The sequence below is a fragment of the Mytilus galloprovincialis genome, chromosome 2 (assembly GCF_965363235.1).
Source record: "Mytilus galloprovincialis chromosome 2, xbMytGall1.hap1.1, whole genome shotgun sequence".
Lineage (NCBI taxonomy): Eukaryota > Metazoa > Mollusca > Bivalvia > Mytilida > Mytilidae > Mytilus > Mytilus galloprovincialis.
The window spans coordinates 44,183,559-44,471,916 of NC_134839.1; the positions used below are offsets into that span (position 1 = coordinate 44,183,559).

Sequence of the window (288,358 nt, forward strand, 5' to 3'; positions counted from 1 at the left end):
CCAGAAAGAAAAGACTGGGATTTGGTTTGATGGTTATTTATCCTAGAAGGAAAACAAAATGTTATGGGCGGGAAGAAACCTTCAGTTACACAGTATTGCGCATTCGATTTAAGATCTTCGACCAAATTAACCTTGTGTAAAGAAACCTATATAACGTCATAAATTTGATCACAATCCAAATTCAGATAGTATCAAGCTTTAATATTATGTCTAAATTTTCCCCAACTGTTCAGGGTTCGATCTCTGCGGTCAGCGATGCATTTTTGTGATGTGATTAAAAGTTCCTGATGCTTTCTTCATATGGTAAGCTATGCCAGCATAGGCGTATCCAGGGGGTGGGAGCTTGGAAAAATTGGTTGATTATATAGGGAATCACTGAAGCATGACTTGAGCCCCCCCCCCCCCCCTTTTAGGTCAGCCATCGGGCCCGCCTTACAAAAAGTTCTGGGTCCGCCACTGCCTAGTTCTGCTTTTGAAGTGTTTGGAACAATGAGTACAAATCAGGCTTTCTCCATGCTATCAGTTGTTATGCTTATTGAGAAGTCTTAAAATTTTAATTCACACTGGTCACATTTGTTAAACCCATTAGTGTGGATCTTCTTATGTCTGAGAAAACTAACTACCAATTTTGTCTTGAAAGGACAATACGTGCATTGGTATGAGGACCCCTCCTTAACTTTAGTTCTTTTTTCTGTGATTCATCTTCACTTGCCTCCCCTATTGTTGAGCCCCCAAATGCTTCAACATCCATATTCTGAAGGAAAGATAGTTTTCAGCTCGATTGTTGCTTGCATGTTCTTTACTGTATAAAATGAAACGACAATGTGACATATAATTATCCAAAGTCATTAAAGCTTGAAATGCAAGTCAAGTTGTGTAGGGCAAACTTTATCTGTCAAAAACGTATACTGATAAAGTTGCATTGGAACATGATGTACGTGTTGTAGAGCACCCTTGATACTACCGCAGAGGTCGAACCCTGAAAAGTTTGGGGTAAGCATGTACACAACATTCAAGCTAGACTTCATTTTTGATGAAATAAACAAATTTTGAATTTCGGACCCTTTGGGCGTCGATGTGGACCATTTCGATAACTGGCCAAAAACACCAAAATCCCAAATTTAAAAACTCGGTAAGATTCAGCATTCCAACGTACCCCAAATATTCAACTGTTGTTGAAATCCAAAAGAATTTATTTCTTGACAGTTTAGACCCCACAAACTTGTTAAATGGGCCAAAAAATTGAAAAAATAATAATAAAGACAATCATGTATGGATTCAGCCTACCAAAGAACCTCAAATTTTATTTTGGACCCTGTGGGCCAATTTAAAACCGGACCCAAAATCAAAAATCTTACTTCAAAACCTCATTGAAATTGGTCAAGAAGTGATTTATAAAAAAATATTAGAAAGTATTGTTGTTTTTATCCCATTCTATTTCGATAGACATGCGAGATGTACGTATTCAGTGATGAAGTTTCAATGCATGGGATAAATATAACTACACTTTAAATAAAGATTCTGATGAATTATAAAAAATTCTATGACCTGCTTCTTTTGATTGGTAAATAGACCTATACTCGAAATCCAATGATAACATTTGTTTGCACATGCGTATAATGACTACTGCAGAAACATGAATTTTATCAAATTGGCATGCATTTGAAAATATTTTGCATTAATCTAAAAACACTTTCAACTATGAAATGATCCACATATTGTTATAGTATGACAACGATGGGTTTTATTTGAAATACATATAATTCTATTGAATTTATTGGAGTGTTCAATCAAACTTTTCATCTCAAAGTCAGCACTATCAAATCCTTTTCTTACTTTAATTATTGTTTGTGTAAGTCGACTGAATTTGGAATTTAATGCATAAAAATTAATAAAATTCATACAGTGAAAATACACCGCATATACAATACTAATGAATCGCTCTACAGTGAAAATGAAAGTAAAGTATCATTATTCAACAGTAAACATGACTCGCATAAAGATAGCACCATAGTGGAATTCAATACAATATGGGCAAACTGAATAACAAAAGCTATTCTACGTTATACAACATTAATAATTGTGTTGTAATGAATATTTTTTTGCAACTACATCTTTCCTGTTAGTTTTTAATCACCTGCACGATTTGTTCGTAAAACGTCCTAAATATTAACCTATTTCGGTATATATTTCACGTATGGATGGCTCTCGGCGCGATAAAAACCCGTTCCCATCTCTTACTTTGTATAACTTGTATTATTTATCACTAAATATAATACATGTGATCAATTTTCTTCATTTTCTTCAAAAATCATAAATTTTTCGTCTGTTTATTTACCATTCTACATCAGAAATGCATGGCATATACAGTGAAAATGGTATTTTAGGATCCGCACTTTACATACACTGGTTGGTATAATTTGGAGAACGTATGTCTCATCATAATTGTTAGTTTTGTATAACCTTTTCATTCGAAGTTTGTTCCCATTTTGATGTCCACGATCATTAAATAGTTCACTTTGCCATTCGGTATTATCTAGCACCTTTATTTTGTCTGTCACAAACTTCATATAAGTGTTTTTGTAGATAATAATAGATCCTGTACAGTGTTTATACATCAAGTGGCTGCTTGGCCTTTAAACTATTAAAAAAAAAACTCGTGTTTGTCTGAACACTCTTAGTGATTTTTGAGGTGCAAAAACAGCCATTTTCGTCTATGTATTACAGTTTGTTTAAATTCGAAACTGTTATGTTAAAAAATGCAAAACATTTCGCAATATCAGGAAATACCTGTTTGTACCCCTTTTCCATGCACATCTCATGTATTACTAAACAACAATGTAGCTACAAGAAACAAATATCTTTACCTGTAAAAGTAGGAATATTACTTTTTAAACATATCATCATATGAGTACACAACTATGTACATTTAATTCACAACATAAGGTAAGAAAAGTATTTTGTTAAATGATAAAATAACTATAATTTCAAGATAAGACTTTTCATTATATCTTACTTTGCCATCCACAATACCAAATAAGTTGAACCTTCAATTACATTTTCAAAAACATATGATTATTTTGCAATAATTATGTCAGTAAGTTCTCGTTTGTTAAAAAAAATAGTCGTTCCGCAAAGAGTAGGTCAACCGTAACGAAATTTGTATGTCATTATAACAATTCGGAGTTACAATGACTATGCTTATCGTTCAATGTCAACAGACATCAAACCAAAACTAGAATATATGTGTAAAGTATGTTAGAAAAAAATCCGTTTGTAGCATATAAACGTACATCGGTTTTATCCTGTAGACGACCTTTCTACTATAAAAATACAGGTATTCCGACAAATCGAAGCGATAAACATAAATAATATCTTAATCGTCTCATGGTATCCTGCTTGTGTTCACTTTCTTGTGTTACGAGCGCATGCAGTTGTTATGTTGTATTTACAGATTACATCGCAGCTCAATATAGTGTCCTTAATGCGGTCCGCAAAAAAAAATGATGTCGATTTTTTTCAAAACAAATTCAACGGTTGGGATGTAGCATTTTTATTTGCTAGCTGTCATAAACATTCATAATACTCAATAGAATTAGAATGTTTTGCAAAATAAGTTCTGATAATTGAATAAAGTTCCAACAATTTTTAATGGAAAATTTTTACATGAACCCATAAATTTTTACGCATATACTTTTTGTTGTATATTGGTAACTCGAATAATTCAAGCCCTTTCCGTGTCCGATTTTCTCCCACACGATGTAGCCTTCGTAGATCAGCGGAATATAACGACTGAATTATTCGGGTAAGTATATTGGTTGAAGTTGTAATCTTTCGAAATACCGGAAGTCTTTATTGTCTTTTCGGAATACATCTGTTCGTTTCTACGACCAACTGCGTAATGATAGGTAATTAATAGATCTGACGAATATTCATCAGCGTTTTGCAGTTACTTTTCAGAGAAGTTTTTATCGAGATTGATTGTCATGATACACGCTTATTGGTAAAAATAATCTTGAATTCACGGTGTTTTTTTGCCGATTTGTGCAAGATGTTATGTCCCCTTGATTAGGATTAGAGATAAACAATTGAAAGACAACAAAATTGTTTAAATTAAGAAATATCACATAGAAACATAGCTGGACTAGCTCTGGCTGATGAAATTTAAATTACTTTGTAATTTTTTAAGTGGGATATCACGGCCGACACTCGACTAACCGAGAGATTGGTCGGTTAATCTATATTGAGTATGCGGCTATATCGGCGGTTGGTCTGTTAATCGGGTTGGCTAAAGTCTGTTAATCAGGTGTTATCGAGAAAATCATTGAAAGTTCAGCATGTTTCATTGTATAACTTTCTAAATATATTTTCATCATAAAAAGTATTCATGTCTAACAAAACAATTCAATGTACTAAGTTCAGTGGTGTAATTATTATTTTTCTAGCTTCGATGTAAGATCTATAAAATGAAAAGGTTTACTCATCAATAAATTTATACACATTTTACACACATAACATGTACACAAAATGACACATTGGTTAAATTTACTTGCATTCAATATTTTGAACATCGAAAAAAGAAAGGCATTATGTTTGTTAATCATATTGAAATCATTGTGTGAAAAATCTACACGAACATTTGTATTTTGGTGACATAAATCAATCTTTATTTAAAACCTGGTCTGTTTATGGGTCGGATGTATAAAACCCGGTCTGTTAATTGGTCTGTTAAGAGTTATGAATGGCAATAAAATTATAATTTTATTTGGCAATGTTATATGGGGTGTTATCGGATCAAATGAGTAGGCTCAAGACGAGCGGCTAAAATATACGAAAAGAACACATGAGCAATGAAACATAACATATACGGAAACAACACATGAAATTGAAAATTGATAAAAATGGTTTCAAAAAGTGTAATATTAAAGTAATATTAATTTCATCCAAGAATGATCGCATAAATCATGTTGATTCTGTTTAATTGCCATGAATGACACACATTTGTCATCTATACATTGGTAACCAGAATATAAATCAGAGATGTAACTAAACATCAGTAGGTAAAATATATTGGGATGACAAAATATGAAAAATAAAGAAAGAATAACGAGTGAGATAAATAAAATGTAGAAAAAAATGACAACAATTTAAAGAATACAGAAATAAACAATACCCCCGATCCGGACCCTCATGGTATACACGAGAATCTGGAATAATATATAAGAACAGTAGAGACTGATACATTGCTAAAAGCGAGAGAAAAATAATACTCGTTTAAGAATACACACATGAAACACCGATGGCTGTTGAAACAGTAACGGATTGCGATGTACTTATATTGGTGACAAATTCTAGAAGTTTACATGCGGACAACTATGGTGGCAGGTTAATGCCATTTTGCGTTTTAGCGCTTCAGCGTTTTCACCTTACATATTCTATATGGCGAAAACGCGAAATTGCGAAGTCGAAAACGCGAAACCGATTTCTTGTTTTCGACTTCGCATTTTCACATGTTAGACTTCGCGATTTCCCTTTTCGCGATTTTGTGTTTTCGCCCTATAGAATATGAAAGGCGAAATCGCGAAAACGCGAAATGAACTTCACCGGCCACCATAGACAACTGTAGTTCTCCTCTGCACTTATGTAGAAAGGAACTAAACGGAATAAAATTAATTGAAACTTAAAATAACCAAATATAGCTGCATTCGCTTCTTTCCGTTTACTTCTTTAGAGTGATTTGTAAACAACATATGATTAAGTAATAGAAGAAAAGAACCAATTGGATGATGCTGACGAATTAGGGTTTAACGTCCAGTGACAAATATCATGTTCATATGTGAACAAGAAAACGTTATATGTACCCTGTGTTGTATTAGAAAGACATTTTCAGTCGGAATTGAGAACGTGTTACTTCGAACAGACACAAAAATTAAGTCTGATTGAAAACGTCAATAAAAAATTCATGCATATTCCACTGAGAGGCCAATCCATATCACGCTATATTGAAGTGACACACCCTTCAATAAAATGCAAAGAAAGTCAAAATAAAATGCTCCTTCTAGGATACTGTGGCACCGTATTGTCATTTTTGTTTATCTCATTCTTAAATTTTTCAAGGGGAAAATATAAAGGTAGCAAAATTATTGTCGTGGCTAAATAACTCTTAACTGACACAATTTCAATTGTCCAACCCATTAACAGACTTTATTCCCATAATTTTCACTAAAACGTGGTATTATTCACGTTATTTTACAATTATGAAATATTTACTAATGTCAATTTATTTTATAGAACCACAGTACTATTTTTTGTCCTTTAAATGATATCTAAATTTGTTTGTTTCGCCTTTCATTAAAAAATTTACTATGCGTATAAGCATAATTATCATATACTCAGACTAAATAACATATTAATTTTACCGTATGATAATAGCATTAAATTGACGTAAATTCCATATTTTTCGAATTGTCGGCCGTGGATATGGGATCACTCCTAGTATTTTTTTTCTGTATGTTACAATGTTAAATGCAATTAAACATACTTGATACAATTTAAATTATCTTTATGGAAAAATAATAAATAATACTGATCATTTATATTTTATACTTTAAAAAGAGAGACCAAAAGTCACAATAGTTTCTCCAAAGTAAAATGCCCTTTAACCCAATCATATGTTTCTTAGTGGAACAGTGACAGTACTGCCTAAAAAATATCATTCAGAAAAAGGATATAAGAATACAAAAGATATTGACAGAAATTGATTCTGTAAAAAAATAATACTTAAAACTATAACACGGCCGACACTCGGCTTACCGAGAGATTGGTCGGTTAATCTATATTGAGTATGCGGCTATATCGGCGGTTGGTCTGTTAATCGTGTTGGCTAAAGTCTGTTAATCCAGGGGCCGTATGCATAAAACATCTTAACTTAAGTATTCCTTAAACTTAGATTTCACTAAGAATTTCCTTAGTTAAGTCAAATTCTTAAATGGTATGCATAAACTTACTTAAGTCTTCACTTAACTAAGGAATACTTAAATCGGAACCTTTCTCTAGTTACCGTATGATAAATATTATAGCCCATCACATGTACTCATCCGTGTAAAAGTTTGTTATGATTATTTAAATTTATTGACCAATGCATGCTTTTATTTTAAAGAGCTGGGGTCGTATGCATAAAACATCTCAACTTAAGTATTCCTTAAACTTAGATTTCACTAAGAATTTCCTTAGTTAAGTAAAATTCTTAAGCGGTATGCATAAACTTACTTAAGTCTTCACTTAACTAAGGAATACTTAAATCGGAACCTTTCTCTAATTACCGTATGATATTAGCTCATCACATGTACTCATCCGTGTAAAAGTTTGTTATGATTATTTAAATTTATTGATCAATGTATGCTTTTATTTTAAAGAGCTGGGGTTAAATTGATATTGGTATGTAAAACAATTCAAAAGAACGTATAAACATAGTATGAATGATGAACAATAGGCGCATATAAGACAACGCTTTTCAAGGTTGATGTTTTTACGGATGAGCATTGGAAGAAAAATATTTCAGTAACCCAAATGAATAATCTTTAATCATCTTTTAATAGGTGTAATATTTTTTGGATACAACAATATGTTTTAAACTCTAACAAAACATGATCAAGGTTTCAGTGGCGTAGCACAAGACTTAAGGGTAAATAAAGGCAACATTAGTATACCGCTGTTCAAACTCATAAATCCATGGACAAAAAACAAAATCGGGGTAACAAACTAAAACTGAGGGAAACGCATAAATATAAGAGGAGAACAACGACACAACACTACAATGTAACTAACACACACAGAAACGGACCAAGCATCAGACAAAATCCCACGAGAATAACAAATATAACATTGTAAGCAAATCATTTTACAAAACATTTTTTTCAATAAAATGTTCACTAATTATAGTTCAGCTTATTATGCGCTGACATCTCCCTTTCCAGACCCCTTGTTTACATTTGTTTATGGTTTGAAAAAAATCTATTTTGATGTGAAATTCACATTTTTATCACTTCCCTTTTACATCAAAAAAAAGGGGGGAGGGTAGAAATTTTTTTCCAGGAATCCATATACAAACAAGGACATTTTTCAAAAGTCCAATCTTTACTGACACAAATTATGACAGTAAGTATATTTTCAACATCTTAATGCACTTAGCAATATTTTCGAAACCGCAATATATCTCATTGAATATATAATGAAATATAAAAAAAAATTTGATACGAGTAAGGTATCATAAATATCTTATATGATCTTATATAAACTTCGAATTCCATGAGGTGTAGCAGTTTGGGACTTTTGACTTGTGTAACAGTGATTCCATAAATAATTAGCTTATTGTTTCAACAAAATGGAGGTCCATGTCCACCTCTCCCCTTTGTATGAAAGAAATCCACCTCTTGGTAGGTATTAAAACTTTTCGATTTTGTTCCTGTAAGTAAAATTTTTTTAGGGTATGCCCTACATCTTTAAAATAAAACTAAATTGAAAATTCAAATGACCCCCCCCCCCCCCCCAAAAAAAAAAAAAAAAACCCAAAAAAATATAAAAAATGTTTTTTTTGCGTGCCCTCTCTTCATTCCTTAATTCTGTTTGAACTTACAGTTACAAATGATACACGCGCGGTGTATTTTTAAAATCTAAAAAACGTGCACGTACAGAGTAAACAAAAGAAAAATAGAACCATGAATAACATGAGTATAAAAACTGAGTACTTTTCGGTATACACACGAGATATGGGAAATAGTATATAACTACCCACTGTTATCTCTTGATTTGTTGATTATACGTGATTTGAAGAAAATTACGATCATCGTTAATATTTAGCAATAAATAAACGAATAATTAGTATTTTATTACTGATATAGTTATTAATCAATTTAACTGTAGGTAACCTATAAATGTTCTGCAAAAAACGCATACTTTCGATTGATTTTAAACTATGTTTGAAAATTTAAGGAAGCTCTATAGGTACCTTAGACTTAAGTGTATTCTTAGGCGTTTCCTAAGTATAAGGAGTTTTATGCATACCACTTAAGTTTTGTGGGCGTGACTTAAAACAACTAAGATTTTACTTAGGAAATACTTAGTTTAATATTTTTCATGCATACCACTTAGATAAAAAGGGCGGAGTTTCCTTAACTTAAGTGTTTACTAAGGAAAATCTTAACTTAAGTAGCTTTATGCATACGGGCCCTGGGGTTAAATTGATATAGGTATGTAAAACAATTCAACAGAACGTAACATAGTTTAATGATGAACAATTGGCGCATGCAAGACAACGTTTTTTATGGTTGATGTTTTGACGGATGAGCATTGGAAGAAAAATATTTCGGTAATCCAAAACTTTCCATGCTTCTTAATCTTTAATTATCTTTTATGGGTGTAATATTTTCTGGAGACAACAATATGTCTTAAAATCTAACAAAACATGATCAAGGTTAAATCAATGGCGTAGTACAAGACTGAGAACAGCATTGTAAGCATGCATGTGCTAACAAATAATTTTACAAAACACTTTTTTTCAATAAAATGTTTACTAATCGTTTAGCTTATTATGCGCTGATATCTCCCTTTCCAGACACCTTGCTTACATTTGCTTATTTGCTTATGGTTTAAAAAAATCTATTTTGATGTGAAATTAACATTTTTATCACTTCCCTTTTACAACAAAAAAAGGGGGAGGGTAGATTTTTTTCAAGAAATCCATATACAAACTAGCGTATTTTTCCAAAGTCCTACAATCTTTACTAAAACAAATTATTACAGTAAGTATATTCTCCACATCTTAACGTACTTAGCAATATGTTCGAAACCGCAATATATATCACTGAATATATAAGGTAATATGAAACAAATAATTTAATACGAGTAAGGTATCATAAATACCTTATATATCCGACGAATTCCATGGGGACTCCTGACTGCCGTAACAGTGAAACAAAATGGAGGTCCATGCTTCCCCCTTATGAAAGAAATCCAGCTCTGGGTAGGTCTAAAAACTTTTCGATTTTTCCCTGTAAGCAATTTTTTTAGGGTATGTCCTACATCTTAGAAATAAAACTGAATTGAAGATTCAAATGACGCAACGCCCCCCCCCCCCAACCCACACCAAAAAGACACCCCCCCCCCCCACACACACATATATAAAATGTGGTTTTGCATGTTTTCTTCATTCCTTGATTCGGTTTTAACTAACGGTTACAATTGATACCGCGCGGTGTACTTTAACAATTTAAAAAAAAACGTGTTCTTACAGAGTAAACAAAAGAAATAGTACCATGAATTACATCTATAATGAGGGGGAGGACAGGGGGGTACCCTTCTCCCTTCTCCCATCCCTCTTCTCCTTTCTCCTACCCCCGTTCTCCTTTCTCCCATTAGAATAAAACATCTCCTTTTGAGATATTTTTTCTTGAAATATTAGAAAAAATTTCAAAAGGAGAGATATTCAATTTTTTCTCCTTTCTCCAACTTTTTCTCCTTTCTCCCAGCCTTCTTCTCCTTTCTCCTACCCCCTTTCTCCCTGTCTCCCTTACCCCTGTCCTCCCCTCTATAATACTAAAATTACGAGGTCCAATTTGTCAGCCGTCATCACGTAAAAACGATGAATCAAAGAATTCAACTTTATATATAACTAATATAGTACAATGGTGTTGATTAAAAATTACACCACTCTAGGCCCATTTGTTTTCCTCGTAATTAATATTGCCAATAATTAAGAAGTTCCGGATCGAGTCCGACACTGATACCAATAGTATATTCACCTGTTACATATTACCTTATCTGTACGTTACGCATCTGACAGGCGCACCTCTAAACAGTGTATTTAGAATTTTGCTGTATACTGTTGAGTAAAAATTCTCCATTCCAGGCCCCTTTGTTTTCCAAATTATTAATATTACCAATAATTGATAGGTTCCAGGTCGACGGGTTCAAACAGACCGACACTGATACCAATAGTATATTCACCTGTTACATATTACCTTATCTGTACGTTCCGCATCTGACAGGCGCACCTCCAAACAGTGTATTTAGAATTTTGCTGTATACTGTTGAGTAAAAATTCTCCATTCCAGGCCCTTTTGTTTTCCAAATTATTAATATTACCAATAATTGATAGGTTCCAGGTCGACGGGTTCAAACAGAAAGATTTTGAAAGCAGAGAAAACTGTGCACCTTATACATGTTATAATCGGCATGACTTTATCAGATGACAATACCAATACTAAAATAAGACATACGCAAAGTTATATATCAGTCATGAACCCGCGATATCACGGGTATGTTCTAGTGTGTGTAAAAACTGAGTACTTCTCGGTAAACATAACAACGAGATTAAGACATAGTATATAATTACCCACTGTTATCTCTTGATTTGTTGATTATAAGTGATTTGAAGAGAATAACGATGATCTTTAATATTTACTTGTTATTTAGCAATAAATAAACGAATAATTAGTACTTTATTACTGATATCTTCTATACTATTAAACGAGAAGACCTCATTTTGTGTGTCGCTTCTCTTCCTTCCTCAACAAATCAATCATCATGCCTCTGTGTCCTATAGGTAACATGCATAGTCGCATTTGTCATCTATTCTTATCATTATTCAGATTGAGTTATTTTGGGAGAAAAACGACAAAAAAGATGTCCGGATATGATTCCGTCATCAGACTGACTTTTAGTCATAGATAAGACTTCCGGTTTAAAACATGCACAAATACAACCAATCGTATGATAGATAACAAAAATAGATAAGCCAATCAGAGCGTTCTCCATATCATGGTGTTTAGATCGCAAGAACCACAACTATTAACCTCCTTAGAGAGGACAATTATTTTTCGCGTTTATTTACATGTAAACTACGATTATACTACTATAATATATACACTCTCTGTATTCTGTCTACGGGTTTGTTTTTTTTTTTTAATGTTTAGTATTTAAGGAGTCATACCAGTTGCATATATATTAAAATAAGTAAAACATGTGACACAAGTACAACCAATCGTAGAGTGTTCTCCATATCATGGTGTTTAGATCGCAAGAATCACAACTAATATACCTTCTTAGGAGAGAGGACAAATATTTTTCGCGTTTATCTACATGTAAACTACGATTATACTACTTTAAAATATAGAGACTCTCTGTATTCTGTCAGGGAATTTTCTATGTTAGTATAGAAAGTCCCTGATTCTGTTTACTGTTTTTTTAAAATGTTTACTATTTAAGGGGTCATACCACTTGCATATATATTAAAATAATACTTTTACAAAAACTTTTACCCGAAGTGGGACAGACGGACGAGACGGACGGACGGACGACCGAACAAACGAACGCACGGATGCACAGACTAGAAAACATAATGCCCATAATTGGGGCATAAACATTTATTGTTAAAAGGGAAAATAGTGATTTGGCAAAAATGAAAGTAAGGCAGAGATTAGAGGGAGGCAGGACCTTTTTCGGGGCGTCGGGATCGGGTGTTTTTAAGCTCGGGGTTTGGGGATTGATCCTTACGGGATCCGGGAATATATTTTTTCGATTTCGGGATATGAATTTCTTCATCTCGGGATTTCATGGTTTTAAGCCCGGGATTTCGGAATCAGGACCCCTCCGACAACCCCTCAAATTAGCGTTAGTCGGTATTAGTCATTTATACATGATTCAAATCCTACAATTGGCATGTTAATAAGGCTATCAAAAGAAAAAAGCGCTGATGGATTGTCATAGAAGCATATTTTTTAGACTAATAATGGTCTACAGCAGTTACATTTATTTCATGTTTGAAACGGTGCAAATTTTTAATTTGATTTGACTTTTACCAAAAGAAGCATTGTAGCAAAGGAGAAGAATAATTGTGGTCGTAGGCCAGAAACACGAATATAATTGAATTTAACAGAAAGGAAACAAATATCGGACTTTGAAAAAGGGAGAGGGCTTTTGATACCTTTTATGTAATTCTCCATACATAATATCTTTTACAAAAAATCATCCTACAACAGTTCACAAGCTGTATATGCCCGCGATTTCGCGGGTGTGTTCTAGTATATATAAGTCAATCAAATTGTAGGTAACATATTAATGTTCTACCAAAAACGCAAACTTTCGACTAATTTTTAACTATTTTTGAAAATTTAAGGTAGCTTTATAGGTACCTTAGACTTAAGTGTTATCTTAGGCGTTTCCTTAGTATAAGGAGTTTTATGCATACCACTTAAGTTGTGTGGGCGTATCTTAAAACAACTAAGATTTTACTGAGGAAATACTTAGTTTAAGATTTTTTATGCATACCACTTAGATAAAAAGGGCGGAGTTTCCTTAACTTTAGTGTTTACTAATGCCCGCGTCACACTGTCCCGATTTTTATATACGATGGACAACCGAATGCGAAAATTGTAAGTTCGTACGAAGTTGGTCCCGATCTCGTTAAAATACCAAAAAGTGACCGAAGCAAGTACGAAGAATAACGAAGTTTATACGATGGTGCCGAAATTATATACGATAGCAAAAGATGGACATACGAAGGTTAACCAAAGACGGGTATTTAAGCTTCATATCGCAGCCGAAGCCTACACGATAGATCACGAAGGCTACACGATGGATTACGAAGGCTACACGATGGATAACGATGATGGCGCGATGGCCATACGATGTCTAAAAGATGTCGTGTACAGCTTTTAAGCGCTATTGACTTTAAAGTTCAAAGGTCAAGGTCACAGTGGCAGCTGTAATACAAGGCAATATCACCCTTGTGGACACACTAAAACCAATATTCTTCAAAAGATTTTAACCACATTTGGTATATTGTTCCTCCTTGTAATGATCTGACATTTTTTATGTTCAAGGCCAAAGGTCAAGGTCATGCAGATGGACTCGTTTTTTTCTCCTTGAAATAGCATAATACCCAGGAAATTGGTTGCTCATTTTTTTACCTGCTGGTTCTAAAGACAATATTAAAGGTATTTCCAGTTACTGAATGTTTTTGTTGATTTCTAAAAAAATAGTTTATGTATCAAATATGCATATTCAATTTACTATTTTCTGCATGTGTCATATACAAATATTATTAGTTACATAGTGTGCTAGTGACCTAATACGGTATATATGGGGTCAGTAAATTTCATATGGGGTGAGAGCGAAGCTCGAATCCCCATATGAAATTTACTGACCCCATATATACCGTATTAGGTCACTAGCATACTATGTAACGAATTTATCTTACCGACTATCTTAACGTGTGAAATTTAGACCTATCAAAATGAGCAAGTCCTCAATACTGTTAGTATTAAGAAACTACTTCCATTGATCCTACAAAAACAGATACCAACAATAAAAACTTGTGAGGGTTAAATGTGTTAGATGAATTTATTTCAATCTTAATCATCAATTTATTCGTTTGTCGAAACCTTTACGATTTTTTTCTCAGTACCGTTTTGTTTTTATAAAGGGACGTAACACCACTACTAACTGGTTATGAAATAAGCCCCGCCTCCCTACTACCTTATATGGAATATAAAGGGACGTAACTCCACTACTAACCGTGTATGAGATAAGCCCCGCCTCCCTACTAACCTAATATCAAATATACACGGTCTCCACGAGGGCGCTTTTAACCAATCACATTCCTAGAAATGTATAGGAGGTAAGATAAAGTGTCCATATTTGTCCCCAATATGTTACATACGAGGGGATGCCACGCTCGGCATTGCCTTGTTTGAACTGTTATATGTGTGCACTAGTCTGAATAATCACCCATAATTATGCCCATGTTTACTGATCTATCTTAAAGGTAAGGTAATGGGTGCATTGATCCCTTTTATTCAAAAAGAGCTCTTTCCAGGAGAATATCATAATAATATAGACAAAAGGAAGGATGTGGGGAAAGCAACAAATGCGGCAAAAATATGACATATAGAAAACAAAATGGTTATGGAGTAAACATTCGTGTGACAACAACTCAGACGATACATAAAAAATCAGAATAATGAAGAAAAAGTTGATTTCCCTATATACTGTGTACCTGCAGTGTTGGTGTACGAGGCGCGTTTATGATTTTCATTATGTTACTTGATATGAAAAATTGACAAAAAATAATATTCTACTTGTTAAAGTAAATCCTGAGCCTGTAATAGCTGCTCTTCTTGTTCCATTTGAATTAATAGAAACAACGCTATCGCCTTTCTTGTTCTCATCAAATCATATGATATGGGCTCCATGCTTTGTGAGCGTCTTTCTTAACTGTCGTATTAGACTGACCAGTGCATATCGCGCATGGCACTTTAAATGTATTTTAGCGCGAAAATTAACTTACATTTAGCTGGATTTATTGCCGTCGTAGTTCCATCTTGTCGCCTTCGTACTTTTATTCAATGACAACACGACGGGATTACGAGGTCTTCACGAAGTCGTGTTGTCTTCGTAAGACCTCCGGGTAGCTTCGTGATTCATTCGTGTAGACATCGTAATGTCAAAACTGCCCAATGGAAACGATGGAAACACGAATGCAATACGATGTTCAAAGATGCATTCCCAGTGACATTACGATGTTGAGGATGGTGATACGAACTCAATACGAACCCTCAACATCGGACGCACCTTCGGGGATTTTTTAACATGTTAAAAAATTTAGAACCCTTCCCGAAGTTGTCCCCGAAGGCTAGAAAAAGTGGCCGATGGTTCTACGATGGTTAAAGATGGCACTACGAATAGCCCGATCTGGATACGATTAGTCCCGATTTTGAAAATTTCCATAATCGTGTTGCCATCGGCGTAAAAATCGGGACAGTGTGACGCGGGCATAACGAAAATCTTAACTTAAGTAGCTTTATGCATACGGGCCCAGGTGTTATCGAGAAAATCATTGAAAGTTCAGCATGTTTCATTGTATAACTTTTTAAATATATTGTTGTCATAAGAATTATTCATGTCTAACAAAACAATTCAATGTACTGAATGCAGTGGTGTAATTATTATTTTTCTAGCTTCAATGTACGATCTATTAAATGAAAAGGCGGGTTACTCATCAATAAATTTATACACATTTTACACACACATAAAGTACACAAAATGACACTTTGGTTGAATTTACTTGCATGCAATTATTTGAACATCGAAAAAAGACAGGCATTATGTTTTTTTTAACCATATTGATATCATTGTGTGAAAAATCTACACGAAAATCTGTGTTTTCGTAACATAAATCAATCTTTATTTAAAACCTGGTCTGTTAATGGGTCGGATGTATAAAACTCGGTCTGTTAATTGGTCTGTTAAGAGTAATGAATGGCAGTAAAGTATAATTTTATTGCTTTATTGGGTGTGATCGAATCCAATGGGTAGGCTCAAGACGAGCGGCTAAAATAAACGGAAACATCACATGGGCAGTGAAACATAAAATATACGGAACAACGCATGAACAATGAACAATTTAGACAATGGAAAATGAAAATTGATAAAAATGGTTTCAAAAAGTGTAATATTGTAGTAATATTAATTTCATCTAAGAATGTCGCATATATCATGTGGATTCTGTTTAATTGTCATGAATGCCACCAATTTGCCATCTACATTGGTAACCAGTATATAAATCAGAGATAAACGTCGTAATGAAACTCAACATCAGTAAGTAAAATATATTGGGATGCTAAGATATAAAGAATAGAGAAAGAATAATGAGTAAGATAAATAACATTGAAAAAGTGACATAACAATTTTAATAGCACAGAAATAAACAACACCCCGATCCGGACCCTCGTTGTATACACGAGAATCTGGATGGAGACGCAGAATATAGAATAATAGATAAGAACAGGAGAGACTGATGCATTGCTAAAAATAGAGAGAACAAATAATATGTTTTTAAGAATACAGACATGAAACCCCTGAGTGTTGAAACAGTAACGGATTGCGATGTACTCATATTGGTGACAAATACTAGAAGTTTACATGTGTAGTTCTCCTCTGCACTTATGTAGAAAGGAATTAGACCGTTGGTTTTCCCGTTTGAATGGTTTTACACTAGTAATGGTGGGGCCCTTTATAGCGTGTTGTTCGGTGTGAGCCAAGCCTCCGTGTTGAAGGCCGTACATTGACCTATAATGATTTGTTTTTTTTTTAAATTTTTTGGATGGAGAGTTGTCTCATTGGCACTCACACCACATCTTCCTATAGCTAGAAATGGAATGAAATGAGTTAAAACTTAAGATAATCTTATGTTGCTGCATTCGCTTCTTTCCACTTACTTCTTTAGAATGATTTATTAACAACATATGATTAACATGATTAAGTAAAAGAAGAAAAGAATCAATTGGATGATTCTGACGAATTAGGATTCACGTCCAGTGACAAAAATTAGGTGCATATGAGAACGACAACACGTTATATGTACCCAGTGCTGTATTAGAAAGACACTTTCAGTCGGATTTGAGAACGTGCTACTCTGAACACACACAAAACGTCTGATTGAAAACGTTAATAATAAATGCATGCATATTCCAGCGGCCAATCTATAGATACATCCTTCCATAAAATGCAAAGAAAGTCAAAATAAAAATGCTCTTACTAGAAGGATACTGTTGCACCGTATTCAGTATCAATTTTTTTTTACTCAAGTACATCTCATTCTTAACTTTTTCAATGGGAAAATATAAAGGTATTAAAACTATTATCGTGGCTAAATAACTCTTAACTGACATAATTTCAATTGTCCAACCCATTAACAGACTGTATTCCCATAATTTTCACTAAAACGAGGTATTATTCACGTTATATTACAATTATGAAATATTTACTAATGTCAATTTATTTTTTAGAACCAAAGTACTATTTTGTGTCCTTTAAATGATATCTAAAATTGTTTGTTTCGCCTTTTATTAAAAAAATTGCTATGCGTATAAGCATAAATAAAACATACTTGCGCGACGCCTTTTAGTTTTACTGAAAACTGTTCAGACTATGAAATGTTTTTACAGGTGAAAACTGTTCTATGATAGATATCATTTTGTCAGACACTTTTCTTTTTTTTGATTTGGTTCTTATAATATGCCAAAAATCTGTATTTTAAATAGAGTTTAACATTAAATTGTGCGTTTTACTCTTAACAGACGTATAACCAACCCGATTAACAGACCAATCGCCCATATAGCCACATACTATTATATAGATTAACCGACCAATCTCTCGGTTAGCCGAGTGTCGGCCGTGTATAAGTCAAAGTGAAATAATATTTAACTTTAAAATCATTATTATGAGGGTATTTTAAAGATTAAGAAAGTAAAATTCTTGAAAAAACAAAATGGGGCTTCTACTCTTCAGAGTACTGTACATATCAACTGCGTAATAATATTAAATATAACCGAAATGAAAATCACTGTGTGAAGTAGATACCATATGGTGTCAAAGTTTTTAATTTCCTTATTAAACATCTTTCCCATGCGAGTATATCCTTCCTAGACCAAGCAATTATTATGAACTTTCGAATTAATTAAATATAAAGATTAGGGTAACAACACATAAAAGGTAAGTTCATAACACATATCAGTATAAAAGTAATTTTATCCTAAGTTATCTTCTCTAAACTAAATAACAATGTGATGTAATACACTATTTCATTTTCATTCAGATGATGGGTCATGTATGACATTCTTCTTTAAAAATGTCCACATGTCAACTAAGATATAAACCGATTTTTTTCTGCTATAAATGCTATAATACAATCCAAGATGGCGGAAAACAAACCAACTACCTTAAAACACTAAACACTTTAAATTTGCAAAACACTCATTTGCAAATCCGCCGCCGCCTCAAATAAGAGCTACAGTGTCATGTATATAACCAAAATGTGCGGAATTACATGAGATTCAATAATTTCATTTGTTTTCTACTGTTACTATTATATTTATTTTGCTATTTGATTTATAAAAACATGGGATTTTCAATATCCCATGGGACAGGGCAAAATCCCATGGGATTTACCATTATCCCATGGGATTTTGGTTAAATCCCATGGGATTTTTTTTGGTCCCATGGGATAATTGTAGTCCCATGGGACAAAAAAAATCGGATTTTTAATATCCGATGGGACAAAATAAAATCCTATGGGATTCAAATTATAAATATATAGATATAAATATACAGTATGTGTATGTTGCAATGAATGCTGTTTGGAAGTAAAAAGTTTTAATTGTATACAAGTTTTTTTATATTTTTTATATATAAATATAATTTTTTTTTCATTTTGTCACAAACATGTTTTTAATTTGTTAATATGACAATAAAGATTATAATTCTGATTTTGGAATGTTTAATAAAATTTAAGGTCAAAGAGTAAAGTTCTTTCACTGAAACAAAATGATGACATGTTTAAATAAATAAAAAAAATATTGTTTTGAAATCTTTGTCTTGTTTATTTTATAATGAAAAATAGAACTGAAAAAAATATTTCATATTCTGACTGAATAGTTTACTCTTTTCATGAAGTAAGGTTTTCTTTGTTATAGTTTCATTGCAATACATGAATATGCAAACAATTTGAATTATATACCTTTGTGGTGTACATAATATTGTGCTTATATTTGCAAATTTATAATTTAAACACTTTTTGTGTTAAAGTTTTAGTTTTCTTTTTCGCTGCTTGCTATGTACAATTATTCAGTCCACTATATAAGAGTCAAGTCAATAAATTATTTCATCCACTAGAATATTCCCGCAATTCTTAGACAAAACATTTTTCAATCTGTTCTTCAAAGATCTTCCTCCGTACATCTTTATTGGATGGAGCGATTCAAATGAGAAGACAAAGCAGGTTTATTTGGACAACAACATACTAATATTTTTTTCATTCGTTCCTTCTTTCAATTGATAATTACATTGTTGCATTTACATGGTCAAGTTCTTGAGCATCTATGATTGTGATGGTATGACTCCTTTTTGTTTATAGTCATTATGTTGAAATTTCCTTTTTCTATTTAATGTAGGAAAAAAACGTTCCATTTCAAATTAATAAAAAAAGTTGCACTATTGAGAAAAATATCATCTTCCAAGTTTTCTGTTCAGTATTGATCTGTTGAATGATGACCATGAAAACCGAGATGTCTGACCTACAAATACACAAAACTCAAAAATTATCAGTGAAGAAAAATGGCTATTTTATCATGTTTATGAACATTTTAATAAATTTTCATTTAAATATCTATTGTTAGTACTCTTATTTCAGTGCTTTGTGTCTATGATTTACATATTACTGGTTATTGTTTGGTTCCTTGTTGCAGTCTTTTGAGTTAATATAAAAAAGAAGATGTGGTATGATTGCCAATGAGACAACTATCCACAAAAGACCAAAATGACACAGACATTAACAACTAAACGTCACTGTACCGCCTTCAACAATGAGCAAAGCCCATACCGCATAGTCAGCTATAAAAGGCCCCGATAAGACAATGTAAAACAATTCAAACGAGAAAACTAACGGCCTTATTTTTGTAAAAAAATGAAAGAAAAACAAATATGTAACATATAAACAAACGTCAACCACTGAATTACAGGCTCCTGACTTGGGACAGGCACATACATTAATAATGTGGCGGGGTTAAACATGTTAGCGGGATCCCAACCCTCCCCCTTACCTTGGACAGTGGTATAACAGTACAACATAAGAACATAAGCCCATTGCAACAAATTTTTACAATTTGTTCAAATGTTGTGCTGTTATCATGGTTATTAAAACCACTGTCCGGTATAGCGTTTGCTCATTGTCAAAGGCTGCACAGTGAGCTATTTTTGTTAAATTAAGGGGGCTCGCAGGTTTCAATCAATTTTTTTTCTTAATATAGGGTTACGCTATAATTTTCTATAATAAATGAACTTTATCTTATACTTTATAGAAAAATAGAAAAATTAAATTAAAAAAATGGGGACACCATTCATTCACACTCACAATCCGCCTTTGAAAGAAGCATATATACATTTTTGTAAAGGTACTTTTTTTTCTGTTGAACTAATAGGAGAAATAGAGGTAATTTTGAAATGAAAAAAGAATTAATTATGTAACATATAAACAAACGTCAACCACTGAATTACAGGCTCCTGACTTGGGACAGGCACATACATTAATAATGTGGCGGGGTTAAATTTCTTTTAATTACAGAAATCGCTTAAATTTTACAATAGTTTAGTTTAAGTAAAGTTAGTTGAAAATAATAATAAAAAATATAGGTCACTGATGAGCTAGAAAAGATATTACAATTCTCATGCCAAAAAATGGCATTTCTGCACCAAAGGGAGATAATTTCTAGCTTTTTCAATGATATATACATTTTAAAAGTTGTCTGGGGCCAAAACGAATTGATTTTTTAGAATGATTTCTGTACCATATGATAAAGTAAAAACTAATAAAGTTATAAATAAAATTAGTTATGAAAAAAAAATATTTAATATTTTTCTGAAATTTGTATACCCTCGAGCCTCCTTAAATGTCATTTGATGTCTATTGGAGAAAAGTCTTATTTGAAATCAGACTGCTTCTTATTTTTATATCAACCCAGCAATAATATGCCTGTCCAATATCAGGAGCTTGTACATAGTTCAGTGGTTGATGTTGTTTCATATCCATCATTTTTGTTTTTCATAATATTTTGTTTTTTTATAAATCAGTCTGGTATATTTGAAGTTTGAATTGATGCTTCGTTTCAAATTTTGTTAGCGTTGTCTTCTATAAATTACAATATCATGTATAGGGTATGAGTTTTTTCATTACTAACAGGTCATCACTGGCCTCTAATAAGTAATTACAATGGTTACATCCACTTAATTGAACTCTGATGGATAGTTTTCTCATTTATTGTACCACATCTTATTTTAATAAATATTTAATCATTACTTAAGGGCTAAAACTTTTTTTAACAGTGGACTTACCATTTAGGCTTTGTTGACCTTTGTAAATCTATGTTTGTTGATAATTTCTCCTGTTTATAGTTTCCCTTTATCTTCAATATTCTTGCCCTACACATAAAAGGGTAAACAATATCATTTAATGACAAAAAAAAAACTACTAATACATAAAAAGTAGGCAACTGAAAATTTTGCCTCATTTGTATATAACTTCGACTTGATCCTCATTCTTGCTGTTTAATATTATCATTGTTTTATGAAAATGAGGTCTTAGTAAAATTAACCTTGGCAAACAGACATCTTCTTTTTTTATATGACACCTTGCATTCATTCCGTACAACAAGTAGACCTATGCTTATAATATCTGATAAAATGACAAAACCAAGAAAACTTAGCATTGACCAAAAAACCATAAAATGCGGTCATGGTTTTATGAATCTGCCAGAGAGACATGCACATCTTACAATTGTTACATATCCTACAAATATAATCTACCTGTAACTTTAAGCATAATTATGATAAACAAAGCAGTGTTTCATTGACCAATGAAAATGAGGTCACGGTCATATAAAATATGACAGACAGACATGTGCATCTTACAATCATTCCGTTCACTAAATAAAGTGGCCTTATTGCTTATAGTATCCGGAAAATAAACCAAACCACAACCAGATGCTCTGCAGGGCGCAGCTTTATACGACCGCAGAGGTTGAACCCTGAACGGTTGGGGCAAGTATGGACACAACATTCAAGCTGGATTCAGCTCTAAATTTGGATTGTGATTAAATAGTTGACACAGCATAGGTTTCTGACACAGAATGAATGTGGTCTAATGAACTTAAAAAAAATATGTTTGCCTTTGAACAATTCACTTTGCTGTTGAATATTAATCCTCTCAAAAAAATGTTTGAAGAAATTTTCTTTTTATTTATGAAATCTGAAATGAAAAAAATTGACCCCCCAATTTTTTTTTCACATCCCCCTTTCCCTTATTTCAAAACTGATCTCAATTCAAATTTCTAATGAAGTTTGCAACAATAACTACTCATTTAAATACATCATAAAATATTAAAATGTAAAAAAAGTGCTTGTTATTACTGAATGGTAAAGATTGTTTTAATCTATCAGTTGGTAGTAAAAGTGAATACATTGTATATTGTATAAAACAATGATTTAAGTTGATTCAACTACTATTCTGGACAGAGAAAGATAACTCCAATTGAAATCCAATTGGAATTTCTTGCTATTGCACAATATTGTGCAATTAGATATTGCTATTGTGCAATACTGTGCAATTGAAAATATTTGCTATTGCACAATACTGTGCAATTGAAAATTTCTTGCTATTGCACAATACTGTACAATTGAAGATTTCTTGCTATTGCTGAATACTGTGCAATTGAAAATTTCTTGCTATTGCACAATACTTAATATAATAATTTTGGATCCTGATTTGGACCAACTTGAAAACTGGGCCCATAATCAAAAATCTAAGTACATGTTTAGATTCAGCATATCAAAGAGGCCCAAGAATTCATTTTTTGTTAAAATCAAAATTAGTTTAATTTTGGACCCTTTGGACTTTAATGTAGACCAATTTTAAAACGGGACCAAAAATTAAGAATCTACATACACAGTTAGATTTGGCATATCAAAGAACCCCAATTATTCAATTTTTGATGAAATCAAACAAAGTTTAATTTTGGAACCCGATTTGGACCAACTTGAAAACTGGGCCAATAATAAAAAATCTAAGTACATTTTTAGATTCAGCATATCAAAGAACCCCAAGGATTCAATTTTTGTTAAAATCAAACTAAGTTTAATTTTGGACCCTTTGGACCTTAATGTAGACCAATTTGAAAACGGGACCAAAAATTAAGAATCTACATACACAGTTAGATTCGGCATATCAAAGAACCCCAATTATTCAATTTTTGATGAAATCAAACAAAGTTTAATTTTGGACCCTTTGGGCCCTTTATTCCTAAACTGTTGGGACCAAAACTCCCAAAATCAATACCAACCTTCCTTTTGTGGTCATAAACATTGTGTTTAAATTTCATTGATTTCTATTTACTTAAACTAAAGTTATTGTGCAAAAACCAAGAATAATGCTTATTTGGGCCCTTTTTTGGCCTCTTATTCCTAAACTGTTGGAACCAAAACTCCCAAAATCAATCCCAACCTTTCTTTTGTAGTCATAAACCTTGTGTCAAAATTTCATAGATTTCTATTAACTTCAACTAAAGTTATAGTGCGAAAACCAAGAAAATGCTTATTTGGGCCTTTTTTGGCCCCTAATTCCTAAAATGTTGGGACCAAAACTCCCAAAATCAATCCCAACCTTCCTTTTGTGGTCATAAACCTTGTGTTAAAATTTCATAGATTTCTATTCACTTTTACTAAAGTTAGAGTGCGAAAACTAAAAGTATTCGGACGACGACGAAGACGACGACGACGACGACGACGACGACGACGCCAACGTGATAGCAATATACGACGAAAAATTTTCCAATTTTGCGGTCGTATAAAAACTAAACATTTTCATAGTTCCTTATACCCTGCCACATTCATAATATATGTGCCTGTTCCAAGTCAGGAGCCTATAATTCAGTGATTGTCCTTTGTTTATGTGTAACATTTAACTGTTTTCCTTTTTTTGTACATAAATTAGGTTGTTAGTTTTCTGGTTTGAATTGTTTTCATTGTCATTTCTGGACCTTTTATAGCTGACTTTATAATGCAGTATAACTGGGAGTACTCTCAGATCTGTTCATTGTGTCTTTTTGTGTAGGGATGTATAAGTACCTGGCCACGTCCACTTGTATTTTTGTCCATCTGATGAGTTAAGCCTTTTTCAACTGATTTTTATAGTTTATTATTATGTTGTACTGTTATACCACTGTCACAGGTTAGGGGGGGTTGGATCCCGCCAACATGTTTAACCCTGCCACATTATTTATGTATGTGCCTGTCCCAAGTCAGGAGCCTGTAATTCAGTGGTTGTCGTTTGTTTATGTGTTACATATTTGTTTTTCGTTCATTTATTTATATGAATAAGGCCATTAGTTTTCTCGTTTGAATTGTTTTACATTGTCTTATCGGGGCCTTTTATAGCTGACTATGCGGTATGGGCATTGCTCATTGTTGAAGGCCGTACGGTGACATTTAGTTGTTAATGTCTGAGTCATTTTGGTCTCTTGTGGACAGTTGTCTCATTGGCAATCATACCACATCTTCTTTTTCATATTTGTTCATTGTTAAGGCTGTAGGGTGACCTTGAGTTGTTAATTTCTGTTTCATTTGGTCTCTCATGAGGAGTTGTCCAATCATACCCCATCTTCTTTTTTTATATTGTCCTATGTAATATGAAAATAAAGTAAGATGAAACTTCTCAGTCAGACATATGCACCTAGTTGACCTTTTGCTAATTTGAAAATAAGAAAATAGAGAAACTGGCCAAAAAAACAAAAAAGTAACATTAAGCAATGAACCATAAAAATGAGGTCAAGATTGAATAAAACATGCCAGTCTAACATGTACATCCTTAAAAATTTTCATACAACAAATATACTTGACATGTTGCATACAATATTAGAAAACCCGACCAAAACACAAAAACTTAACAATAACCACTGAACCATGAAAATGAGGTCAGAGCATAGAAAACCAGATAAATTGACACAAATCCCTGTGGTAAGACAAAATGTGCCATAATATTAGTCCAAATGATAATGAAGTCTTGCATGGCTATTCTGTTCTGTTCTGGTTTAGAAAATCCCTTCTTCAAAGGAGCACTTCGCACAATGACGAATAAATGTTTATATATATAGCAAATTTACAGATCTAACATTGTTGGGTTGATGTTTAGACGAGTTGTATATATATATATATATATATATATATATATATATATATATATATATATATATATATACCTAAAAAAACATACTAGGTACGCCTCGTGAGATGAGTGTTGGTTACTGTCAAAGACCCTTACGCTTGCTTGGCAGAAGGTTTTAATTATGAATACGAGTTCGTAGTCCATGAAGAGCAAAGCAAAGCTTCCTTGTTATGTATTCTAGTGTAGCAGGCATCCATGCATTTACATTTGCAACCACAAGCACATATAAAGCTACTAGGGTCCAATATAAAGTTAGTGTCTAACGTGACGGTACCCAAATTGCACCTATTTTGACAGTTTTTTCATCTACGTTTTTTTATGATGAAAACAAAAATGTCCATTCTGTGTTTATTTTGTAGCCCTATCCTTCTTTGTTATAAAGGTACACCAATTTGATTTTTATTCCATATGGAATCATAGAAAAATTGGTCTAAACTGACCTCCAAACCATCAATGATTCTGAAATTAGGAGTACCAAAATTGCTTCCATGCTTAAGTGCCAGTCTTTGTAAGAATCAGGCAATTTAGGTAAAAATTAAAACATGATTAGAAAAAACCCATTGGGCTAATCCTGCTATTTAATACTAACCATCATCCTGAGTTAAAAAGTATTAGTCTTTCGTTTGTGTTTGTCTGGTAATATCAAATAACTTGGTTGGAAAATTGGTTAGAATGATAGCAAATTACAGAGTTATCTCCCCTTATTCATTAATTTCTAGTGCATTTCAACCAAATTGTATCTTCTATTACCAGAACAGAAAATGGAAATGAATGAATGTTATTTTTGTACATAACTACATATTATGAACTGAAATCAATGTCAAATAGGGTGGGTTTTTTTGGTCATGTTTTCACCACTGCCTGATTCTTGGGCAGATTGGCACTTAAATTCACATAGTCAAAAGTCTAATAACAGAGCTTTTGTTTAATTTCTTTAAATATTTTGAACAATTGGATATTAGTCCATGCTTACTCTTCATTATTTTTTAAATGGATATTTGTAACATATTGTATTTGGTCATTTTAAAAAGATGACGTTTTGATGACGTCGCATGGCGACGTTTCAGTACATTTTGCTTTTTCAGTAAATACTTCATCTGTTGATAGATACTGTGAACGTTTTGTGCATATCTAAATAGTTTTACCTATGTTGCAAGATGTGCTTAGTATCAAATCATAAAAAAACAAATTGTTTAGTCTCTAGAAAATCTTGTAAGATTTTTGCTGCTAGTTTTGCTAAATAGGTGCAATTTGGGTACCGTTACATTAGCTATTTCAACTTTTTTCTTGGACGCCGTCATAGTAAAAAAAAATCCTTTCAAGGCGTAATAATTGTTTGTATTACAAAAAGAAGAAACCTAAATCTTACTTGTTAGTTGTTACGGGCTAACAAAAAAGATTTTTAAATTTTTAAAGTTGGTTATACATACAATACAACATAAGCTCTAGAGCTTTTATCCAACATACATATATGACAAGCACAATACATAAAACATTAAAGGGAAACTTCGCAAAAAAATCAAAAATTGATATTATGTTTATTCTGTATAAAAATTCTCAAATTCATAGATATTAAAGTTTTATTCTGCTAGATAAGAGATCACCATCGATTTTAAATTTAGATTATCAATTCTCTGCGGTCGGCCATTTTGTCACCTTCTCCGATTTGCAGTCAAGATATGTCTAAGGACCAAAACTACAGTAACCCGATGTAGTCGTAATTGCGTGTCGATATCTCGTCAATCGTACGGTTGTTTTATCCGACTAGTTAACTAACTTGATACGGAAAATTTTATTCTTTAAAAAAAAAAAACCAGGATCTGTTATTTTTAGACTGATTATTATCAGTCCAAAAATAAATATAGGAATTAGTGAAAAAGTCAAAATTTCAAATCATAAATAAGTCTTCCGTGAAACTTGAATTGTTTTCGAAAATCTAATTAGTTCATAATTCTTTTATGTAATAAACTTTATTCAAATAAATTAGGATCTTCGCTCCACTGATCACCCGCATGGCTAAAGGTATTACTCCCAAAGGTATTGGAGGGGGTGTGAGGTGACACGTCCAGGTATTCAAGCGATTTCCTGTCGAGTTTGCAAATTCATTCATCGTTTCACTTCTTAGTGTATTGATAAGTGTACACGAATGTACGGCCGATAACTTATAACTTTCCATTTTGAACTATTAGGTGTATAATATACATCTCTATCTTGCGTGTCCGAAAGTGATATTACTAAACTCATACGCTTGTTTATGAATAACATTTCTGGTGAAAAGAAATTTATTTATAAAATATAAATAATACCAAAAAAACAAAAAAACAGATTTGATGAAATTTGGTAAAATGTAATATATACTCGTTGTCAATGGTGAAGGCCAGAAATATTGATTTAAAAAAATGTACGCACTTGTCGACCATTCGTATATACGCTTGGATTATAAGTTACGGAACTATAGCGCAAATTAAAATATATACATGTATACATAGAACATAAGAAAGAAACATACATTTTGCGTAAATTGGGGTAAAAGTTTTGTAAAATGACAAGTTCACGTATACCAACAGTATGTAATCATCAAATGTCGATAGACTATTGTATACCAAAAGAAGAAGAAGAAGAGATTTAAATACTGGTCGATATATAACTGTATTTGGCTCATCGAAGTTATGGACATTTATATATCAATTAGATTGTTCTCGAAAAAAGGAAGAAATTCGCCATCATCACAATTGTTCCGACATGTATGTAATATATATACGCGACTGGAAGTACACTAATACCGAGGGATGTGAATATTTTCCAGGAAAACTATAGAGTATCAAAGTTTCAAATCAATTTCGGGATTTATTTTCTCTCTTGATATTCAATGACAGCAATTTGCAGAATAAACTGCTTGTCCGCTTTACTGGTATTCTTGCCAGTTGAAACAGACTTATGATTACATTAAAAAATAGGGAAAGATGACATTTAATTCGTTCATTTTTTTTTATACATCGTTGGTCAAATAGCTAAAGTATTATATATAGTTACGGTGTGAGACGAAGAGTATTTTAAGAAGGACATTCCCGATTATGTATAAATTTTGTTGATGTTTTTCACACTTGAAAAGCATATCTGTTCGTAATTTGTTGATTCCATTCCAATTAGATCCTTTAATTTCCTGTCAATTTTTTAAAACATCTTTTTTCAAATATCTGAAGTATTCATGTGTTGTGAGATTTAAAATATTTTGATGAGCACATTATTGTTGAGATTTTTTTCATAAAATATTTATTGAACATTTTTACTGATATTGAACTGAAAATATTTCAGTTCTATTTACCGTTATTGTTTTGATAATCATTTCAATGCAACTAATGTGTGAGCAGAGTGTGTATATTATTTTGTAAAGGTCACTGTATATTTCTCGGCTTGAGGTCAATTCGTTTACCTTGTAGCTATTTAGCCGCAGGTGTGAGTTCAAGCGTACACAGGTATAAATGTTGTTATTTGGAAAGGATTAGAAAGAGTATGCTGTCACGATGTTAATACACTAAGATTTAATACACGATGAGAATAAAGATACAATAATTAAATTGTGTAAATTAATTGAAAATAAAATTCAAATTCGTAATTCCGAAAGTGTATAAAAATAAAAGGAAACAATTTTTGATTACTTTCTTAGCGGCAATTGGCGTAAAGATTCAAATATGAAGCAAAAAATAGTAGTTTTAATCTTTTATAAAAACTAAATGCAATATTACCCAATTTGATATACCATTGTACATCTGTTTGATATCATTGACTTTACCGGAATTTCTTAACTTGTATTCAAATCTGGCTGTGTTTAAATGCTAATAAAACTATTGCAATTTTAAAGTTTTTAATTGACAAAAAAATACAACATACAACATGCATGATTTTTTTTTAGTTTCTTTTTAACATTTTATTCTTACATAATTAAATTCATTTGACAATCATTTACACGAACTTTTTGTGAAAAGAATATCAATTATCTAAGCTAAGGCATTATTTCTTTTGAGGATTTTTGAGGATTTTTTTTAAAATTCTATGATAATATTTGTGCAATGTTGAACATGATAGCCGTCATTAATCCAAATAAGTAATACAGTAGTTGTAATAAAAGTTATATTTTAGTCATGCATAACTGATATTGACGAATTTATAATAGTTCGTCCATACATCGTTGATCTTGAAACAATCATTATTAGTATACATGTAAGTTTCCTGACGTATAAGAGCCATTGAGGATGAGCTCCAGAGAAATCAGACTAGTGGCGTTTCGTTCGTTTGTTTGTTGGGAAAGGAGAGGAAATGCAACCGCTTGTACAGATAAACGACAGAATTACCATACAAGCATTTATAGTCAACACAATCAGAAAGAGTTCCCATCGTTAGACGGGGAATATGAAGGCTTCCAAGAATGAACAAGTGACATGTCTAACTCTGAACAGTTAGAAAACAGACTATCGACATCGACCGCTTGTTCTTAATATTTGAAACTGTATGCATATATATACGTATACGTTTATGATATAGATAGTGATGAGTTCTTGCGTCTGACAAAAACTAAATTCCTTCATGGTTATATCTTGCCATACGTTTATATTGGTTTGTAAGGTGATTACTCACAATCGTTATTTGAAAATCCTGTTTGTGAGATGTAGATTCATTTCAATACAGAAATTTCGTCTATATATTTCACAAGTGTATAACACGGAGAAGCTCTGAAGGTCCATTACTCCCATTTTGTTTGGGTGTGAACCATCGATGTTTACAGCAATATCACAGAATAAGATGATGATGGTAGAAAGAACTATGGGCGTCATGTGGCAAATATTACATGCATATCGGACAATGAGTTGTCACTCTGTATGAAAAGATTTCCAATACAACCATATTATTGAGAAGGAATGTTTACATGCTATACTCTCGTACTAGTATTACAGGGTTCTTGTGGCGTTCACCTTAGACACACATCTTTTTAACGATGTTTAAAAAAAAGACAGAACCAATTTAATGTCATATTTCCCTATTTTTGAAATATAACTAAAAGTCTTTTATCTGACAAGAATACCCCTATTTAGCGAACAAGTAATTTATTCTTTTTTCTGTTATTGAATACCAAGAAAGAAAATAAATCCCGAAATTAATTTGAAACTTTGATACTCAAAAGTTTCCCAGCAAAATATTCACATTCCCTGGGGATAATTAGTGTTCGTCCAGTGGCATATATAACAATTGTGATGACGAATTACTTCCTTTGTTCGAGAACAATCTTATTGAAATATAAATCTGTGATTTTACTAGGTCCACAGCTTCAATGAACCAAAGCAAAAGTTATACATCGACCTGTATTTAAATCAAATTGGTTCTCTTCTTCTTCTGGTATACAATAGTCTATCGACATTCGATGATTACATACTGTTGGCATACGTGGACTAGTCTATTTACAACACTTTTACCCCTATTTATTCAAAATATATGTTTTTTTCTTATGTTCAATGTATACATGTATATATTTTAAATTGCGCTATAGTTCCGTAACTTTCTATCCAGTCGTATAAACGAATCGTCGGCAAGTGCGTACATTTTTTTAAATCAATATTTCTGGTCTGTTCCAATCTGTCCTTCACTATTGACAATGACTATATATTACATTTTCCCAAATTCACCCTTGGAAAAAATATTTAAATAGATTTTAATTTCATCAAATCTTATTTTTTCGGTATTATTTATATGTTTATGAATTATATTCTTTACACCAGAAATGTTATTTATCAGGCCTCTACATTAACATTTTTTCTAACTTGTCCCTTCGGACAAGTGGCAAGAAAATCAGCTTGTCCGAACTCTTAACTCACTTGTCCGAATTCATAATTGAAAATCTAACATATTGATGATTTATGCAATAATAACACTTGGGCTTTGATTGTACCCAATAAAAGGAGCATTTTGTAATGTTATATGAATACCGCATCAAAGTACATTTCATTATTTCAGAATGAAAGTTTTTTTGCAAGACTGTGTTCTCTGACTCAATGTCACTATCATTTGTCAATCATTAAATCATCATTTCTTCCCAAACCACTACATTCCCCTATGGACCTATTCATTCTTTAGTAGTGGTATTGGTTAAACCAAGGACGTAAATACACCTGGCCACCTTGAACATGTATATGAGTAAACCTTTTTAATTTATTGATGATGTCAAAACAAGCTTTTACAATTTATTTTGATTTGTATATACATTGATATATATGATCATGAAGTACATACACATTTTACAAAAAAATCTGCCTTTTTAGATTTTTTTTTTTTTTTTCATCTTAAATTTTTATATCATAGATCTTATCAAATAAAACCTTTTTTAATGTATTGTTATGCATAAAAGCAAAATCAAATGAAACATACTTTAATTTAATATCTTAAAGTTTAGGTAAAACTCCATATGGAGGTGCTCCTAATTCAAGGAAGCTTATACTAAGAAGATACATTAACATTGGTTTCTTTCCCCTTACTTATATCCCCCTGGTCAATGGCTGCCAGCATGTTCAAAACTCCAAATCAGAGACATATTATACACGTTTTATATGTCTCTGGTTCAATCAATGAATAATTATTTCATTAAGTATGATCAATAAAACAATCATTCATATTTTTGGGAATGTATAAGTCTTGAATTTGATCTATTTTTATCTGACCTTGATTTTTCACTTGTCCCGTCGGACAAGTAGTATGGTGAATCTACTTGCCCGACACCTGTGTCCACTTGTCCCGGACAATCGGACAAGCGTTAATGTCGAGCCCTGTTTATAAACAAGCGTATGAGTTTAGTAATGACAAGTAAGACAGAGTTGTATATTATTCATCTGATAGTTCAAAATGGAAAGTTATAAGTTATAAGTTATCAGCCGTGTACACTGATCAATACCTGCAGAAGTGAAACGATGCATGAACTTGCAAGCCCGACAGGAAATCGCTTGAATACCTGGACGTGTCACCTCACACCCCTCACAATATCTTTGGAAGTAATACCTTTAGCCATGCTGGTGATCAGATGAGGGAAAATCAAAATATATTTGTTTATTACTTTAAAGAATTATGAACAAATTAGATTTTCGAAAACAATTTTCACGGAACACTTATTTATGATTTCAACTTTGACTTTTCACCTAATTCCAATATCAACAGTTTAAAAAAAAAAGACCATGGTAATTTAAAAAAAGTAAGAATATTTTTCGTATCAAGTTAGTTAGTCGGATAAAACAACCGTACGATTGACAAGATATCGACACGCAATTACGACTACATCGGTTACTGTAGTTTTGTTTCTTTGTGGTTTATAGACATATCGTTTTTATTAATCGGGAAAGAAGACAAAATGGCGGATCGCAGAGAATTGATACTCTAAATTTAAAATCGATGGTGATCGCTTATCTAGCGGAATAAAACTTTAATATCTATGAATTTGAGCATTTTTATACAGAATGAACATAATATCAATTTTTAATTTTTTTGCGAAGTTTCCCTTTAATGATCTGTTTGAAATATTTAAGGCTGCCGATCCTAATTTGAAATAGTACAATTTTTAGTTCATAAACTCGTGTTTAGAAGGCTATTTTTATTTATAAATACTTCAATTAAAATAATTCAGTATTTTATCGTTACTAAAGTATTCAAAAGTCATAATTCATTAAAAGTGATCTTATGCAAAATATAAAAATATACAACAGCTATCCAGTTATTGTGCGATCTTATTATTCCCGTTAATTAATTTTAATTATTTTTTTTTTACATTCATGTGTCTGAAACTTTGTCTGACTCCCGTTTACAATTGATACGAAATGTTATTCACACCTGAAATGCCAGTGAACCGTGACGCCTAGATTTCACTGAATGATGATCAAAAGATTAGAATTACATAATGCTAATCTTTTAATTACCTTGAGTTAAACTACGCATTCCACATTCTTTAGGTGTCACAAAACAATACACATTTTATTGTTTCCACCGTACAAGTAAGTGAAGATGATTGCTGGAAAGAAGCAAAAAGGTCAGAATACAAACATGTATTTTTAATATACTATCGATCATGTCAGTTTCATATGTTTGTTTAAAGCATTTTTAGAAAAAAAAATCATAAAAATGTTCTATTGTATGATTTACTTTTATTATTAAAATTCGTTTCAAAAAATCCACACGATCTAATTTTAAAAGTTGCATGGCTATCACTTATTTTTCGTTGGTTAATAGCTACACCAAAAGTCGTCGATGCGCTTTAAATCGCGTTATTAGATGGTTAACGAACAAGACTTAAATGAGATATGTTCACTCCCGGCATGCATCAAAGACTTAAACTACGTCACATAAGTCAGGAAGTTTCAAAAAATAAAATTAATAATTCCCAATTTTCTTCTTTATTAAATTTCATATCAAAATAAAACTTGGTGAATATGTTTTTTATGGTATTATGAACATAATAAGATGAAAAGTGAAAAATCGCGAATTATCCCTTTAAGTTCATCACTGTAGTCTCAGAAACAGGGAGACGGGGTCAACCAAACCTCTATTCAATCTGAATGTAGGACAGAAAGTCACAGGACAAAAAGTCACGGTCAACAAGTCACAGACAAAAAGTCACAATTCAGTTTAGAGATTATTTTTCTTTGAACAAGAAAACACTTTTTTTTGTATTTTTCTTGAAGTTTTATAAAGAAGCAACTTAGTAATTAAAATTTATTCAATAAATATCAATAATAATCAAATAATTGTTATGAAAACAAAATGTCAAAGTGGCTTGGTACTTAAATGGCTTCAATTTGCCAATAAATATGGGGTGTCTTCAACCTATGCCAACATTTGATAAAAATATATTCAACCTATGCCTATAAACAAAATACAATAGGTGTTGTTATAACAATTATTAATTAATAAAAGGTAAGATACAGTCAGTATATTTAAGCATTAAATATTACTCTTTTGAAATTCAGAAACAAAAATAAAGTATTTTGCAAAATTGTGTTGAAGTAAAAATGGAATAATAAAAAAATTCTAAAAGGACAAAAATTGTAAAATAGAACCCTTGTTCAACTGTTTATGTAAAAAATATAAAAATTGATAATAAAAAAATAGTTGGACAGTGCACCCTTTACTTACTTTGTTTAAGCTTAAATAAATAAAGTTCTCTTGTGTTTGTTTGTTTTTATTTATTATATTGAGTTCTGAGATTTATGGTTACATTTTGTCTTTATAATTTGGAACTCCATCATCCGAATTGATAATTAGATAATAATAAGATAATTGCAAAATTAATATAAAAAGGAGTTTAATTAATTAACAAACTTGTGACTATCGTAAGACCATCATAAGTAACCTTTCGTGTAGTTAATTTCTGATCAACTTTAGAAAATGTAAAAATTTAGGATTATTTTGGGAAACCCACGAAGGACTAGAACATACCATAAAACCATCCTATTAGTAAGACATGTCTTACTCCTGAAATAGGATGACTTCTGAGACAATCATATATCAGTGAAATTTGTACAATTCTATGTATATTTTTGAATTAATAGTGACCATTTATAAAAGATATTTTACATGAATCAGTATTTATGAAATAATCAGGTTTTAATAGTGGTGTATGTCATTGTATTTGACTTCTGAGACAATCATATATCAGTGAAATTTGTACAATTCTATGTATATTTTTGAATTAATAGTGACCATTTATAAAAGATATTTTACATGAATCAGTATTTATGAAATAATCAGGTTTTAATAGTGGTGTATGTCATTGTATTTGAAGGAAACTATTTTATATAAAACTTAATATTTTTTATCTTATATTTTATAGTATTCATGAGAATGACACTCATATTATTTAATTTGACTAGATGATTGTTGCTTTGATAAAAATCCAAAAAAACTGTTTTTCCTCATTATTTCATTATACAAATGTATTAATTTTAAACTAATTCCTTTATGAAAAAGAGATCCTCAACACACACTTGTTCACTTGTACTTGTAAAAGACTGTATATTGAGTATACTTTAACAGTATGTTTAAACTGGTTGTAAATTGATTAGCCCCTAATAAATTTATGTTTTTATAACACTTAATCTGTAACAAATAATTCAACCTATGCCAACATTTTTTCATACAATTTTATACCTAAATTTCAAAATGTTGGCATAGGTTGAATGAACCAAATATGGCCCCATAAACATATCCTTTGCAAGATTAAAATCTAATACATTTCCATTTATCATGTTTATCAAGCTTTATGAGCAATTTCCTTAAAGGGAAATTCCGCAATTTTTTACTTATCATCTAATTATGTTCATCTTAACATAAAAAACACATTTGCAAAGTTTTAAATTTATATTCCTTCTAATAACGGAGAAAATCAAGTATTTGTAACTTTTTTGGTTGAATTCTCGAGTGGGATGTGACGTATTAGCCCGATTTATTGAATTCTGGGAAAAAATAAAATCTGTTTAACTCTTATAGCTTATCGACAATATACGTAATTAAAAGCACACAGCTGACGAATGGTCGAAGTTATGAACCACAATATAAGAATGAACGAAAATGAATATGCATATACCGTTTTGTATTGATTGAATTAAACTCCTATAAAATTATCTCTAGTAAATGTTTTTGAATAAATTTAATTAATTATTGTTGAGATTTTTTTCATAAAATACTGATTTATTGAACATTTTTACTGATATTGAACTGAAAATATTTCAGTTCTATTTACCGTTATTGTTTTGATAATCATTTCAATGCAACTAATGTGTGAGCAGAGTGTGTATATTATTTTGTAAAGGTCACTGTATATTTCTCGGCTTGAGGTCAATTCGTTTACCTTGTAGCTATTTAGCCGCAGGTGTGAGTTCAAGCGTACACAGGTATAAATGTTGTTATTTGGAAAGGATAAACAGAAAGGATTAGAAAGAGTATGCTGTCACGATGTTAATACACTAAGATTTAATACACGATGAGAATAAAGATACAATAATTAAATTGTGTAAATTAATTGAAAATAAAATTCAGATTCGTAATTCGAAAGTGTATCAAAATAAAAGGAAACAATTTTTGATTACTTTCTTAGCGGCAATTGGCGTAAAGATTCAAATATGAAGCAAAAAATAGTAGTTTTAATCTTTTATAAAAACTAAATGCAATATTACCCAATTTGATATACCATTGTACATCTGTTTGATATCATTGACTTTACCGGAATTTCTTAACTTGTATTCAAATCTGGCTGTGTTTAAATGCTAATAAAACTATTGCAATTTTAAAGTTTTTACAGCTTTTACATTAATGCTAGCAAGACAAATCTTTGTTTGGCTTGCTTGCTTTGTTTGTATCAGTGTTTGCTCAAGCATGGTAATTAAGATAGGCGGGGATTCAGCTTGAATACTTAGATTGTATTGGACGTTATGTCTGAGGTGAAGGACACTTAATTTTAAAACATCACATGACAAATATTCTCACATGTTTTCTCACCTGTAAAAATACAATAATTTGTCAATGAAAGAAAAATAAAAACTTTTTTCTTGTATGAGGCTGAGAAACTGGCCTTCAACATTAATTGACCTAATATTGTTTTTATAACATAACAATCTATTAGTTCAGTCAGTTATTTCCATGTCTGTTCTTCGATTATGCAACTCAAGAAAATATTCCAAAAAATGGGAAACAATTGTATCGAAAAGAGAAAATCGAGTGCACTTTTTTTATGTTAGGGTGTGTTTGAGATGAATATTTTGTCTTGAAAATGTACAAAACAAGAGTATTTGATACATCATCTCGCTTCAGACTCCATCATTTTATATAGCAAAGCTACAGGTTGACTTCATAACATAAAAAATCACAGTACTTAAAGATGAAATTATAGGGGTCAAGTGAAATACCTATCCAGTGGATCACAAAATCAGAGTAGGTGTGTTTGAATAGCTATTTTACTAAAAGTGCTTGACGGCAGTCTTTAAGGAAGCTCGCTTGTCATGTTTTGGAATTTTGGTCAGATTATCGGAATCCTCTGGTTTTATCCATTTGAATGCCTTAACAAAATTTGCCCGGTGACCCCCATTTTTCTTTTTATAATTCTTTTAAATGTATTATGATAAGCTGTCTGTTAAAGTCTTATAAAATTTTAATTACTTTTAAAAAGTTTTTGAGGACTTAAACTAGTCAATGATAAAGCTATGAAAAGTCAAGAGAGAACATTTTCCCGCCAAAATTTCAATGGCTAATATCTCGAAAACAAGCACGGTGACCTATATATTTTTTTTGCTCTTTTAATTCCTTTATTAATCCCCTATTAATATATGCTAGTGTTTTGAAAAGTTAATTACTTTGAAACTGAGAAGCCAGCTACCTTAAGTTGGATCTCTGAAAAAAAAAATTGTCTTCCGTTTCTACGATTGTGAAAATGAACTGGCGTAATAGGAAGATAATTTCGACGAAGTAGAATCCTGTCTGTATTGTATATTTAGAGGTAAGGAAACATGTGAGAATAAGTATCATGTGATGTTTTAAAATTTAGTGTCCTTAACCTCCAACATAACGTCCAATAAATTTTAAGTATGATGTATACAAGCTGAAGCCCCGCCTATCTAATTACCATGCTTGAGCAAACATTGATACAAACAAAGCAAGCAAGCCAAACAAAGATTTGTCTTGCTAGCATTAATGTAAAAGCTGTAATTGACAAAAAATACAACATACAACATGCATGATTTTTTTTTAGTTTCTTTTTAACATTTTATTCTTACATAATTAAATTCATTTGACAATCATTTACACGAACTTTTTGTGAAAAGAATATCAATTATCTAAGCTAAGGCATTATTTCTTTTGAGGATTTTTGAGGATTTTTTTTAAAATTCTATGATAATATTTGTGCAATGTTGAACATGATAGCCGTCATTAATCCAAATAAGTAATACAGTAGTTGTAATAAAAGTTATATTTTAGTCATGCATAACTGATATTGATGAATTTATAATAGTTCGTCCGTACATCGTTGTTTTTGAAACAATCATTATTAGTATACATGTAAGTTTCCTGCCGTATAAGAGCCATTACAATTCCAATTCCTAGTGGCGTTTCGTTCGTTTGTTTGTTGGGAAAGGAGAGGAAATGCAACCGCTTGTACAGATAAACGACAGAATTACCATACAAGCATTTATAGTCAACACAATCAGAAAGAGGTCCCATCGTTAGACGGGGAATATGAAGGCTTCCAAGAATGAACAAGTGACATGTCTAACTCTGAACAGTTAGAAAACAGACTATCGACATCGACCGCTTGTTCTTAATATTTGAAACTGTATGCATATATATACGTATACGTTTATGATATGTATAGTGATGAGTTCTTGCGTCTGACAAAAACTAAATTCCTTCATGGTTATATCTTGCCATACGTTTATATTGGTTTGTAAGGTGATTACTCACAATCGTTATTTGAAAATCCTGTTTGTGAGATGTAGATTCATTTCAATACAGAAATTTCGTCTATATATTTCACAAGTGTATAACACGGAGAAGCTCTGAAGGTCCATTACTCCCATTTTGTTTGGGTGTGAACCATCGATGTTTACAGCAATATCACAGAATAAGATGATGATGGTAGAAAGAACTATGGGCGTCATGTGGCAAATATTACATGCATATCGGACAATGAGTTGTCAATCTGTATGAAAAGATTTCCAATACAACCATATTATTGAGAAGGAATGTTTACATGCTATACTCTCGTACTAGTATTACAGGGTTCTTGTGGCGTTCACCTTAGACACACATCTTTTTAACGATGTTTAAAAAAAAGACAGAACCAATTTAATGTCATATTTCCCTATTTTTTAAATATAACTAAAAGTCTTTTATCTGACAAGAATATCCCTATTTAGCGAACAAGTAATTTATTCTTTTTTCTGTTATTGAATACCAAGAAAGAAAATAAATCCCGAAATTAATTTGAAACTTTGATACTCAAAAGTTTCCCAGCAAAATATTCACATTCCCTGGGGATAATTAGTGTTCGTCCAGTGGCATATATAACAATTGTGATGACGAATTACTTCCTTTGTTCGAGAACAATCTTATTGAAATATAAATCTGTGATTTTACTAGGCTCACAGCTTCAATGAACCAAAGCAAAAGTTATACATCGACCTGTATTTAAATCAAATTGGTTCTCTTCTTCTTCTGGTATACAATAGTCTATCGACATTCGATGATTACATACTGTTGGCATACGTGGACTAGTCTATTTACAACAATTTTACCCCTATTTATTCAAAATATATGTTTTTTTCTTATGTTCAATGTATACATGTATATATTTTAAATTGCGCTATAGTTCCGTAACTTTCTATCCAGTCGTATAAACGAATCGTCGGCAAGTGCGTACATTTTTTTAAATCAATATTTCTGGTCTGTTCCAATCTGTCCTTCACTATTGACAATGACTATGTATTACATTTTCCCAAATTCACCCTTGGAAAAAATATTTAAATAGATTTTAATTTCATCAAATCTTATTTTTTGGGTATTACTTATATGTTTATGAATTATATTCTTTACACCAGAAATGTTATTTATAAACAAGCGTATGAGTTTAGTAATGACAAGTAAGACAGAGTTGTATATTATTCATCTGATAGTTCAAAATGGAAAGTTATAAGTTATAAGTTATCAGCCGTGTACACTGATCAATACCTGCAGAAGTGAAACGATGCATGAACTTGCAAGCCCGACAGGAAATCGCTTGAATACCTGGACGTGTCACCTCACACCCCTCACAATACCTTTGGAAGTAATACCTTTAGCCATGCTGGTGATCAGATGAGGGAAGATCAAAATATATTTGTTTATTACTTTAAAGAATTATGAACAAATTAGATTTTCGAAAACAATTTTCACGGAACACTTATTTATGATTTCAACTTTGACTTTTCACCTAATTCCAATATCAACAGCTTAAAAACAACAGACCATAGTAATTTAAAAAAAGTAACAATATTTTTCGTATCAAGTTAGTTAGTCGGATAAAACAACCGTACGATTGACAAGATATCGACACGCAATTACGACTACATCGGTTACTGTAGTTTTGTTTCTTTGTGGTTTATAGACATATCATTTTTATTAATCGGGAAAGAAGACAAAATGGCGGATCGCAGAGAATTGATACTCTAAATTTAAAATCGATGGTGATCGCTTATCTAGCGGAATAAAACTTTAATATCTATGAATTTGAGCATTTTTATACAGAATGAACATAATATCAATTTTTGATTTTTTTGCGAAGTTTCCCTTTAAATTAAAAATGAATGTATGTAATAAAAAGAAAATATTTCAAGATCTTTTTCATATATATTCAAACCAATTGTCAACAATTTGTTTGTGACTTTTTGTCCTGTGACTTTTTGTCCTATCAAATTTGTGACTTTATGTCCTGTGACTTTTTGTCCTGCGACTTTCTGCCCGTTTACCTTCCATCTAAATCAGTTAACTGAATAATTGTTTTTTGCAGTAGTCCGGGTAACGAGTCGATATCTGTTATTAATCATGCAAATTGCGAATCACTTACACACCTTTTTCAGAATGTCAGCTAAAAACAAAGAATCACTGGTGATAGGGGAGTGTAACCGATGAATTGATCCTGAATCAGATAAGATTTTCCAAGTTTTACGGAGAACCTCTTTATTTGATCACACTCGCCTGGAGATTTAATAATAAGGCTACTAAAAACATTTTATTTCCCCATGTTCGCTGTTTTTCGCTATAGTTATTAAGCTGAATAAAGCTATTTGAAAAATACATTAATTTGTGTTTTTTACTGCTACAAGATATTTGAATAAAATGCTAATTACGCACCAGTTGCTGAGCAGAGAATTATTCTAAGTCAGGAACAGTATATACTAACTGTTAACAGTAAGAATAGAAATTCCCTGTAAAAAGGCAGTCAAATCTTAACAGAACTGTAACTTAATGATACATGTATATCAAGTTCCAGCACCTCACCCAGCACCCTGGCCCAGCACACTGAGTTAGCAAACTGGTGTGTGTCAGTCCATGGAAGTAATATTAATGGAAGTAATATTACTTCAATGGTCAGTCTTATAATATAAAACTGCGTAGGTTCATATCGTTAGATTTATCGTTTGTTTGGATATTTTTAGGATCGTTGTAAAATTATGTATCTTAAACTTTGTTAAAATACTATTTTAAATTGTTCAATTCGTTATATTTCATAATTTTGTCGAAGTGTACTTTTTTAAGTTTTAAATTTTAAAGATATAAAAATGAATATATATATATGTTCCAGACCATACGAGTATTTGGACCGTACGCGTACAGTCCGGACCGTATACGTATACTCGTACGGTCCGACCATACGCGTACGGTCGGACCGTATGAGTATACTCGTACGGTCCAGCTGACCATACATGTTTTGGTATCATATGGGTTAAATTAAAAAAAATAAACAATAACCAAAAATTTGTAGCTTTAGTTCTCCAAGATGCTATTTTTACATCAGATGGGTAAGTGAATAAGCGTACAATTGAAATTAAATGTTTGTTTAATTCTATATCTGAATCCCATTTTTGTACTCTCGCTCCAGTTGACACTAACTACCACAAGGAATGTTATGTTTTTTTTTATTAATTTACATTTACATGTTTGCGGTCCATTCATGTTCCTTTGCATATGCATTTTTTTTTAAAGTTCACAAATATTATAAAACAATTGAATGTCCTTGTACGTTTTGTTTACATACGTTAACCCCAATTTCAATGAGCATACTGGCCTTTAATTAATTACTGACATGCTAATTACAGGAGATTAACAGATTAAACTAGCGTGACCTTTTTAAAAAGTTATAATATTAAGTTTTCATTTCAATATCAATTGAACTTTTTATATTAATTTGAGATATAAGATTTTTTTTATCTGTTATTTACATTTGTATCTGATAAACTTGACCATCTTCTTATTATTAGTTGGACCGTACGCGTACGGTCCGACCGTATGCGTATTTTGAAAAAGTACGCATACGGTCCAGACCGTACGCGTACGGTCCAAATACTCATACGGTCTGGAACATATATATATATATTCCATTTTGATTTGAGGAAAATCTGTTTGAACTGTAATGACATGGTCAGTCAACTGATTTGTTGCAAAGCTGATTACAGGTAATTATAACATACAGTAATTTTCCATTACGACAGTGCGTGTACTCGCCGGTGTGTATAACGTAAAGTTTTCTAGGGAACATCCTGTCTACGTGTAATCAAGGATTTGTATATATCTATCAGAAAATATAAATTTTATCACTCATCTCCGTTTTTTGAGGAAGGAGTATAAAAATAGACAATGATGATAGGACCGCCCAATAGGCGGGATAGGGTGAGGTCACTTCGGTCAATATGCAAATTAATTCTATGGAGTCGTGTATTCTTACTGCGATCGTAAAAGTTATTAATTACACCAGAACTCTTTTAAACTTCTTATTTCAAGCATAAAATTTGATAGATATAAATTGTAATACTTACATATCGGGTGTCAATTTGTTTAGGTGATGCAAATGTCCGCCATTAATCAAGGCACATTGAGCATTTTCCAGATGCATCACGGGTAATCTCACAAAATCTCGCGCCGCAGAAGATATTATACTACAGTCTATGCAAAAGCCCACGAGATTCCAATCCTTCTTACTATACAAATCCTTGGTGTAATACAGATTGATGGCATTACACACAATTTCTTTTGTTAAATGTGCTTAGGTATCTGTGTCTTTTCCCTATTTAAACACCACAAATTTTTCGAAGAAATTAATAAAAAAATCAATTATATGAAATAAAGAAGAAAAGTAGCAAATATCAACTTCAGTAACTAGTAACTGCGCATTGAGTAAACATAATTTCAATATTGCATGAACCAACACATGGAAGTTTTTAACGAATACAGCCCTTGCACGGTCGGTAATGAATCAACCCTTGACAAAACGTATACATGTAGGCATATGTAAAAGTGTTTAAAAAGACCAATTCCTATTGGTTATATTTCACACTAGGACCTTAGATAACTAGAACTAAGCAATGGTTGATCCAGAAATTTTCATAAGTGGCGACCCATTGACTGCCTAAGAGGGGGTCCCTGCCAGTCATGCTTCAGTGATTCCCTATATAATCTCCCATTTTCCAAGATTATTGGGGGGGGGGGGGGGGGGGCTGGAAAAAAAACCTAAATCCGCCTCTGCTAATTGGGAAGTCATTTTGTCTGATACACACATATAAATACCTATTATTTACAAAATGCTTCAAATATATGCATATATAATAATGGTGCGTCTAAAAACCGTTAAGGATTTCCTCGGTGCACGCAAGACATAAAAAGTCACTTAGGACATGTATTTTAGTGTTGAGGGTATTCATTCGATTCATAACTTATTTCATAATCTTGTAATTTTTGTTTTGATAAAATTAGAAACATAAATACATGTATTGAGACATATATTACATGTAGTATATGTCTCTGATAAAATAAAACCAACTTTAAAGAAGTTATTTAAGTTTGAATCGGCTATCACCTGTGTTTTGCATTGGGATGCCAAAACATTAATGTTATTTACAAAAATGCCAAAACCTGCAAATATATTTTAGGCAAAAAGAGACATTTATAAATCGATGATTTTTACACTAAACGTTTTTGTAATTTGTTATAGAAATATTAATAAGTACATGTACATAGTTTTATCAAGGATTTGTATAGTAACTATACAAATCCTTGGTTTTATAAAGTCCTTCATTGCTTCAACCCCTTGGTGAAATTTAAATGGCGAGACGATAATTAATAAACTATCTATCTATCTATCGGAATGTAGGAAAAAAAGTCACAGGAAAAAAAGTCACGGAAAAAAAGTCACGGAAAGAAAGTCACAGGAAAAAAAGTCACAGGAAAAAAAGTCACAATTTATATTTTGTATGAAAACTGTCATATGATCTGCACTTATATATTGGTAATGACTTTTGTCTGTGTGTGTTTTTTTTTCTGCTGTTCATGTGCAAGTATGGTTTTGTGTTTTTTGTACCCCATATCCTTTTGTTTTATAATATAAAATTTAGAATGTAAATAGGGAATGTGCCAAAGAGACAACAACCCGACCATAGAACAGACAACAGCAGACGTTCACCAACAGGTCTTCAATGTCATTCAAAGGATTTTTTTTGTAATGTTACTGATACATGTTTTGTTGTAATTATTTTTGTTTCATGTGTTTTTACATTAGAAGCAAATTAGACAGCTTAGCATATGTTTCTACAAAAGCAAAAGAAAACACTTTTACTAGAAGTATTATTTTTATTTAACAAAACTGCAATTTTTTTAATTATTTATTTCATACAGCTGATATACAAAATCACTTTTGTCATGTCCATTCCAACATACTTCTTAAAAAACATTTTATATACTTCTTTCAAATAATTTTATTAATTGTGACTTTTTTTCCCGTGACTTTTTTTCTTGAGACTTTTTTTCCTGTGACTTTTTTTCCTAGAGGTTTTGTGACTTTTTTTCCTGTGACTTTTTTTCCGTTGACCATCTATCGACATGCGCCGTTATTTGGGATTTTAGAATACGTCACGGATGACCGATGATCATATTCAATACCAATCATCATTTGAATTTTGTCAATTGATCTTTAATTATTAGGACTGATTGGTGATGGCAGAGAATGTGTCTCTGTTGATGGTTATAAACACATAGAAGTAAACTTTACAAAAAAAAGTTTACTTGGAAAAAATATAAAATTATATGAATATGCTAAATAAATTTTTCTTTGGTATGTAATAATTGAAGACGTTTATAAATATAAAAAATCTTCACATAGTTGGGAAATTTTCTATTCAAGTTATATCATTTAAAAACGTTTAGAAATATAGATCTTTTTCGATGTACAATTTGGCCCGCTTGGAGATCTTAATAATTGTTAGTCTACTTTCGTCTATTTATATTGCTGAAATTCTTTAATCAAGGACTTGTACAAGCCCTTGCTATAATATAATGAATCTGTTTAACTGTTTATTCAAAATACACTCAGACGCAGATTTCCTGCGTAACAGGAGCGACAAATATACATACATTTACAAATAACATAGAAGTGAAATGAGTAGAATACATACAATGAAACATTTTTACAAAGCTAAATGTATACTAAATCTATTGACCATACCACAAAAAGTCCGTGCAATCGGTAAGTTTAAATAACCACGTGATCACATGAACACAATCAAACAATAATGGATAGTAACAAAAAGTGTAACATATATAAATATATTCATATGTGCTGATTTACAGAGAAAGCAGTAGTTTTTCAACCTTTTGTACGAAAATAGAAAGGTTAGTTAATACATGTAAATTGCAATATTTCAGCATTCCATAAAGTTTATTGATATTTGGGTTGATTCTGTAGACTAGTAATTAGGAATATATGCATTCCTTATTTTAATGACATCAGCATTGTTACAAAGTGCTATGTAATGATACTCATCTCCAAGACCAGTTTTACAAAGCTTACATTTTCTTTCAATTTCTGGAATTCTATTCCATCTCCCTGTTTCGATCGGAAATTTGATATTACAAGTACGAAGTTTGCAAATATAAAGTCTACTAAATTTTCTAAGTCTAATTAGATACGGTTCCATACAAAACTCAGTCTTAAATTTTGAATAAAACTTCCCCCTTGATGAGTTATTGATATCCGAAAACCATTTTTGTATGAACTGGTCATGGAGTGTTTGTTTAACGTTAAATTTTAAAAAATTCAGATTAACGTTTCCTTGTACCCGCCAAATTTCACTGTTACCAGTTTCATCAAATATAGATTTTACATAATTAATCCACTTAAAAGAATTATTTCCATTTTCACATAAATTAAACATAAGCTTGTAGAGTTTTCCAGACAGTTTATCAACATTTGTTACAAGCTTATACCAGAAACAAATCATTTTCATCTTGATACTAATTTCGATAGGAAATCGGCCAAGTTCACCATAGACCATGAAATTTGCGGTCGATGACCTCACCCCAAGAATTTTTTTACAGAACTGTAAATGTATCTTCTCAATATTCATCTTATTTTCATATCCCCAGATTTCGGAGGAATAAGTCAAAATTGGAGCTACCAAAGAATCAAATAGTTTTATCTGTAAATCTAAAGGGATACTAATATTATTAATTCTTTGGTACAGACTGTATAAAGCTTTTTGAGCTTGATCAACTAATTTGTTTCTGGCTTTACAAAAATTACCATTATAATTGAATAACAAGCCAAAATATGTATTATGTATCTTGGATCTCAATTTCATCATTACATAGATTAAATTTGAATTTCTTGTTACAGTTACGTTTAGAAAAAATTACAATTTTTGTCTTTTAGACATTGACAGTAAGTTTCCAAGTATTACAATATTGTTCAAAGATATTTAAAGAATTTTGTAAATCTTCAGCAGTATCTGCAAAGATAACTGTATCATCTGCATATAGTAATATAAACATTTTCAAATAAATACCTATGCTATGTATACATTCTGAATCTAGATATTCTAAACCATGGCTCAAATTTTGGCCTAAAAAGTCTTCTAGATCATTCAAGTATAGTGCAAAAAGAAATGGAGATAATTTTTCTCCTTGTCTAACACCCGTTTCACATGGAAAAAATGCAGTTTTCAAATTATCAAGTTTAACACAGGACTTAATATCAGTGTACATATTTTGTATCTCGTCGCCAATATCACCATAATTACTTAAAGAACAGATACAATCTTATCCTAAATAGTTTGCCATCTAATAATTCAAAAAGAAATTTTGAGTCGAAACTGAAGTACCAAATCTTTAAAAAGAATCACCTTTTTGGAACAGTATAGACGTCGAAAATTAAACTGTATATATATATTCTTTTTTCAAAACTCCTGAAATAATTTAAAATTATCTTTAGACAGCTTTCATATGCAAATCTTTTTAGAAGTATGTGAGCGTATTACCCCCCCCCCCCCTTTTCATTCTATAATAAACTATTGAATGAATCTGAATCTATAAGATTTATTTGTAAACGATTTTGTGTCTTAATTTGTGTTTGCTAATTAATTGCGGTCCATGCTGTCAAAAGTCAAAAATGTCTCCTTGTGTATAAGTTATTGATAAAAAAATATTTGAAGCCGCCAGAAGAATAAATCATTTCCTGAACTTAAATACATTTATCTGTAAATAAAGACAATTTGCCTAAAACATTCTCGCGTATATTTAAACAATTGTAAAATAAATAATTCAACGACTTTCTTTTCCTTTTTACTTTTCTTCTTCAGTTTTTTTTTTTATACCCATTGCTTCTTTTATCCTATTTTCGTATAACTGTTAGCAGTTGAACGGAATTAGCACACATAACCAACACCTCACATGGCGTATTCACGATGTTGAGGTATTGACATACAATCACATTTATCAATATACAGCAAGTAGGTAATTTGGTGTTGAATGCCAGTAGGTCAGAATTTGTAAATTGAATTTTACCTGTAAAAGGGTCACTACTAGCTGTCAAATTCATGTTCATCGATTTTAATCAAATTCACATAACGTGTGGTGTTGAATTGTTTATAAAAATTGAATTTATTCCACGCACAATTTTTGGCTGATATGAATAAAACCATTATTTCATGAACCTGCATGAAATATTGACTTATCACAGAACTAAAAAAATAAACCACCGAAAGTCCACACAAGAGATGGATGTGAATTAACAGAATAGAGAATAACGGGCAAAGAAAAAAAGGAACAAAGAATAGTGAAAGAAAAAGAATAATGGTAAAATGTGTAAGTCATTAAAAATATAGCTTAAAAAAAAGAAGCCTCTGTCATCAATTTGAGGAATTTACCCAAGGTTAATTTTACGGCGGCTTATTTTATTTTGGATTAAAAATAAACACAATTGACAAGTTTCCTTCCCCTGCATTTTCGATCGCACATGTAAATAGCACGTTGGTCTCAAGGATATAAAGTACTAAATGGTGGCCCCATTGCCGGCAATGCTATTTTTAGCAATTATCTCCTTAAAAGGCGCTTTTAATAAACTAATTATGGAAAAACTGCTGTTGTCTAATTGAAGCTCGATATCTATTTGCGATTTTACCGCACTCAAATATATATGGTCCCATGGCTTTTCTTGGTGAATTTTGGGGTTTTTCACGATACCTGACGATTTCGCAGAAAAATTTCCCTAATTTTGAGCAACATAAAAAAAATATTTCCGGCCCTTCATACCATACATTTAAGGACAAATTTGTGCTTGCATGAAACTTCATTCATAATGCCTTCCAGAAGAAAAATATATAAAAGATATAACAACCAATCACAGAGAGCCATCTATTTTTATCTCTATGTCAATCACAGAGAGCCATCTATTTTTATCTCTATGTCATGTTCCCTTCATAAAATGGCTGCGCCCATGTAATTTTATTTGGTACATTGTAACCTCAAATAAGACACTGATACATTACAACACTTGCCGTCAGTATATGAAAATATTAATTAAGAAGGTATAGAAAATTAATGCACGCACACTATTATCCTTCACAGGCCTAAATCGTTAGTCCGCAAACAACGAGGGTGATAAAAAAAAAACCCAGCACTTTGAACACAGCCACCGGCATGCTATGAATTTGAAAGCTTCCCAAATTAGCAACTATTAATTTCTACCCATAGAAAACTTTTGTCCTTCTATATGAAACATGAAATATGTTGATAATAATGGTATAAAGGTTAAATCAATTTATTCATATATTTGACCGACTAGAATTAATTGGGGAATTTAAACCAATTCCTATTGTAAGTGATAAAACTATTAAAATTTATATCAGATCATATCAGGGTGATTGAAATGAGGAAAAGGGGGGGGGAAGGGGGTGATCAGGTATTTTGGGGGGAAGAAAGAAGGGAGGGTGAGTCCCTTGGGGGTAATCCCCACCCCCTTCAATTTGAGAATATGCTATTATCTTGTAAACGGTTTAGATCCCCACCCCTAAACCATATATATTCTTGAATGGGACAACAAAACGAATCAATTAAAATTAAAGGGAAGTCCCTGGGGTCACCCCACCCCGTTCAATTTGAGAATGTGCTATTATCTTGTAAACGGTTCAGATCCCCACCCCTAAACCATATATATATTCTTGAATGGGACTATAAAACAAATCAATTAAAATTAAAGGGAAGTCCCTTGGGGTCACCCATCCCCGTTCAATTTGAGAATGTGCTATTATCTTGTAAACGGTTTAGATCCCCACCCCTAAACCATATATATTCTTGAATGGGACAACAAAACGAATCAATTAAAATTAAAGGGAAGTCCCTGGGGTCACCCCACCCCGTTCAATTTGAGAATGTGCTATTATCTTGTAAACGGTTCAGATCCCCACCCCTAAACCATATATATATTCTTGAATGGGACTATAAAACAAATCAATTAAAATTAAAGGGAAGTCCCTTGGGGTCACCCATCCCCGTTCAATTTGAGAATGTGCTATTATCTTGTAAACGGTCCAGATCCCCACCCCTAAACCATATATATTTTTGAATGGGACGATAAAACAAATCAATTAAAATTAAAAGGAAGTCCCTGGGGGTCACCCCATCCCGTTCAATTTGAGAATGTGCTATTATCTTGTAAACGGTCAAGATCCCCACCCCTAAACCATATATATTCTTGTATTGAACAATTAAACACATCAAATGAAATATAGGGAGAGTCCATGGGGGGTCACCCCCACCCTCGCATGTTTGAAAAACTTTTAAATGGTTGAGATCCCCAGTGGTTAAGTGAAAAAAATTCAAGATCACAGGGGGATGATTCTAGGGGTTGGAAGTTCAACTTGGAACCCCCCCCTTTTTTTTGGACAATCAATGCAATGAATGGGAACATATAGTTGGAACCACCCCTCCTAAATCCTGGGTTGGGAACAGGGAACCCCCTTTATACAATGGCTGGATCCATCCAGGCATACCATCTAGCTAGCTATTAAGGCTTTAAAAATATGAAATAAATCAAACAAGGAAATTAACGGTGTAGGCAACTGTTTTGAAAAAAAAGCCTTTATTAACAATGTTAAATTTTGTGTGCATTTATTTTTGCTTATTTTCAATAACAAATAAATAATGGACAGAATTACGTGATTGATTATTGTAATTTACGAAAAATCTGCATACATGTTATAAAATGGGAAGTAGAAACTGGGAATTTGTCAAAGAGACAACAACACAACCAAAGAGCAGACAACGGCCGAAGTTCACCTATGGGTCTTCAATGCAGTGAGGAAATTTTGGCACTGGTCTTCAGCTCATAAATATGTCTCAGAAATGAGAATGATATACAGCTCTCATTTGCATTAATAAAAACCTCACAATATGTTCTGAATATCAGAATATACAGTATTGCAAGATACTCTCATATTGTACACATGGAGCTGAGAAACTGTAAAATTAATCATGCTAATTTAACATTTAAGTCCTCGGAATTAATCTTAATATGCATACAAAGGAATATAAGTATTCAAAAGACACATATATATATATATGGTCTTCAAAAATAAGAGTATCAATGCTATTAATTTATGACAAGATCTTAATCGACAAGTAATAATTTTGGTTTGTTTAAATATTTCGGTTAGTATGACCTCCTTTTTTGTGATGATGTTTTCCTTTTAAGCTGGGAAAAATTGTTTGTATCAACAAAAATAAAAACACAAAGTTAATCTAGAATTATGTTTTTATCATTTTTTTATGTTTAGATCATGTAGATTGTCAGCAAGATGAAAAGAAAAAAAAATATGCAGCTCAAAAGTCAAAATGTGGATAAGCTGAGGTTCAAGGTCCTACTTTTGTAGATTTTCATATTTTGCGAAAATGAATTTAAAGTTTATACCATGGACAGCAGAGAAAGAAAAAAAAAACTTTTCAATTTTCCTGCTTCTGAAGAATAAATGTAAAACATCTTGTTTTTGGTAAGTTTCATGCTCTGTCTTAATAGTGTTTGTGCATTCATCTGTCCAGTCCTTCCTCTAAATTGTATCCTCTTTAATTTTTTGGTGAGTGTTTGCCATGAATTTCAGTAAGTAGCCTGTGGATTTACATATATGTATATACTCAAAATTTAGTACTAATATTAAGGGATTTTAGCATGACATCCTGTCGAATGCTTGTTAATCATGTTTATGTTCCAGAATATATGAGTATTAAGACTACGCATACAGTCTTAAAAGATTTAAAGAAGTTGGTCAAGTTTATTAGAAACAAATATACATTACAGATCAACATTATCAGATTACTGAAATCTTTAATAGATTAATACAAAAAGTTTAATTGCAGTAGAAATAAAAATACATGTTTGGTTGAGCTCTGGTATTAGACAGTACAAGTACCGGGTATACTCAAATGGTCTGATTGTATGCATATGGTCGGACTGTAAGAGTATACTTATATGTTTCGGACCGTAAACGTACGGTCCAAATACTTATATGGTCTGGAACATTTATACACGTCTTAAAACTAGTATCTTACAAACACGTTGGTAAGTATCAAGAAAAATGTGCCGCTGAGCTTAGATCCCACTCGAAATCTGACACAAAAGCCTTTTGGAGAACTCTTAAAAAATATTCCGGTCAAACTAAACAGAACCCTCCAATTCCTATTGACACATTTTACGAATATTTTAAAAAATTGAATCAATATGAACCCGATGCAGCTGATGATGCTATTGATATTGATTTTAACTCTATTTGTGATGATGCTTTGTATGATTCAATTTTGAACGATGAGGTTACGGAAGCTGAAATAACTGATGCAATAAAAAATTTAAAGAATAACAAATCACCAGGATTAGATAATATTTTAAATGAGTATATAAAACATTCAACTCCAGCATTGGTACATATTTACTGTAAAATATTTAACATTGTTTTAGAAACCGGAATAATCCCAGAGCACTGGACTATTGGTATAATACGACCAGTTTTTAAAAACAAAGGAGATACCATGGATCCTGATAACTTCAGAGCAATAACATTAATAAGCTGTTTAGGAAAAGTCTTTACATCAATAATTAATTCTAGGTTAACCTTTTTTGCAAATGAAATTTCCTTAATTTCATACAACCAAGCTGGATTTCGAAAAGGTCACTCTACAACCGATAATTTATTCGTATTGCATGCCTTAATATCACTCTATCAATCTTTTGGAAAAAAAACTATTTTGTACGTTTGTTGATTTTCGAAAGGCATTCGACACTGTATGGAGAGGTGGTCTGTGGAAAAAACTACAGAACAGTGGTATAAAAGGGAAAATATTTACTGTTATTTTTAATATGTATAACAATATTAAATCATGTGTAAAATACAACAACCAACAGTCAGAATATTTTCCCTGTCTAACTGGTGTAAGACAGGGGGAAAATCTATCTCCCTTTCTCTTTTCTATTTTTTTAAATGACTTAGAAAAATTCTTTATTGATTTAGGTGAATGTCCCCTTGAGATAGTTAAAGAAAAATGTCAAAATGAGTTAAATTCAATTATGAAACTGTTTGCCATACTGTACGCTGATGATACCGTCATTCTGGCGGATTCAGTAGAAAGTATTCAAAATGCACTAAATATTTTTCAGAACTACTGTGAATTATGGAAACTTGAAGTTAATGTTACAAAAACAAAAAGTATGGTATTTAGTAAAGGCAAAGTGCGAAGGAAATTTGAATTTAAATTACAAGGCAAAAATATAGAATTAGTCGATACCTACTCATATCTTGGGCTCATATTTAAATGTAATGGTACTTTCAATGAGGCGAAGAAAAAATTGGTTAATCAAGCACAAAAAGCATTATACAGCTTGTACAAAAGTATTAGAAATCAAGCCATCCCATTGGATTTACAGCTTAAAATGTTTGATGCCATGGTAGAGCCTATTCTTTTATATGGGTGTGAGATTTGGGGATACGAAAACCTGAAAATTTTAGAACAAATTCACTTAAATTTTTGTAAACGTATTCTAAGAGTAAGATCTTCAACGGGTAACTATATGGTATATGGAGAATTAGGCAGATTTCCATTAGAAATAAAAGTCAAAATAAGAATGACATCATTTTGGAGAAGGATAATGCATGGTGACAAATTAAGTAGTAATATGTATAGATTATTATTAAGTTTAATGCAAAATAGCGGTCAATCATTCAAATGGCTGAACTTTATAGAATCAATATTTAATGATACAGGACTAGGATATGTGTTTGTCAATCAAGATAGTGCTGACTACAAACATCTGATAAAACAGGTTTTACAAGACCAATATATACAAAAATGGCATCAAGATGTCCAATTATCTTCCCGAGGTGTATTTTATTCTAGTTATAAAAACTGTTTTGGATTTGAAAATTATTTAATAAAAATACCGGAAAATGCAAGAATCTGGATGACAAAATTAAGAACGTCTAATATAAAAATTCCCATTGAAACTGGGCGTTGGCACAATATTCCGGCGGAGGACAGAAAATGTCACATATGTAAAGAAAGTGTAGGAGACGAATTTCACTATCTTTTTATATGCAAGTCTCCTCAACTGGTTACTTTTAGAGAAAACATATCCCTAGTTATTATACGAAGCATCCAAGTAAACAGAAATTATCTGTAATGTTATCTTACTGTAATGTCAATTTATATAGACAGGTGGCATCTTTTATCAAAAAGCTGAATAACCTATTGTGATATGTATATTAATTTGTCTTATTTTTTTTTATTTTTTTTATTGTTGTTTTTTTTTTTTTTTTTTTTTTTTAATTATATTGTTTTTTATTTTTTTTTTTTAATGTTACCTTTGTATTATAAATCATGTTTACCATTGTATATATGTACCTCATGTTACACATTTATGTGTCTGAGCGTTGCTTTACAATAAAATCTTGAAATCTTGAATCTTGTGTTTGTGAACTTGGTAATAAGTTATTCGATAGAAATATAATGTTTTCAGATTATAGAAATAATATCCCATATTTACTTTTAATAAAGAAGAAGATTATTGATGTATGTATAACTGTAAAATGAGACAGCAAGCCAACAACACAAAAAATAAGTATAAAACAATATATTTTTTTGTATCAATGTTATAATTTCCAATATGTCCGAAGATTTCAAGGTATTTTTACATTGAAATTAAACACAAATTGAACTCTGTCAGAACTTCAAAAGCTTAAAGATATATTGTTTCTGTTGTCTGCATTTTGTATTTATAATATATTGAAAATTCTAGTGAATAATGGAATATGTTATTATAATTGCCTAAAGTTTTAACATTGATCTTTATATATATATGATATATATAACTTGGGAAAATACCCAAATATTTTAAAGAAGAATAAATTAATTGATTGTTATATACCGGTAGTATTAAAATAGGAAGATGTGGTATATTGCTAATTTGACAACTCTCCATCAGAGACCAAAGGATGTAAGAGGTTAGCAACTGATGACACTGGACAACCTTTAACAATCAGTAAAATCCATACCGCATAGCTATTTATATTAAAAATCATATTATTGCTTCATGTATGCAAAAATTTTTATATAATACTTCAGATTTTATTGGTTCTTTTTCAGAAGGATTGAAATTCATCACCTAGAATAAATGGAGAAAACATAGAAACAAGACCAGAATAAATTCAAAGACAAAAGTTGGATCAGCTATTATTTTCATCACTCAGTCAATGATTTGAAGATCTTTTAAATACCAAAAGATATTGAAACCACAATAATGTCAATGTTCTGTGCTGAATGACCAAAAATTGGACTATAAGATTACACAATGCTGGATGATAAGAAACTATTAATGTTTTGTGTGGAGGGATATTGTGCAAAAAAATAGATTTACTTAAATAGCTACTGTAAATTCAAGAATTATTGTGAGGGTTTATATTTGCAAAAATTGCAACACAGTTGTAAAAGCAATAATTTAAACTCCCATTTAGAAATATTTTATATGAATTAAACTGATCTCAAAATCGTAAAATATTAAAATCTCATTTTAGTCTTAAATGACAAAAATCCAATAATAAATGCACGCAATAATTTCTGAATTTACAGTACTAGTATGTTCAGCCTTATATTAGAGTTTTTCATTGATTTCAAATGGTAAATAACAGTGTTTCAAAGTATTCTATAATTCATAAATAAACATATATTGATACTTACATTATCTACTTTGTTGTTTAAAAGTTAACTTCAATTCTCTGTAATAATAGACCAAATATGAAAAATTTTGGCCAGATTATTTTTTTTCGATCATTTTTTTTTAAGTTGAAATGGTCCAAACTAACAGTCAAATTAAAAAAAAATCAATAAAAAAAATCTGTATAGTCTGGTTGCCATGGAAACAACATGACATCATATGTATATATTAATATAGCAAGGAGAAATGGCTAACATCGTCTTTTATGGTAAAAATGAGATAAAGCATAACATTTTTTGTTATTTTCATGAGTATAAGAGAAGAATTCAATCATTTAAACTGCTAACTGACAAATTTTTCGAATAAAAACAGTTTTTTGGTTCAAAAGGGGGTCCACCTAACACAAAAATTGGCATGATTTTTCCCGATTTTTTCCATTTTTTAAATCTGATTTTACCGAAAACGCAGAAATCCTCACATAAAGGACAATAAAATATAAAATTATGGATGTTTTGTCAACAAAATGCTGCAAAAAAATTCTTGGGTAAATGTTGCAGAAAGTTGCCAAAAGAGGAATACTAGTCATTATAATTTACCCTGAAATTCCCCTTTTTTTAGGTTCTATTTGTAAATAAATATTTTTCATATGAATATTTTCATGATAAAATAGTCCTTTCTTATGAAAAAAACTATTTTTAGATGTATCGAGGGTAAATATATCATATAACATATTCCAGCAATTGAAAATTACATGCTCAAACTAATTTGGATGTAATTTCGAAAAATTAGTTATTTCCCCTTTTTGAAAATCTTCGTCCGTCGTCGTTAACTTTTACAAAAATCTTCTCCTCTGATAGTTCGTGGCCAAACTAAACCAAACTTGGCAACAATCATTATTGGGGTATCTAGTTTAAAAAATGTGTCCGGTAACCCGGCCAACCAACCAAGATGGCCGCCATGGCTAAAAATAGAACCTAGGGGTAAAATGCAGTTTTTGGCTTATAACACAAAAACCAAAGCATTTAGAGCAAATCTGACAGACAAAATTGTTTATCAGGCCAAGATCTATCCGCCCTGAAATTTTCAGATGAATCGGACCACCCGTTGTTGGGTTGATGCCCCTGAAATGGTAATTTTAAGGAAATTTTGCTGTTTTTGGTTATTATCTTGAATATTATTATAGATAGAGATAAACTGTAAACAGCAATAATGTTCAGGAAAGTAAGATTTACAAATAAGTCAACATGACCTAAATGGTCAGTTGACCCCTTTAGGAGTTATTGATCTTTATATTCAATTTTTAACATATTTTCGTAAATCTTAGTAATCTTTTACAAAAATCTTCTCCTCTGAAACTACTAGCCAAAATTAATCTAAACTCGGCCACAATCATCTTTGGGGTTTTTAGTTTAAAAAATGTGTCCAGTGACACGGCCATCTAATTAAGGTGACCGCCACGGCTAAAAATTGAATATAAAATGCAGATTTTGGCTTATAACTCAAAAACCAAAGCATTTAGAGCAAATCGGACATGGGATTTGTAGGGCTGGCTATTTGTTTAATGTACATCTATATATAACATATCCAAATCAGTTAAGTTCATTGTACGTAAATAAAATAGCGCAAATAAAATAGCAGTATAAAACCAGGAAGTTATCAGGTCTTAATGCCAAAAGCACATCCCCAAGACAAAGATCTAAATAGTTTATTAGGTCAAGATCCATCTGCCTTGAAATTTACGGATGAATCGGACCACCCGTTGTTGGGTTGCTGACCCTGAATTGGTAATTTTAAGGTAATTTTGCTGTTTTTGGTTATTATCTTGAATATTATTATAGATAGAGATAAACTGTAAACAGCAATAATGTACAGCAAATTAAGTAAGACCTAAAACAAGTCAAAATGACCAAAATGGTCAATTGACTCCCTAAGGAGTTATTGTCCTTTATAGTCAATTTTTAACAATTTTCATAAAATTTGTAAATTTTTTACCAACATTTTCCACTGAAACTACTGGGCCAAGTTCATTATAGATAGAGATAATTGTAAGTAGTAAACATATTTAGTAAAGTAAGATGTACAAACACATCACCATCGATTTATATGTATGCTTTGACCTCGTGTACACGTTTGTGTCTGAGGAAATAAAATATTTTGTCTTGTCTTGCCATCACCAAAACACAATTTTGTCATGAATCAATCTGCTTCCTCTTTTTAATTATCATATAGACCAAGGTGAGCGACACAGGCTCTTTAGAAACTCTAGTTCTGAAACAATAGCATAACATCACAACATAGAAAAAGTGATACATGTTAGAATTAGCATCTGCCTAAAGTACACTTAATTCCAAAATTACGGTTTTTCAACAAAGATGTAGTATTTTGTCCTCTAACCTTTACTTTAAATTGAATTGAAGAAAACAAATTACCAAGTTATATGTTCAGTTTTGATTTAAGAGTTTTTACTTAATTACTCAAAGTAAACCCTGTAAAATAAATTGATTCTCAAAATCCCCAATTTTTAACATAAAACCCAAATTTTCCATAGATATAATGAACCTAGTGATGAACCCATTTTATTTATCTCTGTTTTTAAAGAAAATCATTTGTAGTATCCATCCCAAAATTCTTTGATTTTAGTGCCTCTCTATTTCTAAATTTTTTGTGCAAAAAAAAAAAATATGTCACTACTACCCCCCCCCCCCCCCCCCCCCCCCTCTTTTTTTAAGGTTTGCATTAAGATTTTTTATTGTCAACCATAGGTCAGTCATTTGAACAAACATATTCAACAAACACCAACATAAATGTAACATAATTTATGTTAGTTGGTTTTTATGGTGGAAATTGTCTGGTATGATAACAAACATATAAAAAATTGGCGTACATGAACAGTTTACACCCCTAATATGACCCAATTTGAATTATCCGCCATTGATTTAAAATATGTTTACCCAGAGATATTTTTTCATAAATGATTAGCTAAATACCTAATCTTTAAGTGTAGTGAGTCATGTTTTGGCTATATTTCTGCAAAAAAATTATTTTAGTGACCAAATTTGGTCGAATTTGACTCTTTTTGCTTAAGATCCACAGTACTTAAAATAGCTATTAGCTCTGACATTCTATACTGTATTTCACCGTATATGATTTACTTTAATAAATATATCTTTATAAAGCATATTCTGTGTTCATTTAATGGTAAACTATTAAAAGCTATCTGACATAATAAATGAGCTGTTCATAATTGAAATTTTGTCATTTTGAGGTAAATTTTTCCTTGGTTGCTAAGGAAAATTATGTTCCTTAGCAACCGACAATAAGGACTGGGATGATTAAGATTTTAATCTGATTTTTATGAATAATGCAACTAACTTTGATGTTAGAGGTAGTTTTTCTATCACATTATTTTTGTTTTGAACAGTTATAGAACAATATGTGGAATTAACATTTCCAAAGAAAAAAGATATTCAATTAAAAAGATTCATCTTATAACAATTTACTACCAAATAGAATACATTGTAACATACACATTACTGTATATTTATATCTATATATTTATAATTTGAATCCTATAGGATTTTATTTTGTCCCATGGGATATTAAAAATCCCATGGGATAATAATAATCCCATGGGACAACAAATATCCCATGGGACTACAATTATCCCATGGGACAAAAAAAAATCCCATGGGATAATGGTAAATCCCATGGGATTTTGCCCTGTCCCATGGGATATTGAAAATCCCATGTTTTTTATAAATCAAATAGCAAAATAAATATAATAGTGACAGTAGAAAACAAATGAAATTATTGAATCCCATGTAATTCCGCACATTTTGGTTATATACATGACACTGTAGCTCTTATTTGAGGCGGCGGCGGATTTGCAAATGAGTGTTTTGCAAATTTAAAGTGTCCAGTGTTTTAAGTTAAATGACTAAGTTATAAAACACCGACGATATGAACATATCTATTTATAATTGGAATAAAGTGTCACTATTACTCCAATTTATAAAAAAAACAAGTTTTAAAGAGTTCTTGTCTTTTTGATAGCAATCCAAGATAACGGTTTGAAATTTAAACGTAACAACCTTTTGAATTCAAAATAATAACAGTTTGATACGGGTGCATTTTAAGATATAGCCATATTAATCAAAGAATGGTTTGGTATGGCGTATTTGTCTATTTTTATTTCTGAAATGTATTGTGTTTTTTTAAAACACTAATTTCGTCCGTTACAAATTAAATGGGCGCTTTGGAAATAACAATTTTCGGATATTATAAAACGAACCGATTGATAATACATGTATTACTATAGCGTGGGCAAAATGTTTATTATATATTCTGCATGCACTCATCACTACTTTTTTGGATTGAAGTGCTATTCAATTAAGGCATGCACCGACATGCCAGTTGAGTTGACGATAAAAACACAATAATTCAATAAATACTCTAGAGTTCCAAACACTATCACTACCAAAATAATAAACCAGAACAATGACACTTTACAGTCAACTTCGTGGTAGTTACATATGGAAAACTTTTATCAATTTGAATAAGAGTCTGTTTACAGCAGTTTATGTAAATGCGTAAAAGTAAGGTAAATTTTATATTCTATAAATGAAAGGTAAAAATGTCATTTATTTCAACATAACCTACTAATGTAAATACAAAAACAGTTATTTAGTAGTTATTATAAGTGCGTTAGTTTAAAGACAGACGTATTAAGTCAAAGTGATTAATTGCTTTACAGATTGAACACAATTTTGTATTTATTGTGTACAATTTATTCAGGAGGAAACACTCGCTTCCAGGGCCGTAACTACATGGAGGCAAATGAGGCAAATGCCTCATGTTGGAAATTTCAAACAAAAAAAAACAAAAACAAAATGAAACAAGATATCAACCTGAATTATTTTCACGGAAAGTGTCTTGCAAGAAGCAAGTTCTCTTCACTCTCTGATATCGCCCCTGCATGTTTTTCGTGACCCATGTTTCTATTTTACTTTTAGTTTTCAGAGTTGATGGTCTATTGTTTGTACTTCTGTGTTCCGGGTGTGTCTTTTGTTCATTTATTGTCCTACTTTATAACTCAGTATAGTCTGCATAGTGTTGATTTTCATTTGTAAGGTGTGATTTTGCAATGTTGCAAGTCCACCGATGTCCAGACATTGTACGAGAAACTATTTTAAGAATATACGATGCTACTGGATATAAAAAAAAATTGTCGTTTCTGCATGGAGAATTGAACTTGATATCAAAGAATACAAAACTGGCTCTTTTTTGTAGATAAAACTAGATAGCTGACATGGTTTAAATTAAAGTAAGACCATCAATTGTTCCCGGTATCAAATCATCTTTAAAAAAACGTCAATGTATTGCCATATGACCTTTTACATTGAAGGATTAAACTTGCATGAAGTCGTGTTCAGACTCTTAAACAGAAAATAAAAGAATATGGAGTAAGCGTGCACAGGACCTTATCTCACACAAAGTCAATACATAGAAAAAATACAAATGATCAACGGCCAAAGTTTTTTTTCCTATTCTTCAGCTTGATAGTTGATGGAAGGTCTTCAAAAATAAAAGAATCATTAATACCGTAAAACAAGGTCAAGATGGTTCTTAGTGTCGACATAAGCAGTACTGGCTCACGGTATACTTATAGTCTAATACTTCATTGTCACTATATTTAAATCTAGTCATAAAAAATCACCAAAGTCTGAATTAAGCACAATACAAGACAAGAACAGACAGACATAATGCTTATGTGAATTTCGGTTTTTGCTTTATCCTACATATCGGTCTACATTTAATGTTGTCCCCGTAAAACCTAAAAGTCTTAAATTACAATGAATCTATGTTTTTGCTTTGAGACAAGAATATTGTCGACTGAAGAAATAGCTAAAAATGAATATTTCTTTTCAATGTAAGAAAGAGTCCGGGAAACGCTCAGAATGCACGATTTTGCATTATTTTTCTCAGAGCTTCTGGGGGCCTTGAGCAGCCCCCAGATACCTCGCCAAAAATATATTTTGCCTCAACATTAAAAGAGACTAGTTACGGCCTTGGCTTTATTATAACTCGTACAACCTAACATTTATTAAATCTGTCCTAATTGTAGAAGACATAATTTTAGTAAATAATATTCAAGGTTTTATTTATAAATTTATTTCTCTCATCTTTAAAAGGAAAACAATTTATAACGAAATGGAATTCATCTCCATTGTGTAGAATGCAAAAATAACTTTTTCTCTTCCCCCTTTTGTTACTGATCTATCTTCAGAGTTCGATTGGAAGTTTTTGGCTACATAAACTAAGATTACATAATTTCAAAAAATCTTTTTCGTCTAAAATGTCAAATTATTCTTAAAACAAAATAAATTCTTAAAATACGACGATTCAATAAAGGCAACGGTAGTATACCGTATTCATATAAAATAGATTGAAAAAAAAAACCAAATCCGGGTTACAAACTAAAACTGAGGGATACACATCAAAACTTTCGAACAATTTTGAATATTCTTATATCATATTTGTTTGAATTGATCACACAATCTTGCTTAAATATTCTGTTTCAACCGTTCATCATTTAATAAGAGCTGTGTGCTCCGGAAAATCTAAATTCATTAAATATACTTTTAACAAATCTTAACCATTAAAAAACTATGTTTTGGTACAATAAAAGTGGTGCAGTAGTTTATATATAATACAAGAAAACGTAGACGGTTTTCCAATTTCGACCAGTAGGATATAATCCTTAGTTATCATTAATGTAAGTCGAAAACGTCCTAGCTCATTGTATAACATACAGTTGGGAGTTGAAAATTTATAGAGTCAGGAGCAACCAACAAAATTTCAAATGAACCTTTTCAATAATATCACAGATAGTCAATCTCCATATTTCTGATTCACATAACAGACAAGGTTTAACTACTCCATCAAAAAGATCTAACTGTCAAGAAATTGATATGCTAGGAAATATTACCTTTTAAGTATCTCATACATCGCCTTTGTCCCCTTTTCAACTTTCAATAAAATTGTCTTTTTAAAAGGAGTAGGTTCAGTAAGACCCCTTTTTGGCCCCAAAATATAGCAGTTTTACAAAATTGTGAAAATGTAATCTTTTAGCTATTTACTGGAAAGAAGAATGCTTCTGCTACATAGATATGGACTGTTTTTGACAATATAATGCACATATCGGGTACTAGATTCATTAATAACATTAACGGTACCAATTTTTCTGCACCAGATGCGCATTTCGACAAATAATGTCTCTTCAGTGATGCTCGTGGCCAAAATATGTAAAATCCAAAGCTTATATAAAAGATGTAGAGCTATAATCCAAAAGTTCCCAAAAAGTATAGCCAAATCCGTGAAAGGATTAAGTCATGCTAAATTACTGAAATCTTCACAATTTTAGCATTTTAGTTAAATTTTAGACGGTTTCCGTCTTAAATGAAAGTGGCCGCATTCGTATTCATTCATAATATTGAAATGTAAGTTGTATTTGATGATATTACATAACATATATAAAGGTTGAGGAAGAACATGGATGCGGCCACTTTCAATTTTGACAAAACCATCTGAAAAGTGACGTTTTTTTTGGCATATGTATTTGATAGATTTTTCATATTTAAGCTTTAATCGGAGCGTTTTTAATGACTAAATCAGTAAAAATCTTTCACATAAACTAATTGAATCAATTGAAATAGACACTTAAGTGTTTAAAAAATGTCCAAAATCTTTCGTCAGATGAACCTAAAATTTGAGACCAAAATCGGCCCTTACCGGACCTACTCCTTTCCCGTTCTTGTCAATAAAATACCCCAAGTAGTCAAACTCTAGGACGATTTCAAAGATTAATACATGATTCCTAATTATACACATTTACTGTAAATATTTACATAAATCGATAAAAAAATCACCTTATTTTTGTTTTCCTTTGCACAATTGACGCAGTGATACTGTGAATTTATTTATTGAAAATCATTTCAAAATGGCCTGTATGTTATATCTTGTCCAGCAAGTTCAGCTGTAATTATATACTATTTTAAAGCAGCAGTCTTAACATTATCTTAACATAGAGTTTAAACTACCATACACGTTTGCATACCATATTTCTTCAAATAAAGACGTGCAATATGAATTGAAAATGAATCATTAGTCATTAATGCAGTCTAGAAATAGGCATAATAAACATGAAAAATTAAGCTGCATCTGTCCTCAATTGTTATGACTGGGAAAAATAACTCGATTAGGCAGCAACCATTTGATTTTCTGGGGCTATGTTTTTTTTTGGAAAAAAAAGTTTGTTTCCAGTTTTTGGAGAAAAAAAAGTTTGTTTCCAGTTTTTGGAGAAAAAAATAATTTGTTTTTCATTCTGAGAAAAAAAAATTGTTTGTTTCACCCTCAGCTGCCACTATATGTAATGCTAAAATAGAAAGAAAACAATTGTTTTCGACTTGTCGCGAAAAAAAATAGATTGTTTTTGTCCAGAAAAAAAAACATAGCCCCCCCCAGAAAATCAAATGGTTGCTGCCTTATTGTCACATGTTCTTTTGATATAGGGTGTAATAATTTAATAATTTTTGGTCTTTGGAAGTGACATAAAAAGTAAATTCACATAATTACTGAACTCTGAGAAAAATTCAAAAAGGAAAGTCTCTAATCAAATGGCAAAATCGAAAGCTCAAACACATCTTGATACAGGCATTTTATTATGTAGATATGGTGGATTAATCCTGGTTGTATAGCTAGCTAAATCTCAGTGACAGTCTCGTCAAATTCCATTTTATTGGCACCGATGGGTGAATAAAACAAACAGACAGAATAGGTAAAAATGTCAAAAATAGGGGTACTGCAGTCAATATTGTGTTATAATCCGAGCATTTCGAGGAAAATTTTAAAACTTTCATTATTTTAAATTCTTTTATTACTTTTAAAATCATCCAAAACGATACTCCATAAATGGTGATGAATTACCAGTTTTCAAGTTATCATAAAAATTAATTTTACAGCGATCATTTTTATATATAAAAAAAATTTCACAAGATAGTTGTAATAAAACTAAAATAACAAGATCAACGAACTCCGAGGTAATTCAAAAAGAAAATTCCCTAATCAAATGAAAATATCAAAAGCTCAAACATATCAAACCAATGGATAACAACTGTCATATTCCTGACTTGGTACAGGCATTTTATTATGTAGAAAATGGTGGATTGAACCTGGTTTTATAGCTAGCTAAACCTCTCACTTGTATGACAGTCGCATAAAATTCGAGGTGTCACACCACCAATTACTCCCTCAAATTTAGAACGTGAAAGTAGGCCTACTCGGACAAAAAATAGTGCATTTGATGTCATTGTTTACTTAAACTACCCAACAAATTTGCAGAAATGAAACTTTTGGTGAAAGAGAAATATATTAAGACCATTTTGAGCCCAAACTTACTTGTCTATGAGTTGACAATAAAAATTGAGGATTAATGCGCTCCATAGTATACTAATTTAAGATTTCAAGAAAACCAGGGGTTATTTTTAGTGGTACATCCATTCGGAAGGTCTCTTCTTTCTTATATGGCTTTAAAGGTATGCTGAAAATTGGCATGAAGAAAGGTGATACCTGTACGATTCAGGACATACCTGGTTTGTAAGAGGTTAAACTTAAGATAAAAAATTTAGAAAGCTATGAAAATTGCAAAATTTGGTTGAACAGATAGGGACTTTTAATTGGTGGTCTGACACCTTTAAGCAAAATGCGGTGAAACATCAAAATCAGAAAACAATTGTTTTTTTTGTCTTAACTGGTCATTTGAGATAATAGTAGCCACATTTCAATCTTTTTGGGGGCAAAATGTCACATATTGCAAATTTAGAGCCTAAAACTTGAGTTTGAGCTATTTTTAGCTTTTCCCACCCTGACAATATGCTGTTATATAAAAAATGTCCTAAATAATGTTATAAATGCACAGAAAGTTATTCTGTGGTGTTAAACATTGAAACATAGGTTGTTTACTACCCCCAAACAAATTTTGTCATGCAGATTTAATGAAATTATTTGATTTTTACCCCTTATATCATTGTGTCATAATATGTACTTGGCAGATAGCATAGCCTAATGTAAACACTGCAGAAACTCACAAAAGTACCATTTATTATTCCAAATGAAATTTTCATATCTTAAATTTTATCAACTGATGTAAATAAACACAGTTAAATGACCATGACTGCACTTTTGATCAATTTGTAGTACTTTTCTGACACCAGATGAAAAAAGGGGGGTCAATATTCCTTGACACTTCAATACCTTGGATTTTTTACCAAATTCATTGCAAAAATTGTGGAAAGTCTTTAAAGTAGTAGAACAAACAAAGAAAAATCAGCAAAAACTGATCTTGATATTGAAAGTTTATGTTCATGTAGCCCAAAATGAAATTTTCAAGTATTTTCTATCAAAGTCATACATTACAGTCAGTTTAAATTGAGCTGTGAAATTTTTAATATAAGTCGCATAATGCTCAGATAGGCTGTTTTTAACTACAAATTGACTAAGGATTAAGAATAAAGCAAAATAAAAGATTTCTAAATAACTTTTTTGTCTCTTTAGCAAAATGCGGTGAAACATCAAAATCAGAAAACAATTGTTTTTTTTTGTCTTAACTGATCATTTGAGATAATAGTAGCCACATTTCAATCTTTTTGGGGGCAAAATGTCACATATTGCAAATTTAGAGCCTAAAACTTGAGTTTGTGCTATTTTTAGCTTTTCCCACCCTGACAATATGCTTTTATATAAAAAATGTCCTAAATAATGTTATAAATGCACAGAAAGTTATTCTGTGGTGTTAAACATTGAAACATAGGTTGTTTACTACCCCCAAACAAATTTTGTCATGTAGATTTAATGAAATTATTTGATTTTTACCCCTTATATCATTGCGTCATAATATGCACTTGGCAGATAGCATAGCCTAATGTAAACACTGCAGAAACTCACAAAAGTACCATTTATTATTCCAAATGAAATTTTTGTATCTTAAATTTTATCAACTGATGTAAATAAACACAGTTAAATGACCATGACTGCACTTTTGATCAATTTGTAGTACTTTACTGACACCAGATGAAAAAAAGGGGGGTCAATATTCCTTGACACTTCAATACCTTGGATTTTTTACCAAATTCATTGCAAAAATTGTGGAAAGTCTTTAAAGTAGTAGAACAAACAAAGAAAAATCAGCAAAAACTGATCATGATATTGAAAGTTTATGTTCCTGTAGCCCAAAATGAATTTTTCAAGTATTTTCTATCAAAGTCATACATTACAGTCAGTTTAAATTGAGCTGTGAAATTTTTAATATAAGTTGCATAATGCTCAGATAGGCTGTTTTTAACTACAAATTGACTAAGGATTAAGAATAAAGCAAAATAAAAGATTTCTAATCAACTTTTTTGTCTCTTTAGCAAAATGCGGTGAAACATCAAAATCAGAAAACAATTGTTTTTTTTTGTCTTAACTGATCATTTGAGATAATAGTAGCCACATTTCAATCTTTTTGGGGGCAAAATGTCACATATTGCAAATTTAGAGCCTAAAACTTGAGTTTGTGCTATTTTCAGCTTTTCCCACCCTGACAATATGCTTTAATATAAAAAATGTCCTAAATAATGTTATAAATGCACAGAAAGTTATTCTGTGGTGTTAAACATTGAAACATAGGTTGTTTACTACCCCCAAACAAATTTTGTCATGCAGATTTAATGAAATTATTTGATTTTTACCCCTTATATCATTGCGTCATAATATGTACTTGGCAGATAGCATAGCTTAATGTAAACACTGCAGAAACTCACAAAAGTACCATTTATTATTCCAAATGAAATTTTTATATCTTAAATTTTATCAACTGATGTAAATAAACACAGTTAAATGACCATGACTGCACTTTTGATCAATTTGTAGTACTTTACTGACACCAGATGAAAAAAAGGGGGGTCAATATTCCTTGACACTTCAATACCTTGGATTTTTTACCAAATTCATTGCAAAAATTGTGAAAAGTCTTTAAAGTAGTAGAACAAACAAAGAAAAATCAGCAAAAACTGATCTTGATATTGAAAGTTTATGTTCCTGTAGCCCAAAATGAAATTTTCAAGTATTTTCTATCAAAGTCATACATTACAGTCAGTTTAAATTGAGCTGTGAAATTTTTAATATAAGTCGCATAATGCTCAGATAGGCTGTTTTTAACTACAAATTGACTAAGGATTAAGAATAAAGCAAAATAAAAGATTTCTAATCACTTTTTTTGTCTCTTTAGGTGTCACACCACCAATTACTCCCTCAAATTTAGAACGTGAAAGTAGGCCTACTCGGACAAAAAATAGTGCATTTGATGTCATTGTTTACTTAAACTACCCAACAAATTTGCAGAAATGAAACTTTTGGTGAAAGAGAAATATATAAAGACCATTTTGAGCCCAAATTTACTTGTCTACGAGTTGACAATAAAAATTGAGGATTAATGCGCTCCATAGTATACTAATTTAAGATTTCAAGAAAACCAGGGGTTATTTTTAGTGGTACATCCATTCGGAAGGTCTCTTCTTTCTTATATGGCTTTAAAGGTATGTTGAAAATTGGCATGAAGAAAGGTGATACCTGTACGATTCAGGACATACCTGGTTTGTAAGAGGTTAAACTTAAGATAAAAAATTTAGAAAGCTATGAAAATTGCAAAATTTGGTTGAACAAATAGGGACTTTTAATTGTTGGTCTGACACCAATAGACCACCGGAGAAAAATCGTCAATTATGCGCGCCTTTATGACGTCATTTACCAGATAGAGGGGATCTCCTGTATCCCTGCACTTTAAGGTGGCTCGGGCGTATTCGAAGTTTCTATCAGAAGTGCCGTATTTTTGGTTATTTTATTCTTTAAAGAAAATGATTCAAATTGGTCCAAAAAAAAAATAGGGGGTCACGGACCATTTAAGCTCAAAATTTTACTTTTAAACAGGTATGTAAAAGGGACCATTTTTCAATGAAATGATAGGGGAAATAGAGTTGTTGACATATTTTTTTCGGAATATCAAAAAAACGTTCTACAACAATTGGTCCAAAACTGTTATATGAAAAGCTGGAATATAGCTTCAAAGAATGAGCCAATAAAAAACATAGGTCACCGATAAGGAAAAAAAATATTTTACCTTAAAACCCAAATTTTGGCGGGAAAATGGTGAAAATGGGTGAATTGTCATTTCACCCTTTAAAAAATACCGATAATAACGAAAATATTCTATTAGTTACATAACTACAATGATTTGACATTTCTAATCAATCAAAATATTAAAAAAAATTATATCGAATTTACGACAAATACTTTTGTAATTCATGCGTGAAATTATGCGCATTCGAATAGTCCCGAGCCACCTTAAACGTTTATCAAGCGTCTTAGTGATCGTCATTGTGCAGGATAAACTAGAAATAATATTTGTTCTGTAGGTACTTAATAACAATTTCCTAATGAATGCAGTGCTGAAATACAATTATGAGAATTCAATTTGCAGAATGAATCGTGCAATATAGCTTTATAGTTTTCCAACCACTTGCTCAACATTAGAACGGAAGTGACGACGCCCCTTAACGCACGAATGGTGTTCACTAAAACCAAAGTTTTTGACGGAAATGCATTGAACTCGAAAGTTGCCTATTATATTGACAACGATGCGTGAACAAAACAAACAGACAGAACCGATAAAAATGTCAAAAATAGAAGAACAGCAATATTGTGTTGTCATCTTAATCACTATAAAAACAAATGTAACAAAAAAGCCCAAACATGCATATATTAATATGGATCGTGTCTATATACATGTACCAGCTTTGATTATTTGGAATATCTACTAATTTTCACTTCTTTGTACTACATGTGTATGCACATCAAGATTATTCTCCTTAAATCTGTACAGGGAAGTTTTAGCTAGCTCTAATTGTATAGTTTTATTGTTGATATTCACCCCCATTTGTATCTAGTGTAAAATTATGTATTTATATGACAGAACTTTCTTGGTATTCCTAATTATTGGAAGAATTTTATACACAAAAGTAGTATACCTAAAACGACAAAGTTATCTTTCATTTACCTGTAAATATTATTAAAACCGGTTTTTTTCTCTCTCCAAAAGTGATTATTTTCGAAGGGTTAAATATTTCGCTGTGGTGTCTTGCCATGGCTTTGTTTGGACTTGTTTGCTTGCTTTTTGGCTTTGAATGTTTGTCCCTAATATTTTATTAACTGCATTTGCATTCAGGTATCGCAGATCAAATGTAATCGTTCATAGTGTGTTAATTTACGTTTTTTTTTATTGAGTTAAGCCTTCCAATTGATATTTTATCGTGTGGTTTTCTATGTTGTGATGCTATGCTATTGTTTCAGAAAAAGGGAGAAGGTTTGGTACCATTAAAACGTTAAATCCCGCTGCAAATGTTTGCACCTGTCCTAAGTCAGGAATCTGATGTACAGTAGTTGTCGTTTGTTTATATAATTTATAAGTGTTTCTCGTTTCTCGGTTTTATATAGATTAGACCGTTGGTTTTCCCGTTTGAATGGTTTTACACAAGTAATTTTGGGGCCCTTTATAGCTTTTTGATCGATGTGAGCCAATGCTCCGTGTTGAAGGCCGTACATTGACCTATAATGGTTTACTTTTATTAATTGTTATTTGGATGGAGAGTTGTCTCATTGGCACTCACACCACATCTTCCTATATCTATAAACATCAAATTTAACAACATCATTTAGCTTTTTTATTATACGAATTTATTTATATATGTAAAATCCATCCTTAAAGGAATGAAAGATTTTAAGTACTGGGACCGAATCCTCACCCTGACAGAAACATGGTTAGATTAACATAAACTTTGACGTAGAATCGCGCGTTTGACGTCAAACAGGTAGAAATAAAATAATGTTGTTGTTCAATGTAATAAACGGATGCATTTGTTCAGAGTCACGTCAAATGGATATCACAAAAAAAACCACAGTTTTAACAGTAAAAGTAAAAAAGCATACATCAAATTTAACAACCTCATTTTGCTTTTTTATTATACGACTTTATTTATGTATGTAAAATCCACCTATAAAGGATTGAAAGATTTTAAGTACTGGGACCGACAAACACATGGTAAGAAAAACATTAACTTTGACGTAGAATCGCGCGTTTGACGAATTATGCAGCAACCATATGAGTCTTTTTTTTTGGGGGGGGGGGGGGGGGGCTATAATTTTTTTCCCGGTCAAACTTCTTTTTCGCCGTTGGCTTTAAACAAACTAGTTTTTCTTTCAATGTTATCCAACAACTGGAATTAATTTTTTATATATACTACAATCAACATGTTCTTCTTTTCAAGAACATTGCATATAGTTTGCAAAGTCTGTTTTCTCGAGGATTTTTGATTTATCTCCCTTTTTCGATTGCAAGACTGTGGTTCCATATATTTCATATCTTATATATCTATTTTCAATCAAAATTTCACGTTTGTTTTCCTGTTTCTTTCTTGATAATAATCTTGAGACTTCATTTTATTTGACTTAAACAACTGCTCTTTTTTTATTTAAGAATCGCAATGTACAATAAGCGGCAGAAATAATTTAAAAAACATTGTACATTTAGATGCAAAAGTTTCTTTACATCCTCCGATTTTTTTACCTTGTTGGCTGCACGCGCCTGGTGAAGCTAAATTGTATTTTCGCGCTTCAAACAAAATGTACTTCGGTCAACGCTTTTACACCCCGATGAAGTTACCAAAAGAAGAATTCATTTCTTAAATGAACAGTTTGACAACCTTAATTATGCAACATGACCTAATTTCATAAGCTCCGCCAGGAAGAAAACGAGCACACATTCACAATTGAAGAAAGAAACGTTGATGCATCGTGTTAGTGTTTTACAATTTATGCACAGATTGTATATAATATGTAAACTTTGTCCTGGATTTACCCAGACTAGACTAAATACTTTATCACCACTTGTTACACTTGAAATGAATAGTATAGTAAAACAAAAATTAACATCAAGGGCCACTCTAATATGAGTTATGAGAGACTGTAAAACAATTTGATATAAAAGAAATACATGTCAACAACTATCATGAATATAAAATACGGTTTATGGCGGTATAATATACCAAATTTTATTTTATCAATATTACACAATAAAAAAAACTTTCATAAACAATGCTAGAAATATTGGTAAGAACATTATGCGTATCTGCATATAAGTCGATATGTGCAATTCATTTCAGGCAGACACAAGGGTAGTCGTTTCTTAAATACTTTTGTCCATTCCGTAAACATGGATATGTATGATGGCTTGTTTCTCACTTCGAGATATTTTCATATATGTGGTTTCATTTTTTTCTCTCTAGCGCAAACGGAGAACAAATTTGCGAAAACGTAACGCGTCTGAAAATCAGCACTGTTACATTGTACATAACAACAGTTGCATAAGGATTTGTATCAAAATGTTGAGTTGAAAGATCTATTACTAAGCAATTTTATATAATACCAAGACCATAGAGACAGTTTTCATATCGTCAACTTTTCAACATCCTGACTGTTATGTAAATTGCTTAATACTATAAATAAACAAAACAAAAACTGGTTTGATACAACACATTGCTAAACAGTTGACCAAAATTTTAAAATCTCGGGTAACTTGAAATGGTACGTCTGAAACTGAAATAAGACAAAATTTGATTCAGGTTGAATTATCATTTTATTCAAATACCAATTGTATAATTGAGGAAAATGTAATTTTTGAATGTGATACCGAAGGCACGAAGAGAGACTCTTGGCCTCCCCCTTTTCCCTTTTTCACGAAGAAAAGCACATTGTGAACTATTGTTATGCAATGAAATGCAGCAATTTTCGCATTTTTTCAAATACTGGTGTCTGTTTATTTGTTTGTGTTAGTGACCATCTGCAAATAAACAATCAAATAATTGTAATAAATTCACATATATCAAATACCTGTAAGAAATGATATATTTCCCTTGAATTATCTGTTTGAATGGTAATGACATGAATATGTCTATCTTCTATGTGCAATTGTCCCTACAAATTACTCATATCAAATGCTTCCTAAAACGATGGCCGAGTGGTCTACGTAGTCGAACTTCTGTATCACTAGCTTGTCAACACTGATGTTGTAAGTTGGAATCCGGCATGTGGCTGATGCGTTCGACTACAATCTTAATTAACTTGGAATGTCAGTTCTCCGATCGAAGGTCAGTGGTTTTCATTAGACACGCCTTCCAGCCCCAATAAAAACTATTTGTAATGCGTTTTTTTGTTATTTAATGTTTAATTATTCAGGGTTATATCTGGACTATATACCCGCTTTGCTAATTGTTTGGAATCACTATAAATTTTCACTTCTTCCTACTATGAACATCAAAATTATTTCCTTTCTCCTTTTATACTGTATATATAGTGTTTCCTACAGGTGGTTTTGGCGTGTAATGGCGCCCTGCCGCGATTTCTCGACGCCCTGCCCTTTTTGGGAAAAAAATTTGGCGCCCTGCCCTTGTTTTGTCGAAATTCCTGACGCCATGCCTTTATGGTACTGAAAGACATATTTTATGAATACCGCTCGAGTTATTTCCCTTCAAACGTAAACAAAAGTTCACTAGGACGCCATGTTGTGTACATTTTATTATTTTGTACAGGTTATTACTTGTACACAAACCATCTCCTCTATAAGGTTTGTACGTTAAAGATCTCTTTTTCGATTGTAAGGTATTATTTTTTAAGTGTGTATTAGATTACAGATGTTAGAAGATTACAGACAAACGACGGACGCAGAGTAACAACATAAGATAACATGATACCTTGAGCAAATTCAGCTTAACAGCTTGTTGCCACTTAATTACGGACTACTGGTGCAAAGTGACAAAGTCGTTAAAAGCAACAACAAAAAAACAACCCTTCTATCATTCATTTTCAAACATAAAGCATGATAAAAAGTATTTTTGAAGTGCTTAATTTGGCTTCCTTTACATTACTAATTTTCTCACTTTTTCTTACCCATGTGAATACCGATTTATTGTTATGCCACATGTTAATTATTTTCATCATAGTATACTATTTCTACACTGTTTTGCATCTTTACACCTTAGTTGTGACTTTTTTTTTTAAAATTTTGCTCATATATTTGATATACAAATAGTACACATATGTTGAAAGTTTATACCTTTAGGTCCAAGTCATAAACTATATTTGCTGAGAATATCAAATAGGCCAAGGTAGTATAATGATTTTGTACAAGTTATTATCTTTTTCTCAGTAAAATTGTACGTAATTACTTGTACAATTGTTTTTGTACAGGTAATAACTTGTATGATGACCTCATACAAGTAATTACTTGTATGAAATGTTTGTACAAGTAATAACCAGTACAAAATAATAACATGTACACGACATATACATCACACTTCAGGCACCTGTACATGAAAAACACGAAGTTTTATCGAGCACCAATTTTATATTTTTATTGTTGATATTCACCCCACATGTACCATTTAGAATATTTCTTGGTGTTCCTAAACAGAAGGTTATACAGACAGAAGAAGTATAACTAACAACAAAATTATTTTCATTTACCAGTGTTTAATTTTAGTGCAAATGGCGGAATTGTTTTTCAAAATTGGTGTTATTTTTAAATTGTTTAACATTTCACAGCGGTATCTTTTACTTTAATTATTCATCCCTTATTTTTATCAACTTTGTACTTACTTTGTATCACAGATCAAATATATTCGTTCAGCGTATGTTCATTTGTGTTACTACGTCTATTTATTGAGTTTTTTTCTATTGATATGTTATAGTGTGTCGTTCTATGTTGTGATGTTACACTATAGTTTCAGATAAGGGTGAAATGTTGGAACCATTTAAAAACGTCTAAACCCGCTGCAATTGTTAGAACCTGTCCTAAGTCAGGAATCTGATGTTCAGTAGTAGTCGTTTTGTACATAGATTAGACAGTTGGTTTTCCTGTTTGAATGGTTTGACACTAGTAATGTTTTGTGGCCCTTTATAGCTGGCTCTTCGGTGTGGGCCAAGGCTCCGTGACTTGGATGGAGAGTTGTCTCATTGGCACTCATATCACATCTTCTTATATCTAAAGAAACTTTTTTTTTGTATTTTGTGCTTAATGTGCATGAAATAATTGCTAATGCACATTAAGGAAACGACAATTAATTATTCTTTTTCTCATGCAATAGACACCAATTTCATATCCTTACTTTTTATATTTAACTCTCGTCGGGTTCATATGTTTGCTCAAAAACACTCAAACACCAAGAACGCGAGAAAAAACAACAACACGAAACTGAAATAACTTTAAAACGCATCATTTCTAATGATATTTTTATTATCTTACTTGCCTCAAGATTAAAAAAACGTACAGATATTTCGATGATTTGGGTTTTTCAAATCTATGTGGACCAATCACAGCATACTGGAGATATTTCCCCGATATTCATCAACTTTGTTAAAAGGAAAATTATTTAAAAATTACCCCAAAAACATGACATTAAATTTAATATATTTTTATTTCTGACAATGTCATAGAATTTATACAGTTGCTAGATTTATTCTGTGCGTATATTTTAAGCTAACCGGATAACGCAAACAATGTGAAGTGCGGTATTATACACGTGATTTGATTCGAAGACTATTCAGATTCTACAGTAGACCGGATCTCACCGGCTGTCTATGAACAAAGTGTAGTAATCAGCCGAGAACCAGCTTAATATTCTGTCCGTAGGAAAATGTAAAGCATGTTCAAAACTTTGTAGGCGTCTGTTTTATACGGTACTCGTCCGTTCCGTTTCCATATTGTATCCGTTATATTGTCCGTTATATATCCGTTGGAGGTCCAGTAGACCAATTCACAAACAGACTTCTACCGGTCCGACGTATAACGGATAAAATGGATGATGCACGGAATGAAAACTGACATTAACGGAAGGGTACAGGATAAAACGGATGTAAAACCAATTGAAATGGTCGAGGGAAGCCTTCTCGTGGGGTTTCAGTTGCATCAAATTTTATATTTGGCTTGACTTCTGAATCTTGGTCTGGCGGCCTTATTCGCATTTTTTTCAGACATTATTTTCCTCTTCTTTTTGACGGCATTTTGAAGAATAAACTAAAATCTGTTACACGGAATCTTTTTAATTATTTTAAGGTCAAAAGTATGTGATTTACATGTATTATTGCCGCCTTTTATTTCTGGTTTTCTTTTTCATACGTTTTATCCGGTACGTTTCCGTCAGATGTCCGTTTTATGCGGTACTCGTCAGTTGGATGTACGTTTGACATTCGATCTGTCCGGTACGTTTCCGTTTCTCGTACGTTGCATATCCTGTGTTTGTCCGTTAGTCATGTGTTACCCGTCCGTTTTATTTGGTCAGTATACCAACTGACTCCCAACGGATACAATTTTGTCAACGAAAACTTGTTTTTCATCCGTTTGGTGTCCGTTCGAGCTAGCCGGTAAGATGTTATCACAGATTTAGTCCCACCCCACCAACTTCTACCGTATTAAAAGTTCTAAGCGTACACTTTTCAAAAATAGTCGTGATAGTGTTTACAATACAATTAAGATATTAACCTCATTATGAAGGAAAGAATATAGATCGAATTCTTTAAAAACTTCCATTTAGTTTTGAAATAGAATGTGACTTGTAAGTTTTCATAATTTTATTGTCATATTGACAATTTTTTTATATTACTAGAACACACCCGTGATATCGCGGGTCCGTGACTAAATTAAAGTATATAACTATGCGCAAGCTTTATCTTAGTATTACTGTCATCTGATAAAGTCATGCCGATTATAAGATACACAATTTTCTCTGCTTTCAAATCTTTCTGTTTGAACCCGTCGAACTGGAACTTATCAATTATTGGTAATATTAAATATTTGGAAAACAAAAGGTCCTGGAATGGAGTATTTTTTTAATCAACAGCATTGTCCTATATTAGTTATAAATAAAGTTGAATTCTTTGATTCGCTGTTTTACGTCATTCCCGATAACAAATTGAAACTTATTTTTAGTCCAGATTTTTAGTATTTGTATTGTTATCTTAGAAAGTCTTACGGATTAAAATACTACAATAGGTAACAATTTGACAATTTAGTAGTGTCGACCCTGTGATTATGACCCGTTTATATAGCATATTAATCCTGAATACACCGTTTGGTGGTGCGCCTGTCAGATGCGGAACGTACAGATAAGGTAATAGGTAACAGGTGATTATACTATTGGTATCGGTATCGGACTCGACCCGGAACTTCCTAATTATTGGCGATATTAATTACGTGGAAAACAAAAGGGCCTGGAGTGGTGTAATTTTTAATCTACACCTTTGTGCTATATTAGTTGTATATAAAGTTGAATTCTTTGATTCGTCGTTTTTACGTGATGACGGCTGACAAATTGGACCTCGTAATTTTAGTATTATAGATTCGAAACACTTAGGTCCTATTACTCCCTAGCAAAGATGGCCTGGTCCGTTATTCACATATTTTTATCGAATTTTTGGACTTGGCCCTTCAATCTCGTATTTGATTTTGATTTCCAACCATCTTTTATTCAAGCGCCCTTGACGAGTGTTATATAGACGAAACACGCGACTGGCACAAAACTTTATAAGCCTTGTGGTTTTAATGAGTTTTTACAACCCCAATTCAGATTTAAGTGTTGGTTGACGTTTGAGTCTGAAGGTTTCAACATCAATTTGTTTTGAAATAAATAACTTTCATAATATAATCTAAACATTAGGTTGTTTTACCACAGTCTTAGATGGCTAAAGTCGTATTGAGCACCATTTTAAAGTCAATTTCACGGTTCAGTGAAGCTTTAATAAAAAAAATCATATACATTAAGGTTAAGAAACGTAGGTGGTATTACGGTATAAAATTGTACTATGTAGAACTGTTCTAATTATTAATTAACAACAATATAAACAAAAGAATTATTCATTTGACCAAATAGGTCATTTTCGAAATTTTCCATCCAGGTAGAATATTTGACCGTTGCAGACGACTTAAGTTTTTCCATTGCGGTTACACCCCTCAATTTAAGAATCGACTAAGCTCTCCATCAGGGGATTTATAATTAATCATTAAATCTCCATCAAGGAATTTATATTAAAAACATGCTTTATAAAATAAGGTTTCTCTCCACTTCCGGGAAACGTATCATTTGATTTATTATATGATATTTGTAATTTTACTGAATACCCCATTGATTCCACTCTTCTGCATATTATGTGACAATCTGTCCGATCGAAATGTGTTAGAGGCAACACTGTCACAGTGTGTAAAGCTATACGAAATGCAAACATATACCAATGGGACAGGGTAAATGCTGAAAAAGGTGTATTTACATGCATATTCCTTTCTTTAAATATTTTTTCAATTGATGTTCAATAGACTACATAACTCTTACTGTTGTTAGCTGTAATAGTGGTAACTATTTGATTATGGTCATCATACGGACAATTAATGTCTTTTATACGGAAGATTTCCTTTAGCTGTTATTCCTATTTGATTCAAATAATAAATATTTTCTTTAATTAATTATTTGATTCCGATCTAGTATTGTACATATATCAATTATGATAACAAATACGAGGGGTTGGATCCAGCCAGTTTGTAAAGGGGTTTCCCAATTAAGGAGAAAACGGGGGTTACAACCCTCGGACCTTCCACTTCTTAATCCGCCCTTGTGGTGGACATGATCTAAAATCGAGACTTGGGAATGAATGGGAGTTAGGTTAGAGGGAATTGGGAATCGGGCGGGAACCGGGTGACGTGGGTAGTAAAATAGAAAAATTATATGCTTCATAAAAAAGGGTGATGGAAGTGGGAACTACCCCGTGTTCACCCCTCAATTACAGGGACGGGAACCAGACGAAGAGGATCCCTAGTGTATTGTACATATACCAATTATGATTTCCAATACGAGCGGTTGTATCCCGCCAATTTTTAAAGGGGTTCCCAACCCAGGAGTAAAGGGGTTCCAACCCTCTTACCTTCCACTTTAATCCGCCTCTAAGGTTGACATGATTCTTGATCGTAGGATAGCTATGTCTCGCTTTTTCCCATGTTCATCCCATCAATTACAGGGGTCAGTGTAAGTCACTAAACGAATCGAAGAATTACGTCACTAAAAGAACATCACTCAAACTATTATTGAGTTAAATGATTGTATATTTCAGCTGTATACATTTGTATACGCCTGTCTTGATCGTCTGTCTTACATCATCAGGTGCTACAATAACTTCAACCTGCTGTCACCATTTCACAAGACACTTTTGTGAATTGTTTATAAATAAATATCTATTGGTGTAAGCTCCCTCTCGATTTTTAGAAATTTCAGAATTAATGTTTTGGATAAAAAGAGGTTGGGTTGCAATTTGCAGACTATAGCTCAAAATTCCTATGAAATTTTGGTGAATAGTATAAATCTACTGCTGTAATGTCCCTTCCAATTTTTATATACTTCAGATTTTATGTCTGGATCATTTATTGGACTTACTAATATAAATTCAGGGGGTATATCCACGTATTCGACATATAGTTCAGTATCCTTTTTAACCTTTGTAGGAGATTCCGTTTCCAACCATATGTCCCATTGAAATGTATTCGTTCAAAAAGGGGGGTAGAAAAAGGAGGTTCCAACCCTCGGACCCCCGAGGGGGGGGGGGGTGGGGCTAGGATGAAAAAGTTTGTCCTGCATTTTTTTTTAGCTGTAATCTCTGTCCTGCCTTTTTATTTTTCACTCTGTTCGGTCCTGCCTTTTTTTTTTAGTTTATCCTGACTTTTTTTTTGCAAGTGTCTCATCCTGCCTTTTTTTTTACTCAAAACTCCTGTCCTGCCTATTTTTTTCAAATTTCATCCTAGCCAAATATGACAACGCCTTGCAAAAAAAATATAATAAATTAGAACACCAGAATACAAAACATTGAAAACTAAAGACTGATTTACATGTATACCACGAAAAACTTGAGGTGACGTAACGTGATCCGAAAGGGTATGCATATTTGGCCTCATTATGAGTTGTTATGTGTCACAAACTTATTGTTCAGAGTTTATATAACAATAAATATTTTATGTGACATAGAACAAGTATTGATTTTTAGATTAGTACTTCATTCCATCTATCCTAGTCACCCTCAAAAGGAAGAGTTCCAAGAGGTGACGTTAAAATCATTTTTTCGAAATTTTCATGGTCGCAAGCACGAATTGGTTTATAACCTTTAAATTATGGAATTATTACATTTGTTTCAAAGATGACTACGGAAATATTCCACTTGTCGTAACAACAATTCATCCCATTTACACCGAATGTGGCCTACCGAATATGGATTATAACCGGGTTTGTAGACTGACGATCAACACAATGGGTGCCATGTGTGGAGCAGGATCTGCTTATCTTTCTGGAGAAACTGAAATCACCCCTGATATTTGGTGGGATTCGTGTTGCTCGGTTTTTAGTTTCTTATGTACTGTTGTTTGTCTGTTGGTATTTTTCTTTTTTAGCCATGGCGTTGTCAGTTTATTTTCGACTAATGAGTTTGAATTTCCCTTTAGTATCTTTCGACTCCCTTTTTCACTTTTTAGGTTTATCACAGCCTATAAAATGGTTTTGGTTATTTGTTTTGTATTTCAAAATTATTTGCATTCGATGTGATGAAACTTAATACATATCTATACTATTTTCACATTGATACAATTTTGAAGAACGAAGATGGATAGAAGAGCTCTATCATTGCATATGTTCAAACAATACTACACATGTACGACACCAAATACAATAGTTTTCGCCTTGCTCACATTGTGAATCACACATAATTTCATTTATAACGGGTAGGGCGGGGTTATACCACTATTGTTACCATTTTCGATTAACTTTTATAACAACCAAATAAAATGTTTATGACTTTTTAAAAGATTCGTCAGATATTTATAGTTGTGAAAATCAAAGACATACAATTTTCGGTGTTAAATGTAAGTAATAATTTTCTTCATATTTTATCGATAACTTCTAAAGATTTTTATTCAAGTGGGTATTCATTAAAGAAAGAACGATTTATACAATAAAAGATTCAATAACCATGTTCAATATTTTAATAGTCAACTGTCCTGTTTACTGAATTCCGTGTTTCTTTACCCACTTGTTTAAAAAAAACTTGGAAAGAGAGCGGGAACAAAGTTAAATGCACAATTATTGCTGGATATTTTATTTATTTATTTTTTTAAAAGAAGACAAAAAAAATAATTGCAATAGTGTTTAAATTGTATAAATTATATGTTACTTTTATTCATGTTTATTTCCACTTTTCCATGAACAGACATTATGATTTAGTCTTTCCACTTTTCCGTGGAAAGCGCTTAATCTTTTATTTTGTTCTGATTTATAAAAAGTCTTTCCATTTTTTTCGTGGAAAGACATTTTGATTTTGTTTTGATAATTGATAGGTATTTCACCTTTTCTGTGAAAATCCCTTTATTTTTTTTTTATTTTGTTCTGATTATTAGTAGGTCTTTTCATTTTTCCGTAGAAAGCGCTTTTGATTTTGTTCAGATCATAAGGTTTTTTCAATTTTTCGTGGGATGACGTTTTGATATTGTTCTAATTATATATAAGTTTTTTCCACTTTGTTGTTGAATGAACTCTGAATTTTGTTATGCAGTCCGATATGCGGTTTAAATAGAACAAAAGAATTCGACCTCTTGTGTTTAGAAGGTAGAAAAGTGTAACGAACTTTGTATAGTCACAAAAGTTACTTTCCGTAAAGTCATTATAAATATTTGCATTCACGTTGTTTAATTTTCATATTGTACAATTGTTCACAATGCAACTTGCAAGCAATCGTCTTTAAAACGACCATAAGTCAAGCTGTTACGTCATTTCGGGGGTCTCCTTATAAACTGCTACTTTTTTTTGCTCGACATATATAGAAAAAATCTGGGAAAAATAACAAAAATTGAAAAATGAATTGTCAATCGTTGAAGACCATTCCCTAAGTGGCACACCTAAATTTGACATTTTGACGCAACTTCAAAGTTGAATGTTATATGACGGGGTTTTGTTAATTAATTTACGCATCGAACACACCCGTCCTATATATGTAACATCACATGACTTTTAAGTGATTAAAACTATTTAAAAAAAATAATATTTGCATGCTTGACATGTCTTTTTCTTAAACAATTAATGAATGGCTGTTATTTATTTTGAATTTATTGAACCATAAAATTAATTTTTGACTCTTCACATTGAATAATCCGCGAAGCGGATTATGTTAAATGTGAAGAGTCAAAAACTAATTTTATGGTTCAATAAATTCAAAATAAATTATTGCCATTCATTATAAATAAATTTCTATCAAAAATAAGGCTCAAAGATGTATATTAATACGAATAACAACGTACACAGATGTTTGCGTATGAATACACAACGTTAGAGTGGGCGTGTCGTCATAAAAATTGATAACATTGAAAATAAAGCTAATTCTTTTAACCAATCAGAAGACAGTAAATACACCAAATTTATTTATTTACAATTACACCGACAGTCATAATTTCTGTATTATTTTAAAAAGTTTTGTTACACATTTTGTTACACCTTAGTTATACAGCATAGGCGGATTTAGGGGGGGGCCCGGGCGGCCCGGGCCCCCCCTTTTTGGGAAAAAATTTGGTTGCTTATATAGGCAATCACTGAAGCGTGACTGGAGCGGGCCCCCTCTTAGGTCAGTCAGTGGGCCCCCACTTATGAAAATTTCTGTATCCGCCACTGTACAGTAACCCGGATTGGTTGACCATTGTGAAGTTGAGTTTTTTGGGTAGCATAGATTTAAATCATTGTATTCCTTTTGTTTGTGTTAACCAATTGTCGTTCGGAATTATTTTTTATACATCAATTATTGATCTTACAATTCTTGTAATGTAGTTTGCGTCTTATTTCTTGAGTGTCATATTTTGGCTATGTTTGTGTTCGATCATACAGTATAATAAGTCGGCAGTTGCCCGCGAATGGATTTTTTTTTAATTTCTTGTGACTCTTTGCGTCTTATTTGCTGATTGCAGTTGGTTTTTTGTTTTGTGTCATGTGGAGATATGGTGTGATTTTGTTTTTCTTTTGATGTGTTTGCATCTTAAATTGGGATTGCACCGAGTTATTTCATGATTTCTTTTGTGCTATATTTTCGATACATTTTTAGTCTATCTTAGCATCTTACAATTGTCCGACGACATAATGTGATACTTTTTTTGTTCGCCAATATTATTCATACGATTCATACGATTTGAATTTACTATTTATTATCTTATTTTTTTCTTAATAATAGTTCATCTACAGTCGAAAATTTGCTAGACATTAAGAGTCTCAACTTATTTAACATTTTAACATTAGACTCAATTTTATTGTAGTAATTTTCTTGAATAACCATCCCACTGTTAGTTGTACGTTAGTTCTTCACAACTCAGAAACAGATTCAAGGATATCAAAGTTCCCTTATATGAATTTTTACCGTATATGGTAGCTCACTCTATTTGTCTCATACATGCTCACTATTACAAGTCACCGAGTCGGATTTAGGGGGGGGGGGGGGGGGTGGCCCTTTTCAGAAAAAAAATATTGGTTGGTTCTATAGGGAATCACTGAAGCGTGACGGAATCGCCCCCCCCCCCCCGCCCTTAGGTAGTCAGTGGGCCCCCTCTTGATCCGCCACTGAGTCAAGTACTATTATAGTAGTACACCGGTGTCTTCATAATTCATGTACAACACATGGGTATATGTATTACTTGAGTGTGAAACATGCAACAATATTCCACCAAAGCAGGCCAGGAAACAATCCATCAACAAGGAAGTAAGTTAATCCTTGAACTTCAAAGGGGGTTTGGTTTTCTTGTTTGAGCGCGAACATTAATTGTCCGCCTCCATCAATCAATTTTTTCTTTCTTTCAAAACTTAACACTATAAGGTTTTAGAAGATTAGAATTCATAATATTTAGACGATATTTTTTTAATGAATCTTACCCCTCACTCTTTTTCACAATTTGAAGTTAAATTTTCGTTCCCTTATGTAAATAACTAGCACAAAGACTTTCATTATATATTATATTTTTTTTATTCATTTGAAGACTTCCATCGCACTGTTAAAACCAATATTCAGTGGCCGATCCAAAATTTTACATTAGGAGGGGGTGGGCGCTGACTGAGCTTAGGAGAGCTCGCTCCAGTCCTGCTTCAGTGAATCCCGTATGTTTAAGCTAACAAATTTTACCGACTAAAGCCCCAGCTCGAATCTGCCTATATGCTTGAGAACGTTGTTCTTGTACATACTTACCTCCATGTCATTGTCTCAAGTCTACAGTCTCTGCACCGAACACTTACAATCGGCCAAGCCGTTGATAAGACGGTGCTTAAAAGAGCAGGGCCTTGGGTTAAAATTGTACTTACTAGACAGTCTTTGATAATCTGTTACAGTTTTGTGCAAGAGGTAATTCTTTGGTTTTTTTTAATAATAACACAGAACTATATGATGTTATGGAAAATATCGAGTTTGCTTGATATTGACAAATCAAAAACTCAAGTCACATGGTAATGTTTGGGATGCTTAAACCTTTGACATATTCTGTAAGTTGAAAAATGAATATACTAAAGACCTTTTGGGGATGTTAACATTTACGGTTGACTGGCATATTTTATGTAGAATGTACAACCTGATTCATTTAAAAAAAATGATGATTCTAAAAAATAACGAAAATTAAGCATATATATGCTCTTTTAACTGTTCTTGAACAGGGCTCCGATTTTAAAAAAAGAGTTCAGATGATCAAGTTCTTTGAAGAAGGAAAAAGGGAAACCAATGGCACTGCTATATCATCTCAGAAATTATATAAATTATTACCATCAGTATTACAAGGCTATGAAGGATGCATTTAAATCTCTTCTGTTATGGATACGTTTGACAAATTCTGTATATAAAAAAAACAAGTTCCTTTTGTGGCATAACTTTATTCATATAGATTATTTCTCCTACATATCTTTATATATTGCTTTCTTTAGTTCAAATTGGAATCTCAGATAAGCATCTGGTACTTTAAAACCTCTCCTCTCTGTTCCATGTCTCTAGTCGACATGTGTACTTCAGAATAATTCCTGGCTGTCAGATGTATAGCAGAACTTTCACATAACTTCTTGATAAAACTGCTGTCTTACTCCCTTTTCGACACTGCAAACAAAAAAATCGAACAGGCAATTAAAGAGGGGTTTGCAACCAGATGTTCCCCGTACAAACAGATCGGACTTGAGAGCTCTTTCCCGAATCTGGCACTGGATTTATACATCAGATGCGTCACAAAATATAAACATGTTATTAAATATACTAGAATATGAAATAAAGAAAAATATAAATAGAATATGTTGATTATCATTTATGTCTACGAAACCACAAGATCCTACTTAATTTGCCATGTTTTCAAATCATATCAAATGTTTTCATTGGTCTACACTTGTTAGAAAAATGCACTTCACTTATTAGAAAAATGTACTGAAGTTATTGTTAGCTAAATTATCAATGTTAGGTTATTGCATATTCTTCAGAGCTGTATCTTGAACTAATGATGAATTGAAAAAGAGGGGATGGGTATACGTACTAAAAATTTGTCTGTATTTTCAACATGTCTAACTAACATGTGAGAAACATTGGTTTTAGAATACGAAATATATCTCATTCTGTAAACAGATATTAGTTTTCTCGTTTAAATTGTTTTACATTGTCTTATCGTGGCCTTTTATAGCTGACTATGCGGTATGGGCTTTGCTCATTGTTGAAGGCCGTACGGTGACCTAGAGTTGTTAATGTCTGTGTCATTTTTGTATCTTGTTGACAGTTGTCTCATTGGCATACCACATCTTCTTTTTTATATTGTAGGATTGTTAAGGTATTTTGGTGTTTTTACCCCCTCTTTTTTTGTAATATACACCACAAAAACATTTAATTAGGATAAAGAACTAATAATCAATAGTCCAATAATGTCAGGCTTCAGAGTTTCATATCATTTACATTCAACATGTTTATCGGATTTATTTTTACTATCAATGTTGAACCATTAATTTTTATCGGATTTTTTTTAACTACCAATGTTGAACCGTTCAACATCGAATGTAAACAAAAATTAGATAAAAAATGTTGAATGCAAATGATATGAACCTCCGGTCTTATATTAAAGGACAATATATAAGACTTCTGAGGTTCATATCATTTACATTCAACGGTTTTATCAATGTTAGGTTATTGCATATTCTTCAGAGCTGTATCTTGAACTAATGATGAATTGAAAAAGAGGGGATGGGTATACGTACTAAAAATTTGTCTGTATTTTCAACATGTCTAACAAACATGTGAGAAACATTGGTTTTAGAATACGAAATATTTCTCATTCTGTAAACAGATATTAGTTTTCTCGTTTAAATTGTTTTACATTGCCATTTCTAAACTACGTTGTAACAAATCACCAGGCTTGGATAACATTTCAAACAATATGATTAAACACAGTCAAAATGTTTTACTATCGTCTCTTTCAAAAATATTTAATTCTTGTCTGTCTCATGGTTTATACCCAAGAAATTGGACCGAAGGTTATATTACAGTATTACATAAGTCAGGTGAAGTCACTGACCCAAATAATTATAGAGGACTAACAATCACTAATGCAATTGGTAAGCTTTTTAACAGTATACTTAATATAAGGTTGGATAGTTTTTTAGAAGAAAATAATGTAATTAATGATTGTCAAATAGGTTTCACAAGAAAGGCAAGAACATCTGACCATATGTTTGTTTTAAAATGTATTTTTGATAAATACTGTAATACTAAGGATGGGAGAGTGTTTGCTTGCTTTGTTGATTTTCATAAAGCTTTTGATAAAGTAATACATACAGGAATTAGAATTAAGCTGTTAGAGATTGGGGTTAGTTCAAGGTTTTATAGCGTTATAAAGAATATGTATCTTGAAACTAGATCTTGTATAAAAATACATGATAAAATAACTGAATTCTTTCAAACAAAGCTTGGTGTTAAACAAGGAGATAACTTGAGTCCTAACTTGTTTAAAATATTTATAAATAGCCTTCCAGACTATTTTACACGAACCAGAGATCCAATTATGCTGGATGGCAAACTCATTCATTGCCTTATGTATGCTGATGACATTGTAATTTTATCTAACTCAGCTGAAGGACTACAAGAGAAATTAAATGAACTTCATAATTTTTGCAATGACTGGTGCTTAGATATAAATACTAAAAAAACTAAAGTGTTGATATTCAACAAGGCAGGCAGACATATCTCTCAAAAATTTATTTTCAACAAAGATGAGCTGGAGTGTGTATCTAATTATAAATATTTGGGTATCCAATTTAATGCATCATGTTCTTTTTCATATGCTCAGAATGACTTATACCAAAGAGCCTTAAAAGCATACTTCAAACTATGTAATGATTTTTTAGTGCATAATCCTACTGTTAAAAATGCAATTCATGTTTTTGACCATACAATAAAGCCTATACTTTTATATGGGTGTGAAATTTGGGGATATTTCAATCCCTTTACTGCACGTTTAAAAAAAGAAAACATAACAGTGGATACAATTTACTCAAGGATACTTTGTGAAAAACTTCATATTAAATTCTGCAAATATATTTTAGGCGTTAATAGGAAGAGTACAAACTTTGCAGTTTTGTCTGAATTAGGCCGTTTTCCACTTCACTATGATATAGTCAAACATGTTTTAGGATATTGGCATCGTTTAGAAAATATTGGCTCATCATTTCCCTTGTTAAAAGCTGCATATAATTGTTCTAAAAAGCTATTTGAAACAAAAAAAACCTCTTGGTATGGATCAATTAATATTTTAAGGGAAAAAATGTCAGGCATAGAAAAACATATTCTTGAAAAATACTCAACATTTAAACTACACTGTGGTCAGATAGTTAAGGGATACTATACTGCATTGTGGAAAAAACAGCTAGACATACATAAAGATGGTAAACTACGAACTTATGTAACATTCAAGTGCAACTATGGTTTTGAAAATTATTTGTCAATAATTCAACATTTTGAGCAAAGGAAATGTATTACTAGATTAAGAATATCTGCTCACAAATTGCAAATTGAATCTGGTAGATACCAGGGTACTCTTCGACAAAACCGAATTTGTCTCAGGTGCACCTCAGGTGAGGTTGAGGATGAAGTTCATTTTTTATTTAAATGTGACACTCATTTATTAAAAAGAGAGGAAATGATGCAAAATATATTAAAATCATGTCCAAACTTTCAAAATTTAAATATTGATAACAAATTAATTTGGATAATGAATAATGAGGATCCTAATGTACTATTTGCATTTTACAAATATATAGAAGATACTAAGAATTAAAGTACAACTTAATCTGCAATAACTAATTCATTATAACTCTTTAATATGAATTTGGATACCCTGTTAAGCCTGCACAGATCATAAGAAGAATTTCAAATTCTTTGGCACCGTCCCTTGATGCTCTTTGCTGGCTGGACACAGAATCTATAATCTTAGAAATATGTTTTTAAAATATATTTTCAATAATTAAGGAGCTTGACTCATCTGCATTAAGTACAAGTAGGGACTCCCCTTTAAGCACCGACTCTTGGTGCTTTCTGCAGATAAGTCATATTAAATATCCTTTATTAAATAAACTTTGTTATTTGCAGTATACCTCATAGTCAAATGTGGGAGTGCTTAATTGCTTTGTTTTTTTTTATTGGGTTCTTTTTGTATTTTCCGCACAAACTACTAATGCCTCATGTTTGTCTTCTCAAAGTGAAGATACACCTACCGGGTGCACTTGAGTCATTTTCAACATAGTATTCATTGAATAATAATACATTGCTACTATTTTGTTGAGTGTATTTTCTGTGTTATATTATTTTATTTTATTATTTTTATAACACTTGTTACATATCTTTACTGTGTGTGTATTGCATATGTTATTGTTTATAATAATATTGTCTGTATCATATGCCCTCCTGGGGCCCTAATTTGGTAAATAAAATATTCTATTCTATTCTATTCTATTCATTGTCTTATCGTGGCCTTTTATAGCTGACTATGCGGTATGGGCTTTGCTCGGCATTGTTGAAGGCCGTACGGTGACCTAGAGTTGTTAATGTCTGTGTCATATTTGTATCTTGTTGACAGTCGTCTCATTGGCATACCACATCTTCTTTTTTATATTGTAGGATTGTTAAGGTATTTTGGTGTTTTTACCCCCCCCCCCTTTTTTTTTTGTAATATACACCACAAAAACATTTAATTAGGATAAAGAACTAATAATCAATAGTCCAATAATGTCAGGTTCCAGAGTTTCATATCATTTACATTCAACATGTTTATCGGATTTATTTTTACTATCAATGTTGAACCATTAATTTTTATCGGATTTTTTTTAACTACCAATGTTGAACCGTTTAACATTGAATGTAAACAAAAATTAGATAAAAAATGTTGAATGCAAATGATATGAACCTCCGGTCTTATATTAAAGGACAATATATAAGACTTCTGAGGTTCATATCATTTACATTCAACGGTTTTATCGGATTTTTTTTATACTAAGAACCGTTTAACATCATTAGTAAAAAAAATCCGATATAAATGTTGAATATAAGTGATATGAACCTCCGAAGTCTTATGTAATAGCACTACGGTTAAAAGAATAATTGAAATTCAGTTAATTGAGTGTGGGAGGCTATATTTTAATCCACTTTATGAGTGTGTATTATATAATGTTACAATGTAACAAACCTATCAAACACACCGTGAAAAATAACATTGTCTCCCCTGGAAATGCTTAACAACAAGACACAAAAACCTGCTACCTTTTTTTTCTCTATATCACATAATTATGAAAACACATCACATAGATAGGGAATACTGTGCTTGTGTACACGTTTGAATGTGTAGGTGGCACACTCAGAACGATCGTCTCTAGATTATTTTTTTTAATTTGTCCCGGCCTTTCCGGGTTCACGTAGCAACACGTTTCTTTTCTTCCCAGCTATTCCTGATTATGAATTAATCCAAAACATGCATTTATCCCAATGCAACAACTATTAAACAACTCACCTATACCAATGGTGATCGTCTAATTCCTAGCTGATTCCTTTAATCGTACCTTTCTTGACGACACCCATCGTTGTAGCGTCTACCATTCGAGGTAGGGAAATTACATGATTTGACAGGAAAGCGAAATAAAGAAGGGGAGCAATTTTATCGAACCGCATTCCGGACTGTATGGTAATTATAACAAGATCTTTTAACTTTTCGGTGGAAAGACCTTTTGTTTTTATTCTGATTAGTTCTTTTCTCTGTTGCTCTGATTTTTTTCTTTGAAACAGACTTGGCAATAATTAGCGAGGACATATCGAAACTATGTAGACTTTCTTGTAACAAATATACAACTACTATTTGCACTTATGCATTATACTTTATTTCTGAAAATATCAAGAGTTTGTTTTGATTGACACAAGACTGACATGTTCCTCAATTCACGACTTTGATTTTGTTATGCTCCGTCGACGATAGAGATTGCCATTATATTTAAAAGTCTCAGTTACGTCCGTTCATCCGTCCGTCTCTGTTTGTGGTAAATGATTTGGTTATAGTTTATGATGAATTTTTAGTGTCATCAACTTAAATGAATAATGTGGTTTCTCTAAACATATCATTGTAAAAGTGTAGAGTAAGTCAAATCCACTGAAAACTGAATACACGTACACAAGTTTTTTTATCATTAAAGATGACTATGTTTGTTCATGATTAAGTACGGTTTTTACCCAAAATGTACTGTTCGTTATTGAAATGTGACGGTGTGTTCAGTCCAAGAAATTCACCACGAAGTTGTGATCAAATAGAGATAAAACTGAGTACATATATAAATCAAAAGATGCAATATGAGTGTCAACGAGACAGCTCTCCATCCAAATCATAATTTATTAAAAAGTTTATAGTACGGTCGTCATTACGGAGCGTTAGCTCACACCTAACAGCAAACTATAAAAAGGCCCAAAAGGACTGTAACAAAACGATAAACATATATGAACCACACCAATAAACAACTACCACTGAATAACAAGTCCCGAGACCCCCATATCAGCCCGAGACGGAGTCGAGGTGCTGATATGGGTCGAGGGATGATACCCAGGCTGATATGGAAAGTGCCATGTATTAATCGCTTTATCATATACTTCCGACAATAGTTTTATGTAAGGCAAATAAACAAATGCAATAACTAAAACAGTCAAAAACTTTATAAAGAAGTTGAATAATGAATCAAATATACTATAATTGTCCAACAACAGCATCAGTACCTCCATATATATATGTATAGGTACATTTTCTAATGAGGCATTTAGAAACATTGAAAATTTGGAAGAGTTTTATGATCATTATTACTCCATGTTTGTTGTACTATAAAATTATTCTTAATGTTCATCATAAGGAATTGAAAAATATGGCCGTGAATTACTATGAGTACAGACAAACTGGTAAAAGTTTTAAGGCATGGCAGGAACTAGATTTAAGACAGACAGCTATAGATACCATAAACATGCTATGTATACACAAGCCAGAGTCTGAGCTTGATTTGCTATATGATATAAAAACTAAACATTTTAATATGAAATAATAATACATAATTAATACGAAATTACATCAACTAATATCATGTCAATTGAATAAATGACAAAGAATAGCAAAGGTGGGTAGAAAAATCTGCCCCATAAATAAACACATAGGGCGGTATGTGGGTGGGAATTTTGAACAAATTGTTTGATAAGAATCACAAGTTAACATATCAAATGCTGATGATAAAAGGAAGTGACCACAATACACTTACACGTGAACTCGTACTGACCCGCAAGATCATTGACCAATAAGAAAGATGATATCCAATCATGCATTGGTCATAAGTGAAATTTCTCTGCACGTGAAAACATGTTATCTAATTTCAACAATTTATCGTTTAATTAAGTAGGACACTCTGACCCTTTGACCAGACTATAGAGACATCATACATTTATAGTATTAATAGCTCACTCTTTTATTTAAGTCGGTTAGTAATAACCAATTAAAACAGAAGTATCTTCTCTGCTGTCTTAAATTATTTTATTCCGCTTAATTTTCATGTTTTTGATGTTCATTTTTTTTCCAGTCTGCAGAAGATAGCAAAATAAACAAACACCCGAGTTTCATTTGATACGGTCCACTCAGTTACACAATTTAAACCTGTTAAATAACCTATTGTTTACAGGTGTCTATTGTCCATCTAATGTCCATTTAAATCAATACTACTCACAACTTTGATTATATGAGGGGAGCTTCTCAATCGTTTTCACTACTTAGTTAATTTTTGCACCTTCTGCAGGAACGAAAAAAAAATGGATAGCAAAATCTAGAAAAGTTTATAATTTTCTGAAACATAAAAATGTATTTAAAATTTATTATCTAGTTCCTGCCATCCCTTAAAACTGTTGCAGGTGCAGGGCCGTAACTACATTGAGGCAAATGAGGCAAATGCCTCATGTTGGAAATTTTCTCAAAAAAAAAAAAAAAAAAAAACTGAAACAGGATTGTCTTCATATCAACCTGAATTATTTTCACGAAGTGTCTTGCAAGTCTCTCTGTTGTCTCCCGTGCATGTTTTTCGAGATCCATGTTTCTATTTTACTTTTAGTTTTCAGAGTTGATGGTCTATTGTTTGTACTTCTGTGTCCCGGGTTTGTCTTTTGTTCATTTATTGTTCTACTTTATAACTCTAGTCTGCACAGTGTTGATTTTCATTCGTAAACTGTGGTTTTGCCATGTTGCATGTCCACCGATGTCCAGACATTGTACGTGAAACTATTTTAAGAATATACGATGCTACTGGACATCAAAAAAATGTCGTTTCTGCATGGAGAATTGAACTTGATATCAAAGAATACAAAAGTGGCTCTTTTTTGTAGATAAACTAGATAGCTGACATGGTTTAAATTAAAGTAAGACCACAAATTTCCCGGTATCAAATCATCTTTAAAAAAAGTCAATTTATTGCTATATGGCCTTTTACATTGAAGGATTAAACTTGCATGAAGTCGTGTTTAGACTCTTAAACAGAAAAAAAGAATATGGAGTAAACGTGCACAGGACCTTATCTCACACGAAGTCAATGCATAGAAAAAATACAAATGATCAATGGCCAAAGTTTTTTTCCCCTATTCTTCATCTTGATAGATGATGGAGGGTCTTCAACAATAAAAGAATCATTAATACCATAAAACAAGGTCAAGATGGTCCTTAGTGTCGACTTAAGCAGTACTAGTACTTAAAATATAATACTGCACTGTCACTCTATTCAATCTAGCCATAAAAAAATCACCAAAGTCTGAATTAAGCACAATACAAGACAAGACAAGAACAGACAGACATAATGATTATGAGAATTTCGGTTTTTGCTTTATTCTACATATCGGTCTACTTTTAATGTTGTCCCCGTAAAACCTAAAAGTCTTAAATTACAATGAGTTTTTGCTTTGAGAACAGAATATTGTCAAAAGAAATAGCTTAAAATTAATTACGTTTCAATGTAAGTAAGAGTCGGGGAAACGCTCAGAATGCACGATCTTGCGTTATTTTTCTCAGAGCTTCTGGGGGCCTTGAGCGGCCCGGAGACCCCACGCAAATTTTTTTTCACCTCGCTACGCTCGGCGAATATATTTTGCCTCAATATTATAAGAGGCTAGTTACGGCCCTGAGGTGTATAGGTTAGTCTGTACTCAGAGTAAAATTTGGGGTGTAAATACGGCCATTTTAGCCAAAAGGTTATGATGAACCTTAAGGCATGGCAGGAACTATAGATATATATAAAAGTTATATGAAGTCTACGTTTCAGAAAATTAAAAACTTACCTGGATTTTGATGTCCAGTTTTTTCCAGTCTGCAGAAGATAGCAAAATAAACAAACACCCGAGTTTCATGTGATACGGTTCACTCAGTTACACAGTTTAAATCACCTATTTTCTGCAGATGTCTATTGTCCATCTATTGTCCTTAATAGTTATCCCATAAGGACTTGGTGTGTCAGTGTAAGATCACCCCGATGGCCGGAGGCCAGAGGGTGATCTAACACTGACACACCAAGTCCGACTGGGATAACTATTTTACATCCCAGCTGTTTTAGATTAGACGAAAAACCATTTACAATTTATAAAATCTAGTTTAGAACGCCACACAACCATAACAATATACTTTATATATTACTATATGATGTATACCCATTTTGAACCCCAAACACGATGAGTAGATATCAAACAATGTCAACTCGCCCCACTTGCCAATCGGCCCACACTATATCGCCACTTTTTGAAAATATCGTCCCACTCTTGTTTACCGACTTGCCTCACTTTGAAAGAGTGTAAAATCAAATTGAACAATCAGTCTGAAAACTCACTAATTAACGAAAATGGTTAAAACACCACAGAATAAAGGTTTGACAACTCGCCCCACTTTTAAAAAATTCTTGCTTCCTTTAAGTACGTCAAATTACTATTATTTCGTATCAAGTCGTCCTGGTGTAGTGGTATGTGTCGTGGCTTGATATGCTAAAGGTCTTGAGTTCGAATCCCAGCATATACACTGGATTTAAAAAATTTTCTACGTGAATTTTAATAGATAGTTGTATAATTAATTATAAGTTTTATAGTGGATTTTACATTCCCGCCAAAATGTTACAGAACAAAGGAAAGCATGCATAACAAAGAAACTCAAACTGGGGTGATCTGGTAGGGGTGATCCGGCTCAGATCACCCCTGTTAGAACAAAGGAGCTGGGAATTAAATTTTTAGAATTAAAATTTAGTTTTGTAAATTAAATACTCACCTTCATAAATTTAGATATCAGTCCACTCGCTGCATTATTCAACCGGAAACCAGCCAGAAAAAGAAACCATGACCCCGTGACAACCTCTCCCACCTGACACCTGTGTGTCCTAAACCTTCATCATTTATTCCTTAAAATGCTAGGCACTAAAAGGGGGATGAAGGGGAGGAGGGAGGGACCTCTGATTTATGAAGGTGAGTATTTAATTTACAAAACTAAATTTTAATTCTAAAAATTTAATTTTTATTACATTAAATACCTCACCTTCATAAATTTAGATAACAGAATTTAACGAAGGGCTGAATCCCCATCACTAGGAGGAGGAAAAACAACCTGTTGAGCAGCAACCAAAGGCCCTAAAGATTAGAGGTTGTCACAATGAAGAGGCATGGACCGTAAATAATGGTTATAAAAGGCACTATCAGACCTCCAAAAACCAGCTGACATGATTTCCGACATAGAGGAGGAATTAAAAATGTTCCAAGAAGAGGCTAAGGCTCTTACTTCATGTGCTTTAACTTGATGTTTAACTAAAACTTCAGAAGAAGCAGATTTATAGGCCAAAATGACAGTATTGCAAATCCAAGTAGAAATGGTTTTGGCAGAAATGTCAGAAATTCCTTTTTTAATAGGAATAAACAACCTAGAAGAACCAGCAGATCTTAATTTCGCTGAAGAAGCTAGGTAAACAAGCAAGGCTCTCACTGGACACAAAACCTGATTATCCGATGTGGGAGGTAAAGCAGGAATAGTAATAATACCAGAACCTTTATCAGGTAACTGGTTCTTTGCTAAAAAAGATGGATCAGTGAGAAGAGTAACTGAAGACTTATCAGATGCAAAGCGGAGACAAGACTCAGAAATTGACAGAGCATGAATCTCACTCCTTCTGCGACCAGTAGCCAAAGCTATCAGAAAACAACATTTATAAGATAAAAATTTGAAGGAGGCTGAATGTAAAGGTTCAAAAGGTGAAAACTGAAGAACCTTCAAAACTAAACCTAAGTCCCAAGAAGGAACCAAACGCCTTTGACGAGGTCTATTAAGGCAAAAGTTTTTTATCAATAATGACAAAAACTCATTATCCCCAAAATCAGAGCCTCCTGAAAGTGATATTGTTCTGGCTATGGCAGATCTATATCCCTTTATAGTAGAAGGAGAATAACCTTTCTCCTCAAAAAGGTAAAGGAAGAAATCCGCTAACTGTTGTACAGTGACAGAGAGTGGATTAATCTGCTTCGACAGACACCAAGTACAGAAGATAGACCATTTGGAGTCATAAACTGCTCCTGTAGATTGTCTGACTGATCCTGAGATACGCTTGGTTGCTCCCTCAGAAAGCCTCCCTTTCTGAGGGAATCCCTGACAACAACCAAGCGTGCAGATGGAGATTCTCCAGACCTTGATGCAGTTTTCTTCCTTTGAATTGAGACAGTAGATCCTCTCTTAGAGGCAAACAAAGGGGCTTCGCACAACACAGAAGTAGTAGTTCTGGGAACCAAGACTGTCTTGACCAAGCCGGAGCAATAAGAATGGTCTTGCAAAGATCACTCTGAATCTTGTGCAAGATCTTTGGAAGAAGACGAAAAGGAGGGAACATGTAACTGAACATTCCCTTCCAAGATAGGGTCATAGCATCTACTGCCCAAGCTTTCTCGTCTGGAATGGGAGAAACGTAAGTCTCCAATTTGTGATTCAGACTGGTGGCAAAAAGATCTATATGAGGACGATCCCAACGAAGAATGATCTCCTGAAACACTGATGGATGAATTTCCCATTCTGTGTTCACTGAAACACGGGAACGGGAGAGAGCATCCGCCAGAAGATTTTGACTGCCTGGAACATGTCTCACTGACAGAAAAATATTGAGACTGTGACACAGAAGAAGAATTTCCTTGCTCAGATGATACAGAGAAAAGGAATGGGCCCCTCCTTGATTCTGAAGATAAGCCACTACTGTGGAGTTGTCCGTGGCAACCAGTAGTGACTGACCCTGAATCACAGCCTGAAACTGACGGAGAGAAAGAAACACAGCTCTCATCTCTAGAAGATTGATGTGTTCCTCCAACTGAGCACCTGACCAAAGGCCTGATGCTGTCCTGCCCTCCAGATAAGCTCCCCAACCCATCAGACTCGCATCTGTGAACAAAGTTAGGCTGGGATCTGGAGGATCCAACAAAACTCCCTTCCGAAGATGTTTTTCCTGAAGCCACCATTGAAGATGAGGTAACAACCGAGGAAGGATGGGAACAGGTGCCTCCCACAACTGAGAAATTGGATGCCAAAACTCCATCAGATACCACTGGATTGGACGAATGTGTAGACGTCCTAGTGGAATGACGTCCATGATCGAAATCAAGAAACCCACCAGCTGAAGCAATTGACGAGCTGGGACAGATGAAAACTGAGTCAGAGCATTGACTAACTGACATACCTTGACTACCTTCTCTTCTGGAGGAAGCACTAGACCCAAATCTGTCCGAAAATGTTCTCCCAGGAAATTGAAACTCTGACTGGGAATTATCTCTGATTTTTCCCATGAAATCAAAAAACCCAGTCTCAGGAGTAAAAGGATAGACAAATTGGTGTGTTCCTCCAAAAGAGAACGGCAATGATTCTTGATGAGAGAATCGTCTAGGTAGGAATGAATGAGAACTGCCCGAGTATGAAGATACGACACCACCGTCTGAAAAATCCTGGTAAAAACTAGGGGTGCAATAGCCAGGCCAAAAGGCATAGCCTTGAAACTGTAAACCTTGTCTGCCCACACCAGTCTCAGGAAATGACGAAACTTGTGAGAAATAGGGATGTGAAAATAGGCGTCCATCAAATCTAGAGAGGTTGTCCAAGTTCCTAAATGAATTGTCGACCTGATAGACCTGTTGGTCTCCATTTTGAAATGTGGGACCACCAGATACTGATTGAGAACAGAAAGATCTAGAACCGGTCTCATTTTCCCGTTCTTCTTGGGTACCAAGAACAGCCGGGAATAAAACCCTAGATGAAAAGGAGGATTTACCTCCTCCAAAACACCCTTCTGAATCAGAATGTTCACTTCGTTTTGTAACAACTGATTCTTTTGAGAATCCTTTGTCACTGACAGATTGATTGGAACAGGAGAAAGAGGAGGCTGTTCCAGAAACTGAAGTTCCAATCCCCTCCGTAAAATCGAAAGTACCCACTTGTCTGAAGTTATCAGAGCCCATTGATCTAGAAAGTGGGACAGCCTGCCCCCCACTGGAAGATGAGGAAGAGGAGAAGTATAATTTTCCTCTTCCAGTGGGGAACGATTCAACGGAGGGGACAACACATCACTTACCCTGCTTCTTTCCCTTAACCACTTTAGCTTTCTTCCCACTTGAATAGTTGGGACGAGAAAAAGCTGGCCTCTTCGTAGGCTGTGAATTCGAAGAAGAAGAGGTAGAAGCCTTGGGTTGATGAGAAGACGAAGAAGAAGAAGGATTATTCATCTGAGTAGTTTTGACAAATCTTTTCCCATCAGTGACCTTCACATCCACCTTGACTACAGGAGGGGCCTTATTCACCTCCTCCTGTAACTGCTCTAAGGAAACAGAGAACAACTTGTCCTTAGACAAAGGAGAACTGACAAGTCTCTGCTGAAGAGCTTCAGAGACAGTTGATTTTTCAAGAATCTCCTGTCTCTTAGCAAGAGTAAAGTTGGCCACAGTACCAAGAAGAAGGAATTGAGACATTCCAAGACTCTTGTCTACCTGAAGCAGCATAGACCTCAAATCTGAAAATTCCTCCCCTTTGTCCTTTAACAGAGACCCAGCTGCTGACAAAAAGTGCTCAGCTGTCTCAAGAACAAAAGTCAAACACCTCAGATTATTCTCTGACTTGACATAAGAAGCTTGAGAAAGTCTGAGGCCATCCAAAGGTTTCGAACCAAGCAAACTAGAAAAAGCCCGGTCACAAGCAGGAGCCGACATACCCAAGGAAGATCCATGGATCTCAAAGTCCTTAGATCTACATCTCCCTGGGTAAGAGGCAGGTCCGAAACCAGAGAACTTACTACCACCAGTTTTGCTAGTGTTAGCAAGATTCTCAGCCAGAGAAGAGTTTACAAAAGACAAAGCAGTTGTAAAGTGCCCAGACTCTGGAAAAGAATAATACCCCTTAGACTCTGGCTTGACTATACCTGAGCAAGCCATGAAATCTGAAGGAGTAGAAGAAACCCTAGGTGGAGACGACATGGGCATATCCGACATATTCCTACGAATAGAATAGACCAGACTCCTAAGGCATTCTGGGTTGCCTGAAGCAGGATCCTTAGGAGCGAAAGCATCTCCCTCTGTGCTTACTACACTATCAACATCAGAAATACCATCTTGGTCCTCCAAAAAGTTACCTTCCTGACTTCTAGGGGCCAAAGAAACTGAGTCGTCTTCCAACAACTGTCTAGGAGGTCTGGGAGGATCCTGTGCAGGATCCTGAGACAGACCCCTAGACTCCATAAGATCAAGCCTGTTACCAAATTCCAAAAACTTAGCATTAACAGTAGCTTGTATCTTGTGAATGGAGGTGGTAAGACTCCTCATCTCATCCTTAAAGGAGGATGACTCTGAAGAGGATCTACCACCAAACCCCTGACCAGACCAAACTGATTGAGCCGAATAAGGATCAAAAGGCTGGGGATAAGGCGGCAAGTTGGGCATTCCCATAGGCATGGGAGGGTATGCAAAATTCATGGGCCACCTAGTCCGAGAAAAGGGGTCACTCCTGATGCCAGCTGGTAGTGTCTCCTGCCTGCTTGTCGTGCAAGCCACAGGAGACGTTGGTATCTCTGCAGGCCTAGTTACGGTATGTGATACCCTGCTAGGCCTAGATAACCTCAACTGACTAGCACCAGGAGTGAAAGGCAAAGTCCTGAGAGGAACAGGTTCCGAGTCCTGTTCCTGACCGACACCAGAAACACCTGGAATAAACTCCAAACTTCTATCCCAAAATTCATCTGAATGGGTGGCCGAACGCCAAGGGGACAACAAATTACCATTGGATGTGTGAATTTGACTGTCACTTACCTCTTGGGTACCTGAAGCTGGAATTTTATCCATAATATTCAGATAAAATTAATATAAAATTATCCAAATATACTATAATTATAAACAAAAATATCAATATAAATTACTAAATATATAAATTATCAACTTGTTAAACTGTTTGTGAAAAAATAAACTTTTTCCTCCTCCACAAAAAAACGTGCAGCATGCGTTGTAGAACCGGAAAAAATGATGAAGGTTTAGGACACACAGGTGTCAGGTGGGAGAGGTTGTCACGGGGTCATGGTTTCTTTTTCTGGCTGGTTTCCGGTTGAATAATGCAGCGAGTGGACTGATATCTAAATTTATGAAGGTGAGGTATTTAATGTAATAAAATGTAAATTTAAATCAATACTACTCACAACATGTATTATACCAAAAGATTCTCAAAACAATTTCCCAACTTAGTTTATTTTGGCACCTTCTGTAGGAACGAAAAAAACTGGAAAGCAAAATCTAGTAAAGTTTATAATTTTCTACAACATAAAATGCATTTAAAATATATATATATCTAGTTCCTGCCATCCCTTAAAACTTTTGCAGGTGAATAGGTTTGTCTGTACTCAGAGAAAAATTTGTGCTGTAAACACGGCCATATTTTTCAATTCCTAATGATGAACCTTAATTGTCAATGGCATTTGTTAGCAAGTACTAAACTATCCCCACAGAAGTTCCCGTAAATTTTGACGTCGTCATAAAAAATATCTGACGTCACAATGAAAAAGTAAACAATCAATACCAGAAACACCGCAAATAACTTGCACGAGAAGCACTGTTATGGGTTTTTGCACGAGACGCCCGTGATATGGATTATCAGCTCGGGCTGATATGGGTTATTAGCCTGGGTGGAAAATTATGGCTTGTGTACTTCCGCTCATTACACATATGCAAAAGCTATCATATCAATGCTAAGTATATGATAAATATACATTACAATCATTCCATAACACAAATGAAGTTCACTTATTCCTTATAGTATCTGAAAAACAGACCAAACAAGAATAAAAAAACACGAACCATGAATATAAAATCAAGGTAAGATTAATATTACTGCAAGATAGACAATTACACCATACAAACATTCCGTACACCATATATCTAGCTAAATGCTTATAGTATCCGAGAAATACACCAAAACACAAAAAAAAAATACTTTGCCCGACCACTTAACCCTGAAAATGAGGTCAAGGTCAGATGACAGCCATCAAGTTGACATTTAGACATTAAAATCGCCCGGTTTTCTTACAACCAAATATAGAACTATTGCATTTGGTATCTGAGATTTCGTCTAAACCACGAACATTTAACCTTGTTGAATGGTCAATAAAATGAGTTCATGGTCAGGTGAAAACTGTTTTCCTAATTTTGGGCGCACACCATATCATATTGTGTGCATAATATGTTCAAGTTGTGCGCACAATATATTTAAATTGGGTGCACAATATATTTAAATTGGGTGCACAATATATGCGCACAATATATTTTTTTGTGCACACAATATAATTAAGTTGTGCGCACAATATATAATTCCTTCGTAACTGTAAAAGAAAGCGACAAATAAATTTAATTACCAAATAACTCGCTATGTACTGGGGATTTTTTGTCCAATTTGACGGAAGCTATAATAAAACTCCATATGAGAGTTATCTCCCATTACTGTATTAGACGTAAGTAATATATAGATGTATAGCGATATATTTACTCCACTATTCTGTGAAAAGACCTATTGTATTTGTTCTGATTTTTTTTCTTCTTCCGCCAAATTTGTTTTGTGTCCTGTTTTGTGGTTTTTCAAGATGCCGCTTAGATTTTTTAACATATAATATCGATGAGTTATTGCGCTTTTGAGACTGACCTTGTTTAGTCGAAGACTTTTTATTGTATTAGAGTTATCTCCTCAAACACTGAAGATCATAAACCTGATGATCATCGACAAACCTGAAGATCATAAACGTCATTTTCTGAAAATAATATATTAGCAGAGGTATTGATTTTATCAACTTATCTAGTATATTTAATGACTCTACCGTTCAAAACTTTGTACCTCCCTATTTTGATAACATAGAACCCCTATAATTTCATACACATACACAAAAAAACAGCAGAAGTTTGATGTTAGAATTAGAATTAGAATAATACGTCGGTAACATCAGACGTGAATGTAGATAATAATACTCCCTTAACTTGAAAATGTGAATCGTCGAAGTTTAGATTTGTTCCCTATGGCCATGTTATAAGGCCAACTAAAATTAATTAGTAGATTTTCATCCAAATTTTTGAAAAAAATGGGGTGGGTGGGAGGATTTTATTTTTTAAATTTTATTTCATATGAAACCCTCGTCACAAGTTCTTCATACCGCGGGGTATAAACTAGTGGAAAACAAGCTTGTATAATGTATATACATGCTGTATGAGGAATCCTACACTATTTTTTAAACTCTTAAATAAAAATCCCTGATTGGCAACCATTGTTATACATGTAATTGCCGCTTCAGAAACCTATTTATAGTATACATCAAAAAGTTGGACTATACCTACACCAAATTTATTTTGCTTTCTAAGCAATGGTTTGTAATCCCCATAAAATCAATAAAATGTATTGGTACAATTGTATGCAACACAAGTATTATGAGTACAGAATAAAATGTAAACTCAGTATTGTAAAACATGAACTTAACCAAAAAGTAGTTGTTGTTTAATGACTAAATTGAGGGTATTGGGACAGTTGACAGCTACAGAGGGTGTTTGCTGTTTGTCAACAAAAACAATAGCCATGGGTATTATAATTAAAATGCGTGTTTGTTGACTTTTTTTTCTCAATATATGGTCATAAATCAAACAAGTTCGTGCTTGTGTCAATGTCTTTAATCCAGTCATGTTTTTTTTGTACCAATTTGTTCTACGATTCTTGCGCTTTGGATATCATTCACAGTCCAAATTTCCTGACACAAAGTCATTGTATAAATACAGAAGAAACACGATTTTCGAATCACTTGTGACTACCGCTATTTGCGTTCAAGGACAAGGCGTTTTACTCGTAACTCGAATATTTCATGCCCTTCTCGTTATCAATCTCTATTCTCGGTAGATGATGTTGTCATCATAGAGCAGTGCTGCAGAATATGTTGCCTTAATCATTTTCGTTAGATTACTCCAAGAAATACAAAAACGAAATTTGAAACAGGAAGTTTTGAATGAAAAGAAGTTATCGATGGTTCCTGGTAACGGACATGAAGAAAATCCGGAAATCGTATTTTTGTTAAATAAAAAAAATCGGGGCGGGACGATTTCAGAGGGGCGGGCGGGGATGAAAATCTAGCAATTAATTTTAATTGGCCTAACAGTCGAACTCAATATCGTTCAGGACAGAGAGGCTAAAAAGTTTTTGAAAAAAGGCCCAAAATATCGTCCTCCATCTAAATAAAAATAGGTTGGAAAGAGTGTCGTCAAGTCACCAGAGATGTTCTTTCCTCGTTTTGTAAAAAGTGGTGTAAACGGGCAAAAATCTAATAAAAAATGTCTTGATTCTTATTTAAATAAATGTAGTAGATAACATCATTTTGAAAATAATTTAGAAGTAAATCAACATCAATTCGAAAATAATTTAGAAGTAAATAATAAAGTACATAATACACCAATTGCCAGAATAAGAAATAAACTTCAAGAACTTTCAAAGCGGTTTGTGTTTGTACCGGCCGACAAAGCAGCCAATTATGTGGTGGTGGTGTCACAGAATAGAAGTTTCTTCATAATACTAGTTCCAAAAGGAAAACATACTCTGGAATATTATTTCCACAGGAATAAATATTACAGTATATGTTCCTAACGGAATAAATGGTATAGAGTATTTGTACCAACAGGAATAGATATTATGACCATGTTTATAACAAAGTTTCCATTGGAACTTCTGTTAGGCGGAACAAATATATGTTGACAGTGGTATGCCGTAAATACTACACGTACGTTCTTAAGAATGAAATTTTAAATTCATTTACATTCAAGCCCATTCGCTCATATAGTAAACAAACATATCACAACCGCATCAAAGCTTATGGCTTTTTCTGGACATTTAAAGATCCCTACTACACGGCTGGTAATCTACACACGCAGAACATTTGGTTCTGCAATGAAAACCGTGAGAGGATTTTCCGGTTGTGCTTGAGTGGAGTAATTGTCACCGCTTCAAAAGGTATGTACATTTCTAAATCTCAATTTTCTTATTCACCTGATCAAAATATTGAAAATCGGAGAATGCTATGCTGTGGTGAATACTTTAACGAAGAGATACATGTATCATTTACTGTTGTACGTAGAGTTGAACTCCTACAAAATCAGTTGTCCCACGAGAAAATGCCTAAAAAAGTGACATTTCAATTTTGAATGGTTCTATTTACAGACCTAAAAGTTCAAATTTAGTATTTTATTCGGGCAATGGGTATGAATGTTGCTTTTGGCGGCGTGTGCGCTGTCCGGTGTTGATAGACGTCTTTATAATTCCAAAAACAACATTTTTCCATGACTGAGTCTTGCGTGAGGGGATCGGTTCTGATTGAGGACATCGTGAATGCGTGAGGGGAAGTACAAACATTTTTTTTAATCTTTGGCTTTGTGACTTTTGTTGACTCAATAAATGTGATCAAATCAATGCTGATTAAAAAGCACAGATTTCTCCTTATACTTTAATAGATGTTAACTGATCACTGATTTAATGAAATCAAACTATTAATTTTTTGTTCAATTCAGAAAATGCCATTGTTCAAAGGAAAAAGGGACTGAAATTGACTCTCTACAAAAAACCATGGAGATACAAATTATCCCCGCCCTCGAAGCTAACTAAACCCCCTGGGAGTAGTCCAGTGGCGGATCCAGGGGGGGGGGTTCCGGGGGTGCGCACCCCCCCCTTTATTTTTGACGATCAATGCATTTGTATCGGGACATATGTTTTGCACCCCCCTTTGCCCTGGGTGCCCTGGGTTAGCACCCCCCCCCCCTTTCGAAAATTCCTGCATCCGCCCCTGTTAAGTCCTGTCGTCAAATATACGTCACAGAGATCACCACATATATCTAAGAAAATTATATCGCCGATGAAAACTTCGACACCTATTAGACGAAATCTGTTCGCCCAAAATCACGAAATATTCGAAACAACACAGGCAGATATACAGATGATTCTAAAAACACAAAATTTGATATTGTTTAAATATTTTGATTTATACAATAAATCACCAAATATTCTTTATATAAATAAAGTCTAAATATTGGATTGCAAATCTGTCTCCATATTTGCAGATGTGGGCAAATAATCGATCTAGGTTTTACTTGTAGCAAGAAAACAAAATCGTTGACAACATTTTTTGTCTTTATTCTTCGTGAAACATATTATTACACCTAGGTTCCTACAATTATTTCAAAATCCAATCTCATAAACTTTTTTAAGCACACTCACATACAAGTTTTTTCATGAATAATGTAGCAAAATTTAGGTAAGTTTCAACGACTCATAGCTTGAATATAAAGATATGACTTTTACCTCCCCTCACGCATTCACGATGTCCTCAATCAGAACCGATCCCCTCACGCATGACTTAATGAAAAACTGTAGTTTTTGGAATTACTAAGACGTCTATCGACACAGGACAGCGCACACGCAGTCAAAAACAACATTCATACCCATTGCCCGAAAAAAAACTAAATTTGAACTTGTAGGTCTGTAAATAGAACCATTTCAAAATTGAAATGTCACTTTTTTAGGCAATTTCTCGTGGGACAACTGATTTTGTAGGAGTTCAACTCTACGTACAACAGTAAATGATACATGTATTTCTTCGTTAAAGTATTCACCACAGCATAGCATTCTCCGATTTTCAATATTTTGATCAGTTGAATAAGAAAATTGAGATTTAGAAATGTACATACCTTTTGAAGCGGTGACAATTACTCCACTCAAGCACAACCGGAAAATCCTCTCACGGTTTTCATTGCAGAACCAAATGTTCTGCGTGTGTAGATTACCAGCCGTGTACTATGTATTGGCTACATAAACTACACAAAAAACATTTAAATATCGTTCATCTCGGCCTCTAGTAAGTGTTCTACAACTGATAGACGTATTTACACTTGTATGCAAATTTGTCCGCCATTACATAAAATCACACAGGTTCCCGTAAATTTTGACATCATAATTCAAAACATTTGACGTCACAACTAAAAAGTGATTGTTTCTTGACGTCAAAAGGTTATTCGGAGGTGATATAAGGTCATTCGGAGGCAAAATACATAGAGATTAATACATGGCCTTTTCCATATCAGCCTGGGTATCAGCCCGAGACGGAGTCGAGGTGCTGATATGGGTCGAGGGATGATACCCAGGCTGATATGGAAAAGGCCATGACGCAACTTCAGATATTGCTACCATTTAGTGTAACAGAAAAATGACGTTAAATTGGGAACGTGCTTTATCTAATTCTTTAGAACTGCTTTCCTTTCGGGGTAAATGCAAAGTATAACATACAAGTATTTATATAAATGGTGTGAGAATCCAATCCAATATGATTTTATAATTAATATAGGATATTCAATTTTACTGCTAGTAATTATGTGTTTTTGAAGGAATATTGCTACATTATATATTCAACCCGAGTATGATTTTATTCAAGCAGTGACATACAATAGCTATTACTTATGATACTGAAGTTTCCTACTTTTTGATCGTCTAATAGATGTGCATTTTTGTAATGTGTGCATCATTTCGTTTTTTTGAAAGCAGGACATTTATATTTAATGGAGGAAGGAACACGCGAATGCAGTTCATGCCGTCCCTAGCATATTACGCTTGTGGCGACGTCAAATTATGATAACGGACAAACTTGCAAGACATTTTCATTAATCCGTATTTTTTATAGATAACCCTGTAATCTGAATGCTATTTGGTGTACCAACTTCAACTATAATAGTACTTTTTATTGGTATAGTTGTCAAAGCCGAAAAATAATCTTCACGAAATCAAATCTCTGTTGTTTTGGCCGTAAAAGTTTTGTGAAGGCATGAAAGTTTAACTCGGACATTTCCGCAAGACATTGCAAATCTATTGTTTTGAATTGAATATGTAGCTCAATTTATTTTTCAATTCGAATTTTGGGAGCTAACACTTAGTACAAAACGATCGTGCTTACAATTTAATGAATTATCTGTCAAAATTTTATTTTTGAACTGAAATGTTTCTAGTTTCCAAATTAAATTTCCGATGGGACATTTCCGTACATCATATTCTTTTGAAAATATGTATGCAAATTTTAAATGGAGACAGCCATGTTAACCAATATTGAAATATATCACGTCATAGAATGTTTATGCAAAAATTCGAAGAGTTGCGTGAACATTTCGCGAATTGTTCGAGTTTTATGTTTCGAGTTTGTTACATAGGACAACGCTAAGTAAACTTTTTTTCGGATAATCTATGTCTTCCTAAGCCTATGAATATTATATTTTTATTCTTTCTCTATCACAATGTGAAAATTTACGAATCAATCTTTATTTTCATGTATAATTTGAAATATTTATTTCAGCATTTCTATAAAAGTTTTCCAGTCAAATATTTACTTAATGCTATTTGACGTGGTAGTAGCAATATCTAACGTTGCGTCCATGTATTAATCGCTTTATCATATACTTCCGACAAAGTTTTATGTAAGGCAAATAAACTAATGCAATAACTAAAACAGTCAAACACTTTATAAAGAAAATTAAAATTATGAATCAAATATACTATAGTTGTCCAACAGCATCATTAACTCCTTATATATTTATGGTAACATATACTATAGAGGCATTTTGAAACATTTTGGAAGAGTTTTACGATCATTACTACTTCTTGTTTGTTGTACTATAAAATGATTCATAATTGTCAATGGCATTTGTTAGCAAGTATTAAACTATCCCCACAAAAGTTCCCGTAAATTTTGACGTCGTCATAAAAAACATGACGTCACAATGGAAAAGTAAACAACCGATACCGGAAACACCGGAAGTAACTTGCACGAGAGGCACTGATATGTTTTTTTTGCACGAGATGCACATGATATGGGTTATCAGCCCGGGTGGGAAGATATGGCTTGTGCACTTCCGCCCATTACACATATGCAAAAGCTATCATATTAATACTAAGTATAGGATAAATCTAAATACCAAAAGTGTAAATACGTTTATCTTTCAGTGCTTTTAACAAGTTCATTAACTTCTATTAAAGAGCTTATCATAAACTGTTTTATCATATACTTAGCATTGATATGATAGCTTTTGCATATGTGTAATGAGCGGAAGTACACAAGCCATAATTTTCCACCCGGGCTGATAACCCATATCATGTGCATCTCGTGCACAAAACCCATAATAGTGCCTCTCGTGCAAGTTACTTCCGGTGTTTCCGGTATCGGTTGTTTACTTTTCCATTGTGACGTCAGATGTTTTTTATGACGACGTCAAAATTTACGGGAACTTTTATGGGGATAGTATAGTACTTGCTAACAAATGCCACTCGTTTAATCCATGCGTCGTTCGGTCACGCGTTGTTTTATTTTTTTATATTCAAATACGGCGATTAGTTATACTATAAGTAATAAGGGACCGTGTAATATTTATCAGACAGGTAGGACCGGTGCAAATTCTGGTTACAACAAGAAAAAGTGAATGTCCTATATTGATCTGGTCTGAAAAAACTCAATGTCCTATGACATACATGCAAAAATAAAGTATATGTCCTATTACACTAAAAACTGTTCAGAGTCTGAAAAGACCATATTTTGACTAGTGGAGCACAGATTTGACATGGCTTAACGTTATCTCAACTGCACTCCAGTTTAGTCTCAAATTGACTTGAAAATAAGATATATATAAGAAGATGTGGTATAAGTGTCAAAGAGACAACCCTCCATCAAAGTCACAATTTGTAAAAGTAAACAATTTAGTACTTATAAATAATCTTTGTATAATCTTAATATGGTCTAAACAGTCTCGGTCTCGGACAGTCTAAACTTGTCTTGACCTTTTTATATAGTCTCGACTGGTCTAAATCAGTCCATTTATCTCAATTATATATTGAACTTACAAAATTCCAGGTTATTTGGTAGTTTGATTCATTGCTGTCAAATTTAAGGATTAATTAAGCTAGAATTTTCATTTTGGACTAACCCGAAATTTCAGATAGTCACCTTTAAAAATGTATATAAATGTTTCATATCAATTTGGATTTTCATTTAACTATACAGCTATATCAATTATATATTGATCTTACAGAATGCCAGTTTTTGTGGTATTTTGGTATATTGCTCTCAAATTTAAGGATTTAATTAATAGGTAAAAAAAAAAAATTGAATTTTCAGTTTGGACTAAATTCAGATAATCACCTTTAAAAATTTGTGTATACATTTTTCAAATCAACTTGGCTTTTCATAAAATTCTACAGCTATCTCAATAATATAAGTAAGTAAGGGACGACATCAAAAGATCGATGTAGGATAACAAAAAACTTAAATCAAATAGTTTGGGGGTGGGGTGGGGGGGTTAACCTTCTGCAAGTTTTGTATATCTTAAATAGATTTTTTACATATATCCCTATTGGTAAATCAATTTCCAAATAGAGTTAAGAGGGGGGGGGGGGGGGTCAGTGAAAAAACTATGTGAATTAAGTTTTTTATCCTACATTGAACTTTTGATGTCGTCCCTAAGTAAGTAAGTAAATTGTTTATTGTAGTGATATGTGTAAATCAGCATAAATATATAAATTTCTTCAAAATATAATTAGAATGAAATTCAAAACAGTGTGGCTGTGGCCATTGCTTAACACATTATATTCATCCATTGACTGGGACAATTTACGTGAACGTTTGTCTGTAACGACCACTGTTCACGACGTACCTACGATAGACATTTAAACTGTGGGGTCACCAAAGGTTTCTTAACGCCTTTAATTATTATGAATAATTCGAAAAATTTATCAGAAATAACCTTTATGTTTTGATTTATATAATTGATATAAATCAAAACATCGTGTTATTTCTGAATAATTTAATTTTGAATATAACGCGTCTTCTGATTGGCTGACGTTATTTCGTTATCAGGGCTGCGTTCAATATCGTAGCAGCTACGTAGTGCTACGTAGATTTTCACTGATTGAATGTGTAGCTATATACTAGTTGTTACATAAATATTGCTAGCAGCTACGTAGCCGCTACGTAGCTGCTCGGCTACGTAGCTACTACGATATTGAACTCAACCCACAGGTCATAGACATAATTTAGTCATGCGACCGTGACATTATTTCGTTATGTGACCGTGACGTCATCAACGTTTTTTCATTGTTTTCTACGGTTTAAAATGCATGGAATTTAGAATTAAATTATAAGAAATGACTAATATTTTTTCTGTCTATTCGAAATAACATAAAAAAATGTGGTGCACACTGTTAAATAACCCGCTTCATAGACAGAAACAATGTTACAGTCATTCCTTAATTAGTTTTTCGAATTACTTTATTAAGGTGATGAGAACCTTTGGTGACCCCATAGTTTAAGTGTCTTTAAAAAGTACATAGTGAGCAGTGGTCGTTACATACAAACGTTCACCTAAATTGTCCCAGTCAATGAATAAATTTAATGTGTAAATCAATGGCCACAGCCACACTGTTTTGAATTTCATTCTACATATATAATACACCCGGCCCAATGGACCAATACGTCACCACAACAAATGGAAGTTTTTAACGACCTTCACTTGTTATACAGCCCTTGCACGGTCGGTAATAAGTCACCTTTTACTTTTAGTTCAATATAAATGTTCTAATATCACGTGTCAATTGCCAATTTAAATTTATATACAGATAATTATAGATTAAGAATTAACGATTGTAAAAGTTCATATATTATTCATCTAAAGTTTGTGAAAAAGTTTAAGAATGTTAACTAGAGTAAACTGTTTGTTTTCTACGGAAAAGTGACGCTGCTAAGTATTTAGCTATTTTTCTTGGATGGTTCACCATTAGAAATGTTAATTTTCCCTGCTCATCTAGTTGCGTATAGTCAGGCACCATTAATATCTCGCTAAAAACAGTTTGTCTGATATCATTATAAAATGTGCAGTTTATAAGAAAATGTAGCTCACTTTCAACATTTTGAGAATTACAAAATTGACATAGTCTGTTTTCTACTGGTTCCCCAATATATCTACCAGTCTCAATACAGATCGGTAGTATCCCGCATCTAAACTGGGCTAGCACAGATCGCTCGTGTTTCGTAAGATTTAGTTTTACATAGTGCTCTAGTTCGAAGTTTGTTTTAAAGTTTAAGTAAGATCGTAGCTTTGGTTTATTTATCAAAGACTCTCTCCATGTATCACTGTAATAAGCTCGTACAATTTGTTCAAAAGATTTTAAATCCACCATTGTTCTACTTTCGTAATAATGTAACATATTAAGTTCAGTGAAAATATCTTTAGTGTCACTACACCAATTGTTTGTGCAACGATCATAATCCATATTGAACACCACTTTCGTTAATCGGTCGTCTTCAAACGATAATAGCCTATTCCAGTATCGAATAATGTTTACCCAATGCCGAAACTGACTTGGCATCCATCCTGTATCCCCATACAGTGCTAGACTTGGTGCAAATCTGTGAAGGCCTAAGTAATATCGAATTGCTCTGTTCTGTACGTTGTCTATTGATTGGAACTTCCTATTTCCCCACATTCCAGATGCGTAGTCGAGGATTGGAGTAACACATGAATTAAAAAGTTTTTCATAAGACTGAAAACCAAAATCCTTTAAACTATGGATTTTCGAGATAATTTTACCTAAGGCTTTTCCTGCACCTTTTAACCAAAGTCTCTGTATGTAAATTAAAGTTACTTTACAGTTAAAAGCTACACCTAAGTATTTGTAATCGTCCACTGTTTTTAACGCATTATTGCCGATTGAAAAGTTAAATTCACTCTGCTTTTTACGTCCTTTACGAAAGTGCACGCACTTAGATTTGTCCGTGTTGATCAGAACCCTCCAACGTGTACACCAGCTACGAATCACATTTAACATTTGTTGAAGTTCATCCTCACTTTTTGCGAACATAACAATATCATCAGCGTAAAGTAGAAGTGAAATCTGTCTTCCATTAATATCAAATCCTAAATTCAAATCATTAACTTCTTTAACCAGATCGTTGATGAAGATAGGGAAAAGTGTCGGAGAAACGTTATCCCCTTGTTTTACGCCGGATTTACAGTCAAACCAATTCGTCAGCTTATTGTTGATATGCACACAGGAGCTTGTATGCTGATAAATGCTTTTAATTGAATTGTAAATTTTGCCGTCTATATTATTTAAGCGCAACTTATACAACATCATGTCTCTATCAACGAAATCAAAGCACGTTTTTAAGTCAATGAATGTCGCAAAGACGTTGGGATTGTTTCTCACAATACTCTTTAAGGTAAAAATATGATCTTCACAAGACCTATTTTTCCTGAACCCATTCTGTTCATCTGCAAGAATATTTTCAGTCTCGAGAAAACTTGATAATCTCTTGTTAACAAATCCGCTATAGAGTTTGCTTACACATAATAATAGACTGACTCCTCTGTAATTCATCGGAATACGTGCATCTGACGACGGATCCTTCAATATAAGACAAATTATGGATTTTCTCCAGGCGGACGGAATTAGACTCGAGTCAAAAATCAGTTGAAAAAGATTGTTTAATATTTCAATAACTACAGGAAATTTTAAAACATCGTATGGTATTTCGTCATATCCACTTGCAGATCGTAGTTTCGCTTGCATTACTATAGAATTTATTTCATTTCTTGATATGTTCACATTTAAAAGATTATTCGGCATATACGAGGGGTCCTCCATATTTTCCTCTAATAGTTTTTTGTGTACTTTAGCTTGAATATAGTGTTCTGAATCAAATTCGTCACTCGACAAACCATTGTATAAATTTTCAAAATCACAATGCCATCTTTCCAAAACTTCTTGTTCAGATCTAGTTATACTACCATTATCATCAACGACTTCCTGTGGTATACATTTGTTACTTCTATGTCCTAATTTACGTATTTTTTCCCAATAGTCAGTTGGATTTTTGCTCGTCATTGTCTATTATTTCTACCGCTACTGTTCTTCTATAGGTACGTTTTGCCTGTCGTGTGGCACCGTTAAAGTCCACAATTCCTCTAAAGTCCACAACACACCACCTATTTGAGACTTTGATCTTTTAGAACAATGAACAGAATTAAAACCTACTTGAGAACCACGATGAGACTCAGACCGTTTCTCAGCACTTGCTATGTTACATATTTATAGAGACAAACAAGATTGCATCTCTTTAGGGAAGGAAGCTGGACTTTTTGTTGTAAATATTCTGAGTTGTTAGTTATTGTAAATATATTATGAAATATCAAGAAACTCTTGTCTATTTTCTTAGACCTCGGCGTTTTTTCGGAAGGTATTATAGTTTTCCTCTCATTATCCTACTACAATTTCAAATATAGCTAGACTTGATGTTTTTTTTTATTGATTGTATGTTTATAATATATTACATATCGTGTTATTTTGATTTTTGTTTTTGCATGGCTCGAGGGCTGATAATACATGCGATATGAAAAATGATATGTTATGATCTTTTTATCATATGCTTCAACAATGGAGAAAAATAACAGATTCATATATTGATCCTTTTACGTGGTTCCCAAAGAGTAGTTCAAAGAGTGAAAAGTTCACGGACGGCGGACCCCAAAGGAGTAGGTTCAGTAAGACCCCTTTTTGGCCCCAAAATAGAGCAATTTTACAAAAATGTTAAAATGTAAACTTTTAGTTATTTATTGGAAAGTAGAATGCTTCTGCTACATGAATATGGGCTGTTTTTGACAATATAATGCACATATTTTGGGTACTAGCATCATTAAGACATGCTAAATTACTGAAATCTTCACAATTCTAGCATTTTAGTTAAATTTATATGACATATATAATCAACACAAATGAATAATCAACATTACTAATTATTTTTTTAAGTAAATTCCTTCTCCTGAAGATACAATACCTCGCTATAGATAACATGAAATTGACAAAACTGACATTTACGCCTTTGATAGATCCAAATGAACCAAACATAAATACCTCGGGAGAGATCCGTTTGCGCCAAAAATGCGTCTTTTTGCGCCACAACTTTTTTTTCTCCAATGCTACGTTTGCGCCACCTGTTTTAAAATTACATGGTATCATTTGCGCCAAAAATAAAACATACGATTGCGCCAATTAGAAGAAAAATGACTTCCCTACACCTTTATTCGGACCTGGAACCGGCAGTTTACACGGCAATTGTTTCCTTTTCTGAAACATACTTTCTTCTTACTGCTGCTACATGGGTACTTCATAATCTAATGTATGTAGTAGCTTGTAACTTCACTTTATTGTCCAAAAAGACAAACACTGAAGGATGAAATACATAAAACAGTTCATTATAATTCCCCTTGGAATGCTAGCTGTTCAGGACTGTGTTCATTAGACGTTCGCGGTACCGCTATGTATGTATAGTAACGTCATGCTACTTATGACGTTGAGATTTATGTGCAAATGGAGTTTAAAATCAATACAAGTAAAACCAGCTAGTATTTCTTATTTGTGCCTAAAAAGTCTGATTATACCACTCTAAGATATTGGTGCCGTAGGACCAAGATGAGTTCCAAACTACGTTCTATACGTGCAGGACACAGAAGCGTTATTTCCCGACTTTTGAAGAAATTTGAGGACATCCGAGACGACGGAGATGAGCCCGTGAACACTGAAGAGTTAACTAAAATTGTGAACAATCTGTTGAAGAAACAAGAGACACTACAAAAACTTAATGAGGACATTCTAGAAAATCTTGATGAAGGAGAAGTAGAAGCCGAGATCGTCGATTCAGATGAGTATGCTTACACATTAGATGGAAAAATAACGAAAATACAAAAGCTCATTCTTGTCAATACATCCACACTCAGTACAAATGCAAAAGATTTTGTCAGTTATAGCGACCCTTCACATTCCGCCTCTGCTCAACCCGCCTCTGCTCAGCCCACTCATGCTCAACCCGCTCATGATCAACCAAGTTATGCTCAACCCGAGATATACAATAAACAGAATACATGTAATTCAAACTTCCGTGTACCGGAAACTCAGTTTTCACGTAGTAACACTAGATTAAATGAGTACAACAAGTTGCCCAAATTGAATCTTCCTACCTTTGATGGTAATATTATGCAGTGGCAGTCATTTTGGGATTCATACGAGACATCCGTTCACGAAAACACTACTCTTGGAAACGTTCAGAAATTTAATTATTTGAAGTCACTACTCCATGATGAGGCATTGAAAACCGTCACAGGGTTTGCGCTTACACATGCAAATTATGAGAAAGCTATTTCTTTACTGCAAGAAAGATATGGACAATCGCATGTAATAAGACAGAAGTATATGCAAGCACTAGTTGATATACCAGCCCCTAAATACACGATATCTAGCATGAAAAACTACTACGATGAAATTGAGATACACATTAGAGGATTGGAGTCATTAGGTCAAAGTGAAGACACATATGGAGCGTTTTTAGTGCCCATTATTATGAACAAACTACCCGGTGAAATCCGCAGAAATCTTGCCAGACAATATAGATCTACAGATTTACAACTGAATGAATTACGCCGTGGAATTTTCGATGAACTTTATATTATGGATGCAGGCAAAACTTCAGAACAGTTAGAACACCCTACAGCTACCGCCGCCTTTCTGACAAATACAAATTATAGTAATCGAAATAGAGGTAACAAGAATACAAACGCAACTAACACTAAACCCAAGCCACTCTGTGCGTACTGTAAGGAGCCACACTCGTCTGTTAATTGCACTAAAGTATCTGATTACAATGGCCGGATGTCAATCGTGAAACAAGATCGTTTATGCTTTAACTGTCTAGGACACCATAGCTTGTCCGCATGTAAATCTACAAAAACTTGCAACAAGTGTCACAAACGTCATCACACCAGCATTTGCAAAGACAATGTTAAAACAAATGAAGACAACAAACCAACAGGGGATATAACCGTAGGCACAATTCAACACAACGCGGAGGAACCAGACACTGTTTTACACTCGCAATCGACAGATCGTGTACTTTTGAAGACAGCAATTAACCCAGTAAGTGCAGAACATGAAATACTTGATGCAAAAATATTGTTTGACGAAGGCGCACAGCGCTCATTTATCACAGAGGAATTAGCCGAAAAATTGAAACTCAAACCTACTGGAACTGAAAGCGTTAACCTATCCGGATTTGGAGACAATGCAAATAGTACTAAAATTCGCCATTTGAGTACAGGATTGGTATATCTCATAACTACAGAGGGTAAACTTCCGATTCGAGTCTTGATCGTTCCAGAGATCGCAGTACCGATGAGAACCTATGTACGCCAAGCAGCAAAACTTACATATTTGTCAGGAATCAAATTAGCTCACCCAGTAACAGCAGATGAAAACTTTGAAATTTCTATTCTAATTGGAGCTGATTACTTCTGGTCAATTGTTCAGAATGATATTATCCGAGGCGAAGGACCGACAGCTGTTCAATCAAAAATCGGATACCTGTTGTCTGGAACGCTACATTCACACAACTCTGACACAGATGGATACAAGAGAGCTTCAATGATGAACGTGATGATCGCAACAAAAACCGATGAGTACGACTTGGAGAAATTTTGGAAAATAGAGTCACTGGCTACCGAGAAAATTGACACTTCAAAGTTAGAAGAACAGATGGATATTCAAAAGACTTATGAAGAGAAACAAATTCGTTACCATGACAACAGATATTTTGTAACGTTACCATGGAAAGAGGATCACCCTACGTTACCGACAAATAAAGCCATTGCACAACGAAGGACGGAAAGTGTAGTAAGAAGACTTAGCAAAGAACCCAAACTACTGGAAAAATATGGAGAAATAATGGCTGAGCAGGAGAAAAGGGGCTTCATAGAGAAAGTGGATATTACTAATGAGGCCGATGAAAAGAGCAAAATACACTATATTCCGCATCATGCTGTGAGAAAAGATTCAACAACAACACCAATCAGGGTCGTATTCGATTGCAGTTGTAAAGCAACACCAGAATCGTCTAGTCTTAATGATTGTTTGATGACTACTCCACCCAATTTAAATGACTTAGTCGGCATTCTTTTAAGATTTCGTTTACACCAATTTGCCGTTACTACTGATATAGAGAAGGCGTTCTTGAACGTGGGACTAGAGACACAGGATAGAGATGTCACACGTTTCTTTTGGTTCGATACACCAACAGACCCATCAACTCCACTATCAACTTACCGATTTAAGTCTGTATTATTTGGAGCCACTTCATCGCCATTCATACTGAATTCCGTTCTACAAAAACACTTGAGAGAGAACCGTTGTGAATATACTGACACTTTAAAGAACGATTTGTATGTTGATAATATACTGTCGAGTTTTCCTACAGAGAGTGCATTACTGAAATATTTTGATACATCAAGAGACTTATTCATTAGAGCAGGATTTAACTTGCGCTCATGGGCTTCAAATTCTCAACTTTTGCGAGACCGCGCAAATTCACACAGCGTATTAGACAAAGATGAACTCATAAAAGTGCTTGGATTGAGATGGAACACTTGTAACGACACACTTACTTTCGCCAAACCGGAATACACCGATATTGAAGATACACGTATGACAAAACGAGAGATTTTAAGACAATCGTCTAAAATCTATGATCCACTCGGACTTATTGGTCCAGTTACTGTGCGTAGTAAGATGCTTATGCAGACTTTGTGGGAGAAAGGATTAAATTGGGATGAACCTCTTACATCTGAAATTACAACAGAATGGAAGTGTGTTCTAAAAGATATTAATGAATGTTCACATTTGGAAATTAATAGACCGTATTTCAAAGAAAAATCAGACAATGTAGAATTACATGTGTTTACGGATGCAAGCTTGAAAGCCTATGGAGCATGCGCATATTTAGTCAGTGGAAAAGAAACCGTACTTATCATGTCAAAGAATCGAGTGACACCACTCAAACAGTTAACAATTCCGAAGTTAGAACTCAGTGCAGCTTTGATAGGCGCAAGACTGGTCAAGCATTTGAAATCGCACTTGGATGTTACAAGCGTCACATTATGGAGTGACAGTCAGATAACTTTAAGTTGGCTTACTACTGAGAAACAATTACCCGTTTTCGTTAGTAATCGAGTGAAGGAAATTAACGAAATTACGCAAGAATACACATGGAAGTACTGTCCGACAGATTCAAATCCGGCAGATATGCTATCGAGAGGAGTAACTGCAACCAAATTCCTAGAATTGGATCTTTGGATGAAAGGACCCGAATGGCTCACTGACAAATCAAACTGGCCACAGTGGAAGAATAAAGAATCACACATTCTTAGCACTACCATTGAGCAAGGACAATCAACTAGTGAACCGCAACAGAAAATCAGATCTTATGAAGGAATAAGTAAAATTATGGATATACAACGCTACAGCTCATACCAAAAACTTTTGCGTATAACTGCATACATGTACCGATTCATAAACAACTGTAGAAATAATGACAAACTAACAGGAAATCTTAGTGTCAATGAAATTCAGACTGCTTCGACTTCATGGATTCGAGATTCGCAACTGCGTAAATACCCGGATGTTATTGAGAGTTTAAACAACAAATCAGAGAAAAATGCGCTAGTGAAGCAACTTAGATTGTACATGGATAAAATGAACATTATCCGTTGTGGCGGGAGAATTAACAATGCACCTATTGATGAATCAGCTAAATTTCCAGTACTAATACCGAACAAAGACAGATTTTGTAAATTAATTGTGATGGATGCACACGCAAAGAATTTTCACTCTGGATTAGAAAGTACAGTGACATTTATTCGCCAGTCTTACTGGATTCCGTCGATTCGACAATGTGTGAAATCAATACTCCGTAATTGCGTTACTTGCCGTAAAATTACCGGAAGACCATATCATACACCCGACCCACCACCACTGCCGTCCGACAGACTTAATGATTCACCACCGTTTACCGTAACCGGTGTCGACTTCACAGGAGCATTGAATGTGAGAACAAAAAGCAACAGTATTAGTAAAGCATATATTTGTCTATTCACCTGCGCTAACACTAGAGCTGTGCATTTGGAAATCGTTGAAGACCTTACAGAACAAACATTCATTCTAGCGTTTAGGAGATTCACCAGCCGCAAATCGTTACCAAAAATCATGATGTCTGACAATTGTACAACATATACCGCAGCAGCGAAGGAAATTGAAATGCTTACAAAATCTACTACTATTCAGGAACAACTCAACATATATGGAACTCAGTGGAAATTTATTCCGAAGCGTGCACCATGGTATGGTGGTTGGTGGGAACGATTGATCGGCTTGACCAAGAATTGCATAAAGAAAGTGTTAGGACGAGCACTAGTTACTTTTAGAGTGCTAGAGACAATTGTGATCGAGATAGAGGCTATATTAAATGATCGTCCGTTAACCCACGTATCAACGGACCTTACCGATGATGAACCGCTTACACCGTCTCATCTTCTCTATGGAAGACGGGTTAAAACTTTACCGTATTCAGGAACAATTAATTTCAGCAGTGAGGAGAACGTACAAAACTTAACACATTACACAGCAAATAGACAATCTAGTGTTCAAAAACGCATTATTCACGACTTTTGGAACAGATGGCGACGAGAATACCTCACTTCACTTAGGGAACAACATAGAAACACCGGAATTAACACTCAAATCATTAAAGTGGGCGACATTGTACAGATTCATGATGATACCCCAAGGACAGTGTGGAATATAGCGATTATCGTTAAGTTAGTTTATGGGAGAGATGGACTTTGTAGGTCTGCTATTTTACGCACTAAAAATGGCACGACGTCTAGACCAATAAGTAAGCTATATCCACTTGAACTCTTATCAACAGATAGTCCGTGTGATTCAAGTGACAACACTATTACTTCAACCAGAAAAGCAAAAACTGATGCCAAGGAGAAAATCAAAAGTTGGATTCAACCGTTCCGTAAAGCATAGAGACTGTTTAAGTGTTAAAAGTTAAAGTTTTATTTCATTTGAGAGACAATAGTTATTTCATTTTAAAGTTTTTTCTTTATTTATTGCTTAAATTTTCATTCGCGGCCCCCCAGGATGTTCAGGACTGTGTTCATTAGACGTTCGCGGTACCGCTATGTATGTATAGTAACGTCATGCTACTTATGACGTTGAGATTTATGTGCAAATGGAGTTTAAAATCAATACAAGTAAAACCAGCTAGTATTTCTTATTTGTGCCTAAAAAGTCTGATTATACCACTCTAAGATACTAGCTTCTGCTCCATTACTAGTACGCCTTGCGGTAGATAGAATTTCAGCCCATACGGATGGTGAGAACAAAGCACTGTGTCATCAACGTATGTGGCTAAAACATAATCAACTAAAGCTTATATTTTCTTCTCTTTTGGCATATCTTGTATTAAATATTCAGCAAATCAAATAAGTTTTCTTCTCTCTCTGTACATGGACTGTCTACTGCATTTCAAGTCATTTTTCTCCAGATGCTCATCTTAATGGTGAAATATCTCCGATCATATAATACTTTTTAAGTCAAACATATTATAAGAATAAATATAAATCATTGATATGGTCCGAGTACACAGTTATCGTCCCTTGATTTTCGTTGAATATAGTCCCTACGAATATAGTCCCTACTGTGGACAGTGTGTTACTTGTCAATTTTTTTTATACCCCTTCCAAATTTATTTATTTATGTTTTATGCCTCAAGAAGCAAGAAGGGGGATAAAATTACACTGTAAAAAAATTTGATTCATGAATAATAATGTAAAGTAGTGATTTGGTCCAGTTGAAAAAGGTCAAAAATTAGCATTTCGGAAGCTGTCAAAAGATTTCAAGCCTCCCTTCACATAAAATTGTCCATATTTTCAGTTAGAGCTGATGAAGTTTTCTATAATTTTGATATAATTTGTCCCAAAAGTAGTACAACACATTGTAACAATATTATGGAGAAAGCGCAGGTGGGATTTTTTTTATTTCCATTTATTGTCTAAAGGAAATGCACTACGAAATAACTGTGTACTCGGACCATATTAATGAAAGATATGTGTACAGGTAAATTGGCGCTAATGATACCTCTTCATACATTAAATTATCAATTTTGTCTTATATATCTTTATTCTCATAAACCAAAGTACAATGGTACAGAGACATATACAAATAAATTAACATAGTATAAATTTTAAATACAAATGTAAAATAGAGACATAAAGTGATTACCCAGGAGATTCTAGGCATTTAATAATAATTCTTATAAACTTGCACAGATTGTTTTGTTCAGACGGGTTGCTACTATTCATTAGACCTTGAAATTTTAAAATATTTGGTCTGTTTATAAAATGATGCTTTAGTAGCAGTTGTCTACTATCGTCTATTGCCGAGCATTCTAAAATATAATGGAACTCGTCGCCAATGTCACCGGAATTGCACAATGTACAAATACGATTTTCTCTCTGAATGTTTTGCCATCTACCAATTTCGATAGGAATTTTTGTGTTCAACGTTCTAAATCTACAAAAAGAAGCAATATTTTTGTCATCTAAAATATCAAAGTAGGTTTCGAAATTTATACTTTTTTTTAATAATTTATAATTTAGAGCTTTTGGAGAATTCTGTACAGTAGCATACCATGTCTGTCTGAACTGGTCAGTTAATCTTAATTTAACAGTATCATACAACCAGTTTTTACTTATAAAATATTTAGTGTTCCATATATTTGATAGCCCACAATTATCAAGCACAGATTTTACATTCTTACACCAAGCTATATTTCCATTATAACTACCAGTAACAAGATTGTATAGAATAACAGGAAGTTTCTTATTTTCCCCAGTTACAAGCTTTTCCCAATAATTAATAGTACGTAATTTAATAAAAATATCCAGTGGGAATCGGCCAAGTTCCCCATATATCATATAATCAGGCGTTGATTTTTTAAGATTAAGCAGTAATTTACAAAATTTTAGATGAACACGTTCTATAACAGAGGTGTTGCCCATTCCCCAGACTTCACACCCGTATAATAATATAGGCTTAACTAATTTGTCAAATAATTCTAGTTGACATTTAATATTCAGATTATGTAATCTCCCCTTTTTAAGAATATCGTACATAGCCCTTGTTGCTTTATCAGCCTGTGCCTTTTTTGTTTTTGTGAAACTTCCTGTTCTAGAAAACAATACACCAAGATATGTAAATTCTTCAACAATATCTAACTCAATATCAGCATATTTAAAACTAACATTTTGTAGTGGTCTACCTTTAGAAAAAAATACTATTTTGCTTTTAGGGACATTGACTTTTAATTTCCATGTATCACAATATTCTTTTAAAGCGTCTAATTGTTTTTGTAGATCTGCTTGTGTTTCTGACATAAGTACTGTGTCGTCTGCGTACAATACAACAAACAGTTTTAAATACATACTTAGTTCGTTCTCTATTTGATCTGATAAAGATTTCAAACCATTTACATTTTTGTTCTGAAAAAAAGCTTTCTAAATCATTTAAATAAATAGAAAAAAGTATGGGAGATAAATTTTCTCCCTGTCTTACACCTACATTACATGGAAAGTAGTCTGAATATTCCCCATCACTAAAAATTCGTGATTTCACATTTTTATACATATTAAATATAGTGTTATACATCTTCCCATTCACTGTATGTAAAATGAGTTTTGACCAAAGACCAGATCTCCAAACTGTATCGAAAGCTTTAGCAAAATCAATAAAAGCACAAAAAAGTTTTTTCTTTTTTTGTCTCAGTAATTCAAATAAAATATGCAGAGTAAATATACTGTCTATAGTGGAAAAGCCCTTTCTGAAACCAAACTGGTTTTCATTTAACAACAAATATTTTTCCAAAAAGTTACTCAGTCTTAAATTCAAAATTGACGTAAAAAGTTTACCCATACAGCTTAATATAGTTATTGGTCTGTAGTTTTGTGGATCTGACTGGTCACCTTTGTTTTTATAAAAAGGTATAACATTACCAACAAGCCAAAGTTCAGGCACTTTTCCAGTATCAAATACAATATTGAACAGTTTTACATAGATTGGCATGAAAATCTGAGTGGTGCTCTTAATATATTCATTAATGACGAAGTCATCACCACAAGTTTTGCCATTCTTAAGATTTTTGATGCATTTAAAAATTTCATTTTCCGTAATAGGACTGTTTAATAGTGAATTAAGTTCGTTATTCTCATCTATAATAATTTCTTCACCAGCGTCAGGATCTGACGAATTTAAATTTTTGAAAAATTCAAAAAGTATATCAACAGGAATATTATTCCTTTTTTTTTCTTTATACGAGTTCAATATCTTCCAAAATTCTTTAGAATTACTATTTTTTAAAACATTCATCTTTTTTCTCATGGCTTTTTTATGCTTGTTAATAGAAATGTTCATTTGCCTCTTATATTCTCGTTCTGTATTCTTCATCTCCTCTCTTTTTAAACATGTTTTATTGTATTTATATCTTCTTTTTGATATTCGAAAGCACCGCCTTTTTTCCCAACATATTTGGTCAAACCAAGGTTTAATAACTTTTTTTCGACATTTCTTTTCATGTCGTTTATAAGTAAAAGATCCAAACACCTTTATCAATTTTGTCAGAATCAACGTTATCAAATGACTGACAACTTTTGTTGCATAAATAGATGAAATTCTACTAATCCAGAACATAATAAAAATAAATTCATGAGTGATATTTTCTACTTCCTTTTCACATACATCACATACATAGTAATTTATAAGTTTCATAGTCATAAGTTTAGAATTAGTGAAAATACAATAATGTGCTCTTTTGAAATCTAGATCCATTAATATAGATGGTTTCCAATAAAAAAAAATGACGTTTTTCATACTTTACAAAGAACATTCTCTTCAATCTCAAAACTTCCGTCCACTTTTTATAGCAAATATGATGCTGACATAGTTTACTGGTAAGTAATAAAAACAATTCTTATACCGAACACATAGAAAACTCTGACAATTTGTCTTTTAAAATGACATTAATAAGTATAGAGCGAAAAATATTTTAGTTTCTAAAGGCCCTCTGGCTGATATTGGTATCTCAGGATGATACGGCATATGATACGGATTTTGCCATGTATTATTCTCTATGTATAATATTTCTTCTGATAAGTTCATATATAAAAATGTTGAAATACAATATTGAAATGTTGACTTCCATAGCGCATTATAATTCTTGTCTAAAAACCTGGCCAAAATTTTTAATCTAAATGCATACATCTTTGATTCAATATCGGGTAACTGTAAACCTCCATTACACTTTTGATCAATGATGGTGTTATATTTTACCAAGTGTGCACCATTATTCCACACAAAACTAACACATGCAGTTTTAATATCTCGTAAAACATAATCTGGCATCGATGTTACAAACAAAGAATACCATACTCTAGACATAAGTAATGAAGAAATAACATTCACTCTACCCTGTATTGTCAATTGCCTCTGCATCCACTTATGTATTAAGGACTTAATTTTTCTAACTTTGCCACTCCAATTTAAATGGTCACAAGAAGTTTTGTCTTTGCCAACATACACTCCTAACAATAAAATATAGTTTTCGCAAACTTGCAAATTAGTTTCGTTTTTTTCATTATCAGTTATTTTACCTTATTTTAGCTGGCTTCATACATTTCAAAAACTAGTCCTATTTGGATACCAGATATATTCACATTTTCCCTAATATTACAATGTAAAGTTTCAGCTGCTAAAACATAAAGAAGGGCACTAATTGGACACCCTTATCCCATCACCAAACCCAAATTGCTTTAATGGTTTAAAAATATACTGATGACTTTCTCTGTCAAAAGCTTCTCTTGGTCAATATCAACAAGATAGCCTTCAAGTTCATCATTTTCAACTAAAGTTATTATATCTCTTACATTAGCAAAATTATTACTAATATCTCTACCAATAATACAGCAAGTCTGGTTTTCTGATATAATAGTTGGTAATACCTTTTTAAATCTTTTTGCCATTATTCTGGCCAATATTTTATAGTCAACTTGTAACAAAGATATTGGTCTATATTTTTTCAAAGTTCTTCTATCACCTTTTTTCTTGTAAATTAAGCTTAAAACACCTGCTCTCATTAACCTTGACAAAATATTTTCATCATAAATACTATAATGACATAATATATTTCTTAAACAATCATAAAATTTACAATAAAATTCTGTCGTAAGCCCATATGTACCAGGACTTTTGTTTTTTGACATAGCCATCAAAGCTTCAGTAATTTCATCATATAATATTTCTGCATCACACATGTCTTTATCATTTTGATTTGTTTTTACATCAATGGAACTAATGAATTCTTTCATTTTCACATTATATACTTTAACACAAGAATATAAATTTTTATAAAAGAATATTCAATATCTATAGTATACCATCAGTATCACTAATGACATCACTTTTGTCATTTAAAAGTTCTTTTACAGCATTATTTTCTTGCTTGAATTTTTCTAAAAAAAAATAGTATTCTTATCACTTTCAGACGCCCATATCGCTTTCCTAGCTCGATCGGTTATTAACCTAACTGTGTTGTATACGAAATAAATAAATATAAATCTATGTTTCAGTAGATGGTAACATAGAAAGTTTTCAAGTGCAAAATATATTCATATTGAGGAAATGAATCATTAGTTTCAAATCACAAAAAGAGTTTGAATGTATATAAGACCTTATTATATAATTCATTTGTAAAATATAATGAAATATTTGAAAATAAATTCACCATATTTCAAGGGACACCAGTTTGCCTGATTTATTAAACGTACAATATATTATCTTTAAGAGATTGATATGTCTTGGTGACTGACAACGACGTAAAAGCTACTCGTACGTGATATTCTATAGCTGATCCCGGAAAAAATTCGTTACCCGTGCCGTTTCATTTTTCGTTTTATATTAGTATCTTATCAAAATTGTTAATAATCGTATTATTTTTCCTAAATTTTAGACATGAACGCCAACGTAGACCACCATGATAATTTAGTAAATGAAAGATAAATAGGAGAAAACTGAGTTGATGGTTGAAAATTTCAAGATGGTCTACGTTGGCGCTGATGTAAATTTCGTCTCCAAATATGACTAAATTGTAGTGTTGTCTAGTCTTTATTTTTAAAGGGGTAAGTGTGCACAGATTTAAGCACAAAACACCTAAAACTAGAGGTTCTACGTTAACGAGCAGACACTGTACAGGCGGGATGGGTTCCAACATCAAAGTTTCAAAATTCTGGTCTTTTGATAAAGTTCTTGATGAGAAACTTTATAAATGTATCAAAAATAATGATAAAGTAAAGATCGGACTACTAACACAAAGGTTTCTGGATCGATTCCCGTTGTTTAAACTAAAATATTGTAATTAAGCTACTTGTAAGAAAAAAATGAGGCGAAAGAAATCCATTTTTCAATTGATCATTCGGTAGATTAGTGTCAACAGTTTCTGAAAAGGTATCACTCAAAGGCATTGAAATTCTAACTAGTTTGATCTAAATTTTTGGGAGATAGTGACATTTTCACCCCCTCCCCCCCCCCCCCCCCCCCTTTTCAATATTTTATGGTTAAATAAATGCAGAATGTGGCCATGGATACACAAAAAGGAATTATATTTCACCATTTCAACTTTTCTTGTCTTGTCTCTTGCTTCCATAGCGTTTGGGTTGATTAACGCACATAGGAAAAAGCTTCGTAAAGGCTTTGATTTATTACACCGGCCGTGCGAGGGCTGTAAAGCCGGTCAAGATCCTGAAACACTTCCATCATCATTTTAATTGCAAAACTGTTAAAAGATTTTTTTTTTTTTTTTTAGAACTTTATTAACACTCTAGACAGTTTACACTGTCACAAGAGGCAGACAAATGATACAAATAATGATTTACAATGGTGAACAAAATAGAAAGAAATACACATACATAGTTCATTATACCTAATTCTCTGTACACAAGTATATGTAACGGTTTATTTCTTACTCTGTGATATTTTATCCTGGGTATTTTTCGGGTCCGACCATATGTCCATATTCAAAAGCATTGATCGGCAAGAAAAGGGGCGTTCCAACCCCCGGAACAACCCGTGATCTCTCACTGCGACGTTGTTCATTTCAACACAAAGTTTATACGCAATTCTATTCAATGATTGTTAGGGATAAAAAAAAAAATATGCAAAAGTCTAGCAGGCGAGAAGAAATTCTTAACAAAAATCACAATCTAATTAACCCGGTAGGGCAACAGTTGCGGATACAAAATTGTAATCGTGCAAAACAAAAACGACACCAACAGTACCATTTCAAATCAAACATTATTTTTCGTATTCGGACGCTCTATTACTCCTTAAAGCGGATCTGTGCCTTATATTCACTATACAACTATTATATAATTACGGAATAACGCGAGATTGCAGTGTATCTTAACGTATTACATGTATAATAAAACATACATCTAGTTTAATTATTTGAAAATACATTCGGTAATATTTGATAAACAAAAACACTTTTAAATTCACAATAATGATATCACCTGTATCGAAAGTGAATACCTCTCATCTCGAGTTATAATTTATTTTGAATATTTCACTTTCGCGAGAGTGAAAATGTCGATTCACGTTAATACGAATGATTTAATCTTTTTCTCTGATTATTTGAAATATCGTTAGGCTTCTCTTTTTTTTTAGTTTTACTGATTTGCACACAGAAAGTTTTATTTGTGGCATCTTTTTAAATCACAGAACAAGAAATCTAAATTCCTAGTTAATTTAGACCACTGGCAATGAAAAGATGATATCAAGCAAATATTATGTTGAATGTAGGGAAAATCAACACTGCTGGAAGAGTATTTATAAATCTGACAAGAATCAAAGAAAAATATATAATTCTTAATTTAATATTTTATGTGTACGTAGGAGTAGGATATAATAATCACAATATTATAGTTCTCTATTTCAGTACTGCTCGAGCGGAATAACTTTGTATCGTGGTTTCTTTTTAAAGACTTTACAACATAAACAGATATTAAGACTTCTTTCAGGATGAGTCAATTCCGATTGGCGTTTTTCTTATCCATCATTAGAATATGCCAATGTGTTCTTATGACGAATATGACTGATATGAGGAATTTTCTGAAAAGCTACAATACACACGCGGCAAACGCTAACAACGAAGCTGTTACAATTGCTTGGAATTACTACACAAATATCACGAAAGAAAACCAGGCAAAAATGGTAAGATGGTGTAACGCTATGTTCATTGTAAAATGTGAAGAAAATGGAGTATGGATTTGGTTTATTGTCGAAGATCGTCGAATTTTCATATTCAGTTTTTTTCTTCAAATTTACACCGTCAACACTTCCGCTGGAATGAGTAAATTGCAGGTTCGTGAAATAAAAGATCAGTATAATTAAGTTGCATAATACTTGGAAACACGTTTTACACCGCGGCGTTTGAACCATTAATGTTGATTAAATGATTGCAACACCACGTTTTAAGCTAGGTTCACACTGCCGATCAGACCAACTTGATCAATCTCGATCAAGACAAATTAAGCGATCGGGAGACTGGTCTGAATTAATCGACAATACTGTTCGGGGTAGTCTTCCTTGGTCGTCATCTATCTGACTTTCTACCCGAGAGTTTTTGACATGTCAAAAACATTCGAGTAAGAATCGAAAAGCTAGTCACTCGAGAATTTGTCGAGTAGTGGTCGAATTGATCGGGAAAGGATCGTGTATGCATATTTGATACATAAACTATTTTTTTAGAAATCAACCAAAACATTCAGTAACTGGAAATACCTTTAATATTGTCTTTAGAACCAGCAGGTAAAAAATGAGCAACCAATTTCCTGTGTATTATGCTATTTCAAGGAGAAAAAACAGGTCCATCTGCATGACCTTGACCTTTGGCCTTGAACGTAAAAAATGTCCGATCATTACAAGGAGGAACAATATACCAAATGTGGTTAAAATCTTTTGAAGCATATTGGTTTTAGAGTGTTCACAAGGGTGATATTGCCTTGTATTACAACTGCCATTGTGACCTTGACCTTTGAACTTTAAAGTCAATAGCGCTTAATATATTCTTAACGAGTAACACCATACTAAGTTTTGAGCATTTTGGTTCTAGAGTGTCCATAACAATTTTATATACAAGCAACTTACATGTAGTAGGCGAGGGGATAATAAACTAAGTTTTATAAGAATTAGACAAAAAGAAATCCCTGATTTTGGTGGCATTATATGCAGAGACTCAGAGTCAAGTTTTACCCTTCAAGCCCACGGTCTTCCGTCTTATGATTATACCAGAAATGAAATGTACAATATAATATATATTCAATATTGATCAAACAATTTAAAACGCGTGATGCCTTCGGCATATAATTCAAATGCATCGTAAGCTGTACACGACGTCTTTTAGACATCGTATGTCCATCGCGCCATCATCGTAATCCATCGTGTAGCCTTCGTAATCCATCGTGTAACCTTCGTGATCCATCGCGAAGGCTTCGACTGAGATATGAAGCTTAAATACCCGTCTTCGGTTAACCTTCGTATGTCCATCTTTTGCTATCGTATATAATTTCGGCACCATCGTATAGACTTCGTTATTCATCGTACTTGCTTCGGTCACTTTTTGGTATTTTAACGAGATCGGGACCAACTTCGTACGAACTTACAATTTTCCCATTCGGGTGACCATCGTATATAAAAATCGGGACAGTGTGACGCGGGCATTACCGATCAGTACTCTATCATTTCGATCTTTGCTCGACTTATTCCCGATCATTTCCCGATCAACGCCAACTTGTTCGATATGTGGTCCAAATTAACTCGACCAATGCCCGATCGCTTCATAATCACTGCGAATTCTATATTTTTTTCATCCCAGACCAACTCGACCAAAAACCGATCTCTACGCGACCACATCCGACTACTCTTCGATTTCTAATCGGCCATACACTATTCTCGAAATATGTGTGCAGCTCTGATTAATTCCCGTAACTTTGCTTCTGCAAAACTATATTGTTTCTATTTATTTTTTAACTATTATACACAAATTCCTCCATGTACAGTACGCGTCTGTACTTTTGCAAGGAGGTGGAAAATTTTAAAATAGAGACAAAAGATACTAAAGGAACAATCAAACTCAAAGGTCGAAAACAAACCGACACAGCCACATAGCGAAAAACGAAAGCCGACGAGAAAACAAACAGCAGTCTACATAACACAACATAGAAAACTAAAAACTTAGCAACACGAAATCCAATAAAACATGGAATGATATCAGGTGTTCCAGAAGAAGAGTAGATCCTGCATTTTGGACCCAGAGAATTTTTCAAATATGTTATTAATTGTGCATTAAAACTCACTATTAGACAGCTGATGACTAATTCAGCTTTCAAAGTTAGGGTTTTAAGAACATCCATATTATATTTTACCTGTTTAATAGGCTATTTTTGTTTGACTATCCATATTTTCCGTATGTCCAGAAATTTTTGTAGTATAAAAATAAGAAAATGTAGTATAATTGCAAATGAGACAACTCTCCACAGGAGACCAAATGACACATAAATTAACAGCTTTATGTCACCTTACTGTCGAATGTTTACAAACACTTTTTGCATACGCTTTTTGACGCAATTTTGTAAAAAAAATAACAAAAATGAGACGAAAGACAAATAATTTTTATTTGAATTCGTGAAAGATAACTATATATGTAAACAGTTTCAGAAAAGGTATCCTGGATCCAGGAGATTGAATTTCTATTCCTGGCCAAATTTTGGGAACACATGTGACATCTTTACCCCCTTTTTGCAATATTATTAGTAAAACAAGCAGGTTTTCCTAATAATAGGAAACTTCGTCTCATATTTTAAAATCCTTCATTAAAGTATTTACATGGACTGAAATAAAGTAGTTGGATTCTTTGGGCAAGGTGGTTGAAGCTCAGAGAGACATGTTAATAGCGGGGAAGGAGCTTTAAGAGAGCGTAGAAGACTAACAAGAAGGCGTAGACAGCAACGGTCACCGTGATATCTAGGTGAGGCAGTGGGTTACAAATAATAATAATTTGTCTTTCGTCTCATTTTTGTGTAAAATTGCGTCAAAAAGTGCGTGTGTAAAAAAGTGTTTGTAAACATTTGATCGCTGACTTCGGTAATAACATTAACGGTACCAATTTTCCTGCACTAGATGCGCATTTCGACAATGCATGTCTCTTCAGTGATCCTCGTGGCCAAAATATTTGAAATCCAAATCTTATTTAAAAGATGAAGAGCTATAATCCAAAAGGTCCAAAAAGTATAGCCAAATCCGTGAAAGGAATGAGAGCTTTGCATGAGGGAGATACATTCCTTATTTTATAATAATTTAACATTTTGTAACAGCAAATTTTAATAACACAAAAAGAATCCGTATTTTCATGCCAGTACCGAAGTACTGGCTACTGGGCTGGTGATACCCTCGGGGACTAACAGTCCACTAGCAGAGGCATCGACCCAGTGGTAGTAATAACATTTTCCAATCTCCGGCGCAGAGTTCATATCCGTTCCATACATGCTACGCAATACTGCACTTAAGGTGGCACGGTAGTATTTGCATTCCAGAATTTAGGTTGCTCTTTTGTGTACCCTACTTAGGTAAATGTATCTAAACAGTGTAGTTGGACAAAAAATACAGTATCAACTGAAATACTTTCCCAAACTGAGGGATGAATCAGGTGTAGAAAAATATAAAATAATTTTACATACAGATGAAAATGAATTTTTGAGAATTTTTTTTAATTTTGTATTCACTGCACGATAAAAGACATAAAAGCACTAGTGGCCTTAGCTTTTTAAAAATAGAAAAAAAAGTAAACGGTCATGATACACATTCAAATTCATTTCTGAATAGTAAAATGAAAGTACTTCAGTTAACTGTGAATGTAGAATTTTTCGCAGTGTTAGAAATGGGTGAAAATTCTAAAAAGGCTATCATTATCCCCTATGGGCCAGGAAATACTGTGCCACCTTAATATTGAGTGTATTGAACGGAACGGATATGTGATCTCTGCGCCGGAGATTGCCAATTTTCCTGCACCAGATGCGCATTTCGACAATACATGTCTATGTAACCTATATGTGTTAATTCTGTGTCATTCTGTGTCCTGTGAAGAGTTGTCGCATTGCACTTATACCACATCTTCTAATTTTTATACTATAAACATTTGTGGACATACGGAAAATACGAACAGTCATAAAGCCCATAAAACAGGTAAAAAATAATCTTGATGTTCTTATAAACCCACTTTGAAAGCTAAATAGGTCATCAGATGTCTAATTATGAATTTTATTGCACAATTACTTTGAATTCATATTTGAAAAATCCTCCGGGGACAACATGCAGGATCTCCTTTCCTTCCGGATCACTTGAGATCATCCCAGGTTTTGTTGGGTTTCGTGTTGCATAGTTTTTAGTTTTCTATGTTGTATTATATGGACTGCTGTTTGTCATCATGTCGGTTTTCATTTTTTTGCCATGGCTGTGCTTTCGAACTTTGAGTTTCCCTGTTCCTTAGGTATCTCTTTTAAAATTTTACCCCTTTTTGCAAAAGTAGACAAGTTCTGTACTTGGAGGAATGTTTGAACAGTTAAAAATAAATAGTGACAACATATTTTTGCGAAAGCAAAGTTATGAGAGTTAATAAGATCTACACTCACTCCTAGAAAATCGTTGACAGTCATGTGTACTCGTGAATGGCCAAGTAGTGATCGAAGAGTGGCTGAATGTGGTCGCTTAGAGATCGGATATTAATCGAGTTGGTCTGGGATAAGCAAAATATAAAAGTCGAAATTATCTGGAAGCGATCGGGCATTGGTCGAGTTAATCTGGACCAAACAGAATAAACAGGTTGGTGTTGATCGGGAAATGATCGGATATTAGTCGAGGAAACTTTAGGTCGAGATAATCGAGTAATGATCGGTAAATTATTTGTATTCCGACCAAACTCGATCTCTACACGATCCTTTCCCGATCAATTCGACCCCTACTCGACGAATTCTCGATCTCTTCTCGAGTGACTGGCTTCTTGATCATTTCTCGAAAGTCAGATCGATGAAGACCAAGGTAGACCACCCCAAACATTCTTTTCGATTGAGTCAGACCAGTCTCCCGATCGCTTAACTTGTCTTGATCGAGATTGATCGAGTTGATCTGATTGGCAGTGGTTTAGTATTGCGATTGGATCGTGAATGAAATTTAATCGAGAAGACACATAAATGAATAATCTAATTTAATCAATTTTATAGTGACAAATATTTGAAAAATAAAACGGTCTTTTGGAATGGTTCAAGGCTTAAAAGTGCACCGTTTTTACAAAAGTGCAAAAGGCTAGCAATCTTCGAAATTTCATAGAAATAAAAATGTAAATAAACTTGACTTTTTATCAAATATTTAATGCATTTCCTACTTTTCTTCTAAATACTATTTAAATCTATATTAGTAAGGTGTTTTGTGTAGATTCAGAAGCAAGTACCATGATAGTTGGAACTTTCATTGTATTTGGTTCGTCTTGTAAAGAGGTAGATAAAAGTTTATGTTTGCTACAGATGTCTATTTTAGAAAATAGAGTTACAGATGCAGTGCATGATTTTTTTATTAGTTGTAAGTGGCTTTGAACTAGCTGTCAGTTACTGCGGGTACTCTCAGATCAGTACTTAATGTCTTTTTGTTGTTGGGATATACAACTTACAAGTAACCGGCCACATCCACTCTTTGGTTTTGTAAGATGTATTTTGTATTTATTTGGCCTTTTTAACTTTTTTGGATTCGAGCGTTACTGATGAGTCTTTTGTAGACGAAACGCGCGTCTGGCGTATATAAAAAATTTAGTCCTGGTATCTATGATGAGTTTATTTCTATTTGTATCCATCTGATGACTTAAGCTTTTTTCAACTGATTTTAATAGTTCGTTCTTATGTTGTACTGTTACACCACTGTCCCAGGTTAGGGGAGGGTTGAGATCCCGCTCACATGTTTAACCCCGCCGCATTTTGTATGTAAGTGCTTTTCCGAAGTCAGGAGCCTGTAATTCAGCTAGTGGTTGTCGTTTGTTGATGTGTTACATATTTGTTTTTCGTTTGTTTGTTTTATGTACATAAATTAGGCCCTTTCTTTTCTCGTAGGAATTGTTTAACATTTGTCATTTCGGGGCCTTTTATAGCTGACTATGCGGTATGGGCTTTGCTCATTGGTGAAGGCCTATAGTTGTTAATTTCTGTGTCATTTCACTTGTAAAGTGCAATCATATCACATCTTCTGTTTTATATCAGTTGAAATGTTGGTGATTTGGTGATTTCCTTTTGCAGAAACTCAATGTTAAATTTACGTAAACAATGACATTATCAGTAGCCTTATCAGCCAGGACAAAAACAAATTCCTTGGCGAGTTCTTTTTGCTTATAAATATGTTTGATACGAGAAATAGGGCTATCATGGTTGCAGTTAGGGGTAACATGTTGTTTAAAATCTATAATACTAAAATTACGAGGTCCAATTTGTCAGCCGTCATCGGGTAAAAACGACAAATCAAAGAAATCAACTCTATATATAACTAATATAGGACAATGGTGTAGATTAAAAATTACACCACTCCAGACCCTTTTGTTTTCCACATAATTAATATTGCCAATAATTAACAAGTTCCGGGTCTAATCCGATACCGATACCAATAGTATATTCACCTGTTAGCTATTACCTTAACTGTACGTTCCGCATTTGACAGGCGCACCACCAAACGGTGTATTTAGGATTTTGCTATATACACGGGTCATAATCAAAGGGCTGACACGACTAAATTCAATCATTGCAAATTGTTCCCTATTGTAGCTTTATTCAGCTATCAGCAAGACTTTCTAAGATAACTAATAAAGGACAATGCTGTTGATTAAAAAATATCCCATTCCTGGATAGCCTGGACCTTTTGTATTCCAAATAATTAATATTTCCAATAATTGATAAGTTCCAGGTCGACGGGTTCAAACAGAAAGATTTGAAAGTAGAGAAAACTGTGTATCTTATAATCGACATGACTTTATCAGATGACAATACCAATTACTAAAATAAGGCTTAGGCATAGTTATATACTTTAATTCAGTCACGGACCCGCGATATCACGGGTGTGTACTTGTGTTTTAAAAAAAATATACGAATATCAACTATGTTCATTAAAATGTTTTAAAAAATTGGACGAATATCAAGTATGTTAATTAAAATGTTTTATACGAATATCAACTATGTTCATTAAAATGTCTTTTCAGCTTTTTCTTAGAACGAAATTCATAATAGTGTGGTCGACAGTAAAACGTTTATTAGTAATTGTACTGAAAAGTTTACCTTTAACTTGTTTGTCGTGGGCGATGATTTTATGCTCACTCAGTCTATCGGAGGCCTTCAAGTGGGGATTTAAATAATCATTTGTTACACATTTTGATACATAAAATGAAACTTTCTTTTCACATATCATTTAAGGAATTTATTTTAAATAATTGTTATACCATCACTTACAACAGTTTCACTTTTAAGAATATTAATGTCCAGAGCTGATATCAATAAATAATAATAAAAAAAAAAAGTTTATTCATGGTAAAAAAAAACACAAAAAAACTTTTAAGTTAATAGGGACCCGCTTTATTTCAGAAAATATCTTATTGATTAAGAGAACAAAAACTTCTACGTTGTGATCATTTAAGAGTGGCCTTCTATTTATTCAATGCTAACCATGTGGGCTTTGTTTTTTTTATATACCATAAATCGATTCGTTCATTCAGATATTTGTCAGTTTGCCTTGGCTCTTCAAGTCCAACACACAACTTCTCACAAAATTGGTATTTTTCTTACAAAAATTACATCCATGTGATGTATTCTTTTCATGGAGAATGAATGTTGCACCTTATTTTATTTTGTTATCGTTTTTTTTTTTGTGTGTATCATTGACGTAAAAGACAACCTGAATCTTCTTTATTCAAATTTAAAACATACGAGATGGCAATTATGACACAAAATAACTAAATTAAACTTACAGCAGAAGAAAGATAATGAACATCGCTTTTATAGTCTTCTAAATATCGAAGACGCGTGGTCTTTTTAAAAATGATGTAAATTTATAAAGGAAACAACAAACAAAATAGTTCGAATATTTATATTGGAAAAAGTAACGGTGTGTAAATCATAACGATTATTTTATTTCAATGAAAATCAAACTGTTGAATCTTTTCCGCTGCGAGCAAATTTTTAATTTTGGTCGCATTTTGAAAATCAATAAATCTTGTATTCTTGTTGGAAGCTGCACTGTGTAGTTTATACCCGGTTTTTTTTCAATGCCACACAAATCCAACACAGACAAAAAAAAATGGTAGGTTCAAGAAATAATTGATGCAAACTATACTTTATTGTAGTTTTAACATGGGTAGGCATTATATTCGTGATTATTTTTGCCCGAGCGATATCGAAAAACTATTATAAAAAGTGTCCTAGTTCAGTGAAAATGTACGTCATACTTATTTCATAAACAAACATTAATTAACATACAACACTACCAAAGGCCAGAGACTCCTTACTTGTATGATTTTGTAAAAAATGCATCTTTTTAAAACAGTCGAAAACAAAATTGTCTGTCCAATGGAAAAGTCGAAGCCCAAAAAAGATGAACAGTGCATTATAGAAACATAGAAGCTGGTTGCAAAAGTTGACGACAAGATCTATTTTATAACTTGAGTATGGCCTAATACTATTAACCTGAAATAAATATATTTATAGCAATTCCCTTGATACGAAAGATCTACATGTTGCCTTGGGCTTTTTTTTTCTTTTTTTTTTTTGCTCTTTGGTTGGGTTTTTGTCTCAATGACAATTCAATTTTCATTCTTATCATAGATATAACTGCATGTTAAAATAAGAATATGAAGTGTGATAGGCAATCAGACACATTCTCTCCAGGGACCAACAGGCGTTATCAAGCTATAGGTCCCCGTATGGCCTTCGACCATTAGCAAAATACACACTTTATAGAATGAAAGCTCCAAGAGGTCTTGGGATGAAAAAAACAAACATAAAAGATGAGCGAGAAAAAAAATAGGGATACCGCATGGAAATTGGAAAATGGTTCGCAACATTAATTTAGTCAACTCACTTAGTTGAAATTAAAAACCTGGCGAATTTTAGCCTTTTGCAATGGATGTGATGTATGTTTAAAAAAAATCATGGTTTGTTTGGACTTTTTTATAAATCAAGTCTTGTTTTTAAATTATTTGCAAGTAAGTTTTAAGTCATGAACAAATAATCACTCACAGAAAGACGTCAAATCCATCAACAAAAGAAAAAAATTAATAGACGACCGACAACGCACAGAATATCATGTATGTGTTCCGGACCATATGAGTATTTGGACCATACGCATATATCATGACCATAAGGGTATACTAATATGGTCCAACCATACACGTATGGTCCAAAAACTCATAAGGTCCAGGACATATTTTATTTGCGATCACAAATGCACGAAGACGTCCATTTCTATGTAAATTGGGTCGATTTTTTTATATAGATAAGATGAATGCGTTTCTGTTGCCAAGTGTTTTTCACAAGTATAGTAGCAGTATAGCAGAACGGTTTAAGTTTCCTATATACACCAAATGATACATTTTGCCAATACAATAACGTAAATGCATGCAAATTTCACAAGGTTTAATCCAAATAGCTTTCTTACTATCCAATAACTTTCAAGTACAAAAAAGACAGGGCAGAAGTATATTTTGTCTTTATGTTTCGTATTTGCACAACTTTTGAAAGTGGATTATGCATTCGTTCTAGACCAGATAAAAGTTAAAAGATTACATAACTCGACAATCGCAATTGTTAAATCCGAAAAAGATAATCAATCAATACATGCATTCAGTAAGTCATTCTTTTTTCTGAAAGAACATGGCTTTGCGATATCTTATTATGAAAATTGATTGTCGAAACATAACAAAAACACAAGTAAAGGACGTTTAATTAATTATCAATATAAATCAAAACACAAATTCCTGATTAGTATTTCGAATTATTTTATATAGGCGTTGAGAACCTTTGGTGACCCCACGGTTTAAATGTTTATATTAAGGACGTCGTGAGCAATGGGCGTTATAGACGAACGTTCACCTAATCTGTCCCAGTCAATGGGATATTAAAGTGCGCCAATCAATGTCCATAGCCACACTGTTATGAATTCGATACTATTTTATCTATTCCGAACAGTAAGTACGGAGTGAGTCGTAGATGATATCTTCGTTTAGTAGTATATCGAATTGTATTGATTAACTGAACACTCTTTTTATTGATCATGGATAGTAGATATCCACACATCAATAGGCGATTTGAGCTTATATATCTAATTCGATAACCGTGTTTCTGCGTGCTGTTTTTGTTTTTATTTATCGGCGACCAGTTGGTTAAATTTATGTTGTTTACTAAAAATATTTTCATTTTATCAGTTTTATTATTATCATCGTCTTATTTATTCATTTTCAGACAGAGTCTGATTTGGATATGGCTAATTTTACTAAAGTATGGGCAGCAAAAGCCAACCAATTCGACTGGAAAAGAAGTGACCTGAATGCAACAGAGAAAAGACAGTTCGAAAAGATTACACAGCTTGGGTTTTCTTCTGTCAATGATACAGCTAAGATAGAATTAGTATGTGGTTAAACAGGGCGGAAATATCGAGCGCTCATTCGTGGTGATAACAATTGAATGTAACAACTTACTAGCTTGCTAACTTAACTCTACTAAACCATACAATAACCTTTGTAAAAGTAATCACCACGAACACTATTTTTTTTATTACCGCTACTCCTTCGCAGTTGTAAAAGAAACGGACCATTTTTGTCGAAATTGTTCAAAATATCCTCAGGATTTTCCAAATTATTTGATTGAAGCAATCCGGAGATTCCATATAGTGAGAGTTATTTTCCTTACTGTATTTGATATAATTGATATGCAGTTGAAACTTGTTAATGATAAATACAGAGGATCTGAGTCCACAACAATAAATATGACCATGTTCTATATAAGGATAATTTCGTCAAATACCTACTCTTAAGAAACCATAATGGATATCGAAAAAGAAATGTGTTTGTCGCCACATGTCATTACTTAAATATTTTGGTCGAATGGTACAGAACATTTTTTGGGTGGAATGGGGAGGGTTAATATCTCTGAAATATACTGATCATAAATATAAACTTTGCAGCTAGCATGATCGACGTGTTAACTTACCAACCAACTAACTAAATGAAAATCATTTAATAAGTTTTTTATAACCGGCTGTTTATGTAGGTCTATGTATATCACGGCTGGTAATCTACACACGCAGAACATTTGGTTCTGCAATAAAAACCGTGAGAGGATTTTCCGGTTGTGCTTGAGTGGAGTAATTGTCACCGCTTCAAAAGGTATGTACATTTCTAAATCTAAATTTTCTTATTCAACTGATCAAAATATTGAAAATCGGAGAATGTCATGCTGTGGTGAATACTTTAACGAAGAGATACATGTATCATTTACTGTTGTACGTAGAGTTGAACTCCTACAAAATCAGTTGTCCCACAAGAAATTGCCTAAAAAAGTGACATTTCAATTTTGAAATGGTTCTATTTACAGACCTACAAGTTCAAATTTAGTTTTTTTTTCGGGCAATGGGTATGAATGTTGTTTTTGGCGGCGTGTGCGCTGTCCGCCGTTGATAGACATCTTAATAATTCCAAAAACTAAATTTTTTCATGAAGTCATGCGTGAGGAAATCGGTTCTTATTGAGGACATCGTGAATGCGTGAGGGGAGGTACAAATCTTATCTTTATATTCAAGCTATCAGTCGTTGAAACTTACCTAAATTTGGCTACATTGTTCATAAAAAAACACATATGTGAGTGTGCTTAAAAAGTTTACGAGATTGGATTTTGAAATAATTGTAGGAACCTAGGTTTAATAATATGTTTCACGAAGAATAAAGACAAAATATGTTGTCAATGATTTTGTTTTCTTGCTACAAGTAAAAACTAGACCGATTATTTACCCACATCTGCAAATTTGGAGACAGATTTGCAATTCAATAGTTAGACTTTATTCACATAAAGAATATTTGGTGATTTATTGTAAAAATCAAAATCTTTAAACAAATATCAAATTTTGTGTTTTTAGAATCATCCTTTTTTTTAAATAAACTATTTTAGGAGAGATAACTCCTTTCGTAAATGTGTATAACGTGAATCTTAATTAAGCTTTTTTCAACTGATTTTTATAGTTCGTTCTTATGTTGTACTGTAACGTTATGGGTCATCGTAAATTCGCATTTTACTATTTTTATGTATTATATATAACTTGTTCGTCCGGTCACTTTTTCGCGGGGATCGGTTTTCTCGTGCTTGAGACTCAATGTCCAGACTTATTTAAACAAATAATAAGTTTTCATCGGCGATATCATTTTCTTAGATATATGTGGTGATCTCTGTGACGTATATTTGACGACAGGACTACTCCCAGAGGGTTTAGTTCGCTTCGAGGGCGGGGATAACTTGTATCTCCATGGCTTTTTGTAGAGAGTCAATTTCAGTCCTCTTTTCCTTTTTCCTTTGAACAATGGCATTTTCTGAAATTGAACAAACAATTAATAGTTTGATTTCATTGAATCAGTGATCAGTTTACATCTATTAAAGTATAAGGATAAATCTGTGCTTTTAATCAGCATTGATCACATTTATTGAGTCAACAAAAGTCACAAAGCCAAAGATTAAAAAAAAATGTTTGTACTTCCCCTCACGCATTCACGATGTCCTCAATCAGAACCGATCCCCTCACGCATGACTTCACGGAAAAATGTTGTTTTTGAAATTATTAAGACGTCTATCAACACAGGACAGCACACACGCTGCCAAAAACAACATCCATACCCATTGCCCGAAAAAAAACTAAATTTGAACTTGTAGGTCTGTAAATAGAACCATTTCAAATTGAAATGTCACTTTTTAGGCAATTTCTCGTGGGGCAACTGATTTTGTAGGAGTTCAACTCTACGTACAACAGTAAATGATACATGTATCTCTTCGTTAAAGTATTCACCACAGCATGACATTCTCCGATTTTCAATATTTTGATCAGTTGAATAAGAAAATTTAGATTTAGAAATGTACATACCCTTTGAAGCGGTGACAATTACTCCACTCAAGCACAACCGGAAAATCCTCTCACGGTTTTTATTGCAGAACCAAATGTTCTGCGTGTGTAGATTACCAGCCGTGTATATGCTCTATCATAGATTCGTGATTATAAAAAAAGAAGATGTGGTATGATTGCCAATGAGACAACTGTCCACAAGAGACCAAAATGACACAGACATTAACAACTATAGGTCAGCGTACGACCTTCAACAATAAGCAAAGCCCATACCGCATAGTCAGCTATAAAAGGCCCCCATATGACAATATAAAACAATTCAAACGAGAAAACTAACGGCCTTATTTGAATAAAAAAATGAACGAAAAACAAATATGTAACACATAAACAAACGACAACCACCTGACTTGGGACAGGCACATACATAAATAATGTGGCGAGGTTAAACATGTTAGCGGGATCCCAACCCTCCTCTAACCTGGGACAGTGGTATAACAGTACAACATAAGTGATTAGCTGTATTTAGACGCGAAGCCTATTCTTGAATGAAGTTAGTTGATAAAAGTATCAATATATGGACTTTTTTTTATATTTGTCCTTGGTATTGATAATGGCATCGGACAGTTGTTATGCCCTCGGTGTTGCTTCAGGGTCATGACAACCATCCTTGGGCATTACTTATACCTCGGGCAAGTTACAGGGCCAATATGAAAAAGTCCATACATTTTAAAATACTATAGTTAAAACCTAATGAAAAAAGTAACGCATTTAATTATTGAAGTTGTGCAAATAAAATAAGATCAAACTTAAAAAGCATTTCACAAACTGAGTTGCGCAACGTGAATATTTCCACGCCCTGCGTTTTTAATTAAATCACAACTCCTAAGCTTAGGTATACTGAAGTATAACGCTGACTAACAAAGTAAATATTTCGACGGATTCTATATAAATCAGACATTAGGACCAAGATAACCAGTGAATTCTATATCCTGTGATCTGAACAAAAAAGCCAAGACACCAATATATATAGTGCAATTTTACTCCGGAGAGATTTAAAAAAAAAAAATGAAGATAATTTCTTTTTTTTTCTTTTCGGGGTTTTCAGACTATTTCATTTACTTAATATTCCCTATAGAAATCGAACCTGGAGGCAGAATTAACGGGCATTTACAGTACAGGAAAAGTTTGCCTTACAGAGTTTGGAAAAGGCTGTTTGGAACTAGAACCAGGTAATTATGTTTTTACTTCAGCAGCATTATGTTGTAGGACAAAATGTCTGGCCTAACCAGTATTACCCGCATTATCCAGTGGCAGGAAATTTTCTATCCTTCATTTCGGTCGATTAACTTATGGTCCAGCGGCTAAGTCCAATATTTTGGCACAACTGATCACTTTATGGTAAAAGCATGAAACTTTGCACATTGATATAATGATACTAAATATTTAGGGATATGGAGCCATCTGAAAAATTCCAAATGGCCGCCATTTGTCAAGAGGCTATCTCCTATATATTGGTTTGATTGAACCCTTTACAGTAAAAGCATAAAACTTTGCACAGTGGCAGTCATTATGCTAAAAAAAAACATTTTTAGTTATGGAGCAATCTAAAAAATTTCCAAAATTGCCGTCAAACACAAAATGGCCGCCAAAAGCAAGAGACTTATTCAATATATTGGTATAACTAATCACTCTATAGTAAAAACATACACCTTTGAAAAGTGGTAGTTTTTATTCTTATAAAAATGTTTAGAAATGAACCCATCTTTAAAAAATCCAAAATGGCTGCCACTTTCAAAAAAAGTAGTTTGAGTAAGAATATGAACGATCCTGAATGTTGGGTCCAAACTGAATCAGCATGACCAAACATTTTTTTCCAAAGAAAGCATTTACTTGGGTACAGAAACTTCTAAAGATTTTCATAAATGTCCACATATAGTAAAAATATTCATTATAACCATAACTAACACTGTAGCAAGTGTTATGCCTTTACTTTAAATTTACCAATGTATCGGAATTAGACTCTTGACTACTTGGCGGCTATTTTAAAATGCCGACCATAAAGGATTGAAATGGCTTCAGATTCAAAAGTGTTCATTAACATCATTACTAACAATGTGCAAAGTTTCATGTATTACGCCTAACTGGTCGATATATTGGACTTATGAACTTATTAACAATAGTGCAGGTTAGAATAATTCGTGTATCATAAACAGGAAATTTACAGAAACAAAACAAACTCATCAATAATAATTTTTGTCAGCAGACATGTGCTGAATACTTTAATAGGGACAAAATGTTAACCAGCAGTGATTTCAATCTAGTGGTTGTAAAAACACACCAAAGATAGCAGGCTTAATTTGATAACGGTGATGTAAGTTTCGTTCAAATACAGTTCTGATGGCCAAATAAAAAAAAAAAAAAAATAGCCGGATTTCCAAAAAAGTTATGTCAAATACGTAACGAATAAGGTAAATAAACTCATCATAGAAACCAGGATTAAAATTTCATATTTACGCCAGACGCGCGTTTCGTCTACAAAAGACACATCAGTGACGCTCGAATCTCAAAATATTGAAAAGGCCAAATAAAGTATGAAGTTGAAGAGCATTGAGGTAAAAAAAAACCTAAAAGTTTTGCCAAATACAGCTAAGGTTATCTATTCCTGAGGTAGAAAAGCCTTTGTATTTCAAAAATTCTAAATTTTGATAACGGGTAATTTATTATTATGAACATATCAATGATAACTCATGTCAACATAGAAGTGCTGACTACTGGGCTGGTGATACCCTCGTAGTCCAGTCAATCTAGCATAAATTTGACCCTTACCTGAAAGTAATTGCAACAGACGATTTTTAAGTTTTAATCTTTAGCATTATACCCCAAATATACACAGAAAAAAGTCCCATGAAATCTTACTTGAGGAAGACTAAAAAAATCACACTTTAAAATTGCTATGGAGATTTGCATTGAAAAGGGAGATAACTCTTGCAAAAAAGGCAGAAATATCACTAAATATTGATACAAAAATATAACTTTACCGGTTCTATTCATCAGAATGTATTGATTTTTGATTTTTTAGCAGTTTTAGAGTATAACAAACAACTGTAAAGGTGTTTTTATATCTTTTATCAAGCTATAATCTAGATTTCATATTTCATTAGTTGACCATTTATTAAATTTTTCAACATGTCAAGGTAAAGAATCTCAAATTTAATGAAGATAATTAAGGATGTATTCTTCTTTTTGTGGTTTAAAGTTTCTTTTGACAAGTAAGATGCTGAAAAAATATAATATACAGATATAAACAATACCAAATTTTCACATTATTTTTTCAAAATGGTCACAAAGCTTCAAATTTGCAATTTCTGTAATGAAAAATGCACAAAAAAATTAAAACTACCCATAACACTTTGGTTTTGTACATTTCATGAGCAGAAGATTATATAATTTAGTCAAATACAAACTTGTAACCCCATCAAAGTATCATACTTCACATAAATTTCATGAAAATCAACAGAAAAAGACAAAAAAAAGGACTCATTTTTGCGGAGTTATCTCCCCTTCCTAATGTTTATTTCCATTAGGAAATTAAAAAAGTTGATTTTGAGTTTTCCTCAAGTTAGATTTTATGGGACTTTTTTCTGTGTATATTAATGGCATAATGCTATAGATTAGAACTAAAACATTTTCTGTTGCAATTAGTTTGAGGTTAAATCTTAGTTTGACTGGACTATCGGGGAAATAAATCTCCACCAGCAGTGACATCGACCCAGTGGTTGTAAATAAACTCATCATAGATACCAGGATTAAAATTTCATATTTACGCCAGACGCGCGTTTCGTCTACAAAAGACACATCAGTGACGCTCGAATCTCAAAATGTTGAAAAGGCCAAATAAAGTATGAAGTTGAAGAGCATTGAGGTCCAAAAAATCCTAAACGTTTTGCCAACTACAGCTTAGGTTATCTATTCCTGAGGTAGAAAAGCCTTTGTATTTCAAAAATTCTAAATTTTGATAACGGGTAATTTATTATTATGAACATATCAATGATAACTCATGTCAACATAGAAGTGCTGACTACTGGGCTGGTGATACCCTCAGGTAAAAATTAACCAAAAAAGTAATCGATTCTTCCAACAGCTGTATTAAGATACAGCAAACCAGATATACCAGTGGAAAGAAAACTATCAATTGATTTGTGTTCATTCTGGGGAACTAGAATGGTCCAAACATCGGTAGATAATTTAAGTGTTAAGGCAGCACTAAGGACATCCATTTCATGGTCCACTTATCATGCTTTATGGTTTTCAGATGGGAATAAACTACCTGCAAAATCTGCTTTCTATCTCTGTTTCACTAGCAAGCTAAATCTATTGCCATGAGACGACATTCATTGGAATTTTTTCGAATCGCAGTAAGAAAGCTAAATTGAGATAAAACTCCCCTTGCGGATTTTGACCAACCATTTTTCAAAGGAGCATCACTAATACAATGGAACTGGCCCCGGATGTAAAAGTTGGCTTGGAGATACTATTAGTGGATGGACTAGTGTTTTAGTATTTGCCCACGTTACATCATCCGGTACAGTAGATTCGTTCTTGAGGGTTTCTCAACTTACAAAATCATGTAGAGCACACTAAGTTATAGCATGCAGACTTTACTGTTTATTGCCAACCACTTACTGCCGGTACATATATTCTTTGAGTGATAGTAAGGTGATCTAAGAATAAAGGTGGTGTTTCGAAAGATCTAAAGAATCTCTATATTTTAAATTATGGTATGTTAACCTGTGATTTAAATTGACAGTATTGGCATTTATAAGGTCTATAAATCTGAGACTACCTTCTTTGTATATCTAGAAGCTCTCGCGAGAATTATCCCTTGGTTATTTGCTTTGAAGCTCACCAAATATTCACGATGGTGCCAATTCATTAACGTGATATGCTTTATTTATCGACATCGAAACAAGAAATTCGTATATATATAGATCATTCCTTGACTGAAATTGTGTTGTTAAGTGAGTGAGTGAGCGAGCGAGAGAGTAGAGTGAGCGAGAGAATAGAGTGAGGGAGAGTGAGTGAGTAATTTTATTTATCGACATCGAAACAAGAAATTCATAGAGCATTCCTTGACTGAAATTCTGTTGTTAACTAGACAGAAAAGAAATTTTCTGATATGGCTATTGACCAAGACCACGAGGAAAATAAAGCGTGTGTTAAAACAGATGGTCGTGTAGCCTGAGCACTTGGTAGATGAATATTTGCTAGGGCTTTAATAAATATGTTGGAAAATAATTATGAAAATATTACTATTTTTGTGGAAACTAATAAAACTTTGAAATCCGTTTTCAGAGACTTAACTGATATTTCAGTTTTTTTATTATGACTTGCTCAAGGAACATTGAAATAGAAAGACTTACCATTGTTCAATGCCTTCACTGACTGTGACACAGTGTCAGGTATTTTTTTTAAGGCGAAGTGTATGTAATTAAACTACACAATGGATTTTTTTTAAATTTCACATATGAATAAAATTAAAATTGAGAATGGACATATGAATTCTGTTTGTAAAATTACATCAGAAAGTAAAATAAAAAAGGGGGTAACCGTTTTCGTTTTTGAGATACGAGCCGTTGAAATTAACAGCATGACAATCCAAAAATAAAAAGGATATATAGGGAAAATCATCAAAATTAGCAGATATTTTTACATTATCAAGATTTTCTATTTTGTTGGTCAAAATTTTTTTTTTTTTAGATTGATATACGATTCAAAAATTAAAGACGAATCCATCGGTGCAAAGAAAGTCCTTAGCAACCGTGCTAGTTTTTACGCTACTCCTTGTTGAAGTTTTTTTTTTTTTTGCCGGCACATTAAAATTATACGGCGACGTCATTGTCTACAGTAACGTCGCCGAGACATCTACGTCGTAACTCTATTATACCGTACAATGTCGTAGCAATGTAGTGCGTGTGTATTATTTATCTTCCTATGTTTTACAAATGATCTAGCGTAATAAATTGATAAGGAAATAAACTAACTAATTTTAAAGAATATTTCTGTCGCAAAAGGAAATGCAATGCAAATTTGTAAATAAATTTACCGCAAATAAAAGAAATTTACCGTAGACTTTAATTTCATCTTTTCTATATTAGAGTGATTTCCGAACCTTTTTTTAATGCTTGCATAGATTGTTTAATTCATTCATAAGATATCAAATATCGAGTTTGAATTTGTTCCGGTTAACACAGTGTTGTCAGAATGAATTGATCGGTTTTAATATTAATAGGATCGGGTATACACCTCGTTTTCAATCTTGCTTCTGCGTGTTTGTATTTAAAAAAGTAGACCTATTTTTTCTGCATATTTTCATGTTCGTCATTCTGCATGTTGTTAATCTGAGGATTTTCACACAATATAGTCTACATTATAAACATATTTTATAAGCCTTGTTTACACACATGCTCATGACGCATCTCTGCCAAAACATATTTTATTTTACAAAATTTCCTGTCTCGATCACTTTCCCTTTTCTTTAACTAAATGAAAGAATGATGTATTTTTTGCTGAATGAAGTTTCAGTAACATAAGAAAATATTTGTTAGTTCCATGCATTATTTGTCCAATGGGACAACTACCCGCCACTGGTTAAATGAAGTCGATGTAAGCAATAACTATGCGGTATGGGCTTTGCTCATTGTTGAAGGCCGTACGGTGACCTATAGTTGTTAATGTCTGTGTCAATTTGGTCTTTTGTGGATATTTGTCTCATTGGCAATCATACCACATCTTCTTTTTTATATATAAACAACCATACTGTTTTCAACAATTAAAGAGACAAAAGCATAATGTGTAGGCCACAACATACTCCGACATGAAAAATGCGAAAAATTTCAAACGAGAAAATCAACGGCCTTATTCATAAAAAAAAATAGTTACGAAAAACAAATACCATGTTGTGAAGTGACAGACTTGAACCAAAGTGAATAACAACCAGTAAACCATTAGTCCAATAATACAAGACTTTGGAGTTTAGAATAATTTACATTCAGCGATTTTTATCGGATATTTTTTTTTTTTGGGGGGGGGGGACTAGTACACCACACAGGCTTTCCAATTCTTGTATTATCATGAACTATAGGTATAAGCAGAGCTGACCGAGTGCGAGATCTTCCTGGATAATCATTAAGGTCGTTTACATCCCTTGCAGTAGACTTCGGTTAAATTAAAAAAAATCTTTAAAATGCTATCGAAATGTAAAAGTCTTAACTCATTTCACCTCTCATTCCACTAAACACTAAATTGCAGTTACAAGTGTCACAAAACTTTCTTGGCCTCTTTTCTTTAACCGTAATAATATATTCTACTCATTCATAATCTTGAATTGAGACTTGAGAATAAAATGTTACTTCAAAATTACATTCTCTAATTTGAAATGATGCACACAGGCACAATAAAAAAAAAACCAAATTTTGCTATCTCTTCGAAATTTGAATTTGATAAAGAAGAAATGACGTGTTATATTTTTATCTTACATGTATGTGTACTTTCAATTTCGGAATAGAAGACACGTGTTTATTTTCTGCACATGTAGAAAAAGTTAAAAACTGGGAGTTGAATGACATAGTTTTTGTCGAGCCTGCAACTTTTGTTGCAGAAAGCTCGACATAGGGATAGTGATCCGGCGGCGGCGTTAGCTCACTTCTTAAAAGCTTGATATTTTAGAAGGTGGAAGACCTGGATGCTTCATACTTTGTATATAGATGCTTCATGTTACAAAGTTTCCGTCAGTCACATGTCCAATGTCCTTGACCTCATTTTCATGGTTCAGTGACCACTTGAAAAAAAAAGTTCATTTTTTTTGTAATGTGGAATTCTCTCTTATTATAAGTAATAGAATAACTATATTTGATATGTGCGTACCTTGCAAGGTCCTCGTGTCTGTCAGACAGTTTTCACTTGACCTCGACCTCATTTTATGGATCAGTGAACAAGGTTAAGTTTTGGTGGTCAAGTCCATATCTCAGATACTATAAGCAATAGGGCTAGTATATTCGGTGTATGGAAGGACTGTAAGGTGTACATGTCCAACTGGCAGGTGTCATCTGACCTTGACCTCATTTTCATGGTTCAGTGGTTATAGTTAAATTTTTGTGTTTTGGTCTGTTTTTCTCATACTATATGCAATAGGTCTACTATATTTGTTGTATGGAATGATTGTAAAGTGTACATGTCTAGCGGGCAGATGTCATGTGACCTTGACCTCATTTTCATGGTTCAGTGGTCAAAGTTAAGTTTTTGAGTTTTGGTCTTTTTATCTAATACTATATGCCATAGGTCAACTATATTTGGTGTATGGAAATATTTTGGATCTTTATGTCAGTTGCGCAGGTTTTATTTGACCGTGACCTCATTTTCACGGTTCATTGCACAGTGTTAAGTTTTCGTGTTTTGGTCTATTTTTCTTAAACTATAAGTAATGGGTCAACTATATATGTTGTATTGAAGCATAGTTAGCTGTACATGTCTGCCTGACATGGTTCATCTGACCTTGACCTCATTTTCAAGTTTCATTGGTCTCTGTTAAGTTATCTTGATTAATGTTAAGTTTATGTGACAGTTGTAATAAAGCTTAGCTTTATACTTAGGACTATCAACATAATATCAATGATTAGTATAGAAGGCGAGACATTTCAGCATGTGCACTCTTGTTACTTATTCTAAGATAAATGTTTAGAGTGATCACTTTTTAGTTTACTGAGTATTTTTTGGGGGCCTAATTTGTTTATTTTTCGTCTTTGTTCTTCCGACTTGTAAGTGTTGCACTAGTGGTCAAATTATATTCTCTTGGTATCGTCTTTTTTTTTAAAAGGGATATAAATCATGTCCTAAAATTTTCATTTGCACAAAATACGAACATGTCAACGTTTTAATCTAATAATTAATTTCACATGTCATTCATTAATTATTCGTACCCTAAAACTTTATGTTGAGTACTATGTGTTTTCGTTCAAAACTACGGCTTTTAAAACGATATTGTTGGTTCATTTTAATTAATTTGATATCAATAGAAGCAGAATTGTCACATGTTTATTTGTTTATAATTCTGTTGTGAGGCGTTTTTACAATCTGTTGATATCATTTTAATATAAGTTTTACACGAAATGCCTTCCATGTCCCACGCGTCTAAAACAAAAACAGTCAACTGGTATTAAAGTCAGGCTGCACGAAACAATAGAATGCTTTTGATTTCCGCACGAAGTAGTTTCTATTTCGTTTGTCCTTTCTTGGAGTAAGGGAGATAACTTGCGTAACTAACGTCGAACGTTATTAATCCCGTATTCCGCTAGGGGCGTGCAATTACGTACACTTCGCCTTAAGAAGAATAAGAAATCAGCTTTGGACACATGGTCCATATATTAAGAATCATAAGAAGTATTTTTGGAAATACTGAAAGTAATACAAGTTAAAGAAGGGTATGTTGTGCTTCTGTGTGGTCGGTCTAGTTCATTTAATGAAGTGAGTGAATATAGAAAAAAACGTTCACACAGAAGACAAGAACAATTGACAATATATAACCGACACGAGATGCACTACTATTACACAGGAAACGTGCAGCTTTCCAAGTTAGTCGTGTTTGGGGGTATTTGTTAGTCGCAAATCCTGGTATGCCATCACCTGATTCATCTGGTTAGCAAAAACTTTATGATATATGAGGGACATTCAGGCCAGTGCTTGCAAAAGCTGCAGTGTAATGTTAACAACGAATCCACTGTAGCTGTACGAAAGCATTACGTAACCGCTCACCGGACTGTTAGAGGAAAACTGTGCTTTATTTGATTTCATATATTTGAATCTTATTTGCTTATCAATTATTTGAATGTGATCTTTAAAGTTGTTCTGCCAAATAATTATTTTTGATGCACCATTTTTATTTTCGCTCCCATCAAAATATCATACTTGTCTTGTATCTTAGTAAGGTTTAATCGATACATTTTCGGAAGTCATGTAAATATTAACCACAACTGCAAATTTAGAGCTTGTCAGAGACTCCATTGTGTATGGTATCATATATTATTGATATTAAATATATATAAATACCTTCAAACTTTGATTTTTTTTTACGACGCCATTTTGAATTAAGATGCCATTTTGAATAATTGTGTATTTCATGAAGTTGAAAAATATTTATTGACATGAAGAATTAACCAACAACAATACCTAATGTAATTCGCTGTTGAAAATACATCTTTATGTGTGTTACTTGAACAGCGGTATACTACTGATGCCTTTATGTACACAATCTCAGCTTGATTTTCACGAATTTAATCCTAATGTTTTAGGTCTTACTGATATGATGGCAAACAGTCGCAATCCAAATGAACTTTTAGCTGCATGGAAAGGATGGCGTGACCAAACGGGGAAAAAAATGAGGACCAAGTACACGGAATTTGTCAATGTCATGAATGAAATGATAAAATTTAGTGGTTAGTAGAATAAATATTCATTCATACTCAATTCACATGAAGTAATAAAGCTTAAAAGCTGTGTCGAATAGCTTTAGATGATAAAAGCTGCGTTTCTAAAGACAAACTATTGTCAATTATCGCTTTGTCCTGTCAATCAATGATCCTACAATGCAGCTATGCGTGCATTTAATGTATTTGAGTTTATTTTCGATTAAGAAATCAGATAGGTCTGCTTTACGGTTGTTTTTATTAATTTTTTTTCCAAAATTAGCTTCTCTTCTTGGATTTTAAGGGGCCACATGACATTCTTTATTCTTCAGTAATTATTTCTATCGGTTTTTAACAGATAAAAAGAAACCAGAAAACCGGTCGTTAACAGACTTTTTTACATGTTGATGACCGAAGGGGCGTGGTTTCTCTATTTAGAGGAATGTCCCTTTAATAAAAACAGTCATATTCGGGAATAGGTAACGTTCGGTACTTAGAATACAGACGTAAATATTTAACCACAATCTCAGACGTGGTAAAACTGTCATTAGTTAGTTTAGACACAGAAACATCGTATCGATCAACCAACTCTTGATGGTGTCCATATAATTTATGGAGAGCCATTTTTTTTTATCTGTCCTGCTCGTAACTCTGTTGGAGCGGTTTCTGCGTAAGAAGCACCCTCCTATAATTGAAGTCCGTATGATGTGATCATGCCGGAGCATAAGTAATAAATTGAAACATGTAAACACCATACGACGTAGCAGAGAGTAAATTACTGCTGAGAAATTGGAAATTGATAATTTGGAAGTTGAATACATACCTTTTGTCATAAGTGTGTAGTCGTCCATCTGTGCCAATATTGAGGAAAAGATCAAGGTATAAAGCAGTCCTTCTTGTATCATTAGTATCCTTTATTTTAAATTCATTGGGATAGGATATATGAAATGCAGGTACTGACTGAAATATAGGTTATTGTTATTATCAATATGTCTGAAATTAAAATACAAGAATTTTGCAAGTGCTTTTTCTTTTTGTCTTTTTAGAAGGTTCTGAATGAATTCTGCTTCATACGAGTACAAAAAATAGTCGACAAGAAGATCTGCATAAATAGTACCCATTGGAATACGAACTGTCTTAAAATACCTATCACCTGTATTTTAATATTATCATCTTCACTGTAGTTTCTTATAGAAGCAGGGTGGTTCTGCATAAAATAAGAAAATAAGTAAACAGGCATATGAAACAGTTGTATAAATGGTAGATGGCCTGAAATTGTGTCACCATGTGTACTTAAAAATATTTATATACGAAGAGGAGCGATAGAAGTAGAAATATATTTTTTTGGCTACTTAGAAGACAACTTAAAGTGTCGTTACAATTATTTATCTTTTTACTTGCAGGCTTTAATGACACTGGCGAATACTGGCGGTCTTGGTATGAAGCTTCAACATTTGAATCAGATGTTAAAAAACTTTATGATGAGTTACTACCTCTATATGAACAATTGCATGCCTATGTTAGACACAAGCTAAAAAATAAATATGGAACGGCATTGTTTCCCGACACGGGACATATTCCGGCCCATCTATTAGGCAATATGTGGTCCCAAAGCTGGAGCAATATTTACGACTTACTTACGCCATATCCAAATGCTATAAGTGTTGATATAACTCAGAAAATGAAGGATAAGGTAAGAAAAAGTTTCTGCAAGGAGAATCAGGTTTTGGGATTTTTAGGGGTTTTTTTTATTATTATTTATGTCACCGGAATGAAACATCCAAATCTCATTAACCAAAATTAAACATGTCAGTTACTGTTCATACTAAATCAAAATATTTCAAGAGTTTTTTTGCCCCCATTTTTTTTTGTACTTCAGAAACCAACAGCATACATGCTGTAACCCTTATACACTTAACAAACAAAGATCGTTGAAACAGTTAAATAAAAAATAAAAAAAACTTTAGAACGTAACATATAGTCCATTAAAGAGGGGCGAAAGATACCAGAGTGACATTCAAACTCCTAAATCGAAAACAAACTGAAACAGACAAACAGACAAATAATAGTACACAAGACACAACATAGAAAACAAAAGACTAAGCGACACGAACCCCAACAAAAACTAGGGGTTATCTCAGGTGCTCCGGAAGGGTCAGCAGATCCTGTTCCACATGTGGCATCTATCGTGTTGCTCATATTATTACAAACTCGGTAACTGAACAGACAACTGATGGTAACAAACTCTTTCTTTGAAACATACAACTTCAAGCTCTTCTTTCTTAGTTTGGACGAGTAAAAAGATTTTCTATCAACTACACGTGAAAGTATCGATACCAAAAAAGCCTAAACAAAACAGCAATCATCTAAAACCGTAGTAACACATTTGTTTCGGAGATTAGTGTGACGGCCATTTTCACTGCACTTGTAAAATTGAGAATGTGTCAAAGAGACAACAACCCGACCAATTAAAAAACAACAGCAGAGGGTCACCAACAGGTCTTCAATGTAGCGAGAAATTCCCGCACCCGGAGGCGTCCTTCAGCTGGCCCCTAAACAAATATATACTAGTCCAGTGACCATGAACGCCATACTAATTTCCAAATTGTACACAAGAAACTAAAATTAAAATAATACAAGACTAACAAAGGCCAGAGGCTCCTGACTTGGGACAGGCGCAAAAATGCGGCGGGGTTAAACATGTTTGTGAGATCTCCCCCCCCCCCCCCCTCCCCCATACCTCTAACCAATGTAGAAAAGTAAACGCATAACAATACGCACATTAAAATTCAGTCCGAGTCTGATGTCAGAAGATGTAACCAAAGAAAATAAACAAAATGATAATAATACATAAATAACTACTAGCAGTTAACTGACATGCCAGCTCCAGACTTCAATTAAACTGACTGAAAGATTATGATTTCATCATATGAACATCAGGCACAATCCTTCCCGTTAGGGGTTTAGTATCATATCATCATAACATATATGAGAAGAGCATAACCCGTGTCATGCCAAGAACTGTTTTTAGAATAAATGTGTTTAGTTCCGATGCAAAGACCTTATCAGTGACTCAATGTGAACGCCAAAATATGTAATCTTTAATGACTTGACAACAGTATCGTAATTATATCCCTTCTTAATAAGTCTATTCAAAGGTTTTGTAAGTTTCTGAAGTTAATACTGACACCTTTGTGCTTTATAAAGAATATCTCCATAAAAAATTGGATGTGAAATACCTGAACGTATTAGAAGTCTGCATGTTGAGCTATATTTACGAATGATGTCTTTATACTGATGATAAAATTTAGTAAATGTTTTGACTAGTTTGTGATATCGAAAACCCTGGTGTAATAATTTTTCAGTAATACATAAATTTCTCTCGTTAAAATCAAAATCATTGTTACATACACGAGCGAATCGTACAAGTTGAGATATATAAACACCGTAAGATGGTGACAAGGGAACGTCACCATCTAAAAACGGATAATTAACGATAGGAAATGAAAAATAATCCCTTTTATCATAAATTTTAGTATTCAGCTTTCCATTAGTGATATAGATATCAAGATCGAGAAAAGGGCAGTGGTCATTGTTAGTATTAGCTTTATTTAAAGTAAGTTCAACAGGATAAATTTCATTAATATACATACTGAAGTCGTCATTATTGAGAGCCAAAATATCATCCAAATATCTAAAAGTATTATTAAATTTGTTTATCAGATGTTGTTTTGATGGGTCTTTGCTTATTTTTGTCATAAATTGTAACTCATAACAATACAAAAACAGGTCCGCAAAAAGTGGTGCACAGTTATTCCCTATTGCAATTCCGATAATCTGACGATATACGGAATCCCCAAAGCGAACAAATATGTTATCTAGTAAAAATTCAAGGGCATATATAGTATCAAAGCATGTCCAATTAACATAGTTTTTTTGTTTATTGCTACTAAAAAATGACCTAAAAGAGTTTGAACATATATATTCACATTCTGAATTTTTGAATGCCCATTTTTGAATGTACACACTTTCGTTTAGGGACCAGCTGAAGACCATTTGGTGGCCTGATTACAGTTTTCTGCACTCTGGTCGGGTGTTGTTGTTTTTTTTGTGGTTTTTTTTGTGTTTTTTTTTACATATTCCACATTTCCATACCAATCTTATTGATTTGCGTAATTATGCACTTAGGTAAAAATACATTAAAAATTTGACTAAATATATGTTTTATCAGAAATTGTCCGATTACAGGGTTATAATGTTACCCATATGTATCGAGTGGCTGAGGAGTTTTTCACCTCTATCGGATTAGACAAGATGCCTACAAGTTTCTGGAATAAATCTATGTTAGAAAAGCCTGCCAATCGAGATGTTGTATGTCATGCTTCAGCCTGGGATTTTTATGATGGGGAAGATGTAAGGTAAACATCATTTACTATCTTTTATAATGTATCAAGTTATTAAAATAAATAATGATTGGTTTACATACATCTAGTGTGTTAAAGAACGATTTCAAACAAATTCTTATTTGGAATAGTTGCAACGAATAAAACTTTTCTTGAATACTAAAAGTAAAAAACAGCTCACCTAACTGACACACCTTGTGGGTAAACAATTATCTTTAGTAGAGTCGTGATTTCATTACTTCAGATAACACAATGTTAGCATTTAAAATGGTACTTGTTTTAGCAATATAATATTATTATGTATTCGAAATAAATGCTGTTGTATTGGTTTAACATTAGTCATTTATATACCGGTATGCTGTAGTCTTAATATGAAATTACTTAAAAAAACAATAACGTCTTTTTTATTTTACCTGTCGGAAAACTCTAGCTTCTCAACTCGAGGCAGCTTCACGCAATGTGGCCTGTGCCTTCATTGAAGACATGTACCGCATACTATGCATACTAATGCTATTTTCAAATATTTAAGAATTAAGAAAGGATCTAGTGACTCTGCTGACCAGTTTTAATTGTCGGTCATATTATTTACTATTTTGTTTATAAGATATAGCCTGTAATATTAAGAGGCGGACATCTTTGACAAATGCAATGCGTTGGTGAAAAATGTTTCATTAACACCATGCTTTCATTTATAATAATATGCATATTTCATGAATCTCTAGTATAACATGTCTCATTCATGTTCAAAAACATGTACACACTAATGAATAACCAAACCAACAGCATTTCCAACAAATATGTATATGTAGCAACCATCAAACATTGATAAAGGATTATGGCATTCATAGCAAACATAAAGCATTCATAGTGTGTCTATAATACTCAAGAATCAACGTTACAAACACTTACATAGTAGTCTTTCTAAGAATCCTGCAAAGCGTGGCATACTGATAAACTAAGATTTTGATTTGCATTACTTTTTTTACATTTTTTCACCTATATATACATTCAAAGTAAAACTTTCCTCACGGCAAAACAAGTGTGAGTTTTTTTTAATAATTTGTATAAAACATCCCTGTCAAGTGAGATTTCAACAACAAGTTAGATGATTCACAATAAAGTGCATTTATTATAGGCGCATAACAGAGGGTGTGGATGGGGCTAGTTATTTATGAATAATGAACAAACATATAAAGAATAAAAAAAAATATGAGAAAAAATAAAGAAAAGAGAAAAATAGGAGAAAAAATAAAGAATAGAGAAAAATGGGCAAAAATATAAAGAATAGAGAATCATGGACAAGAAGTACAGATAATTGAGAAAATGGTCTCAAAGACAAAAGAATACAGAAATGAAAGATCTCCTATCCAGACCTTCATAACTCATTATTAATGATAATTATCATTGACAAATATTGTGAAACTAATATCTCACAGTATGACATTATATTACTTTTTGGGAAAAAAAATTGACAATTTGCGCAGCGTAATCCATTGTCATTTACTTAATTTATCTGAAAGATATCAAAATAGTATGCATATGTCAACAACTATCAATAGTTAACTTGAGAGAATAAAATTCAAAGAAACCGAAAACTCTTACTTCACATTCAAGTTTTACATATGTTGAAACAAATACACGCAGAAATAACATTTCTATACTATAAAATTGAGAATGTGTTTAAAAATCACGTATATTCATTTTTTTGTACACTTTAAAATGTTTATGCATGAACACAGATAACCAAAATTGCAAACTGTCACCATATGGTTATCCAAATTTCCTTAGCAACTACATTAATAAAAATGGTGTCACCATATTTATAAAAAAATTATCCTTTTAGTTAAAATTTTACGTAGTGGGTTAACAGGAACATCAAGATTGTATAAGTTATGCATTATGGGCTGTTTTCAGTATGACTGTCCATATTTTCATATCCATGGCATACATTGGTTTGGAAATCATTTTTTTTTTTAACTTTTTGTCGCACAAACTTTGAGATTAAATTTTACGAAAAACAAATAGGCGAAAGATATAAATAGTTTCAGAAAATGTTTCACTCAAGATAATTGAATTTCTAGTTTGAACCAAATTTTGGGGAACATGTGACATTTAAATCTCGCTTTTGTAAAAACATGTAAAACAGTTGGCTTAATGAATTAGAAAGCCAGGAGTAGAATAAAACATTTCGTGGTTCAATTTTAGTTGTATCATGTAACTTTTGAGTAATACCTAAGTCTCGCCTCATCCTCTTTTTTGAGACGTGATCGCAAAAAGTAGATGAGGGGAATAGTGATACTCCTTTCCAAAATGTTTATACGTTGTATGTATTGTTGTATAGATCGCTGTACTATTAATACTGCCATAGGCGACAATACTAACATTTTCTAAATTTACCACTTTTTATAATAAAAACCTGAATAAAAAAGTTATGTTTGGTGTTAGTACTTTATAATTTGGTTTTGAAAATTGAAGCCAAATAGTATCATGACCAACTTCCCACGGAGATTGTTTATGTTTTCCACGCCCACCGTCATTTTACACCAAATTTATGAAATTTTAGAAGTCTTTTCGAATAATTCTCTAGAAAATATTTCAATAGGTTTCAGAATTTTATTGTAAGTATACACACTGCAGTTATTCATAGATATATATAGAAAAATAGATTGTACCTCACATCCAATCACAACGCTCCTAAGTTGACTATATATGCTCTTCAACTTTGTACTTGTTTGGCTTTATAACTATTTTGATCTGAGCGTCACTGATGAGTCTTATGTATATGAATCGCGCGTCTGGCGTATTAAATTATAAATCTGGTACCTTTGATAACTATTGACTTCCTTCATCTACCTTGGGTACACAACAGGCCAACTAATGTTAGGAGAATGTAAAAGTACCGTTTTCCCTAAATGACATGTTTTATTATGAAAAGTTTATTACCGGGAGAAAGAGATAGACTGAAAGTTCATTTGTTAAAAGTAATTAATTGACTATATCACATTGCAAGTATTACTCTGATATCTTTAAGTGATGAAATCTAATTTAGAAAACGAATATAAATAAACTAAACTGGAAATCTAGTGGAAAAGATCAAACGAGAATTACATCATCTTATTATAGAGTCGAGAAACTCAATTATAAAACAATGCCAGTGACGGCATTCATCGAAAGTGATTTCTAATAATAATTGTTCATTTTAAAGAAATTATTTGTTAAACTTGGTTATCAGAAATATAAATAATGTTTTATGGTCAGTATTAATCGAGATAATTGCATAAGAAGCTTGTGAAATTGTGAACATAAAATCTAAAAAATGACAATCTTTGCTGCATATTGATAAAAAAAAATGAAAAAAATCTTGTACTGTAACATACAAATTTTAAGATCTTTCGTTTCACCAATGTCTTTCGCATGTTTGTTTCCAAAAATATACTTATTGTTCACATTGTAAGTGTTCCAGTAACCATTATGCTCTTGTCACATGGACATTAAATATAGAAAAAGGGTCTTTTCTTTTTTGTGCAGGTTAAAAAATTGAAGATAAATATTTTTATAAAGAAAACATCTTTTTACTATTTTTTATACCTTTTTAAGACAAATTCGTCTAAATTTTTGTACATGTATTTGCGGCCTTCTCGATCTTTTCACATTCAATGTTTACATCGGGATAAGGTCCGCTTGAATTTGCATAGTAACCACTTTTCAAAAGTGCCAATCTTTGCTAGATATCTGTCGATTTCTTTGGAATTGTTTTCCATGACTTCTCTGATCTAGCTGCACATATATACGGTTGTGTTTGGGTCATTATTTTGGAATTTGATTCTGTATTTTGTAAGAAATGAAAGATTAAATCTTGGAAGTAGGTTCCTTTTGAACAGGACTGTCATATATTTTTATTTAAATTGTATTGTGTTCATTACCCACTCTACTTTCAATTGTGCATGATTTAGTTAATATGTTAAATTTTTGTATGTCTGTTTTAAAATAATTCAGTAATAATAATTCCTAATGGATGTAACCGATTATGATGTTGTTTCAATTTTCAATGTCATAATTTATATAGAATATAGAAGGAAAATCATAAAATCCATATACTATAATTAAAACGTGCTAATTTTTCAAAACTAAAGCCAAAAATAATGGTATTATTGTGTTTATCAACTAAATACACTATTTCGTTGATATATCAGCACTTTTTGGCTCACCTGGCACAATGGACCAAGTGAGCTTTTCTCATCATTTGGCGTCCGTCGTCCGTTAACTTTTACATTTCTGAAAGTCTCATCTATACTTGACAGTTAACAATCATATGAAGTTTCAGTAAGGAAGGAGCATTTTGAAAATTTTGACATTTTTGCTGGTTTCCATGGTCACAGAGACCATTCCAAAAATTATAATGACAGATGCCACATTGGTTCATGGGAGAGCAAATTTTATCAAGGTTTTAATGGAATTGACCCACCATTTTTAGGGAGGCAATGGTACTTTAAGGTTTTCGGAGCATTTTGACCTTTTTGCATTGTTTTCATATTAAACGCAATCAATTTGGAAATTCCACAGCTTAGTTTTCACATGCCAGTCAATATTTTTATGAAGTTTCATTTAGTTTTGAGCAGTTTAAGTTTTTTGACGTTTTTTTCTCTAGTTTTCATGGCATCATAGTAGTTCCGATCAATGTCAAAATCATCAGAAACCTGACTATAGTGGACATCTACCTTGAATAAAAATTTACCTAGGAGAAAAAGCAATATGTCACCCGACATTGTTGATCGGGTGACATAATAATGAAAAAGGGTCTTCAGTTACTATTGTAGCACTACAATGGGATGACCTGCTTTTAATATAACTATTGTGCCAAATCAAACCAAACTTGGCCATACTCATTATAAGTGTATCTATTACTGTTTATTTTATGCTATTAACATTATTTTACATGTTTCCAAAACCAAAGTAGATACAGGTGAGTGACATAGGCTCCTGAGAGCTTCTAGTTAAATTGTTTTATGGTGTTTAATGTGCCAATATTTTTCCATTTTGCATGATTCTAAGAAAGACAACTACTTAAAGTGAACATAAGGTCCTATGAAAATAATACTGTATTTCAGTCTTCATTACAAAAAAAAAAAAAAACCATTTCAATTCAATGATCAAATAATATTTTAGTGTGAAGAGTTTAAGCTTGATTCATGGTAAATCATTGCTGATTTACAAAACAAAGATGTGAATAGATATGAACAGATACTCTTCTGTAAATTTAATTTTGATATTTTGTGATATATAAGTAATATTGCAGAATAAAACAGTGTACAAGTGTTACAGCTGATCAGTTCTTGACTGTACACCACGAAATGGGTCACCTGATATATTTCTTAGCATATGCAATTCAACCGGTCATCTTTCGCAGAGGGGGAAATCCAGGTAATTTATTCTTATACATAACGCAAAAAAAAAAGAATTTAAAATTTTAAAATGCACTTTTTAAAATTCAGACAACTGTTTAGCTTTATAAGATTACATGGGAACTAAAAGTCATATGGAAAGATATGTTTAATTTTGACAGAATCATTACGGTTTTGTTTAAATAGATTCTTTTTTAATTCTCTTTCTTTTGTTTTGTTTTATTTCCAAATTGAAAGAGTGTGTGTGATAGCTTTGACAACGCTTTTTTAAAGGGCCTAGTTTCTTTTCTATTTGCAATATCAACTTGTGTATCGTTGGTGTTTTCGAGTAGAACGCATAGTATCATCTGCATTAATTACTTATTAGCTCTACCTTTCCTTGCAAGCCTTCTATTCTAAAATATAAGTTAGAACAGTCTTGAAATTTACCTGTATAACAGTTATATGTACAATTTCAAATTCAAATACTATGCTAAGAAAACTGCAAAATTCTTAAACTTGCCCTTTTAGCGCATTAGAGTTTTTTCGTACTATTTATGATGCCATAATTTTCAACCACTAACTAGACGGATTGCGATTATTTTTTTTACAATGAAGACATAATGTTTCAATCAGTTAAGTTGAAGTTTGGATCAGACATGTCAGTAACGGCTAGTTGTCCTTTATTATCTTATGTTTATCATTGTCATTTTGCATACACATGGCATGATTGTATTAAGTATAATAGTACATTTGTTGACGTATTTGTGCAATATGCAAGATTGCATTTGTGTGTGTGTATGATCTTTGCACGTACATAAGAACTTGTAAGTCGTCAGTAAGTGCAGAATGTATAAATGCACACCCAGACATGAGTGATAATGGGAATAATGATTTCATGATACACAGATATTTAAGACTGGAAAAGAATGTATTTACAACGGAACCCCTCGTTATACCTATATATCATATCAGGAAACCATTTCAAATCACTGTTTGTTCTGTCTGTGTATATTTACATCCGTTCGTTTTTCGTTTTGAAATAACAAAAAAAATTAAATTAAAAAAAAAAGAAAAACGATAGTACTAGTGTTGTAATTTTTTGTATATGATTTCTCAAAAATCTAAATGCAAAACAAAAGTGTTTTCGTTTTTCGCTTATCGATTTCTCAAACACCGAAACGAAAAACGAAAGTGTTTTCATTTTTCGTTTTTGATTTCACTAAACAAGAAAAGCATCTTTATCTACATTCGGATTCAATTGATGTATTTTGATTTATTCAATTCTTGTTTTATTTACGTTGTACAATGTTTTCCTTTCCTATTTCATAGCCATTGATACCCCGATGAATAATTTACTTCTTAATGTTGACAGAATAGACCGTCTGACTTATGATTTGAACTAAGAATGAAAGACTTTCAAATTTCCTTTTTTTTTTTATCTATAATAAAAAATCTATTTATTATATTCAAATATCAAATGAATCACAAATTTAAATAACACAATGAAATATTATATAAAGATGGTAAAAATAAAACGATTAATTACAGCTTCACATTAACAAGTGAGGTTACTACTAATCTATCCTTACAATATGCGGTTATTAGATCAATATATACTAGTTCAGAAGACCTCATCTTGAATGTTGCTCCTATTCCTTCCATATGAAATTAACCATCATGCGGTCATGTCTTTATGTCCTATACACTTGTTGTAGGTACCATGCATGGTCGCATTTGTTATCTTTTGTTATGCTTATTCTGTTTGGGATATTCTGAGAGAAAAACGAAAATTAAGTCGTCCGTATATTATTTCCGTCATCGGACGGACTTTTAAGTCATAGACAAAACTTCTGTTTACAGGTGGCACGGTTGTATTTCCTGGCCCATAAGGGATAATGATAGCCTTTTTAGAATTTTCACCTCTTTTTAACACTGCCAAAACTTCTACATTCACAGTTTACTGAAGTACTTTCATTTTATTATACAGAAATGAATTTGAATGTGTATCATGACCGTTTCTTTTTTGTCATTTTTAAAAACCTTAGGCTACTAGTGCTTTTAGGGTTTTAACATGCAATAAATCCAATTTTTTATGGTAAATTGTTTCCTATTTTTCTACACCTGATTCATCCCTCAGTTTGGGAAAGTATGTTCAGTTGATACTGTATGCTTTGTCTTATCACACTCTTCATAAACATTGACTTAGGTAGGGTACACAAAAGAGCAACCTAAATTCTGCTAAATATTTGGAATGCAAATACTATCGTGCTACCTACATGGTATAATGAGAAGATCTCAATTTGTGTGTCACTTCTCTTCCTTCCATAAGAAATAAATCATCATGTCTCTGTGTCCTATAGGTACCATGCATCGTTGCATTTGTTATCCTATCTTATCCTTATTCCGTTTGTGATATTTTGGAGAAAGAAAAAAACTAAGTCGTCCCGGATATTGTTTCCGTCCACGGACGGATATTTTAGTCATAGACTAGACTTCCGTTTACATGGTTTAGAACTGGTTAAAATAACACATTATTCATAGTAAATAATATGGATAAATAAATAAATAAATAAATAGGCTTTAATGAGAGTCTACATAGTGTAGAAACAATGACATAACATAAGCTTAAATGAGCTTTTAACCGACACGGGTACTTAGGGATGGGACAATTATTTTCGCGTTTTTCTGTATACTTGTCTATGAACATATTATATATACTATACATAAAGTGTATTTGCTATTTTCTCAGTAACAAGTTTTTTCTATCCACGGTGGTCACTGATATATAATGACTGTTTCTTTCGTTTTTGATTATTGTGTGGCCTTGAACAATTAGAGTGACAAAGTGCATATTTTCCTATAAATTTATACCTGTTTTACTTTTAGAAATTGAAATCTTTCATATATCATTCATGAAAGTACAAATGTATAGCCCTATCTTTTGCAACAATAAAAACATAGGGTCATGCGGAATTTCTGGGCATTCATATGGCCTAGTTTACAAACACTGTAGATTCACACTTAATTCATTTACTGATCCCCATTATTTTTCAATCCTTCTTTTATTTTTTTATTTTTTACTCTAGTGTTGATCCATCTATAAAAAATATGTATTGCAAACATTATCTACCAATCAGAAGAGCACAGGACTTCAGTTTTATACCGATGCTCTCCCCCAAATGGGTGGTCCCTGATGACGTATATTTATTTACTGAATTTACCCCCATAAGGGACTTTTGAACTTGTATTTCCTACTTTTCTGTATTAATCATATAAGGTATCTAATTTCAGTTCAACATTCATAAATGCTGATTTTTTTTTAAAATAGAGCAAAATTTATACTTCAGCCCATATTGCGGCCAATGTACATTTGTTATACGAAGTTGGACATTGGCTGTTTAAAAGTATTATGTCAAATATTTTGATTAATAAATGTGAATTGTTTTCTGTTTTGACCAGTATTGCAAGTTCATCTAGGAGCTAATGTCTTGGTGTACTCTTAGTTAAAATTTGACATATATAGAAGTGTTTGATTAAATACCCTGAAAAGACCATCAAAAGACCATTCAATGAATTTTTAAGCAGTTTCATACAAAAAAAAAAATAAATAAATTCACAAAATAAGGTCATTGATAATCACTCTTCGAAAATTCCTGATACAAATTAAAACACTAGACTCTCGTTTTTCGTTTTTTTTTTTTAATTTAAAATTTTTGTTATTTCAAAACGAAAAACGAATGGATGTAAAGATACACAGACAGAACAAACAGTGATTTGACAACTTGAATTACAACTTAACATGAGAAACACAGCTAAAATAAATACACTATGTCAAAGGGAGGTAATTCAGATTTTCCACATGATTTTTACACATCATCAGAGAAAATATGTGCAAAATGTGATGTAAAATGGGGAGAATATTTATACCTCTCATTAATAATTTAACTCTCAAGTGTAATTCCATTGTTTCTTTCAATCTGGATACAAAACTGATTTTTACAATGTACACCATGCTTCCTCGCACAGTATACTTCGTGCATCCTGGATAACCGTAGCTAAACAGAAATTTGTATAAAAACAGCTTCAACTGGTTTCAAAACGATTCCATTGCATAAATATTTACAGGAAATGAGTTTTGTGATTATTGTGTGGCTTTGAACAAGTACAGAGACAAAGTGCATATTTTCCTGTAGGGGTAAATTCTGTAAAAAATCTCCCATTGACTTTAATGCTAATCTATGTATGGAATTAAATTTATACCTGATTTACCATTCATAACATTCATGAAAGTACAAATGTAGCCCTATCTTTTGCACTAATAAAACATAGGGTCATGCGGCATTTTTGGGCATTCACATGGCCTTGTTTACAAACAATGTAGATTCGCACTGAATTCCTATTCTGACCCCCATTACTTTTCAACCCTGTATTAAAAAAATTAGTGCATTCAGCCTTTATTTTTTTATTTTTTTCAACTCTAGTTTTGATCCATCTGCCAAAAAATATTTATTACAAACATTATCTACCAATCAGAAGAGCATATGACTTCAGTGTTATACAGAAATCTTTCCCCTAAATGGGCGGCCCCTGATGACGTATATTTATTTACTGAATTTACCCCTCAGGGGTAAATTCAGTAAAAAAAATTCCATTGGCTTTAATGCTAATCTATGTCTTGAATTAAATTTATACCTGATTTACCTTTAGAAATTGGAATCTTTCATATATCATTCATGAAAATACTAATGTAGCCCTTTCTTTTGCAACAATGAAAACATAAGGTCATGCGGCATTTTTTGGCATTCACATGGCCTTGTTTACTAATATTGTAGATTCGCACTTAATTCCTTTACTGATCCCCATCACTTTTCAATCCTGTAGTAAAAAAAATTAGTAATTTCATCATCAGTCTTTTTTTTTTTTTACTCCATCTTTCAATTTTTTTTTATTACAAGCATTATATACCTATCAGAAGAGCACAGAACTTCAGTTTTATACAGAAAGCTCTCCCTTAAATGGGCGGTCCCTGCTGACGCATATTTATTAATTGAATTTACCCTCTTGAAATATTCTTCCACATGCATTAACACCCTTTTTCGTACGTGTGCTTAGATATTAAACATTTTTTACCAATATAAAATGACTGAATAAAAAGTCAACTATCAATCTTACAGGGCGATGGATCACGTAATATCATTCTGTACACTACAAAATATAATATATAAAGACTTGCTGGTGAGAGCTGATTTATCCTCTCAAGCAGGCTCTTCATCTATGGGCTCTTGCAAGGGTTGCGGAAACAAACGATGTCTGACTTGCAAACAAATACTGGATACCCAGACTTTTAACAGTCACTCCACTGGCACAGAATACCACATATTTTGCAATGTTAATTGCAAGACTTCAAATGTTGTGTATCTCTTACAGTGTAAATGTGGTAAACAGTATGTTGGCGAGTCAGAACAGCCGTTTCACAAACGAATGAACGGCCATCGTAGCGACTACCAATGCAATCCAGACCTCCCTCTCAGTCGACATTTGAGATCCCCTGGCCACACTAAGGCAGATCTCAATCGATTGACCATTAAAATCATTGACCACAACTCTGCTTGGTCTAAGGAGGATAGATTTGCTCGGGAAAGATTTTGGATCAGAAAATTAATAACTTTGGCACCAAATGGGATAAATGAACAGGTGTAGTTCGACTCCGTGTAGTGCTTCACATTTAGGTTATATTACTTAGTATTACAGTCTCTGTTTCTTTTTCTTAACCTTTTTCATTTATTAAATAAATTTGTTGAAGATACCAATTTAAATTGCTTAATTTTTTGAGGGATGTATAAGTACCAAGCCACGTACTTCTAGTTATACTTAGTCAAAAACTATTATTACATTTTAACGGCCGTTTGTTTGCGATGTTTAAATATTCAGACTCTGAATGAAAATGAATAAATGAAAATGATTCGTTATCTGGGTTTCCCAATCCAACATCACGGTTTCCAAAACGCAACTGACTAAAATTGTCGTCAATTCATTTCTTTTGGAAACCATGTATAAGGAACATTTCCATGGGAAACTTTAAGGTTTATGGTGCAAAATACCGGAAATAATTTATGCCCAAAAATGAACCTTCTTACTTTTTTTGCATTGGAAACTTTTCATGAATACCAGTTGAATATGTATCGTTTCCCAGGGAAATATTGTTGTCTGTTTCTTGTTGAAATCATTTTTTTTCGTAAAATATATACATATATTTCGGGGGGGGGGGGTTTATTAGATTTTTTTTGTGGATCCAAGATTGTTTGTGTTATCATCTGAAACTAAACTTGTACTGTTAAAATGATTAAGATTAGAATATTGAATCATGTTCAGAAATCTATGTATTTTTCATAACATTGTATATAAGGCAGCAACCATTTGATTTTCTGGGGGGGGGGGGCTATGTTTTTTTTTGGAAAAAAAAGTTTGTTTCCAGGTTTTGGTGAAAAAAATCATTTGTTTTGGACCCTGAGAAAAAAAAATTGTTTGTTTCACTCTCAGCTCCCACTATATGTAATGCTAAAATTGGAAAAAAAAATTGTTTTCGGTTTGTCGCTAAAAAAATAGATTGTTCTTCGCCGAAGGCGAAAAAAAAAGTTTGCACAGAAAAAAAAACCATGGCCCCCCCAGAAAATCAAATGGTTGCTGCCTAAAGGAACAACTTTTTGGAATTTTGGATCATCAATGCTCTTCAACTTTGTACTTGTTTGGCTTTATAACTATTTTGATATCAGCGTCACTGATGCGTCTTATGAAGACCAAACGCGCGTCTGGCGTACTAAATTATAATCCTGGTACTTTTTTTGTTTCCTTCGCAGAATACGTTAACTTTGAGAAGTATTATATTTCTTTACAACGAAGAAGTAGTTTATTTGTGTATATTTTTTTTAAGTGTCTATAATCTATATCTAGTTTGTTATAATATTCATTGGTTTTGTATCCCTCTGATATGGTGAATAATTCCGATAGCTTCAGTCAGGGATCGGTTCGATTACTTTCAATGTAATTGATAAAATTACAAATACTTCGTCAATTGTACGAGTACATTAAATTAATGATTACATCATTTCTCAAAGTAGCTGATTAAATTAGCAATTACATTGGCAAGTAATAATTATAACATCTGATTACAATGAATTTAAAAAAAAAACCAAACATTTAAATGATGTAAATATGTAAACATTATAACTGCAGAATGTTTTAGAAAAGATTCTATTTAAAAAAATGTTACCATGAATATCAATTTTATGTTCATTTTTATAAATTTCCTGTTACAAAAACTTTGATATTTTCGAAAAAACTAAGGATTTTCTTATCCAAGGAATAGATTACCTTAGCCGTATTTGGCACAACTTTTTGGAATTCTGGGTCCTCAATGCTGTTCAACTTTGTACTTGTTTGGCTTTATAACCATTTGAAATTTGATCTGAGCGTCACTGATGAGTCTTATGTAGACGAAACGCGAGTCTGGCATACATCATATAGTAATATATAAAGTATATTATGGTTGTGTGGCATTCTAAACTAGATTTTATGAATTGTAAATGGTTTTCCGTCTAATCTAAAACAGCTGGGATGTAAAATAGTTATCCCATTCGGACTTGGTGTGTCACCGCGTCCTTGTGGGATAACTATTAAAGATTACTGTGCGGCGTTGGCGGCGTAAAGTATTTGAATCAAGCTATATATTTGAGGCGAAAAGAGACATGGATGTTTCATACTTTTTCTGCAGATGCATTTTTTTACAAAGTGTCTGTGTGTCATATGTTCATTGTTTTTAACTTTATTTTCATGGTTCAGGGACTGCATAAAAAATATTTGTCCTGTGAATAACTCGCTAGGTAAGAGTAATAAGATAAACTTTATTTAGTGTATTGGATCTTTGCAAGGTTCACATGTCTGTCAAACAGTGTTTAAGTAAATCGTGATTCGACCACATTTCATGGTTGATTGGTCAATGTTTAGTGATTGTAGTTTTGTCTATTTATCAAATACTATTTTTATTAGGTAAATTAACTATAGTTGGTGTATGAAATGACTGCATGATGATTACATTGTCTGACAGAGTTCATTGCACCTTAACCTCGAACTTTGCGGCTCATTGTTCAATGTTCTATTTTTGGAATTAACTCTGTTTGTCAGATACCATAATATTTTAAATAGGTCAAACATTGTTGGCGTTTAGTATGTTTGTAAGGTGTACATGTATGTCTGACAGGGTTCATCTGACTTTAATCTCATGTACATGGATCATTGATAATATTAAGTGTATTTGTATGTGAAACTTGTCGTCAAATCTTTATTTTACAGGCTTTCAAAACAAATTCAATCAGAATTAAACTGTCAATTGTTCTTGAACAATTGAGAGGTCTTTCCTTTTTTAATGTAAAATACATGTTCCAACAGACGTAGAATGTATTGAAAAGGTCAAGGTCAACCTTAAAAAGCTTGAAAACACACTAAAAATCCTTTAAATAAGGTTAAAAACACTAAATTCGCTATCTGGGACATGACCTTGACCTTTGACCTTTTGACCTTTGTCAAGGTCATTGGTCCCCAATGCCATTACTGAAGACCCCAAGGGTCTAGGACCTTTGGTTATACAGTAAAAGCTGATTTTGTCTTTTCAAAAACCTAAAACAGGGGTTATGCCCCTTATAGAAAGGTCAAATCTCTTTGGTCAAAATGTAACAAAGTTGCGCCATAATGACCCAAACATTTTCCACCATTTAAAACTTCTGTAAGTATAATGGTTTCTGAGATTATCCCATAACAAGGTGTTAGGTCAAAGGTCAAGGTCAACATACAAATTTGACCTTGAGGTATTTTTTAAAGATACATGAAATGATGATGATTGGTGAAGATCCTATGTGTCTACGACTTACGGTTTTTGAGTTTTGGTGGCCAACCGACACCGGTTAATTTTCATAGGGGCATAACCCTACCAATGAGTCGTTGAATCTTTTCGATCCAAATGTAACGAAGAACCGGGGTCTGGTCCTGAACAAATTTCACCCTTCATTTTTTTTCTACCTATTACGGTTACGGTGTTGGAACGATAACAAGGTTTTTGGGTTTCGGAGGGATTACTCCGAACCGACAAAATATTTCGACTCACAGGGTGAGTTCCGGATTGGTATTCATGACACCGATACAAAGTGTGACCATGAAAGCGACACGTCTTACGGTTACGGAGGGAAATTTTGTCAAAGTTTGGCGGAACAAGAAGAATAATAATAATTAAAATGTCAATTGTTCTTGAACAATTGAGAGGTCTTTCCTTTTGTAATGTAAAATACATGTTCCAATAGACGTAGAATGTACTGAAAAGCTTTAAAACACACTGAAAATCCTTTAAATTAGGTCAAAAACACATAATTCGCTATATAGGACATGACCTTGACCTTTGACCTTTTGACCTTTGTCAAGGTCATTAGTCCCCAATGTCATTGCTGAAGACCCCATGGGTCTAGGACCTTTGGTTATATAGTAAAAGCTGATTTTGTCTTTTCAGAAACCTAAATCAGGGGTTATGCCCCTTACAGAAAGGTCAAACCTCTTTGGTCAAAATGTAACAAAGTTGCGCCTAAATAACCCAAACATTTTCCACTATTCAAAACTTCTGTAAGTATAATGGTTTCTGAGATTGTCCCATAACAAGGTGTTAGGTCAAAGGTCAAGGTCAACATACACATTTGACCTTGAGGTATTTTTCAAAGTCACATGAATTGATGATGAATGGTGAAGATCCTAGGTGTCTACGACTTACGGTTTCTGAGTTTTGGTGGCCAACCGACACCGGTTAATTTTCATAGGGGCATAACCCTACCAATGAGTCGTTGAATCTTTTCGATCCAAATGTAACGAAGAACCGGGGTCTGGTCCTGAACAAATTTCACCCTTTGTTTTTTTTCTACCTATTACGGTTACGGTGTTGGAACGATAACAAGGTTTTTGGGTTTCGGAGGGATTACTCCGAACCGACAAAATATTTCGACTAACAGGGTGAGTTCTGGATAGGTATTCATGACACCGATACAAAGTGTGAACGTGAAAGCGACACGTCTTACGGTTAACGCGGCTAAATTTGTCAAAGTTTGGCGGAAAAAGAATAATAATAATAATTAAACTGTCAATTGTTCTTGAACAATTGAGAGGTCTTTCCTTTTGTAATGTAAAATACATGTTCCAACAGATGTAGAATGTATTGAAAAGGTCAAGGTCAACCTTAAAAAGCTCGAAAACACACTAAAAATCCTTTATATAAGGTTAAAAACACTAAATTCGCTATCTGTGACATGACCTTGACCTTTGAACTTTGACCTTTGTCAAGGTCATTAGTCCCCAATGCCATTACTGAAGACCCCAAGGGTCTAGGACCTTTGGTTATATAGTAAAAGCTGATTTTGTCTTTTCAGAAACCTTAAACAGGGGTTATGCCCCTTATAGAAAGGTCAAATCTCTTTGGTCAAAATGTAACAAAGTTGCGCCATAATGACTCAAACATTTTCCACTATTTAAAACTTCTGTAAGTATAATGGTTTCTGAGATTATCCCATAACAAGGTGTTAGGTCAAAGGTCAAGGTCAACATACAAATTTGACCTTGAGGTATTTTTCAAAGATACATGAATTGATGATGATTGGTGAAGATCCTAAGTGTCTACGACTTACGGTTTCTGAGTTTTGGTGGCCAACCGACACCGGTTAATTTTCATAGGGGCATAACCCTACCAATGAGTCGTTGAATCTTTTCGAATCAAATGTAACGAAGAACCGGGGTCTGGTCCTGAACAAATTTCACCCTTCATTTTTTTTCTATCTATTACGGTTACGGTGTTGGAACGATAACAAGGTTTTTTGGTTTCTGAGGGATTACTCCGAACCGACAAAATATTTCGACTAACAGGGTGAGTTCCAGATAGGTATTCATGACACCGATACAAAGTGAGAACATGAAAGCGACACGTCTTACGGTTTAGGCTGCTAACTTCGTCAAAGTTTGGCGGAAAAAGAATAATAAACAGAAGAAATACAGTAAGGTCTTTCCCTTTTGTAAAAGGAAAGACCTTAATAATAATAAACAGAAGAAATACAGTAAGGTCTTTCCCTTTTGTAAAAGGAAAGACCTTAATAATAATAATAATAATCAGAAGAAATACAGTAAGGTCTTTCCCTTTAGTAAAAGGAAAGACCTTAATAATTATTTGAAAATTGAACAAAAGGAATGTACTCTAAATTAATCATATATCAACCGTATTGACGGTCCTTTCCTAGATTTAGATATTTCAGTATTACACCAGAAACTCTACACATACACAAAGATTAAAGGAATGATTTTTCTTTCCCTACTCTATTGTTTTGCTTTTTTGGACAGTAACGTTCCTTTAGCATCGTCTTGCGGTGCTTATGTATTTCAACTCGTCCGCTATGCTCGTGTCTGTAATGATGTTTATTTTTATTTTAATGAGCCTCATCTATGTATTACTTGTTAATTATTAAGTCTGGGATTTCGTTTATAGTAATCTTTGAATTTTGTTTTTATATGTACGAGTACAGATTTGTTATCAGTAAATTAAAACCATGCTAAATATTACACACATGCACTTTTAAGTTACTTCAGTCAGTCGATGTCTATAGTTTGGCATTGTAAAAAACATGTTTTTCTCTAACTATTAATGACATCTTTGCACTGAATCCATAGGATGTCGGATGTGATCTAATTGATATTTTAGTTTTAGAAACATATTTTTTTCATAAGTTTTCATTGGCTTTGCACTAGCTGCCAGTAACTGCGAATACTATGAGGTCTGTACTTAGTGTTTTGTTTTTGTTTTGGGGATATGTAAGTATCCGTCCACGTCCAGTATGTAGTTAAGCCTTTTTCAACAGATTTTTATAATTTGTTCTATGTTGCACCACCTTCAAAGGTTAGGGGAGATTTGCGCACTTACAAACATGTATAACCCCGCCACATTGTGTCTGTCTAAAATCTGGACACTGTAGTTCAGTGGTTGACTACAACTAGTATCCAATTAACTGTTCTATTGCACATCGATGCTTGTGATTTTTGTGATTTTACTTTTTACGACAATGTAAGTAATGAAATGACAGTGTCAAAGTTTTTAGACACTGTTGCCGTCTTTACCAACATCAAATATATTTGTACTGCATTGTCGGAGTTGTAGACTACTGTTTCAAAATTCAAAATAATGTTGATTTCGACGACCAGCTTTGTTACCGTTGAGAAAAAATTGACTGTGAATAAAGCAAAAATTATGTGTGTACATTTTATTCGTACAGTATTTGGCTGATTTCATGATCAAAAATAGCGTTGTAGTTAAGATAGTGACACGAATTACGCATATTGTCAAATACCTGTATCAAATTCATCGTTTGGTATAAGTCGCGTCAAATATTTCTCTGTATTTGTTGCCTATTTGATAATATAATTAAGTTAATCTGGCATATTTTGGTATTAATATTGACTTACTCATAGGGTATATGCATCTGAAATAAACACATTTATTCTAAGACCAGTTGTTGGCATGATTCTATTTATGCTCTTCTCATATAGTATATGATGGTATGAGACTAAACCCCTAATGGTGCTTGATTTTTATATCTTCCCGTCAGTTTAATTGAGATATGGAACTGGTATGTCAGTGACAGCTAGTAGTTCTTTGTTAATTCATGTATCATTCATGTTTGCTTAGTTTTAGTTTTTTTAACCTTTCCTGACATCGGACTCGGACTTCTATTAAACTGAGTTTTAATATACGTTTTATTGTGTGTTTGTTTATTCTACATTAGCTAGAGGTATATGGGAAGGGTTGATATCTCACAAAACATATTTAATCTCGCCAAATTTTTTCGCCTGTCCAAAGTTGGGACACTCTGTTATTTTCACTTAACTAGTACACAATTTTGTTTATGGGCCAGCTGAAGACTGCCTCCGGGTGCGATATTTTCTCACTGTGTTGAAGATCCATTGGTGGCTTTTCGGCAGGTGTCATCTCTTTCGTCGGGATGTTGTCTCTTTGACACATTCCCAATTTCCATTCTCAATTCTATTTATTCACAAAAACGTTATTTAAGCATTACCATTTTTTGATTTGATGGAATCATTTCAATTGAAAAGCACTTGCATTTTGAGATTAAGTATTTCAACTTATAATGTTTGTTCATATATTTGAATCCTTTAGTTCATTAAATAAAACTTCTTTTTTTCGGTTGTAATCGTATATTTTTAATTAAATTGTGACACTTAAATATATAAAATTTCCCAGGGTTCCATGAAGGTATGGCAGATATTGTGAGTTTGTCATTCCAGACCCCCGAGCACATGCACGCCATAGGCTTATTAGATTCGATCCCAAACGATAAAGGTACGTTTATTTTATTTTATTTTATCATGTGATAAAAGTTACCATCAATGAGAATCATTTGATAACAACAAAATCATTAAAACCTGTTATTAGTTGGGTTGTTGAATGCATATTTGCTCCTGTTGGCATTGTTTTGCGGGGAAATCCCCAAAATAAGCAATAATTTCATCGGAAAGAGAAAGTTGAGAAAAAAAGTTCAGGCGTGTTTGAGTGGACTATTCCGCCTTGAAAACGTATAACTGAAAAAATATTTGATACATCATCTCGCTTCATCTGGCTTCAGATTATATTATTTTTATATAATTAGGCTGAAAGTTAATACAATAAGAACTATAGGTCACCATACGGTCTTCAATAGTGAACAAAACCCAATACCGCATAGTCGAGCCCCTAAATGACAAATGTAAAACAATTTAAATGAGAGTATACTACTTTTACTTTAGTCCGTTTTCTCCAACTTTTGCTCCTACCTCATAATACAACGCCAAACAATACGTGTATCTGTTTTCAGAGAGTGATATTAATTTTTTGATGCAAATGGCGCTGGAAAAAATTGCGTTCCTGCCCTTTGGATACCTCATTGATCAGTGGAGATGGAGTGTGTTTCGAAGAGAGACAACACCTAATAATTACAATGCAAATTGGTGGGATCTTAGGTATTTTTGTAAATTGACATTTACCAAATTTATTTAATTTATCGTAACGTGTAAAATTTTGATAATTTTCTTGAAACTAATGCTTTTTCTAATTCCTTGTTTCAAAACTAAGATTATAACATGCCTCCTATTTCTCTTATTATCTGTTCATGTTTGGTTGTAAATTGTTTGGCTTTGAATGAAGATAAATCGATAACAGTGCTTTCGACGCATACAATTTATAAAATATTATTTTCAATTTTTAAAACGTTTCAGAGAATTTTAATCTTTATTAATAAACCACAAGCGGATCAAATTGTTTCATGTTATTTTCATTTCGAATTAATGTAAAAACAGATGCTTCAATTTACCTAAAACAAAATTAGGCTAGCTTTACATTTAAAATTTTAAAAAAATTATTAACTAATATGGATGAATATAAATCATAACGGGTTATTTTGACATAAACTGTATATGTTTATATTATTGTATGTACAAGGTGTGGCTATCAAGGTATTTCACCTCCAGTTCAGCGGACAGAACAAGATTTTGACCCTGGTGCAAAATACCATATACCTGGAAACACACCTTATATCAGGTAATCTGATAGCATTTCAACAGTATCGTCATTGTTTGTTATCATAACAGATTAAACGTGCTTGTGAATTATTTCAATTGCCCGTAAATACATTATTGAATACGCTTACCAAATGTCTTATGACTGCTTGTCGAAAAAAATGAGTTCTGTGATCTGTGTATGTCGTATACTAATACTATATAGATTAAAACATAGTTTGCAAAACAAACATTTGCTTAAGGATATACAAAAGATTAAACACTATTACCCCACTATTACCACAATGTGTCGTACATTTTCCGTTTTATATATAACATTCAAAAATATCCCGAGTGTATCATCAGCTCAGTAGTCAGTACTTCGGTACTGACATGATTTATAACAATCCTTTCTAAAACTGTCAGTTCATAGATTTTAAAGTTACAAAGAAACTAAGGTTTCAAGGCCAATTTCGGCTTAGATGAATCGGGCTATTTTATTGGGTTATATAATTTTGTCATGTAGCTATTCATGTTTCGGTTCTTATAAACCCTTGGCTTTTAAACATTCGGCTTTGAGCTTTCATGATGAAAGTAAATCCAGAAAAACGCTTCGAACGCATTTAAGTTATCTAACGAGTTATTTTCATTTTTGTACATGATTATGATGATACATTTATTGTTTAGGTATTTCGTCAGTTTTGTGGTACAATTTCAATGGCATAAAGCATTATGTGATGAAATAGGCTATAAAGGTCAACTTCATAGATGTGATATATACAAGAATAAAACAGCTGGAGCAAAATTGAGGTAAGTTATAGATATTTCATGTCTTTTTGATAGTTTTGTCGGTGGTTCGTCAACTTATACAATAACTTTTGTTGAAAGCCTCAGACTTAACCTCACGAGACAAGGTCGAGTGAGGTTGCCTGTAGGTTTCAACAAAAACAAAAAGTTGTGTGACAGATAATATTAAACTAAAATTACTAAAATAGCACTCTGGTTTTCCAAATGCCTTAACAAGAATATTATGTGGCACATCTACCATAATAATATGTTAATGCAACATCATGGTCAAGTAGATTTGGAATAGAATTGGTCATAATACATATTTATCTTTCAGTTTCTATTATGCAATTTAATTGGTACGTGTAGCTGTACTAAACAAGCAATATATATATAGGTTCTGTAATTAAAACACTTACATTTCAATTACAAATGTAAGAAGTCCAAATTTCGAAAATATTTTAATCAAAATAAAGAAATAAATTGTGAATTTGTAACTGCAACATGTAGATATTTTTAATAGAAAATAGTGTATTTTGAAGGAGTGTCCTACTTTTCACAGCACAAAGAACATTTTTAGTGTCTTGTATATATTTTTTTGTATACCTTCATTGTTAATGCACAATGCAGTTGAAGCAACCAAGTCAAGAAAACCAAAATTTCTGCAGAGAAACACTTGAAATTCTTGAACTTTTGATTAATCGATTTACTTACTTTGTAATTATCTATGCATATTTGACATCTTTTATTTCTTTTAATGTTCGTCATAACATTACAAATAACAAGAAAAAAAAACGATAGAGTTTTTCTCATTCTGGCAATTAAAATTCAGGTTGAAATAATAGAATTTGAGCTTCTTATATGCATGAATCCCATGTGCATTATTACCTTTAAATAGTTTGTATCATTCAGAGTTATGTTATGTCAACCTAGTAATGATAGCAACAAACAATGTTTATGCCCCACAGCAAATTGACTTTCCTTCCGTCGTTCTTTCCGTCCGTCCTTCCGTCCTTTAGTTTGAAAATCTAGTTTTGAGCGAGGGCATGTCGAATACACAGACTCATTCTTCTTTAATTTTTTTAGTGTAGAATAGCCTAATAAAGGCAACAGTAGCATACCGCTGTTCGAAATTAATAAATCGATCGAGTTAAAAATGTATCTGTTTGGCAACTGTATGAGCTGTTCTGAGTGGCTGCTTAGTAAGCAAGAATTGGGATTGCAGTAATTTCATGACGCCCAAAAACTTTTTTAGCACTAAATGGAATATATCATTTTGTGTTATGAAGATAAAAATTTGAATCACAAATAAATGTTTTGCTTATTTCAACCTATTAATGATAGTTACAAACAATGTCTATGCCCCACAGCAAATTGACTTTCCTTCCGTAGTCTTTCATAATTTCATACATAATTCCATTATTTAGAGGCCAGAATATGCGAAAATGTTGACGTCCTGTAAAATTAGAAATTTACGTCCTTGGCCATTCACTTTTTAGATACTATCTGAAAATCGTGTTTCCTGCCAAAAAAAACCTATAAAAAATTTGGCCTTACTGTTTTAACTTTTTATGCATTGCGGTTGCGACTTTATTAATTGTTCTGGTAAGAAAATAAACTGTTGGCAATGCTTGACGACCGCTGCTTATTTTCATACTTGTCGGATTTTCTTCAAACACTTGTCAAAACCAAGAAGATCAAAGGTGCCACATAATTTAATTTCACATTAAGTCATATTGATGATGTTCTTTCCATAACCAATCCAAACTCTTTTGATTGGGTTCCATTAATTTATCACTCAGTACTAGAAAATAAAGAAACAAGAGACACTGCTTCCTGTCTCTTTTTAAACATAATTTCAACAGTCAGTACCATAATCTAGACAAATGAGACGGTCTTCATTATAAATTTCCTCCACCTTAGCAACAATTTACCATCTTCACCTGTAGATGGGATATATATTTCCCAAATCATTCGGTATTCAAGAGCTTGCAGCTGCTACTCAGACTTTGTATCTTTTATGTCTGTTTGTTTTACACACACATTGCTGTCAATATAATGGAATTCTATGCGACTTTCATACAAGTGAGATATTTAGCTAGCTATAAAACCACAATGTTTAACACCCATTTTCTACATAAGAAAATGCCTGTATCAAGTCTGGAATATGAAAGTTGTTTTCCATTCGTTTGATGTGTTGTGATTTATCGCCATTTGATAAAGGGCTTGCCATTTTAAAATGGCTTTCCGTTTTGAATTTTCTATGGAGTTCTGTATTTTTGTTAGTATTATATCTATTTTTATATATTTTGATATAAGCGTCACTGATGAGTCTTATGTAGACGAAACGCGCGTCTGGCGTACTAAATTATAATTCTGGTACCTTTGATAACCATTTATAGATTCCAAGTTGCAAAAAATAGCAAAAAACATGTATCAGGCCTTTGTAATGACAGTTATTAAGGGCATAAATTCATTTTTTTGTCATAATAATTGCTGTTAGATCAGAGAAATTATACAAAAATGTACATTCACCGTCGTCACGAGCAAGGAAGACTTAGTGAACACAAATACGAAATTTAATTTAACTTCATTATTTACAGTGAGTTGCTTATAGGTGTTACTGTAAAAGTTTACCTATAGCTCAACCTGTTTTTAAAATTGACAACACAATAGGGACATTTAAATTGACCAGTTGGTATTGTTAGATTTAAATCTACCTTGATGCTACCTGTAAAGATTTTTATTCACCTAACCCAAATTTTCAGCATGCTTTTTTCCTGAACTTTTTCTAACCTAGGATTATTCTATTAAAAAATTGATAGGGAAGAAAATAGTTTTGGTTTTCATTGTTTTAAATCCCTGATATATATAATTTATCTATTTTTTACCTAAAATTCTAAATCAGTAAAAGATTAAATTAAACATGTATTACTATGTTTGAAAATTAAACTGTTTTTACACACTAAATGCTTCTTTAAAATTCTAACCCTTATATATAGTATTGTCCAGCTGCCAGTGAAACAAGAAATAGCTGTTCAGGTGTTTACAGTTTAAATTTTCAGATGGATATGTTGTTCATTTATTCACATGTCCCTTCAAGATTCTCATTTTGGATTATTATTTGCAATGTTTGAAATCTTTTGGTGTCATTGTGCATACAATATTGGATTTATTTTATTTGAATTCACTTCTTAGATTTTTATAGCAATTTTGCTTCTTAAAATGTGATGTGTTTTTTTCAAGATTTTATTGTCATGAAGGACATCAAGGAGGAAATAATTCATTCAAACTGTTTTGTGGGGCTTACATATGATGTTGTACATGTAAAATTCGAAAATAAGTTTGGAGTATACCTTGCTGTGTTTTTTCTTTGAAATCTATTATAATATTAGTGGGACTTTTGTGCATAAAATGCTGTGTTTGCTCAAGGAAATTCAAATTTTCATACGATGGGATTTAGTTATGTTAAAGATTAAAAAATTTCAAAACTGGAATTCAAGTAGGAGATATAGTGTGAGTTCATCCAACATGTTTCTGTGGCTTTAAATGTGATTTTAAAAACATTCATTATTAATTTGGGATCAATTACAAACTTAAGATGATTTACCATTTAAATGGGATCTTGGAAATGAAATAAAATGTTGAATTAATGCAGTGGATATAGTCTAATCTAGTGATAAAGTGAAAAATGAAAGTAAAATATTCTAAAATATTCCTAACGTGGGGAAATGTTTTAAGTGAATGTGAAATTGGAAATAGTCATTATAAAATTCTGGATCAAATATTGTTTGATTTGGAAATTTATAATAGGAAATGAAATAAAATGTTTACTGTGGATATAGAAAAATCAAGTGATATATAGTAAAAATATAAATAAAATATTACAAAATATTTGTAAAGTGAGGATAACTATTTGGAATATAGTAATGGAAATGATAAAAAAATTTACAAGATTCTGAATTATGTATAGATTCTGCACCTGTTAATTTAGGATGTATATCATGGGAAGTTATTCAGAATTTATACTATGGATTTAGAAAAAAATCTAGTGAAGTAGTGAAAAATGAATAAAATTGGGAATTATTTAAAAACTTTGGAATTCTGGATGAGATGTCAAATATCAGTGTAAAAAAATAAATGAAATTGTTTATTCAAATATGATTTTGATGTTTCATAAAGTGAGTGAAATATTACGACTGGATTATTTAGGGTATTAAACGCTGCTAGTAGTGGCTATGCAAACATTACGATGAAATGTAGTGCATTTTACGCCATGCAATTTTAAATAAACTGCAAGAAAATAACATATATGATATAGTCATTCTTGTTTGGCTTGATAACTCCTAATATTTTGAATGACAGTAAAATAAAAATCTCTCAATAGAATAATCCTTGGTTAGAAAAAGTTCATGAAAAAAGCATGCTGAAACTTTGGGTTAGGTGAATAAATTTTTTTACAGGTAGCATCAAGGTAGATTTAAATCTAACAATACCAACTGGTCAATTTAAATGTCCCTATTGTATTGTCAATTTTAAAAACAGGTTGAGCTATAGGTAAACTTTTACAGTAACACCTATAAGCAACTCACTGTAAATCGAATTCTATTCATTTGCCGACTACAACATTTTGCTGAAGATTTTTGAAAATCTACAATTTAAAAGACAGAGCTATTTGAAATTCCTGGCAATTTTTTGTTATAGACTGAAATGCCATTGCTAAATAGATAAATAACTAGTCTAAATTTGAAAATAATAAGTTTAATATAATAAATAAATAATTGATCAAAATTTGAAAATAGTAAGCTTCAAGCAAAATTTCCAATTCTTTATAATAAGTAAAATATAACAAAAAGAACGTCAAGGTTTGCATCAAAACAAATTTGCTCTTTGCTCGGGTTGTTGTCTGTTTGACATATTCCCCATTTTCATTCTCATTTTTGTTCATTCATATTTTATAAACACAATGATTCATATTCTTGAAAAGGCCTCTTTGATTTTATATGAAAAAAAAAAAGTAAAATCACAAAAATACTGAACTTAGAGGAAGATCAATTGGGAAAGTCCATAATCACATGGCAAAATCAAACAAAACGCATCAAAAACGAATGGACAAGAACTGTCATATTCCTGACTTGGTACAGGCATTTTCAAATGTAGAAAATGGTGGATTAAACCTGGTTCTATAGCGCTAACCCTCTCACTTTAATGACAGTCTCATCAATTTCCGATATTTTTACATTGATGCGTTAAATAAACAGACACAATAAATAAAATAGTCAAAATATGGGTACATCAGTCATCATCGTTTAACAATTTTAAAAGGAACAATTTAACAGAACACAAAAACATCTACTATCTACGAACACATTTATTGATTTGAGTGTCTGACGTCAGAAAATTTTATATGTCACATAAATTTGTCGTTCAATGTGCGTACAAACAATTTTTAAATTTTCATGGGAATGTTAGCATACAGGGTTAAAAAATCAAAAGTATGTAAAAATAAATTTAAGAAATAGACCGAGATTTAAACTAGTCCAAAAGTTATATATAGAATTTATAAGAATCCAAATATAGTTAATTCCACTACGCGATTGAATGATTTTGACGTTTGTGGTTCAACGTATATTGTAATTCATAATAGAAATATATCATAATGACATATAATAGAACAATATCATATTGACTGGATCTTTTAAAGTACAGAGTCACGTTATAAAAACAAAAGAAATACAAAAAGTCGCAAATACAAAACAAACCACAAAAAAATGAAAGCCAATACAAACACATTGACGAGATGTATAAGTACCGAGCCACGTGAAACGGATATCACATGAAACCATTCAACAGTAAAAGTAATATTAATAATAGAACAAAGACAAATGAAAGAACTATAAAACACGTTGTTAAGATGATAAACAACATCAGTACGCAGAATCTATACATCAAGACCATCGTGTATTATTTGAGAAGTTGATACGGAATATTTATCAACAAGGTCTTGGTACCTTCCGATGAACTTTTTTAGAAAAAGAACGAGACGTTCTTTGACATACCCCTGTTTCATCAACTTACTACTCAGACACTGATGACGTTTTACAAAGTCTGAGTAGGAGCTGCAAGCTCTTGAATATCGAATAAGTTGGGAAATATATATCCCGTATGCAGGTAAAGTTGGTATATTGCTACTAAGGTGGGGGAAATTTATAATTTCAAAATTAAAATCGTCTCTTTTATCATAGATTCTGGTACTGAGATGACTGTGTAAGTCAGATTCGAGATATAAGTCTAAAAATGAGGCGGAGGAAGCCGTGTCTGTTGTTTCTTTAATCTCTAGTTCTGGGGGATATATTAATGGAACCCAATCAGAAAAGTTCGGATTGTTTATGGAAAGAACATCATCAATATATCTGAAAGTGAAATTAAATAATCTGGCTTCTTTGATTCTCTTGTTTTTTACAAGTGTCTGGAGGAACTCCGATTCATATGAAAATAAGAAGAGGTCGGCAAGAAGAGGCGCACAGTTTGTTCCCATAGGAATGCCGACAATTTGTTGGAAAAGTCTACCTCCAAACTCAACAAATATGTTGTCGATAAGAAACTCCAGCATACTGACCACTTGTTCTTCTGTGTAGCATATTTTACCTTTTTGTTTGTCACTATTTACGAAATATGCCTTATCAAATCCCAAAGTAATAAATTTATAGCGTATGCTACCATTTTTATGTTGAAAGGCATTGTGGATTATTTCTTTTAGGCGATTTTTCAATTTCACATGGGGAATGGTGGTATACAGGGTTGAAAAATCAAAAGTTTTGATGGAACTAATTTCAGAAAAAGACCGAGATTTAAAATTGTCTAGAAGTTCTTTAGAATTTTTAAGAATCCACATATGGTTAATACCACTACGCGAGTAAACAGTTTCACAGTATTTCTGATGAAAATGCAAGGTTTGAAGGTGTGTGGAAAACTGATTCAAAACAGATGCAGGGTTTATAAATAGTGGTATATGTAGAGAGTATTTTTTCACGGGCAGTTGATCTGAGATATGTAAATTAGAAGCGTGGACCCCTCTGCCAGTTGCACTTGACTGCTTAGAGTTAAAATGTTCCAGGTGATTTAAAAAAAACCCCAATTATTCATTAAAAAAAAAATACTATCTCACGCAGCTATTGGATTATATATTCATTCGGGTATATAAAGTCCGTACAGTTGTTGTTATAAATTACTTATAAATATGTTTTTGAATATCCACTCAAAGAAATAATCCGCAGCGATTCACCTTATCACTGTTTAGTCCATTCCAGAAAAAAAACCCAGTTAATTAGACAACTTCCAGTTAGAGTCAAGTGCTACACAAATAAAGGTCACCGGTAATGTGCCGAGTGAAGGAAAAGTTTAGAAAGTGAATATTGTGAGATTTTGATGCTTGAAACAAAAAATAAGGCAACAGAAATACTTTGTTTTAATTGTCTCGGATTGTTTAAACATGTCTCTATGAAATTTTATATGCACAATACATTGTTTGAACAGTGCCACAAAAAGCTTGAACTGGATCATCATGAGACAGTTACATGCAACTCCAGAACTTTCGGATAGGAGTAAATAGCTTTTATGTGTATGTTTATGTCTTGTGCATATAAATAAAGAAAGAAAGAAAACAAACAAATTATTACTTGTTTAACCTGCTGTAATTTAAAATATAAGTAGAGCGCACAGGATTATGGATGCTGCAAGCCTACTTGATTTTATAATTTTCGTTTTCGCAATGATTAGCTTTTTTTTAATATAATTTTTAACCAAAATTGATTTTTTATTTCCATATAGCTTAAAACGCCCGTTCTTATTATATTATATAGGAACATGTTAGCATTAGGATCGTCCAAACAATGGCAGGATGCAATGCAAGTAATGACAGGTGGTAGAAACATGAGCGCTCTGCCGATTATTCAATATTTCACACCTCTTATTGATTGGCTGAAGGAACAGAATAAAGAAGAAAACATTGGATGGTCTGCACAATGTCCTTCCAATATTCCATCACCAGATCAAACAAACAACCAAGCTCGTCTTTCTGTTTCGACAGAAACTGTGTGTTTAATAATTGTTACTTTAACAAACTTTTTGTTGATGAGTATGTAAAGATGCGTCAAGAAGGCTCGAGTGTACAAAATTTTCAGCAAAATTTTAAGCAATTTTTTTTGGTTACAAATTATGTTTATCACACTATTAGTTGTTACTCTATGATATGCTCCACAAAAATTAACCAAAAAAATCATTTTTTTTACCAAGATGACTTTCAAAATGTTTATATTATTGAAAAAGCTCCAAGTTATCTGCCTTAGATGTAAAATTGGCATTTTGGGGGCATTAAAATTGAAATATCTTTTTTTAACTCATCTGTGACCTATATTTTTAATACTTTTTCAAATATGCTGTAAATAAAATAAAAAATCGTAAAATTTAAGCGATTTCTGTAATTTGGTTCTTTTTTTATTTCGATATTACCTCTATTTCTTCTATTAAATCAACAGGAAAAAATACCTGAACAAAAATGCATGCTTCTTTTGAAGGAAGGTTGTGAGCTTAAATGATCGGTGACCCCATTTTTTTATTTCATTTTTCTATAATGTATATAGGTAAAGTTCATTTATAGAAAAAAAATAGCGAAATCCAATATTTGAAAAAAATATATTTACACCCGCGAGCCCCCTTAACATCTTATCAATCACAATTCTGTTTATTGATAATAATGACTCAGATATGTGAACAGTAGTTTATTACTCAATCTAACATTTATGGCAATGTAATCAGTATAATTTTCAAAAATCTTAGATAATTGTAAATATTGATACAACTAGAATTCGGCCAAATTATATAGTTATATTTATCATAAAATAATTCAATGCTTAAGGAAAATTTCTATTGTAATTTAGCCAATCATTTTCTATATTTACTAGGCAATAGCTTTGTTACAAACATAACCCTTGATTGCCTTTGTTTAATGAATGTAATTAGATATTAGTACATCAATATATGTTCCTATACTGTAATAGCAATATACAAATTGATTAAATAATGACTACTTCCCATTGCTATAGTATATGTGTATCTTGCAGAGTTTAAAAAAATACACTAAAGTTGTTATAGTGTTGAACTGTCAGAATCAGTTCTAAGGTAGAACTGTCCAAATTTGTGGTTTATTATACATTAATATAAATAAAAACCAACGAGGATGAATATACATAGAGATAATCAATATTTAAATAAACAAAATAAAAAAAAAACGTTAAGAACGAAAGGTTTAGGCTTAAGATGGTTTTTTTTGGCAATAAAGTAGGACTTTGTAGATCTGTATTTGGTCATAATGCACTTCATATCTTGGCTTTGGAATATTCGGCTTTGAGTTTTCATTATAAAGGTTAATCAAGAAAAATCGAGAAAAAGTGTTTCAAAAAGGTAGATGGGTCTAATTACAGCACAAACAACATTTTCAAAAAGACCAAAAGAATAAAAAAAAAGTATATTTTAACGAAACGCATTTCACTAGCAGGTCGAACAACTGATGTTCTTAAACCCTGCTGACTGCCAATGACGATAATTGCCAAATAAACGGATCACAAGATGTAACAAAATGGATCTATATTATGAATTTAACACCAAACAGAAAACAACTAGATATCATTGAGATGAGAGCCATCTCTGTGGGCCCCGCTGGGAATAATGTTCATTAAAAAATTGTATCTTTACCATAGGACATGGGTTTGTCAACTGAAATTAAAGTTTTTGACCTTGACCTTTGACCTAGGAAGTTGCACATAAATTATGACACACCCTTTGGTATTGGTTTATAAACATGTCAAGTATAAACTTTGAAATGATAACGGTTCTGAAGATATAGAGCGGACACAATCTTTACCATAGGACATGGGGTTGTCAACTGAAACCAAAGTTTTTGACCTTGAACTTTGCCTTAGGCAGTCGTTCATAAATTATGACACACCCTCTGGTGTTGGTTTATATACATGACAAGTATAAACTTTGAAATCATAACGGTTCTCAAGATATAGAGCGGACACGATCTTCACCACAGGACACAGGGTTGTCAACTGAAACCAAAGTTTTTTTACCTTGACCTTTGACCTAGGAAGTTGTACATACATCATGACACGCCCTCTGGTGGTGGTTAATAAACATGTAAAGTATAAAGTATAAAATCATAATGGTTCTCTAGATATGGAGCGGACACAAAGTTAAAGTGTTACGGACGGACGGACGGACAGACTGATCACTATAGGGCGACCCACCTTTGACCTAGGAAGTTGTACATACATCATGACACGCCCTCTGGTGGTGGTTAATAAACATGTAAAGTATAAAGTATGAAATCATAATGGTTCTCTAGATATGGAGCGGACACAAAGAAAGTGTTACGGACGGACGGACGGACAGACTGATCACTATAGGGCGACCCACCTTTGACCTAGGAAGTTGTACATACATCATGACACGCCCTCTGGTGGTGGTTAATAAACATGTAAAGTATAAAGTATGAAATCATAATGGTTCTCTAGATATGAAGCGGACATAAAGTTAGTGTTTTAGACGGACGGACGGACGGACGGACGGACGGACAGACTGATCACTATAGGGCGACTCGCCTTTGGCGGGGCCCTAATAACTTACGCAAAAGATGGCATAGAGGCAAACAAAAGGTGCAAAAATTAGTACAACATATCCGGATTTCGACAACTCATCAGTGATGTTAGTAATAGAAACAGTATTTGGAAGGCCATACAATTTACCTCGATTTAGATAGGAACTTTAAGGAGTCGAACTGGGATTAATGGATCAAATGAACCCGAAGGAAAATATAAGATAAGCCCAAACAAAACATATAAACATGTCTTAATTGAAAACAACGTTCAAACCTAAGATTGCGTTAGATAAAAACCGCAATTTTATACGTGCGCATGCAAAACAAATGTCTAGATGTCTATATATATTTATATATAATTCATCAAATACAAGCCCAGCCATGTGAGATGCAAATTTTGTTCTGCCCCTTGCCGGGGTTCCGGAACTGATGTTACTGAGATATCGTGGCACCAAATCGCCTTGCACTGTGCCCGACGTGCTAGACCACTCGACAACCTAGAATCTACAATTATAAAGATTTCGGTGGCCTGGTGCTACCTTTCCTCGTCAGTTTTAATCAAGCGTCGTAACACAGTACAGGATATATTAGGCATGAAAATGGATCAGCAGTAAATTATCTATCGTAATGGATCTGACAAATCAATGTAGGATGCAGTCACAGAAATTATTATATTATAAGAAAGTCTGAACTTAGATGGACTTATCATATATTTAGACGAATTATATATACAGGATGTGTTTCAGCTTTGTACCACCCCGTGAGCCCATAAATAAAATCAGACGTACTTATATATATATCCCTCGCCGGGATTCGAAGCCATGCTTCTGAGATATCGTGACACCAAATCGCCTGCACTGTAACCGGTGCGGTAGACCACACGACCACCTGGGCTTCATAAAAATGAAGCTTTCGGTGGCCGGGTAATACCTTTCCACGTCAGTTTTAATCTAGCGTCGTACTACAGTACATGATATATAAGGCATGAAGATGTTATTCTTACAGATCAGCTAAATTATCGATAGTAAAGGATCCTACAAATTAATGTAAGATACACACATATATATATTCGAAATATATATATAGGGTACTTTTTCTAAAAATGAGGGTACTTTTTTTATGGCCTTCCAAATACCGTTTCGATTCCTAACATCACTGAAGAGACATTTATTGTCGAAATCCGGATCTGGTGTACTAAAAAAATATTGACACCGTATGTTTGTGGCATAACATCGTGGCCACAAGTTAAATTTCTTTTCTGTTTAGTATTAAATTTATATTAAGATGCATTTTGTTACATCTTGTGATCAATTTTATTTGGCAATCGCCAATGGCAGTCAGCAGGGTTAAAGAACATCAGTTGTTCAACCTGTTAGTCAAATGCGTTTTGTTTAAATATACTTTTTCCCTTTTTTGGTCTTTTGGAAAATGTTGTTTGTGCTGTTTTCATACCCTTCTACAACGAAATTTGTTTTACATGCACACGTATAAAAATTGCGGTTTTTATCCAACGCAATCATAGGTTTGAACGTAGTTTTCAATTTAGACTCGTTTATACGTTTATATATATAATATATATATATGAATATAACTATTTTCTGTGACTGTTGTTGTTGGGTTGATGTTTAGACGAGTTATATATAGATATATATATATATACAACTCGTCTAAACATCAACCCAACAATGTTAGATCTGTAAATTTGCTTTCGCAAATTTTTGGTTCTTCCCTCGACGGGATTCGAACCCATGCTACTGTGATATCGTGACACCAAATCGCCTGCACTGCAGCCGTCCCTCTAGACCACACGACCACCTGGGCTCTCAAAAAAAAGAGCTTTCGCTGGCCGTGTGTTACCTTTCCTCGTCAGTTTTAATCTAGCGTCGTACTACAGTACATGATATATAAGGCATGAAGATGTTATTCTTACAGATCAGCTAAATTATCGATAGTAAAGGATCCTACAAATTAATGTAATATACAGTCACAGAAAATAATTATATTTATAAGTACGTCTGATATATACATACAACTCGTCTTAACATCAACCCAACAATGTTTGATCTGTAAATTTGCTTTCGTATATATACAACTTGTCTAAACATCAACCCAACATATGTTAGATCTGTAAATTTGCTTTCGCAAATTTTTTGTTCTTCCCTCGCCGGAATTCGAACCCATGCTACTGAGATATCGTGACACCAAATCGCCTGCACTGTAGCCGTCCCGCTAGACCACACGACCACCTGGGTTTCAATATATATATATATTCACGAGATAAAAAAAAACCTTCATATTCTGTCGATATCAATATCAATATGCAGACACTACAAACTGCTCAGTCTGAAAAGACCATATTTAATGCTCGACCAGTAAAATGGAGCACAGTTTTTACTCAACTAGTCTCGACATTATCTCGAGCGGGAACGGGAAAAACCAACGGTCTAATATATATTTAAAAAAAAACGAGAAACGAGAAACACTTCTGACCCACATAAACAATCGACAACTACTGAAAATCAGATTCCTAACTTAGGACAAGTGTAAACAATTGCAGCAGGATTAAACGTTTTAATGGTACCAAACCTTCTCCCTTATCTGAAACAATAGTGTGACATAACAACATAGAAAGACACTATAAAATATCAATTGCAATGGCTTAACTGAAATCAAAAAACGTAGTCACACAAAATAACACACAATGAACGAATAAATTTAATCTATGTTACAAAAAAATACAAATTTAATAAAAATAAGGGATGAATAATTAAAGTAAAAGTATTATACCGCCGGGAATGATAAACCCTTTCAGAAAAACATCAACTTTTGAAAAAAAATACGTCATATTATACACAGGTAAATGAAAATATTTTGTTAAGTATACTTTCTTTTTCTGTATAGCCTTCCATTTACAAATACCAAGAAATTTCTTGTATATAAAAAAACTATTCTAAAAGTTGGTAAATGTAAGGTGATTATCAACAATAAAACTACAAAATTGGTGCTCGATTAAACTTCGTATTCTTCGTGAACCGGAAGTGTGATGTATATACAGTATTAAAGGAGAAAGGAAATAATTTTGATATTCCTAGTACGAAGAAGTGAAAATTTGTAGTCAAACAATCAAAGCTGGTTTATAGACCAGAAAAATGTTAACATTAAATTAAAAAAAAAGCATTACAAATAGTATCAACAGGTCAAATCAGTGGCGGATCCAGAACTTTTCCTAAAGGGCGCCCGCTGACTGACCTAAAGGGGGGGGGGGGGGGGGGCTCCAGTCATGCTTCAATGATTCCCTATATAATCAACCAAATTTTTCCCACGAAAGGGGGGCCCGGGCCCCCCCTGGATCCGCCTATGCAAATTAACAAGAAAGTACGATTAGAGAGTACTCGCAGTTACGGACAGCTAGTTAAAAGCCAAAACAATTAATAATAATAAAAAAAAAAGCATGCATCAGAGACTAAAATTCACTAAAACACATCCCAGGGATTTAGTATTTTAACGTCATGGACAGTCAAAGAAGACATGACTTTTGCAATGCCAAAAGTAAATTGCAGGCAGTAGGATAGTGGAATATTACAAGTTCACAACGGTTTCTCTCATATATAAGATATTGGATTCAACAAACCATAAGAGGTTTGAAAAGGGGTGAAAGGAATCAAGTGAACTTATTACAAACTATTACCTGGTTCTCAGATATTGACCATCTGGCTTCTTGTTGTTTTTTTTTTTTTTGTTGTTTTTTTTTTTTTTTGTGGCCATTTCACCATCTATTTTACAATCTCCAATAATCGTTAGGGAGCTACCATTTGATTTTTATGGGGGGGCTAGGATGAAATTTGAAAAAAATAGGCAGGACAGGAGTTTTGAGTAAAAAAAAAAGACAGGATGAGACACTTTGCAAAAAAAAAAAGGCAGGATGACAATTTAGGTAAAAAAAGTCAGGATAAACTAATAAAAAAAAGGCAGGACCGAATAGAGTGTAAAATAAAAAGGCAGGACAGAGATTACAACTAAAAAAAAATGCAGGACAAAATTTTTCATCCTAGCCCCCCCATAAAAATCAAATGGTAGCTCCCTTACTACTTCGGTTCCTACCACATCAAATGAGAAAACGAAATAATGTCTATTTTTGTACCTACCGAATATATCATATTCAAAACCCATAATATCCGAGCATCTCTAAAAACGAACAGGAACAAAAGTTTATAATAACATCATTGTGACAGGCCGAGCTTTTTTTTTTCTTCTCTTTTTCCCCTGTTTTCTGTTTTAGCTTTTTGTATTATGTATTATGCGGGTTTTTTTTTTTTTTTTTGTTTTTTTTTTTTTTGTTTGGTTTTTTTTTTAACACAATGACCTCTCAATCAGCAACGCTTATGCATTCGATCCACATAGCGATCATGCCCTAACTATGACCTCCAATTGAGTGACGATGAGACCAAGAGTGGCTGCGCTATCTTACACATTCGAGGTACCGAAAGGGGTAACTTGGAATAGTGGAATATTACAAGTTCACAATGGTTCCTCTCATAGCCCTCATATATAAGATATTGGATTCAACAAACCAACGATGTATAAACGGTTCTCATTGAAATGGTTTGACATGACTGACTGCCTAAATACAAAACCTTATGCAATGTTCCAACCTCTTTATTCAACAACTATTACTATAAAACATATCCAATACTTATAAAAAAGAAGCTTTCCCATGTTAGAAGAAGACTTTATTATTCTTTTGTTCAACACAATCATCACTAATTGAAACTGAAACTTTTCAATTTGCTCAAACCAGTACAGTCCGGAATGCGGTTCGATAAAATTGCTCCCCTTGTTTATTTCGCTCTCGCTCAAATCATGTAATTTCGCTACCTCCAATGGTAGACGCTACAACGATGGGTGTCGTCAAGAAAGGTACGATTAAAGGAATCAGCTAGGAATTAGACGATCACCATTAGTATAGGTGACTTGTTTAATAGTTGTTGCTTAGGGATAAATGCATGTTTTGGATTTATTCATAATCAGGAATAGCTGGAAAGGAAAGAAACGTGTTGCTACGTGAACCCGGAAAGGCCGGGACGTATTTAAAAAAAAATCTAGAGACGATCGTTCTGAGTGTGCCACCTACACATTCAAACGTGTACACAAGCACAGTATTCCCTATCTATGTAATGTGTTTTCATAATTATGTGATACAGGGCAAAAAAAGGTAGCAGCTTTTTGTATCTTGTTGTTAAGCATTTCCAGGGGAGATAATGTTATTTTTCACGGTGTGTTCGATAGGTTTGTTACATTGTAACATTATATAATACACACTCATAAAGTGGATTAAAATAGCCTCCCACACTCAATTAACTGAATTTCAATTATTCTATTTACCGTAGTGCTATTATATAAGACTTTGGAGGTTTACATCACTAATATGCAACGTTTTTATATCGGATTTTTTTTTTACTATTGATGTTGAACCGTTCAAAGTAATAAAAAAAAATCCGATTAAACCGTTGAATGTAAATGATATGAATCTCAGAAGTCTTATATATTGTCCTATAATATAAGACCGGAGGTTCATATCATTTACATTCAACACTTTTTATCGAACTTTTGTTTACTATTAATGTTGAACGGTTGAACGGTTCGACATGGGTAGTTAAAAAAAATCCGATAAAAATAACGGTTCAACATTGATATAAAAAAAATCCGATAAACATGTTGAATGTAAATGAAATGAAACTCTGAAGCCTTACATTATAGGACTATCGTTTATTAGTTCTTTATCCTAACTAAATGTTTTTTGTGGTGTACATTACAAAAAAAAAAAGAGGGGAGGGGGGTTCAAAAACACCAAAATACCTTAACAATCCTACAATATCTGTTTACAGAATGAGAGAGATATTTCGTATTTTAAAACTTTTTTCTCACATGTTTGTTAGATATGTTGAAAATACAGACAAAATTAATGTTTAGTACGTATATCCATCCCCTCTTTTTCAATTCATTAGTTCAAGATACAGCTCTGAAGAATATGCAATAACCTACATTATTCTAACATGTGAAGACAAATGAAAACATTTGATATGATTTGAAAACAAGGCCAATTAAGTAGGAACTTTGGGTTTCGTAGACATAAATTATAATTCAACATTTTCGATTAATATTTTAAATTTTCTTTATTTCATATTCTAGTATATTTAATAACATGTTTATATTTTGTGATGCATCTCATGTATAAATCCAGTGGCAGATCCGGGAAAGAGCTCTTAGTTCCGATCCGTTTGTACGGGGAACATGTGGTTGCAACCCCCTCTTTAATTGCCTGTTCGATTTTTATGTTTGCAGTGTCGAAAAGGGAGATAGACAGCAGTTTTATCAAGAAGTTATGTGAAAGTTCTGCTATACATCCGACAGTCAGGAATTATTCTGAAGTACACATGTCGACCAGAGGCATAGAACAGAGAGGGGAGGTTTTAAAGTACCAGATGCTTATCTGAGATTCCAATTTGAACTAAAGAAAGCAATATATAAAGATATGTAGGAGAAATAATCTATATGAATAAAGTTATGCCATAAAAGGAACTTGTTTTTTTTATATACATAATTTGTCAAACGTATCCATAACAGAAGAGATGTGAATGCATCCTTCTTAGCCTTGTAATACTGATGGTAATAATTTATATAATTTCTGAAATGATGTAGCAGTGCCATTGGTTTCCCCTTTCTCCTTCTTCATAGAACTTGATCAGCTGAACCCTTCTTTTTTTTTAAATTAGAGCCCTGTTCAAGAACAGAATAAAGAGCATATGCTTAATTTTCGTTATCTTTTAGAATCATCATTTTTTTTTAAATAAAACAGGTTGTACATTCTTCATAAAATATGCCAGTCAACCGTAAATGTTAGCACCCACAAACGGTCTTTAAATTAGTATATTCATTTTTCAACTTACAAAATATGTCAAAGGTTTAAGCATCCCAAACATTACCATATGACTTGAATTTTTGATTTGTCAATATCAAGCAAACTTGATATTTCCCATAACATCATAATAGTTCCGTTTTTATTATTAAAACAACAAAGGACTAACTCTTGTACAAAACTGTAACAGATTATCAAAAACTGTCTAGTAAGTACAATTTTAACCCAAGCCGCTGCTCTTTTAAGCAATGTCTTAGCAACGGCTTGGTTGATTGTAAGTGTTTGGTGCAAAGACTGAAGACTTGAGACAATAGCATGGAGGTAAGTATGTATAGAACAACGTTTTAAAGAATAAAGGCAGATTCGGGGGGGGGGGGGGGGGGGGGGGGGGCTTTCGTCGGAAAAATATGTTTGATTAAACATAGGGAATCACTGAAGCATGACTGGAGCAAGCTCCCCTTAGCTCAGTCAGCCCCCCCCTTTCCCTCCTAATGTAAAATTCTAGATCCGCCACTGAATATTGGTTTGAACAGTGCGATGGAAGTCTTCAAATGTATGAAAAAAAAGGAGTCTTTGTGCTGGTTATTTACATACGCAGTGGCGGATCCAAAGGGGGGGGGGTTCCGGGGGTTGGAACCCCCCCTTTTTTTGCCGATCAATGCATTTGAATGGGAGCATATAGTTGGAAACCCCCCTTTACTCAGGGTTGGGAACCCCCCTTTTTGAAATGGCTGGATCCGCCACTGATACGGGAACGAAAATTTAACTTCACATTCTAAAAAAGAGTGAGGGGTAAGATTCATTCATTGGTCAGGCAAAATTTAAAACCAGAAAAAATATTATGAGTTCTGATCTTCTTAAACCTTATTTAGTGTTAAGTTTTGAAAGAAAAAAAATATTTGATTGGTGGAGGCGGACAATAAATGGTCGCGCTCAGACAAGAAAACCATACCCCCTTTAAAATTAAATGAATAACTTAATTCCTTGTTTTACATTCGAGTAATATATATACGCATGTGTAGTACATTAACGAACGAACGAACGACCGGACGCACAGACCAGAAAACATAATGCCTCTCTACTATCGTAGGTGTGGCAATAAAAATGTATCGAAAATATAGCACAAAAGAAATCATGAAATAACTCTGCAATCCCAATCTAAGATGCAAACACATCAAAAGAAAAACAAAATCACACCATATCTCCACATGACACAAAACAAAAACCAACTGCAATCAACAAATAAGACGCAAAGAGTCACAAGAAATTAAAAAAAAATCCATTCGCGGGCAACTACCGACTTATTATACTGTATGATTGAACACAAACATAGCCAAAATATGACACCAAAGAAATAAGACGCAAACTAAATTACAAGAAATTACAAGATCAATAAATGATGTATAAAAAATAATTCCGAGCGACAATTGGTTAACACAAACAAAAGGAATACAGTGGCGGATCCAGCCATTTTAAAAAAGGGGGGGGGGGGGGGTTCCCAACCCAGAGTAAAGGGGGGTTCCAACTATATGCTCCCATTCAAATCCATTGATCGGCCAAAAAAAAGGGGGTCCAACCCCCCGGACCCCCCCCCCTGGATCCGCCACTGGAATACAACGATATAAATATATGCAACTTCACAATGATCAACCTATCCGGGTTACTGTATAACTAAGATGTAACAAAATGTGTAACAAAACTTTTTTTAAATAATACAGAAATTATGACTGTCGGTGTAAATGTAATTGTTTAAGAAAAAAACATGTCAAACATGCAAATATTATTTTTAAAAAATTAGTTTTAATCACTTAAAAGTCATGTGATGTTACATATATAGGACGGGTGTGTTCGATGCGTAAATTTATTAACAAAACCCGTCATATATATTATTGCGTCCAAATGTCAATTTTAGGTGTGCCACTTTGGGAATGGTCTTAAACGATTGACAATTCATTTCTCAATTTTTGTAATTTTCCCCAGATTTTTTCTATGTCGGGCAAAAAAAAGTAGCAGTTTTTAAGGAGACCCCCTAAATGACGTAACAGCTTGACTTATGGTCGGTTTAAAAACGATTGTTTGCAAGTTGCATTGTTAACAATTGTACAATATGAAAATTAAACAACGTGAATGCAAATCTTTATAATGACTTTACGGAAAGTAACTTTTGTGACATCTTGACAACCGTATACAAAGTTTGTTTCACTGTTCTACCTTCTAAACACAAGAGGTCGAATTCTTTTGTTCTAATTAAACCGCATATCGGACTGTAATGGCAATCACAGAGAGTGACTAGCAAGAAATTTTTAATTGTATCTTATTCAACGTTAAAACAATTTTCCACTATAAAAGAACGTTACTGTATACAAATATAAGGACTTTGTTAGCTAAATCTACAAATTTCATTAGATATTAGGATTTTTTATTGCAATAGATTAATATGCTAATTAATGGTTCCCCATGTTGATGATCAATTTAATGTACAACGAAAGATAACTCTAATGACTTTGTAAAGTACTCTTATGTTTTAAAGATGCATTATCGCTGGACTAGTATATATTTGTTTAGGGGCCAGCTGAAGGACGCCTCCGGGTGCGGGAATTTCTCGCTACATTGAAGACCTGTTGGTGACCCTCTGCTGTTGTTTTTTATTTGGTCGGGTTGTTGTCTCTTTGACACATTCCCCATTTCCATTCTCAATTTTATTATAGTCTCTTCAATAAATATAATGTTGTAATTAACATGTGTTAACACATTGTAACAGAGCACAAGAGTGCACACGCTGAAATGTCTCGCCTTCTATACTAATCATTGATATTATGTTGATAGTCCTTAGTATAAAGCTAATCTATAGTTGACCAATGGCATATAGTATTAGATAAAAAGACCAAAACTCAAAAATTTAACTTTGATCACTGAACCATGAAAATGAGGTCAAGGACATTGGACATGTGACTGACGGAAACTTCGTAACATGAGGCATCTATATACAAAGTATGAAGCATCCAGGTCTTCCACCTTCTAAAATATAAAGCTTTTAAGAAGTTAGCTAACGCCGCCGCCGCCGCCGGATCACTATCCCTATGTCGAGATTTCTGCAACAAAAGTTGCAGCCTCGACAAAAACGAATTTAAGAGTATGTGTATCCAGTGCAGTTGCTAATAGTTTAAAAGAACAATATAATAAGGTGTAAACAGTGTTTGAACAGTTTCTACCATTACAATCTGATCTCCTGAGGGTTTTTTATGCATAGAAGTTCCAGAAAAAAATAGAAAAAAAGGGGGAAAAGTAAAAGAAATAATGGCAACAAGAATTAACCTACCATCATTCAGCAAATCGAAATCATATGAACTCTATAAGCAAGAATTAGTAGCATGGAGTGAAATTACAGACTTAGATAAAAAGAAAAGAGGCATAGCTGTTGCACTCACTTTGCCAGAGGATGATGAAAGTAAAATTAGAGAAAAAGTATTTGATCAAATTGATCTTGAAGATCTGAAAAAAAGACACTGGTTTTACTACATTGGTAGAAATTCTGGATAAGCATCTTGCTAAGGATGACCTGGCTGACAGCTTAGAAAAGTTTAAGATTTTGAAGATTTTACAAGACCCGAAGGTCAGTCAATTCATGAATATGTTGCAAATTTTGACAGCAAATATAGAAAAATTGAAAAGAAAATATGAAACTACCATCAGATATCTTGGCTTTTAAATTGTTACGTAAAGCAAATATCACAAAAGAGGAAAAAGTGCTAGTCTTGACGGGAATGAACTATGAAAATAAATTGACACTTTATGAAGAAGCAAAACGTTCATTGAAAAAATTCAAGGGAGGAGGAGGTCAAGTGAAAGATATTGGTCAGAGTATAAAAATTGAACCAACTTTTTTTAGCTGAAAATGAGGAAGCTTTGTGGGCGCAGGTTATGTAAAAAGGGGTAGCAGCTATAATTATAAGCGTGGAGGGCGATAAGGTAGAGGTGGAGGACGTGGACAAGGATTTCAGTCATCACAAAGAGGGGCAAAGAATCTTAACCCTAAAGGACCTGATGGAAAACCTTTTAAAACATGTAGATCTTGTGGTTCTTACGGGCATCTTGTTGCAAAATGTCCGGATAGCTGGGAAAATTTGTCAAAAGTTAATATTACAGAAGAGGAAGAACACGCTGTGTATTCACTGGTTATCAAAAACAAGACATTAAACGGCTAGGGAATGATGCTCGTAATTGCGCAGTATTGGACAGTGCATGTAGTAGTACAGTATGTGGGAAAACTTGGCTTAGTAGTTACTTTTCTTCATTGAATGACGAAGACCGAGAAAAGGTTGTCAATCACAGCGGACATTAAGTATTTAAATTTGGAGGAGGGACAAGACTAAAATCAGTTGGAGAGTACGATTTACCTATTTGTATGGTTGGTGAGCAAGTAAAGTTAAAAACAGATGTGGTTGACTCAGATATTCCTCTCTTGCTTTCAAGGTCAGCTATGAAAAAGGCAGGAGTCAAAATGGATTTAGAGAATGACACAGCAATAATAATGGGAAAGGAAGTATCATTAAACCTAACAATATCAGGGCATTATTGTATACCCATAGATAAGACAGAAACATTGAAAGTAGAAGAAGTAAATGCTGTCAAGTTAGATGAACTAAGTGTTGAGAAAAAGATATCAGCTTTATTGAAACTTCATCGTCAGTTTGCACATCCACCAAAGAAACGTCTTGTAGCATTGCTGAAAGATGCTGGAATTTGGAAAGAAGAGTATGACGAGAACCTATCAGAAATTCAATCTAAATGTGAACTTTGCAAAATGTATGCTGTGACACCACCAAGGCCAGTAGTCTCAATGCCTGTGGCGAAACAATTTAATGAAAAAGTTACTATAGATTTGAAACAGTGTAAGGACCGTTGGATTCTACATATGATAGACATGTGGTCAAGGTATACAGTGTCTGTCTTTATTAATAGAAAGAAACCTACTAATGTAATAGAGGCATTAATGAAGAACTGGGTTGGAATATTCGGAGTAATGGGTGCACTCATGTCTGACAATGGACGAGAATTTAGTTCTGATCAGATGAGGGAGGTAGCATCTATTTTAAATGTTAAAGTATGTACAACAGCTAGAATGAGCCCATATCAGAATGGACTTTGTGAACGTTTACATGCTGTAACTGATATTATGCTGATTAAACTTGAGACTGAAAACAAAATGTAGAATCAGGAACACATTTATCATGGGCAAATATGGCACGGAACTCACTACAAATGTGGAATGGTTTCAGCAGTCACCAGTTAGTGTTAGGTAAAAAATCCCAATTTGCCAAACTTGATGCAAGCAGAACTACCAGCGTTAGAGGGAACAACTAGTAGTGAAGCATTTGCCGAACATTTAAATACTTTACATGAGACACGGAAAGCATACATTCAGACTGAGGCAGATGAAAGAATCCGCAGAGCTTTGCGTTCAAAAGTAAGAGCAGCTGAACAAGTTTATGAGAATGGTGATATGGTGTTTTATAAAAGAGAAGGGACAGAGCGTTGGCTTGGACCGGGAAAAGTTGTTTTCCAAATGGAAAAAGTTGTTTTTGTCAGACATGGCGGAGTATTTGTCCGAGTACCCCCAAACAGATTGTGCAAAATAAATAATAATTCGGGAGAATAGACTGGATATGATAACATAGCGTTAAAGAATATTGACACTTTTATTGGCAAGAAACTTACAGAACCAAATATTGCACAAAAGATAACAGAGCCAAATATTGCACGAAAGAAATCACTGGACATTATTGCAGAAACTATAACAAGTACACAAGATCATCTATCTAATGAAGCAACAATCGTAAGTCATAACGTGAATCTTACAAAGAAAGATGATAACATTCGATATAATCTACCAGGTTCAGATGAATGGATAAGTGTAAGTGTGCTAGGAAGAGCTGGAAAAGCAACAGGCGGGAACAAGACATGGTACAATGTGAAAGATCATGTAAGCTAAGAAAAAAAAAGTGTAGACTTGGGCAGTTTAGAATGGAATATTTTAAAAGACCAGATTAATGACACTGAAGTTCATACAACTGAGGAAGTGGATCAGACAGACAGCGACATTGCAAAGCAACTAGAATTAGAAAAGCTGAAGCAATTTAACACTTATGAGGAAGTTGAAAATTGTGGCCAAAAGACAATTTCTACTAGATGAGTGATTACAAATAAAATGGAGACACTAGAGCTAGACTAGTAGCTCGAGGTTTTGGAGAACAATCTTTCATTCCTAAAGACAGCCCTACAATAGGTAAAAATATAAAACAACACGTTTAATAATTTATTGCGTCCGAAGCGCTTTTCTGGATTTACCTTCATCAGGAACGCTCAAAGCCAAACATTTGAAATCCGAAGATGTATAAGTACCGAAAATCGTTGAAGAGCTATATGTTAAAAAAAACCTAAAATAAATAGCCAAATTCAGCTAAAGCCAACTTTGCCTAAGGGAGTTGAAACCTTAGTTTCATAATAATTTCAAAATTTATAAACGGACAATTTTAGTAAAGTTTGTTTAATCATGTCAGTACCGAAGCACTGACTACTGAGCTGATGATACCCTCGGGGACTGATAGTCCACCAGCAGAGGTATCGACCCAGTGATGTAAAAATATAAAACAACACGTTTAATAATTTATTGCGTCCGAAGCGCTTTTCTGGATTTACCTTCATCAGGAACGCTCAAAGCCAAACATTTGAAATCCGAAGATGTATAAGTACCGAAAATCGTTGAAGAGCTATATGTTAAAAATACCTAAAATAAATAGCCAAATTCATCTAAAGCCAACTTTGCCTGAGGGAGTTGAAACCTTAGTTTCATAATAATTTCAAAATTTATAAACGGACAATTTTAGTAAAGTTTGTTTAATCATGTCAGTACCGAAGCACTGACTACTGAGCTGATGATACCCTCGGGGACTGATAGTCCACCAGCAGAGGTATCGACCCAGTGATGTAAAAATATAAAACAACACGTTTAATAATTTATTGCGTCCGAAGCGCTTTTCTGGATTTACCTTTGGGATCTATTAGAATATTCCTTACATTTGCTGCAAGCAAGAAATGGACATAAAATAAGCAATTTTACAAGGAAACACGTTAGAACGGGATGAACCTCCAGTTGAAAGTGATACATCAAAAGGATTCATTTGGAAACTTAATCATGGATTGTACGGACTAAAGGATGGAGCTAGGCAGTTCTATATAAGTGTAAAATATGAACTCATAAATTTAGGATGTAGACAATCAAAACTTGATCCTGCTATGTTTATCCTGACAGTTAAGGGATCTGTCCAAGGTATTTTCTGTTGTCATGTTGATAGTTTTCTTCATGCAGGAAATGAAGAATTTGAAAAACTGATGGAAAAATTAAGGAAAAGGTTCATAGCAGGAAAAATTGAAGAAGTGGATTTTCGTTACATCGGTTTCATGATAAAGCAAAACAATGAAGGTATACAACCAGATCATTCAATATACATGGAAAAACTAGATCACCAACACATAGAGCCACAGCGTGCGTTTCAGAAATTTAAACAACTTACCCAAAAAGAGCAAACAGATTATCGCAGAATGGTAGGGCAATTGAACTGGGCAGTTTAAGGATCAAGACCAGATTTAGCTTTTGATCTTGTTGATTTAAGTACTAAACTGAAAAGTGCATTAGTATTCGATCTTCTACAAGCATTCAGTTTTTCCCATCATTAAAAGGAAATGTGACAGAAGACTGGGAAATCTTAGTTTTTAGTGATGCAGCTTTAGGAAATATTAATTTATTTATTTATTCATGAAATGCTCATTTATACTCTTGGGGGTTGAAGGCATATACAAACAATACAATACAATATACACAATGGAAAATTAACATATTAAACATCATATATAAAGTGGTAAAACAGTAATATTTATGCAGGCGTTGTGTCCACTCCCCTCAGTGCAAATGACTTTTTAATGAACGGAACAGTAAGCTGCATAATATCGAATGAAGATAGAATTAATTGTAATCTATCTGTTTCAGACAATTTAAAGTATTCTGGACATATATTATCTTTTTCAAGCTGATTACGTAAAGATTTATTAATTTTACATTCTAAGAAAAAGTGGGTTTCATCTTCAACCGCATTTATATTACAATGTTTACATATTCTATTTTCTCTTTGAATTCTTTTATATCTACCTCTCTCTATTTCCAAGAAATGGTCACTTACTCGCATTTTACATAATAATTTTCTATTTTCAAAACTATTTTTAGAAATGTATTTGTCTATTTTATATTTTGTTTTTATTTTACTGTACAAGAATATTTTACTGGTTTCATCACTTAATTTTAATTTTTCAAAGAAAATATTTTCAAAGCTATCTTTTAGTTTTTTTTAATATTTTTTGAGAATGAACTCTTCTCTTGTTTATAGTTTATATCCTGTATTTTATTTATGTCTAATTTATTTACATTGGCTATATTTTCTACATATGAGAATTAATGATGGTAAAGGAAATACAGGAGTTCATATTGCTCGGACAAAAGATCGAATTGGAAAATGTTGTCCCATTTCATGGCAAGCCAATAAGATAAAAAGGGTAGTGCGGTCTACTATAGCAGCTAAAGCGTTAAGTTTGCAAGAGGGTTTGGAAACCGCATTATATTTTCAGAAAATAATAGAAGACATATGTGGAGAACATATACCTATTACAGCTTTCATCGATAACAAAAGTGTCACTGAGGCAATTAAATCCACAAAATTGGTTGAAGATAAAAGGCTTCAAATTGACATTGCATCTGCAATGATTCAGAAAAATTGTGTTGAAGTTAAATGGTGTCCAGGAAAAGTTCAGCTTGCAAATTCGATGACCAAGAGAGGGGCATCTGGAATTGAATTTTTAAATGTGCTGCAGAAAGGACAAATGCCAGAAAAATTTGTGTGAAAAAAACAACAAGACAATTTTACTTTTGCATTTTTAAATCTTTGTTTTCGGAAAAGGGACAGAATAATCCCCGTGATCTGAGGACAGTCTAATCCAATGACAATCACTTCAAAAATATTTTTTATTTCTTTGTTTCGGAAATGGGGCAGAATAATCCCCGTGACCTGAGGATAGTCTAATCCAATGATGGTCACTTCAGAAAATGTGTTGTTTGTCATGTTCATTCAGCTAGAGAAATATGATCTATCTTAAAGGCTAATTCATATTACAAAAGAAGACATTTTAATTAATGCTGATGATCAATTTAATGTACAAAGAAAGATAACTCTAGTGACTTTGTAAAGTACTCTTTTGTTTTAAAGGTGCTTATAGTCTCTTCAATAAATATAATGGTGTAATTAACATGTGTTAACACCCCATAATCTGACCTTTTAAAGTACAGAATAGTACATTGCCTAGGTCTCACTTTTTGACTATGTCAAAGCGAATAAATAAATGCAAATCAGAAAAGAAACAGCAAATTAGATTATATATGTCATTGTTTATTAAGTAACTATATAAAAAAAGTATCTTGTTATAATGCACTTGTTACTTTTCCTCTGTAATAGTATTTATTCAAACTGCGTGTTAGTTTCCTCTTACTGTTCTCAGCTACAATGAGGAGATGGAGGAATTCTGATGTCTATGACATTCAACCCAAACATCAATTCAGGCAAAAGAAAAGATAACCATTGTAAACTATTTTATCATGATAAGTTCATACATATTGCCATGCAGTTTAGAGGAAATATAGCACTTGACAACTCTATATAATTATGTCATATTTTTAACTCACCTTAGATATTAACCTGATAAATAATCAGTTGGTCAGAGATGATAACTAAGTGCAAGATGTTTTATTACTGAGTAACAAAACGGTAACAAAAAGCTTATTACTTTAAATTACAATAAATGTTAAAGTTTACCTTGTTTAGTTAACTTGTACAATTTGAACAATATATACTTTCATTTCAAATTTCATGTTTTTTCTATTTCTTCAATTTAAAGAGTGAGTTAATTGCCAATTCATAGTAAGCTTAATATCAATAACTGCAGTACTTGGTTCACATTTAAAAAAGTTTTTGTTTTTATCAACAAGTATTTGTTTCAGTAATACATCTGCAGGAGCTTTGATTTCTATGAGAAAACTGTCTCTTCAATTGATAAACAGCTGCGTCATGAGCCCATGATAGGCCCATGATGTTTTTGAAGAATAAAGTTCAATGACTTCTCAATGTAATATCAGAAATTCACGAACCTTAGGCTTTTTTGAGTGATTGTCCGAAAACTGGAAAATCACCCCTTTTTTAATGAAGATCTCATAACTTGGAAATGTAAAATCTGAAAGTTATAAAAATCAAAAGGGAGCTCTTGTCAATAGATATAAACAATTCACCAAAATTTCTTGCAATTTGGTGAATGCATTTTTAGGTTAATGTCCGACATGTGGAAGACGGGCGGTAGGACTCACGGACCGATGGATAATTGTATATCATAATACGTTCCGTTTGCAGGCATATAAAAATTGGCAATCACATCCTACGAAAAATGCATGCGGATAAAGTTAGTAAGAAAATCATTTATTAAACCTTAACCCCATCAATTTATCATCAAGATTAACTACTGGTATTTCAAAAATATATATTGTATCAATAGAGTTAATATTTTAAACATTTTTAACATGGGGATTTTATGATATTTTGAGGAGCCTTCAAATGACACAAAACAAGCTGTTGAACCCATGACCCTCAGAGACAATCCATGAAACTTCTTAATAAATTGTCTAATTAATATAACATAAGGACATAATTTACACTGTCCACACGAAAATAAGATAAAATTCTGTTAAAATGTTGTTTTTTGAGTCAAGATCTACAAATAAAATTGAAGATTTTTACATGGAGCATTATCTAATTATTTAAAAGCAAAGGTTATCCATCTATATATATCATCGCAAATTTCACACACACCAAAAAATTTAACTTCATATACATCATAAGTGACTTATTCTTCTGCCATACAATAACATGTAATCAAATCAATCTTAATTTTAAATCACTGTAATCACAGAATGCTTATTTTGTTAAAATGAAAATACAATTCTTTCTCTCCTTTTCTATATTCTCAGGATTTTTCCCTATTTTTGAGATCTTCAATGTGTATTCTAAGATACTTTAAGTAGTCAAGCATTACTCCTGTTAGTCCAACATCGATAGCCTGCTGTGGTAACCATCCCTGTATAAAAAATAGCATACAACATGTAATATTCTATTTCATCTTCATCTTTCTGAAAAGTAGGGTAATTATCAGGGATGTCAACTCAGTTTTTCCAAGCAATACTGGGGTAAAATTAACAAAAAGGAAATGTCAAACCCTCAACATTATTACCTAGGACTAGATAATAGTTCCAGGAATTTCATATAATAATTAATAGCTCATTCACTTGATGGACTAATTATGTAAACTGGCAATAATCAAATCAAGTTATTGGTAAATATGTATCGAAAAATGATTACTCAAACAGTATTTGGGAACCGTAAAAAACACAAGTGTAAGCCTTGGAAAGGTGCTCTTGTTCATAGCATAATTATGTTTAGAAGAATCTTAAATGAGTTTAATTTTTTTTTTTTTTAAGCTGAAGAAAGCCAAACCATAACAGGAAAACGATAAGTCAAGTATCATTTTGGTGTTCCATACTTGGTATAGTACTGAGCGATACTTGAGTACTCAAGTTCTTGTTGGCATCCCTAGTAATAATCAACAATTCACATAACAAAACAATCATACATTTCCAATAATTATACATATAAAATTACTTTAAATATATGTCCTACATGTTTGATCTGTGGTTTAACAAAAAAGGGAGGGTTCAGTACCAAAAAAAAAATGTAGTTTAGCCATGCAATTTTGATGCGTTTGTCTTCTATATATTTATCTTATATTAAGTACAAAATACCGCTATTTTGTATATCTAATAAAGGTTCTTTTTTCCATTCTGTATCACCTATCCTGTATCATAGCCATGGAGGCCATTTTTTTTTAGACTAAACAGAAAATTAAACACAAACTCTATTCTAGATACTCTAAGGATCATTCAGCTAAAGTTTGGTAGGAATTGGTTCAGTAGTTTCAGATGAGAATATGTTTGAAATAGTTTACACCAGACGGTTGACAACAGAACGGTGAACTAAAAAAATCAGTTGGAAAAATACAGAAAATTCTTTTTTATCTATGGACGATTTATGAAAAAGGTATATCACATGCATCTGATTCTATTTTAAAAATATATGATAAACAGAATAATACATGACAAAATCTGTATCGCATGCTGTATCACTAGTACTACTCGACCGATATCAGTTCTCAGGACTGATATTGGTTTCTCAGATTGATACAGCATGCGATACAGATTTTGTCATGTATTATTCTATTTGTAACGAACCTTATCAGAGGTCTTGTTTTTATAATATTTTATTATTTTGTCCTGTAAAGAATATTTTGCCAATGGCAATTCTTTGACAGTCAATAGTATATTTGTGCACAGCCAGCTTAACATAAGAGTGTGAAAACAGTCATTTGGTGTTAATTAAATAATTTCCACCATGACATAATGCTTACTAATTTTATGTCTTAATAAAATGCACCGCAGGGCACAGCTTGATACGACCCCAGAGGTCTACCTCTGAATGATTGGGGCCAGAATGGACACAACATTCAAGCTTGATACATCTCTGAATTTGGATTGTGATTAAATATTTGATACGTACAGCATAGGTTTCTGACACAGAATGAATGTGGTCTAATGAACTTAAAAAAATTAAATTTACCTATTATGGTCCAATATCCAAAATCTAAATACATGGATTGATTCAGCATATCAAATTCTCAAGAACTGACTTTTTTTTTATGAAATCGACCCTTTTGACCTCAATATGACCAATTTGATAACAGGGCCCAAAAATCAAAAATCTAAATAAACAGTGAGATTCAGCATATCAAAGAACACAAATAATTCAATTTTTTATGAAATCAAACAAAGTTCAATTTTAGACCCTTTGGACCTCATGTGGACCAATTTTGATAACAGGGTCCAAATATCAAAAATCTAAATACACAGTTAGATTTAGCCTATCAAAGAACCGCATTTATTCAATTTTTGTTAAAATCAAATTAAGTTTTATTTTGGACCCTTTAGACCTTAATGTAGGCCTATTTGAAAACATGACAGAAAATTAAAAATATAAATACACAGTAAGATTCGACAAAGAACCTCAATAATTCAATTTTTGTAAAAAAAAAGTTTAATTTTGGACCCTTGGACCTCTTGTGAACCAATTTAAAAACCGGGACCATATTCCAAAAACTTAATACACAGTTAAACTAAAATGTTAAAGAACCCAAAGAATAAAACCCCATTGAAATTGGTAAAAAAATAAGCAATTTATACAAAGTATTAGAAAAGTATTGATTTTGGCCCCTTTTTCCCAAACAGTTTGTGCCTCAACCCCAAAAATCAATCTCAATCTTCCTTTCTTGGTATGGAACATTGTGATACAATTTCAGAAAGATCCATACACTTACACACAAGTTATTGTCTGGAAACTAGAAAAATACTTATTTTGACCCCTTTTGGGCCCCTTGTTCCTAAACTTTTAAGACCATAACCCCAAAAATCAATCCCAACCTTCCTTTTGTGGTTTCAAACCTTGTGTTTAAATTTCATAGAGATCCATGCACTTAAACTATTGTCTGGAAACTAAGTGTCTTCAGATGAAGCTGATCACGACGACAAAGACGACGTGATACCAATATACGAACACAAATTTTTTTTTGTGGTCATATGAAACTACACAATCTAGAAAATGAATTAAATAGACGAAATACAAAACTATTGCATTTCAAAGATATTTAACTCAATAAATATTTCCGTTGACCACATTGCAGAATTTATAAAATTGTGTGTTATTCTTAATGAACTTTGGTATGAGATCAAAGTATTAAGCTTTAAAAAAACACTGATCGACACAGAGCCTCCACTCAGTGTAATAAAGAGATCATAAAAGGTCAAGACAATTGGCAATTGATGAAAACCATTTGCTGACATCTCAGTGTCTTCTGATTTATGTTTTCACTTTTTCAGGGGCATTATCATTTTCTGGATCATATCAGGATATATAAAGCACTGACAATTCATCATTTGTGGGGGGACTTTTTTTTAACAACTGTTCAATAACATAAAGTAATAGCATAAACAATTTTTTGGTTTTTTTATTCATTTTACCTATTACTAATAGAAACAAATTATTTTTTTGCTTCCTTTCTTAAGGTGGTACCTAACACTACAGGGAGATAACTCTGTAAAAATCAGCTAAACGTTTTAATCACATTGTATTGACTGTTAAGGAAATGCTTCTCAACGATCAAAATAAGTATTTGTCAAACTGCTATACAACCAATGAATTTTTACGTAATAAGTGGTTGGTTCAAATTTTTTGAAATTATTATATTTTTGTCCAAGGGTCAAAGTCAACATTTTGTCTAAATTTTATGAAAATTAAACAAGCCAACTTAATATAAGTCAAGGTGTTGGGTACCACCCTCATTATAGAAATGAATTTTCAGTCCTTTATCATTATCGTATATTTTTCTTCACTTACCTTTAGATTTGTATTGAGATACCATAAAAATTGACATTTATGTTGCTCATTTGGTATAGGTACAAATAAAAATCCTCCAGGACCATTTTCACCTCTGGAAATAGGAAAAAACCTTATTATTAACAGTTTAAAAAATCTTTCCAAGGAATAAATATTATCCAATAATTTTAACTTGAAATAAACAACCTCAAAATATCACTAAGAAAATTAAGTAACTTTTCTAACAGGCAGGTTGAAATAAGTATCCTAAAAACTGTTGGAAATAGTTGCACACGAAAGACAAAAACATATACATTGTCTATAAAACAATAAAAATTCAATGTTGCAAATTGCTGTAAATAATCAAATAAAAGCACAGAGTTCTTATGTTCCCTTTGTTGCACATATTTTATCTATCCAACTAATCAAAGTGCTTGTAAGCATTGAAAGGTTGTTAGATTGCTTTATTTAACAGTGGGAAGTAAAATTAAATATTGCATTGTATAAAGCATTGGTTGATTCAACTACATTTTTGGACAAATGAAGAATAATTAAACTCCTATTTTTTAGATGACTTTAATAACAATATGACATCTTTGATATTTAGATTCCTGCACCTTACAAAAGTTATATTATTTTCTTGACAAGTACATGTATGACATCATTTTGTGACTTGAATATCTGAGCAAATATTTCATTGATAAATTTCTGATAAAGTTCATAGATAGAATATTTATAATATTATGATCAATGCACTATACTGTGTGTATCTCAAAAGTAGTGATAAACCTTGAAAGATTTTGATATGAAGTCTGTAACATAGGGTTTTGATTGCATGAAATGCAATCTTTAGCCCAACTTTTTTTTGGTTATGATTATCTAAGAGAAATCAAGGTTTGGGATCCCGCTAAGGGCTATTCCAGAAAAAAATGAATGGGGGGGGGTTGGAAGGCACATTATATTAATAATACATGGGTGATTGGTATCAGAGCAACTTTTCACACTATAATGCACTATAATTATCAAATACAATTGTCTGGGTGGCAGGTGCTGACAAAAACTGCCTTCCAACACCCCCATACATTTTTTTCTGGAATAGCCCTAACATGTTTAACCTCGCCACATTTTATATGTATGTATCTGTCCCAAGTCAGGAGCCTGTAATTCAGGGACTGTCTTTGTAGCTGGGTAACATTTATTTTTCATTCATTATTTTCGACATTAATTAGGCCGTTAGTTTTCTGGTTTGAATTGTTTTACATTTGGGATTTTGCTGCCTATATAGCTGACTATGCAGTAAGGGCTTTGCCTATGTTGAAGGTGGTACAATGACCTTTAGCTGTTTATTTCTGCTTCATTTGATCTCTTGTGAAGAGTTATCTCATTGGCAATTAAACCACATCTTCTTGTTTATATTCAGAGCAAATGCCATGCGATTTCTGTCATAATTAATTTTTCCAAGGGTCATAACTATTTAAAAATATTTGATCAGCACTTATTTTCGAAAGTGTCAAAAACATTTTTGATATTAACTTACAATATAATTGTTTTTTTTACAAAATTGGGAAGAATTGTACACATGAGAGTGATAATTGCTGACTGACCTAAGGGGGGGGCCCTCCAGTCATGCTTCAATGATTCCCTATATAATCAACCAAATTTTTCCCACGAAAGGGGGGACCAGGGCCCCCCTGGATCCGCCTATGTAAAATATGTCAAGAATAGTACACATTAGAGCACTTATGAAGCAATTTTCCATATAAGTAATGTTGCTAAGGGGCATAACTCTTTTAAAAGTAATTGATCTGCATTGATTTTTAAACTTTGATGATTTGGCTGATATAAACCTATGAAAAAGTTTCACAAAATATGTCAAGAATAGTAAACTTCAGAGCACTAATGAAGCAATTTTCCATATAAGTAATGTTGCTAAGGGGCATAACTCTTTTAAAAGTAATTGATCTGCATTGATTTTAAAACTTTGATGATTTGGCTGATATGAACCTATGAAAAAGTTTCACAAAATATGTCAAGAATAGTACACTTTAGAGGACTAATGTAGCAATTTTCCATATAAGCAATGTTGCTAAGGGGCATAACTCTTTTAAAAGTAATTGATTGGTGCTGATTTTAGAACTTGTCCAAGACATTATAAATATCAATCTTTGATCATATAAGTTTCATAAAAATTTGGCAAAAATTGTTTACATGAGAGCAATTTCCATAAAATAATTGTTTTTAAGGGGCATTACAGTTTTCAAAGATATTAATTAGGCATTGATTTTCAAATCTACCATGAATTTGCTGATATAAACCTATGATAAAATTGAGAATGGAAATGGGGAATGTGTCAAAGAGACAACAATCTGACTATAGAGCAGACAACAGCCGAAGGCCACCAATGGTTTAAAATGCAGCAAGAAACTCCCTACATGGAGGAGTCCTTCAGCTGGCCCCAAAACAAATATGGTACTAGTTCAGTGATAATAAACGTCATACTCAACTCCAAATCATACACAAGAAACTAAAATTAATAGAATGGTTGGCTGAGTGAGCCTGATACAACCGCAGAGGTTGAACCCTGATCAGATGGGGCAAATTTGGATACAGTATTTAAGCTTAATACTGTCTGAATTTTGAATGTGATCAAAATTTTGACATAAAATAGGTTTCTGACAAAAAATTACAGTGGTAAAAGATCTTATAAATCAATTGTGCAATACTGTGCAAATGAAGATTTCATCTTGAAACTTTTCAAAAATTTGTGAAATTTGAAAAAAAAATATCAAGACCCCCACCCATTTTTTTGGAGACCCCCTTGGAGTAATTACCCCAAGACTCACTTCCATCCTTTCCTTTGTAGTATGGAACCCTGTAGTACAACTTCAGAGAGATCCATACACTTAAACACAAGTTATTGTCTGGAAACTAGAAAAATGCTTTTTCTGGCCCTTTTTTTGGCCCCTAATTTCTACATGTTTTGGGAAGTGACCCCCAAACTCAATCCCAGCTTTCCTTTATGATATGGAGCCTTGCGGTACAATGTCAGAGAGATCCATACACTTACAAGTTATTGTCCAGGAACTACAAAAATTATTGTTTTTGGTCCCTTTTTGGCCCTCAATTCCTAAACTGCTGGCCCCATAACTCCTAATGTGAATCCCAACCTTCTTCTTGCTGTATTAAACATTGTGATACAATTACGGAATAATCGAAATATTAATACACAAGTTTTTTTACTGAAACTAGAAAAATGCTTGTTTTGGGTCCCTAATTCCTAAACCGTTGGGACCATCATCCCCAAATCAATCCCAACCTTCTTTTTGTGGTATTGAACCTTCTTAGTTTCATAGAGATCCATTGACTTAAACTAAATTTATTGTCAGGAAACCAATGTCTTCGGACGACTGATAACACAGACGACGACGACATCATACCATTATAGGATCACAAAATTTTTTTTGCAGTCATATAAAAATCATACAAGACAAACAAAGGCCAGAGGCTCCTGACTTGGGACAGGCACAAAAATGCGGCGGGGTTAAACTTTAAATATATGTTTCATAAAAATCTGGCAAGAATTGTTCACATGAGATCACTAATGATGCAATTTTCATGTTATCAATGTTTCCCAAGGGGCATAACTCTTTCAAAAATAATTGATAGGCACTGATTTTCAAACTCGTCTAAGACATTGCTGATATAAACCTATGACAAAGTTTCATAAAAATCTGGCAAAGAGCATAAACAAGACTAGATGGACAAATACTTAGAGATTGAACAATCCCTTGCAATAAGTTAGTGGGGGACAATAACCATTTGAAAAATAATCACCCTGGTTCACTCCAAGAATAATTACACCTGTTGTCATTTTATAATCTGAGTCTGATTTTAAGCTAGCACAACAGGTCCTTCAATGCGTCTCTAAAAAAATAATCATACCTGTGTCATCTATAGATAGTATTCTAAACCCCTGAGTTTTTTTTTAAAGCAAAACTGTTGAAAAACAGCTAACTCATTTGCAACATACAAAGATATTCCAATATCAGACACAAATGAGTAAATTTTTTTAGGAATGTTGATTAAAAATAATGGAAATCTTTCACACAGAACTATAGATCTAACAAAAAAAGCTAAAAAAGTTCTCTTTGCGATGAAGTCACATACTGGTCTATTGAATAATATACCAGTTAAAGTTGCAAATAATCTCTTTGATTCATTAGTTAGACCTATAGCTTTATATAATTCAGAAGTTACATTTTTAGACTCCTATATAACATATTTTAGAGCCAAAAAAAGAGCAAATGACTTGGGAAAACAATTGGACCCCTTTTATTTCATTGATAAAACACCTAATGAAAAGTTACACCAGTCTACAGTTTTGAAAATAAACACTTGGTATAAGCAAAACTTCATCAAATTTAGGTGCAAGAGCTGATCTGGGGAGACTTCCTCTGGAACTATATATTAAATTTCAATCTATATTGTATCTTATTAGATTATATTCTGATGAAATTAATCCTCTCTTAAAAGAATCCTTTATTTTGTTTCAAAACTTAGACTCGGAAGAAACTGGTATGGATTTGGACACTTTAAAAATATATTCCTCACAAATGATAACTAAAAATATAAGAGAACAAATAAAATTAAAATTGAAGCATTTTTATGAAAAACTAGTAAATGATTAACTATCAGATATAAAGGATAACAGCAAACTCACTATTTATAAACATGTAAAAATAAATAATACACAAGAAAAATATTTAACTTCCTCAAAACTTGAATTCAGAAAACTGATAACAAAATTTAGATAAAGTGACCATAATTTGTTAATAGAAAAGGGAAGATACCTTAAAATACCAAGATAAGAAAGATTATGCAAAAACTATATACAAATTGAAGATGAAATTCATTTCTTTTTATATTGTAATAGAAACCATAATAATAGAAAAGTTTATTTTGATTTTTTGATAAATGAGAATATCCACTTTATAAATTTAAATGACATAGATAAAATAACATATATACTCAACCCAATTTCATACATTCAGGTAAATAAGCTAGGAACCTTTTTAAAACAGTCTATTGAACTGAGGACAGGGGACTCTTAAAATATTTACTTTTATGGTGTATATTAATCTTGTTGATAATTTTATTTTCATTTTGTTATGTTGTGTCAGGTACTATAAATATGTAGTTTTATGGCAATAAAGATTTGAATTGAATTTAAAAACATCTCAAAGGATGAAGAACAGCTGAGTTTCAGGCGTTGAAAATTGGTAGGAGGATTTGATTACACAAAACAGTTATTTCATAAAGTTGCTGAAAAATTACTAAGGTCCCAAGTATGGAAAAATAAGATAAAAATTCTTCAAAACATTCCATATTAGCAGGTGCACAACTTCAACATAAGTGCAATCTTTCAGTTATGAACTTTCAGGGATCTCGGTATTAAAACAAAGCAAAAATTTCTGAATTATATTATACAAATTACTGTTATACCTGACATATTTTTTCTGATGAGGCATCCCTGAGAAAGTGGTGTGTGTAACTAAAGATAGATATTGTCCATTTCTCTCTCCCCATCTTCGTAGATTAACAAAGTCTCGTGCTGCCACAATACCTCCAGCAGCTTCAGCTGCAATGGTATAGGCTATGTCTGTATTTTCATTGATGGCTTGTAATACCTGAATTAAAAAATAAATAAAATAATGAAATCACAGCACCAGTTGACCTTAATAAGCTAGGTGTTTATATAGAGATTAATACATGGCTTTTTCCATATCGGCCCAGGTATCATCCCAAGACCCCCACATCAGACCGAGAAGTAGTCGAGGTGCTGATATGGGTCGAGGGATGATACCCGGGCCGATATGGAAAAGGCCATGTATTAATCTCTTTATCATATATTTCCGACAATTGTTTTATGTATGGCAAATTAACAAATGAAATAACTAAAACAGTCAAAAACTTTAAAAAAAAAAAAAAGTTAAATTATGAATCCAACAAATACACTATAATTGCCCAACCATTACATCACTACCTCAATATTTACTTATGTTATGGTGACAATAATTAGGTATCATTTACACAAAGTTTTGTACTATAGCTGGTACTTTCAAGTTTCAATCATACAAAGATGACAATTTAATGAATATAATTGTCTTATGACAAAGAGAAAATATTATTTGAAAAATTACTTGAGAGATTTTTACTTGTTTTTAATTTTAATGTTAAAACAGAAATTATGGATTGGAACAAAATTATGACATAATATATATATATTTATATGAGTAATTATGTTAGGGCTATTCCAGAAAACAATGTTTGGGGGGAAGGGGGGGGGGGGGTTGGAAGGCACATTATATTAATAATACATGGGTGATTGGTATCAGAGCAACTTTTCACACTATAATGCACTATAATTCTCAAATACAATTGTCTGGGTGGCAGGTGCTGACAAAAACTGCCTTCCAACACCCCCATACATTTTTTTCTGGAATAGCCCTTAAATCCGGCTATTTCAAAAAGAGCTGGAAAAATGAACTAACACTTAAATAAATCTAAAACTTGTATGATGACCTGAGAAACACAATAATGTAAAGATAAAATACTGTGGATTCATTATTATTTGTTAGAAACCAATTTTTCAGGAATTTCATGCAGTGGCGGATCCAGGGGAGGGTTCCAGGGGTAGGAACCCCCCTTTTTTTCAGACGATCAATGCTTTTGAATGGGGACATATAGTTGGAACCCCTCTTTGTCCTGGGTTGGGAACCTGCCCTTTTTAAAATGGCTGGATCCGCCCCTGTCGTGGTAACCTGGGAACAAATTTCAGAGAAGACGTTACTAAGTTGTAAAACTTGTGTCTAATCCATTTGTCATTTTGAACAATAAAATATGTTAAAACTAACAAATTTCAATGTCCAACGAATAATATAAAAGTTATATAGAAATGTATGCAGACTTTGGCAAAACCATGTAATCAAATATCCACAAAAATGAAAATGTTCCTCAATCCATGAAAATTGGTACCCACTAAAATAAATTAATCCACAGTACCATACAGCTTGATGTTGACAAATATTTCACATGGTAATAAAACGAGAGAATACATTAATGGATTGCTTGTAACAGCAATTTCCGTAATAAAATATAATCAGTTGAGTTGATATAAAAAACAAGATGTGGTATGATTGCCAATGAGACAACTGTCCACAAGAGACCAAAATGACACAGGCATTAACAACTATAGGTCACTGTACGGCCTTCAACAATGAGCAAATCATAGTCAGCTATAAAAGGCCCTGATAAGACAATGTAAAACAATTCAAACGAGAAAACTAATGGCCTTATTTATATAAAAAAAAGACAGTGAAAAAAGTTTCAAATTCAATGCAACTGTTAACCTACCAGAAATATTAACAGCATATAGTTTAACATACTTACTCTGCTTTCTACACAAGTTGGGTTCCAGTGAGAATTCTCTTCTAACTGATAGGCACACTCCTCCCATAAATATTGAGCTCTAAAATCTACCTCACTCTGTAAAATGATGAATAACATGTACAAAATACACTGTTTCATAAAAAAAAATATCTATCCAAATTTACTCAGGAACAATGCATAAAATAATAAATAACATGTACAAACTACACTATTTCATAAAAAAAAAATATCTATCCAAATTCACTCAGGGACAATGCATAAAATAATGATTAACCTGTCCAAAATACACTGTTTCATAAAAAATATCTATCCAAATTTACTCAGAAACAATGCCTGTTTGCAGCTTTTTACATTAATGGGTACAAGAGAACATATTATTGTATAGCAATATAATATTTCCCACAGAACGTAACCAAAAGTTAGCGTGCAATAAATTCTAATATTGCACTAGTGCAATAAATCTTCAAAATTCATGACGTCATCAACGTTTAAATCTTAGTTTAAACCAAGTTTTACTTTAAAATATTATATTGCTATACAATAAAAGGGTTATTGCATGAATATTGGGGAATATTGTCCCTCGTAGAACATATATTGCACTCGCAAGCTCGTGCAATATAAAATTCTACTCGGGACAATATTCCCCAATATTCATGCAATAACCCTATATTATTGTTGTCTAAGTAATAGCATTTAATGTACTGTTTTACCCCATTTTTCAGCAATTAAAGTCTGTTCATGCTTGAGTGAAAAATATTGATTTTCCCCATATTTATACTGAATCCACAATTACTCATAATACCTAAGTATTTCACATGACAAAAAAATAAACAGATTTTTCAAGCTGACACATGAAAATGAGGTATTAAATATGACCAGTTTATATACCGGTACTGTAATGTAAAAGAAGAAAAAATAATAAAAAGATGAAAAATGGTCATATGACAAATAGAAACTTTGTAACATAAGACATCTTGCATACAAGGTCTGAAGCATAAATTGTTGGTACCATAACACTCAAAATAAATGCCAGCCTTCCCTTTTTGGTATGTAGTCTTGCAGTACAATTTAAGAGAGATACATACACTTACACACAAGTTATTGTCTGGAAACTAGAAAAATGATTGTTTTTTGCCTGTTTTTTGCCCCTTATCCCTGCATGTTTGTGGCAAATTCCCCAAAACTCAATCCCAGCTTTCCCTATGTGGTATGGAACCTTGTGGTACAATTTTATAGAGATCCATACACTTATACACAAGTTATTGTCCAGAAACTACAAAAGTGCTTGTTTTTGGGCCATTTTGGCCCCTTTATTTCTAAGATGTTGGTACCATAACACTCAAAATCAATCCCAGACTTCCCTTTGTGGTATGTAATCTTTCAGTACAATTTTAGAGAGATACATACACTTACACACAATTAATTGTCCAGAAACTAAAAAAATGGTTGTTTTTAGCCCCTTTCGTGCCCCTAATTCCTAAACTGTTGGTACCATAACTTCCAAAATCAATCCCAAACTTCCTTTTGTGATATTAAACCGTCTTGCAAAATTTCATAGAGATCCTTATACTTTAACTTAAGTTATTGTTTTGACTCCAAATGTGTTTTTGGATGACGACGACACAGACAACGACGACAAAGACATAGCATTATACCCAACAAAAAAAAAATTGCAGTCGTATAAAAACTAGAAACATTGGAGAAAATCTTCGTGAAAAGACAATAGGCTGTTAAGGCGTTTGTTGACTATTTCAGTCATGTTGACTTATTCATGTTATTGTCTTGCTGATCATTTTTGGCTATTTTCATAAAAGTGTCTGTTGAAGATAATTGGCAAAAATGAAAAAGAAAATGGTAAAATTTAAGGCTGATAACTCCTATCAGAAGTCATCTGACAGTTTGTTATGAACAATAGGTAAACCTCCACATTTCTGGTCAGTCAAATGTTCCCTGTTATAAGCAATTTAAAATTATAGACCAACTTGCATTTTACTGCTATGTTATATTTTTAGCACTGTCTGTCAAATTGGCTCGAAGGCAAGGTGATCACAATTTTAAAACTAAATACCCCAATGATGATTATCATTATGGCCAAGTTTCGTTAGCTTTGGTCCAGCAATTTCAGATGAGACGATTTTTTATAAGTTAAAGAACATTCATGGGCGCTAAGTGATGAGGAGAGCTTTATTAGCTCTTTGGTCAGTTATTAACCATTACATACAATTACCAGGTGGAAACCCAGTTGAAATAGAACAAAAGAATCGAAGCTCTTTGTTAGGGAAGGAGATAAATGCTTACTGTAATGTTTACTATAGTAACAACAATTTTAAAAGTTAATCGAAACAAATAAAACAACAATTTTCTTCTCAATTACTAAGTGTTTTATTTAAAAAACACCATTTGCATAATTTTTCAATTTATCTATTACATAGTAATGCAGAACAATTAGATATCAAATTGACGACATGGGTATCTATCAAGTTGGATGTAGAAAATGCATACGCTCCAATTTTAAAACAAAAATTACCACGGACAGAGAACATATCAATCTATTAGTTCAGTAATTTTCGTGTCTGCCCTTCCATTATGTGACTCAAGAAATAATTCCAAAAAATGTGTAACAATTGTATTGAAAAGAGAAAATCGAGTGCACCTTTTTATGTTAGGGCGTGTTTGAGGTGTATATTTTGTCTTTAAAACGTACAAAGCAAGAGTATTTGATATATCATCTCCCTTCAGATTCTATCATTTTTATATATCATAGCTACAGGTTGACTTTAAAACATAAGAGTAGGTGTGTTCGAATAGCTATTTTTTTTACTGAAAGTGCTTGATGACAGTCTTTTAAGTTGGATGATGAAAATGTATATCTTCGAAAAAATATAATTTTTTGTGTGTGATAACTAGGGTTTATAATCTTTGACCGCTGAAAAGTTTTATAGTCTGCCCTTTTTTTTTTAAATGTTTAAGTATTTTAAAAAAATTCCACCTGACAACCGATCAGACAATAGTTTTAAGTTGAATCAATGCAGACAAGATCATTAACTGATGCTCATTAGCTAGTAGATACATTTGTCTTTTAAAATACAACTGACATATAAGGATCGTAATGGTGCTATGTGGATAAATTTATCGGTTTTAAAGAGCAAAATTGGCAGCGGGTCATCCCTACAATGGCTTCCATTTCTACGATTGTGAAAATGAACTGGCGTCATAGGGAGATATTTTTGACAAAGTAGAATCCTGACTGTTACTCTCTTCTTGAGTACAACAATTTACTTATATATGTTAAAATATAAATATGATCAATGAAAAATGCTTACCATTAATTTACATCTTAGTGGAAAAATAGCAAATACAATGTAACAATTTTGAAGTCTTATATTTAATCTTTCCAAGGGACTCAATGTGACTGCAAGCTTAACAAGGAGACCACTGAGGCATTAATTCAACATGACTACTATATATAGAATTACCATACATTGTCTCGAAATATCATTGTTATTTGTACAAGGCTTTGAAACAGGTAGAAAGCGAGGCTGTGCCGAGCATTTCTACCTGTTTCGAGCCGAGTACAAATAACAGATTGATATTTCGAGACAATGTATGGTTATTCTTTATATACTGCAACTCTTATAACTGTTCAAAATGAATTATTTAGGGTAAAAACCGTCATTCTTTAATTGTGAGCGGACAACGTAAAATTGCTGCGAACCTGTATGTTTTATTGACGTCATAAATAAAACTCTACGGAAACACATTGTCAACGTCATAAACAAGGTGATATACGGTCAGTGACTGTATATCACATATGAATATATGGTCAATGCAATTTGACTGCTCAAATAGCACAGCTGCAGTATATTACATGTATATATATATATATATATATATAAAATTTTATGAAATGCAATCCTTCTTTTAGCATTTGACATACCTGTAGTCTATAAACTTTCCTCTTAATTTTTTTATTGTATATACTGTGAACAATGCCATCTTCAGGGTTATCTCCCTTCTCTAGTTTCCAACCATCTTTAGTTTGATGCATTTCCCAAACAATGTCCATTAACTCATCACCTAACTGAATGTATTCTTGCTCCTGTTAAAATACTAAAATTCTAAGAATAACACTAAAATTCTTAGAAATGTTAACACTTGACAAAATATACCATTTTAAGCACAACATTTTTAAAATATATATTTTTAAAACTTCTCCCAGATTCTGTTGAGATTAAAGATATCATACTTTGTCCTCTGAATTTTAATTCTTTGACACACATTATGTTTATGTTACATTTGTATGTAACATAGTATTCTTATGCAAATACATGGATTTTTATTTAAAATTGCATATATTCTCAGTACTAACAAGTAGAGTATTCAGATATTCATAAAACTTCTAAAAATAAAATATTATTCAAAAACAAGTAGAATATTTGGATTAATTTAAGTAAAATAAATAAATTCATAAAATTTGATAAGTCTCTTATAAGAGGTCCCAATGAAGCTAGTGTGTTACTCGCAAGAAACATACCTAATATGAAAGTTGCATGACTCAGGGTTTGACTTCACATGGAAATTGGACTTTGAATTTATCTGTACAACATAAGTACAGACAGCTTTAATAACGAGTGGAGAATAATTGAATGCATCCAAGAAACAAAATATGAAGATATGATAGATAAAATCAAGGCATCCAGACTATAAAGCAAACTGTACGTGTGCTTAAATTTATATTGCTATAGGTTTGTGCAATTTGCATTAGACATCCAGTTTGTCTACACTGGGATTTGCAAAAAGGTTATGAAAAAAAAGGGAATGTGTCCATGGGACACAGATGATGCCCACACTTGCATACAACATAATAAAGGGACATAAATCAACTGTAAAAGTGACAGTACCCAAATTTGAAATTGATCTGAGTTTCATAACATTTGGTTGAGGCAAACTTAAGTTTGAGAATGGAAACAAAAATAAAGCAATTTTCCATTTGTAAAAGGACATAACTCTAGAACGGTAAAAGTGAGGCCACCAAACTTCCAACTTGATCTGTGTTTTGTGGTAATAAGCATTTTGTATAAGTTTCATAACACCATAAAAATGATATACAAACTCAAGTAATAAATAAACTAGAGGCTCTAAAGAGCCTGTGTGGCTCACCTTGGTCTATGTGAATATTAAACAAAGGATGCAGATGGATTCATGGCAAAATTGTGTTTTGGTGATGGTGATGTGATTGTACATCTTACTTTACTGAACATTCTTGCTACTTACAATTATCTCTATCTATAATGAACTTGGCCCAGTAGTTTCAGTGGAAAATGTTAGTTAAAATTTACAAATTTTATGAAAATTGTTAAAAATTGACTATAAAGGACAATAACTCCTTAGAGGTCAATTGACCATTTCCGTCATGTTGACTTATTTGTAAATCTTACTTTGCTTAACATTATTGATGTTTACAGTTTATCTCTATCTATAATAATATTCAAGATAATAACCAAAAACAGCAAAATTTCCTTAAAATTACCAATTCAGGGGCAGCAACCCAACAACAGGTTGTCAGATTCATCTGAAAATTTCAGGGCAGATAGATCTTGACCTGATAAACAATTTTACCCCATGTCAGATTTGCTCTAAAGGCTGCGGTTTCAGAGTTATAAGCCAAAACCTACATTTCACCCCTATGTTCTATTTTTAGCCATGGCGGCCATCTTGGTTGGTTGGCCAGGTCACAGGACACAATTTTTAAACTAGATACCCCAATGATGATTGTGGGCAAGTTTGGTTTAATTTGGCCCAGTAGTTTCAGAGGAGAAGATTTTTGAAATTTATAAAAATTGAAAGGGAGCTTACATCAATAGATATAAACAATTCACCAAAGTTTCACGGACATTGGTGAAAGCCTTTTTGAGTTATTGTCCGAAGTGTTGAAAATCCCCCTTTTTTTATGAATAAAGCCCCATAAATCCAAAACTAAAAATCTGAAATTTATAAAAATTGAAAGGGAGCTTACATTAATAGATATAAACAATTCACCAAATTTTCATGGACAATGGTGAAGGCCTTTTTGAGTTATTGTCGTACTATCGTAGGTGGGGCATAAAAAGAAACTAAACCAGATGATCCGCAGGGCGCAGCTTTATATGACTAAAGAGGTCGAACCCTGAACAGTTGGGGCAAGTATGAACACAACATTCAAGCTTGATACAGCTCTGAATTTGGATTGTGATTAAATATTTGACACAGCCTAGGTTTCTGACACAGAATGAATGTGGAACTTAAAATGTTTTTTTTGCTTTTGAGCAATACACTTTGCTGTTGAATATTAATCACCTCAACAATTCTTTTTTTATATCAAACATATATATATACAATGTATATATATTCATTAAATAAAATAATAAAATAAGTAAAAAAAATTAACAGAATGGAACTGTTAATTTTTTACTAATTTTATTATTTTATTTAATGAATATATATATCTGCACATGTGAAAATTATTTTTTACGCCTATATATATAACTAGAGGCTCTAAAGAGCCTGTGTCGCTCACCTTGGTCTTGTGCATATTAAACAATGGACACGAATAAATTCATGACATAATTGTGTTTTGGTGATAGTGATGTGTTTGTAGATCTTATTTTACTGAACATTCTTGTTGCTACACTTATCTCTATCTATAATGAACTTGGCCCAGTAATTACAGTGGAAAATATTTTCTAAAAATTTACAAAAATTTATGAAAAATGTTAAAAATTAACTATAAAGGGCAATAACTCCTTAAGGGGTCAATTGACTATTTTGGTCATGGAAACTTATTTGTAGATCTTATTTTGCTGACATTATTGCCGTATACAGTTTATCTCTATCTATAATAATAATCAAGATAATAACAAAAAACGGCAAAATTTCCTTAAAATTACCAATTCAGGACAGTAACCTAACAACGGGTTGTCTGATCCATGTGAAAACATCAGGGCAGATAGATCTTGACCTGATAAACAATTAAACCCTGTCAGATTTTCTCTTAATGCTTCGGTTTTTTAGTTATTAGCCAAAAACTGCATTTTACCCCTATGTTCTATTATTAGCCGTGGCAGCCATTTTGGTTGATTGGCCAGGTCACGCCACACATTTTTTAAACAAGTTACCCCAATGATGATTGTGGCCAAGTTTAGTTTAATTTGGCCCAGGAGTTTCAGAGAAGAAGATTTTTGTAAAAGATTACTAAGATTTACGAAAAATGGTTAAAAATTGACTATAAAGGGTAACAACTCCTTCAGGGGTCAACTGACCATTTTGGTCATGTTGACTTATTTGTAAATCTTACTTTTCTGAACATTATTGCTGTTTACAGTTTTTCTCTATCTATAATAATATTCAAGATAATAACCAAAAACAGCAAAATTTCCTTAAAATTACCAATTCAGGGGCAGCAACCCAACAACAGGTTGTCCGATTCATCTGAAAATTTCAGGACAGATAGATCTTGACCTGATAAACACTTTTACAGTGTCAGATTTGCTCTAAATGCTTTGATTTTTGAGTTATAAGCCAAAAACTGCATTTTACCCCTATGTTCTATTTTTAGCCATGGCGGCCTTCTTGGTTGGTTGGCCGGGTCACGCCACAAATTTTTTAAACTAGATATCCCAAAGATGATTGTGGTCAAGTTTGGATTAATTTGGCCCAGTAGTTTCAGAAGAGAAGATTTTTGTAAAAGATTACTAAGATTTACGAAAAATGGTAAAAAATTGTCTATAAAGGTCAATAACTCCTTAAGGGGTCAACTGACCATTTTGGTCATGTTGACTTATTTGTAAATCTTACTTTGCTGAACATTATTGCTGTTTACAGTTTATCTCTATCTATAATAATATTCAAGATAATAGCCAAAAACAGAAAAAATTCCCTAAAATTACCAGTTCAGGGGCAGCAACCCAATAACGGGTTGTCGGATTCATGTGAAAATTTGAGGGCAGATAGATATTCACCTGATAAACAATTTTACCCATGTCAGATTTGCTCTAAATGCTTTAGTTTCAGAGTTATAAGCCAAAAACTGCATTTTACCCCTATGTTCTATTTTTAGCCATGGCGGCCATCTTGGTTGGTTGGCCGGGTCACGCCACACATTTTTTTAAAAAGATACCCGAATGATGATTGTGGCCAAGTTTGGTTTAATTTGGCCCAGTAGTTTCAGAGGAGAAGATTTTTGTAAAAGTTAACGACGACGGACGACAAGTGATGGGAAAAGCTCACTTGGCCCTTTGGGCCAGGTGAGCTAAAATTGCAGTTTTTATCCAACGCAATCATAGGTTAAATGTAGTTTTCAATTTAGACTCGTTTATATATATATATATATATATATATATATAACTCGTCTAAACATCACCAAACAATGTTAGATCTGTAAATTTGCTTTCGAAATTTTTTTGTTCTTCCCTCGCAGAGATTCGAACCCATGCTACTGAGATATCGTGACACCAAATCGCCTGCACTGTAGCCATCCCGCTAGACATATATAACAGTATTCTTTAAATTGAATTGTTATTGAATTACCTTCCTTACACTGCTTTTAAATTGTCTAAATTGTCCTTTAACAAGAAAAAACCTATTTGCTAAATGATTTGAGCCATAACCCCCCATAACCCCTCATAACCATCCTTTGGTAGTATTGAAACTTGTGGTGTAATTTCAGAGAGATTTGTATGCTTAAACATAACGTTATTGACTGGAAACTACAAAAATGCTTATTTTGGCCCCCAACTTATTGAGACCCACCTTGCAGCAAGAACCCCAAAACTCAATTCCAGCCTTTCCTTTGTAGTAAGAAACCTTGAAGTATAATTTCGAAAAGATATATAAACTTAAACACAAGTTATTGTCTGTAAACTAGAAAAATGTTTCTTTTTGGCTCTTTTTTGGCCCCTTATTCCTACATGTTTGGGGAAATTAACCCCAAACTCAATCCCAGCCTTCCCTTTTTTATATGAAACCTTGTGGTACAATTTCAGAGAGATCCATACAGTTACACACAAGTTATTGTCTTACAACTAGAAAAATATTGATTTTTGGCCCCTTTTTGGCCCTTAAATCCTTGTCTGTTTGCCCCATAACCCTTATAATGAATTTCATTCTTCTTCTTATGGTATTAAACATTGTGGTACAATTTCAGAGCAATTGAAATACTTATACACAACTTATTGTCCTGAAACTAGATAAATGCTTGTTTTGGGCTCCTTTAAGCCCCTAATTCCTAAACCTGTGGGACCATAACCCCCAAAATCATTCCCAACCTTCCTTTTGTGGTTATAAACATTGTCCTAAAATTTTATTGATTTCTATTTACTTATACTTCAGTTATTATCCGGAAACCATCTGTCTTCGGCTGACACTGACTACAATGCTGACGATGATGACGACGTGATACCAATATATGACAAAAAAAATTTTTTAATTTTTGCGAACATATAATAAAATGAAAATGATCCAAAAATTAAAAAAGGGCTACTAGCAGTTACTGATATGCCAGCTCAAGACCTCAATTAATCTGATTTAAAGTTATGTCTTCATCATATGAATATCAAGCACAATCCCACCCGTTATGGGTTTAGTATCATACTATTATAAAATATATGAAAAGAACATAACCTGTATATACACTTTTCTATTCACAACTATCCAAATATCAAGCACAATCCCACCCATTATGGGTTTAGTATCATACTATCATTAAATATATGAAAAGAACATAGCCTGCATATACACTTTTCTATTCACAACTATCCAAATTTGCTTTCAACTGACTTGTGCAAGAATCTACACACAATTACATATTTTTGATAAAAATGTTTTAAAATCATCATTGTCTTATTCTATTTACAGTCAATTATTTCAATTAAAATACAAACTAAAATTCAGCAACAATTTTTGGGGATTCAGCCACAATTTTTTGGTAACCAGTTAACTGTCTTGGATTCACATATTACTTTTCTTTTTTAAAGAAAGTAACTTGTTTTGCCAATCAAAGTGCTTGCTATTTTTTAATATCCTTTTTGGTCATATAGACCTACCGACTGTTAAGGTTCTTATACATTCTTGGCTTTCAAATATTGGACTTTGAGAGTTCCTGATGAAGGTTAATCCATTCAATTTCAGATGCATGAAATTTATAACATGTTGTTTCCATTTTTTTGTAGTTCATTATACTGCACTTCTGGACAAAGGATGATAACTCTAATTTTGAAAGATGACTTTAACAATGACATCATTGGTATTTTCAGAACAGATATTAGATTTCTGCATCTTGCAAAAGTTATTTTATTTTCATGACAAGTATAACATCATTTCTTTAGTTATATATCTTAATATATATTTCTTTGATAAATTTCTGGACAGCGATATGAAATGTATTTATTGATTATTGTTGATCCTCTCAACGAGATTGATTTTCTCCCTTGAGCCAGTACGGCAAAAGTGAGAAATTTAATTAGTAAGATCAAAGAAAAATTTTGTAAAATAGTGATAGAATGTTATGATCTATGCACTATATTTGAAGATTTTTTTATCAAGACGTTAGTACCATAGGGTTTTGATTGCCTTCCATGCAATCTTTACCCCAAAACTCACTGAGCTAGCTGCATTTACCTGTGGGTAGAAAATGTGAATATTGTCATTTTAAATCATATTGGTCTGAGTAATAAATGAGAAAAGTATCATTTATTGTTATCTATGGCATGACATTCTCCTATTTAAAAAAGATTCCCAGATTGACAAAATATTGATGAAAAGTCGACCTACCCTATCTATATTTCTTTAAAACCAGGTTTAAATCACCATTTTCTACATAAGAAAATGCCTATACCAAGTCAGGAATATGACAATTGATATCCATTTGTTTGATGTGTTTGAGCTTTTGATTTTGAATGCGTTGCTTTACCTTAATGTAATTTGGAGAAATATCTAAATAATTTAAGCTGTCATTTTAATTTCAAAATAAAAATTGTATTTCATTTTTATTAACAGGATAAAGTTTGGCTTCTTTGAAACCTTCAGTCCCCTAAAAAAGTGTTAATAAAAAAGTTAGTTTATTTCACATCAAAAGAAGCCAAACCTACCCTAAAACTGATAAAACTGTTAACAGACGAGTGACTTGCCTGTCTACTGTGCCCTCTCGTCCCTTCACTTCTCTCCACATCTGTATCAGATTCTGTAACAGAAAAAAGGATGACATTAAAATGATGCTACTAAGAATTGTGAGGCACCTCTTCTCTTTATTTTTATGGCCCATATCTCAATTTTTCATGTATTTTTATTATTTAGGTACTTGGGTGTAGAAGCTGAGTTGCTATCTTAAATGGATTTGTAGAGGAAAATATGTGCAGATTTTTTCAAGTACTATCATGGCTATAAACTAAGTCTTCTGTCAAATTAGTACAAATAATACTAATAAAAACCTAAATTATGTCTATTAATTGCTGATGTAACCTTGACCTTTGAACTAGTGACATAAAACACCAAAATAGATCTTTTTCACTATTCACCAAAAAAAGGTAAGGCAATCCAAGTTTGTAAGAAATTTCAATTGGTCAACAGATTTTGTTCAGAAATCCCAAACTGTCGTCTGGACATATACTATGTTGTCTGTTTATTTGTAGTCTTGAAACATTGTCTAGATAAATCTGCTGTAATCAATATTGTCCTCCACATTAAAAAACTTGTTTTTAAATAAAGATTTTCAGTATATAATTATCCAAAAAATCCTCAAAACTTTTTCATTAAGTGGTACTTCATTTATTTGTCATTTCTAACATATGAATAAGCCAGTGAAAATAGAGAGAATCAGATTTTCAATGTTATGTAAACTGAATTGCTGTAATTGGATTGAAAATACCATTAAATGTTATGGTTTTATAAGAGAATTATAAAACGAAAAATAAGAAAATATAGTTTATTTATAATTTTTACAAATAGTTAAAGCTAAAAGTATATTATTGGGTTTATTAAGTGGTACAGGTAAAGGTGAAAAATCTGTAGAATATCCCTGTTAACACAATGGACACACAAATAAAAAAAACCTTGAGGTAGACATAAGAAATTTCTATTTGACAAATTAAAAGGTATTTTAGAAAACATGGAAGTTGTAGTCAAACAAATGAAATATGTGCACTCTGCATTAATACATGTTTATTTTATGCTTGCTTAGTCTACACCAAACTGTATAATGATAAATGATCATGTGATTTATAAGAAATAGTTAATAAATACAATGAAGTTAAAATGATAACATAAATTAACATTCTAAATAATATCCAGAAAAAAACAGCACAATTGTGAATATTTGTAACAAAACTGGTACATGTATATGTTCTATATGAAAAAATCCCCTGAATACTAATATTGAACAGAACACATTTTATAAACATTTATGAGCTTATTTTTCTAAAGTGCATTTTCATTTTCAGAGGTGGACAGGTATGCACACTATATAAACTTTTTTTTGTAACAAGCAACATCTTTAATGGTGGTATAATGGCAAAACTTGTCCTCCAAAAAAGAGGGTTATTATGATAGTACATGTATTAGTATTCATTGGTCATGCTAAACTTAAAAAAATAAGAAAATATGGTGATTGCAAATCAGATAACTATCCATCAGAGACCAACTGATATAATAGTAAGGAACTATAGGTCACCACATGGCCTTAAACAATGAGCATATCCCACACCATATAGTAAGCAATAAAAGGCCCAACAAGACAAAGTATAAAATACCTTATTATTCAAACAAGAATAACAACAACCTGATTTATGTACTACACAATAAATGAATAACAATATAGCACAGACATAAATATGTAAAACAAATATTTCCCTTTTCCATGCAACATCAAAAAGAAATCTTTCTTTCACTCTATGGGAAAAACTCTATTGTTCACAAAGGAGTAGGTCCGGTAAGACCCCTTTTTGGCCCCAAAATATAGCAGTTTTACAAAATTGTTAAAATGTAAACTTTTAAATATATATTGGACAGTAGAATGCTTCTGCTACATAAATATTGGTTGTTTTTAGCAATACAATGTACATATATCGAGTACTAGCACCATTAAGTCACGCTAAATTACTGAAATCTTCACAATTCTATCATTTTAGCTAAATTTTAGACGGTTTTCGTGTAAAACGAAAGTGGCCGCATTCGTGTTCATCCTTAATATTGAAATGTAAGTTGTATTTTATGATAATACATAACATATATAAAGATTTTGGATGAACACAGATGCGGCCACTTTCATTTTTGACAAAAACTATCTAAAAAGTGACATTTTTCGACATATTTGGCAGATTTTTCATATTTGAGCTTGAATCGGATCGTTATCAATGACTAAATCAGTTAAAATCTTTCACATAAACTAATTGATTCAAATGAAATAGACACTTAAGTCTTTAAAAAGAGGTCAAATTCATTCGTCAGATGAACTTGAAATTTGAGGCCAAAATTGATCCTTACGGGACCTACTCCTTTTACTCATGTGTACATTATAATTCTGTTCCTAAATAATAATTCAAGCAAATTCTTTCATCTATCAGAAAATTATCCCTTAAATGAGATAAATAAGCATAGATTTAATGGAATAACTGAAAGTTCCAAGGTAATAAGACTTCTATCACATTATCTTTTCTGATAAAATGCAGTATGCAAAAACAATGCATTAAATCAGTTTATGGAATCCATTAGATTCTTATTAATATTTTCAATGCAAACATTTTCCCTAAAAACTTGTATTAAAGTCTAATAATTCAGCTATATTTACCTTCCTCTATTTTTAATTTACTGACTAAATATCCTAAAATTCCATGATGTTTGTGATGGTGATTAGGATGTTTTTTCTCCACAACATTTTCCATATTAATTTTTCAATATCTAGATTTCATTTTCTTCTTCTCAAAATCATAAATCAAAGAAACTTTTAAGCACTGATTTTTGTTATCATGAATTTAAAAAAATATATCAGCACATCATTGTCAGGAAAATGTGTGTCAACTAAAAATTGATGGTCATGCAAAGTTGTCAAATATAGAATTTTATGTGCAATGCACTATTCAATTTAAAAATACTCAATACTAATTGTTACACAGCAAATTCCCCCAAATCAAAAAAAGGCACCAACGTTTTGTTATTTTTAAATGAATTAAATCCTAAGCCTTTTTCAAATTCATTAATATCAAAGTAATTGAAATGTAATAAAGTATGTATTGTGAAAATATAGTGAAAACCAATATACATTCATTATTTTGATCGTATGATCTATCACCACATGTGTGTCATGAAGAAATCCAGGTAAATCACAAATCATTCTATACATTCATATTAGTACACTGTACCAGAATATCTTTTAATAATGTTAACCATTTAATGAGAATGTCACACAAATGAATAACTTATATTTCGGAAGTGCAAATTTATTTCAATTTTAAATCTGCTCAAACAATCCTTCTTTATAAACTATATGTGGTGTAAAAATTTAGACATTTAAATAACAAAATTCCTGTGCACGTATATGAGATATATTGATAACATGAACAAAATCAGTCAATGATATTTAAAAAAAAAAAAGATGAATGGTGAGCATTAATGATACACAGGGATATTGGATGTGAAAGAACATCAAGCTTGAAACCAAAGTTTTGTCTGATTTTTAGGTCTTAAGAAAAAAAAAACCAACAAGAATGTGTCCCCAGTTCACAGATGCCCCACTCGCACTATCATTTTCTATGTTCAATGGACCACGTTGGGGTTAAACTCTAATTCGGCATTAAAATTATAAAGATCATATCATATCAAAATGTAATGCATGGTGATACACAGTATGTAATAAATAAGCCTGCTAAACACTCAACAGGAGCAATGATTGTGACAACACAGGATAGCATTCCAATTTGAAACTTGATACCAAATTACAAGAAACTCTGTGTACACAATAATACATTGCAATCAAATGGTGGCATAAAATATATTCACCGAAAATACTGAAATCTGAGGAAAATTCAAAACGGAAAGTCCCTAATAAAATGGCAAAATCAAAAGCTCAAACACATCAAACAAATAGATACCCATTTTCAAACGAGCAGGGTTTAGAAATATCCATGTCCACCAGCACTATATATAGAATTTATGAAAATTTGGAAACTTTTTTGAATAATTCTCCAGAAAATATGGGTTTCAAAAATTATGTTGTAAATATACACTCATTTACATTAAATCATTAATAAATGAAGAATGTGGCCATGAGAAAACAGGTGCCCTCACTTGTGTATATATTTATTGCAACCTCTGAAAAAAAAATTAATTTACAAAGGGACATAACTCAAGAAAAGCAAAACTGATGCCACCAACTTCAAACTTGATATGTGTTTGGTGGTATTAAGTATTGTCTTACAGTCTATGATATTCATAACATTTGGTTGAAACAAACAAAATTTAGAGTGTAGAAACAGCAAATGAAGCAATTTATAAAGGGATGGAAATAATTGGAAAATGGTGAAAGTGAAACCACCCAAATTTAAACTTGATCTGAGTTTGGTGGTAATAAGCATTTTGTATAAGTTTCATTCATAACATTTGTATGAGGCAAACTAATTTTAGGACTTTAAGGACGGACAGACATTAACTGTGAGACATACAAGGGTAAAATTTACTAAATGAAAAAAATGTGCTATTCCCTTTCATTCCATTACAGTGCTAAAAAATTGACTTAAGCCGAGAAAATATATATTATAATAATATAATAATACTAATATTTTATTCAATAAAATATCAAAGCATATTAATAATTACAATACACAATATATACAATACATAAATACAATACTAACACATATATGGTAAAATATATTGGTATTTTATGAGTGTAGTATCCTACAGTGCATGGACAAAATTTGCTGATATTTTATACCCATGAAAGCTCTAAAGCTTGTTTCAAATGGGGTCCCTTCATGTAAACGGCTTTTAAAAGCTGTTTTTATATCTTCATGTAAAAGTTTTACATGAAGATATGAAGAACTTTTTTGATACCATCAAGGCAAAACTGAGTTATTTGTGAATATATTTGCTATATGGAATACCTGTTTGTCACCATAACTTAAAGAAATGTGGATCATTTTATGTTCGTTCCCCTAAATGTGCTGGTTTACCACTTTTAAATACTTCTTTCAGTTAAGGCATGATAAACTACCTGTATCCAATCCCATAGTAAAAAGTACATTCAAACAGATAAAAATAAATGTTCCATTCAACATATTCAAATTGTATTCATTTTTATCAAATGTTTTACAACAAATGCACAAAATCAATATTTTTCATACTGCACATCCATTCCATGCTATGATAGATATGCCATATTTTGTTAATAATATCTCAGAGCAATTATTCTGTCTTGAGGTGATGAAACCAGACATTAGAGTAGACACTTAAAACAACAGCACATATATGAAAAATATAGCTGAACAAGAATGTGTTCATAGTACACGGATGCCCCATCCACATTATCATTTTCATGTTCACAGGACTGTGAAAATGGGGAAGAAAGTCAAATTTGGCATTAAAATTAGAAAGATCATATCATAGGGAACATGCATACTAAGTTTCAAGTTGATTGGACTTAAACTTCATCAAAAACTACCTTGACCAAAAACTTTAACCTGAAGCCAGACCGACGGATGGACGGAAGGTACAACCAACAGACAGACAGATGGATGGACAGTTTGACAGACGGACAGTTAGACAATGGTAGATCATAATAAGTCCTTTAAACGAGCGTATAGAAACATCATCAATTCAACTGTAAACCAGGTGCTCCGCAGGCCGCAGCTTTATACGACCGCAGAGGTCTAACCCTGAACAGTTGGGGCAAGTATGGACAAAACATTCAAGCGTGATACAGCTCTGAATTTGGATTGTGATCAAATTTTTGACATTACATGGTTTTTTTTTTACACAAAACAAATGTCAAGATTTTACAATTCAATTAAAGATTTCTTCTTCAAACTTTTTAAATCTAAAATTATATAGTTGACACAGCATAGGTTTCTGACACAGAATGAATGTGGTCTAATGAACTTAAAAGTTTTTTTTTGCCTTTGACCAATTCACTATGCTGTTGAATATTAATCCTCTCAAAAAAATGTTTGAAGAAATTTTCTTTTTATTTATGAAATCTGAAATGAGAAAAATTTAAAAAAAAAAAAACCTTTTTTTTTCACATCCCCGTTTCCCTTTTTCCAAAACTGATATCAATTCAAATTTCTAATGGAGTTTGCAACAATAACTACTCTTTTAAATACATCATAAAATATTAAAATGTAAAATAAAGTGCTTGTTATCACTGAATGGTAAAGATTGGTTGGTAGTAAAAGTGAATATACATTGTTTATTGTATAAAACAATAAAAAAAAACTTCATCAGCAACATTTTATATTGGCAAATTTCCAATGAAGTTATTTACATAAAGTTATTGGCAAATAAAAATAGAAAATGACATCATAGTCATGTCTGGCAAATGTCCAACATACATTATCTAAAAACATTTTAGATAAGATAAGGAAAAAAAGCTTCATCAGCAACATTTTATATTGGCAAATTTCCAATGAAGTTATTTACATAAAGTTATTGGCAAATAAAAATAGAAAATGACATCATAGTCATGTCTGGCAAATTTCCAACATATATTATCAACTACTACTCTATACAAAGAAAGATAACTCCAATTGAAAATTAATTGCTATTGCACAATATTGTGCAATTAGATATTTCTTGCTATTGTGCAATACTGTGCAATTGAAAATTTCTTGCTATTGCACAATACTTGATATGGAATCCTGATTTGGACCAACTTGAAAACTGAGCCCATAATAAAAAATCAAAGTACATATTTAGATAAAGCATATCAAATAAGCCCAAGAATTTAATTTTTGTTAAAATCAAACTTAGTTTAATTTTGGACCCTTTGGACCTTAATGTAGACCAATTTGAAAACTGGACCAAAAATTAAGAATCTACATACACAGTTAGATTTGGCATATCAAAGAACCCATTTATTCAATTTTTGATGAAATCAAACAAAGTTTAATTTTGGACCCCCATTTGGACCAACTTGAAAACTAGGCCAATAATTAAAAATCTAAGTACATTTTTAAATTCAGCATATCAAAGAACCCCAAGGATTCAATTTTTGTTAAAATCAAACTAAGTTTAATTTTGGACCCTTTGGACCTTAATGTAGACCAATTTGAAAACGGGACCAAAAATTAAGAATCTACATACATAGTTAGATTCGGCATATCAAAGAACCCCAATTATTCAATTTTTGTTGAAATCACACATAGTTCAATTTTGGACCCTTTGGGCCCCTTATTCTTAAACTGTTAGGACCAAAACTCCCAAAATCAAACCCAACCTTCCTTTTATGGTCATAAACCTTGTGTTTAAATTTCATAGATTTCTATTTACTTATACTAAAGTTATGGTGCGAAAACCAAGAATAATGCTTATTTGGGCCCCTTTTTGGCCCCTAATTCTGTTGAGGACCAAAACTCCCAAAATCAATCCCAACCTTCCTTTTGTGTTCATAAACCTTGTGTTTAAATTTCATTGATTTCTATTTACTTATACTAAAGTTATTGTACGAAAACCAAGAATAATGCTTATTTGGGCCCTTTTTTGGCTTCTAATTCCTAAACTGTTGGAACCAAAACTCCCAAAATCAATCCCATTTACCTTCCTTTTGTGGTCATAAACCTTGTGTCAAAATTTCATAGATTTCAATTTACTTAAACTAAAGTTATAGTGCGAAAACCAAGAAAATGCTTATTTGGGCCCTTTTTGGACCCTAATTCCTAAAATGTTGGGACCAAAACTCCCAAAATCAATCCCAACCTTCCTTTTGTGGTCATAAACCTTGTGTTAAAATTTCATAGATTTCTATTCACTTTTACTATAAAGTTAGAGTGCGAAAACTAAAAGTATTAGGACGACGACGACGACGCAGACGACGATGCCAACGTGAAAGCAATATAAGACGAAAAATTTAAATTTTGGCGGTCGTATAAAAAGGTTCTATGGCAATTAAATGTCCAGAAAGGATGTTTCATTATGGAGGCTAAAACAGTATTATAGGGTGTCATGTACTTATTATTCAATTTATATACTACCACATACATGCTGCAAAAATACTATTGTTTTTCTCAATACTTTTGTCAATAACATCTACTTTCAAATAAAAGAAACAGTGGAATTCTTACCCTTATCTGCATTCCCACGTTTAACCAAAAGGAGAAACGCCCTTTTAACCCTTGCAATCATCACCAAAGCTGACAACATATTTTGCAATTGGATGAATGTACACAATATATCCAATTTCCTAATAATACTGTAAAAGTTGAAAAATAAGAAAATTCGTAAAAGTTTACTTTCAAATTTCAACTGACCGTCACATTCTACTATTTATTTTGAATGAACCACTAAGACTAAACAACTAATGATGACCAACAGAAGCTTATTAATTTTCAAGATTCAGTAAAAGTGGGTAGGTTTTCTGAATTAATAAACCAATCCTGGATTAGGAGGACCTAAAAGAATAATGTTAAGGCCTCACAGCTTCATCCAGAATCAATTTGTTTAAGGTAAATCAACTTATTTTCAAAATGAATTCAAAAAAAATTCAAAATTTAAAACACAATCTTAACAGATTTAACTTAATAGAAATTGGGTTTCCATAAATAATTACTCATTTCAATGAGATTAAACATTCCCTTGTTGGTCCCCTTCAATTGAGCTAATTGTTGACACATCTGTAAGATCATGATGCCTCTGTGTGACACACAGAATCAGGTGTTATATTGAAGTTTCCAATTAATCTGTTGCTGTCTGCTGAGCAGACGTCAGAAATAGAGCCTGTAAAAAATCTGATTAAAAATTCTTACTTAAAACAGAAATTTGTGCATTTCTTTCTACTCTCAAAGCAATATTTATTCTGAATAATATTTCATTGACAATAAAGTGACGCATGACCCTTAATTACTCTTGAGACTGCATTTTTAAAGAACCTGCATTAATTTATATGCATATACCATGGAAGTAATAATTAAATATTACTTCCATGCATATATATCAACAATAAAAGATCATATTCATAATCAACTCATTGAGGCAAATTAAAGCAGACTTGGACATTTTTGTTTGAGGCACAAAAACAAATTATTGATAGAATGAAAACAAAGAAATATTTTCCATAGGGAATCAATTCTAACACAGGGAAATAATTTTAGGATATGCAGTGTATAGTTTCTACCACTGCATGAGACTTGAAGAGAGTTTTCAATGTTTAGATTTTTAAACTGTCTGTAGTGAAGAAATATCATAGTACAATAGATTTTCTGGTGGAATCTGTTTCTTCTATGATTTCGAGATGATTTATGCACAAATTTTATCTTTATTTTTCAGCGATCTGCAAAAAGGACGTGTTTGTTCTATGTGACTTCACCAAGTAAGGTAGCTTTTTTTCATGACTTCAGAGGAAAGCAAGATGTCATAATTAAGTACTTTTTGTCTAATTATTTAATTGTTTGCCAGCTCACCTCTTTCATCAAATAAATGCAAAGCTATTAATCTCTGTGGAGCGTTTTTAGTGGGACCTTTTAATTTCTTTTTGAAAAAGCAATCATTCCTTGATATAGCTTGACAAAAAAATTAACCCTAAGTGATGAAAATGCATGTACATTTACTGTACTTGTGCCAATGACACATTATGTCAAAATAAGAGGTGGTAATTCAAAATATGTCAGTACACAACTGAAGATATAAAAAAAGAAGATGTGGTATGACTGCCAATGAGACAACTCTCCACAAGAGACCAAAATGAAGAACACATTTTCATTTTATTTGGTTTATGATTTTCTGTGCATATTCTTTACTCAGGTATCAGAGAGAGTTTCAATAAATTGATAACATTACAAGGATACATAAAAATGTTAAAATCTCTGAACATGGTATCAAAAATTGCCCTCGAACAACATATATACTATCATTTTTTTTATTTAGTTATAATAACATTAGATGTATGTTTCATTACGATACGTTATTTTGATTTGCTAACAGCAGTCTTGCGTCATTCTTCATTTCAGAAAGAATTGTAACATACATGATGACACACATTTCCAAAATAAAGTGCACGGGTAAATAAAAGAAAACTTGATAGTAATCGTGTTTACATGATCATAGCGAAAAAATGTTGTTATAAGTATTGAATGCTTCTTTTAGTAATTATGTAGGGTTGTAAAAGCATTGACCACGCATACATTTTTAGAATGAAGTGCTTCTGCAAAATGTACTTCGGTCAACACTTTTACACCAAAATGAATACAAAAAAGAAGCATTCGTTTCTTAAGTGAATACACTATATTACTGTATATTAGTGTTCACAGATATGTTTATGTCTAATGTATATTGTGAAATTGTGGTAGTAATCATATAATATTTGATTTGAAATCAATAAATGATTGATGTATAATAGAATAGAACCAGATGCTCCGCAGGGCGCAGCTTTAGTACAACCGCAGAGGTTGAACCCTGAACAGTTGTGGCGAGTATGGACATAACATTCAAGCTGGATACAGCTCTAAATTTGGATTGTGATTAAATAGTTGACACAGTATAGGTTTCTGACACAGAATGAATGTGGTCTAATGAACTTAAAATATTTTTTTTGCCTTTAAGCAATTCACTATGCTGTTGAATATTAATCCTCTCAAAAAAATGTTTGAAGAAATTTTCTTTTTATTTATGAAATCTGAAATGAGAAAAATTTAACCCCCCCCCCCCCCCCCATTTTTTTTTACACATCCCCCTTTCCCTTTTTCCAAAACTGATCTCAATTCAAATTTCTAATGGAGTTTGCAACAATAACTACTCATTTAAATACATCATAAAATATTAAAATGTAAAATAAAGTGCTTGTTATCACTGAATGGTAAAGATTGTTTTAATTTATCAGTTGATAGTAAAAGTGAATATACATTGTATATTGTATAAAACAATGATTTAAAGTTGATTCAACTACTATTCTGGACAAAGAAAGATAACTCCAATTGAAAATTTCTTGCTATTGCACAATATTGTGCAATTAGATATTTCTTGCTATTGCGCAATACTTTGCAATTGAAAATATTTGCTATTGCACAATACTGTGCAATTGAAAATTTCTTGCTATTGCACAATACTGTGCAATTGAAGATTTCTTGCTATTGCTGAATACTTAATATAATAATTTTGGATCCTGATTTGAACCAACTTGAAAACTGGGCCCATAATCAAAAAGCTAAGTACATGTTTAGATTCAGCATATCAAAAAAGCCCAAGAATTCAATTTTTGTTAAAATCAAACTTAGTTTAATTTAGGACCCTTTGACTTTAATGTAGACCAATTTGAATACGGGACCAAAAATTAAGAATCTACATACACAGTTAGATTTGGCATATCAAAGAACCCCAATTATTCAATTTTTGATGAAATCAAACAAAGTTTAATTTTGGACCCCGATTTGGACCAACTTGAAAACTGGGCCAATAATAAACTAGAGGCTCTCAAGAGCCTGTGTCGCTCACCTGTTAATGTGTTTACTGATGTCGGCCATCTTCGTTGGTAGGCGGGGTCATTAGACACTTTTTTTTAAAATAGATACCCTAGTATTATGATTGTGGCCAAGTTTGGTTAAATTTGGCCAAGTCGTTTTAGAAAAGATTTTTATACAAGTTACAAAAATGACGAAAAGTTGTTCAATATTGACTATAAAGGGCAATAACTCCTTAAGGGGTCCTCTAACAATTTTGATCATGCTGACTTATTTGTAGATCTTACTTTGCTGAACATTATTGCTGTTCACAGTTTATCTCTATCTATAATAGTATTCAAGATAATAACCAAAAACTGCAAAATTTCCTTAAAATCACCAATTTTAGGGCAGCAACCCAACAACAGGTTGTCCGATTCAACTCAAAATTTGTGAGGGGATATATCTTATTCTGATGGACATTTAAATCTTGAAAGATTTGCCCTAAATGTCTTAGTTTCAAAGATATAAAGCAAAAACTGCATTTTACCACTATGTTCTAATTTTAGCCATGTCGGCCATTTTGTTTGGCAGGCTGGGTCATCGGACACATTTTTTAAACTATAAACCACAATGATAATTGTGGCCAAGTTTGGTTAAATTTGGCAAAGTAGTTTTGGAGAAGAAGATTTTTATAAAAGTTACAAAAAATGACGAAAAGTTGTTAAAAATTGACTATAAAGGGCAATAACTCCTTAAGGGGTCAACTGACAATTTTGGTCATGTTGACTTATTTGTAGGTCTTACTTTGCTGAACATTATTGCTGTTTACAGTTTATCTCTATCTATAATAGTATTCAAGATAATAACCAAAAACTGCAAAACTTCCTTAAAATAACCATTTCACAGGCAGCAACCCAACAACAGGTTGTCCTATTCGTCTGAAAATTTCAAGGCAGATAGATCTTGACCTGATGAACCATTTTACCCTGTCAGATTTGCTCTAAATGCTTCGGTTTTTGAGTTATTAGCCAAAAACTGCATTTTACCCCTATGTTCTATTTTTAGCCATGGCGGCCATCTTGGTTGGTTTGACGGGTCACGCCACACATTTTTTAAACTAGATACCCCAAGGATGATTGTGGCCAAGTTTGGTAGAATTTGGCCCAGTAGTTTCAGAGGAGAAGATTTTTGTAAAAGTTTACGGACGACGGATGACGGACGACAGACAACGGACGCAGGACGACGGACGCCAAGTGATGAGAAAAGCTCACTTGACCTTTCAGGTCAGGTGAGCTAAAAATCTAAGTACATTTTTAGATTCAGCATATCAAAGAACCCCAAGGATTCAATTTTTGTTAAAATCAAACTAAGTTTGATTTTGGACCCTTTGGGCCCCTTATTCCTAAACTGTTGGGACCAAAACTCCCTAAATCAAACACAACCTTCCTTTTATGGTCATAAACCTTGTGTTTAAATATCATAGATTTCTATTTACTTATACTAAAGTTATGGTGCGAAAACCAAGAATAATGCTTATTTGGGCCCCTTTTTGGCCCCCAATTCTGTTGGACCTCAACTCCCAAAATCAATCCAATCCTTCCTTTTGTGGTCATAAACCTTGTGTTTAAATTTCATTGATTTCTATTTACTTATACTAAAGTTATTGTGCGAAAACCAAGAATAATGCTTATTTGAGCCCTTTTTTGGCCCCTAATTCCAAAACTATTGGGACCAAAACTCCCAAAATCAATCCCAACCTTCCTTTTGTGGTCATAAACCTTGTGTCAAAATTTCATAGATTTCAATTTACTTTAACTTAAGTTATAGTGGGAAAACCAAGAAAATGCTTATTTGGGCCCTTTTTGGCCCCTAATTCCTAAAATATTGGGACCAAAACTCCCAAAATCAATCCCAACCTTCCTTTTGTGGTCATAAACCTTGTGTTAAAAGGAGTAGGTTCAGTAAGACCCCTTTTTTGGCCCCAAAATTAAGCAGTTTTGCAAAATTGTGAAAATGTAATCTTTTAGCTATTTTTTGGAAAGTATAATGCTTCTGCTACATAAATATGTGCTGTTTTTGACAATACAATGTACATATATCGTGTACTAGCATCATAAAGTCATGCTAAATTACTGAAATCTTCACAATTATAGCATTTTGGTTTCCGTCTTAAATGAAAGTGGCCGCATTCGTGTTCATTCATAATATTGAAATGTAAGTTGTATTTGATGATAATACATAACATATATAAAGGTTGAAGATGAACACGGATGCGGCCACTTTCATTTTTGACGAAAACCATCTGAAAAGTGGCGTTTTTTGGCATATTTGTTAGATTTTTCATATTTTTAAAAGCTTCAATCGGAGCGTTTTTAATGACTGAATCAGTTAAAATCTTTTACATAAACTAATGGAATCAATTGAAATAGACACTTAAGTGTTTAAAAAGTGTCCTAAATATCTTGTTAGATGAAACTGAAATTTGGGGCCAAAATCGGCCCTTACCGGACCTACTCCTTTCATAGATTTCTATTCACTTTTACTAAAGTTAGAGTGCAAAAACTAAAAGTATTGGGACGAAGACGACGCCAACGTGATACCAATATATGACCAAAAAATTTTCAATTTTTGCGGTCGTATAAAAAATTAGGACAGGCTAAATGGCTTATAATAAGTACCTAAAATTAAACTGTCATCTTCAACTTTTTTTTTTTTTTTTAACACAAATAAAAAAAATTGGAAGTCACAAACTTACATAAGGAACATAAAAGTAGGATAGCTTCATTCATATTCACCTATAGGACACAGGTTATACTGTAGATTATACAGATGAACAACAAATTTAAAGAGCCCCCCTCTTTAAATATACAACATATTACAATAGTTTTTAACTTTGTATGCAGACTTGGGAAAAACCATGCATATGATAACAAATCTCAGCCAAAAATGTTACGTTTTCCTCAATCCATTTAAATTAATATACATGAAAATAAATCAATCTACAGTATTTTTATTTCCATTAGCCTGCTTGAATATACCACAGGCCAGAATAAGTTTGATATTTTTGTATGATTATTGTAAAACAAGAACTATCTTTATAAAAGATATCCGACGTATTTAAATTTGAGTATATGTTTAAAACTATCAGTTCGATAACCTTCAGAAGCACAAAGATACCATTTAAATAACGTTTTCTCTGTTTGTGTTCAGTATTCTCAGTCCTCGTACAGTTCTGTTTACATTCACCAAAACCCCACGGAAATCTCACATGTGTAGGTGTGTTCTAAAAGTCATGTACGTTCGTACAACAAAGTTTACATTAAAAATTATATAATCGCCCCGAATAAACAGCTGTCACGGATGCAAAGAGCTATTGGAGAAACAATTATTTTAATTAAAATATAAATCTTTGTAAGATCTAGTTCAAATATTTATAGTTTTTCACTTGCTTTTCATCACGATATAATTAACGAGACGTTTTTTCAAACACAACCAAATCACCCACCATGACAGCATTTTGTCCAATCACAGAAAGGATTTATGAGCATGCGTATTCTGTTGCCATAGTTAAGCGTCCTTAAGTTCAAAGGGCACAAAACGAAACTATGCCCCCTAGAAAGCCAATAAAACATCAAGGTATAAAAATGTATGTGCTTTTTTTCCATTTTTCATGTTGAGCTTTTAGGAACATGATTTGTTTTTAGTGATTTTTAGTTTAGTTTGTTTTGTTTCATATTTTCAATTTCAATGTTAAAATTCTTTTCCTTTAAATAATTGAACACACATGATTCATGCCTTAGCCACCTCTAGCTAAGGGGTTTAATTGAAGTTCACATGATTACAGATTCAATGAGGTCGAATTATTTACTTGCAAGTGAATGTCATCATCAATGTTTCTGAGCTTATTTCATGATCAAATTGAACCATACTCATACTGGCTGCTACAGCAAATTAATGATTGAACAAAAACAAGATATTTTATATTTCATACATCTCATAGCTAGTGCCCCTTTAAGTTTTATATCCCCTGAGTTTCACTTCTTTAAAATTTACTATGTGAAGCACTAACAAGGCCATTTTCTATGAATTTGATATTTCCAAGAGACATAACTCTTTTAAGAACAGTCAATCATCCAAAATTTAAAATCTTGTCCAAGATACTGCTGATATTAACCTATAGTATAAGTTTCATAAAAATCTGGCAAGAATTGTACCCTTGAGAGCACTAGCAAGGCCAGAAGGCCAGAAGTACACACAGACAGACACCCAATATTTCTATGTCCTCCGCAACGAGTTACATGGGGGATAAAAATCTGGTAAGAATTGTATTTGTGAGAGCGTTAACGAGGCCATTTTCTATAAATTTAATATTTCCAAGAGACATAACTCTTTTTTTTTTAAGTTTATCTTCCACCATTTTAGAACTTGTCTGAGATATTGCTGATATATATATATTAGACTATAATATAAGTTTATAAAAATCTGGCAACAATTGTACTTGTGAGAGTGCTAATGAGGTCATATTCCATAAATGTCATATTTCCAAGAGACATAACTCTTTAAAAAAAATATAAATATAAAACTTTCAGAGATATTGCTGATATTAATCTATAGTATAGGTTTTATAGAAATCTGGCAAACATTGTATCTGTGAGAGCGCTTTAGAGGGCATTTTCCATAAATTTAATATTTCCAAGGGACACATAACTTTTTAAAAATAAATGGAGAATGTGGCCATGGGGCACAGATGAAGCCTGATCTTTGTTTTATGATAATTAGCATTAACTATAAGTTTCATAACATTTTGTTGAGGCAAACTAAAGTTAGAGAATAGAAACCAACTTCCGGACTTAGTCTCAAGAACTAGCTCAGGAATAACAACTACCTAAATTAAAATTCACTAGCATGAATTCTAGGCTTAGTGAGCAATTGCATATTCAACATTAAACCTTATATTTTATTATTAAGGGCTTGTAATTATAGTGCTTGGAATAATCTACTGTACTTAATAACTCAATCACTATATATGCAAATTAAGTATTAAACAATCAATCAGACAGACATCTTTTGAAAAAAAATTATTGCAAAGTCAAACATGGTTCAACTTTAAATTTATTAAGTCCTAAACCAGCATACTTGAAGAATGCTTGTCACTAGCTTGTAGCATGCATGTTGCAAACAAAACTTTTAAGATGCTTATAACAAACTAGTAGATGAAATTGATCATGTAAGGTTTTGCTTGCATGGGCAAGCAAACCAAAACAGTCAATGATTTCAGGAAGGGGACAATTTAAATTCTCTAACTCTGAGCAAAAAAGAAATATTGCAAAAAAAAAATTCAGTTACTGCCAAATATGTCACCATGTGAAGTAACACTTCACTTAATATACTAAGTAGTACTTATTAATCATCCTTTAACCACGCCACATTTTTTCGCCTGCCCTAAGTCAGGAGCCTCTGGCCTTTGTTAGTCTTGTATGTTTAGTTCATTTATTTTTTTTGGAGTTGAGTGTGATGTCCATTTTCACTGAACTAGTACACAATTTTATTTAGGGGTCAGCTGAGGACCAGCTCTGAGTGTGAGACTTTCTTGCTGCATTCAAGGCCCATTGGTAGAATTCAGCTGTTGTCTGTCTGATCTTTGGTCTGGGTGTTTTCTCTTTGACATATTCCCTTTTTCCATTCTCAATTTTATTATTATGAGACTATATATAGGTTGCACTTGTTTAAATATAAACAATGCAATTTCCCATAGGAACTCCCTTCATGGCTGACACTCTACCACTGTTACTATGAAGATTCGTTAAAATTTTATCCTAGAAAGCAAAGTTGATATACACTACTTTATTATTCAAAGGTCAAAACATAGGGCTGTGTGGCATATTTTCAACATTTATATGCCCTGAACTTATAAGGATTTAAACTTATACTAAAATTATGTACCACCATTCCCTCTAATTTGGGTCATCCTTAAAATTCAATTTTGACTGCTATTCATGTGAATTTATACTGGTAACATTCCTAAGTTACATCTCTATCAGATGAAATATAGGGATCAAATCTTGGAACCAGTAAGTAAACAAAACAAAATATCATTGAGAATGTTCTAACAGGAAACAGATTAATCAAGATTGATTTTGGTGATCTGTACTTGTTGCAAACAAGCAATATAATTTCAATACTGGTTGAAATCCCTAGAAATAAGTATACATTGTTGAACTACTTAGATATTTTATTCAGGGTACATTATATAAGACTACTTCTCACCATCACTGTTTTCTGGACTGTAGTATTCAGCATATTCACGACCATGTCTCTGACCTTCTACATCTCCAAGCAAGGGGGATCGTTCATCATGTTGACCCATAGTTACTGAAACATTACATTTGGTTGCATTAAATTCTTTATATAAGTCAAAAGAAACATTACATTAAAATAAGTCTGAACAGTTATATACAAAAATAAATCTGTTGACACAGAAATTTGTCTTGCCTTTGCGTTTATTCAATAGTATAATGCAAATGGTGAAATTCAGAGCAATGTTTCAACATGTAAACTATGCAAAGTTGACAAAGTTAATGGACCAAGACTACAGATGTAAGGCTTAATAACCTCTATGGAAATGTGAAATGCTCATGCTCTATAAACTGCATACCACATAGCATTGACTATCATTAGGGGTTCCCTTTAAACTAACATAAACACAAGCTTTATCATGTAACCTTTGCAAACATTTCAAGATCAATCAAATATGACCATATAACAATGTATAATTTTTAATGGAAATGAGATCAACAAATGCTAATACAACTGCAAACCAAATATTGTTGACCTGCCATTAGTGGTTCATCATAAATTGATCATATCTTAAAGTTAACATGTAAAATATGCATAAGTTTCAAAGTAAATAGACAATGAATGGAAATCTCCATGGAAATGAATGTGCTAATGATAATGCTAAATCTACAACTGCATACCAAATATCATTGACCTACCTATCTTGGTTCCCAATAACAGACAACTTGAACACATAAACTAAGGTAAGTATCAAAATCAACAGACCTTGGTTGAGGGGGAAGGGCCAAATATTTTCCATGGAATAGAAATTAGCAAATGCTAGTACAACTGCATACCATTAATATCATTCATCTACCACTAGTGGTTAAATGCCCTTAAATTGAACTAACCACAATTTAATACTTTGCTTAAGCTGCTGACAAGACCACAGAACAGTACACTTAAGTCTTATCTTGCTATTTCGACTTTGAAGTGGTTAGACAAAAACTTAATAGACAGTTAAATCAAGGTGATATGGAATATAGAAACAAATTTATGTTTTATCTAAAATACTGGTAATGACAAATAAGTTTCTCTTAAGATTTATCGACCTTGTCATTAACTCATCACAGATACCTGCATTCAAACTTTGCACTCAAGATGCACGTTTTGTCTTCAAAAGACTCATCAGTGACACTCAAATCAAAAAAATTAACAGGCTAAAATGAAGAATTTTCTTGTCAAATGAATTATGAATTATAATGTAAAATACCACATATTTTTATATGCATCAAAAACATGTTTAAGTCTGCCACATTCTATATGTGCCTGTCCCAAATTGGTCTATTATTGAGGGGGTGTCTTTTGTAGCTGTTTAGCATATTTACATTTTTTTTATAAAGTTTTTTCTTTGGAACCACTGTCCCAGGTTTAGGTTAAAAAGATGAGCGACTTCTTATGTGTAAAACCAGGACACATTCTGTATGTGAATGTCCCAATTCTGGTATTAGTGGGTTGCTTGCTATGTCCTATGGGTTGATTGCTGTGTCATATGTGTTGATTGTTATGTTTTTAATGGGTTGCTTGCTATATTGTATGTGTTGCTTGCTACATGTACAGATCTTAACGTCCCTCTCCTACCTTTAAGTCAGTGACTCCACATAATGATACAACCCTTTCAATCTGAGGTTAATATATATTTGACAAATCTGTACTCATTTTTCCTTGCTTTCATTCAGATTTTGTTGTGTTGACAAAAACAACATATTTTGCCTTCCTAAGTTGTTTATAAAAAAAATTGAGATGACTATGCTTTTACAACTATATTACCCCTGATAGTAATCCCTAGTCTCACACATTGCAAAATTTATTGTAGGTGAGGCAAAAAGGATTTACATTATGGTGGTCAGAAACATTCTTCGAAAAATTCCGAAGTCAAGGGTTGACTGATAAGGGAAAACGTCTGAAATTGCACTTACTCCTAGCATTACCGGTATATCAAAAGTCTGATTTTGGTGTCAAATATAAATATCAGATGTCTTCAAGATTTCTGTACACTTCAGAATGGAATTCAAATTTGACAAAAATAATTCTTGAGGTGAAACATGTGAGTGTTTAATTTGCATTAAACAAAACATAAATTTCAGTGGCCATGGGGGAAAAGTAGTATGTTGTGACCTTTGGAAATCACCATTGACCTAATAAATAGCCAATAGAAATGTTTCTAGTATTATATTAACCACGCTATTTGAGTTAAAATATTTAAACGACGAAGCTGTAGGAGGAGTTCGTTTAAATTTGTTAATGAGTAAGGCGTGGTGTATATGTTTTGTAACATCATTGAAAAGTGGCCTGATGATTTTTTATCCAATAAAAAAAACTAGTGGGAGTGTTGTTCTAGCTCAATGCTTTGCACTCTCACAAGAAAATCGATCCAGACAATTTTTCGAAAATCAGCCGGTTCATTCAGTGATTACATGTCGTTAAGAATGGCCATGAAATTTGAAGACGTAGATTTTAATTAAGGATATTGCTGGAACCAAGGATATCGAATTATCTTGATTTAAGTTCATTTGATTTTCTGGGGTCTGAGAATTTTTAAAACAAAATAATACGGCTCTGATTTGTCAATAAAAAATCTTTAAAAAAAAAGATTTTCCCAAACCAATATTTATTGCATTTATTAAATGCATTGGCAAAAATAATCTGGCTCCGTTATGAACAGCCCCCAAACCCAACTATATGTCCCCATTCAAATGCATTGATCAGCCAAAAAAAGGGGGGTTCCAACCCCCGGAACCCCACCCCCTGGATCCGCCAATGTACATGAAGTTGCAAGGACAAAGTACGTCACGATTCTTTTTTATGGAATAACATATCAATCTTTATATTAAACCATGGTTTTTCAGAAACCGAACTATTAAGCAGATTATCACGTAAAAACTTCAAAGGAAAAATGCTGTATTATGTTACAATTCTTGTTACACAATGCAGGATAGGCTAACCATATTAACAAGTTTACAGATCACTTATTCATATCATACTCAGTTCAGTGTGATAAAAGAAACATCTCTCAGTGCAGGGAATGGATAACAGGCCCCAACCACTAGAGATGTACTTTACATGACATGAAAGAACATGTCTGTTTACCTTTCTTTCTTGCCTTTTTCTCAGATGGCAAGACTTTAAAATCCAGAAACCATGTCTCAACCCATGCCATGCTAAATGATACTATCAGCAGTACATATCCTAATGCATTGTCATGCTCTGTATCAGCAAACTGAAAAAAATGAGAGCATGAAACATTAATATTTCAGTTGAGAATTATTATCAATGGGAGTCAAACAAGAATGTGTCCATAGTACATGGATGCCCCACTCGCACTATCATTTTCTATGTTCATTTGACTGTGAAATTTGGGTAAAAACTCTAATTTGGCATTAAATATTAGAAAGATCATATCATAGGGAACATGTGTATAGTTTCAAGTTGATTGGAATTTTACTTCATCAAAAACTACCTTGACCAACAACTTAAACCTGAAACTCACACTATCATTTTCTATGTTCAGTGGACAGTGAAATTGGAGTCAATAATCTAATTTAGAATTTAAATTAGAAAGATCATGTGTACTAAGTTTCAAATTGATATGACTTCAACTTCATCAAAAACTACCTTAACTAAAATCTGTAACCTGAAGCGGGACAGACGGACGAACAGACTAACAGACCCACAGACCAGAAAAAATAATGCCCCTCTAATATCGTAGGTGGGGCATAAAAATATTTGGTTAATTTTACTGTGGGTCTGCATGTTTATAAAAAGTTTTACATCCTATATTAAACATACATTTACAGTTTCACAAAATAAATGTTTTAATAAACTCATGGATACCTAAATTCATACATATGTAATTTCCCTGTGTTTCTTTCCAGATTATTATATTTGTGTCCAACTATTAAATTTTGAAAATATAATTATTTATGAGAAAGATCTTGATTTTTTTTGATTTTTTTTTTTACATGTATTCATTTTACAGTGTAGGAAATTGTTCTTTAGACTTGATAAATAAAGATTTACTAAATTTTAATCATGTACAGGGTATATTTGGATTCATTGGATTTGCGCCAATTTTTAAAATATCCTATCTTTTATTTGCACCACAACGTTATAATTTCATTTGCACTAAAAAAAAATAAAAACTTCATTTGCACCATTTTACAGGTATTGCAGGTAAGATATAACAGAAAAGTTAAATATTTATTGCTCTAAAAGGATTGTCTCTGGATAATTGAGTGAGTTTATTTTCATTTCTGATACTAAACTGAGATTCACAAAGGTTTAAAATTATGTTCACATGATTGAGAAGATAGACATTGTGAATTCAGAGTCATTCAGAGACAAACAGAGGAAATAAGTTTGTAATTTGTGATCACAACACATATAGCTTATCACATGTACTGAAAAATGGAGACAAGTCGCTTAGGATACCAAAAAACTGGAAAAGCCAGAATTACAACTAATATGGCCTGCAGTTCTAAAATAGCAGAAAGAAAAAAATGGACTATCTTTTGAATAACAAGAAGTAATTGTAACAGGATGCTGTTACAAAGTCTCCCAAACAAAGTTCCCATAATTCGCCATTCCCATGGTCCCATATTCCTTTAATTTGTTTTATTGTCCCATACAAGAATATATATGGTTTAGGGGTGGGGATCTTGACCATTTACAATTTATCAAACATGAGGGGGTGGACTTCACCTATATTTCATTTGATTTGTTTTGTTGTCCCATTCAAGAATATATTTGGTTAAGGGGTGGGGATCTTGACCATTGATGTTTTATCAAACATGAAGGGGGGGGTGACCCCCAAAGACTCTCCCTATATTTCATTTAATGTGTTTAATTGTTCCTTTCAAGAATATATATGGTTTAGGGGTGGGGATCTTGACCGTTTACAAGTTTTCCAACAAGAGGCGGTGGGGGTGACCCCCAGGGACTTCCCTTTCATTTCATTTGATTTGTTTTATTGTCCAATACAAGAACATATATAGTTTAGGGGTGGGGATCTCAACCATTTAAAACTTTTTCAAACATGAGGGGATGGAGTGGACCCCCATGAACTCTTCCTATACTTCATTTAATGTGTTTTATTGTTCCATACAAGAATATATATGGTTTAGGGGTGGGGATCTTGACCGTTTACAAGTTTTCCAACAAGAGGGGGTGGGGGTGACCCCCAGGGACTTCCCTTTTATTTCATTTGATTTCTTTTATTGTCCAATACAAGAACATATATGGTTTAGGGGTGGGGATCTCAATCATTTAAAAGTTTTTCAAACATGAGGGGATGGAGTGGACCCCCATGAACTCTTCCTATACTTCATTTAATGTGTTTTATTGTTCCATACAAGAATATATATGGTTTAGGGGTGGGGATCTTGACCGTTTACAAGTTTTCCAACAAGAGGCGGTGGGGGTGACCCCCAGGGACTTCCCTTTTATTTCATTTGATTTGTTTTATTGTCCCATACAAGAATATATATGGTTTAGGGGTGGGGATCTCGACCTTTTACAAGACAATAGCACATTCTCAAATTGAATGGGGTGGGGGGAGACCCCCTCAAGGACTTCCCTTTTATTTCATTTAATGTGCTTATTGTCCCATACCAAGAATATATATGGTTTAGGGGTGGGGATCTCGACCGTTTACAAGATTATAGTATACTCTCAAATTGAAAGGGGTGGGGTGACCCCCCAGGGACTCACCATATATTTCATATGATTTGTTTTATTGTCCTGTGATCATTTCTGAAGACTGAATGTGTCTATCACTTACAGTTTTCAAGTTAAAGTCATTTGAAAATTTTAAACTAGAGGCCTGTATTGCTCACCTGACTCTACTTGGGTTTTTGAAATCATATAAAAAAGATAAAATTTGGCTACAAAGTTACAACACTTGGCCAGCACCTCATTAGGAAAGGAACATTTATGCTATGTTTGGTTTCATTCAATGCAGTGGTTCTCTAGAAGAAGACTTTTGTATGCATTTCTCTTAGGGCCCTATGTTAAACTAAGACCCCCTGCAGGCGGCCATCTTGAATGATAGATAGTTACAAAGTAACAACACTTGGTCAGCCTCTCATCAGGAACATTCATGTTATGTTTGGTTTCATTCCATTCAGTGGTTCTCTAAAAGAAGAAATTTGTATGTATTTCCCATAGGGTCTATGTTAAACTAAGTCCTCAACTGGTGGCCATCTTGGACGTTGGATTGGCAACAAAGTAACAACACTTGGTCAGCATCTCATTAGGAACATTCATGCAATGTTTGGTTTCATTCCATTCAGTGGTTCTCTAAAAGAAGACATTTGTATGTAATTCCCATTGGGTCCTATGTTACACTAAGTACCCTGCTGGCGCCCATCTTGGATGATGGATCGGCTAAAAAGTAACAACACTTGGTTAGCACCTCATAAGGAACATTCATGCCATGTTTGGTTTCATTCCATTCAGTGGTTCTCTAAAAGAAGTCATTTGTATGCATTTCCAATAGGGTCCTATGTTAAACTAAGTCCCCCGCTGGCAGCCATCTTGGATGATGGATCGGCTACAAAGCAACCACTCTTGGTCAGCACCTCAAAAGAAACATTCAAGCCATGATTGGTTTCATTCCATTCAGTGGTTCTCTATAAGAAGTTTAAAATTTATAAAGTTAACGACGACAACGACAGACGACGGACGCCAAGTGATGAGAAAAGCTCAAAAGCAAAGCAGCTTATATTTCTTGGCACTGTGAAGCAATTTAAGATGAAGCCACTATGACATTTTGTTTTCATAACAATTATTCTATAATCTTTTTTAATTTCGTTACTGATTTTGTTTACAAATATAAAAAAGAAGATGTGGTATGATTGCCAATGAGACAACTGTCCACAAGAGATCAAAATGACACAGAAATTAACAACCTTCAACAATGAGCAAAGCCCATACCGCATAGTCAGCTATAAAAGGCCCGAAATGACAATGTTAAATAATTCAAACGAGAAAACTAACGGCCTTATTTATGTTCGAAAATGAAAAAAAAGAAATATGTAACACATAAACATACGACAAACACTGAATTAAAGTTGGTTTATATACAATAGTTCAAGAAAAATACAAAAATGCTTTTTTATAAATAAGTGTTTTATTCTTCAAAGAAAATAATCTCAAAAACTGAATGGTGACTTTTTTGTCCCGAGACTTTCAGTCCTACATTCATTGGATATATAAAATATAAATAGACAATAGACAATATCCAATCAACTTGGCATTATAAGGTGTGAAAATTGATTACTAAAACAACTGCTACTATAAAATTTGACTAAACAAGGGTTGAAAGTAAAAAAAGTGATATTTAAAGACTCCCTTAAACCAGACCCACTTAAACCCTTGCAATGGATGAATTACTTTTATCTTTTGCACTAACAAATAATTTTAAATCACTACATATTAAGAATTTTACAATAAAATAGAAAAGAACATTTTAAATGACTTTCATTATTTCATTACATACCATAACAAACCAGGAAGAAAGTGTTGATTTTTTTTAGAATTATTGTTAACACAATCCAATTGACCCGTATTTGCCAGTAAAATAATTTCCATTGGAAGTCAGATGTGCTCATGCTTATCCAACTGCCAAGGAAGTCAGTTGTGCTAATACTTCTATAACTACATACAAAATAGCACTGACCCAACTACCACTAGTAAGTCCCCATACACTGACCTAGCTACCACTAGTAAGTCCCCATACACTGACCTAGCTACCACTAGTAAGTCCCCACACACTGACCTAGCTACCACTAGTAAGTCCCATACACTGACCTAGCTACCACTAGTAAGTCCCCATACACTGACCTAGCTACCACTAGTAAGTCCCCATACACTGACCTAGCTACCACTAGTAAGTCCCCACACACTGACCTAGCTACCACTAGTAAGTCCCATACACTGACCTAGCTACCACTAGTAAGTCCCCATACACTGACCTAGCTACCACTAGTAAGTCCCCATACACTGACCTAGCTACCACTAGTAAGTCCCCATACACTGACCTAGCTACCACTAATAAGTCCCCATACATTGACCTAGCTACCACTAGTAAGTCCCTATACACTGACCTAGCTACCACTAGTAAGTCCCCATACACTGACCTAGCTACCACTAATAAGTACCCATACACTCCTCTAGCTACCACTAATAAGTCCCCATACACGGAACTAGCTACCACTAATAAGTCCCCATACACTGACCTAGCTACCACTAATAAGTCCCCATACACTGACCTAGCTACCACTAATAAGTCACCATACACTGACCTAGCTACCACTACTAAGTCCCCATACACGGACCTAGCTACCACTAGTAAGTCCCCATACACTGACCTAGCTACCACTACTAAGTCCCCATACACGGACCTAGCTACCATTAGTAAGTCCCTATACACTGACCTAGTCACAAACTAATACATTGCTGCCAGAGACACTTTACCTTAGTTTACCTTTATGACTTTGTTGACGCAAGACAAAAACCAGTAAAATCATTTATTTATTGAATTATTTCAATTCTTAATCTTTAAACATGATCAACTTAACTCCTCATCTCAACACTGCCCCATTGCCCTTAAATCCTAGCTGTAACCCAGATTTTCACCCCTTTCATAGTCTTATAACATAAGCCTTGATATGAGGTTCAGCATTGATAGCAACAAAAATATCTGACAAAAAACTTTGAAAGCAAACGATATGAACAAGTTCTAAGGCTTATTCTATAGATCTAGAACTAGCCCCTTTTAGAGACTAAAGAGGAACATGCCTAGCCACTATAAGATGTGCATTTTGTGTTTCACATGAAGTCAAAAATGAGTATCACCTCAGGGAAAAACTCTTTTGATATTTTGGTTCAAAATTGGTTTAAATTATGAAAAATTGCCATCGTTAGGCTAACACTGGAAGCATTTATATAATTACATGCAGTTTTTGGAAGAAATTTTTAATTTTCTTATTAAATAAATGGTGTTTAAAAAATGTATAATTTTCTTTAATGGTTGCCTTCAAGACATGGTCACCAGTGTCAGATTTTTGGTCAATGACAAAGACAACAAAATATGTTTAGAATTATTGAATATCAAACATTTTAATTGAAAAAAAATATGACAAGAACATGTTTAACTCACAGTTATTTCAAACAACAGTAGCTTTCTTTGATCATTAATCTTATCTGATAAAACTGTATCTAAACTTATCTATAAATAACAAAACTTCAAAAAAAAACCTTTCTTTCGGTGTATAGAACATTAAAATAACTTGATGCATATTCTTACAATAAACAATCAAACTTAGCAATACAATTAATATGTTTTGTCTACGGACAAGACATTGTATTCATATTTAATGAAATGCATTATTAAAACCTAATTTTGATATAGCTGAAAGTGTTCTCTTGAAAAAAAAACATACATTTTATCAGGTTTATCTATCAAATGATGCTTAACTTCGAGGAAAATGGAAACAAATACATTTTGATAATGTCTACGGACAAGACATTTTATTGATATTCAATAAAATGCTTTCAAAGATGATTGTTAAGATTAAAAGTTACCAATTAAATTCTAAGCTGTGTTTTTTGAATTTTGGAAAATATAAAAGTGTACCCATAATTCTTTACCTATCTCAATAATTTATTGATTAAGCCAAAATGAAGACACATTCTTTTAACTGAAATCCATATATCTGACTGTTTAAAACAATCAAACTATTATTAAAACTCAATTTTGACATAGTTGAATGTGTTCTCTTGAAAAAATAACTTAAATTTTATCTATCAAATTAGGCTGAACTCAAGGAAATTGGATACAAATATATTGTGGTAATGTCTACGGACAAGACAATTTCAGTTAAAAAAAAATTCTGTTAGAATTAATTGTGACTATATTTATGTTGAAAATACTGAGTTTTAATTTGAATAGATAACTTTCATCACCTATAAATAAGATTTAAGTTCCATAGCAGACAAATAATTGAATTTAATACTTGTTATGTACAAGTGTCTTGTCCGTAGACACTTCCTCATCTGCTGTTAATACTGAAGTGCAAAAGATAAAGTTAGAGAGAGAGAAATACTTTTTCTTCATTTGATTTAGTTAATCTTTAAAGGTATGCATCAACTGGAATAAACAATATTGAAGTAAAATAAAGTATACTTTTTATGACTGATAATCTGACACTTTTTAAAATCCACTCCTGTAAAGTAATTTTACAAAAATTGAGAACACTTAAATAACCATTTATTTATTAACAAGAATGTGTCCACAGTACACGGATGCCCCACTCGCACTATCATTTTCTATGTTTAAAGGACTGTGAAATTGGAATAAATTCTCTAATTTGGCATTAAAATTAGAATGATCTTATCAAAGGGAACATGTATACTAAGTTTCAAGTTGATTGGACTTCTACTTTATCAAAAACTACCTTGACCAAAAACTTTAACCTGAAATTTGCACTATCATTTGCTATGTTCAGTGAACCGTAAAATTGGGGTCAAAACTCTAATTTGGCATTTAAATTAGAAAGATCATATCATAGGGCACATGTATACTAAGTTTCAAGTTGATTGGACTTCAACTTCATCAAAAACTACCTTGACCAAAAACTTTAACCTGAAGCCAAAAACTTTAACCTGAAATTTGCACTATCATTTTCTATGTTCAGTGAACCGTAAAATTGGGGTCAAAACTCTAATTTGGCATTTAAATTAGAAAGATCATATCATAGGGCACATGTATACTAAGTTTCAAGTTGATTGGACTTCAACTTCATCAAAAACTACCTTGACCAAAAACTTTAACCTGAAGCCAAAAACTTTAACCTGAAATTTGCACTATCATTTTCTATGTTCAGTGAACCGTAAAATTGGGGTCAAAACTCTAATTTGGCATTAAAATTAGAAAGATCATATCATAGGGGACATGTGTACTAAGTTTGAAGTCGATTGGACTTAAACTTCATCATAAACTACCTCGACCAAAAACTTTAACCTGACATGGGACAGACGGACGAACGGACGAACGAACAGACGAACGAACAGACGGACGAACGGACGCACAGACCAGAAAACATAATGCCCCTACTACTATCGTAGACGGGGCATAAAAATAAGATATTTCTAAGTTTAGACTACTCATAGGACTAATTAAGACCCATAAAGCCAAGCAATATTGATAAAAAGACATGTCTACGGACAAGACATGTGTCTACGGACAAGACATTCTGACATATTTTTGAATTTTTTCCTCTATTAATAGATGGTAGAAAAAAATGTTAGTAGTATTTTCATATCTACAAAAGAACAGGAACTTAGCAATGCAACATTAATTTAATTATGCTTCCAGTTTACTAGGGAATGCATGTCTACGGACTAGACATTTTTTCACTTTATTTGTATATCCAACTTTGATGGCATATATATCTCCAGCTAGGGTACTGCAATTTTGATAAATGAGGTAGTTTTTGATAATGTATATACTAGAAAGAAAACAAAACACATAATAGCATAAATTTGATTTATTTTTCTCTTTTATCACTACACTGAGCAAGCTAAAAACAAAAGTACAAAATTTCATAACAAACGCATAGTATTCAACTTTTTATCATAACTTTGTAACCACTGAAGATATTTTGTTGCAACAACCAGTAAAAGAAAGATGAATAAATTGTCTATAACAGTGAACCAATAATGTAGTTCAAATTAAGTTCACTTATTAGGCCAACCTTAAAAATATGTTTGTTTGCAGTTTTCCGACTGTACCTTCAGACTGAAGGGTCGGTAGGTAGGAAAAATATTTTATTTTATCAGCCAAAATACAGTTTAAACAAGCAGTTACACTAAACCAAGTTTCTTGTGAAGAAAAAAAAACATTTTAAAACAACAAACACTGGACTGGACATGCTGAAAACCAACATCAAATGAACAGGCATTTTCAGATAAAAAACTTTTAAACCAAAACTGAAACTTTAACATAGTGTCATTATCCAATTTATGACATAAAATATGGTATACCGGTAATTATCAAATACTGGAACACTTATAAACAAGGAATGTCATTATGACTAGAACTGTTTTAAAGAAATATATTCAGACATGTATGCTTCTTGACTAGAATGTTTTCATGAGTAGAGTATTTTCATCAGAAAAATGTAGATATTAAAGAGTGTATTTTTAATAAAAAAAAAATAACCATTGAATCTTCCTCAATTGAAAAAAAGGCAACTTGAAAAAAAAGTATTAAGACATTCGACTGTTTTCATATTTCTAACAATATTTAATTATATGTGATCCCGGGGGAGTTACTTCCTATATTTTTAGTGGTATGAGTGTGCCGCAAAACAGGGTCACTTTTTCATACCCTGCTGGTTAGAACAGGGTCCCTTTTTCATGTCCTGCTGGTTAGAACAGGGTCTCTTTTTCATGCCCTTCTGGTGAGAACAGGGTCTTTTTTTAAACAAAGTATTTGTTTAGAACAGGATCGCTTATTTAACTGTTTAAAGATAGTCTAGAACCCGGGTCTAGAACTGCATCTATTTTATACAATCTAGAACAGGGTATACATTTTCTGAGCTTGTATAGAACAGGGTAGGTTTTTAAATATTTTTGTTTAGAACAGGGTAGGTTTTTCAGTGTTTTCTGGTTAGAACAGCTAGGGTATGATTTGGCAAGTGCTGTCGGCACAGTTATACCCGAAAGGATAGTCAGTAACCCCCACACACGGGTATGTGATAAGGTTATATTTTTGCCAGGCTTTAATGAAAACCAAAGAAATCTAAAGTTTGGGGTGAAATCCATAGCACCCCATTAAAAGTAAATGGTCTGTAGACTGTACTGAAATGTTTTTAATGCATAAAAAAAATTGGCAGCATAGCTCCTAAGGACATGTTTTAATTGAATTCACACAGGCCACACAGTTTGAGTATATTTAATATTGTAAGAAAGAAAATAATTGCAATGAGTGGGGCAGCCCCCCCTTATCCTAAAGGAGCATACTCATTGCAATCGAACAGTCGAAGATAGATTTAATATAGAGAGAGTATATTTATTTTTCAAGCTAACCATTCATTTTCTCTACATCTTTGTGTAGTTAGGGTTGCTTCTTATTGATTTGGCATGATCTATATATCCATTAACATTTCAAATGAGCCCTTCCTCCGTACAGACGTGTTTACAGATATCCATGAAGATTTAAGTCACGGAGGAGTGGTTTCATCTTTGTCGTTTTCACAACGATTTGTAGAAAATATGCCATACTTCAAGCTGCTGTCGAATTATTTAACCACTGAAATTGGTTCCATAAAGTCAGGCTCCACAGATTCTGTACCCGATTTGTTAGAGACAGAATGGTTATCGTGTCAGTTATGAATATCCGCTGCATCATCGTCAATGATATCATCACACATCATTACATGAGCCTGAATCTGTATAAACAGTTTACTAATAAACTTTTTTGTTTGTTATTTGTCTTAAAATTGACACGAGACGACAGCGTAAAGTACTCCCCTGTGACTTCATGGATACCTGTAAAACAATTTCCATGTGCTTTATCATTAAATGGTCACATAAACGCTTGACGGGAAGCTAAGAAAAACCGAACTTGAAATGCGTAATTGGCCCAGACTTTAAATCATTTCCGGAAAGGACCCAAAGTTCCAGATCGCGTCAATAGAAGTATTAAAAAAACTTTCTTCAAATTTAAAGCAATAAAATTTTCACAGTCGGGAGGATTTTCAAGGGTCGGTCAGTAAACTGCAAACAAACAATATTTTAATTTAAGCCTTAACTATCAATTGATAAAAACAGCGAAATTTTAAATGAAACAACATAAAGTGAATTTTTCCCATTTTCAGCGAGTATTTTAGTGTTTTTTTTCAAAACGGTAACAACAATTGAGTCTTCCAAAGGAGACTTAATTCCCAAATAATACAACTGATGGTCGCCAATCACAAGCTATTATTCCGCAAGTTTCAACTGGAATAACACTACAGATGCCATGGAATGAGGAGGCACTACTGACTGGACGCAGGGCAAATCGCCCCACACCTAATCACCCCACTTTTTCACCAACTTGCCTAACTTTTAAAAAAAATCACCCAAATCCTGTTAACATTACTCCTGCCAACTTGCCCCACTTCATGAAAAACGCTTATATCTAGATGAATATATAATTTTCGCTCCACTTAAACCAAAACTAATCTACACAGAATACGAAAATTTATTTAATCATTATTTGTTATCATAGCATTTACCGGATTTGTTACTTTTGTCTTTGAATTAAGAATAATTAAGCACTAACCAGCAATCAGTGAAAGACAAATGTTGCTTTCAGAGGATTCCAATGCAGTATCGGCACAATGCAGTATCGGCACTGAATAGTCCGCTTCACTTTACTACCCCAGAACAAAGGCAGACAAGTAAGAGGCGTCACACTTCTTAAATGCCCAAAGGTTACTAGGATCCCCACAGAGAGACATTAAAAAAGGGACAAAATAAACGAAATGATATGTAATGTGTTATCATTAAACTGTAGTGGTTTAAGAAATAGGATGCAATATCCAGAATTTGTTGAAATTATTCATTAACATGATTTTATTTGTTTATCTGAATCAAAAACAGATGACTTTGATATAATAGATATACCGGATTATAAATTTACCCTTTTCATAAGAGGGGCGATTAAGTGTGGGGCGATTTGCCAGTGGGGCAATTTATCATGGAATCATAACTGACCCTTCTGGAGTTCATCTCAGCTTTTGGGGGTCTTCCTGTTGCTTATCCTTTAGTTTTCTGTTTAGTAATTGAGGATATCTTTTCACTATTTCTATTTTTGGAAATGTGTAATACATTTTTATTTGACTTACAGTTTTTGATAGCCCCTTGTATCTTCTGCCTCTCTTTCCTTAAGAAAAATGAAATGAAATACAAAACATACATAAAAAATACTTACATTAAACACAAAACATTTTGCCAGCAGGAATGTGCAGGATAATGTAGTTGTAATCTGAATCGAAACAAAAAAAAGTACATGTTTTATAACAGAACAGATTTCCAATGGCATCCTGCATTGCACATTTTTTATCTTTGCAAAGAAAAATTGCAATAACTAATAAATTGCTTCGCTGAGCAAAGCTGGATACCACCGCAGAGGTCCAACCCTGAACAGTTAGGGCAAATTTGGACACAATATTTGCGCTTGATACAGGTCTGAACTTGGATTGTAATTAAATATATGATACATAATAGGTTTCTGACACAGAATAACTGTAGTCGACAAATTAGAATTGGTTATATAATTTGAATTTATATTCAATTTTTTGCTTTTGTGCATTACACAATGCTGTTGCTAATTGCAGCCCCCCCCCCCCAAAAAAAACAACCAAAAAAACATTTTTTTTCCTAACCATCCCTTTGTGGTTTGGAAACTTGTGCCACAAGTTTGTATAGTTTCAGAGAGATCCATACACTGTTCCACAAGTTATTGTCTGGAAACTCTAAAAATGCTTATTTGGGCCCCTTTTTGGCCCCTTATTCCTAATTCCTGAACCATAACCCCCAAAATCCCAACCTTTCTTTAGTGGTTATAAACCTGTGTTTAAATTTCCTAGATTTCTATTAACTCATACTTAAGTATTCGCCATGAAACCAAATGTCTTCGGATGACGCTAACAACAATGATGAAGTGCTACCAATATATGACTGCAAAAAATTTTGCAGTTGTATAAAAATAATTGAACAAATTCATTAATATTGCATTAATATCAAAAAGAGACATATATATGTATAACTTACTGCTATCATCCACCAATGATTTATTCTAAATAATGCATATGCTAGTAACAACAGGGTGAGTCTAACTGTTGACAGCATCTGAAAAACAGGAACATCATTGGGAACTTAAAACTATAAAACACTTAAAACAATATATACGGTTCATTCATTTTGTCATTACTCTGGACAGCGAATCTGAAGTCTAATGTTTTGAGAATGATATATTCTCTTCACGTAAACATTGCATATAATCTTAATAGGGATTTTAAAATGTTCTGTGAAAAGACAAACTAGATACTCCTTGGCTAAACATATTTCAGTTATACACGTTTTATGTATTTATATTATTTCTACATTTTTTCACATTCATTGAATATAAATTTTTTCAGAAACATAAATTACTTATTTTCAAAATCACACATATCTATACAGATGTCACATCTGGCTTTTCAAAACTCAAATGTCTAGATAATACTGACTTATTGATTAATCCATATAATTCACATAATTTGGAAAGGAAACCAGAACTTTACTGTTTTTGCAATTTATGAATCGAACTCAGCTAGATCAGTTCATGTTATGCCAAAAAATGGAAATGAGGAATATGTCAAATAGACAACAACCTGACCCTAGAGCAGAAAACAGATAAAGACCATAAATCAGTCTTCAACATCGCAAGAAAACCTGCACATGTGGGCTTATCTACTGGTCTCCAAACAAAAAATGTGTACTAGTTCAGTAAAAATGAAAGTCACATTAAACTCCAAAAAAATAAAAAACATACAAGACTATCAAAAGCCAGAGGATCCTGACTTCAGACAGATGCAAAAGTGCTGCAGGGTTAAATATTTAAGTGCAATCTCTTCTCTCCCTCTATACCTATGTAGAATACACAAACACACATTAATACGCACTGTAAAACTCAGAGTTTATAAGAAGTCTTCTAATAGTCAGATGTCAGAATATAGGTACCAGAAGAAACTGAGCAAAATGATATATAAATTAACAAAGGATATGCGACCATTAATTAGCATGCTAACTCCAGACCTCAATTAAACTGATTGAAAGAAAATGCCTTCATCATATGAAAATCAAGCTCAATCCCTCCTGTTGGGAGTTTAGTATCATACCATCATAAAATATATGAGAAGAACATAACCCTTATCATGCCAACAACTGGTTTTGGAATAAATGTGTTCATGTGAAATACCTGAACATATAAGATGTCTGCATGTTGATTTTGACCATCTAAAACTGGATAAATAACAATAGGAATGAAATATCATCTCTTTTATCATAAATTTTATCATTTCAAGCATGTTTATGATGCACAGTAAGAATTACAATTATTTGATGATATATAAATCTCCATAGTGAACAAAAATGTTATATAGTAAATGTTCAAGTGCAGTTATCGTATCAAAGCAGGTCCAATTGACAAAGTTGTTTGTTGTTACTAAAATAACCATAAAAGAGTTTGAACATATTAATTTGCATTCTGACTTTTTATATCGCTGCAATACAACATCTATGTTACATCTAATTGTAAAATGGAAAATAGTATTTATATTCTTCCTTGCAGAACTTACAAGCTACAATATATGTTGGTGAAACAGAAACTTAATTCAACATTAGACTTAATAATCACCGGTCTTTTTATACCAAAGGAAGAAATGCCAATCATGAGACATCTTAAGAACAGGACATGTACACATTTAAAAATACCTCCTTTCAAATAATAAGGTAATCCAAAATGGTGACACCTAAAGTTGAAATCTGGATGCATCTGATAAACTACGTACTCTTGAACCCGATGGACTGAATGAGAGAGACCAAAAACAAAGGAATAAATCCTGAACTTGTACTATTTAACTAACACAATATTTGTTTTGATTAAAGAATCGCAAAGTGCAATAAGCTGGATAACCATACAATATAAATGCCCACTGGATCTCAGTGTGTTAGAGGTACAGAGTTAATATAAATACTTATATGAGTCTGGAAATTACACCCAACAGTGTTAGAATTAGATTTTTATGCTGACAAATTTTTGTCCATCAATGAGATTCCAGCTCTTTAGACCACACGACTACATCTGCTATATAAAAATATGTAACTTCAATAGTCGTAGTGTTACCTTGTCATGGAAGGCGAATCTAGAGATGGACATTAGGCAAGTGTTTTTATTTGTCAGCAATCTATATATATATTTATAAATATAAAGTGCCTAGAAAATCAACCTAACGATGTTAGAGTAGATTTGATTCGTAACTTCCTCATCGACCGGGGCTGGAAGCTGTACTTTTTATTTCTAACTTCTACGACAACAACTCCTAGCATTATGCAGAGACCTTATCACCTCCTCTAACTCTAGCTCATAAAAATAAGCTTTCGTTTTAGGAGGTGTTACCTTCTCGTAGGAATTAAAAAAGGATCTCTGATACAATACATGAAGTATTCTTTTTTAATGTACAGAAATGATCATCTACTCATCTCTTCAGTATAATTAAAGGATGCTTATCTATTTTTAGAAGCATACAATCGCTGTAAATAAATATATGTATATGTCTGCCTATGTGTAGTGACAACTGCAAATTATACCTTGTCCATTGGATTTTTTATGATTCAGAAATACCAGGTATTAGAATATGTTTAAAGTGCCTTAAATAAAAAAGGTTCCAGCCCCAGTCTGGGAGGAAGTTACAAATCAAATCTACTCTAAAATCATTAGGTTGATTTTCTAGGCACTTTATACATATTCTAACACCTGGTATTTCTTAATCACAAGAAATCCGATGGACAAGGTATATTTTGCAGTTGTCACTACACATAGGCAGACATATACATATATTTATATATATAAAGTGCCTAGAAAATCAACCTAATGATGTTAGATTAGATTTGATTCGTGACTTCCTCACTGGCGCCAGGGCTGAAACCTGTAATTTTTTTCTAACTTCTACGACAACACCGACTAGCATTGCGCAGAGACCTTATCCCCTCCTCTAACTCTAGCTTATAAAAATAAGCTTTCGTTTTGGGAGGTGTTACCTGCTTGTAGGAATTAAACAAGGATCTCTGATACAATACACGAAGTATTTATTTTTAGTGTACACAAATGATCATCTACTCATCTCTTCAGTATAATTGCAGGATGCTAATCTATTAATAGAAGCATACAATCACTGTAAATAAATATATGTATATGTCTGTCTGTGTGTAGTGACAACTGCAAATTATACCTTGTCCATCAGATTTCTTATGATTAAGAAATACCAGGCCTTAGAATATGTATAAAGTGCCTAGGAAATAAACCTAACGATGTTAGAGTAGATTTGATTCGTAACTTCCTCCTCAGCACCGGGGCTGGAACCTGTACTTTTTTCTAACTTCTACGACTACACCGCCTAGCATTGCGCAGAGACCTTTTCTCCTCCTCTAACTCTAGCTTATAACAAGAGTGCACACGCTGAAATGTCTCGCCTTCTATACTAATCATTGATATTATGTTGATAGTCCTAAGTATAAAGCTAAGCTTTATTACAACTGTCACATAAACTTAACATTAACCAAGATAACTAAACAAAGACCAATTAACCTTGAAAAAGAGGTCCAGGTCAGATCAACCATGCCAGGCAGACAGGTACAGCTAACAATGCTTCTATACAACATATATAGTCGACACATTACTTATAGTTTAAGAAAAATAGACCAAAACACAAAAACTTAACACTGTGCAATGAACCGTGAAAATGAGGTCACGGTTAAATAAAACCTGCTTAACTGACATAAAGATCATAAAATATTTCCATACACCAAATATAGTTGACTAATGGCATATAGCATTAGATAAAATGACCAAAACTCAAAAACTTAACTTTGACCACTCAACCATGAAAATGAGGTCAAGGTCACATGACATCTGCCCACTAGACATGTACACTTAACAATCATTCCATACACCAAATATAGTAGACCTATTGCATATGGTATGAGAAAAACAGACCAAAACACAAAAATTTAACTATAACCACTGAACCATGAAAATGAGGTCAAGGTCAGATGACACCTGCCAGTTGGACATGTACACCTTACAGTCCTTCCATACACCGAATATACATGCCCTATTGCTTATAGTATCTGAGATATGGACTTGACCACCAAAACTTAACCTTGTTCACTGATCCATGAAATGAGGTCGAGGTCAAGTGAAAACTGTCTGACAGACACAAGGACCTTGCAAGGTACGCACATATCAAATATAGTTATCCTATTACTTATAATAAGAGAGAATTCAACATTACAAAAAATTTGAACTTTTTTTTCAAGTGGTCACTGAACCATGAAAATGAGGTCAAGGACATTGGACATGTGACTGACGGAAACTTCATAACATGAAGCATCTATATACAAAGTATGAAGCATCCAGGTCTTCCACCTTCTAAAATATAAAGCTTTTAAGAAGTGAGCTAACGCCGCCGCCGCCGCTGGATCACTATCCCTATGTCGAGCTTTCTGCAACAAAAGTTGCAGGCTCGACAAAAATAAGCTTTCGTTTCGGGAGACGTTACCTGCTTGTAGGCTTTAAACAAGGATAAAATTGAGAATGGAAATGGGGAATGTGCCAAAGAGACAACAACCCGACCACAGAAAAAAACAACAGCAGAAGGTCATCTCTGATACAATACACGAAGTATTTATTTTTAGTGTACAGAAATGATCATCTACTCATCTCTTCAGTATAATTGCAGGATGCTAATCTATTAATAGAAGCATACAATCACTGTAAATAAATATATGTATATGTCTGTCTGTGTGTAGTGACAACTGCAAATTATACCTTGTCCATCGGATTTCTTATGATTAAGAAATACCAGGCCTCTTAATCATAAGAAATCTGATGGACAAGGTATAATTTGCAGTTGTCACTACACACAGACAGACATATACATATATTTATATATATAGATATAGAATTTGTCTAAATAACAGCCCAACAATGTTCGATCTGTAAGTTTGTGTTAGCAGATTTTTTGTTCTTCCGTGGCCAGGATTCGAACTTGTGCTACTGAGATATCGTGACATCAAATTGTGTTGCACTGTGCCTGACGCGCTAGACCAAAATAGAAATAATTAAAATGACTATCTAAATTTAATCAAAACTGAAAATTCTTTCTTTTTTTATACCTATTGATACATCTATTTCACAGCAACTTGAATGATTTAAACTACCAAATAACCTGTATTTTTTAAGATCAATATATCATTGAGTTAGATGGGCTGATCAGGCCAGTCAAGGCTTAATTTAAAGGTCAAGACTGGTCAAGGCTGGTTCAGCCTTCGTCGAGACCATTTCAAAATTGATTATCAAGCACTGAATCAGACTTATTAAGTATAGTCAAGACCGTAATTGAGTACAGTTAAGAACTATTGAAATAATGTAGTCTAGTCGAGTCTAGCCATGCTAGTCAAGTAAAATCTGTGCTCAACCTAATTGGTCGAGCACAAAATATGTTTTTTCAGACTGAGCAGTTTGTAGTGATAAGGCATCTATATATGAGCCAGTCCATGCGAAAAGGTACAAAAACGAAAATTTTACGAAATTCTAAAAAGTGTGCATAATTATTGGTAGTAGACTTGTGATTTATAAAACACATTTACTTTTCCTCATATCCTTAAGCTGTGAGCTACACGCACCTGCAAGTGTTGAGACCCCCCCCCCCCCCCCCCTCGCCTTTTAGTTTTATCATGATTTTTAATGAATTATTTCATATATTTCAATCATTTTCATAGTACAGTTTAAATGGCTTGATTTGCCAATTGATAATGTTAACCCCGGTAGCAGTGGGGATAAGGCTCTCGCTTACGATCCTGATATCAATGCAATCAGACCAGGCAACGGTTCGAATCCCGTGCAACGACGGTTGATTTATATAATATTAAATAACTTAACTTAACTTAAATAACTTAACTTAACTTAAATTTCAATTTCTAAAACACAAGAGGTCATAGTTTTTGTATTTTCTCTCATGTTTTAATGTTGTCTTTCTTTCCTTAAACCGGTAAAACTGGTGAAAATTATTGACTTTTGTCTCTTTAGTGTCGTAAAATTTTAAGTTTCTGGTCGGTATAGCATTAGTCCGGGGAACAAATGATTTTACACTTGCTCAAATACCAAAAATTCAGATATTTCTACGTCTTTTGCTGTTTTAATTGACAAATTCGGGATAGAATTGACAATCTTATGAATGTTTACATTAATGTAATTTTTTTCGGATAAAATCGTTTTTCAAAAATATTATAACAAACTTTGATAGCTTGTCCTGTAAAGTTTACCAAAAGGACTTTTTGTACCTTTTCGCATGGACTGGCTCATATATTTCTTGTGTACAATTTGGAAATTAGTATGGCGTTCCTTATCACTGGACTGGTATATATTTGTTTAGGGGCCAGCTGAAGGACGCCTCCGGGTGCGGGAATTTCTCGCTACATTGAAGACCTGTTGGTGACCCTCTGCTGTTGTTTTTTATTTGGGCGGGTTGTTGTCTCTTTGACACATTCCCCATTTCCATTCTCAATTTTAAAGTATGAAGCATCCAGGTCTTCCACCTTCTAGAATATAAATAAAATTGAGAATGGAAATGGGGAATGTGTCAAAGAGACAACAACCTGACCATAGAGCAAACAATAGCCGAAGGCTACCAATGGGTTATAAATGCAGTAAGAAACTTCAACACCAGGAGGAGTCCTTCAGTTGGTCCTAAATAAATATGTATACTAGTTCAGTGATAATGGAACTAGTTCAGTGATAATGGAAGTCTTACTAAATTAAAAGCTTTGAGGAAGTAAGCTAATGTTGCCACCACATGATCACTATCCCTATATCAGGCTTTCTGCGACATAAGTTGCAGGCTTGACAAAAATGGGCAATGAGTAACTTCAGTACTTACAACTATATCAAATAGTGATTTATTAATGTCATATCTTTGTACTTGGTCTATAAACTGGTCCCATCTATTATCAACACCTGATGTTGGTAGTAACTGTAAATGAAAATGTTTAATAATTAATTCATTGTCACTTCTAATATTGCATCAAATAACCATAAAACTTATGTAACACATTCAAAATAAATTGACTGGCATTATGTAAGTTGAATAGTGATGACAGAAAATATTGAGTGGGTTATATTACAGTTGGTACATACCTTTTAATGATTTATATTTTTTGGCATAACTGTAACATATCAAACATATCATAGACTTGTCTACACTTACAACTGGATAGAACCTTATACCCATTCTGTATTTTTAAAATTATGGTATATTTATTCTTGAGATAACTTCTCTTATGTGTGCCATATCATTCTCTCAATTTAAGGCCAGTTTATGTCCTACAATTCTAATAAAACGCACACCACCTATTCTTTGCCCCATTACTTTCTGTTTTCAATTTTTCTTTCAATAGATATAGGAAGATGTGGTATGAGTGCCAATGAGACAACTCTCCATCCAAGTCACAATTTATAAAAGTAAACCATTATAGGTCAAGGTACAGTCTTCAACAGGGAGCCTAGGTTCACACCGAACAGCAAGCTATAAAAGGCCCCAAAAATTACAAGTGTAAAACCATTCAAACAGGAAATTCTAATATGACGTCCTATTATCGCCAACTGGTATAATCACTATACATCTACCTTTAGCGCAAACGCAGTAATACACAAAAACGGCTGTTCTGCGTTACGACCAACTTATTTTTACTACCAGATATTCTTAATTTTCGACATCAAAAACCCCATTTTACGTAGGCCAAGATTCAGATACAATATATTTATCTCTATTCTACAGCAAAATAAACAACGTCCATTTCAATCTATATTTCATGGTAAAATTTCATAAAATGAAAATTAAGCGAAATGATGTTATTGTCTTGGCATGGCAACGAAACAAGGTGACGTCACAAGTATGTCTCTGTAAACAAAAAATCAAACTTAAATATATTATATACATCATGTTTAACTTTGCCTATATATATTGTTTGAAGATGTCAATCTTAATTACAAAGTTTGGGTAAACATTTATACAAATAAAGCAAGCATGCAAATACAGGGCGTTTTAAAGCTTCTTGTTCGCCTCAGAACGAATAAAATTACATTGGAAGAAAATACATAAGTGAAAAATGCGATTAAAAAAAAATTATCATTGAATAATATAATATTACTAATACATGTATTATCAAAATTGGGTAAAACAAAACAGCCAAAACAGTATCGTATGTATAGGGCTTTCACGGATAGCAAAATTACTAAATTTGTTCTATTAGAATCGAAATAATTCATGGCAGCCGTAGAATTGTTTTCATTTAACCATGGGTTGGGCATTTATATTCTTATTTTAAGTTTAAGCATGGTTAAAGAGGCTCATGTTTCTAAATATTCTATTAGTGATCACTATCCAATATGTATGACAAGACAAGAGAAATTGTATGATAAAAAACATTCTCATTCAACAATCACTTATAGAAATTAGACTTTTAATGAGCAAAATTATTTAAAAGATTTAAAAAGTGCACCTTTTCAACATATTGAATTTGAAAATGACCCATCTGTTTGTATTGAAATGTGGTACAACATTTTTAATAATATTTTAAATAAACATGCCCCTATTATGAAAAAGAGGGTAAAAAAAGACAGACAGCCTGAATGGTACAATAAAGAAATCTCATATGCAAGAAAAATGAGAGATAAATATCACTCACTGGGAATGTGGGCTGAATATAGATTCTGGAGAAACAGAACAAAACATATTATGGATAAATCTTAACAGAAGTATTATAATGATATGATAAAAGACTCAAAAGATTCTAAGACACTATGGAAATGTATTCACAGCCTAAATCCATCTAATCCATCAAAACCACATGAACTTATTACAACTGGAGACCATAAAACAACCCATCATAAAGAAATTGCTAATACGTTCAATAATTATTTCACCTCATGTGTTGAAAAATTAAGGCATAGTAGGGCACCAAGCAACTCAAATTTTAATACTCTGACAAACTATGTACAAATGAAATTCTTGAAAAAAAGGCATAATAAATTCATCATTCCTTCAGAACTATTTGCTGAAATAACTAAACTAGATGTTAAGACATCTTCTGGTACTGACAATATAGGTCCAAAGATTTTAAAACTTAGTGCTCCTTTCATAGCATCTTCCTTAACATACATTTTTAATCGAATGATTGATACTGGTATTTATCCATCTGTTTTAAAAAAAAATGCCAAAGTAGCTCCTATTTTCAAATCTGGTGAAAAAAATGTAGCTAGCAATTACAGACCAATATCTGTTTTGCCAACATTATCAAAATTAATTGAGAGACATGTATCGAAACATCTGTATAAATATTTGACAAAGTTTGATATTTTACACCCTTCCCAGTCTGGTTTTAGAACCAACCATTCATGTCAAACTGTCCTCATTAATATTATTGATAAATGGCTACACGAAATGAATAATGGAAATATCAATTTGGCAGTCCTCTTGGATTTTAAGAAAGCTTTTGATGTTGTTGATCATGAAATTCTATGTAAAAAAACTTCTAATTTATGGCTTCCATGAAGATACTGTTGATTTTTTAAAATCATATTTGAGTGAAAGAACACACCAAGTTCATATAAATAATCAGTTTTCTGATAAAAAGTTTATAAATTTTGGTGTTCCACAGGGCTCAATACTTGGTCCCATTTTGTTTGTTTTGTTCATAAATGACCTTCCAATACACATCAAAAACTGCCATACAGACTTGTATGCTGATGACACAACTATGCATACATCAGGAACGACTATTGGTGATATGCAATTAAAAGTACAAGATGATCTCCAATGTGTTGAAAAATGGTGTCATGAAAATAGCATGTTCATAAATTCGGATAAGACGAAATGTATGGTTATAGATACAAGACAAAGGCTGCGTTTAAATCAAGCAGATCCAGTTCTAACTATTGATAATAATATTCTTCAAAAATCATCAATTGAAAAACTGTTAGGTGTTAGAATTGACTCAAATCTGTCCTGGACAGGTCATATTAATTACTTATGTTCATCAATATCATCTAGAATTTTTTTACTCTCTAAAATCAAGAAATTTCTAAATATTGATCTAAGAAAATTATTTTATAATGGTTATATTCTCCCACTGATAGATTATTGTTGTATTATTTGGAGTGGTTGTGCTAAAAATTTGTAAGGGTTCCGCGGAACCCAGTGTCTCGCCTACTTTTGCTGTAAATCGCAGGCTCAACAAAAATGAGGAAAAACATCAATAAAAATATTCCTCTTGATACTATCTTATGATTGTAAGAAGCTTCTGTCCAAGTTTGGTAAAAATTTAGGATAGTTAATGAATCTAATAAATGTTTTGAAAACTTTAACTGCAGACTGTATGTAATGTTAACTGGAAGAAAATCTAAGTCCATTTAAAAGTAAAATACAGAAAAAATGGAGTTATCTTTTTACAAAATTTACTTCTGGATACTATCTTATGATCATAAATAAGCTTCTGTCCAAGTTTTGTACAAACCAAGGATAGCTTAAGAAAGTTATTAAAATTTTAAAAACTTTAACCACTGAGTGAATGTAATGTTTCCCCGCAGAAAAACTAAGTCCATTTAAAAGTGAAATACAGAAAAAATGGATTTATTTTTTTACAAAATTTACATCTGGATACTATCTTATGATCATAAACAAGCTTCTGTCCAAGTTTGGTACAAACCAAGGATAGTTTAAGAAAGTTATTAAAACTTTAAAAACTTTAACCACAGAGTGAATGTAATGTTTCCCCGCAGAAAAAACTAAGTCCATTTATAAGTAAAATACGGAACAAATGGAATTTTATTTTTACAAAATTTACATCTGGATACTATCTTATGATCATAAACAAGCTTCTGTCCATGTTTGGTAGAATTCCAGTATAGTTTAAGAAAGTTATTAAAATTTCAAAAACTTTAACCACAGAGTGAATATTTGTGGACGCCAACGACGCCGCCGCCGCCGACGGAATGTAGGATCGCTTAGTCTCGCTTTTTCGACTAAAGTCGAAGGCTTGACAAAAATGAGCTAGTCAGAATAATAAAATTGCAGAAAAGGGCTGCAAGACTTATTTTAGATGCTAATCCACTTTCATCATCAGCTCCACTGTTTAAACAGCTTGGGTGGATGACAGTAGAGAACAGAATCTCATACCACAAATCAGTTTTGATGCATAAATGCCTTAAGATTTTGAAGCCCCTGTATATCTCACTGAAAAGTTTATAGAAATGCCAGAAATAAACCAATATTGTTTGAGAAATGCCTCTTGCAAAAATTTACAAGTTCCAAAAGCTAAAACAGAGCTTTATAAGAAATATTTATATATTCAGGATCTATTTTATGGAATAACTTACCAATATCCCTGAAAAAATCAACCTCAAGTACAAGCTCATTCAAAAAAGATTTAAAAAATTACTTGATGGAACATTAAAGAAGCTGTGCGTTTTTTATATGCATAATAATTTTTACACACTTACTCAAACTTATGATATTGTTGATGCCAATACTATACATGTCATATATGAATTTGTAACTTTTACCTGTTTTGAAAATTGTATATTTCATATAACAATTTTTTATTTCATTATTCATGTATGTGTGTCTGTTTGATATTTTGTAATTGTTTGTTATATTTCATTGTATTTCATGAGGGCCTCAGGGAAGATTAGCTTTACAGCTAACTGTGTAACCCTCTTTAAATAAAGAATTATTATTATTATTATTATTATTTTACCCCTCGCTAACGCTCAGGGTAAAATAATCGAATATAAATGCCCAACCCATGGTTAAATGAAAAAATAAGAATATAAATGCCCAACCCATGGTTAAATGAAAAAAAATCTAAGGCTGTCATGAATTCTTTCTCAAATAAACGGTCTTATCTATATATAAAACGAGAAACCAAAAAACACTTATGAACCACATAAATTAACGTTGGAAAAAAACTATTTAACATTTTCCTTTTTTTGCTTTTGAGCAATACACTATGCTGTGCAAAATTAATCGCTTGAAAACAAATTTTTGAAGAAATTTCCTTTTTAATTTCTGAAAAAAATTGTGACCCCCCACCCCTTCCTTATTTTTATTCACCTACCCCTTTCCATTATTTCAAAAATAATCTCAATTCAAATTTCTAATGGAGTTTGCAACATTAACTACTCATTTAAATTCATCATAAAATATTAAAATATAAAATGACATAAAGTCATGGTTAAAATTAATATTATTTAATTGTAACTTCTAAAAATAAATTTACAGCTATAATGATCTCAAGACAATAATAATTTTCTAGAAACAGTTTGAAAATTCATATTAGAACTAGCAAAAAAAATGCAAAGAGTACCAACATAAAGAAACAAAGCTAAAGTAATTGTCCATTAACCAGGAAACCCTTGTTTTCCCACTTTTTTTCCCCCTATTTCACAAACAGATTGAGTCATTACTCAACAACTCCAATCCTAATCATCCTTTTGTGGTGTGGAAACTTGTGATACAATTTCAGGCAATTCTACACACTGTTCCACAAGTTATTGTCTGGACACTAGAAAAATGCTTATTTGGGCCCCTTTTATACCCCTTATTCCTAAACTAAGGGACCATAACCCCAAATCAATCCAAACCTTCCTTTTTGTGGTTTCAAACTTTGTGTTAAAATTTCAAATATTTATATTTACTAATACTTAAGTTATTGGCAAATTTCCAATTATGCTAAAATTATTGGCAAGGCAAATATCCAATGAAGTTTATTATACTGAAGTTATTGGAAAATTTCCAATTATGCTAAAATTATTGGCAAGGCAAATATCCAATGAAGTTTATTATACTGAAGTTATTGGAAAATTTCCAATGAAGTTTATTAATACTGAAGTTATATGTATTGGCAAATTTCAAATACACATATTTAAAAGTAGTGAGAAGTAGTTCAAATATTACTTTTGGATTACCTTTCGTACACTGCTTTCGAATTGTCTTAACTGTCCTTTAACCAGAAAAAAACCCTTGTTTTTCCCCTTTTTGCCCCTAATTCATAAATGGTTTGAGCCATAACCCCCCCTTCCCCCCCAAAGTCAATCCTAACCATCCTTTAGTAGTATGGAATCTTGTGGTATAATTTCAGAAAGATTCATACACTTTTACACAAGTTATTGTCTTGAAACTACAAAAATGCTTGTTTTTGGCCCTTTTTTTGCCCTTTATTCCTTGACTGTTTGCCCCCTAACCCTTAAAATAAATCCCAACCTTCTACTCATAAATTTAACATCGTGGTACAATTTCAGAGCAATTCAAATACTTATACACAACTTATTGTCCTGAAACTAGATAAATGCTTGTTTTGGGCCCCTTTGGACCCCTGATTCCTAAACCTTAGGGACCATAACCCCCAAATTCAATCCCAAGCTTCCTTTTGTGGTTATTAACATTGTGTTAAAATTTTATTCATTTCTATTTACTTATACTAAAGTAATTATCCGGAAACCATCCATTTTCGGATGCCGATGACGACGCATACCAATATACTACCGCAAACATTTTGCGGTAGTATAAATATCCAGGAAAGTTTATGAATCTAATAAAAGTTTTTATTAACTTTAAATGCAGACTGTATGTAATGTTAACTGGAAGAAAAACTGATTCAGTGGTTGTCAATCGTTGATGTGTAACATATTTGTTTTTCCTTCATTTTTTTTTACAAAAATTAGGCATTAGTTTTCTCGTTTGAATTGTTTTACATTTATCATTTTCAAAGACTTTTATAGCTGACTATGCAGTATGGGCTTTCCTCATTGTTGATGTCCATACAGTGACCTATGATAGTTGTTAATTTCTGTGTCATTCTGTCTCTTGTGGAGAGTTTTCTTATTGGCAATCATACCACATCTTCTGTCCAAGATTAGTACAAATCCAGGATAGTTAAAAAAAGTTATAAAAAAATCAAACTTTAACCACATAGTGAATGTAATGTTAACTGGCAGAAAAAAATAGTCCATTTATAAGTATAATAGGGACAAACAGGATTTTTTTTTTACAAAATTTACTTCTGGATACTATATCTTATTATCATAAACATGATAAACAATGATAAACAAGCGTCTGTCCTAGTTTGGTAGAAATCAAGACAATAGCTTAAGAAAGAAAGCTATTAAAATTTTAAAAACTTTAATAAGAGTGAATATTTGTGGACACTGTGATGCTGATGATGACAACAAACAAGACAGAATTTAGGATTGCTATAGATATGTCTAGCTTTTGAGACAAAAGTTGCAGGCTCGAAAACAATTGATATCTATATAAAATTATCTAATTTTGAGTTGAAACATACCTGAGTATATATCACCCATATTATGAAAATCAAACCAATGTCAAAGGTCACCAATAAACAAAATGTCCTCCTGACTGCTGACATCTGGAGCATTCCTCCTTGCATCCATGAATCACTATTAGAGGAATTAACACCATTTGGTACATAGTTTGGTGAATAGCTTTAAAAAAATAATAAAAACAAATACAAAATGTACCAAATAGAAATAAAAGCTTTTTATACAAAACATGCAAATCAGTATATGAAAAGACATCATCTTACTGTAGTTTGTAGAAATTGTTTTATATTATCACCAAATGACTAAATAATATAATAAAATGCTTTGCTCGCAGCCTGATACGAATGCAGAGGTCAAACCCTGAATATTTGGAGCAAATTTGGACACAATATTCAAGCTTGATACTGTCTGAAATTGAATTGTGATAAAATTTTTGATGTGATATAGGTTTCTGTCACAAAATAAATGTGGTCAAAGATCTTAAAAATCTATGGTGCAATGCTGTGCAATTGAATATTTCTTCTTGCAAATTTTCAAAAATTTGAAGAAAAAAATCTCATAGAGTGGATTTCTATTAAACTAATTTTATTGTCTGGAAACCAAATGTGTCTTAAGACGATAATGCAGACTACGACGATGATGACACAGACAACAAGAAAAACTGACAACGACACCTTAGGGATTTTTGTGATAATAGCAGATCTTCTACTCTGTTTAGTTTATTCACCACTTGAACTGTTTATAGCTTGAAATATATGAAGGCATCTGAACTGCGATGGTACTCTAAATCATGTTGACAAATCTTAAGTATGTTTTTGATCAGACTGAAGTGCAATAGTGGCATAATGTGATAATATCTTGCTGATAATTATGTCAATGTGTGTTGGTGAACATGATTTTGACAACTAGTGCCAGTTTAAGGAACATTGTCTTTCTACAAGTTTAAATGTCAAAAGCAACATCTATAATTTTTTTGTAAATAAAAAAAATATAGAGAAAAACCATTGCTGGCAATTATAACAAACAAAGGATATGCATAATGCCACAAAAATAAGGAAATGAAAAAACATATATCCAAAATGTTTAACTACCTAGATATTTTGCCACAAAGAAAGCATCAGGAGATTATAAAATATAGAAAGGAAACGGAAATGGAAATTGAAACGGATACAGAAAGAAATGTAACAGAAGGAGTATGTATAAATATGCAATAAATAGGGAATATAAAATGTAATTCATATTAAAAATAAATCTGTGTAAATTTGGAAATTAATGTATGATTCATTAATGCGAACTGCTGCCAAAAGAAAAATGTTCAATTATGGCCAGGAAAGACTGACAACTCCTGCAAATGAATATTCATTAAAAAAAATATGTACACGAACACTTTGAGTTTCATTTGTAAAACTATGCATTTTCAGACAAATCAAACTCTGGTTACCAAATTTGCAGCAGTAATTTGACCTCATCAATTATAAGCTTGAATGCTTGAAACGTTCTTGGAAACCGTAGAAATCACCTTATAAGAGGATCGTCGTGTAACGCTTAGTAGTACCAACATCATGCTCAGCATCACTACGTCTTTGTAACAAGCTTAACGACATCTGAATCATTAACAACTCTCATATTTGAAAAACAAAAAGATCAATTATTAAAATGTAACTGATGTTCAAAATATAGTTGCCTAATGTTTTTGGCATATTAAAAATTGGAACAAGTGAATAAGGGCTTATACTCTTTAACTTCAATTGATTTGGTAATGTATATGGAGCTTTCAATAAAGTTTGGCATAAAGGGCAGTTTATCTCTATCTATAATAGTGTTCAAGATAATAACCAAAAACAGTAAAATTTCTTTAAAAATTACCAATGAGGGGGGAAGCAACCCAACAACCAGTTGTCCAATTCATCTGAAAATTCCAGGGCAGATAGATCTTGACTTGATAAACAATTTTACCCCATTTCAGATTTTCTCTAAATGCTTTGGTTTCAGGGATATAAGCCAAAATCTACATTTTTATTCTATGTTCTATTTTTAGCCATGGAGGCCATCTTGGTTGGCCAGGTCACTGGACACATTTTTCAAACAAGATACCCCAATGATGATTGTGGCCATGTTTGGTTAAATTTGACCCATTAGTTTCAGAGAAGAAGATTTTTATAAAGATTACAAAAATTTATGAAAAATTGGTAAAATTACTATAAAGGGCAATAACTCCTTAAGGGATCAATTGACCATTTTGCTCATGTTGATTTTTTTGTAGATCTTACTTTGCTGAGCATTATTACAGTTTACAGTTTATCTCTATCTATAATAATATTCAAGATAATAACCAACCAGGTGCTCCACAGGGCGCAGCTTTATACAACCGCAGAGGTCGAACCCTGAACAGTTGGGGCAAGTATGGACAAAACATTCAAGCGTGATACAGCTCTGAATTTGGATTGTGATCAAATTTTTGACATTACATGGGTTTTTTTTACACAAAAAAAAATGTCAAGATTTTACAAATCAATTAAAGATTTCTTCTTCAAACTTTTTAAATCTAAAATTAAATAGTTGACACAGCATAGGTTTCTGACACAGAATGAATGTGGTCTAATGAACTTAAAAGTTTTTTTTTGCCTTTGAGCAATTCACTATGCTGTTGAATATTAATCCTCTCAAAAAAATGTTTGAAGAAATTTTCCTTTTATTTATGAAATCTGAAATGAGAAAAATTTAAACCCCCCCCCCCCCCCCCCCCATCCCTTTTTTTCACATCCCCGTTTCCCTTTTTCCAAAACTGATATCAATTCAAATTTCTAATGGAGTTTGCAACAATAACTACTCTTTTAAATACATCATAAAATATTTAAATGTAAAATAAGTGCTTGTTTATATCACTGAATGGTAAAGATTGGTTGGTAGTAAAAGTGAATATACATTGTTTATTGTATAAAACAATAAAAAAAACTTCATCAGCAACATTTTATATTGGCAAATTTTCAATGAAGTTATTTACATAAAGTTATTGGCAAATAAATATAGAAAATGACATCATAGTCATGTCTGGCAAATGTCCAACATACATTATCTAAAAACATTTTAGATAAGATAAGGAAAAAAAGCTTCATCAGCAACATTTTATATTGGCAAATTTCCAATGAAGTTATTTACATAAAGTTATTGGCAAATAAAAATAGAAAATGACATCATAGTCATGTCTGGCAAATTTCCAACATACATTATCAACTACTATTCTATACAAAGAAAGATAACTCCAATTGAAAATTAATTGCTATTGCACAATATTGTGCAATTAGATATTTCTTGCTATTGTGCAATACTGTGCAAATTGAAAATTTCTTGCTATTGCACAATACTTGATATGGAATCCTGATTTGGACCAACTTGAAAACTGGGCCCATAATCAAAAATCAAAGTACATATTTAGATAAAGCATATCAAATAAGCCCAAGAATTCAATTTTTGTTAAAATCAAACTTAGTTTAATTTTGGACCCTTTGGACCTTAATGTAGACTAATTTGAAAACTGGACCAAAAATTAAGAATCTACATACACAGTTAGATTTGGCATATCAAAGAACCCATTTATTCAATTTTTGATGAAATCAAACAAAGTTTAATTTTGGACCCCCATTTGGACCAACTTGAAAACTAGGCCAATAATTAAAAATCTAAGTACATTTTTAAATTCAGCATATCAAAGAACCCCAAGGATTCAATTTTTGTTAAAATCAAACTAAGTTTAATTTTGGACCCTTTGGACCTTAATGTAGACCAATTTGAAAACGGGACCAAAAATTAAGAATCTACATACATAGTTAGATTCGGCATATCAAAGAACCCCAATTATTCAATTTTTGATGAAATCACACAAAGTTCAATTTTGGACCTTTTGGGCCCCTTATTCCTAAACTGTTAGGACCAAAACTCCCAAAATCAAACCCAACCTTCCTTTTATGGTCATAAACCTTGTGTTTAAATTTCATAGATTTCTATTTACTTATACTAAAGTTATAGTGCGAAAACCAAGAAAATGCTTATTTGGGCCCTTTTTGGCCCCTAATTCCTAAAATGTTGGGACCAAAACTCCCAAAATCAATCCCAACCTTCCTTTTGTGGTCATAAACCTTGTGTTAAAATTTCATTGATTTCTATTCACTTTTACTAAAGTTAGAGTGCGAAAACTAAAAGTATTTGGACGACGACGACGACGACGACGCCAACGTGATAGCAATATACAACCAAAAAATTAAAATTTTTGCGGTCGTATAAAAACGACAAAATTTCCTTAAAATTACAAATTCAGGGCAGCAACCCAACAACTGGGTGTCCAATTCATCTTTATATTTCAGGGCAGATAGATCTTGTACTAATGAACAAATTTACTCCTTGTCAGATTTGCTCTAAAAGCTTTGGTTTCAGAGATATAAGCCAAAATCTACATTTTACCCCTATGTTCTATTTTTAGCCATGACAGCCATCTTGGTTGGTTGGCTGGATCGTCGGACACACTTTTCAAACAAGATACCCTAATGATGATTGTGGCCAAGTTTGGTTAAATTTGGCCTAGTAGTTTCAGAGGAGAAGATTTTTGTAAAAGCCCTTTGGGCCAGGTGAGCTAAAAATCAGCAATTTTTCCATTTTTAAAGGGGCATAACTCTAGAATGGTTTATTTGACACCACCAATATTCATACTTGATCTGTGTATTGTGATAATAAGCATTGTGTATAAGTTTCATAACATTTGGTTGAGGTAAACTAAAGTTCTGACATCAGACTCGGACTTCTCTTGAACTGAATTTTAATGTGCGTATTGTTATGCGTTTACTTTTCTACATTGGCTAGAGGTATAGGGGGAGGGTTGAGATCTCACAAATATGTTTAACCCCGCCGCATTTTTGCGCCTGTCCCAATTCAGGAGCCTCTGGCCTTTGTTAGTCTTGTATTATTTTAATTTGTTTCTTTTGTACAATTTGGAAATTAGTATGGCGTTCATTATCACTGAACTAGTATATATATTTGTTTAGGGGCCAGTTGAAGGACGCCTCAGGGTGCGGGAATTTCTCGCTACATTGAAGACCTGTTGGTGACCTTCTGCTGTTGTTTTTTTTCTATGGTCGGGTTGTTGTCTCTTTGGCACATTCCCCATTTCCATTCTCTATTTTATTAGAAAATAGAAAGGGGCATAACTCTAGAACTGTAAAAGTAATGTCATCATAATTCAAACTTGATCTATTTTTGATGTAATAAACATTCTGAATAAGTTTCATAACATTTGGTTGAGCCAAACTAAAAATCAGAGGGGCATAACTCTAGAATGGTAAAAGTGACACCACAAACTAAAATTTGGGCCAGGTGAGCTAAAAATAATCTCCAATGTCACATGAATGTAGTATGAATGTCTACCCATATATGTAATTATACAAATGCTTCAACAATTGTACAAATTTTTACTAACAGCCTTATAAATAATAAGCATATATGAGCAAAAATTCTGTGAACACCTTGATTGCCTAATTGGTTGTCCAGAACTTTCATAAATAATCCTGGCTGCTTCTTTTGCTTGACTGTCACGAGTTCTGCCTGCTTGTACCATATCTTCCTCTTCCTACAATTAAATAAAAAGTAATAATTCAATATCAATTCAAATGTTGCTAAATTACCATGAATTGATGTATCAAGAGAGAAATTATACAGGTGAGTCATACAATTTGATTGTTTACCTTCACAGGGAATATGAATAAATATCATCTGTGAAGAATAAATGAAGATGAGAATGATCAGTTTATGTTAAAATCAGGACACTCCAGTATACATTTTATATAATTGCTATTTGGGTTTCCCAGGCGATATAGGCTCATAGTGTGTATCAATGTCCTATATCCCCTTTGTCTGATGGTTCAGGAGATATAAAATATGAGCCACTGTCACTTCTGAAGATTCTAAGCAAACATAATCAATTTCTTTTTAAATCTAAATTCGCTATTTCTTGATCTTGAAGATTAGCTACATTAGTTTCATAGCAATCCATGAAGGTTTACAAATTTATAATATCAAAAAAAGTTAATCCCAAGCTGAATGTCAATCTTAACTGTAAATAAAACACCTTGCCAAGTGCAGCCTGATAAGACTGCAGAGGTCAAACCCTGATCAGTTGGGGTAAGTTTGGACACTATATTCAAGCTTAAGTCTGAATTTGGATTGTGATCAATTTTTTGACATAACATAGGTTTCTTAAAATAGATTATTGTGATTTCTACCAGAAATATTCAAATTAGCAGGAACAAATTGACAGGAAAATGAGATTCTGACCATAAAACCTAGAAGAAATTTTTCATATTTCCTCCTAGAATAATTATTTTTGTTCTATAATAAATATACAAATACTAGCTGTGTATATGTCGTGTACAAGTTGCGATTTTGTACAGGTTATAACATGTACAAAAATATTGTACATGTTATAACTTGTATAATGCAAAAATACAAGTTATAACATGTACAAAAGTACCTAATACATGTTATAAGTTAACCTGTACAAAATATTGCTTAAAAATGGTTTTAACTTGTACAAAATTTAAGATAAATCTTAATGAAGTAAAATATACATTTAAGGAGGCTCGAGGGTATAAAAATTTCAGAAAAAAATCAAACATTTGTTTATCATTACAAATTTTATTTATTTCCTTTTGTAGTTGTTACTTTGTCATATGGTACAACCAGATGCTCCGCAGGGCGCAGCTTTATACGACCGCAGAGGTTGAACCCTGAGCGGATGGGGCAAGTATGGACACAACATTCAAGGTGGATTCAGCTCTAAATTTGGATTGTGATTAAATAGTTGACACAGCATAGGTTTCTGACACAGAATGAATGTGGTCTAATGAACTTAAAATATTTTTTTTGCCTTTGAGCAATTCACTATGCTGTTGAATATTAATCCTCTCAAAAAAATGTTTGAAGAAATTTTCTTCTTATTTATGAAATCTGAAATGAGAAAAATTTAACCCCCCCACCCCCTTTTGTTTTCACATCCCCCTTTCCTTTTTTCCAAAACTGATCTTAATTCAAATTTCTAATGGAGTTTGCAACAATAACTACTCATTTAAATACATCATAAAATATTAAAATGTAAAATAAAGTGCTCGTTATCACTGAATGGTAAAAATTGTTTTAATTTATCAGTTGGTAGAAAAAGTGAATATACATTGTATATTGTAAATAAATAGTTGACACAGCATAGGTTTCTGGCACAGAATGAATGTGTTCTGATGAACTTAAAATTTTTGTTTTCTCTTAGAGCAATTCACTATGCTGTTGAATATTAATCCTCTCAAAAAAATGTTTGAAGAAATTTTCTTTTTTATTTATGAAATTTCAAATGAGAAAAATTGAACCCAATTTTTTTAATCACATCCCCCTTTCCCTTATTCCAAAACTAATCTCAATTAAAATTTCTAATGGAGTTTGCAACAATAACTACTCATTTAAATACATCATAAAATATTAAGATGTAAAAAAACTGCTTGTTATCACTGAATGGTAAAGATTATTTTTATTTATCAGTTGGTAGTAAAAAGTGAATATACATTGTATATTGTATATAACAAAGATTTAAGTTGATTCTGGACAAAGAAAGATAACTCCAATTAAAAAAAAATCTTGCTATTGCACAATATTTTGCAATTAGACATTTCTTGCTTACTATTCTGGACAAAGAAAGATAACTCTAATTAAAAAAAAATTTGCTATTTCACAATATTGTGCAATTAGATATTTCTTGCCATTGCGCAATACTGTGCAATTGAAAAGACTTGCTATTGCACAATACTTAATATAATAATTTTAGATCCTGATTTGGACCAACTTGAAAACTGGGCCCATAATAAAAAATCTAAGTACATTTTTAAATTCAGCATATCAAAGAACCCCAAGATTTCAATTTTTGTTAAAATCAGACTAAGTTTAATTTTGGACCCTTTGGACTTTAGTGTAGACCAATTTGAAAACAGGACCAAAAATGAAGAATCTACATACACAGTTAGATTTGGTATATCAAAGAACCCCATTTATTCAATTTTTGATGAAATCAAACAAAGTTTAATTTTGGACCCCGATTTGGACTAACTTGAAAACTGGGCCAATAATCAAGAATCTAAGTACATTTTTAGATTCAGCATATCAAAGAACCTAACTGATTCATTTTTTGTCAAAATCAAACTAAGTTTAATTTTGGACCCTTTGGACCTTAATGTAGACCAATTTGAAAACAGGACAAAAAGTTAAGAATCTACATACACAGTCATGACTGAGTTAGATTCGGCATATCAAAGAACCCCAATTATTCAATTTTGATGAAATCAAACAAAGTTTAATTTTGGACCCTTTGGGCCCCTTATTATGTTGGGACCAAAACTCCCAAAATCAATACCAACCTTCCTTTTATGGTCATAAACCTTGTGTTTAAATTTCATAGATTTCTATTTACTTATACTAACGTTATGGTGCGAAAACCAAGAAAAATGCTTATTTGGGTCCCTTTTTGGCCCCTAATTCCTAAACTGTTGGGACCTAAACTCCCAAAATCAATACCAACCTTCCTTTTGTAGTCATTAATATTATGTTTAAATTTCATTGATTTCTATTTACCTAAACTAAAGTTATTGTGCGAAAACCAAGAATAATGCTTATTTGGGCCCTTTTTTGGCCCTTAATTCCTAAACTGTTGAAACCAAAACTCCCAAAATCAATCCCAACCGTTCTTTTGTGGTCATAAACCTTGTGTCAAAATTTCATAGATTTCTATTAACTTAAACTAAAGTTATAGTGCGAAAACCAAGAAAATGCTTATTTGGGCCCTTTTTGGCCCCTAATTCCTAAAATGTTGGGACCAAAACTCCCAAAATCAATACTAACCTTCCTTTTGTGGTCATAAACCTTGTGTTAAAATTTCATAGATTTCCATTCACTTTTACTAAAGTTAGAGTGCGAAAACTAAAAGTATTCGGAAGACGACGACGACGCAGACGACGACGCCAACGTGATAGCAATATACGACGAAAAATTTTTCAAATTTTGCGGTCGTATAAAAATCATTCAAAACAATCAATTCGTGTTGGCTGGCCCCAGATGACTTTTAAAATGTATACATCATTGAAAAAGTTCCAAATTATCTCCCTTTGGTGGAAAATGCCATTTTTTGGCTTTAAAATTGAAATATCTTTTTCAACTCATCGGTGACCTATCTTTTTTAATATAATTTCCATATAAGCTGTACTTAAACTAAATTATTGTAAAATTTGAGCGATTTCTGTAATAAATTTCTTTTTTTTATTTCGATATTACCTTTATTTCTCCTATTACTTCAACAGAAAAAAAAACACCTTTACAAAAATGTATGCTTCTTTCGAAGGCAGATGGTGAGCGCAATGAACGGTGTCCCCATTTTTTTATTTTATTTTTCTATTAACCATAAGATAAAGTTCATTTATAGAAAAATATAGAGAAATCCTATATAAATGATTTAGACCCGCGAACCCCCTTAAATTCACCAATGCATAAAGAACAACAATAAATAGACCAAAACGTGCCTTTTTCAGTAGAGGACAATGCACACAAAGTTTCAGAAATATATTTTTCATGACTTATGCTGGCAAAATGTGTTTGCATGTAATTGTATGTTTTATGCAGTCCCCTATGGCTTAAATAAGTGTGACACTATTTACTAAAAGCTTGCATTCCCCAATGACAATTACATTAGATACTAGTAACTAAATTCTTCCAAAAATTTAAAGAACGATGCCTAATAAAGTTGAGTAATACTCCTCCCTCTTGTTTTATAGCATGCAGAGACTACAACAATGTCTTATATGCTTACTCTTTAAAAGCAAGAGAGAGCTGAAATATTCTTCATTGGACCACGCTTCATTATCAATATCTTTGAATCTGCTCTTCAACATTTTTGGCCTTCAGCATGCTAATGTAAATTTTAAACTCATTTTTTTTTTATAAACTATAAGATCATTGCATGAAGCGAATGTCATTTTGATGTTTTAAATATATATCCTCTACTAGCTTTGAGAGCATGTATTTGTGGTCTTTGGATGTTGTGTGCTCCATGACTGGGTTTTTGTCTTTTAAACACACACCCCATTTCCATTCCCAATTGTCTTTGTAGACACATCTATCCTGGCTATCCTCTTATGTATTTTAGTGTCAACTAGAATGAAAGTATTTTACTATGCCTTTAAAGTGGACACTCACAATTATAATTCATCAAATAAAGATATGTCCATAGCTATAGTCCTAAGAGGAGCATAAGACATGTCCTAAGATATATCTTATGACAGGTCTTAGGAATGCTTTGTAATACCGACCCCTAGACATTAACTGTATCAAAAAAGAACAAAACACACTAACAAAGTTACACGAAGGAATAATAAAAAAGTTATGAAAATATTATTGAGGTTAATAACATCTGTTGCAATAATAGAAACATATCCTTATTTTTCGATTTTGTACAAGTTAAAACCATTTTTAAGCAATATTTTGTACAGGTTATAACATGTACGAGGTACTTTTGTACATGTTATAACTTGTATTTTTGCATTATACAAGTTATAACATGTACAATATTTTTGTACATGTTATAACCTGTACATAATCGCAACTTGTACACGACATATACACAAATACACAACAGGGTCATTCATAAGTTTGAATGGCAATAACAACATGAACATTAAGAAAAGAGGAAAAAATTGAAATAATTAACTTCTAGCTGCAAAATTTTACTATTGGATTTGCTGAAAAATCTGCAACAAAATTACTTGTCATAAATGAAAATCTAAAAACAAGTGGCCAAGATGAACTTCTTGGTGGCCTTCGGCTGTTGTCTGCTCTATGGTCGGGTTGTTGTCGCTTTGACACATTCCTCATTTCCTTTCTCAATTTTATTCTACAGACCAAAAATGATTGAACATGAATTGATTAATTACTAAATATATTAGGCAAGTTAGAAACAAAATCATCTTAAAATTTATGCAAATTAGAAAACATTACAGTCTACATGAGATTAGTGACTTCTCAGATTACATTTGAATATTTCTGACTCATGCAGCATTGTGTCCCCAATGTTCAATCTGTTTCCCTCCAAATTTTGAATTTGTCACCTGTAAAATGGTTGCTTATATTTCACCAAAATTAATGTTTAGCTAACTGTTATCCTGACATTATAATGTTTATGATGCATAAATACGAATCAATACCAGTTCAGATAAGTTTGATTTTTGGAATGAATAAATTATCATTGCAGGAATTTTACAAAAATACTAGGGGAAAAAAATCTGACTTTAAAAACTTTAAAAAAAAATAAATCCTAGTACTCTTAGAAGTAGCAGGAATCTTAGACCATGATCACTCTAGGCAGAATCCCTCAATAAAACCAACACAAAATTTGGTGTTGTAATATATATGTATTCATTGACCAAAATGGTCAAGTCAGGTAAATATAACGTTCATCTTTTATGCCCATTTAATTGGTTTTACTCAATGCCTAAACAAAATCTTCAAAAAATACTAGAAGAGTAAACCTGGTATTTTGATTTACATTAAATACTTAAACATTTTTTATTGGATCAAGTTTTGATAACAAATTTATATATATTATATATGCAAATATACAAAAGAGTAAATGATTTGGTGATATTTACATGACTAACAATGAAAAGGTTACATTTCTCGAAGCGGTTACGGTTTTCACTCTTTTTTCATATTTCATTTTAGGGGCTTTTTGGGATAGCAAATTGACAGAAAAAACAGCTAATATGGAATATTAAATGACAGAGAGCACGAGAAAAAACTTCCTTTTAATGTCAAATGTTAAAGGAATACCTCTGACCCTGAACAGTAAAAATCATTTTAGTTCTATTTGGACTAGATAAGTGGTTTGCAGAGAAAAAAAATTGAAGACTCTTGTGATCAGATTTGTGTGTTCATTGATTATAATATCAAAGTTTAGTCTATTTAGGACTGTATAGAAGTCCTTGAAAAAAGACTATTTCTGTAGATAATAGATTTAGGGCTGCTTATAATCTACAATATAAGCCATTATTGCAGCAATAATGTCAAAGATATTGTAAAATGCAGACATGTGATTTCTGCAAATTAACCAATTACATAAATGATTCTAATCTTAAACTTATCATCTTAATTACATTTAAAACAATCATTATTTTATTAGTTATAGAC

At 32.7% G+C, this 288,358-nt stretch overlaps 2 protein-coding genes and 3 long non-coding RNA genes across 12 annotated transcripts in view; 2 read left to right on the forward strand and 3 right to left on the reverse strand.

Moving 5' to 3' along the window:
• Positions 1-2,835: 2,835 nt before the first annotated feature.
• On the forward strand, positions 2,836-186,389 carry LOC143063649 (angiotensin-converting enzyme-like). 5 transcript variants are annotated; one of them, XM_076235901.1, is made up of 13 exons: positions 2,836-2,946; positions 128,411-128,685; positions 139,008-139,172; positions 142,784-142,877; positions 151,992-152,135; positions 153,509-153,798; positions 156,354-156,523; positions 161,805-161,929; positions 175,220-175,318; positions 175,830-175,974; positions 176,453-176,551; positions 177,196-177,318; positions 185,157-186,389. In XM_076235901.1, exons 2-13 carry the CDS (start codon positions 128,494-128,496, stop codon positions 185,437-185,439), a joined length of 1,929 nt encoding a protein of 642 aa, XP_076092016.1. In that variant the 5' UTR covers positions 2,836-2,946; positions 128,411-128,493; the 3' UTR covers positions 185,440-186,389. The 5 variants fall into 5 exon arrangements, with proteins under 5 accessions (XP_076092016.1, XP_076092014.1, XP_076092013.1 ...); XM_076235899.1 differs by lacking the exon at positions 2,836-2,946 and adding an exon at positions 81,119-81,207; XM_076235898.1 differs by lacking the exon at positions 2,836-2,946 and adding an exon at positions 81,189-81,207 and having other exon boundaries at positions 128,493-128,685.
• LOC143063647 (uncharacterized) lies at positions 19,320-43,594 on the reverse strand. The gene is made up of 3 exons (XR_012975070.1): positions 43,417-43,594; positions 21,946-22,032; positions 19,320-20,132 (listed from the first exon to the last, which is right to left on the reverse strand). It is a non-coding gene; the product is annotated as an uncharacterized LOC143063647 (long non-coding RNA).
• Positions 49,328-56,139, forward strand: LOC143063648 (uncharacterized). The gene is made up of 3 exons (XR_012975071.1): positions 49,328-49,452; positions 51,700-51,912; positions 55,550-56,139. It is a non-coding gene; the product is annotated as an uncharacterized LOC143063648 (long non-coding RNA).
• On the reverse strand, positions 85,206-90,568 carry LOC143062261 (uncharacterized). The gene is made up of 2 exons (XR_012974646.1): positions 90,376-90,568; positions 85,206-85,442 (listed from the first exon to the last, which is right to left on the reverse strand). It is a non-coding gene; the product is annotated as an uncharacterized LOC143062261 (long non-coding RNA).
• Positions 186,390-204,343: 17,954 nt separating the features above from the next.
• The window catches only part of LOC143063650 (stAR-related lipid transfer protein 3-like), a 92,418-nt gene continuing 8,403 nt past the window's right edge, over positions 204,344-288,358 (reverse strand). For 3 of the 4 annotated variants that reach the window (XM_076235904.1, XM_076235905.1, XM_076235906.1), the window contains exons 2-14: positions 281,617-281,720; positions 276,106-276,265; positions 268,644-268,736; positions 261,715-261,792; positions 260,873-260,926; positions 248,983-249,112; positions 245,824-245,928; positions 228,070-228,161; positions 220,884-221,045; positions 216,947-217,042; positions 215,000-215,184; positions 209,519-209,612; positions 204,344-206,096 (exon numbers count right to left, since the gene is read on the reverse strand). In XM_076235904.1, the coding sequence (XP_076092019.1) occupies positions 205,986-206,096; positions 209,519-209,612; positions 215,000-215,184; positions 216,947-217,042; positions 220,884-221,045; positions 228,070-228,161; positions 245,824-245,928; positions 248,983-249,112; positions 260,873-260,926; positions 261,715-261,792; positions 268,644-268,736; positions 276,106-276,265; positions 281,617-281,720 (1,464 nt within the window). In that variant the 3' untranslated portion in view covers positions 204,344-205,985. The remainder of the gene's footprint in view (positions 206,097-209,518; positions 209,613-214,999; positions 215,185-216,946; positions 217,043-220,883; positions 221,046-228,069; positions 228,162-245,823; positions 245,929-248,982; positions 249,113-260,872; positions 260,927-261,714; positions 261,793-268,643; positions 268,737-276,105; positions 276,266-281,616; positions 281,721-288,358) is intronic. The other variant, XM_076235907.1, reaches the window with a different exon arrangement.

Coding starts and splice junctions, on each gene's coding strand:
- LOC143063649 (XM_076235898.1), top strand. Junction 152,136..153,508: donor TGAAATGATAAAATTTAGTG/GTTAGTAGAATA, acceptor TTTTACTTGCAG/GCTTTAATGACACTGGCGAA. Junction 177,319..185,156: donor ACAGCTGGAGCAAAATTGAG/GTAAGTTATAGA, acceptor TATATTATATAG/GAACATGTTAGCATTAGGAT.